At 29.8% G+C, this 225,157-nt stretch overlaps 1 protein-coding gene across 2 annotated transcripts; it reads left to right on the top strand.

Moving 5' to 3' along the window:
* Positions 1 to 9,863: 9,863 nt before the first annotated feature.
* LOC129616434 (histone deacetylase 4) lies at positions 9,864 to 184,850 on the top strand. Of its 2 annotated transcripts, XM_055532059.1 has the most exons (13): positions 9,864 to 9,987; positions 61,937 to 62,061; positions 100,236 to 100,343; positions 109,715 to 109,876; positions 145,427 to 145,497; positions 146,208 to 146,338; positions 171,137 to 171,283; positions 171,473 to 172,113; positions 172,191 to 173,357; positions 173,417 to 173,536; positions 173,621 to 174,055; positions 177,785 to 177,918; positions 183,791 to 184,850. In XM_055532059.1, exons 1-13 carry the CDS (start codon positions 9,954 to 9,956, stop codon positions 183,843 to 183,845), a joined length of 3,330 nt encoding a protein of 1,109 aa, XP_055388034.1. In that variant the 5' UTR covers positions 9,864 to 9,953; the 3' UTR covers positions 183,846 to 184,850. The 2 variants fall into 2 exon arrangements, with proteins under 2 accessions (XP_055388034.1, XP_055388035.1); XM_055532060.1 differs by lacking the exon at positions 100,236 to 100,343.
* Positions 184,851 to 225,157: the final 40,307 nt, after the last annotated feature.

A 225,157-nucleotide genomic window follows, 5' to 3' on the forward strand; every position in this document is an offset into this window, starting at 1 on the left:
TAGTAATAAATAATAAATAATAATAAGTAATAAATAATAATAAATAATAAATAATAATAAATAATAAATAATAATAAATAATAAATAATAATAAATAATAAATAATAATAAATAATAAATAATAATAAATAATAAATAATAATAAATAATAAATAATAATAAATAATAAATAATAATAAATAATAAATAATAATAAATAATAAATAATAATAAATAATAAATAATAATAAATAATAAATAATAATAAATAATAATAAATACATAAATAATAATAAATAATAAATAATAATAAATAATAAATAATAATAAATAATAAATAATAATAAATAATAAATAATAATAAATAATAAATAATAATAAATAATAAATAATAATAAATAATAAATAATAACAAATAATAAATAATAATAAATAATAATAAATAATAAATAATAATAAATAATAAATAATAATAAATAATAAATAATAATAAATAATAAATAATAATAAATAATAAATAATAATAAATAATAAATAATAATAAATAATAATAAATAATAAATAATAATAAATAATAAATAATAAATAATAATAAATAATAAATAATAATAAATAATAAATAATAATAAATAATAAATAATAATAAATAATAAATAGTAATAAATAATAAATAGTAATAAATAATAAATAATAATAAATAATAAATAATAATAAATAATAAATAATAATAAATAATAAATAATAATAAATAATAAATAATAATAAATAATAAATAATAAATAATAATAAATAATAAATAATAATAAATAATAAATTATAATAAATAATAAATAATAATAAATAATAAATAATAATAAATAATAAATAATAATAAATAATAAATAATAATAAATAATAAATAATAATAAATAATAATAAATAATAATAAATAATAAATAATTAATAATAAATAATAATAAATAATAAATAATAATAAATAATAAATAATAATAAATAATAAATAATAAATAATAATAAATAATAAATAATAATAAATAATAAATAATAATAAATAATAAATAATAATAAATAATAAATAATAATAAATAATAAATAATAATAAATAATAAATAATAATAAATAATAAATAATAATAAATAATAAATAATAATAAATAATAAATAATAATAAATAATAATAAATAATAAATAATAATAAATAATAAATAATAAATAATAATAAATAATAAATAATAATAAATAATAAATAATAATAAATAATAAATAATAATAAATAATAAATAATAATAAATAATAAATAATAATAAATAATAAATAATAATAAATAATAAATAATAATAAATAATAAATAATAAATAATAATAAATAATAATAAATAATAAATAATAATAAATAATAAATAATAATAAATAATAAATAATAAATAATAATAAATAATAAATAATAATAAATAATAAATAATAATAAATAATAAATAATAATAAATAATAATAAATAATAAATAATAATAAATAATAAATAATAATAAATAATAAATAATAATAAATAATAAATAATAATAAATAATAAATAGTAATAAATAATAAATAATAATAAATAATAAATAATAATAAATAATAAATAATAATAAATAATAAATAATAATAAATAATAAATAATAATAAATAATAAATAATAATAAATAATAATAAATAATAAATAATAATAAATAATAAATAATAATAAATAATAAATAATAATAAATAATAATAAATAATAAATAATAATAAATAATAAATAATAATAAATAATAAATAATAATAAATAATAATAAATAATAAATAATAATAAATAATAAATAATAATAAATAATAAATAATAATAAATAATAAATAATAATAAATAATAAATAATAATAAATAATAAATAATAATAAATAATAAATAATAATAAATAATAAATAATAATAAATAATAATAAATAATAAATAATAAATAATAAATAATAATAAATAATAAATAATAATAAATAATAAATAATAATAAATAATAAATAATAATAAATAATAATAAATAATAAATAATAATAAATAATAAATAATAAATAATAATAAATAATAAATAATAATAAATAATAAATTATAATAAATAATAAATAATAATAAATAATAAATAATAATAAATAATAAATAATAAATAATAATAAATAATAAATAATAATAAATAATAAATAATAATAAATAATAAATAATAATAAATAATAAATAATAATAAATAATAAATAATAATAAATAATAAATAATATTAAATAATAAATAATAATAAATAATAAATAATAATAAATAATAAATAATAATAAATAATAAATAATAAAAAATAATAAATAATAAATAATAATAAATAATAAATAATAATAAATAATAAATAATAATAAATAATAATAAATAATAAATAATAATAAATAATAAATAATAATAAATAATAAATATTAATAAATAATAATAAATAATAAATAATAATAAATAATAAATAATAATAAATAATAAATAATAATAAATAATAAATAATAATAAATAATAAATAATAATAAATAATAAATAATAATAAATAATAAATAATAAATAATAATAAATAATAAATAATAATAAATAATAAATAATAATAAATAATAAATAATAATAAATAATAAATAATAATAAATAATAATAAATAATAAATAATAATAAATAATAAATAATAATAAATAATAAATAATAATAAATAATAAATAATAATAAATAATAAATAATAATAAATAATAATAAATAATAATAAATAATAAATAATAATAAATAATAATAAATAATAAATAATAATAAATAATAAATAATAATAAATAATAAATAATAATAAATAATAAATAGTAATAAATAATAAATAATAATAAATAATAAATAATAATAAATAATAAATAATAATAAATAATAAATAATAATAAATAATAAATAATAATAAATAATAAATAATAATAAATAATAAATAATAATAAATAATAAATAATAATAAATAATAAATAATAATAAATAATAAATAATAATAAATAATAAATAATAATAAATAATAAATAATAATAAATAATAAATAATAATAAATAATAAATAATAATAAATAATAATAAATAATAAATAATAATAAATAATAAATAATAATAAATAATAAATAATAATAATTAATAAATAATAGTAAATAATAAATAATAATAAATAATAAATAATAATAAATAATAATAAATAATAAATAATAATGAATAATAAATAATAATAAATAATAAATAATAATAAATAATAAATAATAATAAATAATAAATAATAATAAATAATAAGTAATAATAAATAATAAATAATAATAAATAATAAACAATAATAAATAATAAATAATAATAAATAATAAATAATAATAAATAATAAATAATAATAAATAATAAATAATAATAAATAATAAATAATAATAAATAATAAATAATAATAAATAATAAATAATAATAAATAATAAATAATAATAAATAAAAAATAATAATAAATAATAATAAATAATAAATAATAATAAATAATAAATAATAATAAATAATAAATAATAATAAATAATAAATAATAATAAATAATAAATAATAATAAATAATAAATAATAATAAATAATAAATAATAATAAATAATAAATAATAATAAATAATAAATAATAATAAATAATAAATAATAATAAATAATAAATAATAATAAATAATAAATAATAATAAATAATAAATAATAATAAATAATAAATAATAATAAATAATAAATAATAATAAATAATAAATAATAAATAATAAATAATAAATAATAATAAATAATAAATAATAATAAATAATAATAAATAATAAAAAATAATAAATAATAAATAATAATAAATAATAAATAATAATAAATAATAAATAATAATAAATAATAAATAATAATAAATAATAAATAATAAATAATAAATAATAAATAATAAATAATAATAAATAATAAATAATAATAAATAATAAATAATAATAAATAATAAATAATAATAAATAATAAATAATAATAAATAATAAATAATAAATAATAAATAATAATAAATAATAAATAATAATAAATAATAAATAATAATAAATAATAAATATTAATAAATAATAATAAATAATAAATAATAATAAATAATAATAAATAATAAATAATAATAAATAATAAATAATAATAAATAATAATAAATAATAAATAATAATAAATAATAAATAATAATAAATAATAAATAATAATAAATAATAAATAATAATAAATAATAAATAATAATAAATAATAAATAATAATAAATAATAAATAATAATAAATAATAAATAATAATAAATAATAAATAATAATAAATAATAATAAATAATAATAATAAATAATAAATAATAATAAATAATAATAAATAATAATAAATAATAAATAATAAATAATAATAAATAATAAATAATAATAAATAATAGTAAATAATAAATAATAATAAATAATAAATAATAAATAATAAATAATAATAAATAATAAATAATAATAAATAATAATAAATAATAATAAATAATAAATAATAATAAATAATAAATAATAAATAATAATAAATAATAAATAATAATAAATAATAAATAATAATAAATAATAAATAATAATAAATAATAAATAATAATAAATAATAATAAATAATAAATAATAATAAATAATAATAAATAATAAATAATAATAAATAATAAATAATAGTAAATAATAAATAATAATAAATAATCAATAATAATAAATAATCAATAATAATAAATAATAAATAATAATAAATAATAAATAATAAATAATAAATAATAATAAATAATAAATAATATTAAATAATAAGTAATAATAAATAATAAATAATAATAATAATGAATAATAATAACAATAATGAATAATAAAAATAGTAATAATGAACTTCTCTTGCAGGGTCACATACCAACAGTAGGTTGGGTAAAAATCGCCTTTATTAAAAACTCGTTATCAGCTAGTATTATTGACGTTCAAGATCCGATGATCTTGAAATAATTGCAGTTAGATTTGAGCTGAATTCCAAAATGCTTAGTCAATTGGTATTTACTGCCTAACTCGAGTAATGAGTTCTATGCAAAATTTTCTTCGGTAATTGATTATGTACGCAATTTTGTTAGCCTAGAAGATTAGGTTTTTTGTTTTCGGAGATTTTAATCTTCCAAACATTAGGTAGATGACTCATGATGACGAATCGTTTTTGACTGCAATTGACTGTTGTAGCGAGTTGGAGTTTCCGTTTATAGATACCTTTCATCTAAATAATTTGCAACAAATATCGCCAACAACAAACCATCAATCGAGGCAACTGGATCTAGTCTTTACTTCCAATTGGTACAATTGTTTACTTATAACTGTCCCGGATCCGTTGGTTAACGTTGATATCTATCATCCTCCGATATCTTTCTCTTATTGCATTGACGACCAACCACCTATTGACGAGCCTCTTTTCTATCGTTTTGATTTTAAAAGGACGAATTTCGCAACGCTAAATGGTTTCTTTTCTTCTTACAACTTCTCTCCAGTATTTAACTTTACTGATATTGAGTCTATGACGGGTAAGTTTTATGAAATCCAAAGTTTTCACAAGAGTTAACAATGATAATTTCTGATTGTCGTATGATCAATTTAAATTAGCAGCAAAGGAACAACATGACTACAATATCTATGAAATTTCGAATAATGTAATACATAATCAAAAAGTTTTCTTCAAGTTCATAAACCAAAAGAGGAAAAGTGATAGTTATCCAAGCCTTGAAGAGGCGGGATAACAAGTAATAATTCAGCGGGGGTACAAGTAATAATTCCCAAACTTTTTCCGAATTTTTTCGTAACTTTTTCGCCGAACCTTACTCTTTTTCACTTTTTCAAATAGATGATGACGACTTTCGGTACATTGATAACTATCCTAAAACTACCTTTACAAATTTTATCACGAATTCTTCTGCGATTGAAAAATATCTTTCTAATTCGGGATCTAGTCTTTCTCCAGGACCAGATGTAGTTCCTGGGAATATTTTAAGCAGAAGGTGGTCTTCTGGCGACCATCTTAACCGTAATTTTTTCTTCCGTGTGTAAGGAAACTTTCATTAGGCCAATCCATAACAAAAACAATAAAAATGACGTGGAAAGCTACCGTCCTATTGCTAAACTATCAGATAGAGCTCGATGTTGGGCTTTATTCAAGCCTGGTCAAAGAAGTTTATGTCTTAAAATCGCTCTACACGTGCCTTGTCCGTTCTTATCTTGAATAAGCTTCGATAGTATGGTCATCTTATTACGATATACATATTGACACGATTGAGTCTATTCAAAAAAAATTTTTGAAGTTTGGACTGCGCCTTTTTTCTTAGGAAGACCCCATCATTCTTCCGCCTTGTGAACCCTGGTTCAAATTAATTGACTTTCTCACACTGGGCAAAGAGGTGATGTTGCGGATTTGTTATTCATTTTTCAGCTTATGAAAACTGACCTAACCTCTCTTGACATTTTAAATAAAATTGTGACTAACCCTAGCTTTAGACTAACCTAATTATGGAGAACATGAACCTGTCAAAGATTTGACTTTTCACTGACGGAAGACACGATGAAAAAATTTCTATTTACTTATAGTTAAGTATAATGTTTTTTTTTTATTTTAACAAATTCTTGTTTTAGTTTTGCATTGTTTATGTTACATATGTATTTAATGGAGTATTAGTATTAATAAGTTTTATTTTTAAATATTAAATTTACTAAAATCTAAATATCAAATTTTTAAATTTAATATTTAGGTCAAAAATTTGTTACAGTCTACAAGAAATTTATATACATATATGCGTTCTTTAATATTAATTTTTGTAAAATGTTTGAGCCAAACATTAATAAATAAATAAATTTTTAAGTAATACTTGTACTTTTAAACTTGGATGAAATTTTGCGCTCTAAAGTTATTATGTTTTTATATTTTATTTTAAATTAGATATGATTCAAATTTTATTTTCAAAAAGTTTTTTAAACTGACAAATATATCTAAATCTAAACTACGTAGATTTTAACTTAACTTTTCACAAGTTTTTTAGCACTTTTCCAAAAAATTTTTGAAGAAAAGTGCTCATTAGTTTCACTCTGTCCGTCCGTCCGTCAGTCTGTGGACACTTTTTTTGTTTACAAAACTTCTACACTCTTGAAAATGGAAAGCTGAAATTTAATACGTACATAGATCTTTACTAAAAACTTATTTCTGTAGAGCAAAATTTTTACCTATCTCCCCCCCCTCTAGAAGTTATACCCCCCCGAAAGCTTACGAAGGGCCTTTTTTAACTATTTGTTGCAATGAAACCATAAGCATTTTTGAAATTTTGCAAACGCAGAAAGGCACTGACTTGCTTCCCCTAGCGCGGTGTACTATAGTTAAACTTTAGAAAAACAAAATGGCCGTTCAAATTTACCGTTATCTAAAGTCCTTTTTTTCCAAATTTTTCATGTCGTTTTTCTTCTAGACCCCAGGTTGTAGAAGCTTGAAATTTTAAGGGTTTTTAGACATTAACAAATAGTTCATTTCGATCAAATAAAATTTTTTTCCATCTCCACCCCCTCTCAAGTTGTCGCCTTTTGAAATTTGTAAAATTTGAATTTTTGATACCTAATATTTCCGAAACCGCAAGTTCTTTCTAATTTCTATAAACGCAAAAAGCTAACGGTGAATTCCATGATATTAAAAAATATAATTATTTTTCTTAACTCACATTTAAACCTTAAAATCGAGCATTATTTTGACTCCACTTTATATTAATTTTTGCTTTATTTCAAAGACTGCATTTATACATCATCCTAATTATATGCAATCCTAGAAATAGTTTTGTATATGAATGAAAATAATTTTAATAGTGTGATAGGTATACATAGACTGTATTTAAAAGCAAAATTTTCACTTGTTGAAGGGAAAAATGTTACAATACAAACCATTGGTTTGACCCAATTTTTCATTGGTTTGACAGAAGTTCTAACTATACTTTTGCAATCGTTCTTTCGTAAGAAGGTCACCCTGTATGCTTGGCATTTAGTACTTTTAGGACAGACATTTTTAGGGAAATACCAGTAATAGGAAAATACAAATAATAGGCAATTTATGTTTATAAAACGTTCTTATCAAGTTAATGCAATTTGCACTTAAGTTGAAGCAGTGAAATAAATTTCTTTATATCACACAAAAGAAAGCTGCCTATAAATCACATAAAAAATAAACTGTGACATTCAAATTGTAAGTAAAACGCAAACTTTACAAAGTTTTATGATCCAAATTATAAACCGAAAAATTCTTTCAATGCTAACTGATCCAAAATGCTTAGTAAACGCCAAATAAAAGGAAGAATAAAGAAACTGCGAATCTAAAAATTTAAGTATACTCAATTAAAAATTTCAAAAGATTATAGTGTGCATGAAATTTAATTTTTTTTTTTAAATTTCGTAATTCAAAAAGAGTTATGAAATTCAATTCATAATTCAAAATTTCAAATTTAAAAATTTTTTTTAAAAAATAGTGATCCAAAACAAAAATGTACGTTGTATTTTTTTGGCTATGTATTGTTTATCTCAGCAACCGGCATACAACTTCAAAATGTGGCACATCCCTCTGCTTGCAAGAGAAAAATATATTTGATGGCGACAATTAAGGTTTTTCAAAAAAATTTTGAGAATCTTCGATAATAGATATAGGAACATAAAATTCCATACAAATTTATTATTTGTCAAAACAAAACAATCAATAAAGTCAGTTGAAAATGTCACTTTTCTTGTAAATAGGTAATGTAGAAGACTCGATTTGCACATACTCATACCCACGTAGTACATATTTGCCAATAACCCATAAAAGTTTGCCGAAGTCTAGTTTAGGTAATATAAATTTGTATTAGCACGATATGTTAACTGTAATAAATCTTTGTTTTGAGAGAATTTGGATGTCACAGAAAATATATTATCCAAAATTTCAGAACTAGGTAAAATTTTTAGCCCTTTTCCAAAAAATTAAAAAAAAAGTGCTTATTAGTTTCATTCTGTCCTTCCGTCCTCCAGTGGACATGTTTACAAAATCTCTACACTCTTCAAGATAAAAAGGTGAAATTTTTATGTACATAGATCTTTACTAGAAACTTATTTCCGTAGAAAAAATTGTTTACCTATCTCCCCCCCTCTAAAAGTTTTACTCCTCCCCCCCCCCACCACCCCCCCCCCCCCCCACCCACCTTAAAAATGATTTTTTAAATTTCAAAAAAAAAAAAAACAAAATAGTTGTTCAAATTTACCGTTATCTAAAATCCGTTGTTTCCAAATTTTTGATGTTGTTTTACCTCAAGGCCCCAGGTTGTAGGAGCCTGAAATTTTAGCAGCTTTTAGACAAATAGTATATTTCGTTAGTAGATATACTAACGAAATAGTATATTTCGTTAGTTTTTCCACCTCCTCCCCCTATCAAGTTATCGCTTCTTGTTATTTGTAAAATTAGAATTTTTGATGCCTTATATATCCGAAACCGCAAGGTTTTTTTAAATTTCTATAAACGCAAAAAGCTAACGGTAAATTCCATGACATTAAATATAATTATTTTTGTTAGCTCACGCAATTAACCCTGAAACTCGAGCATTATGTTATTTAAGATATTAAGATAAGATATATTAAGATAAGATAAAAGTATTTGATTGTAATTGCCTAAACGGTATTCTTTCTACTTACTCCTCCTCAAGTACTATATGAATCTGTGTTATGATTATTAATTTTTTTAAGTATATTTTGCATAAGCAGCTACAGTATTAATTGTTATAATTTTTTATCTATTTCCAGGAGTTGGTAATGTTATATAAAATAAAATACATTCCAAAAATAATATTGATAATAATACATTGTGGGAATTCAAAAACAGACAACTCGAAATGGCTAGTCCAGAGGGAAAAGCTGCAATTCATGGTAAGAACTTTTCTTTTGTCTTGTTTTGTTTCATTCTATATTTTTATATTTTTGATGTTAAAGTTTACCCCATTTTATTTGTTTATATTTTAAAAAAAACTGAAATATGTTAGTGGCAATTTATAAATACAAAATATTTAAAGTTCATTTTACTATTTTATAACTAATAAAATTTGTTAAAAATATAAAACATACATTTTAAACCTTTATAAGTAACACACATATCTTTTGCTATTTGAATTAATAACAAATATGAATTATATTTGCTTTATTAATTCAAACTCAGTATTGTTATGTAGTATCATAATTTTCTAAATATTTCAACGATAAATAAATAAAACAAAAAAGAAGAATAACCTTTTCAAGGATTTTCTTGCATCTGCAATTTAAATTGTTTCACTTGCAAACTAAATGGGAATTTGAAAAAAAATAACAATAAAAAATAAAAAAGGTGTAATAGACAAAGATAATAATCAAATCATATGAAATTACTACAAATGAGAAGTAGAGCAGCGAAATAATATTTATGTGATTTTCTATTTTTTTACTATAATTTAATTTGAACAAATCGACATTTTGCCGTTTTACAATTTCAAAAAACATCCGATTTTGCAATAAAAAACTTTTTTTTAAACTTTTTAATTATGATATTGAAAAAAAAATTTATTTTGAGGCTAATTTTCTTTTGTTTATTTATTTAATTATTTATTTATTTATTTTAAATTAAATCAAGGTATTTATAAAAAAATTAGCTAATTCCAAAAAAATCTCTCATTTTTCCTTAAAAAAAATAACAACATTACTTATGAATAGAAATTAAACATACTTAAAAACACTTAAACTAAATTTTATATGCTCAGCAAAAAATTGAACTTGAAAATTTCTTGAAACTTGAAAAACTTGAAAAACTATTAAAGTCAAATATTCTTCATATAGAACATAAAATATAATATTGTAACGATAAAAAAGTAGCAATAATAGAGACCTTACAAGATGTGAAGTTAATATGATTTAAAATTTTTCGTGTAGTCTGGTGTAGGAGAAATAAAATAATGTTCTTTAGCTTTTCACCAACGTTTCGACTAATTTTAAATCTTCATCAGGGCTAAAATTAAAACTTTATATGATAATACTGTTTTTAGAGTATGTCATACATGTCTTATATATATACATTCATTAAGTTATTGAACAAATTTAAATTTTATATTAACATAATTTACTAGATTGTGCATTTTTTCAAGCGAACCGGGTGGGGCAGGAGTATCCCCCGGGCCACCGCAGCCATTCGCGACTTATTGTAGCCTCCCCACGTTCCTTCTACAATATCAACGTTCCAAGTATGTAACCGGAGATATCCCTAAGAGAGTTAGACAGCAGTTCCCGAACATTTAAGAAACTCTGTCCAAAATAATTACGCCGCCGGTGCCGGGCAGTCGCAAGGTACATGAACGGCAGTTTCATCAGCGCCCCCGCAAAATCTGCACTGAACAGAGCCCGATTTCCAAAGGCTATCACAGACTATAGACTATTTGTATACGTCCACACTCTCCGCTACTATTCAACATAGCCCTAGACGAAATAATGCGGAAGTCAACCACCACTCCAAGGGGCATACAATGGTCTTTAACGAGACGCCTGGAGGATTTGGAATACGCAGATGACATCGCTCTGTTGTCCCACACACATTCAGACATGCAAGCAAAATTGAACGAGCTGCATACAAAAGCAGCAGCGGTCGGTCTGAAAACAAATACGAGAAAAACCAAATCACTCCGACTCAACGCAACAAACATTATCCCCATCGTTATAAATACAGCCGCAATACAAGATGTTGTAAAATTCAATTACCTCGACAACGGGAGGGGTCAAAGAAAACGTTGAAAATAGGTTAAAACTTGCCAAGGCGGCATTCGGGAGATTATGGACCATATGGAAATCCTCACACTTATCCAGGAATACAAAACTCAGAATATTCAACACATGTGTGAAGGTGGTCCTGTTGTGTGACTCCGAAACATGGATAGTGAAAAATGAATGTATTCATTTCATGTATTCATAAATAGGAGGTATTCATAAAATGCAGGTATAAATAGGAGCCTAATGATCACCTGTCGTGTATTCTGGCCCAGACGAATCAGCAACAAGACCTCTGTGTTGCTGACAGAAGGGGAGAAAGAACCCCGCCCTGGAAGTTTCTTCTTCCACAGAAGTTCACTAGGTCCCTTAACTGTTCTTCTGGATGGGCACAGTCACCCCGAAGATAGGATGAACATACAACAAACTCTGTCCAACCCACGAGGGATCTTACCTTTACCAACGCAGCTATCTGGTCCTTGGAGTAGTGATCTGAATCTTACGTTAGTCTTTTACTAAACAAGATACAGGCCCTAGCCCTACCTCCAATTGTATTGTCATACAATAGCTGACCTGTTAGGCCCTTAAGCTGATCCTTCACTATGTAAGGTTCTTGGATAAGGACGATTTCGAGGTGATCCTTCACAAATCTATAAGCCAGAGCATCCGTAGATTCCGTTTCGTGCTGTAGATTTATTTGGATGCACATCACAGCCGTATCATTTCTTTCGGCTCTTGCCTATGGGCTGTAGCTCTTTAGGCAAACGCTCAACATGGGACCCCCTGCTCCTTTTGTCTTTCTTGACTTGCGCGCCGGCAAGATTTTCTTTTTCCTTCCCGCCCTCCGTTTTTGCCTTCGCGGGTCCATTACTCTTGAGGTGGAGGCCCCATCTGCTCCAGCTGTAGACCTTGAGCCGTTTCAGGTTCCCCGATGGGCTCAGGCCCTTCCGGCTCCCTTAAACAGCTCTTTATTTCTGCGCCAGGCGTTGGTCTTGTCGGCTCCTTAGAGCCTGCCCTGACGCCAGGACACTGTAGTAATTTTCTTCCTTTCACCCTGACGGTTATTCGGGAGAAATTAAGAAAAAGTCGGAACTCCGCTTTCCATAGATCCTCCAAACCGGAATCGTCTACCCCCCATTTTTTTCTCCATCCATACGGAGCACCCTCCAAGAGCTCATCTTTAGTTTGGGATTTTGCTTCTCTATCCCACCGATGAACCTTTCACTGGAGAGACCGACGGTTGTTTCGTCCTTTGTGACATAGGTAACACAGATGTGCACGTTGTCGCCATCTAGCACAACTATGCTAGAGCCGTCCCAAGGTTTAATCCTGTTGCAGACACTGGTAATTCAATCCCTGGTGTTCCTGTTGTTGCATGTGACGGATATTCATCCGGCTCTTTGCGACGCTGCAGTAAACTGGGAATGCGAGTCGGACCCCTTGTCTATTTCGTCCATGATGGCTGCTTCTATTTTCTCCATCTGGACGTCGGATAGCCTCTCATAGGGGTGCAAATCATGCTACTTTGATTTGCACCACTGGATCAAAGGGACATTTTTCTCAGCATTGCTCTCCATCGACCTCTTCCTCGAAGGTTGTACGTCAGAAGTGTTAGTCTCTGATCTTTCCCTCTTCTGGGCATGGTTGGTTGTAACAACCGTTTCGCAGGCCCTCAGCTTTTACAGGCTTTTCTTTTCGTATTAGCGAGCTTCTTCTGGAGATATACCATCCCTGATGTACGCCGCGGTTTGTCTTTTGGAGGCGCCAAAGAAATATTAAATTTTGTGAGATATATATGTACAATTATACCGATGTTTCTTTACAGTTGGAAGGTAAATGAATATTAGCTTGTGATCCGAAAATGTGCATGCCACTAACAAAAATTGACATATCCATACCGGATATCATCAAAGAAAAAGAGTATAACTTCTTTAATTTAAATATTTCTGAAAATGATAAAGCAATAGTTAGGAGCAATTTATTGAATATTATCACAAACTTTTATAATAACATAGATAAATTAAACAACATCATAAGTGACTATAAAAAAACACAAAAAATTTTTAAAGCAAAACGAAGAATAGCGATAACGGAAATAGCAAGGTGGTCATGTACAAAAATCTGATGTGGTCAGCAGATAAACGACTAGTTAAGTAAAAATGTTCAGAATATTATAAAACTGTCTGTTAAATACTTCTTTCTAATTTTTAAGGCATTAGTAAGTTTATTGTTAACATACCTAGAAATATGTAAATTTGGATCTTAGTAGAGTTTCGCTTTGTGCTGCCGGAATTCCCTGAAATGCTCGCCAGTTTGTTTCGGAAACAACCAGAACCTAAATATCAAATTTCAAGAAATTAGTTCAATCTGTTTCCGTAGAATCGGCCCTCAGATCAGTTTCCGAGCCCTGATCTTTCCAAAAAATTTATATGTTCATTGTTTTAATACGAAGAATTTAAATATTAAATTAAAATGAAATTGGTTGATAATTTCTCTTTACATACGCAAAAATGTATATTTGGCCCGAAGTAAATGTCCAGTTGCTTACACTTGATTTCTTCCAAAAGTTAGAGGTTTCGCGGACGGTCGAATGAAGCTCATATATGAAACTTCAAGTAAATCTGTTGAGTATTTTTTTCATTACGATCAAAAATGTAAAACAGGCCCGCTAAAAAGTGCAATTTTCGAGTCCTGATATATCTCAAAAGTTGCTCAATACGTACCATAGCCGAAATAAACTTACATATAAAATTTCATCAAAATCGGTCAAGCCGAACTTGATGTACGCGTGTACACACAGACAGACTGATCGACAGACCGACAATTGTTTATTTACATTTCCCTTGGAGAAGTGCGTTCCTACGGAAAACTCAGTATGCAAAATTTGTTGCCATCACATCACCTACCTATTGTATTAACAAAATGGTAATGTAATGTTAGAGGAATGAATGAAATAGTAGATGATAATAATATATATAAGATTTTGAATAAGGACCCTACCAACGTTTTTCAAAGCAGAGCAAAAATACTTGTAGAAAACTTATAAAATAGCAAATATATTAATGAGCTAGAATACATTAACATGAAAAAATCGAACTCACTAGCTCCAAAATTATACGGCATGCGAAAAACATAAAAAGAAAATGTGGCTATGAGATCAGTAGTGTAGTGTGTAAACAGTCCAACGTATCAAATTGGGGCATTTTTACACAAAATCTTATATGAACATATAAAAACATTTAAATATAACGTGATTAATTCGAAGGCTCTTGTTCAAATAATAAAAATATCAAATTACCGAAGGATTATATATTAGTTTTGATGTTGTATCGTTATTTCCAAGTATTCCTAAAGAGTTGTTAATTAAAATTATAAAAATACAATGGAGAAGCATTTCAAAATATACTAACTTGACACTGAAATTGTTCTTCGAATTAATAGAATTTGTGTTTGATTCGAGTTATTTTAAATTGAATGGTAAAGTTTACCAACAGCTAGATGGAGCAGCGATGGGTAATCCAGTTAGTCCTTCATTTGCTAATTTAATAATGAATTGCTCAATAATTGCAACCTTTAAAAAATTAAAATTCAAAATCCCTATAATGAAAATATATGTACATGATTTATTCATGGCAATACCGAAAGACAAGGTAGACGTAGTGTTAGAAGCTTTTAATATAAGAAAGAAATATTAAAAAATATTAATTATTCAAAATTTTTCATACTTAAAATAATTAGGGAATACAAAAACAGGGACAATAAAAACAACATACAAGAATCATTCTTCCCAAATTCACACAACAACAAATTTTTAAAATTTCAACATATTCCTGAAATAGCATACAAAATCGAAAAAGTCTTTTAACCATATATGCAAAACAACAAATTCATTTTCTATAACGAAAACGTAGTACACAAACTTTACTTAAAGATAAAGGGAACAAAATGAATCAGTCACACTTAATATATAATTGCCAAGAGTGTGAAGCGTGCAATGTAGGACAAACAAAACAATATCCTAAAAACAGACTAAATCAACATACATATGATTGTAAAATACAAAACATTAACCGGTTGAGTGCGGAGGAGCGCGAAAGCGCTCCGCTTGTTATATGCCAAAACTGCGGGAAGCGCGATAGCTTTATTACTCCTTTTGCTTTATGCCAAAATTCTAGTGATAGCGCTCCTATTTATTGTATCATTTTGGTTACATTAGCGGTATGTACAGTTTTTTCGTATAATATAACATTTTTTTTGTTTTTTTTTTATCGTACAACCATTATTTATATAGTCGCCGCTTTATAGCTCGAAACCAATTGTAAAAGAGGGCTTCATGCGCTTTGTGCAGCAAACCATTCTTGCAAGGAAAATTTGTAAATTTCAATTTTCTAATTGTTTTCAAAGAAGTAAATCAAAGACAATTTAAATGTATAAACCCTATTTCTTATGTTTTTTATTTAAAAATACAATATTTATGATCTAATTATTTAACTACGTTTGTGAATTTTTTTAATATATACCCAAGTACTACCGCATTTTTGGAATATATCCACAAAATTTGTGCCGCACTCAAACCGTTAATAAAACAGATAAAACAGCGCTAGCGCAACATCATTTTAACCATAATCACACTTTTAATTTCAAGGAAATACAAATAATAGACAGGGAGAAAAATTGGTATAAGAGGAATATAAATGAAATGTACACATAGAATTAAACAAAAACAACATAAATTATAAAACAGATACAAATAACTTAAATTCTTTTTATAAATTTATATGTATGAAATTTCAAAAAATTAAAACAAGCTGTAGTCTCAATAGAGTAAGCAATGTAAACAATAAAAACAACAAACAGCTGATTAGTGATATTTTTATTTTTACTATAGTTTAAGTTTTGTAAGAGTCTAGTTTGGTTCCATTTACAATTTGTTTATTTATTTCAATTTTATTTATTTATTTATTTATATGTTATTTAATAAAAAAGAATAACTGACGATTTTTAAAAATTTTATTAAATTCATTTATTAGAGCTACTGGTTAGGAAATTATGTTAAAATCAAATTAAAATTTGTTCAATAACTTAATTTAAGTATACATATAAGAAATGTATAACATATTGTAAAAACATTATTATCATATAAAATTATTATTTTAGCCCTGATGAAGATTTAAAATTAAATCGAAACGTTGTTGAAAAGTTAAAGAACATTGTTTTATTTGTCCTACACCAGGCTACATAAAAAATTTTAAATACTAAAAATAAAGGACGCTACAATTAGAATATCAAAAAAAATTGGGTCAAACCAATGGTTTACAATCTATGTATACCTATCACACTATAAAAATTATTTTCATTCATATACGAAACTATATCTAGGATTGCATATATTTGGCATGATGCATATATGCAGTCTTTGAAATAAAGCAAAAATTAATATAAAAAGGGGTTAACATAATGCTCGATTTTAAGGGTTAATTGTGTGAGTTAAGAAAAATAATTATATATTTTAATTTCATGGAATTTACCTTTAGCTTTTTGCGTTTATAAAAATTTGAAAAAGCTTGCGGTTTCGGAAATATAAGTTGTCAAAAATTCAAATTTTACAAATTTCAAGAGGCGATAACTTAAGAGGGGGTGGAGATGAAAAAAAATTTTCTTCTAACAAAATGAACTATTTGTTAATGTCTAAAAGCTCAAGCTTCTACGCGCTGGGGTCTAGAAGAAAAACGAAATCAAAAATTTGGAAAAAAAGGACTTTTGATAACGGTAAATTTGAACAGCCATTTTGTTTTTCTAAAGGATAACTATAGTATACTGCGCTAGGGGAAGCAAGCCACTGCCTCTCTGCGTTTGAAAGAAGGACATTTTTAAGGTTTTGGGAGGGTATAACTTCTAGAGGGAGGGAGATAGGTAAAAATTTTGTTCTACAGAAATATGTTTCTAGTGAAGATCTATGTACGCATGAAATTTCAGCTTTCTATCTTCAAGAGTGTAGAAGTTTTGTAAACAAAAAAGTGTCCACGGACGGACGGACAGAGTGAAACTAATACGCACTTTTTTCAAAAAAGTTTTTGGAAAAGTGGTAAAAAAAATTACATTGATATTACTGGAAAAAATTACACATCCACGAAAACAAACATCAATGGTGTCTCAATCTACTCAAATCAATTTGTTTTTTAAAAGAATCAAGTTCTTAAATTATATTTTCATATTATACTGAATTTTGAAAGTATTTTGAAACAAATGGATTTATATCTCAACATCAATCTGGGTTCCGAAAAATCCCAGTTACGAGCCACTCGATAGTAACTAACTGGAAGATCATTTTGGATTATAGTAAAGTTGTAGTGTCAGTGTTTGAAACAGAGAGATTTTGTTATTTAAATTTTAAAAATATGGTATTCGTGGAATTGATGAAATGGTTTCAGTCATGAAGTAACAGTTGAAATGTTTTTAGGAGTTCCTGAGGTACAATTTTTTGGAATGATATTACTTTTAAATTACATAAATTGTATGAAAAACGTAGTTGAAGGTGAAAATTTAGCTTTATTTGCTAATGATGCACTTATATATTTTATTTTATTTTATTTTACATGCTTAGCTTAAACATATTACAATATAATATAAATATCAATTTACATATTGAGACTTACAGAAAACTAAAATCTACGAGTATATCAAATCCAAAACAGAAAACAAAAACAAAACAAAAGATTACAAATATTTTAAAATTACAATATGTATATGTATTAGTTAAGTTAGAATCTAGAAAAAGGATGAATTATCTATAAGAAAATAAGTGTTTTTTTATAATGCCGTTTGTTAAAGTTAAATCAAGTATGTTCTTGAACTTGTTACACAGGTTCAACATTCTACTGACAGGTTCGTTTTTCCCATAATTAGTTCTACGGAACGAAAGTATAAAAAAATCAGGAGAACGAGACCTAACATTAAAATTGTTGACGATCTTATTAAAAATATTGGGGGATATCAAATCAGATATCATAAGTTGAAAAATGAATATCACGTCCGCGAGATCACGTTTTAATCATTTAAAGTGCTGGGTCAATCAAGTATAATTCCTATTATCCTTCCTCCTCATAAGGAGGAAGGATAATAGGAATAAATAGGATCGTTCCAAGAAAGGTGGTAAAGCGCTAATTGCAAAAAATTCTTCTGAACCGACTCTATTCTTTTAATAAGAATATTGTAAAAAGGCGACCCAACTTGTAAGGCATATTCAAGATGGGGACGAACCAGAGACAAATTAGAGACTTCAAAATATAGAGGTCACTAAACTCCCTTAACCAGCGTTTAAAAAATTCTAACATAGAGCTTGACTTGCCAACCACATAGTTGTAGTGATTGGCGAATGATAGCTTATTATCAAAGCAAAACCCTAAGTCCATAATTGAGTCAACCCTACTAATAACTTGACCATTTAACGTATAATTTGATATTATTGGCTGTCTCTGTCCGGAATAACACGTTAGCGCGCACTTGCTAGTGTTGATTTTCAAGTTGTTACTAGTGCACCATCTGCAAAACTTATCCAGATCATTTGTAGAGAAACTGCGTCATTTACAGAACGGATCCTCTTGAAAATTTTCATATCATCAGCATAAATTAACACTCCATTTCAATTTAAAACGGACGCTATGTCATTAACAGCGATTATGAAGAGCAATGGACCCATGTGTCTGCGCTGGAGAATTCCAGAACTAGTGACAAGCGGAGACGACACCGATGAAAGATAAAGAACCAACCCAAAGATTGGATTGAAGGATTTTAGATTGGCTTCTCTGGCAGTGTTAAGTTTCTGGGAGTCACGTTTGATAAGGGGCTTACGTGGAGCTCACATCTTGATATCGTAAATAGGCCTGATTTTCCCTTTGGATGTCCAAAGGTCTCTCTGGAATGACTTGTGATCTGGTCCTACGATCATGATAAATGGGAATTTGAAAAAAAATAACAATAAAAAATAAAAAAGGTGTAATAGACAAAGATAATAATCAAATCATATGAAATTACTACAAATGAGAAGTAGAGCAGCGAAATAATATTTATGTGATTTTCTATTTTTTTACTATAATTTAATTTGAACAAATCGACATTTTGCCGTTTTACAATTTCAAAAAACATCCGATTTTGCAATAAAAAACTTTTTTTTAAACTTTTTAATTATGATATTGAAAAAAAAATTTATTTTGAGGCTAATTTTCTTTTGTTTATTTATTTAATTATTTATTTATTTATTTTAAATTAAATCAAGGTATTTATAAAAAAATTAGCTAATTCCAAAAAAATCTCTCATTTTTCCTTAAAAAAAATAACAACATTACTTATGAATAGAAATTAAACATACTTAAAAACACTTAAACTAAATTTTATATGCTCAGCAAAAAATTGAACTTGAAAATTTCTTGAAACTTGAAAAACTTGAAAAACTATTAAAGTCAAATATTCTTCATATAGTATATAAAATATAATATTGTAACGATAAAAAAGTAGCAATAATAGAGACCTTACAAGATGTGAAGTTAATATGATTTAAAATTTTTCGTGTAGTCTGGTGTAGGAGAAATAAAATAATGTTCTTTAGCTTTTCACCAACGTTTCGACTAATTTTAAATCTTCATCAGGGCTAAAATTAAAACTTTATATGATAATACTGTTTTTAGAGTATGTCATACATGTCTTATATATATACATTCATTAAGTTATTGAACAAATTTAAATTTTATATTAACATAATTTACTAGATTGTACATTTTTTCAAGCGAACCGGGTGGGGCAGGAGTATCCCCCGGGCCACCGCAGCCATTCGCGACTTATTGTAGCCTCCCCACGTTCCTTCTACAATATCAACGTTCCAAGTATGTAAACGGAGATATTCCTAAAAGAGTTAGACAGCAGTTCCCGAACTTTTAAGAAACTCTGTCCAAAATAATTACGCCGCCGGTGCCGGGCAGTCGCAAGGTACATGAACGGCAGTTTCATCAGCGCCCCCGCAAAATCTGCACTGAACAGAGCCCGATTTCCAAAGGCTATCACAGGCTACAGACAGTGTTTCCAGATTACCTACATAGACTATTTGTATACGTCCACACTCTCCGCTACTATTCAACATAGCCCTAGACGAAATAATGCGGAAGTCAACCACCACTCCAAGGGGCATACAATGGTCTTTAACGAGACGCCTGGAGGATTTGGAATACGCAGATGATATCGCTCTGTTGTCCCACACACATTCAGACATGCAAGCAAAATTGAACGAGCTGCATACAAAAGCAGCAGCGGTCGGTCTGAAAACAAATACGAGAAAAACCAAATCACTCCGACTCAACGCAACAAACATTATCCCCATCGTTATAAATATAGCCGCAATACAAGATGTTGTAAAATTCAATTACCTCGACAACGGGGGGGGTCAAAGAAAACGTTGAAAATAGGTTAAAACTTGCCAAGGCGGCATTCGGGAGATTATGGACCATATGGAAATCCTCACACTTATCCAGGAATACAAAACTCAGAATATTCAACACATGTGTGAAGGTGGTCCTGTTGTGTGGCTCCGAAACATGGATAGTGAAAAATGAATGTATTCATTTCATGTATTCATAAATAGGAAGTATTCATAAAATGCAGGTATAAATAGGAGCCTAATGATCACCTGTCGTGTATTCTGGCCCAGACGAATCAGCAACAAGACCTCTGTGTTGCTGACAGAAGGGGAGAAAGAACCCCGCCCTGGAAGTTTTTTCTTCCACAGAAGTTCACTAGGTCCCTTAACTGTTCTTCTGGATGGGCACAGTCACCCCGAAGATAGGATGAACATACAACAAACTTTGTCCAACCCACGAGGGATCTTACCTTTACCAACGCAGCTATCTGGTCCTTTGAGTAGTGATCTGAATCTTACGTTAGTCTTTTACTAAACAAGATACAGGCCCTAGCCCTACCTCCAATTGTATTGTCATACAATAGCTGACCTGTTAGGCCCTTAAGCTGATCCTTCACTATGTAAGGTTCTTGGATAAGGACGATTTCGAGGTGATCCTTCACAAATCTATAAGCCAGAGCATCCGTAGATTCCGTTTCGTGCTGTAGATTTATTTGGATGCACATCACAGCCGTATCATTTCTTTCGGATCTTGCCTATGGGCTGTAGCTCTTTAGGCAAACGCTCAACATGGGACCCCCTGCTCCTTTTGTCTTTCTTAACTTGCGCGCCGGCAAGATTTTCTTTTTCCTTCCCGCCCTCCGTTTTTGCCTTCGCAGGTCCATTACTCTTGAGGTGGAGGCCCCATCTGCTCCAGCTGTAGACCTTGGAGCCGTTTCAGGTTCCCCGATGGGCTCAGGCCCTTCCGGCTCCCTTAAACAGCTCTTTATTTCTGCGCCAGGCGTTGGTCTTGTCGGCTCCTTAGGGCCTGCCCTGACGCCAGGACACTGTAGTAATTTTCTTCCTTTCACCCTGACGGTTATTCGGGAGAAATTAAGAAAAAGTCGGAACTCCGCTTTCCATAGATCCTCCAAACCGGAATCGTCTACCCCCCATTTTTTTCTCCATCCATACGGAGCACCCTCCAAGAGCTCATCTTTAGGTTGGGATTTTGCTTCTCTATCCCACCGATGAACCTTTCCCTGGAGAGACCGACGGTTGTTTCGTCCTTTGTGACATAGGTAACACAGATGTGCTATCTGGGAACGTTGTCGCCATCTAGCACAACTATGCTAGAGCCGTCCCAAGGTTTAATCCTGTTGCAGACACTGGTAATTCAATCCCTGGTGTTCCTGTTGTTGCATGTGACGGATATTCATCCGGCTCTTTGCGACGCTGCAGTAAACTGGGAATGCGAGTCGGACCCCTTGTCTATTTCGTCCATGATGGCTGCTTCTATTTTCTCCATCTGGACGTCGGATAGCCTCTCATAGGGGTGCAAATCATGCTACTTTGATTTGCACCACTGGATCAAAGGGACATTTTTCTCAGCATTGCTCTCCATCGACCTCTTCCTCGAAGGTTGTACGTCAGAAGTGTTAGTCTCTGATCTTTCCCTCTTCTGGGCATGGTTGGTTGTAACAACCGTTTCGCAGGCCCTCAGCTTTTACAGGCTTTTCTTTTCGTATTAGCGAGCTTCTTCTGGAGATATACCATCCCTGATGTACGCCGCGGTTTGTCTTTTGGAGGCGCCAAAGAAATATTAAATTTTGTGAGATATATATGTACAATTATACCGATGTTTCTTTACAGTTGGAAGGTAAATGAATATTAGCTTGTGATCCGAAAATGTGCATACCACTAACAAAAATTGACATATCCATACCGGATATCATCAAAGAAAAAGAGTATAACTTCTTTAATTTAAATATTTCTGAAAATGATAAAGCAATAGTTAGGAGCAATTTATTGAATATTATCACAAACTTTTATAATAACATAGATAAATTAAACAACATCATAAGTGACTATAAAAAAACACAAAAAATTTTTAAAGCAAAACGAAGAATAGCGATAACGGAAATAGCAAGGTGGTCATGTACAAAAATCTGATGTGGTCAGCAGATAAACGACTAGTTAAGTAAAACTGTTCAGAATATTATAAAACTGCCTGTTAAATACTTCTTTCTAATTTTTAAGGCATTAGTAAGTTTATTGTTAACATACCTAGAAATATGTAAATTTGGATCTTAGTAGAGTTTCGCTTTGTGCTGCCGGAATTCCCTGAAATGCTCGCCAGTTTGTTTCGGAAACAACCAGAACCTAAATATCAAATTTCAAGAAATTAGTTCAATCTGTTTCCGTAGAATCGGCCCTCAGATCAGTTTCCGAGCCCTGATCTTTCCAAAAAATTTATATGTTCATTGTTTTAATACGAAGAATTTAAATATTAAATTAAAATGAAATTGGTTGATAATTTCTCTTTACATACGCAAAAATGTATATTTGGCTCGAAGTAAATGTCCAGTTGCTTACACTTGATTTCTTCCAAAAGTTAGAGGTTTCGCGGACGGTCGAATGAAGCTCATATATGAAACTTCAAGTAAATCTGTTGAGTATTTTTTTCATTACGATCAAAAATGTAAAACAGGCCCGCTAAAAAGTGCAATTTTCGAGTCCTGATATATCTCAAAAGTTGCTCAATACGTACCATAGCCGAAATAAACTTACATATAAAATTTCATCAAAATCGGTCAAGCCGAACTTGATGTACGCGTGTACACACAGACAGACTGATCGACAGACCGACAATTGTTTATTTACATTTCCCTTGGAGAAGTGCGTTCCTACGGAAAACTCGGTATGCAAAATTTGTTGCCATCACATCACCTACCTATTGTATTAACAAAATGGTAATGTAATGTTAGAGGAATGAATGAAATAGTAGATGATAATAATATATATAAGATTTTGAATAAGGACCCTACCAACGTTTTTCAAAGCAGAGCAAAAATACTTGTAGAAAACTTATAAAATAGCAAATATATTAATGAGCTAGAATACATTAACATGAAAAAATCGAACTCACTAGCTCCAAAATTATACGGCATGCGAAAAACATAAAAAGAAAATGTGGCTATGAGATCAGTAGTGTCGTGTGTAAACAGTCCAACGTATCAAATTGGGGCATTTTTACACAAAATCTTATATGAACATATAAAAACATTTAAATATAACGTGATTAATTCGAAGGCTCTTGTTCAAATAATAAAAATATCAAATTACCGAAGGATTATATATTAGTTTTGATGTTGTATCGTTATTTCCAAGTATTCCTAAAGAGTTGTTAATTAAAATTATAAAAATACAATGGAGAAGCATTTCAAAATATACTAACTTGACACTGAAATTGTTCTTCGAATTAATAGAATTTGTGTTTGATTCGAGTTATTTTAAATTGAATGGTAAAGTTTACCAACAGCTAGATGGAGCAGCGATGGGTAATCCAGTTAGTCCTTCATTTGCTAATTTAATAATGAATTGCTTAATAATTGCAACCTTTAAAAAATTAAAATTCAAAATCCCTATAATGAAAATATATGTACATGATTTATTCATGGCAATACCGAAAGACAAGGTAGACGTAGTGTTAGAAGCTTTTAATATAAGAAAGAAATATTAAAAAATATTAATTATTCAAAATTTTTCATACTTAAAATAATTAGGGAATACAAAAACAGGGACAATAAAAACAACATACAAGAATCATTCTCCCCAAATTCACACAACACCAAATTTTTAAAATTTCAACATATTCCTGAAATAGCATACAAAATCAAAAAAGTCTTTTAACCATATATGCAAAACAACAAATTCATTTTCTATAACGAAAACGTAGTACACAAACTTTACTTAAAGATAAAGGGAACAAAATGAATCAGTCACACTTAATATATAATTGCCAAGAGTGTGAAGCGTGCAATGTAGGACAAACAAAACAATATCCTAAAAACAGACTAAATCAACATACATATGATTGTAAAATACAAAACATTAACCGGTTGAGTGCGTTATATGTTATATATGCTTAGCTAAGTTCACCAAATTTTCACAAATGATTTATTGTAGTAAGTGCCAGAACCCTATTTAAATTGGACATGATCGGGGTACCGGTTCGGGTAGCTGCCATACAACTTCAAAATTTATTTGGCTATATCTCAGAAATTATAAAAGTTATGGTATTGAAATTTCACACAAACGAATATATTAGTAGGGCCAATGTGTCACATAAAAGTCGTTGAAATTACTTGGCTCCTTCTGGTAGCTGCCATACAACTTCAAAATTTATTTGGCTATATCTCAGAAACTATAAAAGTTATGGTATTGAAATTTCACACAAACGAATATATTAGTAGGGCCAATGTGTCACATAAAAGTCGTTGAAATTACTTGGCTCCTTCTGGTACCTGCCATACAACTTCAAAAGTTATTTGGCTATATCTCAGAAACTATAAAAGCTGTGATATTGAAATTTCACACAAGTGAATATATTAGTAGGGCCGATGTGTCTCGTAAAAGTCGTTGAAATTACTTGGCTCCTTCTGGTACCTGCCATACAACTTCAAAAGTTATTTGACTATATCTCAGAAACTATAAAAGCTGTGATATTGAGATTTCACACAAATGAATATATTAGTAGGGCTGATGTGCTTGATAAAATTCGCTAAAATTTCTTGGCTCTTTCTGGTAGCTGCCATACAACATCAATAGTAGTTTGGCACAAACAGTATTTTGAATAACACATAGTACTGAAATTTTCCATAAATTAATATGGTAATACGGCAACTTAAAGTCATAGTCTGCCCCATAGTTAGTTATGGCACATTAGTTATTCGCACATAACAAATTCGTACGGGTATCACAGAGTTGACAAGGTCAACTCTATTTTTTTTCTCGTTTTTATTTAAAAATACAATATTTATGATCTAATTATTTAACTACGTTTGTGAATTTTTTTTTATATATACCCAAGTACTACCGCATTTTTGGAATATATCCACAAAATTTGTGCCGCACTCAAACCGTTAATAAAACAGATAAAACAGCGCTAGCGCAACATCATTTTAACCATAATCACACTTTTAATGTCAAGGAAATACAAATAATAGACAGGGAGAAAAATTGGTATAAGAGGAATATAAATGAAATGTACACATAGAATTAAACAAAAACAACATAAATTATAAAACAGATACAAATAACTTAAATTCTTTTTATAAATTTATATGTATGAAATTTTAAAAAATTAAAACAAGCTGTAGTCTCAATAGAGTAAGCAATGTAAACAATAAAAACAACAAACAGCTGTTTAGTGATATTTTTATTTTTACTATAGTTTAAGTTTTGTAAGAGTCTAGTTTGGTTCCATTTACAATTTGTTTATTTATTTCAATTTTATTTATTTATTTATTTATAAGTTATTTAATAAAAAAGAATAACTGACGATTTTTAAAAATTTTATTAAATTCATTTATTAGAGCTACTGGTTAGGAAATTATGTTAAAATCAAATTAAAATTTGTTCAATAACTTAATTTAAGTATACATATAAGAAATGTATGACATATTGTAAAAACATTATTATCATATAAAATTATTATTTTAGCCCTGATGAAGATTTAAAATTAAATCGAAACGTTGTTGAAAAGTTAAAGAACATTGTTTTATTTGTCCTACACCAGGCTACATAAAAAATTTTAAATACTAAAAATAAAGGACGCTACAATTAGAATATCAAAAAAAATTGGGTCAAACCAATGGTTTACAATCTATGTATACCTATCACACTATAAAAATTATTTTCATTCATATACGAAACTATATCTAGGATTGCATATATTTGGCATGATGCATATATGCAGTCTTTGAAATAAAGCAAAAATTAATATAAAAAGGGGTTAACATAATGCTCGATTTTAAGGGTTAATTGTGTGAGTTAAAAAAAATAATTATATATTTTAATTTCATGGAATTTACCTTTAGCTTTTTGCGTTTATAAAAATTTGAAAAAGCTTGCGGTTTCGGAAATATAAGTTGTCAAAAATTCAAATTTTACAAATTTCAAGAGGCGATAACTTAAGAGGGGGTGGAGATGAAAAAAAATTTTCTTCTAACAAAATGAACTATTTGTTAATGTCTAAAAGCTCAAGCTTCTACGCGCTGGGGTCTAGAAGAAAAACGAAATCAAAAATTTGGAAAAAAGGACTTTTGATAACGGTAAATTTGAACAGGCATTTTGTTTTTCTAAAGTTTAACTATAGTATACTGCGCTAGGGGAAGCAAGCCACTGCCTCTCTGCGTTTGAAAGAAGGACATTTTTAAGGTTTTGGGAGGGTATAACTTCTAGAGGGAGGGAGATAGGTAAAAATTTTGTTCTACAGAAATAAGTTTCTGGTGAAGATCTATGTACGTATGAAATTTCAGCTTTCTATCTTCAAGAGTGTAGAAGTTTTGTAAACAAAAAAGTGTCCACGGACGGACGGACAGAGTGAAACTAATACGCACTTTTTTCAAAAAAGTTTTTGGAAAAATGGTAAAAAAATTACATTGATATTACTGGAAAAAATTACACATCCACGAAAACAAACATCAATGGTGTCTCAATCTACTCAAATCAATTTGTTTTTTAAAAGAATCAAGTTCTTAAATTATATTTTCATATTATACTGAATTTTGAAAGCATTTTGAAACAAATGGATTTATATCTCAACATCAATCTGGGTTCCGAAAAATCCCAGTTACGAGCCACTCGATTGTAACTAACTGGAAGATCATTTTGGATTATAGTAAAGTTGTAGTGTCAGTGTTTGAAACAGAGAGATTTTGTTATTTAAATTTTAAAAATATGGTATTTGTGGAATTGATGAAATGGTTTCAGTCATGAAGTAACAGTTGAAATGTTTTTAGGAGTTCCTGAGGTACAATTTTTTGGAATGATATTACTTTTAATTTACATAAATTGTATGAAAAACGTAGTTGAAGGTGAAAATTTAGCTTTATTTGCTAATGATGCACTTATATATTTTATTTTATTTTATTTTACATGCTTAGCTTAAACATATTACAATATAATATAAATATCAATTTACATATTGAGACTTACAGAAAACTAAAATCTACGAGTATATCAAATCCAAAACAGAAAACAAAAACAAAACAAAAGATTACAAATATTTTAAAATTACAATATATGTATTATTATTAGTTAAGTTAGAATCTAGAAAAAGGATGAATTATCTATAAGAAAATAAGTGTTTTTTTATAATGCCGTTTGTTAAAGTTAAATCAAGTATGTTCTTGAACTTGTTACACAGGTTCAACATTCTACTGACAGGTTCGTTTTTCCCATAATTAGTTCTATGGAACGAAAGTATAAAAAAATCAGGAGAACGAGACCTAACATTAAAATTGTTGAAGATCTTATTAAAAATATTGGGGGAGATCAAATCAGATATCATAAGTTGAAAAATGAATATCACGTCCGCGAGATCACGTTTTAATCATTTAAAGTGCTGGGTCAATCAAGTATAATTCCTATTATCCTTCCTCCTCATAAGGAGGAATAAATAGGATCGTTCCAAGAAAGGTGGTAAAGCGCTAATTGCAAAAAATTCTTCTGAACCGACTCTATTCTTTTAATAAGAATATTGTAAAAAGGCGACCCAACTTGTAAGGCATATTGAAGATGGGGATGAACCAGAGACAAATTAGAGACTTCAAAATATAGAGGTCACTAAACTCCCTTAACCAGCGTTTAAAAAATTCTAACATAGAGCTTGACTTGCCAACCACATAGTTGTAGTGATTGGCGAATGATAGCTTATTATCAAAGCAAAACCCTAAGTCCATAATTGAGTCAACCCTACTAATAACTTGACCATTTAACGTATAATTTGATATTATTGGCTGTCTCTGTCCGGAATAACACGTTAGCGCGCACTTGCTAGTGTTGATTTTCAAGTTGTTACTAGTGCACCATCTGCAAAACTTATCCAGATCATTTGTAGAGAAACTGCGTCATTTACAGAACGGATCCTCTTGAAAATTTTCATATCAGCATAAATTAACACTCCATTTCAATTTATAAAGGACCCATAAGTCTGCGCTGGAGAATTCCAGAACTAGTGACAAGCGGAGACGACACCGATGAAAGATAAAGAACCAACCCAAAGATTGGATTGAAGGATTTTAGATTGGCTTCTCTGGCAGTGTTAAGTTTCTGGGAGTCACGTTTGATAAGGGGCTTACGTGGAGCTCACATCTTGATATCGTAAATAGGCCTGATTTTCCCTTTGGATGTCCAAAGGTCTCTCTGGAATGACTTGTGATCTGGTCCTACGATCATGCACTGGATGTATCTGTCGATTTTTCGTCCACGGTAAGCTTTCAAGACTGAAGATAATAACGTGCTTGGGTTTCACTGGGGCAATTGCAACGGTGCCCGCGATTGCAATTTGGAACCCTGTCCTTGAGATCGTTTCCAACAGCTTTCCAGTGAGGGGTCTTTGAGGTGGACCTTTGCATACGCGAAAAGATTCGTAGGGAATATGTCAACAAAACCATTAACATATTTTTACATAGTCAGGCGGCGCCTTCAACAGCAGTGTTGGAATCGGGTATCGGGAATGAGGCGGGCGAGGCTCTTTATTCCTAGTCTATGTACCAAAAGGGCGAAGGAGCTGGCCTCCTCACTGGTCACTGCAAACTGGACTATCATTTATACAAATTGGGAAAAATTGGGGACCGCTTTCGAAGATTTTGCTACGATGTAAATGTCACAATAAATCTTTATAGCCGCAGTAACCTGGTTTTAGGTTGACTCCTACCAGTCTAAAAATCGAATATACCATTAATATAAAGTAGAGCTTATATATATTTTTTCATTTATTTCAACTGAGCGCACAAGATTTTTTGAAACAAAGCGCAATACTAGTAATATAATAGCGTTTATAAAAACAAAATACATATAAAATTCATATACCAATTTCATTATAATTTCGAAAGTAAACATTAAGTAGTAATTAGGTAAATAGCAGTGTAAAGATTTAATAATTCGAATAAAATAGAAGTAAATTTATAACAATAACATAATAAAAATAAAAACTATAACCACTGTTGATAGTTGATTGCAAATAGGTAAAATATATATCAAAGTTTAATAGCAATTTCAAATTATTTATATATACGAGTATGTAAAAAAAATTTTTTTTTTTGTTCTGTACCTTCCAATGTAGATCCAAGTTATAAATTTACATGTGTTTTTTCGGTCAAGATGAATATGCTCCTTACTCCTTGTATTAACTTTATGATGTATCTCTTCTTTTTATTGTTGTTGTAGTTTTGTCTATCTGGGAGTTTTTAATATCATGTATGTGTAGTATAAAAGTTACTAATTATTAAAAGTTACTAATTTTCTTTATGAATTCGTTTAGTTTTTAAAAGGTAGCTGTAATTGTACAAATTGACAACCTCAATGGAGGCTTTTTATAGATTCGTACAAGTTCTTCCTCATTTTTTTAAATTATAAATTTCAAGACATAAAATATCTGATTAAATTTAAGACATATGGCAAAAATAATTTAAGCATAGGGTTACTTTAGCTTCTATGATGAGTAGTTGTAGCGATTGGATATATGTACTGAATAATTATAGTCATAAGATACCTCCTTGGAGAACACCAAGGCCATTTTTTGTTCATTTGACTCAAGATTTGTTCATTTTCACTCTTGATGCGCGTATTTGCGCGTATTGTGTTCGATTTTTTAAATTTGACTTTAACCTTTTGAACTATTTTTCTTTATGCCAAAAGTTTTCTTTAAAGTATTTTCGACAGTATTAAACTTTTTCATTAAATCCAAAAATGCCAATGACACCACTGGATTTTTAACTATTAAATTTTAAATGCAGACAACCTTATCTACATGAGCCGTTTTTGTATTTAATATTTTCTTAAAACCATATTGAAGCAGTTTTCTTTGCGTAAAGACTCTCTTTATTGGTTACTGACCGTCTTTTCAAGAATTTTACCCAAAACTGGTACCAATAATATTGACCTGTAGTTTTTAAAATCGTTGTTAATGCCTGTTTTAAATAGTTGTTATTGCCTGTTATGTTTTCGATTTCTTATTCGTTCCGTTGTTCGCTATTTATCTACAAGATATTGATTCACATAAGTTTTTGTAACATGTTTTTAATATCTAAGTTGATACATTGTACGCATCCAACGCCTTTGAGTTTTTAAAATACTGAATAAGGCTGTACTTACAATAGTTTAGCAAAAATTGAGGAAATCATTGCACTTTAGCCTGTTTCATTCTACAGTCACTATTCATATTTAAGGAAACGAGTGTAATAAGATAATAAAATTAATTTAAACTACTCAAAAAAGGCTTTAGAAAACTTTGTCAGTCATGAACAAAGATTAACTACTGCTGAAATTCACATAAATGATATAATATTTATTATCAGTAAATCTCTTAATTTAAGCTTGCCGCTGATTGATTCTATGCCTAACAAAAACGTAAACACAAATGTTAAACTTTTATTGAACATACACAAACATCATACTGCAGGAAATATTTGTATTTTTTCGTCAAAAGTTAGATTTAACAGGAAAAATACTATAATAAAACTTATTGTTAGTGCATTGAATAAAACTTATAGCATATACATAAAACGGACTTTCACATGATTTTAGGAATATTTGTGAAATTTTTCATGTTTAAAAAATTAATCAATAACATTAAATTAAAACACAAATTATACAGTATTATTATTTTCTTATAATTCTCATATAATAATAAATCAATTTAAGAGATATTTTAATTATTTTTGTTTGTTTTTTGCTTTTGTATTTTAATTTTGCTTTTATTGTCACATAATAAATAAAAAATAATTCAATACAATACCATTGAAATTTCAATACAACAAGACTATCTAAATAAAATTTTAATAATAATACTGGTGGGATATATGTTTATAAAAAAATATAAAATAATTTATTATATTTGGGTTTATTTTTCTTTCTTATGATTCATCATTCAAAATAAAATAATTACAAAAAATAAAAATATTCCGTGAATGATTTATTAGAAAGTAAGCGAAATAACTTTCGACTCATAAGAAAACTATGTATAAGAGTAACCAACATTTAATTATATTAAATTTACAAAATTTTAAATATTGTATGCAACCAAATCTTCTTGTACCTTAAAATCCAAATTCGAAACCAGATTCTAAACTTATTAAGAACGAGAAAAGACTGTGATTTTCAATTGTCGTATTACCATATTGAATTATGCAAAATTTCAGTGTTGTGGTTTCAGTATTTTCTAAGATATGGCCAAACTGTTATTGAAGTTGTATGGCAGCTACCACAAGCAGTCAAAAAATTTAAACTATTTTTATTACACATCTTCTTCTTCTCGGCGTCACAGTCCTGGGTGGACCAAAGCCTCTGCAACTATTGCCTTCCAACGATCTCTTTGTTTCGCTATTTGTGTGTAATTGTTAACTTGCATTTCGCGTAAATCTTTTTCTACTGCTTCTAGCCATCTTTAACGTGGGCGCCCGCGCCCTCTGTTTCCTTGGGGTATGCGACAAAAAGCTTTTTTCACGGCTCTCTCTTCTGGCATGCGAACAACGTGTCCTAACCATTGTATTCTTTTTGATTTTATGAAACGTATTACATTTTGGCCATCAATTAAACTATCTAGCTCATCATTATATCTAATTCTATAGGTTCCATCTTCCATCCTTATTGGGCCAAAAATCTTTCTTAATATCTTTCGTTCAAAGGAGGCAATCATTTTTGTGTCTGTGGATTTCATAGTCCACACTTCGCAATTATATGTGAGAATTGGTCTTATAAGTGTTTTGTACATTCTCAATTTTAAGCTTTGCGTTAGAAGCCTGGATCTGAACAGTTTTATATGGGCAAAAAAGGCTCTGTTTGCAGCTTGAATTCGTTCTTGAACTGCTACAGTAACGTCTTTTTGGTTACTAAAAATCATTCCCAAATATTTAAATTCTTTTACAGCTTCAAAGCGTTGATTTCCCAAAATTAAATCTTGACCTTGTCTGGTTGATTTTGTTCGCAGCATATATTTAGTTTTCTCTGGGTTAATATTTAGTCCAATATTTTTTTCTTGCCTCTCTAACATTTCGAAACTGTTTTTTAGTTCATCTAATCTTGTACTTATTATTACAACGTCGTCTGCATATGCCAAAACCTGTGTACTTTTATTAAAAATTGAACCTCCAGGATCTATATCTTTTATAATTTCGTGCAAAACCAAGTTAAATATTAAAGTAGATAACGTATCCCCTTGTTTTACCCCCGATGCAACAGTGAAGGGCTCAGTGCAACTCCCTTGGATAAGTACCTTCGCCAATGTTCCGGTTAGGGTACATCTAACTAAATCAACCAGTTTTTTAGGAATACCGCCTTTCTGTAGTATCTGGTATATCCTTTCTCTATACACGGAATCAAAAGCTTGCTTAAAGTCAATAAAAAGACAGTGTATATCAACAGAGAATTCATAAAATTTTTCGAATATTTGATTTAGTATAAAACATTGGTCCGTCGTGGATCTGTTCTTTCTAAAATCACTTTGGTAATCTCCTATGATTTCTTCTGCGAGAGCGCTCATTTTTTTGTAGAGTATGTTCGTAAATACTTTATAGCCAACATTTAGAAGCGATATACCCCTGTAGTTGTCGCATATTGTTTTATCGCCCTTTTTGTGTATGGGAACAACTATACTTGTCAGCCATTCTTTGGGTAGAGTTTCGCTCCGCCAGATTTGAACGACCAAGGCATGCATTTTGTTGAACAGTTCAACACCACCATATTTTAATAATTCGGCCGCAATAGAGTCCTCGCCACTGGATTTATTGTTTTTTAGCCTATTGAGAGCCTCCTCAACTTCATATATAGTGGGAGGATGAATCTCGTTTTCAACGGTGTAATATATCAATTCGGTGCTATCATTTCCTACGTTTGGATCTAGATTATTATTGTTTAACACTTCGTTAAAATGCTCTTTCCATCGCCCCAATATTTTGTCCTTTTCCCTTATTCTTGCACCGTTTTTATCTTTGCAGACATTTGTCCTGGGCTTGAATGTTTTTATTTGTTTTCTTATGTTTTGGTACATGTTTCTCGTTTCATTTTGATTAAAGTCGTTTTCAATTTGTTCTATTTGCTGTCTCAATTTCGCTTTTTTTTTACGCTTTAGAGTTTGCTTAGCATTTTTTCTTTTTTCATGATAGCGTAAGAGATTACTTCGGGTAGGAATTTCAAGGTATTTAGTACGCGCTTGGTTCTTGATATCATTGACTATTGCACATTCTTGGTCATACCAATCGTTATTACTTGTAATTTTTTTGCCTATTATTCGTTCTGTGGTTTCAGTTATGGCATTTTTTAGTTTCGACCAGTTTTCGGAGACAGGTTCATCATCACTGTATTGCCAGCTGTTCAGTTTTGTTGCCATAGAGCTCTGATAGCTCGCTCTTAGTTCTAAGTTTACTATTTTTCCAGTGTCCCAGATGGTTCTTCTAAAAGCGTTCTTGTTTACTACTTTTGAAAATCTCTGTCTCAGTTTGGCAACGACCAAAAAGTGATCAGAATCACAATTTGCACCTCTAAATGATCTTACGCCAATTATTGATGTTGCGTGTCGTTTGTCAATTAATACATGATCAATTTGGTTTGCATTTGTAGATCCGGGAATTTTCCATGTTTGCTTGTGAATGTTTTTGTGGGGAAAAGATACACTGCTGATCCACAAACCCATGCTTGCTGCGAAATTACAAATTCTCATACCATTTTCATTTGTGGCATCGTGTAGGGAGTACCTTCCACACACATCAGAGGTGAAGCTTTCTTGGCCTATCTTGGCGTTAAAATCACCTAAAAGAATGATAATGTCATGACGACTGATTCTGTTACAGAAATTCCCCAGTGTGTCGTAAAATTCATCCTTTATTTGTTCTTCAGCATCTTCAGTGGGAGCGTGCACTGCCATAAAGGACATATTTTGAAATTTTCCCTTTAGACGCATGTAACATATTCTATCATTTACTGCTTCAAATTCTAGTATAGAGTTTCTTGTGTTTTTGTCAATAAAAAAGCCAGTACCAAACTGACCAGGCCTCTCTGCTCCACTATAGAATGAAGAGTAATCTTTTTTCTTTATTTCTCCTTGCCCTGAGAATCTTATTTCTTGTAGTCCAGCTACATTTATTTTGTACTTTAGTAGTTGTGCAGCTATTTCAGCCATTTTACCAGGCTGCAACATTGTCAAAATATTCCATGTCGAAATTTTCAAATCAATATCCGTGAGTGAATGCGTTGGTCTGTACCGTAAAATTCTATTGTCGTTCCGAGGCCTTGTTTGCAGGTTCATTACAGGTTGTTTTTCACGAGGCAAAGTTGTAAGCATTGCGCCCAACCCCCTACCAGGAGGACCAGTTCTAAGTATTATAATCCCTTAGAAGAGGGTGATCTGGATATACCCCCAGATACTGGGTCGGCAGAGCCTCGTTCGTAAAAGCAGGGAGCACCACGGGCAGGTGAGGTTGCCATTTGATTGGGATAGGCTATGTATTCGCGTCCTCAATCCTTGCACCCCAACACATAACATTACACATAACAGCCCTAAAAATACGCTTGTTTTCAAGAAGCGTATTTATTCTATATTATAGCTCCAATAATTTCGAAAATAATGCCAAATAAATTTTGGAGTTGTATTGCAGCCACATTGGCGATCTAGTGAAATTGATGAATGTAGAAAAAATGTGAGGCGGCTGCACAATGTCGCAAAAAGGAGCAGCAGTTCATACAAGTGGAATGCCTGCAAAGAAAGATTAACAAGCTTTAAATATGCTATAAAAAAGACAAAGAGGAAATCCTGGAGGACTTATTGCGAATCACTGGAGAACGTTAGCGATTTAGCAGGATTAAGGAATCGGTGACGCAAAGCTAGATTAAGCGGCCGAATGGTGTTTGCGATTAGTCATGGGCAATATCGTTCATTTCAGTGATTCGTTCTACTTTTTTTCACTGAGCGATTATAAAATCTCATTTAATCGTTCATTTTGTTCACTTCTCTTCTGTAAATATAATTGCATGTTTTTTGGTTATAAATATATGACTCTTCGTATTTATGATAAATTTTAAAGAAAAGAATATATAATGGGTAAATTAGTAATAAGTTTTGAACCATAATGTCGCTACTTATAAAAATAAAAAGTTTAAAACGTAGAAAAAAATTTGAAATTTATACTTGAAAACTTTTACTTAAAAAAACTCTTAAATTACAAAACAGTTAAATTATAGAAAATTTCTTCAATTTGAAGAGACAAAAATTTTAAACTATTTGCGTTTCGACTTAATTTTTCTTATAAGACGTTTATAGAATATAAAAAATTATAATTATCTTTATTTCCAATTCTCGAAAAAAAAACTGAAGTCCTAATTATTTTAAACTTTTGTTTAATTTACTTTAACCTTTTATTTTAATCTTTAATGGGTAAGAATACTAACTTATAATGATTAATGTTCTTTTTTAGTTTTTTCTTTTATTTGATCATAATTATATAATTATTATCCTTTTTTAAATATTTTATGCATAAATATAAGACATGTGGTAGCCCAGTTCAATGCTTCCTTTTTTTTATTTCATACAGTTAGCTTTACATACCAGTCACATTTATTCAGTATCATACCAGTCATTTACATACCAATCGTTATTACTTGTAATTTTTTTGCCTATTATTCGGTCTGTGGTTTCAGTTATGGCATTTTTTAGTTTCGACCAGTTTTCGGAGACAGGTTCATCATCACTGTATTGCCAGCTGTTCAGTTTTGTTGCCATAAAGCTCTGATAGCTCGCTCTTAGTTCTAAGTTTTCTACTATTTTTCCAGTGTCCCAGATGGTTCTTCTAAAAGCGTTCTTGTTTATTACTTTTGAAATTCTCTGTCTCAGTTTGGCAACGACCAAAAAGTGATCAGAATCACAATTTGCACCTCTAAATGATCTTACGTCAATTATTGATGTTGTGTGTCGTTTGTCAATTAATACATGATCAATTTGGTTTGCATTTGTAGATCCGGGAATTTTCCATGTTTGCTTGTGAATGTTTTTGTGGGGAAAAGATACACTGCTGATCCACAAACCCATGCTTGCTGCGAAATTACAAATTCTTATACCATTTTCATTTGTGGCATCGTGTAGGGAGTACCTTCCACACACATCAGAGGTGAAGCTTTCTTGGCCTATCTTGGCGTTAAAATCACCTAAAAGAATGATAATGTCATGACGACTGATTCTGTTACAGAAATTCCCCAGTGTGTCGTAAAATTCATCCTTTATTTGTTCTTCAGCATCTTCAGTGGGAGCGTGCACTGCCATAAAGGACATATTTTGAAATTTTCCCTTTAGACGCATGTAACATATTCTATCATTTACTGCTTCAAATTCTAGTATAGAGTTTCTTGTGTTTTTGTCAATGAAAAAGCCAGTACCAAACTGACCAGGCCTCTTTGCTCCACTATAGAATAAAGAGTAATCTTTTTTCTTTATTTCTCCTTGCCCTGAGAATCTTATTTCTTGTAGTCCAGCTACATTTATTTTGTACTTGTTTGTTGTTAGTATTAGCTGTACCGTAAAATTCTATTATCGTTCCGAGTCCTTATTTGCAGGTTCATTACAGGTTGTTTTTCACGAGGCAAAGTTGTAAGCATTGCGCCCAACCCCCTACCAGGAGGACCAGTTCTAAGTATTATAACCCCTTAGAAGAGGGTGATCTGGATATACCCCCAGATACTGGGTCGGCAGAGCCTCGTTCGTAAAAGCAGGGAGCACAACGGGCAGGTGAGGTTGCCATTTGATTGGGATAGGCTATGTATTCGCGTCCTCAATCCTTGCACCCCAACACATAACATTACACATAACAGCCCTAAAAATACGCTTGTTTTCAAGAAGCGTATTTATTCTATATTATAGCTCCAATAATTTCGAAAATAACGCCAAATAAATTTTGGAGTTGTATTGCAGCCACATTGGCGATCTAGTGAAATTGATGAATGTAGAAAAAATGTGAGGCGGCTGCACAATGCCGCAAAAAGGAGCAGCAGTTCATACAAGTGGAATGCCTGCAAAGAAAGATTAACAAGCTTTAAATATGCTATAAAAAAGACAAAGAGGAAATCCTGGAGGACTTATTGCGAATCACTGGAGAACGTTAGCGATTTAGCAGGATTAAGGAATCGGTGACGCAAAGCTAGATTAAGCGGCCGAATGGTGTTTGCGATTAGTCATGGACAATATCGTTCATTTCAGTGATTCGTTCTACTTTTTTTCACTGAGCGATTATAAAATCTCGTTCAATCGTTCATTTTGTTCACTTCTCTTCTGTAAATATAATTGCATGTTTTTTGGTTATAAATATATGACTCTTCGTATTTATGATAAATTTTAAAGAAAAGAATATATAATGGGTAAATTAGTAATAAGTTTTGAACCATAATGTCTCTACTTATAAAAATAAAAAGTTTAAAACGTAGAAAAAAATTTGAAACTTATACTTGAAAACTTTTACTTAAAAAAACTCTTAAATTACAAAACAGTTAAATTATAGAAAATTTCTTCAATTTCAAGAGACAAAAATTTTAAAATATTTGCGTTTCAACTTAATTTTTCTTATAAGACTTTTATAGAATATAAAAAATTATAATTATCTTTATTTCCAATTCTCGAAAAAAAAACTGAAGTCCTAATTATTTTAAACTTTTGTTTAATTTACTTTAACCTTTTATTTTAATCTTTAATGGGTAAGAATACTAATTTATAATGATTAATGTTCTTTTTTAGTTTTTTCTTTTATTTGATCATAATTATATAATTATTATCCTTTTTTAAATATTTTATGCATAAATATAAGACATGTGGTAGCCCAGTTCAATGCTTCCTTTTTTTTATTTCATACAGTTAGCTTTCAATTTGAATCAATTAGTCCAATCTTTCAATTTGCTTATTTAGGTAAATTTTTTATTTTTTCACTTTTACTTGTATTGCATTTAACTAGGCAATAGGCACGTGTGACGTGAACACAGCCATCTTTATTTAAGACTTGACAATACACAATTTACTAATTCATTCATACGGTTCTTTTAAATACAGTCTATGTATACTTATCACACTACTAAAATTATTTTCATTCATATACGAAACTATTTCTAGGATTGCATATATATAGGATGAACGATTTATGTAGTCTTTGAAATAAAGCAAAAATAAATTTATAGAAGAGTTAACATAATGCTCAATTTTAAGGGTTGATTGTGTGAGTTAAGAAAAATAATTATGTTTTTTAATGGCATGGAATGTACCGTTAGCTTTCACAGTTTATATAAATTTGAAAACAGTGGTTTCGGAAATAAAGGATGCCAAATATTCAAATTTTACAAATTTCGGGAGCTGAAAACTTGAAAGGGGGTGGAGATGGGAAAAATCTGATGTGTTCAGCACATAACCGGCCGCAAAGTGTATTGTCTAGTTGAGTAAAAGTGCTACGGAATATTATAAAAATGACTGTTAAATACTTCTTTCCAAGTTTTAGGGCATTAGTAAGCTTATAATTAACATACCTAGAAAAATGTTATTTTGGCTCTTAGACTTACGCTTTGTGGTACCCGAATTCCTTGAAATGCTCGCCAGTTAGTTTTTGTAACAACCAGAACTCAAATATCAAATTTCAAGAAATTCCATCAACCCGTTCCGTGGATATGCTAAAAAATGTAAATTCGGCCCGCAGATCAGTTTTCGAATTTTTAATCCTATTGTGCCATTTTCAGCATTTTTTTAAACTTGGAGCACTTTCAGCACTTTGACAAAATTTTTAGCCCTCTTTTTTTTTAATTTGAAGTGTCATTAAACTGAACAACTGTACAATCAAAATTATGATACGAAAAACTGTAAATGGAAACTATAATAATCACTTACATAGTATCAAAATTATAACAAAACTTAACAAACTTAAGTATTAGATTGTTTAAGGTATTGAACAGGTATTTGAGTTTAAATAATTTCAATTTAAAGATTCTCGGCTTACTTGGAATGGTCATTTAAAAAATTTGAAAAATTACGTACATCAAGTTGTTCGCTGATTGTACCATCTCAGTTTTTACTTTCCCTGTTCTATTTTAGATTTGGTCTACAATGGTGTGTTAAAGTCTGAGTTGTAATATGCTTTGATTTGATGGGCGGTTTTTATTAATTAAACAAAACTATTCGCACAATCTGTAGAATTAGCAGATGTACACTCCTTTTAGTTTATTTGAACAACTTGGAATTCTTGCCTTACGACATTTATATTTTTGCAAAATTTTATTACAGTTTTTTAAAGATTCGGGTACTATATCGCCAAAGGCTTACGACAAATATAATTGGCGGGTTAATTTTGAGCATTTGTACCTATGTTAGAAGCTTCAAAATCTTTTTTGATTATTTTCATTTATTAACAGCTTCACGATTATTCAACTGTTTAAATTTTATTACCAGATCTCAATGAGATCAAGAACTTTCGGCAAACATGTCAAAATTTGGCTTTTTCACCTTTGATCATAATGCTATTGAGACAATTTTAACTCCATTCCGTTGATGCTTACCATCATTATTTTTACTTTATTTTTCCTTTTTCGTTATAAGTATCTTTGCTTATAAAACACTCTTCACATACATATGTAATATAATATTATATAGTAGAATAGTAGAATAAACGTTACCGTTTTTATGTCCTGTACTTCGTGAAGGGTTTATTAAATTTGGTATGGAGTTTGTAATTACTTGAGGGAGTCATCTGTGGTATGGACATATATATATATATATATATATATATATATATTCTTATATTCTTGCTCAGCGTGAAATTCTGCGTCGATTTAGACATGTCCGTCCGTCCGTCCGTCCGTACGTCCGTCCCATCACGCGATAACCCAAAAACGAATAATGCAATCGATACCAAACTTTCACAAGTTTTTTCTTTTGTGCCAAGGACGAACCCTATTGTAATTGTACTAATTCCGACAACGGGTTCGGGTAGCTGCCGTACAACTCGAAGAGTTTATTTTAAATATTTCAAAAACTAATAAAGGTATAAATATAAAATTTTGTATACATGACTGTGTCCAATTATATTCTAAACATGCTCTTAAAATTTTAATGGGATAGCTGCACCGCTTCGGGTGGCTGCCATACAACTCCAACAGCAAATTTTTTATGTTCGGAAAAATAATAAAGTCAGATTCATGAGACTTGGCAGTCGTGTGTCCAATTATAGGTCAGACATATTTCTGAAGTTTTGGTGGAATTGCTTGATATGTTCGAGTAGCTCCCATACAAGTCCAAAAGCTTATTCTAAATATTTGGAAAAATGATAAAGTCAGATTCATGAAACTCGGCAGTTGTGTGTCCAATTATAGATCAGGTATATTTGTGAAGTTTTAGTGGAATTGCTTAACAAGTTCGGGTACTTGTCATACAACTCTAAAAGCTAATTTTAAATATTGGGAAAAATGATAAAGTCAGATTCATTACTTGGCAGTTGTGTGTCCAATTATAGATTATATTTGTGAAGTTTTAGTGGAATTGCTTAACAAGTTCGGGTACTTGCTATACAACTCTAAAAGCTAATTTTAAGTATTTGGAAAAATTATAAAGTCAGATTCATGAAACTTGGCAGTCGGGAGTCCAATTATAGGTCAGACATATCCGTGAAGTTTCTTTAGGATGGTTTCGCAGGTTCGAGTAATTGCTATACAATAATGAAAGGTGCAGTAATTCAATATAATTCAATCGGTTTATACCGACTGAAACGTTTTTACTTGTTTTAATTTAATTAATTTAATTTTTATGCGGTGCATTAAACACTTATTTTTTATGCAATATATTTGTACCTAACTGTATTCATCATTGGTTATTAAAAATTAACTTGGTTAATAGCTTGGTTTGTAGCTACAAAGCACAACTCCTAATTTCATCTACAAGCAAAGGAATTCCTAAGTCCCTGTGGATGTCACTGTTACGTATATACTATGGAGCATTTACCATGCCCAGTAGAACTTTCTTCTGCAAGGTCTGAATTTTGTTAATGTGAGTCTTCTTGACACACAATATTGTCGTTAGAAATATAATCACGTCCATTTTTAGTACCGTTCGCAATGCCGCAATACGGGATAGAAGTAGACGAGATAGAACTAGAAAACGATAGGAAGGAGGATATTGGTGACTGCGAAAATAATGGCTTACAAGAACCCCTAGAAATGTTTTAGGCATCAAAAAGTTAGAGGAACCATTCAATGGCAGTGAAGATGTAGGTAAAGCCATGAATTTCTAATTGTTCTGATTATGTAAAAAGTTAGTATAACTGTTAAAAGCTGGCAGTGTTTTATGAAATTTGACAGTGTCACTTTTCGAACGCCTAAAACTAAAATTATCATCAGTAGGAACTTGAACGTGCCTTTTTGAAAGAGAAGAAGATGTAGGTGAATGTGTATTTGCATTATGCGGTCTATCAGGTTTAGTATCTTTATTACTCTTAATTTTATTTGAGTTAGTATCGATGGTTATAGTTTTTTCTAATTTATTTTTCTTTATATTTTTTGACTTAATACTTAAACTGTTTTCATTAATTGTTAGTCTTTATTTTATTAGAAATATTATATTTTTTCGAAACTGCTAAAACCTTTATATTGTTCACATCATTAGACCATGGAAAAACTTGCATATTATTCCATTTTTTCCGGTTCCGCTTTTGATTTAGCTCCCGTCGGAATAGAAGAGGATCTTATAGTGTTATTATGCTCTGCCTTAATTATTATAATTAGTTAATTCTTGAAATAAAGTGTTTGGAACAGTTAATCCTTCAGAACCCATACCTTCTATTAGCCATTTCATTACATTCAGATCTAATCATATTCATTTTTTCTTGTAGAATCATGAAGTCCCTAGATATATCAGACTTCGAAGAAACAATATGTTGATCCACGTCTTTGAGGCCAACATCGTATCGATATTATAAGATTCTGACATTTTCCCGAAATGCGACGATATAGTCCATAAGTAAATTGTACTCACATTTATAAGGCAAATTAGATTTAGGTAGTGCACAGTCAAATTTTTCTTTAATTAATGCCTTACAAGCATTTACTTCCTCTTGCACAGTTTGAAGGATTTCCATTTTAATTTCCATCATGGAGGCCATACACAGTTCGGAACTTCTACGCTCATTGTCATCAAGGCGATTGCAGAAATGAGAGAAAATGTCATAATTGGCGTCGATGGATTTACTTGCCTTGAGATTAACCTGCCGCTGTTTTTCAAGCAAATCTTTCTTACCATCTTGCGAATAATTAGTGGCGGAAGCTATGTGACCATAAAAATTTATACACCGGTCACAAACGAAGTTTTCCCTGAGTCTAGACGAATTACAAACATTCTCTCTGGACCCAAACAGATTTCATGAAATGAGAGTTTACAGAATCCATTGCACTTTACCACTTCGGTTTTATTATCAAAGATTAGTTTATTCAAACTTTAATTAGTTTATGAAAGATCGGTTACTCTAATTGCAAGAATATAATATGTATATCTAATTTCTTGATAAATTTTTATGACCTACATATAACAAAAATAAAGGTCAATGTACTTAAATCAAAAAATTTAAAAAAATGAAAAATAAGCACTTTAAGTCGGTCAAACACAAAACAAAAAACGTAAAAAAAAAAACAAAAATTACGAAAAAAAAAGAAAGATTTTTTTTTATATTGTAACTCGATCAAATTATGTACTGCACTCGTAAATAATGTTATTAATTTTTATGTGTTTTAGGTTTTTAATTTTTGTTGATTGTTACTTAACCATACGAAATTATTTTTATTCAAATATTAAATAAGTGTGTTAAAATTGTTCACTATATATAAATCGAAATGTTCAAATTGTAGAGTTGACAATTGGCGTTGTAACGCGACGTATAGTAAAAACACAAAAGAAAGGTAAAAGAATAAAAATTATAAAAAAAAAGGAGAAACAAATAAAAACGCGACCGTTCTTACTGAAGAATGAATATAAATAACATGTTGAATGCCATATGTCCATATTGGTTTAATGATTTGGCCATAAATCAGTACTTTATTATCAATTTCCAAACTGAATTTACGACCTAGTAGCTAATTATTTTCTCTATATTCATTTTCTAATGCTATATGTTTCTTTGTATGCTATTTCTACCTTAGCTTGATATCTAAAGTCATTCCTAGGTATTTTTCTGAGTTATTGATTGCTAGGCTGTTCCATTTAAGTTAATTTGTGGTAGATTTATTATTTTTTTTGGGTGAAGTTTATGTGAACCGTTTTGGTTCACATAAACTTCATTCAACTTTATTTTGTAGTCTTTAGTCCATTGGCTTATTTCGTTACGGGCCTCCTGTAATTTTTTTGTCGAATCGTCAATGTTCGATCCTACTGCTAATATTGCAGTATCGTCAGCAAAAGTGGCTACCGTAGCATTTTCTATTTGTGGTAGATCATTGGCGTAAAGCAAGTACAACGTTAGGCTCAATATATTGCTTTGAGGCACACCTGCTCTTATTTCTCTTAGCGTGGAGAATTCAGCGTCTTGTTTAATTCTAAGTAATCTATCAGCTAAGTGAGATTCCAAAATTGCTACAAATGATGATAGTATCATTTGTCTAAACCTAAATATAAGGCCTTTGTGCATAGCTTGTCGAATATCTGTGCTATGTCTAGAAATATAGAAGAGCAGATTTTTTTCCAAACTTTTTTCTATAATATTCGTTATTTTATGGCCCTGGTCTATTGTAGAATGGTTTCTTCTAAATACAAACTGATGGTTTGATATGAGGCCCCTATTTTCTATTATCGCCTTAATGTAGCTTTTCAAAAAGCTTAGACATCATTGGTAACAATGAAATGGCTCTGCAAGACTTCTATCTCTTCTAGTTTAGCCAGAAAACGTGTTTAAAGTTTTGCAAAAGATTTTTTTAAATATCTCCCAAAAATATTTTTGCTACAGCCTATTATCATATATTGGCGGAATCTGTGAACTCCCAGTGATCACAAAAAACACTTAAAATTGCTCTTTCTCTTCTAGTTTAGCCAGAAAACACGTTTAACTCTGTTTTCCTCAAGGATTTCGCGGGTTTAGCCACCATAATTACCTTCGCATTTTTCCAACCACAAGAAACATACCCAAAATCCATAGCTACATTCATGATTTTCATCAAATTTTCCAATGTCTCTTCTGGTAGCTCTCTCAATACTTCTGCAATAAGATGATCAAAGCCTCGCGATTTTTTCAACCTGAGCAATGTTATTTCTTCCGTTATTTCTACTTCAGTAAATGGAGATATGCTGCTTGCTTCATTTACGATCAATTCTATTAAACTCACATCTGATGTTATTCCGTTTGCTCTAAATATACTTTCTATAAATATATTGCTCCTCGCGCAACTGCTGTTTGCTTTCATCAGTGGCGGAGCATGCTTATTCGGTCTCTTTTTAATCTTTGCCGCCTTCCATATGGAATAATTCGTTTTCCTCGTAGCTGACAAATTCTTTATATATTTTTCGTACGTTGCCGATTCAAATTTCTGGATTTTTCTTTTAAGCACCTGGGAAAGTTTGTTTAAAGCAGTTTTGTCATCAGGGTGACGCGAAGTTGCCATCTACGTCTGGTCCTATTTTCCACCTATTAAGTCAGGTATTTTTTAGGATAGCTATTTGCTGTTGACTTGTACTTCGACATTTTGTATTGTTCCATGCAGGTTTTTTGTATGATTTCAATAAATTCTTCTTACTCAAGATTTAATTGTTCACTTGATTGTATATTAATATTTACGTCAATATTGTTTATTATTTCGTATTTAAAGCTCGCCCAATCTGTAGTGTGATTTGTCAAAGTGGGTTTATATGATGTTTCAGTTATTTTTCTCTTAGTTTTAATATGACAGCAGAGTGATCTGAATTAAAATCATAATTATTTTCGAAGTTTAGAAAGTGTTCTGATATTTTTTTAGTTATAAAAAACTCAATAACATCAGGAATCTTGTTAGTTTCAGTAGACCAATAAGTAAGAGTGGCAGTGGGGTGATAACAACTGCCTAGTTCTTGAATAGGTTTTCTTAGCTCTCTTCCTCTAGTTGAGGTGATTCCAGGTTACTGTACGTATTTCATTTACGCACATCTTTTCTTAATTTCTTTGGTGTACCCGTATACCCCTCAGTGTATCTATTTTTTATTTTTAATAATCTTTTAAAGATCTCGTCAATCCTAATCAACGTACTATGCATCATTTGTAAAATTTCTGCGTCAGTTCATTTCATTTGTGGGGTTTTGTTCTCAAGTTACTTACTATTATTCTTATATCCTGCTTTGCTTTGAAGTGCCTGTGAATATAATACTTCTTTTAATACTTTGCAAGGTGGACCTCTTTGCTCATTAAGTTTCACTTGATTTTGCTTGGCTTTATTCTTCTTTAATCTTCTTTTTTACAATACTTTTGCAACTAAACAACCCCGATGACTAGCAGGGTGTGCCTCATTAAGGTTGTAAGTAAATCTTAAGATGACATTTGTGATAAATTAATTTGGGCTGAAAATTATCCTTCTTGTTGCATTCTGCTGTCATATGATTACCAGCACATTTTACGCATTTAACCTCTCTTTGACAAAATTTTTGTCCAAATCTCTGGCATCTCTTGCATTGCGGATTGGGCTTGCTTCTTCTACGAGCTTTAATTTTTACTCTATTGTGCTGTAAGTGTTATATTTTATAGATTTTGGTTATCTCTTCCGAATGGTCAGAAGTTTTGCTGAAATTTATTTTCCATTTTCTTTGTTCCCTTTGATTTTATTTACAACATCTAGGCATTTAAAGCCTTTGCTCATTTTTTATATCCTCGGACTTGCGCGATAGATGGAAATTTCTAGCTGCAACTTTAACTGGCCTTGTCAGTTTATTTTCATACGTATGCCACTCTAGTCTAGCCTTATTTATAGCTTTTGTTAGCAATCATTTTTATTCTCAACATTTATTTTTAATTGGTCATTATTCATCATGTTAACCCTACCGTTTATTTTTTCTTCTTTTAATATCTTAACTATGTAGGATATGTTTTTAATGTTACTCAATAACTCAATATAACTGGAGGAGACGTATGCTTCTCTGGATCTTCAACCTTCATTTTTGGACTTTTTTCATTGTTATTTTTAACTGTCTTCTTTGAATTTATTTCAGGAGATTTCGCCATTTTTCGCTTCTTTGCATTATTCTTTTTTAGGATCCAGTCAGTTTCTGTACCAGTTGTTCCTTGTCGGTTTCACATACAATAACTTTCGCATCTTTGTTCATTTTTTCTGTTGATGCAGATTTTATTTGATTTTTTAAATTTACATTCTCTGCTTGTAATTTGCAGACCTCGTTTTGTAGCACCTTACAAAGACTCTTTCACTCGATTACTCTCGAGTCCTGAGTATCTAATTTACTCTCCTGTATAAGATACTTTGTTATATTACCCTCTTGGGTTTTCATTTTTTTGTCTTCTGCAGACTTATTTGACTTTTTCTCATAGTTATCATCCTTAATTCTGTTGTTATTGTCGGCAATCACTGATGAAGGTGATCGCATGATCCCTGATCTCCTTCCAAATTGGTCAATCAACGCCAATCTACTATGCAATAAGTGATCTCCCCCAGAATTCATAAGACCAGCCCCTCAAGAGTGTGGATTTTCCAGCATTACTGGATTACACCGAAGGGTATGCAATTCTTGTGTTTTGTTCATTGCATCTGTTTTGTTTTATTTCGGAGTTTTCTTCCCTTAGCCTTTGAGAATAATTCCCTTGAACTGTTACCAGAATCAGACAACCGCATATAAAATTTAATGCAAATGTAAAATGGAAAGGGCTCTATTGAATTACTGAGTTTCGAACAAAATGAAAATCAGTTGAAATTATGTCAATATTATATCGCTTTGATATAATTTTCGCGTCACTCACAAAAGTTTCAAGAATCTAGACCTTAAACTCAATTACCGTACTGCGTACGTTCAGAAAATATCAGATTTCCAACATTGTATGAAGTTTGTTTCTTTTTGAAATGAAGGTTTTACGACTTTCTCTTATATTTTCTTGTCCTTAATTTCAATCTTATTTCATTTTTTGCAATATTTTACTGATTGACAGTCTGAGAATTGAATCGTCTAATATTGTTTTCAATTCAATATCCTCTTCGTCAATGAAAAAATAATTGTAATTCTCGGAGGAGTATTTTTTATGAGTTTTTCAAATCTGTTGATATGTATATTTGCACTTCTATTTGCACCAAAGAACCAAGACAAAGGGACAAAGAAACTCCAAAAAGGCGACAACTACCACCAGAATGTAATAATATACTTTCTTCGTATCAGTCCGAAGTGATCGATGTGAAAAAAATCTGGTCAGAAATTTTGAGGTTTCTTATTGAAGAAATGCACCCAAATTGTGAGCTAACTGTATTTTGTTTTCTTCCATCTGAGATGGAGCCATTATGGTGTCCTAATTTGTATATTCTTCATATTCCCTTTTAAAAATTATAATAATATTAGAAGCCCCTTGTGCGAGTCGTACTTATTTCAAATATTTGAAATAAGTACGATTTGCAATTTTGATATTTGAATCGTGATTTGAAATAACTACAGCTGATTTTCATTTTGCAGAAAATGTATAGCAAAACAATAATTTTAAGAATGAAGTATACAAAATTGTATACTATCTCTTCTACTGCGTAATATTCTTATTAAAGTTGTGAGAAAATAAACATACTCGTAACACGAAAATTAAAAAAATTCTGCAAAAAATCTGAGTACAATTTCTAATATGACATACAGACAAAAAATGTTGAGAGAATTCAATATAATTTTTTTTGTTTTGTTTTCTTTTTGTACCGTGAACTTCGTGATGGGTATATTCACTTTGGTATGGAGTTTGTAACCACTTGTAGGAGTCGTCTCCGGCGTGAACATATATTATTTACTAATGCCGGTGTATTGAAATTGGTCATCCTACTTTTTGTTAAGAAATATATTTTATATTAGATATTTTCGAATAAATTAAAAATGTTCATGGTGATTTGGGATGTTTGAAAAATAAAAAACCGATTAAATACAAAAAATATGCAGCAATTGTTTTATTTCGTTTAAATAATGACAAAATTAAATTTTTTGTTCTTACAAACTAGTTACTAATTACAGGTACCAAATTACATTATAATAAAATACAGATAACAAAATATTTTTGAAGTAAAACCAAAATAGTAAATATATAAAAAGATTGTTTTTAAAAAACTACATAACATATTTACATAAAAAAATAAAATTTTTAATGCATTTTTCTTAAAACTAGTAATATTTTATGAGAAAAGCAATTCATTTTATGACATAAATGTGCCTATATATTCAACTTAATTCACAAAACATAAAATATTTTTTAATTTTCTCTTATTAGAGATTTAATTACATACTTATTTAAATTGTTCAAGTCATAACAATAGTAGGTAATTGATTAAATTATATTTGCCACAGGCAATAAAATAATAAGGCTCTTGCAAATTAAAAATACTTCGTTGGTGTCGAATCACTTTTCCCTAATGCTTGTATCCATTTGGCCCTGATGACCTCAATCTTTAGCAAAGTAAATGTGGGTACAACATTTACGTTCTTCTTTTCTCTTAGATTATTGCTTCTGCATCCTTCGACGCAACACTTTCGGGACATTTCTGTTTATATGAAGGCAATCAAATATACAATTATATTTTATTTAATAATGATTACAATTAAAACTTTAAAAAGTGCATTAAATCTTACTAATTTATTAAGTAATTTTTCTTTTTGAATAAATTTAGTACTATTTTTTTCAAATTCCATCTTTGTTTCATACCAAATATTACGAACAAAAGAAAAAATTTATTTATGTAAATTATAAATCTTCATTATACCCGTACGAACGCATGTTCGAAGGGTATACTAAATTTGACTTACCGTCTGTAACGCTAATAAATAATGATCTGATATATAGACTCAAGTGTATGTTTTTGATCAGCGTCGTATTCCGTCCATGCATCCGTCCCAATGATAACTATAAAACTAATAAAGCTAAGTTCACCAAATTTTCAGAAATGATTAATTGTAATAACTACAGAACAATATTTAAATTGGACATGGTCGGGGTACTGGTTCGGGTAGCTGCCAGACAGTTTCAAAATTTATTTAGCTACGAGTATATCTCAGCAACTATAAAAGCTTTGATAATGAAATTTCACACAAACGAATATATTAGTAGGGCTAATGTGTTTGATAAATGTCGTTGAATTTGCTTGGCTCTTTCTGGTAGCAGCCATACAACTCCAAAAGTTTTTTGGCATTATCTCAGAAGTTATTGAAATTTTAATATAGAAATCTCTTCAAAACAAATGTATTATTAGGGATGTTATATGTGATAAGATCATTGAAATTTCTTTACTGGCTTCTCATAGAAAATATTGAAATTTTGAAAAACACAGTACTGAAATTTTGCATAAATTAATATGTTAATACGGCAACTTAAGGTCATAGTCCATCATATAGTCAGCTATGGCATATTTATTCGCACATAAAATAAGAAATTCGTACGGGTATCACAGAGTTGACACGGGCAACTCTATTTTTTTCTATTTTTATTTAATAACATAGAAAATTAATATAATTATTCACTAAATTTAAATTAAAATTAAATTTTAAACACAAAACAAATTATTTTACCGCTCAGCGACACAGCCTTCCCGTACGAAATTAATAAATTGACTAAAGAATGCTATATAGTCTTTTTTTTGGTAAAACCTTATTCAATGGACACAAATACAAGAATATTAACATGGCTTGTACATTATAGGAGTTTATTATGAAATACCATACGCACAAAAGTGACCGAACCAGTTGCCAATACAAATACAAAACATGTAAAATTGAACGATATACTAAATCCAATGCAAAAAAAACGAACGAGAACTGATCAAATAATATCTTTATATCTAACAAGTCCCAATGCTCAGAGAGAAACTTCAAAGCACGACCTTATTTTATATGGTTTTTTTTAAATCGAAGTGGCTATTTTTTGAGAAGAAATATTAAAATAAATTCACACTTATTATAAAGCAGGTAAAATTTAGAAAATATATTCGAAAAATTAAAAAAATATATTAATATTTTCATTGATAATTATTTTAAAATTCTAAGAAAGCGGAAAAACAACAAGCACAACCTTCGCCTTCAATGTTTTATATGTTACTGAAAGCATTTCATTATTTTTAAGTGAACAGCTTTTTTTTCTCATAGGGTAAGTTAACTCAAGATATGGGAAGTAACTGTGGTGTCAAGTTGAAAATATAATTAATGAAAGATAATTATTAAATATCGATATAAATACATATTAAAGAAAAAATAATACCTAAAATACAATCAAATATTATTTGTTAAATATAAATTTTATATAAACTTCAAAATTTTATCTCTATTTTTATTTGAAAAAAATATTAAAAACTTACTATCATTTATATCAATTACCTAAGAAAAAAAATATTTAAAATGTTTGGAAAAAACAATGATATATTTTTATGACCGGATTTGAATATTTTTCTATTTTTGAAATAAATGGTATTTTACCAAATGACTCAAAAATTCCGACTGTAAAATAACAGGTATTTTAAAATTTTTGTTCTTTATGTAATATTCTTTCTGTTTAGAATTAAGATAGGTCATACATACACATGCAGGGACATTTTATAAATAGATTGCTCTTGTTTACCTGCTAATAAAATATGAAAAAAGAACACAGCAAAATTTTTTAAGCACCCAATATAACATGTTTAAGATAATTATAAAAATACTCAATATAAATAATTTTAAAAAAATTATTTAAAAAAAATTTATTGGAAGTAGGTACATACATATTTATTTTTAATAACTTAAAAATTAACTGAAATTATTTGAAACAATTTTATAAGTAACGTATAAATAACCGAAATGAGATAATTCAAATTGTTGAAATGTGTCAACCTATATTACTTTTATTAACATTTTTGTTAGCCGACACTACTCAACTTACCTTATTGGGAAATACAAAATGTGCATAAAAAATCATACATCCTTCCTCATTAACATTTGAAACCATACTGAAGTATGAATTTGAAATTTTTTATCATTTTGTCTTTTCTCCTACCTTTCTTCTTCGTGCAATAGAATTTAAATGGGAAGCTTTTTAAAAAATGTGTATAATATCCTGAGATTTTTTAAAATGTTAAACTCTTTTTTACTCTTCTTATTATTTTTTTAAGGAAAAAAATAATAAGAAATATGACACGATCAGTAGTATTTAAAGAAAAAAACAGGAACGAAGCCAAAAATTCGTAATATTTCAATTACTTTAGATCAATTATAAATAGAATACCATACAAATACAAACAAAATTGACCGATTCACGCGGCGTTGTAATCAGACAAAATTTGAAAAGTGCCTACTTTCAACTGAAAAAAGGGCAAACATTTTTTTAATATATTTTGAACTAAACAATTAGTTTTTGCTAGAAAACTAATTGTTATTTACTATATTCATAGCTGGTAAATGAAATTTTTCCTGCAAAAGACGTCCACTTTCAAAACAAAATCTCACTCAAATTTTTTTAGCAAAAGACTTAAATTTTTCTATTTTTAATATCAGTGACATTAAAACTGTTTATTTTACAGAACATAAATGTATATCACAAGAATTGAGTAATAATAAAATAAAAACAGTTTAATATAAAAAACAGTAGAAATTTTATGACCAGTTTATTAAATTCTTGTCCGACTTCATAAAATCGCTTTTTAAATTAATAGCCATCATTTCCTTGTTGGGAGACCACGGACAAAAAATTTTCCCTTCGACTTTCAAAAAAATTTTTGCGCTTAACATAGCGGAACACGTTGACACAGATAAACCATTTCTAAGTTTAATTTTTATAAGATGTGTACAAATATTTTTTCAACTTCCGCTATAGAATATGGCAACACTGACAAACCACTAATTATTTTACCTAAATTTGTTAAGTTTTGTTATAATTTTGATACTATGTAAGTGATTATTAGTTTCCATTCACAGTTTTTCGTAGCATAATTTTGATTGTACAGTTGTTCAGCTTAATTTGGCACTTTAAATTTAAAAAAAAAAGGGAGTAAAAATTTTGTCAAAGTACTGAAAGTGCTCCAAGTTTAAATAAAGTTGGTTCAAACCAATGGTTTGTATTGTAGCACTTTTCCCTTCAACAAGTGAAAACTCTGCTGTTCAATACAGTCTATGTATAGCTGTCACACTATTAAAATTATTTTCATTCATATACAAAACTATTTCTAGGATTGCATATATTTAGGATGAACGATTTATGCAGTCTTTGAAATAAAGCAAAAATTAATATAAAGAAGGGTTAACATAATGCTCGATTTTAAGGGTTAATTGTGTGAGATAAGAAAAATAAATATATTTTTTAATTTCATGAAATTTGCCGTTAGCTTTTTGCGTTTATAGAAATTTGAAAAAGCTTGCGGTTTCGGAAATATAAGGTGTCAAAAATTCAAATTTTACAAAATTCATGAGGCGATAACTTGAGAGGGGCTGGAGATGGAAAAAAATTTTCTTTTAACGAAATGAACTATTTGTTAATATCTAAAAGCTCCTAAATATTTCAAGCTTGTACGTGCTGGGGTCTAGAAGAAAAACGGCATCAAAAATTTGGAAAAAAAGGACTTTAGATAACGGTAAATTTGAACGGCCATTTTGTTTTTCTAAAGTTTAACTATAGTATATCACGCTAGAGGAAGCAAGCCACTGCCTTTCTGCGTTTGCAAAATTTCAAAAATGCTTATTGTTTCATTGCAACAAATAGTTAAAAAAGGCCATTTTTAGGGTTTTGGGGGGGTATAACTTCTAAAGGGGGGGAGGTAGGTAAAAATTTTGTTCTACAGAAATAAGTTTCTGGTGAAGATCTATGTACGTATGAAATTTTAGCTTTCTATCTTCAAGGGTGTAGAAGTTTTGTAAACAAAAAAAGTGTCCACGGACGGACGGACGGACGGACAGAGTGAAACTAATAAGCACTTTTTTCAAAAAAATTTTTGGAAAAGTGCTAAAAAGGGCTAAAAATGGCATAATAGGATTAAAAATTCCTACTATGCATTCACGTCCATAAATAATGTACAGGAAATGTTAATATTTTTGTATTTGTGTCAATTGGATATGGTTTTACAAAAAAGAGACTATAGCATTCTTTGGTCCATATATATATTTCGTACGAGAAGGCTGTGTCACTGAGCGGTAAAATAATTTATCTGCTGTTCAAAATTTAACTACCGACCGTATTGTGTATACAATAGGTAGGCTATGTGATGGCAACAAATTTTCAGTGTCATTAAATAGAATGAAGATTTATAATTTACATAAATAAATTTTTTCTTTTATTGGTAATATTTAGTGTGAACGAGAGGTGGAATTTGAAAAAAATAATACTAAAATTTAGTATATTTAGGTAAGATTTGATGTACTTTTTAAAGTTTTAATTGTAATCATTATTAAATAAAATATAATAGTATATTTGATTGTATTCATACAAACAGAAATGCCCCGAAAGTGTTGCGTCGAATGATGCAGAAGCAATAGTCTACGAGCCTTTAGAAACTACTAAGAAGCAATTTTCTGTTGCATGTGGCAAATATAATTTATTCAATTAGATGAATATAATTTATTCAACTAGATGAATACATAAATGTACCTTTATGTGACGAAATTTATAGGTTTTCTCGTCAAATATTAGTTTTAAGAAAAATGGATTAAAAATTTTATTCTTTTATGTAAATATGTTATGTAGTTTTTTAAAAACAATCTTTTTATATATTTACTATTTTGGCTTTCCTTCCAAAATTTTTTGTTATCTGTATTTTATTATAATGTAATTTGGTACCTGTAATTAGTAACTAGTTTGTAAGAACAAAAAATTTAATTTTGTCATTATTTAAACGAAATAAAATAATTTCTGCATATTTTTTGTATTTAATCGTTTTGTGCACTTTTCCAAAAAATTTTTTTTAGAAAAAAGTGCTTATTAGTTTCACTCTGTCCGTCCGTCCGTCCGTTCGCATGTCCGTGTGTCTGTTTACAAAACTTGTACATCCTTGAAGAGAGAAAGCTAAAATTTTATATGTACATAGATCTTTTCCAGAAACTTATTTTCACCTATCTCTCCCCCTCTAAACTTTATACCCACCCAAAACCCTAACAATGGTATATTTTAACCACTTATTGCAGTGAAACCAGAAACATTTTAAAATTTTGTAAAGCTGAAAAATTTTAAATTTTTCCGATCTCCACCCCTTCTCAAGTTTTCAGCTCTCGAAATTAGTAAAATTTGAATATTTGTCATCCTTTATTTCCAAAACCACTTTTTTCAAATTTCTATAAACTGTGAAAGCTAACGGTAAATTCCATGCCATTAAAAAGATAATTATAATTTTTTATATTCTATAAATTTCTTATAAGAAAAATTAAGTTGAAACGCAAATGGTTTAAAATTTTTGTCTCTTCAAATTGAAGAAATTTTCTATAATTTAACGGTTTTGTAATTTAAGAGTTTTTTTAAGTAAAAGTTTTCAAGTACAAGTTTCAAATTCTTTTCTACGTTTTAAACTTTTTATTTTTATAAGTAGAGACATTATGGTTCAAAACTTATTACTAATTTACCCATTATATATTCTTTTCTTTAAAATTTATCATAAATACGAATATAGTCATATATTTATAACCAAAAAACATGCTATTATATTTACAGAAGAAAAGTGAACGAAATGAACGATTGAACGAGATTTTATAATCACTCAGTGAAAAAAAGTAGAACGAATCACTGAAGTGAACGATATTGCCCATGACTAATCGCAAACATCATCCGGCCGCTTAATCTAGCTTTGCGTCACCGATTCCTTAATCCTGCTAAATCGCTAACATTCTCCAGTGATTCGCAATAAGTCCTCCAGGATTTCCTCTCTGTCTTTTTTATAGCATATTTAAAGCTTGTTAATCTTTCTTTGCAGGCATTCCACTTGTATGAACTGCTGCTCCTTTTTGCGGCATTGTGCAGCCGCCTCACATTTTTTTTACATTCATCAATTTCACTAGATCGCCAATGTGGCTGAAATACAACTCCAAAATTTATTTGGCATTATCTTCGAAATTATTGGAGCTATAATATAGAATAAATACGCTTCTTGAAAACAAGCGTATTTTTAGGGCTGTTATGTGTAATAAAAATAGTTTAAATTTCTTGACTCCTTGTGGTAGCTGTCATACAACTTCAATAATAGTTTGGCCATATCTTAGAAAATACTGAAACCACAACACTGAAATTTTACATAATTTAATATGGTAATACGGCAATTGAAAATCACAGTCTTTTCTCGCTCTTAATAAGTTTAGAATCTGGTTTCGAATTTGGATTTTAAGGTACAAGAAGATTTGGTTGCATACAATATTTAAAATTTTGTAAATTTAATATAATTAAATGTTGGTTACTCTTATACATAGTTTTCTTATGAGTCGAAAGTTATTTCGCTTACTTTCTAATAAATCGTTCACGGAATATTTTTATTTTTTGTAATTATTTTCTTTTGAATGATGAATCATAAAAAAGAAAAATAAACCAAAATAGAATAAATTTTCTAATAAAATAAACTTTAAAGAACACTTTTGGCATAAAGAAAAATAGTTTAAATGGTTCAAGTCAAATTTAAAAAATCGAACACAATACGCGCAAATACGCGCATCAAGAGTGAAAATGAACAAATCTTGAGTCAAAAGAACAAAAAATGGCCTTGGTGTTCTCCAAGGAAGTATCTTATGACTATAATTATTCAGTATATATATCCAGTCGGTACAACTACTCATCATAGAAGCTAAAGTAACCCTATGCTTAAATTATTTTTGCCATATGTCTTAAATTTAATCAGATATTTTATGTCTTGAAATTTATAATTTAAAAAAATGAGGAAGAACTTGTACGAATCTATAAAAAGCCTCCATTGAGGTTGTCAATTTGTACAATTACAGCTACCTTTTAAAAACTAAACGAATTCATAAAGAAAATTAGTAACTTTTAATAAAAAACTTATACTACACATACATGATATTAAAAACTCCCAGATAGACAAAACTACAACACCGATAAAAAGAAAAGATACATCATAAAGTCAATACAAGGAGTAAGGAGCATATTCATCTTGACCGAAAAAACACATGTAAATTTATAACTTGGATCTACATTGGAAGGTACAGAACAAAAAAAAAATTTTTTTTACATACTCGTATATATAAATAATTTGAAACTGCTATTAAACTTTGATATATATTTTACCTATTTGCAATCAACTATCAACAGTGGTTATAGTTTTTATTTTTATTATGTTATTGTTATAAAATTACTTCTATTTTATTAGAATTATTAAATATTTACACTGTCATTTACCTAATTACTACTTACTTTCGAAATTATAATGAAATTGTATATGAATTTTATATGTATTTTGTTTTTATAAACGCTATTATATTATTAGTATTGCGCTTTGTTTCAAAAACTCATTCTCCTATAGCATATTTTGAAATAAATGAAAAAATCAATATAAGCGCTAGTTTATATTAATGGTATATTTATATAAGATTTTTAGATTGGTAGGAGTCAACCTAAGACCAGGTTACTGCGGCTTTAAAGATTTATTGTGACATTTACATCGTGGCAAAATCTTCGAAAGCGGTCCCCAGGTTTTTCCAATTTGTATAAATGATAGCCCAGTTTGCAGTGACCAGTGAGGAGGCCAGCCACTTGTCTGGCCTGAGCCTTTCTAAACTTCAACAGCTCCTTCGCCCTTTTGGTACATAGACTAGGAATAAAAAGCCTCGCCTGCCTCATTCCCGATATCCGATTCCAACACTGCTGTTGAAGGCGCCGCCTGATTATGTAAAAATATGTTAATGGTTTTGTTGACATGTCCCCTACGAATCTTTTCGCGTATGCAAAGGTCCAACTCAAAGACCCCCGACTGGAAAGCTGTTGGAAATTATCTCAAGGACAGGGTTCCAAATCGCAATCGTTGGCACTGTTGCAAGTACGTTATTATCTTCAGTCTTGAAAGCTTATCGTGGACGAAAAATTGACAGATACATCCAGTGCATGATCGTAGGACTAGACCACAAGTCATTCCAGAGAGACCTTTGGACATCCAAAGGAAAATCAGGCCTATTCGCGATGTCAAGATGTGAGCTCCACGTAAGCCCTTTATCAAACGTGACTCCCAGAAACTTAACACTGCCAGAGAAGCCAATCTAAAATCCTTCAATCCAATCTTTGGGTTGGTTTTTTATCTTTCATCGGTGTCGTCTCCGCTTGTCACTAGTTCTGGAATTCTCCAGCGCAGACACATGGGTCCATTGCTCTTCATAATCGCTGTTAATGACGTAGCATCCGTTTTAAATTGAAATGGAGTGTTAATTTATGCTGATGATATGAAAATTTTCAAGAGGATCCGTTCTGTAAATGACGCAGTTTCTCTACAAATGATCTGGATAAGTTTTGCAGATGGTGCACTAGTAACAACTTGAAAATCAACACTAGCAAGTGCGCGCTAACGTGTTATTCCAGACAGAGACAGCGAATAATATCAAATTATACGTTAAATGGTCAAGTTATTAGTAGGGTTGACTCAATTATGGACTTAGGGTTTTGCTTTGATAATAAGCTATCATTTGCCAATCACTACAACTATGTGGTTGGCAAGTCAAGCTCTATGTTGGGATTTTTTAAACGCTGGTTAAGGGAGTTTAGTGACCTCTATATTTTGAAGTCTCTAATTTGTCTCTGGTTCGTCCCCATCTTGAATATGCCTTACAAGTTGGGTCGCCTTTTTACAATATTCTTATTAAAAGAATAGAGTCGGTTCAGAAGAATTTTTTGCAATTAGCGCTTTACCACCTTTCTTGGAACGATCCTATTTATTCCTATTATCCTTCCTCCTTATGAGGACAGGCTTACTTGATTGACTCAGCACTTTAAATGATTAAAACGTAATCTCGCGGACGTGATATTCATTTTTCAACTTATGATATCTGATTTGATCTCCCCCAATATTTTTAATAAGATCGTCAACAATTTTAATGTTAGGTCTCGTTCTCCTGATTTTTTTATACTTTCGTTCCATAGAACTAATTATGGGAAAAACGAACCTGTCAGTAGAATGTTGAACCTGTGTAACAAGTTCAAGAACATACTTGATTTAACTTTAACAAACGGCATTATAAAAAAACACTTATTTTCTTATAGATAATTCATCCTTTTTCTAGATTCTAACTTAACTAATAATAATACATGTATTGTAATTTTAAAATATTTGCAATCTTTTGTATTGTTTTTGTTTTCTATTTTGGATTTAATATACTCGTAGATTTTAGTTTTCTGTAAGTCTCAATATGTAAATTCATATGTATATTATATTGTAATGTTTAAGCTAAGCATGTAAAATAAAATAAAATAAAATATATAAGTGCATCATTAGCAAATAAAGCTAAATTTTCACCTTCAACTACGTTTTCCATACAATTTATGTAAATTAAAAGTAATATCATTCCAAAAAATTGTACCTCGAGGAACTCCTAAAAACATTTCAACTGAAACCATTCTGAAACAACTGAAACTTCATGACTGAAACCATTTTATCAATTCCACAAATACCATATTTTTAAAATTTAAATAACAAAATCCCTTTATTTACAAACACTGACACTGCAACTTTACTATCATCCAAAATGATCTTCCAGTTAGTTACAATCGAGTGGCTCGTAACTGGGATTTTTCGGAACCCAGATTGATGTTGAGATATAAATCCATTTGTTTCAAAATACTTTCAAAATTCAGTATAATATGAAAATATAATTTAAGAACTTGATTATTTTAAAAAACAAGTTGATTTGAGTAGATTGAGACACCATTGATGTTTGTTTTCGTGGATGTGTATTTTTTTTTAGCAATATCAATGTAATTTTCGTCCTTTATTTTTAGTATTTAAAATTTTTTATGTAGCCTGGTGTAGGACAAATAAAACAATATTCTTTAACTTTTCAACAACGTTTCGATTTAATTTTAAATCTTCATCAGGGCTAAAATAATAATTTTTTATGATAATAATATTTTTACAATGAAATGTCATACATTTCTTATATGTATATTTACATTAAGTTATTGAACAAATTTTAATTTGATTTTAACATAATTTACTAATCAGTAGCTCTAATAAATGAATTTAATAAAATTTTTAAAAATCGCCAGTTATTCTTTTTTAAAAAACAACATATAAATAAATAAGTAAATAAAATTGAAATAAATAAACAAATTGTAAATTGAACCAAACTTTTTGCTTTATTTCAAAGACTGCATATATGCGTCATCCTAAATATATGCAATCCTAGAAATAGTTAAATGTGAATGAAAATAATTTTAATAGTGTGATAGGTATACATAGACTGTATTTAAAAGCAGAATTTTCACTTGTTGAAGGGAAAAGTGCTACAATACAAACCATTGGTTTGACTCAACTTTATTTATAGTCACTTATGATGTTATTATATTTGTTTAATTTATCTATGTTATTATAAAATTTTTTAAGATAATATTCAATGAATTGCTTCTAACTATTGCTTTATCATTTTAAGAAAAATAAACAGTAAACAATAAACTGAAATATTTAATATAAATAAAAACTACGGTAGGCTAGTCATCTACCTAGCTAACTCTCTATGACTATAGAAACTAGGGCATGATAGATATCATTGCACTAGCCCTATACTCCTCCTAGGAGTGAAGAAGGAAAAAAAAACAAAAAAAAAACTCTTTAAGTATGATCCATAATTTACTAATTAAGCTATTGAGTTTTTCTATTTTATAAATTGTAATTTTAATCTCTAAATTTAGTATGCTTCTCCTCAACGTATGCAATATTTTTTGACTTTGTGTTTTGTATGGATGCTGATATATTTGAAGTGAATAAAATTGTTCTGATGTTATTAGCAATATGGTTTGGAAACACTTTTTTCATTCTGCATTGTAGTGGAAAAACTCGTCTGTTGTTAAATGATGCGCATTGTAAGAATTTTTTAATATATTTTTCATAATTGTAACCACGTTATCACCGTATAAATGTTTGATGGACTCAAGGAAACCAGTATTATTCATATTGAAATTCTAATTGTAGCGTCCTTTATTTTTAGTATTTAAAATTTTTTGTGTAGTCTGGTGTGGGACAAATAAAATTAAGTAATTTTTTTTTCAGCATATGTGTTAATTAAAATAAAGTTTAAATTTAACTATAAATTTTTTAATGTATAATAGCAATAATTATTTTGTTGAAATATTATTAAAGTTTTTTTTTGTTTTGCAGAAATGACTTTTGATTCTTCAATTAATTGTGATAAGATGAAAGTATCTGACGATGTTTCATTTCATAACAGAAGTTTACATTCGGCAAAAGAAATAGAAACAAACTTTAACCAACAAATAGAAGAGGTAAATGAATTGATATATTTCAAAAAATTGATTTAAGTTTTTATATCTGATAACTTGAGAGTTTTTTAATACAGTTAATTTTCTTTATCCTTGGCTATTTTTCTTTCCAAATTCAGATACAGTTAATTTCGAAATATAATCATAATATTTTTCATAAATGTGCATTTTGTGGAAAATTTTCCATTATCCGGTTTAGAAATTGTAGCTTTCAGTGAATTTAACTATTGCTATTCAACTGCTTACCAGGCTCGCTTAGCGTTGGTGTCCAGAAATGAATGTTGTTGGTAAAAATGCAATGTTATTGGTAAAAAAGAAGTATTAAAGTAACCTCGGTAGATTAAGCAGTTTGGTATAAATTGCGTCAACGGTTGACTGGAATTGTAATATTTGCTTGCAATTTACATTTCAAAACTTTCCCCGCTAGAAAGAAATAGTATTGCTGATTTACAACACTGATTTGTGTTTTCCGAATTATTTTGGAATTTAATTATAATATTTGAAATGTCTTTTTTTACTAAATTGGCAATTGAAAAATAAATAAAGTTGGGTCAAACAAATGGTTTGTGTTGTAGCACTTTTCCCTTCAACAAGTAAAAATACTGCTTTTAAATACAGTCTATGTATACCTACCACACTGTTAAAATTATTTTTATTCATAAACGAAACTATTTCTAGGGTTGAATATATTTGGGATGAATATTTAGGATATTCAGTCTTTGAAATAAAGTAAAAATTAATAAAGAGTGGTCAACATAATGCTCGATTTTAAGGGTTATTTGCGTGAGTTAAGATAAATAATTTTTGAAAAAGTGCTAAAAACGGCTAAATGAATTATATTTAGATTATACTTATACAATGAACAAAGTTCAAAAAAAAATTTATGATGATGAATAATTACATTACCATTCAACAACAAAACTAAAATATTAGTTATAAAAACAATTTCAAAAAAAAGTATATATATATATTTATACACTTAAATAAAAAGGAAATTGCAAAATTCTTTGTAAAAATTGGTGAAACGACCATTCTATTGCCACAAGAGAGATGTGGTGCATGTCCTAGACGGCATAAAAAATATAACAAGAACAACATGAGAGTTACATATTATAACAACGACAAAAAAATACAGGATTGCCAAAAACTAAATACCTGAGCTAATTCCTAGAAAGTAAAATAACTCAATAAGACTTTTTTTGCACCGTCACATCCAATGGTAGACTGTTAAACATATATAAATAAAAACAAGCAAAATTGAGCATAAAAATATGAAGAGTAGTTAAAATATATAAAACATTAATTCTCAAATTACAAATGTCATATACTCTTGGTGTGAATAACTGGAGTTAAAGAATGTTTTCAAGACCTTGTGCAAATATTAATTCAAGGGAAGAATATCGAGTTTTTTGAACAAATCGCAAGTATGCGTCCGCATGTTTACTTAGAAAAGAGTTTTGAAAAGACCTTTATATACCAAAATTAGTAAAGAATGTGAACAATATGAACTAAAGTGATATATTTGCCGAACAACAACATCAAAAATTTTGCAAATATGATGCGTACTGATGTAAATAAAACGCAAATAATAGAAAATATTTCATAAAATTCATATGTACATATTGTTGTAAGTACGAATCGCGACATCTGATAACAAAGTTGTTCTTTAATTATTTAAAACGTGCAAAAAATACGTTTTGATTTTTCGGAATCATAAAAAACTTTCACTATCAATGTCGTTCCACTAAACTGGTTACTGGTAATCTTAAAATTGAAAAAGTGCAAAGATACCAAACCATATTATTATTTAAAGTATTTAGAAGTCGGTCTATCTAACAACTTATTTTTTTACAAATTTTTTATCATTATATTAATATTTGTTTTTTCTATTCTCAAATTTAAAACATAGTTTTTAATACATACACTCGGTCCTTGATTTACGATGGCAATACGTTTTGAAAAACTGCGACATAAGTCGAAACCAATTGCAATTCTAATTGTAGAGTTCTTTCTTTTAATATTTAAAAATTTTTTGTATAGTCTGGTGTAGGACAAATAAAACAATGTTCTTTGGAATTCACGAACGTTTCGATTTAATTGTACACTTACATTTAGTTATTGAACAAATTTTAATTTTCTTTTAACACAATTTATTAACTCAGTAGCTTTAATAAATAAATTTTATAAATTTTTTAAAAAATCCTCAATTATTATATTTTAATAAATAACGTATGTATAAGTAAATAAAATAAATTAACACAAATTGTAAACTTAATAAAACTAGACTCTTACAAAACTTAAACTATAATAAAAACTATTCGTGTGTGTCTGCATTGCAAGTCTTGCAAGTTTATGTCTGTAGTTTTGAAACTGTATTCCATTTTGTGTGTGAGTTATTTTAAGTTTATCTTTTTTCTTCAAAAACACACCCGTATAATACATATAGATATGTTTTTTTCGTAATAAATAACAAGATAAAACTTAAAATAAGAAAATTTCTTAAAAATAATTACAAAAAAGTACATAGTTAAACAAATAATTAGTTCCGTTGAGATCTAATATCTTTTGAGTAATTTTTGACACCTGAGAAGTAACTATATTTTATAACCTCGCTTTGAGTTACGAGGGCTGTTCCAGAATTAAGTAGCCTAACCAAGAAAACACAGAAATTTTGACAAAATTTATTTTTATTTCTCAACATAGTCCCCTTTTAGGTCGATACACTTTTGCCAGCTGTGTTGAATTGCTTCGATACCATTTTTGTAGTAAGAACTGGGAAACTCTGCAAAATAGCCATCAACGCCAGACTATACCTCTTCATTTGTAAAATATTTTCTTCCACCAAGCCATTTTTTCAAGTTTGGAAATAGAAAGTAATCTGAGGGGGCTAAATCTGGTGAATAGGGTGCGTGAGGAAACAGTTCAAACTTCAATTCATTAATTCTGGCGTGGTGATCTCATTTGGTCGGCCAGTGCGATATTCATCTTCACAGCTCGTACGGCCACGTTTAAACTGCGCTACCCAATTTTTAATTATTGCATATGAGGGAGCAGACTCCCCTAATGTAGAATCCAGTTCACTTTTAATACCGGCTGGATTAAGACCTTTCAAATAAAAATATTGAATGACATAACGATGACCAATTTCATCCGTATTAAGAATTTACTGAAAAGCTTCAATATTAATAGTCGGTAATCTGAAAAGAAAAAAAAAATAAAAGTGTGACAGTTAATCCTTAAAATGATAGGGCTTTCTGCGTGGCTTATTTTTTTTTTTTCAAAATTTTTGTGTTTTCTTGGTTAGGCTACTTAATTTTGGGACAACCCTCGTATATCGCTAAAATCATAAATTACTTTTGGAAATAAGCACTTTAGCGATCAAGTATATATTTGATCTTAATATGATCTTAATCACAAAATCCGCTCACGTATATATTTGGATTCTTAATACTTGCGAATAAAACGCGTATATAGGATAATGCGTATAGCATACGATTTCTATGTAAGGGGTCTCAAGTTCGAGCCCAGAAAAATGAGAATTGTTTTTATACCCGTACGAACGTATGTTCGAAGGGTATACTAAATTTGCCTTACCGTTTGTAACGCTAAGAAATAACGGTGTTAGATATAGACTCAAGTGTATGTTTTTGATCAGCGTCAAATTCTGAGTTGATTTAGCTTTGTCTGTCCGTCCGTCCGTCCGTCCGTCCGTCCGTCCGTCCGTCCGTCCGTCCCAACGTCTCGTTCTCCTGATTTTTTTATACTTTCGTTCCATAGAACTAATTATGGGAAAAACGAACCTGTCAGTAGAATGTTGAACCTGTGTAACAAGTTCAAGAACATACTTGATTTAACTTTAACAAACGGCATTATAAAAAAACACTTATTTTCTTATAGATAATTCATTCTTTTTCTAGATTCTAACTTAACTAATAATAATACATGTATTGTAATTTTAAAATATTTGCAATCTTTTGTATTGTTTTTGTTTTCTATTTTGGATTTAATATACTCGTAGATTTTAGTTTTCTGTAAGTCTCAATATGTAAATTCATATGTATATTATATTGTAATGTTTAAGCTAAGCATGTAAAATAAAATAAAATAAAATATATAAGTGCATCATTAGCAAATAAAGCTAAATTTTCACCTTCAACTACGTTTTCCATACAATTTATGTAAATTAAAAGTAATATCATTCCAAAAAATTGTACCTCGAGGAACTCCTAAAAACATTTCAACTGAAACCATTCTGAAACAACTGAAACTTCATGACTGAAACCATTTTATCAATTCCACAAATACCATATTTTTAAAATTTAAATAACAAAATCCCTTTATTTACAAACACTGACACTGCAACTTTACTATCATCCAAAATGATCTTCCAGTTAGTTACAATCGAGTGGCTCGTAACTGGGATTTTTCGGAACCCAGATTGATGTTGAGATATAAATCCATTTGTTTCAAAATACTTTCAAAATTCAGTATAATATGAAAATATAATTTAAGAACTTGATTATTTTAAAAAACAAGTTGATTTGAGTAGATTGAGACACCATTGATGTTTGTTTTCGTGGATGTGTATTATTTTTTAGCAATATCAATGTAATTTTCGTCCTTTATTTTTAGTATTTAAAATTTTTTATGTAGCCTGGTGTAGGACAAATAAAACAATATTCTTTAACTTTTCAACAACGTTTCGATTTAATTTTAAATCTTCATCAGGGCTAAAATAATAATTTTTTATGATAATAATATTTTTACAATGAAATGTCATACATTTCTTATATGTATATTTACATTAAGTTATTGAACAAATTTTAATTTGATTTTAACATAATTTACTAATCAGTAGCTCTAATAAATGAATTTAATAAAATTTTTAAAAATCGCCAGTTATTCTTTTTTAAAAAACAACATATAAATAAATAAGTAAATAAAATTGAAATAAATAAACAAATTGTAAATTGAACCAAACTTAACTCAAAAACTAATTGAGCTAAGTTCACCAAATTTTCACAAATGATTTATTGTAGTAAGTGCCAGAACCCTATTTAAATTGGACATGATCCGGGTACCGGTTCGGGTAGCTGCCATACAACTTCAAAATTTATTTGGCTATATCTCAGAAACTATAAAAGTTATGGTATTGAAATTTCACACAAACGAATATATTAGTAGGGCCAATATGCCCTATAAAAGTCGTTGAAATTACTTGGCTCCTTCTGGTACCTGCCATACAACTTCAAAAGTTATTTGGCTATATTTCAGAAACTATTAAAGCTATGGTATTGAAATTTCACAAAAACAAATATATTAGTAGGGCCAATGTGTCACATAAAAGTCGTTGAAATTGCTTGGCTCCTTCTGGTACCTGCCATACAACTTCAAAAGTTATTTGGCTATATCTCAGAAACTATAAAAGCTGTGATATTGAGATTTCACACAAGTGAATATATTAGTAGGGCCGATGTGTCTCGTAAAAGTCGTTGAAATTACTTGGCTCTTTCTGGTAGCTGCCATACAACACCAATAGTAGTTTGGCACAACCAGTATTTTGAATAACACATAGTACTGAAATTTTGCATAAATTAATATGGTAATATGGCAACTTAAAGTCATAGTCTGCCCCATAGTTAGTTATGGTACATTAGTTATTCGCACATAGGATAACAAGTTCGTACGGGTATCACAGAGTTGACAAGGTCAACTCTATTTTTTTTCTCGTTTTTATTTATTGATCATTTTATTTTTTTTCTTCATATTTAAAATAAAAGCGAGTTTCCGCCTTAAATATTTTTGAAAATACCCTATTTATAAAAGTTTAATACAATAAAATAATATTTTCTTATTAAATTTTGCCCTAAAAATATATTGTCAAGAAATTTAATGTACAGTTATGTTTTGCTTATTAATACATTTTGCAGCAGATCACGAAAAGAATACATAACTAAATGCGTATGTACATACTTATTACAAAACATTGTAGATTTTATTAACTCTAACAATTTTCTTAAGAAAGTGTTCAGTTTTGTTATAAGTCTCTCTTCCAAAAATTAATTTATATACAATTTTTATACTACCAAAAGTAAATAAAAATTATTGCTACAGAATGTAGTACCATTTTGTAAAAGCGGTCACAAAGCATCTTTGGAGATGGTGAAGGGGGACGGTTGGTGGAATTGGTACTTTTTCCGGGGCCCCAGAAGTAAAACGCTATCTAATGACTTTTGTCCCATGTCCCTTTTAAAAGTACCCGTACTTTTTGACACCTGAGAAGTAGCTATATATATATACAATGTAAAATAGGATGGTTTTGGAAGAGTTATACGAAATATGAATACAATATAGAATTATAAAGGGAAATTCAAGGTACTCATAGCCAGGAGGTTATTGGATCAATGCTTGCCTGGATGTTGTCGTATTTATCTATTTTTGGATTATTTTAAATTTTTTTTTATTTTGTTTAAATTTTGTGTTTTATTTTTTTTTAATACATAACAGATAAATGTTATTATAAAAGTTTAAAGAAAATTTCCAAAAAAAATATTGTTGTAATAGTTTTAAAAAATTCGCAAGAAGTTTTTTTAAAGCTTCCTAACTATTTTTTTTTAAGTTTTCTATATGAATTGAATAATATTCAAAACTGTTTTTTGGCATATAAAAACACATAATCATTAATTCATGGGGGTAACATACAGAAATAAATTTTTCAAATAAAGAAAAGGTTTAGGCATAAATAAAATAATATTCTTATTCAAATATATGTATGTACATGAATGTATTAGAATTGAACATTTTAAAATTTTTTGTTCAAAAAATTAGAAATAAAATTTTAAGCGCATACATATTCGTACATAATTATGAATGTATACCTTTTTTTTAAACTGCGGGTGAACATATAGAATTAAATTTTTCAAATAAAAAAAAGGTTTAGGCAAGAATAAAATAATAATTATATTCAAATATGTTTATGTACATATGAATGTAATTTTTCAAATAAAGAAAAGGTTTAGGCAAAAACAAAATAATAATTTTATTCAAATATATGTATGTATGTACATATGGATATATCAAAATTTATCATTTTATAGTTTTCCGCTTGGAACAATAAAAATAAAATTTTAGGTAGATACATACGTACATAAATTGTGTATGTATATTTTTTTAAAGCTCGCTGACGAAACATAATATTTATAAATAACAAATGAAGCATAAAAAATGAAGCATTTAGATGCCACAAAACATCTGATGTCTTTGACAAAAGCTGACATTTATTTACGTTAAAATTATTTCGATTTTTCGAAACAAAAATATGTGAAATCATTATACATATTTCCAAATATTATTTATTTCTCGGTTTGTGTTTCTAATAATAACGTAAAACGTATTATTTATTTTTTGGTTTGTGTTTCTAATTATAAAAAGTATAAAAGAAAAACGTGCTTTTGTTATAAAAAAAATCTTAAAATAGAGCTATTTCGGGGCTAAAAAGTTCCAATGTCAAATTTTTCTGGGACCCTAGAGGCAAAACCCTATCTAATGCCTTTTGTCCCATGTCTCTAGCCCTTCTAGAAGTACCCGTTCTTTTTGACACCTGAGAAGTAGCTATATATATATAACGTAATAATAAAAATAAAAATATCACAAATTAGCTGTTTGTTGTTTTGATCTATTGTTTACTATATTAGGGTTATCGCTTGATTTTTTTAGATCGCTTGATGATTATAGATTTATGAAATGAATTTATGTTATTTGTATCTGTTTTGTTATTTATGTTGTTTTAATTTAATTGTATGTGTATCATTCCTCTTATATTCCTGTTATACAAATTTTTCGCCCTGTCTGTTATTTGTGTTTCCTTGAAATTTAAAGTATGATTATAAGGCTTCTTTAATGATGTTGTGTGTTTTGTCTGCTTTATTAATGATGTGTATTTAATTTTGTGTTGATTTAATATATTTTTATGATATTGTTTCGTTTGTCCTACATAGCAAACTTCACACTCTTCGCAATTTACTTTATATAGTAAGTGTGACTGATTCATTTTGTCCTTTGTATCTTTCAATTTTGTGTAAAGTTTGCGTAATGCGTTTTTGTTAAACAAAACGAATTTGTTGTTTTGCATATATGGTTTAAAGACATTTGTGATCTTACACCTTATATTAGGAATATGTTGAATATGTTGAGTTTTAAATTTTTGTTATTGTGTAGATTTGGCAAGATTGTTTCTTGTATGTTGTTTCTTGTATGAGAAATTTCGGATAATTATTATTTTTTAATATTTCCTTAATTTTTTGTATGTTCTTTTCTATGTATTACTAAGAGCTTAATAGAAAAATTTCATCTAACATATTTTTACCGACCGTATTGTGTAAACAATAGGTAGGTTATGTGATGGCAACAAATTTTGCATATCGAGTTTTCGGTGGGAACGTACTTCTCCATAGTAGGGAAGTGTAAATAAACTATTTTTAGCAACCTGTCGGTCTGTTCGTCTGTCGGTCTGTCGGTCTGTCGGTCTGTGTGTGCAAGCGTGTATCTCAAGTTCGGCTGAACCGATTTTGATGAAATTTTATATGTAAGTTTGTTTCCACCATGGCACGGATCGATCAACTTTTGGTATTTATCAGGCCTCGGGAACTGCACTTTTTAGCGGGCCTGTTTTACATTTTTGAACATTTTAAAGAAAATATTCAACCGATTTACTTGAAATTTTATATATAAGCTCAGCTCGACCGTCCGCAAAAATTCGTATGTTTTGGAAGAAATCAGGCATCGGCAACTAGACGTTTACTACGGGCCAAATATACATTTTTGTGTATATAAAGAGAAATAATCAACCGATTTCATTGAAATTTAATATATGAACTCCTCGCATAGAAACAATGAACATATAAATTTTTTGGAAAGATCAGGGCTCGAAAACGGATTTGCGGGCCGATTTTACATTTTTCACTATTTTAAAGAAAGTATTCAACCGATTTACTTGAAATTTCATATATAAGCTTTGCTCGATCATACGCAAAAATTCCTAACTTTTGGAAGAAATCAGGCATCAGCAACTGGGCGTTTACTACGGGCCAAATATACACTTTTGTGTATATAAAGAGAAATAATCAACCGATTTCATTAAAATTTAATATATGAATTCCTCATATTAAAGCAATGAACATATAACTTTTTTGGAAAGATCAGAGCTCGAGAACTGATTTGCGGGCCGATTTTACATTTTTCACCATATCCACTGAACAAATTGATGGAATTTCTTGAAATTTAATATTTTAGTTCTGGTTGTTACCGAAACTAACTGGCCAGCATTTCAGGGAATTCGGGTAGCACAAAGCGAAACTCTACTAAGAGCCACATTTACATTTTTCTAAGTATGTTAACTATAAGCTTACTAATGTCCTAAAAATTGGAAAGAAGTATTTAACAGACATTTTTATAATATTCTGTAACACTTTCATTTAACTAGACAATACACAATGCGGTCGGTTATGTGCTGACCACATCAGATTTTTTTATTACATTTCCTTCTTGTTGAACTTGATCTTACGACAGAAAATTTAATATTCTACCGGTAGCAGACAGTTTTAACTACCAATCTGTGATGATTATTCCATTGTTATTTCTTATTAATAATGTATCTAAAATTGCGAGTCTATTGTTGTTTTCTGACTCCGTTTTGGTTTTTTTTCTATTGTGAAAATCATTAAATGTTTCTATTACGTCTAACTTGTCTTTCTGTATTGTCATTAATAAATCGTCTACATATATTTTCATTATAGATATTTTGAATTTTAAGTTTTTAAATTTTTTGTTGTTGTATATTAATCTCTTTTTACACAATAGATACATATTTGATAATAATATAGGAGTGATGGCTTATTACTACTATTGAACTACTAAAGTACATCGTGTGTCTATATTTAAAATTAAAATAAAACAAAACAATTACCAATTGAATTTAAATTTAAGAATTTTGTATATTTTGTAAAAAATAGAGTTTAATGCCACAAAAGAGTCAAATATTTACAAATAGAACATTTTTAGATGGGGTGAAAAATAATATTATAATTACCGACCGTATTGTGTAAACAATAGGTAGGTTATGTGATGGCAACAAATTTTGCATATCGAGTTTTCGGTGGAAACGTACTTCTCCATAATAGGGAAGTGTAAATAAACTATTTTTAGCAACCTGTCGGTCTGTCGGTCTGTCGGTCTGTGTGTGCACGCGTGTATCTCAAGTTCGGCTGAACCGATTTTGATGAAATTTTATATGTAAGTTTGTTTCCACCATGGCACGGATCGATCGACTTTTGGTATATATCAGGCCTCGGGAACTGCACTTTTTAGCGGGCCTATTTTACATTTTTGAACATTTTGAAGAAAATATTCAACCGATTTACTTGAAATTTTATATATAAGCTCAGCTCGACCGTTCGCAAAAATTCGTATGTTTTGGGAGAAATCAGGCATCGGCAACTAGACGTTTACTACGGGCCAAATATAAATTTTTGTGTATATAAAGAGAAATAATCAACCGATTTCATTGAAATTTAATATATGAACTCCTCGTATTAAAACAATGAACATATAAGTTTTTTGGAAAGATCAGGGCTCGAAAACGGATTTGCGGGCCGATTTTACATTTTTCACCATTTTGAAGAAAGTATTCAACCGATTTACTTGAAATTTCATATATAAGCTTTGCTCGATCATACGCAAAAATTCCTAACTTTTGGAAGAAATCAGGCATCAGCAACTGGGCGTTTACTACGGGCCAAATATACATTTTTGTGTATATAAAGAGAAATAATCAACCGATTTCATTGAAATTTAATATATGAATTCCTCATATTAAAGCAATGAACATATAACTTTTTTGGAAAGATCAGGGCTCGAGAACTGATTTGCGGGCCGATTTTACATTTTTCACCATATTCACAGAACAAATTGATGGAATTTCTTGAAATTTGATATTTGAGTTCTGGTTGCTACCGAAACTAACTGGCGAGCATTTCAGGGAATTCGAGTAGCACAAAGCGAAACTCTACTAAGAGCCAAATTTACATTTTTCTAAGTATGTTAACTATAAGCTTACTGATGTCCTAAAAATTGGAAAGAAGTATTTAACAGACATTTTTATAATATTCTGTAACACTTTCATTTAACTAGAAAATACACAATGCGGTCGGTTATGTGCTGACCACATCAGATTTTTATAGGTTTGTATTGTAGCACTTTTACCTTCAACAAGTGAAACAAATACAGTCTATGTATATAGGAAACTTTTAGGATTGCATATATTTAGGATGAACGATTTATTCACTCTTTGAAATAAAGCAAAAATTAATTTAAAGAGGGGTTAACATTATGCTCGATTTTAAGGGTTAATTGTGTAAGTTAAGAAAAATAATGATTTTTTTTAATGGCATGGAATTTACCGTTAGCTTTCTGCGTTTATCGAAATTTGAAAATGCTTTAGGTTTCTTAAATATAAAGTGCCAAAAATTCAAATTATACAAATTTCGAGAGGCGATAACTTGAGGGGGGGGGGCGAGGGGGGGGGGGAGGTTGAGAAGGAAAGAAATTTTCTTTTGACGAAACAAAATATTTGCTAGTGTCTAAAAGCTTCTAGAGGGTGGAGATAGGTAAAAATTTTCTTCTACGAAAATGAGTTTCTAGTAAAGGTCTATGTACATATAAAATTTCAGCTTTGTATCTTCAAGGATGTACAAGTTGTGTAAGCAGACACACAGTAACGGACAGTCCAAGGGGCAGCCGGACGGACGGATGAACGGACGGACGGATGGACGCGACGGACGGACGGACGGACGGACCGACAGAGTGAAGCTAATAAGCACTTTTTTTCAAAAATTTTTTGGAAAAGTGCTAAAAAAGAAATTATTTGCAGTAAATTAAAAATATATCAAATTAAACTTATAGCAAGTTAGCAATTTCTTTGTGTTCCAAAATCCTTAGCCAGATTCGGTAGCCTGTTAAACAATCCAACAGAGACAATATCATAAAAATTGTGTTAGTTGGTGGTTTTAAAATTGGAAACATTCACAAGATTCCTATTGTTAGTACGTAAGCCATAATTATTATAGATTCTGCTATTTAAGTATAATTGCCCTGTATAATACAATTGCCTGACTGGCAGAATATTTAATTTTCTAAACAATGATGCAAATAGTTTGTGTTGTAAACAACTAAATTCTGTAAAATAAGACGCGGATAGATTTTATTTTCCTAAGAACCACGCAGCAGCATATTCCGTACTGCAATTTTGATTGAAAAGTACCAAAGTACAACATCAGCAAAACCTTGTGGGAACAAATTTTTTCTTAAACAATAAAATTTACAAAAGAAACAACGACAATAAGATTTGAGTTGTACAGTGGGCTCCCCCTAACTTACTCTGCTATCTATAACTAAACCTAGATATTTAAATTTATTAATTATTACTATAGGAAAACATAAAGAATTACATGAATTACGACCATCACAATTATACGAACAAAACTTATTACAACCAGAGGAGTGAAATACGAAATTGATAGTTTTTTCACTAACAATTAGTTTGTGAACCGAAAACCACCGCCTCAATAATCTGCGATCACTGTTGATATCACAGGTCAAATCTAACGGACTATTGCAGTAGTACCAAATAGCCAGGTCATCAGCAAATGCCTTGAGCTCACTCCTAAAATTCTGATCGAACAAAGAATTTATATATATTATGAATAATATCGGGCCCAAAACTGATCCCTGCGGAATACCTAAATTAATGGTACTTATTTCGCTGAGAATACAACCATTCCTAGCTCTTTGTGTTCTGCAGTACAAGTAGGACACAAACCAATCGAATAAAAACCCCGAAACCCTACTGAATACATTTTTTTTAGAAGTATGCCATGCTCCACCGTGCTTTTGTAACATCAACAAGAGACTCGCATAGTTTCTCTTACAGTCTAGACCTGAACTGATAGTTGAACCAAAGTCTGATAGAGCATCAGTTTGCTGTTTTAGGCACATTGGTTAAATCCATATTGTTTCGAACTAAAGAAATTTACATTGTTTAAATAGCTCAAGAACCATTTTTTAATTGCTTTTTCAAAAAATTTTAAAAAAGTAGTCAGCAGAGAAATCGTTCTATAATTGTTTACATCTAAACGACTACCCCTTTTAAGTAACGGTGACACAACAACCGATTTAAGCTGATCAGGAAATATTCCAGACTAACTCCTATAGTTAAACATACAAACAAAAATACCCACAATATTTAATGCAATTTTTTTTACTAAATTGTTCTTGAAGTCATCGATACCACAAGAGTTAGAATTCTTTGAAGTTTTAATTACAATCATCCTTCGCTTAATGGGAGCTCGTTATACGGAATTTATATCTTACGGAATACAAAAAATAAACTAAAGTTTCTTTTTACGGAAAAAAAAATCGTTTTACGGAAAATTATTAAAATGCCAAAAAAAGTAGTCTGAAAAATAACAATTTTTATAAAAAAAACTTATTTCTAGGAACTTTATTGTTTAAGTATACACTTATATATGTTAAATATAATATAGATTAATAAAAAACATTGTAATTATGTATTTATATGTACTCAGCCCCGGATTTATCATACATGCAAAGTATGCATTTGCAATGGGCGATAAAAAATAGGGGCGCCATTGAAAACTTAAAAAACCCCTAAATTTAAAAAAAAAAATTTTCACCCAAAAAAAGGATTCCAAGTTTTATTTTATACATCAATTTAGCAAAGCGAAATTAACTTAATAAAATCTACCTACATGCAAACATAATATTTTGTTCCTACACATATTTTCTATTTGCACCATATAACAAAAAATGTTCATAGAATTAAAATTACTCATACATTTCTTTACTCTACACTACTCTTTCATTCTTATTTTTTATGTTTGTATATGCCTATAAACACAGAATATTATTTCACACAGCTGTATACATTCAATCGTTCATATATATAAGTGAAATCGTCTTATATAATATACATACATATATAGAAGCAATGTACGCAACAAATAAAAATATTCAAAAATACACATGTACACATAATTTATATTGCCTAATATGTATAAGATCAACATTCATGCGTACACATATAATTATCTCATAAAGCAAAATTTTTATTTTGCTGAGATTGCTCCCTATCAACACTCGCTCGTGCACATATAATTATATAAAATAGTGCACAAAGCAAGGTTTTTATTATGCTTAGTGATCTTTCTGGCTACACTCGTTCGCACACATTATATTTAAATTGTTTCATACATGCAAAATTTTATTTTTGCTTATAATGTCTTTATATCTAACAAGTCCCAATGCTCAGAGAGAAACTTGAAAGCACACCTTATTTTATATGGCCTTTTTTAAATCGAAGTGGCTATTTTTTGAGAAGAAATATTAAAATAAATTCACACTTATTAAAAAGCAGGTAAAATTTAGAACATATATTTGAAAAATCAAAAAAATATATTAATATTTTCATTGATAATTATTTTAAAATTTAAAAAAAAGCGGAAAAACAACAAACACAACCTTCGCCTTCAACGTTTTATTTGTTACTGAAAGCATTTCATTATTTTTAAGTGAACAGCTTTTTTTCTCATAGGGTAAGTTAACGCAAGATATGGGAAGTACCTGAGGTGTCAAGCTGAAAATATAATTAATGAAAGATAATTCTTAAATATTGATATAAATACATAGTAAAGAAAAAATTTGAAGAGGGAATTAGAAAATAATATCTAAAATACAATCAAATATTAACTGTTAAATACAAATTTTATATAAACTTCAAAATTTTACCTCTATTTTTATTTGAAAAAATATTAAAAACTTACTATCATTTATATCAATTACCTAAGAAAAAAAAATATTTAAAATGTTTGGAAAAAACAATCATATATTTTTATGACCGGATTTGAATATTTTTCTATTTTTGAAATAAATGGTATTTTACCAAATGACTCGAAAATTCCGACTGTAAAATAACAGGTATTTTAAAATTTTTGTTCAGGTATTTTAAAATTCTTTCCGTTTAGAATTAAGATAGGTCATACATACACATGCAGGGACATTTTATAAATAGATTGCTCTTGTTTACCTGCTAATAAAATATGAAAAAAGAGCACAGCAAAATTTTTGAAGCACTCAATATAACATGTTTGAAATAGTTTTAAAATAATTATGAATTTAAAAAAAAATTTATTGGAAGTAGGTACATACATATTTATTTTTAATAATTTAAAAACTAACTGAAATTATTTGAAACAATTTTATAAGTAACGTATGAATAACCGAAATGAGATAATTCAAATTGTTGAAATGTGTCAACCTATATTACTTTTAATAACATTTTTGTTAGCCGACACTACTCAACTTACCTTATTGGGAAATACAAAATGTGCATAAAAAATCATACATCCTTCCTCATTAACATTTGAAACCATACTGAAATATGAATTTGAAATTTTTTTTCATTTTTTCTTTCCTCCTACCTTTCTTTCTTTTTCGTGCAATAGAATTTAAATGGGAAGCTTTTTAAAAAATGTGTATAATATCCTGAGAATTTTTAAAATATTAATCTCTTTTTTACGTAAAAAAAAAAGAAAAAAGTAATAAAAAATATGACACGATCAGTGGCATTTAAAGAAAAAACCAACAACGAGGCCAAAAATTCGTAACATTTCGTAAAAAAAATTGAGTATTGGGACTTGTTAGATATAAAGACATTATTTGCTTAGTTGTCGCCCACTCACCAAAGAAACAAACTCATTATTATAATGTATTACGTTTTCTGTATACTATTGCATTAGTAAACAACAAGAACAAAACAAAAAAAACACAAATTAAGAATGAGAATAGAAAGAAATTAGAAAAAGAGAATGAGAGCAATATTCTTAAATGATAGAAAGCATAGCTTGATATTGAGATTGTGTATACCAATATTTTGTTTTTGTTTAACAACAAAAAATTTTGAATGAATTTCAAAATTACATGATCGTTATGAATTTCTACTACTATGTTTTGCTTTCGTTTTTGATAAAACTGTTATCAATTACAGAATTAAATATTAAGTGGTAATATCTACTACTTATATTGAATTGGAAAAATGTTGTTTAATAATCAAGCGAATGTTAAGAATTTTTATGCTGAATTGATGTAGTGTAAGTCATCCAAAAAATAAGAGTAAAATGAAACGGCGCATAGTTTGCTTCACACATTTACCTCCAAAATTAAAACAGTTAAGCAAAACGACATTCTGAAATTTCAAAACCACAAGCCTATAAATACCAGTAAATGCATTTATTTTAATAAAGTCTAAAAAATTTAATGAACAGTATAAAAGCTTGTACCAATGTTCATAAAAAGCTTAGTTTTCAAGTAATAAATTTTAGAACGAAACTTTGATTTTCCTTAAATTTTTGAATGCAAGTCGAAACTTTTTTTATACGCTACTTCATTTCTCAGGCGATTAGTGAAATAAAAAGCTAAATTTTATTCGTAAATTTAAAATTACGAATAAAAATAAAAATAAATTTTTACTTTTTTTTATATTCAAATAAGCTTTGAAAAAGTTCATTTGATATAATTTTCATACAATAAGTTTCACTTGTACGTCAAAAAGTAAATTTTTTGGTTGTTAAAATCAAAAAATCAAGTTTAAATGATTGATATAAATCTGATCATAACTTCATAAAAAAACGTACAGGTAAATAAATTACCTTGTTTTTGAATTTATAAAACAAAAAATTGAAAGTTTAGTTCCAGACTTTAATTCTATAATTCAGCATAATAAGGTTACAAGAAAGTGCTTTATGATGCACAATGTGCAATGCCCATTCAATTTTGTTCACAGTAATAAAATAGGTGAAACGGTTGAAGGGGGGGGGGGGGGGCGCACTTTTTAGGAACCGCTTAGGGCGACGAATACATCAGGACCGCGCCTGTATGTACTCAATGTATGAAACAGAGATCAGGGTAAAATAAAGCACAGAATTTATTGCTCTATAGTCTATAATATTATTTCTTTTAATTTATTTCTTTAAGAATATCATACATCCATGGTTTGAGTTTTTTATTTTTCTCGTTAGCTTGGGAAAATCAATTACCCTAAATGACTGACCAATAAAGCTAGTTCCATTTTTATTGAATTTCGTATCCAATAAAAATAAATTAGTCATGCAGTGATCGGTAATATTAAAAATGAAAACTACCTTTTCACAAGAACTAACATCAACAATCAGAACAAGGCCTCGTCGGCTCAGCAATAAAAGAAATTAAACCATTTCCAACTACAACAGAAAGATAAGGACCAACAATATCAAAATGATGTAGTATATCCACATTTTTTTTTTTTTTTTTTTTTTTGTTTTTTTCCTTCTTCACTCCTAGGAGGAGTATAGGGCTAGTGCATGATATCTATCATGCCCTAGTTTCTATAGTCATAGAGAGTTAGCTAGGTAGGTGACTAGCCTACCGTAGTTTTTATTTATATTAAATATTTCAGTTTATTAATATTTTACTGTTTATTTTTTCTTAGTCTTTAGTATCGAATATTATGAATATTTGAAAATTACTTGTATAATATTTATTAGTATTGCATATTAAGTTATATAATATTGAATATAATTTTTATAGTGACCTGACCGGGGTTTGAACCCGAGACCCTTCGTTTAAAGGGCCGGTGCCATAACTACTGCACCAATGGTAAGATCCACATTAAAATCGCGTAAAACTACCAAATTAGCAGTCTTAATACCATTTAGTAAATTTTCAAATTCATTGAGAAATACATATATTGATAGCATAACCATGTAGCGTGTATACACAAAGAAAAGAAAAAAATACATTATTTAACTTAATAAATTAAAATCGCGTAAAACTATCAAATTAACAGTCTAAATACCATTTAGAAAATTTTCAAATACATTGAGAAATATTTTGATAGCATAACCATGTAGCCTGTATACACAAACAAAAGAAAAAAATACATTATTTAACTTAATATAGCCTTCAATAATATCAGCAGAGACAAGATTGTAATTCACAACATCTAAATTGAAGCAATAAATACTTTTCACAAATACACCTATGCCATCCGCGGAATACGAATCATTAGAGTTCACATAAAATTTATAGTTCGGAATATTATATTCATGCATTTCTTTACTAAAAATCCAAATTTCTGACACAAAAATTATGTCAGGTAACTTAACAAACGTATCCAGATCTAAAACTAATAAATCAAATCTACATCTTAGGCTGCGAATGTTTTGATGCACAATTAGAAAGAACTATTAGATTCAGACACTAATATAATAAAAGACACTATCATAATTGTTAATATTTATATCATTTAAAGAGTCTTTACTAGGACTATCATTTATTAGGTCGGTATTAAATTCATTTAAATCAAACATTATTTATATACAAAATTTAATAGTTAATCAAGAAAAATTTAAATCATCTAAGGATTTAATAATGATAGTTCTATCATTTTCACTCTTTTTTAAATTAAACCATAAATATTTGTGGTGCTTATCGTTTTTAAATTTCTTAAAAACTATTGATAGTATTTGAATTTCTTCTGGGACATCATAATTGAACGTTTATGTAGTGAAGATAGATGAACCCACAATATTTGTTTTGCAGTATCATTAATATTTTTACTTCTGTTATTTAATTTTTATACCCTGCACTTCGTGAAGGGTATATTAACTTTGGTATGGAGTTCGTAACTACTTGAAGGAGTCATCTGCGGTATGGACATATATATATATATTCTTGCTCAGCGTAAAATTTTGCGTCGATTTAGACATGTCCGTCTGTCCGTCCGATCGCACGATAACTCAAAAACGAATAATGCAATCGACACCAAACTTTCACAAGTTTTTTCTTTTGTGCCAAGGACGAACTCAATTTTTATTGGTCTAATTCGGACAACGGGTTCGGGTAGTTGCCATACAACTCAAAGAGTTTATTTTAAATATTTCAAAAACTAATAAAGCTATAAATATAAAATTTTGTATACATGTGTCCAATTGTATTCTACATATGCTCTAAAAATTGCAATGGCATATCTGCACTGCTTCAGGTGGCTGCCATATAACTCCAACAGCAAATTTTTTATATTCGGCAAAATAATAAAGTCAGATTCAGGAAACTTGGCGGTCATGTGTCCAATTATAGGTCAAATATATTTCTGAAGTTTTAGAGGAATTGTTTGACAGGTTCGGGTACCTGCCATACAACTCCAGAAGCTAATTTTAAATATTTGGAAGAATAATAAAGTCAGATTCATGAGACTTGGCAGTAATTTTTTCTATTAAAGGTCAGACATATTTCTAAAGTTTTAGTGGGATTGCTTGACAGGTTCGAGTAGCTCCCGTACAAGTCTAAAAGCTTATTCTTAATATTTGGAAAAATAATAAAGTCAGATTCATGAAACTTGGCAGTTTTGTGTCCGATTATAGATCAGATATATTTGTGAAGTTTTAGTGGAATTGCTTGACAGGTTCGGGTACTTGCCATACAACTCCAAAAGCTAATTTTAAATATTTGGAAAAAAATATAAAGTCAGATTCATGAAACTTGGCAGTCGGATGTCCAATTATAGGTCAGACATGTCCGTGAAGTTTTTACAGAATGATTGCACAGGTTCGAGTAATTGATTTTCAGTCGATCTTTCAATATCTTTTCTGCATGTAAAAGAACATTGTCATTATTGACATTATTAAAATGTATTTGTTGTATTTGTTCAACATGTTTAATTTACTTTCCATTGCAGAAACTTTTTGTTTTAAACCAGTATTTTCTTCTTGTAGTTTATTCATAGCAACAATGTAATCTGAATTTATTTTTCTTATGCACAAAATTTCTCTATACAACAGCTCAAGTGCCACATGTAGCAGTATATATATTTAATAAATTAGAATGATTATCAGAGCAAAGAGAACTTTTATTGTTGGTGAAATTTAGTTGTTGATGTTGCTCAGAATTTGTTGCTGTAGCAGAGATGAGAACTAATGTCTTTTTTTGTTAACAGCTCCAGTAACAGATGTAAATTTAGATGTAGATGTTGTTGATTAGATGTAGATTATTTTAGATGTAGATAAATTAATTTTAGTTAGGCACTAATCAAGAGCTTTAAAACCATTCAACTGATCTTTATTAGGAGATTCTTTTAACTGTTAAAAGGATTTTGTAACTGTTAGAATTAGTTAAGAGAAAGAGATAATTTTTTAACTGTTTCAACTATTAAGTAGTTCATTATTAAATTAGCAAACGAAGGGCCAACTGGATTATCCATCCTTGCTCCATTTAGCTATTGATAAATTTTACCATTAAATTTAAAATATCTTGAATCAAACACAAATTCTATTAGTTCGAAGAACAATTTTAGTTTAACTTAATGGAAATTTCTTCATGCAACTGCAGAACAGATGGATGAAGTAATCAAAGGAACGAGTTAAAGGCAAAAAAATTCATTAAAAAATTTTTCTCCTCGAACTGGACTCGAACCAGTGACCTACCGCTTTCTAGGCGGACGCTCTACCAACTGAGCTACAGAGGCATGAAGAAATTGCCGACAAAATGTTCTCTACATTGCTTTATACTGTAATTCACATGATTACTAAGTATTTGTTTTGTTTACTAAGTATTTCTTTTTTTAGTCCTAACGAACAGTATATGGTCCACAAAATCCACAAAATTTCGGACCAGAGAGTGGTATTTTAGTTTCCCTTCCAGCCAGCTTAGTGTCTACCTAATTCATTGATCTTTGCACAATTCTATCAAACGACTTGCACCTCGACCTAAAATACGCCGAAGAAGTTTTCATAAGTGCCAAGAGCTCTAAACGCCAGAGAAAGAATTAAAACCAGGATTGTCTGGTTAAAGCTAATTTTGAGACTCAGAATTCCGCACCAGGCCTGAGTAAACCGCAAATCTATTTGAACTATATCACAAAATTATTTCTAGTTATGGCGAAAATGTCGACAGGGTAAACTTCAACATCAATTACTTGACGAATCAACTCATCAATGACTCTATTTACCACCACACCCTCCATCAACGGAGACAAAACTCCTTAGAGTGGTCTTGTCCCAACGCATTCTCTGCCACTCTTGCAGCTAATATAATAGACATCTTGGCTCTCGAAATCTCCTCTCGTCTTTGCTATGGTGCTTGATCCAATCCCAATATATTTGTCTAAAAGTTATTCATCGTCTTTAATAAAAACGATGTGAGGTTAGTCGGTCTAAATAACTTCGTCACCATATCACTCGTTCCTATCTTGACGATAAAGACCATCTCAGTCGTTCGCCAAGGCTCCGGATAGAAAGTTCAAACAGCCGACGTTGTCTTCTAGTGCGTAAGTATATATACAACCCTCCACCAATCCTCAGAACGTAGTGTTCTATATTCCCACTCTACCTGAGCCCTGCAACTGCTTATTATAGTTTAACTGGGCCGTTATTTTCATATTCCGCATATATGTACATATATTGCTCTACTATGTTCATACCTCGCACTATATAAAAAACCTGCAGCGTGAAATTTTCTTTGTCGCTGCGTTTTTGCCACCTATTCTGCCGTGTTTTTATCACCTTGTATGTTACATCAAGTAAAACCTCCATTTACTCCATTTACTCTATGATGACATATTGGCGAGAGCGTTGATCAATCCGCATCCCTTACCTACGACAGCCTTTCCTATATCTTACTATTCCACATTAAGTTCTTCAATATTAAACGAACGCGTTAAGATAACACGCTATACATTTTACAGATACAGATTAGGACGCCGTATGTGGTGTGCGACCCGTTACGATGTTTGAAAATTATGAAATGTAATTTTTATATTTTCGTTACAAATATTCATTTATCAGTAAGAATTTGTTGAAAGCAAGGTGAAGGTTCTGCGGAGTTTTTTCACATATTTTAGGCATATGAGAAACGTACACAACCGTATGCAAATGTAGCCTGAATCGAAGTTTTACCTTAGTTTGTTTCAAGAAGTGAAAAGCAAAGTGTCTATAAATTGAATATATATTTGAACCAGTTTAATTTTCTTTTTCTGAACAGTAGATCAGTTAAGTAAATTCATAATTTCCCGATTATTTTATTCAGAATGTATTATTTAAAGCTGAATTTAAAAAAAGATTTATAGATTTTCATAGATGTCAAAATGAATTTTTATACCCTGCACTTCGTGAAGGGTATATTAACTTTGTCATGGAGTTTGTAACCACTTGAAGGAGTCATCTGCGGTATGGACATATTCTTGCTCTGCGTAAAATTCTACGTCGATTTCGACATGTCCGTCCGATCGCACGATAGCTCAAAAACAAATAATGCAATCGACACCACACTTTCACAAGTTGTTACTTTTGTGCCAAGGACGAACCCTATTGTAATTAGGCTAGTTCGGACAACGGGTTCCGGTAGCTGCCATACAACTCCAAGAGTTTATTTTAAATATTTCAAAAACTAATAAAGGTATGAATATATAATTTTGTACGCATGGGTCCAATTATATTCTACACATGCTCTAAAAGTTTTAATCGTATAGCTGCACCGGTTCGGGTGGCTGCTCCAAAAGCAAATTTTTTATATACAGCATAATAATAAAGTTAGATTCATGAAACTTGGCAATTATGTATCCAATTATAGGTCAGATATATTTCCGAAGTTTTAGTGGAATTGCTTGAAACGTTCGGGTACCTGCCAAACAACTCTGCAAGCTAATTTTAAATATTTGGATAAATAATGAAATTAGATTTATGAAACTTAGCAGTTGTGTGTCTAGTTATAGGTAAGATATATTTCTGAAGTTTTGGTGGAATTACTTGACAGGCTCGAGTAGCTCCCATACAAGTGCAAAAGCTTATTTTAAATATTTGGAAAAATAATAATTTCAAATTCATGAAACTTTTCAGTTGTGTGTCCAATTATAAATCAGATATATTTGTGAAGTTTTAGTGGAATTGCTTGACGGGTTCTGGTACCTGCTATACAACTCCAAAAGCGAATTTTAAATATTTGGAAAAATAATAAAGGCAGAATTATGAAACTTGGCAGTTGTGTGTCTAGTTATTGGTCAGACGTATCCGTGAAGTTTTTAAAGAATTGTTTTACAGTTTTGAGTAATTGCTGTACAACAACGAAAGGTGCAGGATATAATTCAATCGGTTTATACCGTTTGAAACGTTTTTACTTATTTTATAATTATTTACCTATAAATCTGTTTCCCAATATTTTATTATTGATGTTCGGAACCACATATTTGTGTGAACAATTGTTTTCGAAATTAAAAAATTTATACTACTTAAGTTTTATATTACCTTTTATTTTGATAATTAAAATCAAAATTTGTACGTAATTTAGTAGTTTGAGTTTGTTTTTATTGTGCGGCCGGAAGCATTGTGCCGAAACCATAAAATAGTTCGTGATGATGAGTTTGACATGCCTGTTGCATGTGCAAACGGCACTCATGAACGATCACCACGACATCTTTTTCATATACAAAAACCTTTTATTCATTGGTTCCCATCGCCTCCAAAAATTTATCTAAAACCAGATAAATATGGCGAAGAATTTCGCTCTTTGTATCTCTCTACGTATTTGTATTTTCGGAATATTCATTTCTAGAAAATCATTAATCAATAATATGGTTTCTATAAAAATTAAAAATTCATTATACATTTACATCAGGTAAGAAAATTTTTAGTAAGTTTCGTGGTAAAAAATTTTTCCTTCTAATTGTTTGTTTCATATTCAAATTTTTAATAAATTATATTTGTAATAAATTTCAAATAAAAAAAATAACTTTTATTTTTCTTTTAAATTTATTTACTTTCTTTTATCTATTATTTCATTTGAACTATTTACAAAAGTTTTTCTAACCTTAGCAGTATTCACAATATATTAAAACAGCTTCTTAATTCTAACGGACAGCGGTTCCGTGCCACTGTGTAAATTTTTTATATAACTGAATTTCTTATATTACTGTTTTATATTTGAATAAGAGCTTATCAAATTTGTTATTTAAAAGTAAAACAGAATCTTATCTGTGCCTATTTCTGATAATAATATGTATGATATTATTATCAGTTACATTGTTCTCAGTTATTTCTTTTACTGTTACCATTTATTTTTTGTTTATCTTTTGTTTAATGTACATGTCGATTTATGTGAAAGAGGGAGATTTTGTATTTTTCTTTCTTTGTTATTGTAATATATAATTTGATCGCTATAAATATATAATTTGCACTATATCGAAAAAAATCTGATGTGGTCTGCACATAACCGACCGCAATGTGTATTGTCTAGTTAAGTGAAAATGTTACAGAATATTATAAAAATGTCTTTTAAATACTTCTTTCCAATTTTTAGGACATTAGTAAGCTTATAGTTAACATACCTAGAAAAATGTAAATTTGGCTCTTAGTAGAATGTCGCTTTTTGCTACCCGAACTCCCTGAAATGCTCGCCAGTTAGTTTCAGTAATAACCAGAAGTCAAATATTAAATTTCAAGAAATTCCATCAATTCGTTCCGTAGATATAATGAAAAATGTAAAATCGTCCCGCAAATCAGTTTTCGAGCCCTGATCTTTCCAAAAAATTTATATGTTCATTGTTTCAATACGAAGAATTTAAATATTAAATTTCAATGAAATTGGTCAATTATATCCCTTGATATACCCAAAAATGTATATTTGGCCCGTATTAAACGTACAGTTGCTGACGCCTGATTTCTTCCAAAAGTTAGGAATTTTTGCGGACGGTCGAGAAAAGCTTATATATAAAATTTCAAGTAAATCGGTTGAACACTTTATTCAAAATGTTCAAAAATGTAAAACAGGCCCGCTAAAAAATGCAGTTCCCGAGGCCTGATATATCCCAAAAGTTGATCAATCGGTGCCATGGTGGAAATAAACTTACATATAAAGTTTCATCAAAATCGGTTCAGCAGAAGTTGAGATACACGCATGCACACACAGACCGACAGACCGACAGACAGACAGGTTGCTAAAACTAGTTTACTTACACTTCCCTACCATGGAAAAGTACGTTCCCACCGAAAACTCGATATGCAAAATTTGTTGCCATCACATAACCTGCCTATTGTATCCACAATACGGTCGGTAAAAATTAAACAAAAAGCAGAAACGAAAATGTAAAAAGTGACATACAACAAGATAGTTAATTAAGACAGTATTTTGTAGATTTGTACAACCGGGGCAATAGTGCACCGCGACCGCGAGCCAGAGCATCACACTCCCCCAGGAGGTGCACCGAAGTCTTTCCATACTCCACACAGAATCTGCCCAGCCGACTGAGGTGTCCCCTAAGTCGGCAGTGACCCGTCAAAATGCTAGTGAGGACCCTCACGAGTTTCTTGCCCATCCCTATAATTTTCTTAAATCGCTTCTGGTCATAATCTCCGAGGAGCTCCTTGGCTTGCCGCAGCCACGGAAGATTTCTTCAGCACTCCGACCGCCTTCTTTCTGATTCCTTCCTTAATTCCCAACGAATAGTATGTGTTTGCCCAAAAAGAGGTGTGTTTGCCCCCTTCCTTGCAAGCGCATCAGCACCCAACACTATCCGCCTATCCGACATAATCATTATAAGTAAGATAGTATATTCCTACTTTCAAATTATTTAAAAGATCTTAAACATCTAAAAAAAATGCTTACAAATTGTTTCTTTGCGAATAATATTTGTTTTGTATTGTTACATGACGATTCTGAAGAATTGGAAAAAATATGAATGAAAATTTGACGAAAATAAGTTAGTCTATGACCAACCCAATGAAATCAGCATTTAATGTGTTTCATCAAAAACCTTTTCCTTAAATAATAACGGTAATGTCAATGGCCGAGTCACACAAAAGTGTGATATTATCACGAGCGTACACCCTACGCGATCTTAGAGCCAGAATTGCAGCCCGACTATTGATCACTATTGCGACTTTACTGGACGCAAGAGCAGAACCGCTCAAGGTCTCGCATGCTTTCAATATGGTGAAACTTTAGCCTGAAAGACTTCCACTCGCCAAAAAGCCGATACGATTCAGGCACACAAGGTGAGAAGGGGAAAACTCGAGTACCCTCTCCACTCTCATCCTTGGAGCCGAAGATGAATAAAAACACCTGGAAATCCTTCAAAGAAGCCAGCTCCCTCCACTGTTCACGAGAGGGAAGCCAAATACTAAAATTCTGGTCGAAGCTTAATCTTGGGATACGAGCGTGAGTCTTGGTACAGTTACATGCCTTCTCCATCGCCAACCACCACACATGCTCCCCATAGGCAAGAATTGGTCGCTTAACTGCTGTGTACAGCCACATAACCACTGTTGGTTTCAATCTCACCGCTTCCTAACAAGTTCCTTACAGGTTCAGAGATCCGTGCCTTCCTCACCCTTTACTCCACGTTGATCCTCCAGTTAAGTTTTGATTATTTTAAAAAGTATAAAATAGGGCTTAAGAAAAGATTTGTCAAGAATAGCTTCAATAAATATCATATATGTTCATAAGTCAAATAAGAAAGAAAAAGAAAAGCTGAATGCATATTTTGAAAAACTTTCCTCCTATACAATATATACGGGTATACTCTGATCTTAATTTCAATAGGTTCATTTTACATCTTTTGTAAATTTTTCGTTTAATTTTTACAGAGGTTAATATTTTTTCTCACATTATCAAAAACCATTTAAAAAACTTTGTACTAAAATTTTGTATTACTTCATGTCGTTATATAATTTTATATTAAGATTAAAAAAAATATAGCGTGCACGTGCTTGTCGGCCTTACCAAAATTTGTTAAACAACAAATTTTAAACAAGTTAAACTGGAACAGATAGAGTACAGTTTAAAATTTTTTTGAAAACATAATTAAAGCACAATGAAATGTATAATTAAAAAAAAAATAGTTTATACGAAACTTTTGAAAATTTTATAATCTGTCTCTTGGCGTATATAAAAGCCACAGGTTTTTTAACGAAATTTTTTAAATCAAACTCTTAACGTACATACATCAAAAATATACTCTCATTGAAGATTTGAGTTACATAATGTTCCTGACATTAAATATCTGGAAAATTTTTAAAGCAATAAATTACGTAATTCCGTATTACAAAACTTTTCAGTATTCATTTCAAAATATTGAGTATATTTTTCGCACTTCCATTTTCAATGTCTATGGAAACTCAACTTTTTTAATATTTTTCTTTTTTTCTCGTAGACCCTTAAAAAATTACGGTATAAGAGCCTTTCCAAGTCTTAAATTAAGACTTAAATCGGGATCACAAAAGTTCTTTGGAAGCATTTCAGTCGTAAGTTAGCTATCGTTGATATACGGCAGACCTCGACGTCTGCCTTGTCCGTTCTTTTCAAATGAATGAACAAGCAAGGCTAGTTCCCTCTCCCTCGATCCTGAGGGAAGATATAAAACTTCTGGAGTGAGATCGACCTTAATAAAATGTTCCAATCGGTGGTTTTGTCCTGTTTCTACAATCATTCAACGCGCGCAAGATCGGTGTCCTTTGCACCACAAAGTTTGCCTGAAAGCATCACTTTTGCGAATTTCTATCTATGTCGTAATGTTTTGGCATCCACCTCAAAGTTACCTTCTTATACCCAACATCAGTCGAGAGGGCCCAAAAACGATCCTGCTGCCCCACAAAAAAGATCCTGCTCCACCTGAGTTTTCTTCTGGTGAAATCCAAAGCACACAACTCAATAGTATATTTTACAGCCGAAATCTTCATAGGTAGAGTTCGAATGGCCTTGTGGTGTTCGGGCCCTCCCCATTCAGATCCAACCTCACTTCTTTGTTGGTTTTGTGTATAAGATCACTCCAAGGCCGCGCTGCGGCCTGCCTAAAATCCAAAAGCAAAGCTATGTCCTGAATGCTGTTGATCTCGCTCACAGTACTAACATGACCTCTGGGGTTACAAGGTTTTGAGTCCTTGTATTGTTTCATTTGCAATGTCCCTTTCATAGCCTCCTTTTTACGATGAGTATGAAGCGATACAATGTCCGAGAGAGTCTCCGTCGAGGCCGTTGGACGTTCTTAGAGAATCAGTTATACCGGACACAAACTAAAAATCCGACTTCCAAAAAATGGTACAATCATTTAGTGTCATCTGCATTCGGTTAATCCCCTGACAATAACGAATAAAGTATCAGCGTAGTCTGCAAATTCGGGCAGCTTGTACAGCAGACCATCCATCACCTTGCACCAAAGCAGAGCCGACAAGTTTTTTGCATAATATGTCTTCAAAAATATGTAGGTACCTATATAATAACTGAATACAATAACTGAAAAAACTAAACCATTTGAGTAAAATGCTGCTATTATATTAATCCTTTCGTCGAAGTTTTTTTTGAAGCTGACAGGACACTGCCTCTTAGGAAAAATGGCCAACAGGCTTGGGACAAGACGGATATATGTAAGTCGTGGATTTCAGGCTTTGTGCCTGTGCATTTTTGATGTGGAAGAGCAAGCGTGTCTTGGGGGCTTTCTTTTATGATGACCTGGGGAACCTGTCCGGCGATCTCTCGCTCGGTTTTTTGAGATACGCAAGAGAGGTTGGTTAGTTCGAATAAGATGGTCTTTGGGATTGAATATGGTGTGGGTTATCGGATGTCGATGCACCTTTTTGTTGGTCTAAGGCATGGGCTTCATGTGGATGTCCAGGTGAGGCCGACCTTTCTTAAAACTACTTCAAACATGTGGAAAGAATTGTCATTCTACTTTGGATAACTTGTTTTGTAATGTAGAAGGTAAATGTGCTTTTTAGGATGAGAAATGTTCCATAAGGAAATAGCATTTTCGAAGTTTAAATAAACTATTTTGAGCAACCTGTCGGTCTGTCGGTCTGTGTGTGCACGCGTGTATCTCAAGTTCGGCTGAACCGATTTTGATGAAGTTTTATATATAAGTTTGTTTCCACCATGGCACGGATCGATCAACTTTTGGTATATATCAGGCCTCGGGAACTGCACTTTTTAGCGGGCTTGTTTTACATTTTTGACCATTTTAAAGAAAGTATTCAACCGATTTGCTTGAAATTTTATATATAAGCTCAGCTCGACCGTCCGCAAAAATTCGTATGTTTTGGAAGAAATCAGGCATCGGCAACTGGGCGTTTACTACGGGCCAAATATACATTTTTGTATATATAAAGAGAAATAATCAACCGATTTCATTGAAATTTAATATATGAATTCCCCGTATTAAAACAATGAACATGTAAATTTTTTGGAAAGATCAGGCATCGGCAACTAGACGTTTACTACGGGCCAAACATACACTTTTGTGTATATAAAGAGAAATAATCAACCGATTTCATTGAAATTTAATATATGAATTCCTCATATTAAAGCAATGAACATATAACTTCTTTGGAAAGATCAGGGCTCGAGAACTGATTTGCGGGCCGATTTTACATTTTTCACCATATCCACAGAACAAATTGATGGAATTTCTTGAAATTTGATATTTGAGTTCTGGTTGTTACCGAAACTAACTTGCGAGCATTTCAGGGAATTCGGGTAGCACAAAGCGAAACTCTACTAAGAGTCACATTTACATTTTTCTAAGTATGTTAACTATAAGCTTACTAATGTCCTAAAAATTGGAAAGAAGTATTTAACAGACATTTTTATAATATTCTGTAACACTTTCATTTAACTAGACAATACACAATGCGGTCGGTTATGTGCTGACCACATCAGATTTTTTTTTTTAGAGTTCAAATATGGTATGCCGCGGTAAATAAAGCTGACCACTACTTTTTTACGTTTGCAGAGTTTAAAAAATGTTTGTTGTTTCGTGAAAATAAATAATACAAACATGATATTTTTAGGTCTTTGAAGGGTTAGAGCTTTTGGCGGAGAGGGGAAAAATTTTTTTCAACGGAAACAAGTTTCCAGTAAAATCTACCTAAACAAAAAATTTCAGCTCTTTTCTTTTTTTTCAATTTTTTTTTTAAAAAGTGCTTAGTGCCGAATTAATTTTTATTAGGGCAGAAGGGGATTCATTGTGTATAATAAAATCTTGTTTTTGCCCAGAGCTGATTTTAGGGAAACATTTGACTTTTTTGTTACAAAATTAAACTTTAAACAATTTTATGTACATTTCTAATTCGAATTGCACTATAACTTGGTATAAACTCTCGCGGGGTATCAATTTTAAGAAAAAATCTTTCCTGGGCAAATAAATATTTAATCCGCAAAATACCAGTTGAAAATTTTTGGTTTCGATAAAAGGGTGTTTCGACTTAAATGAGTGTAACTTCCATATTAATTAACTGCTTTAAAAATTTAATCTGCATTAGAAAGCTAAATAAGTAAAAAAGTTTCAGTTGGTACAAATCGACGGAATTATACCCAGAGGTGGATCTCTCATATATTCAAAGTATGTATTTGCAACGGGCGATAAAAAGGGGGCGCCACTTAAAACTTAAAAAAACCCTAAATTTAAAAAAAAATTATTTTGAATTTTTCCTATTATAGTGTTTTCAAAAAATTTTTTATGTCAATTTAAAGCTAAATTAACTTGATAAAAGGAACCGATACACAAATATAATATTTTATTCTAAATAATATAAAAAATGTGCATGAAGAAAAGTTAGTTACGTTACTAGTTAAAAGTTAGCAAAATACTAAGTATTGATCTACATATTATATTTTCCTTTCGCATCATACAACAAAAAATGTTCATAAAATTAAAATTATTCATACATTTTGTTACTCTACGTTGCTCTTTCACTTTTATTTATTATACGAACAAACAATATATTTTTTGAATGATATGAATCAACAGAATAACAATTATTAATTTTTCCCTTCATATACATACTAGAATACTGTAGGTATATACACTACAAACACAGAATATTATTTCATACAGCTGTATTCATTCAATCGTACACATGCATAAGTGAAATCGTCTCATATACGCAAAAAATAAAAATAAGTTACGCAAAAAATAAAAATATTCAAAAATTCACATGTACACATAGTTTGTATTCTCGAATATGGATAAGAACAACACTCATGTGTACACATATAATTATCTCATAAAGCAAGATTTTTATTTTGCTGAGATTGCTTCCTAACAAAACTCCCAGGTAACAATTTCCAAGAGTAATACCCTAAAAAATTTAAAAACTCTCATAAAACTCTCATATCACACTCCAATACACTCATAATTTTTTTTTGTTTTTTTGTTTTTATGCAACTCTTGTAACTTGTAGTGTTAAAAATTCTGCTACTTTCATATCAAAACTACTTTCAGCAAGCCATAAAAATTTTAATTTTCATAAAATATTTTTATTAAGATGTCAACTCTTACAGAATTTTGTTCTTAAAAGAATTCCTTTGTTATTAATTTTGTTAGGCACGACTATTTTAGTATTGTCATTTTTATTAAATGACAATACTAAAATGAACTTATCAAAGTTTTACCCCACAGGAGACTGGGAATTCTTTTTTTCTGGAAAGAAGTCCGAATGAATGAAATGCAAAATTATAGTTTCATTTGAATATAACAAAACTTTAGCTGGAATTTATGCACATTAGTATATTTATTTTTTGTTTAATAATTCTTAAATTTTAAAATTTATGTAAAAAAAAGAAATAAGATATTATAAAGTTAAGAAATACGAGTATATATAAAAATTTTTTAAATTTTAATTATTTTTACTTGGCGTTGCTTTTTTTCGAAGTACAATAATAACCTTTTATCAACAAAATTTTAATGCTAGCAACTTTTTGACTTATAATCATGGCAAAAAAATTACTTTAATTTCTCATATTTTTAATTTTATAATATTAAATTTTTGAATACAAATATTGATTACATGTCATATACATAAGCATATGTATAGTTTGTTTCATTTTTGTTAAAAAAATAATTATTAAAAGCGGAACATATATATTTTTTATAAAGTTCGAAGTAAAACCGATATATTTATTCTACAATGTATTGCTTTCTCTTTCTATTAGTAACACTATTATTAATGGCTTGTGAGAGTTTTCGTAACTCTCGTACTGTTTTGGGTATGAGAGTTATATGCTTTAGGAACTCTTAATGGGAGCTTAACTCTCATTACAAGAATTAATAACTGTAGTAGTTGCGCTCTGTTGTTCTTATAAAGATCTTCCTAGGGTCTTTTAGTGTTCTACAAGACTGAAAATAATATAAGAATAATATTCTTTAAGAATTCTCATTATAGCTCTACAAGAGTGTTATGAGATGAAAATTGTTACTTGGGCTCGCTCGTACACATTCATTATAATTATACCACAAAGCAAGATTTTTTATTACGCAAAGGGCAGTCGTTCGATTTTTTGGATGGGGAGCAGAAATATTCAAAAACGGGAACCATTTCCAAAAATGTGGAGCCAATTCCAAAATATTTCATAAAAAAACTATTTATTACCGCACGAATACAAAAACAAATCGGAAAAACAAAACAAAAATTATAAACAAATTAATAAATACATTCGAATTAAAAAATATCGCAATAAAAACTTAAACTTAAATTAATGGCTTTAAATGAAACTTCACATACGTTTATACATTTTTGAAAGTTTAGGGCTTTAGACTCTGGTTATAATAATGAGAAAATACCTTAAAATATTAAAAAAAGCCTCATAAAAATGTTTATGATGTTTTTTTCTGATCACTTTTTACTGCCTTATATGGAGATTTTTCCTTATATGTAGATTTCCTTATTTAGCGTTATATGTAGACTTCCTTGTTAAACGTACTTCAAATTAAAAAATCTGATGTGGTCAGCACATAACCGACCGCATTGTGTATTGTCTAGTTAAATGAAAGTGTTACAGAATATTATAAAAATGTCTGTTAAATACTTCTTTCCAATTTTTAGGACATTAGTAAGCTTATAGTTAACATACTTAGAAAAATGTAAATTTGGCTCTTAGTAGAGTTTCGCTTTGTGCTACCCGAATTCCCTGAAATGCTCGCCAGTTAGTTTCGGTAACAACCAGAACTCAAATATCAAATTTCAAGAAATTCCATCAATTTGTTCTGTGGATATGGTGAAAAATGTAAAATCGGCCCGCAAATCAGTTCTCGAGCCCTGATCTTTCCAAAAAAGTTATATGTTCATTGCTTTAATATAAGGAATTCATATATTAAATTTCAATGAAATCGGTTGATTATTTCTCTTTATATACACAAAAGTGTATGGTTGGGCCATAGTAAACGTCTAGATGCCGATGCCTGATCTCTTCCAAAACATACGAATTTTTGCGGACGGTCGAGCTCAGCTTATATATAAAATTTCAAGTAAATCGGTTGAATATTTTCTTTGATATATACTAAAAGTTGATCGATCCGTGCCATGGTGGAAGCAAACTTACATATAAAATTTCATCAAAATCGGTTCAGCCGAACTTGAGATACACGCGTGCACACACAGACCGTAAGACCGACAGACCGACAGACGGACAGACCGACAGGTTGCTAAAAATAGTTTATTTACACTTCCCTACTATGGAGAAGTATGTTCCCACCGAAAACTCGATATGCAAAATTTGTTGCCATCACATAACCTACCTATTGTTTACACAATACGGTCGGTAAAAATGAGTACTTCAAATTTTTCTTACTGTGAGTTTATATAAGATTACAACTTGGTTCCCAGCTTTTCGCATCAATATTTTTAAATAATTTTTTTGATTTTAAAATGTTGCTTACCATTTCAACATAAAATGGGTTTCTCAATTTATTTTTAATCAAATTATAAGAAGAAAATATCCTTTCAGCTGCCGCACTACAATGCGCTAAACTGAGGGAGCTTTGAATAAATTTTTCAAATTTTTAACAATCGGCTTCAATTAAAATGTCAATATCGCAATATTATCGTTTATTGTAAAAATTCTAGGCAAACATATTTCATCTGCTGACGTGGAGGAATTTTCCTAAGTTTAGTTACTTCATTCGTGAACTGACTAATTGATTGACTTGCCTATAAAAAGAAAGCTTTTGAATTAGCAGATAAAGGTATATGTATGTACGTAATTTCGTTAGGCAAGGTTTTGTCAAAAAATTTTTAATTATATTGCAAAAAAAGTTTTTTTTTATTTAGAAATTATATTTTTTAACTGAAAATTTTTTTTTAAAATAATTATCAACATTGTTTTTGGGTCTGACTGAAGTAATAGCAAAACGACAGCCCTGATGCTGAAAGAGCGGCCTATCAACACTCTTACGTACGCCTTATATTTAAATTGTTTTATATGTGCAAAGTTTTATTTATGCTGAGTTTTCGCCCACTGACCAAACAAACAAACACATTATTATAATGTATGTATTCCTTTTTCTGTATACAACTGTATTAGTAAAACAGAAGAACAAAAAAAACAAAAATGTAGAATGAGAATAGAAAGAATATAGCAAAATGAGAACAATATTCTTAAGTAATGGAATAATATAGTTTTGGTATTGAGATGTGTATATCAATATTTTTTTTTGTTTAATAACAATTTAATAACAAAAAATTTTAAATGAATTTCAAAATTACACGATCATTACGAATTTCTACTGTTATGAATTACAAAATTGAATAAAAACTGGTAATAACGTATCTACTATTTACATTGAATTGAAAAAATGTTGTTTAATAATCAAGCAAATGTTAAGAATTTTATGTTGAATTTATGTGGTGTCCCAAAAATAAAAGTAAAATGAAATGGTGCATAATTTATTTCATTCTTTTATCTCCAAAATTAAAACAGTCTGACCGACTTTCTGAAATTTCAAAACCACAGTTTATAATAAGTTCATGTAGGTAAAAAATATAATGAAAAACATAAAAACTTATACTTAACTGCTTAGTTTTTGAACCACAAATGTTAATATGCATAAATTTTAATATAAATGCAAAATTTCACAAATTTAAAATTACAAATAAAGGTTTGAGTTTCTATTAAAAATATAAAATTTCGCAAAGTACAATCATTTAAGTATATAAATAAATAAATTTTTACTTTCTTAAATAAGTTTTGAAAGATTTCTTTTATTGATGTTATTTTTTTAGAACAGTTTATTGTTTAATTTCTTTTACGTCAAAAAGTGAATTTTTAGTTGTTAAAACCAAAAAATAAACTTTAAATGATTGAAATAAATCTGATCATAACTACTAATATATTTAATTAAATTACCTTGTTGTTGAATTTATAAAACAAAGCGTTGAAAGTTTAGTTCTAGGCTTTAGTTCTATAATTAATCCTGCATGCAACATGATTACAAGAGAGTGATTTATAATGCGCATGCTAGCTACATTTTGTTCTCAGTGGAATGATGAGAGCAAGAGGTGGAATGATGCAAAGGGGGCTGGGAGGCGCACTTTTTAGAAACCGTTTAGGGCGACGAATAAGCTAGGACCGTGCCTGATTACACCCTGCACCTTAACAATCTGAGTTCAAAATTTTTTTCGAAATACCTAGAATTAGCCTTCATTGTTGTATTACAATTCCTCGAATTTGTCAAACCGCTCTAGAAACTTCACGGATATGTGTGACATATAATTGGACGCAACTACCAAGTTTCATAAGTCTAACTTTATTTTTTTTCCAAATATTTTAAATTTGCTTTTGGAGTTGTCTGGCAGGTAACCAAACTTCTCAAATCATTCCAACAAAACTTCAGGAATATATCTGAAACTAAAGTGAATATACCCTTCAGGAAGGTGCAGGCTATAATGAAAAATAGGCCTTAATTTAAAACAAATTGTGTGTCATTTGAGGCATTACTTAGGTATTATTTTTTGTTTTTCCTTTACTTGAGATAAGTCAAAAAAAAAAGAAAATTTCAAATTTTTCACAAAGTGACTAAAATATACTAAAAAATTTACCCAAATCAATTTTTTTTGATAATTTGAACGCACTTCTCCATAGTAGGTAAGCGTAAATAAACAAATTTTTGAGAGATGTCGGTCTATTGGTCTGTGTGTGAAATCATGTATCAAGGTCGGCTGAAAAAAAGAAAAAAAAAATTCGTAATTTTTGTTTTACAAAATATAAATTTTTAATAAATCATATACATACATATGTATTGATTATAAAAGTGGCAAAATTGTGCAAGTAAGTAACAGTTATTATTTACATATGAAGGCGGGAAAACAAGTTATGCAACAGTAGTACAAAACTATGATGGAACAGTAATGCAAGTTTAGCTGTATAAGAATATTCAAGGAGATATTTAAATAGGCAGCAGCCATGTGCAAGACTATTTCAGGATTTTCATCGAAAATTAGGTTAAAGGGGTTGTTTTTATCCTTACATTCAAGAATCAACTGAGAGTGTGAGGTATAGTCATTTAATCGATAATGGAACTTTACGAAGGAACGAATTTTAGCTCTACAAAACCGACGAAAGACGACAAAAGTAGGTGTGTCGCTGTATAAAGTATGGGTAGTCCATAAATACAACACTGCGAATTTAAAATTACTACAGTTTTAATACAACTGTCAAAAATATATTACTTACGTATTACATTATTGCCTTTCAAGGGGATTTCTCGTTGCTAAAAATTTTAATAATAATCTAAAAATGTAATAGAGCAGTTTTTTTGCTGGTGTAAATTGTGAAAAGTTTTTGACATATGTGCAATATGAAACTTTGAACCTGAAATGAATAAACTATATAGATAACTTTCTTACAGCCAAATTTTTTATAAACTTTTTTTATATTTTTTAATATAGCTGAACAGCTTTTTCTTCGAACAGATTTGAAAAATTAAAAAGAGAGAAATTAACAGGAGACGACTCTTCGTCCTACTCATTAAATTTAAAGTAGGCAAAACTTGAAGAAATTTATGTTTTGTGAAAACCAATAAGAAAACAAAGAATAAGAAGTAACATGATTATTAAGATTGAATTTTATAATAAAAACAACAACAAAAATGCAATCAATATACACGTCAAAAACAATTGTAATAATCTATTACTCCTAAATTTTTCTTAAAATAGTGTGATAATTCGTGCTAGTGGAATTGCTTTCCAAGCGGAACTAATAATTATAAATTTGTTTGATTTTTTATTAAAGAAATATAAAAAACTTCATATTTGAAAACTTTCATTTATACCGACCGTATTGTGTAAACAATAGGTAGGTTATGTGATGGCAACAAATTTTGCATATCGAGTTTTCGGTGGGAACGTACTTCTCCATAGTAGGGAAGTGTAAATAAACTATTTTTAGCAACCTGTCGGTCTGTTCGTCTGTCGGTCTGTCGGTCTGTCGGTTTGTGTGTGCACGCGTGTATCTCAAGTTTCGGTTCAGATTTTGATGAAATTTTATATGTAAGTTTGTTTCCACCATGGCACGGATCGATCAACTTTTGGTATATATCAGGCCTCGGGAACTGCACTTTTTAGCGGGCCTGTTTTACATTTTTGAACATTTTGAAGAAAATATTCAACCGATTTACTTGAAATTTTATATATAAGCTCAGCTCGACCGTCCGCAAAAATTCGTATGTTTTGGAAGAAATCAGGCATCGGCAACTAGACGTTTACTACGGGCCAAATATACATTTTTGTGTATATAAGGTTAAATAATGTCCTAAAAACTGGAAAGAAGTATTTAACAAACATTTTTATAATATTCTGTAACACTTTCATTTAACTAGACAATACACAATGCGGTCGGTTATGTGCTGACCACATCAGATTTTTTCCATTGTGTTAAAAATTGTGTTAAAAACTTTCAAATTTTCAATTGTTTCCATAAAATGGAAAAGACACTTCATTAAGACAGTAATAAGCAAAAAAATTAAGTTGTTTTTATTATTCTTTTTTGATAAAACAATAGCTTCTGATAAATATAGCTTCTGGTTTTGACATTTATTTGAATTTTTTATAGTTTTCAACTTAATTTTCTTGAATTTAAGAAATGGATAAAAAAATGCAATGTTTTTATTGTATATTTTTAATAATTGTACTAATTATTATTGTAATAATTAGAAGACTTTAGTATATCTCCAGTAACACAAAATGTTTTATAATATAAGTACTTTATCTCTATATTATATTATAAATTATTCACTGTAGATATTGTGTTTTTGCTTTTAGTTAAAAAAGGAACAAGAAATGCAAAAGCGGATATTGTGGCACACTTTTAACGAAAAAACTAAACAGTTAGAATTACAACATAAATTGGAATTGGAACACAAACTGCAGGTATAATCACAATTAAATTTATAAGCCAAGTAACGATGTTGGGTCTTTGTAAGCTTTTATTATGGCGGTGTCGTTCTTTTGTGCAAAATGTGTCCTTAACTCCTAACATACTCTTTCATCCATTGATATTGAAAGTTTTTTCAACATAAGAGCTTTACATGTTGTTAAACAATGATGGGAATAAAAAGTTCACTGTATTTTCTGTTGTACTAACACACGAGTTGACTGTGTCAAACTGTACTGTAATTTTAATATGATTGTATCAAAAAAATTTTATTTATTTTTCTATTATCAATTAAAAGTTTTCCAGTTATCGTTAATTTTATATTTATACATACATATCACGTACATACGTAGATTTTGTAAATTATAACAATTTGAGATGAAATTTGAGAATAATAATATAGAATAATAATATATCTCAAGAGGAAGATCATTGTAAATTCAAGTCAATACAAATGAAAATATTTCTCAGAAGGAATGTCACGTTAAATAATAAGAATTAATCTATGTATGCATTGAAAATTGATGAACCCAGGTAATTAAATTTACCTACATTTATATTTGATAACGTGTATAACTTAGATTGTGTACATATTTTTTGCAATATTTAGTCTTATATGAAATTATAGATTGAATAAATTGGCGTTTCAGTGTGTTCTTAACGAAACTGAAAAAAACTTTACATTAGTTTTGAATGTCTTAACATTGAACATAAATATAATAATAAATAGGTCTGCCGGGGATGAAACTTGAGAAACTTTAAAAAGAGAAACAATGACAGATTTTTCGCAAAAAGAAATATTTAAATATTGTATGTATAATATATAAGCAAATTTTTAACCGAAAGAAAATTTATCCCATAGTAATATATTACGCATATATGGCAAACAGGCTTCATGGAAATATTCAAAATTTATAATATTGTATATATTGGTTTTATTATCGTGGAAACACCTGTATTTGCACATATTTATAATGTAGAGCTTATAAATAAAATAAATAATTGCTCTTGATACTACATTTCACCTACTTTTATTTGCGAATGCCAAATGGGACCCATTATGGCGTTATTAAGTGTTATGCCATTAATTAGTGTGACAACAGCGAGAAACACATACGAGTACTTGAAAAACCAATAGCACTATATTTTAACAACAGAAATAAAATACTTTTTTTAAATTTTGAACATCTACATATAGGGTGTATGAGACGCGATGGTATACCCGAATCAGAGTGATAGTGCAATGGTGCGCTCTTCGTGATGATTAGATCAAATTTCTCGAAAATTAATTCTTCAAAGTTCATTAAAGATTTCTATTCTCCTTTTTAGTAATTACAAAAATTACCGTATATACATATCATATTTATATTTGGTAATTGATTCATTATGTTCTTCCTTCTTTCATTATGTTATGTAATGTATGGGGCGAATTTAATCAGCACCTCGACTATACAGGTCTTTTGTACATCCCCGCGCCAGATCATTAGAACTCATGATTCGGGCTCCCGATAAATTTCAGCAAACCCGCCATGCACAACGATTGAATGAGAATCAAAGTCAAAGGCCCCGAGAATCTAAATTTGTATCTAGAGCGTGCCAAGCCATCAAACTTAAATAGGACATGAGTGGAGTCCTCCGTGTCCTGGTCGCAGAATCTACATCGCTGTGTATTTGATTTGCCAATTTTTTGTAAATATGAATTAAGAGGCTCATGCCCAGTGACAAACCACGAGAGAACCCTCAGTGAAAAGCGGTTCCGCCTTACAATGTCGAGATATCTGCCCGTCGGGATATCTATAACTGCCTCGACAGATTCCTTCTTTCATTACATTTTTTCTCAAAAATTAAATTCCCAATTTTTTAAGAAACAATGTTATGAAAAAAGAATATAAGAAAAAACACAAACGAACAGCCAATTATTGTGTATCATCTATATTATATTTTACAAGATTTTTCCAGTTCATGAACAGGTATACATATAATCTAATAAATAACAAAAACAAAAAAATGAAAATAGCAAAAGAGAATACTGGGTAGATACATTACTCAATTGATTAAACAAAAACAAAAAATTAAAAGCGAAAAGCGAAAAGCGAAAGAGAATAAAAAAAGAGTAGTAATATTTTTTTTGTTTTTTTGCTTTTTGAAATATTTTAAATGAGTTAAGTAAGAGTAAAATAATTTTTTGTTGTTGTATTTAACATGGAATCGAATTAAAAAAAAAAAAACTAAAAATTGTGAGAGATATATGAACACGAATAACGTTACGTTACGTACTAAGGCAATTATTCTTCGTGTGCTTGCGAAATTTCAATTGAGTAAGTAGCCAAGCCAGGTCTGTATAAAGAAAAGAGGCATTGATTTTTTATTAATTCACATTCACTTTGGTTTTAAAGTTTAACGTGAAAGGTACTATTTCCAATTGCGGATTCTTTTCTTTTTAAAAAATGGATAACAAACAAATGATGGAAATATTTTAACAGATAAAGTTGTTTATAAGGAAATTTTTCGTTCTTAAATGTTAACTAATTCTTAAATTGAATTTTAATCATATCTATGTAATTAACAGTGACACATATTACATCTTAAAATTTATTAAATTAAAAATATTTCCATTACTTGCTGCTTATAAGCAAACCACAGGGGCCCCTAGTATATTTATAATATACAACACAAATAAGACCAAGCAACCTCACTAAATACCAAAATTCATTTTGCAATACTAATAAAAACGAACGAGAATTCAAAGAAATGAAATTTAATAAAAATTAAAGTGACCGAACTATCTACAATCTAGGTAGAGTAACACTTGTAAATTGGAGAATGGGGTGAGTGCCCAGTGTTCTGCACACCCATCAACGAGGACCCACCCAAACTCTGCCTTCTCGTATGGATCAATGCTCCACACTTTTTGGAAAAGTGCATTGGAATTCAACAGCCGGAAAGTCCCTTTGATTTCCGAAGCCCCGGACGTGCGCTCAATAGCCTCAGCCTTATCTCCTCCACTACGCTTCTTAACACCTCATGAATTTCGCCTGGTACAATAACGTAAAAAGGCTCCGGTCCTACAAAACAAAATATACGCGCAATCCCAGACAACCTGTGCATCTCTAATAGACAAACCTCTGATTCGTCTTTTGTATACTCAGAGTTCTTAAATGAGTACCAGTTCAAGTTGTTGCTTGGTGAACAGACTTGCTATCACTGCCGAAGGTGCTTTGACATGGTGGAGGTCCACTTTGGCCACCTCGGTTCCCTCTTTTCTCCTCGATTTTCTTTTATTTATGTAATTCTGATCCAAATGATTATAACGACATTGAATATTTTTGAAGTTCTTTAATGAGTATCAGTGTTTCACTTTTTTTCAACTACCTATTTTTCGGATTTTCTGTTAAATTAGTTTAGATAGGTAAAAAATTTATGTTATTGATTTGAAAATTTTTTTATCTGATTTTGAAAATTTTCAAAATCAAATTTTGTATTCTAAAAGCACAATTTTTATATTATATTATTCGTTGTGATCTGCTCGAAATTGTACTCCAGTTAGATGTGAATCGTCCAAATTACAAATCTCTTAATAAGAAAATTAGCGTTCTATGGCTTAAAATTAATAAATGGTTAGAAATAGTTTTTAGAACGATTTAGAAATAACTTAAATCGAAAGACCATTTAAAAAATGGTAACTTTTTTATTAAAATCTTATTAACTTATACAGGCTCCAAACAACAAAAATATTATACCAACCATTAAATTTGGAAAATTATTTGTAATGTTTTGGAGTTGTATATGTTGTCACGGGGTATTACATTTGTTTTTTTAAGATGGTCGTATAGATAAGCAACAATATCTAGACAGTTTAAAAACGAACCTGGTAAACAAAGTCCAAAAATTTGGTCTTGTTGGTTATTATAAATTTTATCGGTATAACCGCTTGCAGCATAAATCTTATTTGGTAAGAAGTTGTTTGCTTCATGACTGCCCAAAAGTGTTCGAAACACTCCCCCAAAGTCCAGACCTCAATCCAAATGAGAATTTTTGGGCCCTAATTTTGAAAAGACTTTATTTACATTGTAATATGTCGAACTTCTTCTTTTTTGTCCCTTTTCTTTTGTGGTTTCTTCATTAGAAAAATTATTTCAACGCAATTATGTTCTATAAAGGATTAATAAACTGACATTTACAAAAAAAAATTTAAAATCAATGCATGCCATGCAACTTATTAAAGACTGAAAGTAAATTTTTCAAAAATTTTTTCATTTTGAAAAGACTTTCTTTACATTTTATGTATACATAAGAATAACTTAGCAACAACAGCGTGTAATTGTATATTTTTTGTTTTTTTTACTATTTTTATCTAATATTTTCATTTTTATTAAAAGCAAAGTTTGCTTAAATAATTTTTTGAGCTATAATTATATCCTGCACTTCGTGAAGGGTATATTAACTTTGGTATGGAGTTTGTAACTGCTTGAAGGAGTCATCTGCGGTATGGACAAATATATATATTCTTGCTCAGCGTAAAATTGTGCGTCGATTTAGATATGTCCGTCCGTCCGTCTGTCCGTCCGTCCGTCCATCCGTCCGTCCGATCGCACGATAACTCAAAAACGAATAATGCAATCGACACCAAACTTTCACAAGTTTTTTCTTTGGTGCCAAGGACGAATCCTATTGTTATTGGACTTATTCGGAACACGGGTTCGGGTAGTTGCCATACAACTCAAAGAGTTTATTTTAAATATTTCAAAAACTAATAAAGCTAAAATTTTGTATACATATGTCCAATTATATTCTACATATGCTCTAAAAATTATAATGGGATAGCTGCACCGGTTCGGGTGGTTGCGATACAATTCCAACAGCAAATTTTTTATATTCGGCAAAATAATAAAGTAAGATTCATGAAACTTGGCAGTTAAGTGTCCAATTATAGGTCAAATATATTTCTGACGTTTTAGAGGAATTGCTTTACAAGTTCGGGTACCTGCCATACAACTTCAGAAGCTAATTTTAAATATTTGGAAAAATAATAAAGTCAGATTCATGAAACTTAGCAGTTGTGTGTCGAGTTATAGGTCAGATATATTTCTGAAGTTTTGGTGGAAATGCTTGACAGGTTCGAGTAGCTCCCATACAAGTCTAAAAGCTTATTTTAAATATTTGGAAAAATAATAAAGTCAGATTCATGAGACTTGGCAGTCGTGTGTCCAATTATAGATCAGACATATTTCTATAGTTTTGGTGGGGTTACTTGACAGGTTCGAGTAGCTCCCAAAGAAGTCTAAAAGCTTATTCTTAATATTTGGAAAAATAATAAAATCAGATTCATGAAACTTGGCAGTTGTGTGCCGAGTTATAGGTCAGATATATTTCTGAAGTTTTAGTGGAATTTCTTGACAGGTTCGAGTAGCTCCCATACAAGTCTAAAAGCTTATTTTAAATATTTGGAAAAATTATAAAGTCAGATTCATGAGACTTGGCAGTCGTGTGTCCAATTATAGGTGAGACATATCCGTGAAGTTTTTATAGAATAATTTCACAGGTTCGAGTAATTGCTACACAATAACGAAAGGTGCAGGGTATAATTCAATCGGTTTATACCGACTGAAACGTTTTTACTTGTTTTATATATTTTTATTCTTAAATAATGTTATTTTCATCAAGCCACTTTTATTTTAATTCCTTTTTCTAGTACTTTCCTTCATTTTTCTGTATTGATTTTAAGATTTCACTATTTTACTATTGAAGTCTTTTGAATTATAGTAATTGTTGTATAATATATTATACAACATAGTTTATTTATAACCCATCGTTTACACACGAAATGGAAATCTCTGCATTTTTACTTTTATTTTATTTCAATATAAGTTATGTTGCAAAAATTTGAAATGTTATGTATTTATAAAAAGAAAGCCTTTTCCAATATTTTACTATCAAAAATTTTAGGAATATCGTGCGTAATAGAATTAAGATTAAATTAAAAAAAAATAATCTAATTACTCGAGAAGGGGGGTGAAAAAATAAAGTGTCAATAAGAGTTTATTGTTCGTTTGTAGATATTCTATCATTCATATTTACAAATTCTATTCTAATTTACCTATTATACGTATTTTAAAAAACCGTAAAGCAAACATATGCGAAGTGATACATGTTTCATACTCTACAATTCCCAATAAATTTCATATACAGTTAAAATTTTGATTGAATTTGAAAAAATATTGCAGATTAAGTCATCGAAAATTCAAATTTTACAAACTGCGGAAGGCAATAACTTAATAGTGAGGGAAAGTGGAAAAAATTGTCTAACGAAATGAACTATATAAATAGTTATAATAGTTAGACACTAATAATAGTGTCTAAAAGCTGCACATTTTCAGACTCATATAATCTGTTGTCTACAAAAAAACCGACATTAAAAATTTGAAAAAAAAAAACGGATTTTAGATAACAGTAAATTTTAATAGCCATTTTGTTTTAGTAAAGTTCAAATATTCTACGCCGCGATAGAAAAAGCCAGCTACTACATTTCTGCGTTTGCAAAATTTTAAAAGTACTTATAGTTTCGCTGCAATAAATAGTTAAAAAATGCTATTTTTAGGGTTGGGGGTTATAACTTTTGGAGAGGGGAGATATGCAAGAATTTTCTCCTACGGAAATATGTTTCTGGTAAAAATGTATTTATGTATGAAATTTCAGCTCTCTTCCTTCAAGGGTGTTCAACGTTTGTAAACAGACACACTGACAGACGGATGGATGGGTAAAGTGAAACTAATAAGCACATTTATTCAAATTGTTTTTGTAAAAGTGCATAAAGTTTCAATTTCTAAATAGAAAACTGCCTTTTACTGTACAAGAAAAATTTTAACAATTCAAGTTTTGAAATAAATTTTCATAAAAACTTAAACTTACATTCATAGATTATCTCCTTTTTTTTTATACGCTTTAAATTGTGATGAAAACATACCGACTTTATGTTAACATAACACTTCCCACTGCGAATTAAACAAACTGTTGATGTGTTTAAAATAGAATATTTTGAATTAAAATTTTTTCTATAATCTGGCATGTGCTTTAAGTTATGTTCATTTAGTGTCCATAGTTTATTTATACTTAGTTACTCAAATAAGTTATTTCTTCAAATGCGCCGACCAATTGAATTTTTGTTTTTTTTTAGATCCTATTAACTATGTTTTATGAAATAAATCGGTAGGAGTTGTGCCTCCCGAGATATCAGAACTCCTTTAATTGGAGCAAATTTTTTATATAAAAATTTAATTTTCTACTTCAATGTATAACTGCATTTTTCTTTTCCATTTCGTTGCAATACTTTCTTTACACATGCACTTTCTTTACACATAGATATGTTATTACCATCTGCCTTTAGAAATTTATGGAAATCTGTTGGAAATTTTGCAAGGTTCAACAAAAAAGACGAACGGCTTTCTGAGTAACTATACTTATTATAGCTGATATACTTTGGTTTCGATGCCGATTCGTCTTTAATGCTCTTTAAGACTTTTGTGAATTTTAGATTTTTATTCAGGACTAAGCTTTAAATTTCCGGGGTTCTGATGGATGACTAGGAGGTCATCAAGAAAAATGAACCACAGAAGAACAGCGAGTCCTTGTCTGGGCTTTGGACGACTTCTCACTGTATGCGGCGGATTTAATAGATGGCATATTGACCACCCGCTTCGAGAATACTCTGTGCGACCTTAAGCCAGAATCGCGGTCCCGCTGTCGGTCACTATTGCGACATTACTATCCGAACATAGAGAACCTCAAGATTTCGCGTGCTTTCAATATGGCGAAACCTTAACCTAAAAGACACTGGACCCGTCACAAAGCCAATACCAGTCAAACCCCCATTGTGTCAAGGAGAAAATTTCAGCATCTAATTGCGGAATAAAGCCACACCTCAAACAAGTTTTCTCCATCGTCACACAAGCGCTCCATAGGTGAAGGTTGGTCGCAAAACCGTTGTGTACAACCAGACAGCTCTGCTAGGTTTCAATCCGCATCCCCTATAAATAATTTTCTTGCAAGCCCTTCTTACCTTTTCCTCCATGTCAATCCTACAGATAAGCTTTGGTTCTAGCACAATACCCAAGTACTTAACCCGTTGGACGGCAAAGAAAAGATCACTACCCAGTTTGGGTAGCTGGTAGTATGTAATTGTAATTGTCGCGCTAAAAAGCACTAGCTTCGTTTTCTCTGACTTCACTCCTAGTCCACACTTCTTGACCCAAAAACTCACATCAGTCAGCAATTCTTCCAATACACTGCAAAAGACTATAATCCTTTAGGTTATCATGACCTCTCTTCTCGGTTTTGGGATGAAGGCCACCTTTTCATGTCTCCATAACTTGGGTACGTGGCATAGTGAGAGGCAGCTTCTAAAAACTTTTCTCCTAAAAATTTATATTTATAAATTCTCCAGTTCTTTGCGGTATCGCAAAGCATCGGGGCTTTAGACATATTCCTCAAGAGAACGGGTTTGCTTAAATAGTTCACCTGTAACCGTATGTTTTATGATGGTCCGGTGGTCACGCAGTGATGGTAGCAAAACGGCACATTTGTGCTAATTGTGACGTCGTGAACCTGCTACAGCGTTAACCAACCTATCAACCAACGCTTTCAATTTCAATTATCCCCGAGTTGCACAGTCACTTATTTCAGCAACTAATTATTTTAAGAAAATACTTACCTATTCACATTTGTTAATACTTATTTAATAATTTGGTAAAGAATGAGAGTAAATACATAATATTTTAAGTATTTTTGGGTATTATTTAATTTCGTATGTCACTTGCAGTTCGAATGAAACCATTATTTATTTTAAGAAATTTCATTTTATACATTTGGTAATTAGTATTCGTATTTGAAGCTATAAACTTAAAATTTATTTGAAGCTTGTGAGAGAAAATGGTTTGCCTCTTGAGTGGTCTGGCGATCGCTATGTTAAAACACATACAAAATTACATGAGTAATTATATGAATAATTATATGAATAATATCATCTGAAATATAGCGTATAAAAATATGATATCACATATGAAGATATTTTAACTTTCAAAAATACAAGTTAAAATAATTTTAAGACACACAGTTTGCAATTTAATTGTTTTTCTATTTATTACTGTTAATTCTTTCTACTATTTTTTTTTCAATATATCAATTAATAACATAATATATACATTCAAAATTATGAGATTCTGTGTTTTCAAGAGATAAAAAAAATGAGAATCTCTGTTTTAAGGATGAAGGTGTTTTCAATAAAAAAAGTAATCAAAAATCACTGAATAGTGTATAACTTATTTTAAAAAAATAAAAAACGAAAAAAAAATTAAGCTATCTTATACTATAGTTTGCGGCACATTCACATGGCGTATTCCAGGAATTGCGTGAACGAGACCGTTTAGTTTCTGAAGAAACCGAAATCAAAGAACGAAAAGAACGGGAAACATTTGGTAAAAAAAAGGAGGCCAATCGAGCCAATGCTAGTCCGGAAGTGAAACAAATTTTAATGGTAAGTTGCAACACACTGTATTACATATTTTTTATTATAGTAATTTATTTTTAATATACATATTATACCTACTTCTACATACATATGCATATTAAATAAAATTATTTTATTAAATAAATTTGTTAAGTTAATATTTTATTAGTAAATTGGGAAGTAATGGTAAATAAGTTTAAGTAACCAAAAACTTAAATTTTAAATAGAATTAATTAATATCGAAAAATTTTAAAACTTAAAAATCAATGAAAAAATTTTATATAAACATGAATGAAAAAAAAAAACTGGTTTTGTTTTTTGAATTTTAATACTGAATTTCTATTTATATACACTAAGTCCTCGAGATACGACATCTCGAGTTACGATATGATATAAATTTGGACCATTTTTATTCGGCTTTCGACATTATTCCTGATACGACATTAAAAACTTAAAAAAAAAAATTTTTTTTGACAGATTTTACTGTTTTTTGAATGAAACTCTAAAGCACATTATTTCAATAATAAACTTTTTCTAGTTAAAAATGCTAGTCAGTAGTTAAAAATAAAAATTAAAGTGATATATGTATATCAACTTAATCAGATTTTTTTTTTATTTATTTTTGTCACAAAATTGAGTTTCTTTTTTGGTTTCGCTATTTTATTTTGTTGTTTTTTTTAAACTTTGTTATCTTTTTTTAAAAAACAGGTCAATTATATTATAAAATAGTTTGTCCAATTCACTTTTTGTTTCCATACATTTTTTTCCTCCTCAAACGACAATTCAGTTACGACATTAATTTCTGGAACCCAAAATGTCGAGGATTTAGTGTATACATAAAACATACTTAGTGGATGAGAATACAGATATCTCTTATAACCTAGATGGCAATCCAATGGCACGCGTGCCAAGACTGGCACGTTTCAAATTTTCCTTGGCACGCGAGAAATTTTCAACTTTTCATATCGAATTGAAAAAAAAATTTTTTTTTTATTTGAAAAAAATTTTTTTTTGTTTTAAAAAAAAATTTTTTTTTTTTTGCTGGATAATTTTTTTTGTAACTTTTTTTTTGGATTAATTATTTGTTATTAATTACCCGTTTACTTAATTTTTAAATGGAAAACAGTGTATTCACAATTTAAATATATTTAGACGTACCTAGTTACTTATTTCTTAAAAAATATCGAGCATAATTTCTTCAATATTTCCTAATACCAAAATAATTTTTGAATTTTATTTTACCAAACATTCCTACTCGCTTTTTCTGTTCCTGTATAATGCATTTAATATTTCGTTTTCATTTTGATCCAATGAGAAACAATGAGAGAATTAATAACGAGAAATCTCTCTGTTGGTGTTTTGTTTTGTCTTGTTTTGTGTAAAATTGTTCTTGTTCTTGTTCTTACATTTGCTCTGATTTTTTTTCGATTTCACTTTGTTTAATTGATTAAAAATTAATAGATAAAAAATTGAGAAGTATGAGACAATGAGAGTTTTCCATATTTTTTTCCCATTTAATAATTTAATTGTTCAGTTGGCGAAATTCAATTGTCGCATAATGACGTATCTATGCTTCTTTCTTCTATTCTTCTTGTAGTTATTAAAAAAAAATTTTTCAGTTAAAAAAGTCATAGGTTTTTTGTTATTTAAAGGTTGAGTATTTTTTAAATATAATTTATTTTTTTTAAATATAAAAAATATCCAAAATATTTAAAATATCTCCATCAGCAACAAAATATTTTTTTAAAATATAAAATATCATTTATTTAAAATAAAAAACGGCTTCATGAAAAAAACTATCGATTTAAAATTTCAACGGCGATGCCCAGCAACCATTTCATATAAAATTGAAATTTAGTTTCCAAAGGAAATTTATTCGAAATAGTTAATTTTATTTAACTCATATAAAAATTGCTTTATAAGGTTGAAATATTCCAGGAAAACAAATATTTATTTTCATCAAAGTCATATCGAATTAATTTCCTACAATCGACATTGATTCATTTCATTAATTCATTGACCAAAAAAATGTTCTGACATTTTTTCGCTGAACCCTGGCACGTTTGAAATTTTATCAATTTTTTTTTCCAAAACTGGCACGTAGGTTCGTTGGGTCTTGCCATCTAGGTCTTATAACACAGTCACCTTTATACAAGACCTCGCAATTCACAATTTATTAATACATGTATGTGTATTGAAAATTGATCATCCCACTTATTGTTAAGAAATATATAAATAATAACAAAATTAAATTTCATGTTATTACAAACTAGAATAATAAAATACAGTTTTTAGATAAAACAAAAATAGTAAATACATAAAACAATTGTTTAAAAAAAAAATTTAAATTTACTTCTTTTATTACCTACATAACATATTTACATAAAAAAATAAATATTTTCCTTAAAACTAGTAATTATTGATGAGACAACTTTTAAATTTTATCACGTAAATATACCTACGTAATCTGTTTAATTTTCTTTTATTAGAGATTAAATTATTTATTTATTAAAATTTTTAAAATCTTAATATTAGTAGGTAATTGATTATATTTGCCACTGGCAGCAGAATAAAATTTAAAGCCCTCACAAATTAAAAATACTTCGTTGGTGTCGAATCTCTTTTTCCTTATGCTTGTATTCATTTTTCCCTGAAGATCTCGCTCTTTGCAAAGTAAATGTAGGTGTAGCATTTACGTTCTCCTTTTTTCTTAGACTATTGCTTCTGCATCCTCGCAGAAGTAATAGTCTAATTTGACGCAACAATAATTTATATATATAATCATATATATAACACAAAAAATTAATATAATTATTCACTAAATTCAAGTTAAAATTAAATTTTAAACAGCATATAAATTATTTTACAGCTCATTTCTTGTAAAACCTTATTCTATAGACTCAAATACAAAAATATTAACATAGCTTGTACAATATAGGAGTTTATGGATAGGACCACAGACATCTTTATGCAAGACTAAGTAATGTACATTTTACTAATCCATACATACGGTGTATTGAAAGTTGATCATCATACTTTTTGTTAAGCATTATATTCTTATATTAGCTATTTTCGAATAAATTACGTATGGTTATGGTTTAATAAAGATATTGGGGATTTGATGTTTTTACAAACAAGAATAATAAACTACAGATAACAAAATATTTTTAAGTAAAACAAAAATTGTAAATACATAACAAAAATTGTTTTTGGGAAAAAAAAAATTGAATTCACTTTTTTTATTAACTACATATAACATATTTACAGAAAAAAATAAAGTTTTGAATCCATTTTTTTTAAACTAGTAATATTGAATAAGAAAACCTATAAATTTTATCGTGTAAACGCACCAAAATTACACAAAATTTTTTAATTTTCATTTATTAGAGTCTAAATTCCATACTTATTTAAATTGTTAAAATCTTAACATTAGTAGGTAATTGAAAAAAAAATATTTGCCACGTGCAACAAAACAAAATTTAAAGCTCTTACGAATTATATAAAGATGTCTGTGGAGGCACACACGTGGTTACGTAAACCAATTCTATTGTTGCTGAGATTAGTGAAACATAAAATAAAAATTATTTAGCCAAGAATGTTATTGCTCGATCAATTTCTAAAGAAATGTTTTTTCATTTATTTTTTTATATGATATTAAGTATGTATATGTTATAACCCAAGAATATGTATGTATATGTTATAACCCAAGAATGAAAATCATAAATACTAATCATAAAACAATGTTGATTTTGTTTGCAACAAAAAAAAAATTACAACTATGAAACAGTAATAACAATTTTTTTGCTATATATTGGTTTTTTTGTCATATTGAATATTTCAATTTAGTTTTTAAACCACTTTCATTATTTTTCATACAGTAATTTTCTAAGCACATTATGATGTATTTTCAAATCAAATTTTAATATTATCTATTGTAAAATAAAAATCAAAATGTAACCCAAAAATATTCCAGGTATATAGACCATTCACAAATCATTAAAACAACTAAGTCATAGATTATGAAAATACTAAAAAAAAATCTGATGTGGTCAGCACATAACCGACCGCATTGTGTATTGTCTAGTTGAGTGAAAGTGTTACAGAATATTAAAAAAATGTCTGTTAAATACTTCTTTCCAATTTTTAGGACATCGGTAAGCTTATAGTTAACATACCTAGAAAAATGTAAATTTGGCTCTTAGTACAGTTTCGTTTTGTGCTACCCGAATTCCCTGAAATGCCCACCAGTTAGTTTTGGTAATAGCCAGAACTCAAATATCAAATTTCAAGAAATTCCATCAATTCGTTCCGTAGATATGGTGAAAAATGTAAAATCGGCCCGCAAATCAGTTTTCGAGCCCTGATCTTTCTAAAAAATTTACATATTCATTGTTTTAATACTAGGAATTCAAATATTAATTTTTAATGAAATCGGTAGATTATTTCTCTTTATATACACAAAAATGTATATTTGGCCCGTAGTAAACGTCCAGTTGCCGATGCCTGATTTCTTCCAAAAGTTGATCAATCCGTGCCATGTTGGAAATAAACTTACATATAAAATTTCATCAAAATCGGTTCAGCAGAACTTGAGATACACGCGTGCACACACAGACCGACAGACCGACAGGTTGCTAAAAATAGTTTATTCCCTACTATGGAGAAGTGTATTCCCACCAAAAACTCGATATGCAAAATTTGTTACCATCACATAACCTACCTATTGTATCCACAATACGGTCGGTAAAAAATTAACTTTAACTAATATGTATTGTATAAAGAAAAAAATAATAAATACTTATATTAACAATTGGAATTGAAAATTCATTTCAATTATTGCCTTTATATGCGCACATAATGCAAATACGTTACATAGTGGAAGCCCCCTTGTCGACGCTCGATTTCTTTCAAAAGCTAGATGTCTTTTTGTATTGTCATACGAATCTTATACTTTAAACTTTCAAGTTAATTTATTGAAAATTTTCTTAAAAAATCAAATAGAATAATAGTAAAGATCTGACATATTCCAAAAGTTAATATATCCGTATATAGTCAAATTAAACTTTGATACAAATTTTATTGAAATCGGTTTGGTCGAAATTGAGATGCTGTGTTTTTATTTGAAGATGTCTAATGAATTAAAAAAATACCTACATATTTTATTTATTTTATTTTTTTTTATTTTTATTGCAATGCATGTGATGCCTTAGAGATTTTTCTCATAGCAAGGTCTTATAATAAAAGTATGCTAAATTATTATGAAGGTTGTTTGTAAAAGTAGGTTTTTTATAAAAAATAAATATACCCTGACCAAAGTTTTCATAAGCATAAAACATTTTGAGATTTGTTTTAAAATAAAAATCAGCAATCTAAACTTGCATTATGTTTAAGTCTTCTAAAAATTTCAAATTCAAGTTTGTAGTTCTGCGAGATATCTTATTAGTTAAAACTGCACTGTAAATTAAAAGAGCGCTGTCATTAAAAACTCTGGTGTCAAAAAGTTTGATTTTAATTTTAATCACATGGTTAACATGATTGTTTTGAATTTTTTTTTTGATATACTTACTTCCATCGTTATTCAAAATAATCCCGCAAAATATTTATATATTGATATGAAAAGCAAAAAGACGAAAATTAAAAGAGAAATAAAAAAATTGGAAAATAAAAGAAAACTATTTAATTTGATTGTCTGTCTACAAAGAAAGTTGAAAAAACGGTAAACACAAAACTCTATACTGTTAGTTTATATCCTAATGATATATTTTCTCGCCACTTCAGAATGAATCGAATTAATATTTAAGGTATGTAATGATTTTAAGAAAAACTTTATAATTTTAAAAAAAAACTGTTTTTTTTTTGTAGAATTTCTTTGCAACTTTAAGTGTGGAAGATAAAGTTTTACTGGGTACAAGATTGAAAATGCTTTAGAAATTGTAATTTGCAGATTGGCAACAGGGGTACCTTTTAGACTGACATCAGACCGTTTTGAGATTTCAAAAAGTTATGCGTTGTGCAAAAATTGTGTATCTGAATACCGTCGATCCAAAAGTCATTTGACGTATTTAATTTTGCATAACTTCCAGGAGATAGAATACATTCTTTTATTTTAATTTTATTTGCAAATTTAATTAATTTACAAAGTTTTGTGATAGAAATAAAGTTTTACGCATAATTAAAATAAAAACTAAAAAAATGAATTCTAATACATTTCTTGTTAAATATGTTTTGTCAGACCGATAATTTTTATTTAATTTTGCAGTTATGCTAAGTCACTATTTGTGGAACTAAAGAAGTAAATAAATAAAAACTATTAAGAAAAGGATAAATAATTTAATTCACCAAAGATGTTTAAAATCAAAAATTGAATAATAGTTAGGAAAAATTCAGTCATCTTTGTCAAAATTTAGTGAAATTATCATATAAGTAGTGTCTAATTTTTAGCGGCTGCAAAAGTATTTAATTTTTGTTGGCATGTTACGAATTTGCTTAAAGTCTGCAATCTTATTAATTTTAAATGTTTTTTTTCTACTATCGGAGTAAATTAATTATAGAAAGTAAAATTTGTTTGAAATAAATCGGTAAGTTGTAAATGATGAAGTTGTGGTAAGAAAATTTTATTTTATAATACAAGGTGGAGTCATTTAACAGGGGACAAACTTGCAGGGGATCATATCAGTGTCAGTTTTTCATAATAAATTTTGTAAATGATAAATAACCAGCCTTTATTTCGGGCCACCGTAAATATCTAACGTTCCTTTTTAAAATTAAAAAACTTATCGAAACTCCTACTCTTCATGCTATAGTAACAGTACAGCAGGATGACTTAATAGGTAAAGTTCTCCTGAAACTCCTACTGCTCATTGTATAATAACAGTACAGCTGGATTACTTTTCGGTAGTGAATTAATGTATTTGCATGTGATCATATGAAAGTTTTATTAACACAAATAAATTAAACATGTGAAATTTATTAACGTATCTGCAATATTGTAATCTTTTATTGAAATTTTTGAAAAAAATTGGTTTGAAAGCAGATACGTTTTTCTCTTTGCCCATTTTTGAAATGTTTCACATCAACTCAAAAAATTGAATAATACAACTTAAGCGCATTTTTACAACAATTATTTTGATATTTAAAAATTCGTCAAAATGCAGATACGTTAAATCAATTTTAGGCCGAGGATATGCAAATAAAAAAGAGAACCTTGATAAAAGGCTTTCAAATGTTAATGGAGAAGTGGAGAAATTTGATTGAATTGAGAGGTAAAAACCCACTAGTTTATTTTTGTCAATGCACACATCTGACTTTAAAATCTATAAGGTAATTAAAGCTTGCCTGATGAAGTTAGCAGTGTAAATGGGTGTGCACTTCCCATATGTACGCCCAAAAACGATCCAACCGCATACTACAATAGAAAAGGCAATTAAATAATTGACTAATATATTCAAGGCAATTTGCAGTAGTGAATATATATTCATAGACACTTTCTTTGGCTTAAAACGTACTTACTTAACTAATATGTAATTCCTCTAAGGTTGTTATAGAGCAGTCGTTTCGTTTTTTTTAAATATAAATTTAGAATAGAACTACATAAAATTAAAGACGTAAAATACATTATCGTAGTCTGTATATGCGTTTACAATTTCATCATGAAAAATACGCGTGTAGATAATGTCCCTAATAATGAAAACCTGGTTAACGAAAGTTTAGATATAAAATGTAGCAGCAGGCAAAATTGAAATACTGCTATCAGGAGAAGCAAAGTTGAAAAGAGACTTAATTTCCCCAATCCTGAATTCCTATGATAAAATTTTATAATAATACTATATAGAATTTTAATAGAATGTTACAAATATAATTTTTTTTCACCTTTTCTTATAGTAATCAACATATCATAACATTTGATTGATTGTATTCCCCATAAGAAATTATAACATCAATAAAATTGTTTTTGTTATTGTAGGACCTTAGGTTAAACTTTTAAAATATGTATTGTAAAAATGTAAATGAATTTTTTAAAAAATATGGTACAAAAAATACAGTAAAAACTTATGTTTACAACATTTTACTGTACATAATTTTTTTAAATTAAGAATATAAAAGTAAATATGTACGTACTTCATTTACAAAATACATACATATATAAAAAAGAGAAAATGTACATTCAACAATCATTAGCTAAGCTTCTCACGATACTTTTTAATTCAATTAAAGTTCTTTTTCTATTTGTAATAAGTCTTTTTTTTTGTTTTTCGTCATTTTTTATATTTTCAGATTTTATAACTAATTCATTGTCATTATCTCGTGTTTTTCTTTTTGGTACGATCATCTAAATTTGATTTTCGTTAACATTATTAATATCAAATGGCAATTCAGTAAATGTATTCAGAAATGTATTTGATATGGCAGAGGTTCCATTAATATAATTGAAGAGTTCAAAGAATGTCCAAAAAGTTGGGCTTGTTCTTGTTTTTTTGTCGGTTCGTTATTCGATAAAAACATGGGAAATGTTGAGATATTTTTTAATGTTACTGTGTGCAACATCTTAAAGTGCTTTTTTTCTACCTTCTTCCTGAGGGAAATTGATCTTTTAGGAAAAACGGCCTGAATGAACAATCTTGTTTTAGGTGTGCTCCATTTTTATCATTCTCATTTCATAAATCTTCCAATCTAAAAAATATAATTAGAAAAAATCAACTTGAAACATATAAATTAAAATAATAAAAAATTTATACTTAAAAATCTTCCATTTTATTTACTTAAATAAATTTTATTATTTAAAATTTTTAATTTTTCTACTTTCACTCTTTGCTTTGATTACACCATCCATCTGTTCTGCAGTTATATGAAGAAATTTCCATTAGTTATTATATATTATATGTATAGCTATTTCTCAGATGCCAAAAAGTACGGCTACCTCTAGAGATGGAACAAACGGCATTAGATAGGGTTTTGCCTCTAGGGTCCCAGAAAAATCTGACATTGAAACTTTTTAGCCCCGAAATAGCTCTATTTTAAGATATTCTAAAAAAATTTTTGTATAACAAAAGCACGTTTTTCCTTTATACTTTATATAATTAGAAACACAAATTAAGAAATAAATGATACGTTTTACGTTATTGTTGGAAACACAAACCGAGAAATAAATAAATTTTGAAAATATATAATGATCTTACATATTTTTGGTTCGAAAAATCGAAATAATCTTAACGTAAATAAATTTCAGCTTTTAGCAAAGACATAAAATGTTTTGTGTCATCTGAATATTAATGTTTCATTTGTTATTTTTTTAAATATTTTTTTTCGTCAGCAAGCTTTGAAAAAATATACATACAGAATTTATGTACGTAAGTACTTAAAATTTTATTTTTGTTGTTCCAAGCGAAAAACTGTAAAGTGCCAAATTCTAATACATTCATATGAACATACATATTATTGAATACAATTATTACTTTGTTTTTGCCTAAACTTTTTCTTTATTTTAAAAATTAATTTTTATATGTTCACACACTGTTTTAAAAAAATGATTAAAAATAATTTTAAGAACTGTTTATAGAACTGTTTTAAGAAAATGATTTCATAATTATGTGTGTTTGTACTTAAAATTTTATTTCTAATTCGAACTAATTAATTCGAACGAAAAATTTTAAAATGTTCAATTCTAATACATTTATATGTACATACATACATTTGAACAAAAATATTATTTTATTTATTTGGAACTTTTAAAATTAAATTAATTTGAAACTTTTATAATAATATTTATCTGTTATATATTAAAAAAAATAAAACAAAATAAAAAAAACCAAAATTTAAAATAATCCGAGAAGAGAAAAATACGACAATAGCGATCAAGCATCGAATGTAAAAACTTCTAGTTGTCTGACTACCACGCTACCCACCAGGCTACGAAGTACCTTAAATTTGCCTTTATAATTCTATATTTTATCCATATTTCGTATCACTCTTCAAAAGCCATCCTGTTTTACATTATATAATATAGCCACTTCTCAGGTGATAAAAAGTATGGGTTCTTCTAGGAGGTCTAGAGGCATGGGACAAAATGCATTAGATAGGCCTCTAGGCTCCCAGAAAAAGCATTAATTCCACCCACCCTCTCCCCTCACCACCTCCCAATATGCTATAACTGTAGGGGTAATTTTTTATTTATTTTTGGTGGTATAAATATTGTATATAAATATGTTAAAAATATATAAATATGTAAAAAATATTGCAAATATGTTAAATTAGTCCAAAAAAAGGTTCTGTTGTCGAGTCTGATATATCCCAAAAGTTGATCAATTCGTGCCACAATAAACTCACAAAAAATTTAAATTAAAATAAGCTCACATATAAAATTTCATTAAAATCGGTTCAGCTAAAATTGAGATACACGCGTGCACACACAAGCCGACAAACCAAGACGTCTCTAAAATTAGTTTATTTACGCTTCCCTATAATGGAGAAGTGCGTTCCCACCGGCAAAATTCAAATAGCCCAAAACTCGGCATCCAAAATTTGATGTTATTGTAGTGTACATAACCCACCATATGTATAAAATGCGGTCAATAAAAATAGTGCAAATTCTTTTTTTTTTGAAAGTTGATTTTTGTGTATTTTTTCAAATTTGAAAAAACTAATATTTAATTTTAACAAGTTAGCTAATTGTGTATGATATGTCTCCCACAATGCGTACTTAAATAATCACATACATGTTTATATATTTTTCATGTGTATACTATATTATTTAAATTAATATGCTTCATGTTTCATAAAAATTATTGCACTTGTATAATCTTTTTAGACCTTTTCCCAAAAATTTTTGAGAAAAGGTGCTTATTAGTTTCACTCTGTCCGTCCGTCCGTGGACATGTTTACAATACTTTTACACCCTAGAAGATAAAAAGCTGAAATTTTATATGTACAAAGATTTTTACTACAAACTTATTTCCATAGAAGAAAATTCTTACCTATCTGTTTACCCATTTACTAACCCCTCCTGTTTTACTAACGGTAAATTCTGTGCCATTAAAAACTATTTTTTTTTTAACTTTGTCTTTCTAAAGTTCAAATATGGTAAGCCGCGGTAGAAGAAGCGGGCCACTGCTTTTCTGTGTTTACAAAATTTGAAAAATACTTATAGTTTCGCTGTAATAAATATTTGAAAAATGGCATTTTTAAGGTTAAGGTTACCAATGCCGTTGAATGCAGCCAAAAAATAGAATATTAGTGTGAATTATTAAAATATGTTAAGAAGAAAGAATACGACATCTGCTTCAGGGAGTAATAAGCATTATATGAATTAAAATTTCCTAAAAATTTTACGTTTTCTATTCATTTAAATATATACAGGGTTTTTCGCATAAGGTGGCAAATAATTTCAAGAATAATTCTCTGATCAATTCTCAGCAAAAACTTGTATGTATAGGGGAAGGGGGGTGCAGATATATTCGTTTTCGAGCTGCAGTTTGTTGAAAATAAAAGGTAGCGGACTTTTTCTACAGATAAATAAATGCTTGTAACTTCGGAACCATACAACATAGAGTTTGTTTTACAGGCGATTGATTGTTCTTTATTTTTGGTCTAATAATTAATTTGATTTAAGCCATTGCATTTGAAATACAGTTGGCAATTAGAATTTTTGTTTTTTTTTTTTTTTAATTTCTTTTTTTGACAAAACTCGAAACTTCTCGAAAATTTATGTTATTACTTTTTTTCACTAAAAGTCAACCCATTTATCATTTTCCTTTATCTGTCATAGTTTTGCACACAGTAAAATGTATTTGCAAACATGCCGAAAATTCATCTTTCATACTGTTCCATTTTAATATTCTCGATGTCCCTTTCTTTGTTCCTTTCTTGGACAAAGAAAGGGACATCTAGAATGATGTGACTTCATTACTTTTTCAAGATGTATTCCTCTAGTATTTGAGGCGCTCAGCACATTAGTGACCTACATGCAGAAATGACATTTTGAGTAAATTTAGATTGAATATTAAATATTTAATTTTTAAGACAATTTTTAAAATGCAAAAACAAACTTATGTCAAAATAGAGTAAATTAAGTATTTTAAAAAAATTAAGCAATTATTTAGGGCATTACGGCTCTATTGAACATAATAGCTCCTTTCTGCAAAACTTTAGACAATTTTTTTGCCTCTATTATTCTTGTATTGTTGCTATTAAATGCTTCCATCATGGTAGGGCCTGATCTTTCTATCTCGCTATTTTACTCGGCAAATGAGAAGGAAGTATAATGTGATTTTCGAATGAGAAGAATTATCCGATATATCTCTTTTTTTTCTAAACTGATTAGAAAATTTAATTACTTTGTTTTGGAAAGTGAGACATTTAGTCGATTCTTTGACAAAAAATGTAAGAATCCAATTGAAAAAAAGAGTAATCTTATAAGAAAAATGAAATACATACTAGAAAAACGGAGAATCTTGATTTCAAAGTGAATAAAAAGTGGCAAAAAAGCGAGATTGTACAATTAAGCTGTTAGTAATATATAAATACAGAGCATGACAAGGTCGACAATGACTTTTTTTTAGTTAAGTTAAATGTGGAATGATTTCTTTTTATCAACACATACATAATGTATATGTATTCGTATATGTATGCAAATGCAAGCTCTTCAACCTCTACTGTTTTGATTTTTTTCCAAAAATTTTTTGAAAAAAAGTCCTTATTAGTTTCACTCTGTCCGTCCGTCCGTCCGTGGACACTTTTTGTTTACAAAACTTCTACACCCTTGAAGATGGAAAGCTGAAATTATATGTACATAGATCTTTACTAGAAACTTACTTCCGAAGAACAAAATTTTTACCTATCTCCCCCCCTCTAGAAGTTATACCCCACCAAAACTCTAAAAATGGCCATTTTTAACTATTTGTTGCAATGAAACCATAAGCTTTTTGAAATTTTGCAAACGTAGATAGGCAGCGGCTTGCTTCCCCTAGCACGGTATGTTATAGTTAAACTTTAAAAAAACAAAATGGTCGTTCAAATTTACCATTATCTAAAGTCCTTTTTTTCCAAATTTTTTATGTCGTTTTTCTTCTAAACCCCAGCCTGTAGAAGCTTGAAATTTTTTTTTCATCTCCACCCCCTCTCAAGTTATCGCCTGTTGAAATTTGTAAAATTTGAATTTTTGACACCTTATATTTCCGAAACCGCAAGCTTTTTCAAATTTCTATAAACGCAAAAAGCTAACGGTAAATTCCATGACATTAAAAAATATTATTATTTTTCTTAACTTCCACAATTAAACCTTAAAATCGAGCATTATAATAACCCCTCTTTATATTAATTCTTGCTTTATTTCAAAGATTGCATATATGCATCATTCTAAATATATGCAATCCCAGAAATAGCTTTGTATATGAACGAAAATAATTTTAATAGTGTGATAAGTATACACAGACTGTATTTAAAAGCAGAATTTTCACTTGTTGAAGGGAAAAGTGCTACAATACAAACCATTGGTTTGACCCAATTTTATTTGTTTTTATTGGGATGAATTCAATTGAAGAAAACTTATGAATTTTTAACACAAAAAACATAAACTTAATAAAGGGATAGATGAGTGTCTTTTTTTAAGGAATATTGTTTTTTACACTTTGTTGACAAGAAAAAGCGATTTCTTAATTTATTTCAACTCTTTGTTAAAAAAGCTGCCATAGAAAAAACAAATATAGTCTGTCAAGTAATTGACAGGTTGAACCTTCTAAGAGGAACCAAAATATTCAATCGACCTTCGTACATTTGTATTTTTAGCAACGGTGCGAAAGCTCTAGAGCCTAAAGTATATGTATGTTCTAAAGCACTAATGTACAGTAGTATTTTGCATCAGTTTGCAGTTTGATAATGTGAATAAAAATTTTGAAATTATCTATCACAAAACCAAAATAATTTTAATTTTTAATAAAATATGTTAGGAAATATCAACGCATTTATATGTACATGTTTGAATAAAAACAAATGGTTAAAATGGTTGACAAATCAAATACAATTGTGATTTAATTATGTTTAGTATCAAAATCATGGGTATGGAAATATTCACCTTCAAACTTGGATAACAAAATAATTATGTTATGGTACTTTGAAGTTGCTATCTCGTTGTATTTTTGTTGGTGAGCGACAATACTTTTATTGTGTGTCAGTATGTAATGAAAATTATAAATTTATAAATTTATTATTTCTTATTTTTAATAATATTCTTAATTGAAATGCTTACAGTTCGGCCAACCTGATTTAATGATCGACTCGATCATTAAAAAAAATTCTTTTAATATGCATATACATAAAATACTTCTATACATTAAGTTTTTTTTCTTTTTAAATTCATAATTCATAATCATAAACAATATTAATTAATATCTGTCATATTTGACCACTAATACATAATACTTTTCATAATTAGTGAAACAAATTGTTTCCATAAGATGACTCATAATGAATTTTATATTCTTATAATTGCTTATATGTATGTTATACTATTTTTTTCTTTTCAAAATGTTTTGTATCCTTAAGTTTTCATAATTAATTCCGAAATACTTAATAAAAATTTAATGTGGAACTAAAAGGTTTTTTTGAATTCGATAAACTCAATATTGCTTCATAAATTAAGCTTACTTTTTTCTTCTTAATATACATACATATATATAATATTTGGAAAAGAAAATCAAATGGAACCTGGAACTTTCAATTAAACTTAATTTTGCGAATCAACATAAAATTTTCTCATGTTTGCAGGGGAGCACACCCCTTTATAGGGAATACGTGAAATTTTCATACCTTCAATATCCTTTACGATATAACGATCATTGTCTAAAACTTTTTCTATTTCGTACGGAACGCGAAATCTTGCAAATAGTTTTTTATTGACACCCGGTAGTGCACTATTATTTTTTAACAAAACGTAATCACCCTTTTTATAGATACACGGTTTCTTATGTAGTTCATCGTAATATTTTTTGTTATAATTCTGATTTGATTTAATATTAATTTCAGCCCGTTTTCGTAAATATTTTGTTGAATTTTAATAATAATTCATATTTCATATAATACAATAATAATTATTCTTTAATTTCTTATAAGTTCACAATGAAATTTATAATTAATTCATAAGTCTTAACTCAATAAAGATCGTACGAGAACTGAACTGTATATCAAACTAGTTTAATGCATAATCATTCATTACTTCAATTTTGCATGTACATTACACAATACAAATGATATTTATAATACCTATTATTCATAATTACAAATTGCTTACAGTTCGGCCAACCTGACTTAATGATCGACTCGATCATTAAAAAAAATTCTTTTAATATGCATATACATAAAATTCTTCTATACATTAAGTTTTTTTTTCTTTTTAAATTCATAATTCATAATCATAAACAATATTAATTAATATCTGTCATATTTGACCACTAATACATAATACTTTTCATAATTAGTGAAACAAATTGTTTCCATAAGATGACTCATAATGAATTTTATATTCTTATAATTGCTTATATGTATGTTATACTATTTTTTTCTTTTCAAAATGTTTTGTATCCTTAAGTTTTCATAATTAATTCCAAAATACTTAACAAAAATTTAATGTGGAACTAAAAGGTTTTTTTGAATTCGATAAACTCAATATTGCTTCATAAATTAAGCTTACTTTTTATACCCTGCACTTCGTGAAGGGTATATTAACTTTGGTATGGAGTTTGTAACTACTTGAAGGAGTCATCTGCGGTATGGACATATATATATATTCTTGCTCAGCGTAAAATTCTGCGTCGATTTAGACATGTCCGTCTGTCCGTCCGTCCGTCCGTCCGTCCGTCCGTCCGTCCGTCCGTCCGTCCGTCCGATCGCACGATAACTCAAAAACGAATAATGCAATCGACACCAAACTTTCACAAGTTTTTTCTTTTGTGCCAAGGACGAGCCCTATTGTTATTGGACTAATTCGGACAACGGGTTCGGGTAGCTGTCATACAACTCAAAGAGTTTATTTTAAATATTTCAAAAACTAATAAAGCTATAAATATAAAATTTTGTATACATGTGTCCAATTATATTCTACACATGCTCTAAAAATTATAATGGGATAGCTGAACCGGTTCGGGTGGCTGCCATACAACTCCAACAGCAAATTTTTTATATTCGGCAAAATAATAAAGTCAGATTCATGAAACTTGGCAGTCATGTGTCCAATTATAGGTCAAATATATTTCTGAAGTTTTAGAGGAATTGCTTTACAGGTTCGGGTACCTGCCATACAACTCCAGAAGCTAACTTTAAATATTTGGGAAAATAATAAAGTCAAATTCATGAAACTTGGCAGTTGTGTGTCCAATTATAGATCAGATATATTTGCGAAGTTTTAGTGGAATTGCTTGGCAGGTTCGGGTACCTGCCATACAACTTCAAAAGCTAATTTTAAATATTTGGAAAAATAATAAAGACAGATTCATGAAACTTGGCAGTTGTGTGTCCAATTATAGGTCAAATATATTTCTGAAGTTTTGGTGGAATTGCTTGACAGGTTCGAGTAGCTCCCATACAAGTCTAAAAGCTTATTTTAAATATTTGGAAAAATAATAAAGTCAAATTCATGAGACTTGGCAGTCGTGTGTCCAATTATAGTTCCGACATATTTCTAAAGTTTTGGTGCGATTTCTTGGCAGGTTCGAGTAGCTCCCATGCAAGTCTAAAAGCTTATTCTTAATATTTGAAAAAATAATAAAGTCAGATTCATGAATCTTGGCAGTTGTGTGTCCGATTATAGATCAGATATATTTGTGAAGTTTTGATGGAATTGCTTGACAGGTTCAGGTACTTGCCATAAAACTCCAAAAGCTTATTTTACATATTTGGAAAAATAATAAAGTCAGATTCATGAAACTTGGCAGTCGGATGTCCAATTATAGGTCAGACATGTCCGTGAAGTTTCTATAGAATGATTTTAGAGGTTCAAGTAATTGCTACACAATAACGAAAGGTGCAGGGTATAATTCAATCGGTTTATACCGACTGAAACGTTTTTACTTGTTTCTTCTTAATATACATACATATATATAATATTTGGAAAAGAAAATCAAATGGAACCTGGAACTTTCAATTAAACTTAATTTTGCGAATCAACATAAAATTTTCTCATGTTTGCAGGGGAGCACACCCCTTTATAGGGAATACGTGAAATTTTCATACCTTCAATATCCTTTACGATATAACGATCATTGTCTAAAACTTTTTCTATTTCGTACGAAACGCGAAATCTTGCAAATAGTTTTTTATTGACACCCGGTAGTGCACTATTATTTTTTAACAAAACGTAATCACCCTTTTTATAGATACACGGTTTCTTATGTAGTTCATCGTAATATTTTTTGTTATAATTCTGATTTGATTTAATATTAATTTCAGCCCGTTTTCGTAAATTCAAAATATCTGTCGTGCTTTCCTGATTTACTTGATTTCTTATAAATTCAGCCACCCTATCATAAACTTTCCCCTTTTGATTCACACCGAACAATAACATGCTTGGTGAAAATCCCGTACTACGATGAATAGTATTATTAATAGCAAATTCCACCCTCGTTAAATATTGATCCCAATTTATAGTAGAATCAGCCTCAACTTCTTTTGACAACATAGGCATAAGTATACGAATGACTCGTTCAACTTGTCCGTTTGCCTGAGGCGTCATTGTCGCAATTTTTATATGTTGTATATTATTCTCCACCATAAAATCTGAAAACTCTTTCGAAGTGAAACAAGTCCCACGGTCTGATATCATCCTGTTCGGCCTACTATAACTATCGAAATAAAATTTTAAACATTTAATTGCATCTGCACTATCGGTACTTTTAACAGGAAAAAGCCTAACAAATTTAGTGAAAGAATCAATAACAAAAATATGTTTTCGCCGAGATGTGGAACTAGCCAAAAGACCTAAATGGTCAATATGAAAGATGTCAAAAGGAAAATTTCCTTTCGGGATAATATGAAGCGTACCTTCTTTTTTGCCTGAGTTTGGAGAGAAATAAGCGCATTTAAGACAATACTTTATATAATCACTAATTTTATTTTTCATGTTCGGGAACCAGTATGTTCGTCTTAATTGTTCATAGCATTTATAAACGCCAAGATGGCACATAGCCTCATGATTTGTCTGAATTACACGACTTTCCATAACTTTTGGCACATAAAATTTCATTCCATCAGCACATTTTTTGTATATTAATCCGTCTACCATTTCAAATAAAGAACTTTCATTTTTCTCCAAATCCAAAGCCACCGCAGCAATATTTGGATCCTGCTTCTGAGACGCGGCCAACACATATTCAAAAGACTCATCCTCTACATACAAAACATTTGTTGCCCTGCTTAACGCATCAGCATGAGCCATTCTTTCCCCAACTCGATGTTCAATTACGTAATCGAAATTTTGTAGTTCCAGAGCCCAACGCGATATACGAGGATTTATGTGTTTCTTATTTAAAGTAAGGGCCAAAGACTGACAATCAGTAATAATTTTAAACCTAATACCAACTAAATAAATTTGAAACCTACGCAGCGCATAAATTATCGCTAATGTCTCAAGTTCGTAACTGTGATAGTTCTTCTCAGCCTCTGAAGTCCTTTTTGAAAAATAGGCCACAAGATGAAACTTACCATCCCCCTGTTTTTGCATTAGTATAGCACCGTACCCTACACCACTACCATCGCAATGAAGTTGTGTCTCAGACAAAGGACTGTAAATTGAAAGCACAGGCGAATCCAATAATTTGCTCTTTAATGTTTCAAAACATTCAAATTCAGACGGACCAAAAATAAATTTACATTCTTCCTTAACCAAATCGTATAAAGGTTTTGACACTTTGGCAAAATCCCGTATAAATTTCCTAAAATAAGAACAAAGACCCAAAAAACTCTGCAAAGATCTTATACAAGTGGGTGTAGGAAATTCTTTTATCGCTTTTAAATTATCGTCATTTGGTAGAATACCATTATAAGTAATTTTATAACCCAAATAAACAATTTGTTCCATTAAAAAAGAGCATTTATCGAGCCTAATTTGCAAAGAGTTTTCCTTTATAATATCAACAACATCACTTCAAACTTGATAATTCAAGTTTCAAAATGTTCTTCTAAAGTCTCCGTAGCAATCATTAAATCGTCAATGTAACTTAATACCTTACCAGTTGAAATTAATGGTCTAAATATTTTTTTCATGTACCTTTCAAAAACTGCCGGGCGTTTTTTAAACCAAACGGCATCCTTTAATATTCAAATTGCCCGAGAGGGGTGATAAAAGAAGTGTACTTAATAGAATTTTCAGAAATTTTTACGTGTGAAAACCACCCCTCAAATCAATGACGGAAAAATATTTTTTCCCCCTAAGTCTGTCAAGGTGGTCTTCTATCAACGGTAATGGAAAATTATCTTACTGTTATTTTATTTAATTCGCGATAGTCGACACACAAACGCAATTCCTTATTTTTTTTCGCTACGAGTACTATTGGGGAAGCATATGGTGAACTACTTTCACGTATAATATTTCGCCTCAAAAGATCATTTAATATTTTTTCCAATTCTAATTTATGGGAATATGGCAACCTTCGTGGCGTACAAAAAAAAAGGTTTATGTTCGGTCACAAGAATATCCATTTCAAATTCTTCATTATCACCATCCACAAACATATCTTCTTTTGCAAGAAGACAAGCCGGTAACATAATTTGTCTAACCTGATCTACGTACTTATGCGAAAAATCCCTATTAATGTTTAAATTTAAATAATTTTTGTCATTTTGGCCAGTAATATCAATGCACAATATCTCGCTAAGGAATTTTTCATTTTCAATATCATAAATTTTCGTACCTGTATACACTTGTTTTTTACTATTTATTACCGCACCTGCAATATTTTCATTTTCAAAATTATGCTTTACTTCAGCAAGTTCCAAATTACATTTGCTTAAAAAAATCTCTACCTAAAATTATAGGGTACGACATTGAGTTTTCTTTAACTACATATAATTTCAAATCATAAATTAAATTTTTAAATTCAATTTTTACTTTTGTAATACCTAATACATACAAACTACTCTTATTGATTCCATAAAATTTAAATTTGTCTGGATCCACTTTCTCTACTGCTGCTGGTATAACAAACCTTTCCTGTATTAGAGTGATGGCGCTTCCCGAGTTCAATAAAGTGAGTAAATGGTAGTTTATTTTCGCTTGATTAGATAAAAGAAAAATAAAGTTAATAAATTTTTGAAAAAGTTATGATTTGGACTAAAACTGTGAAAATTCTCGATTACGCTGATGTTATGCTCAGGACAACTGGTTGCCAGATGCCCAAATTTCCCGCAACGGTAGCAAGAGCCCTTTTGTCGCCTGGGTTGTGGACATTTAGCAAAAACGTGACCTTCTTGATTGCAATTATAACATTTCATTGGAGCTTTTGTGATTTTTTTCGATGCTGAACTTGCAAAATCTCGTCTTTTGTTTTCTAGTGATGTATAGGGACTTACACGTGTATTTTGTTTCATTATATCGTATTTTCGCAAAGCTTCTTATTGAATTATCATTATAAAGAATAGTTTTGTTTTGAATAGAATCGTTAATTCCGTTAATGACGTACTGGATGAGATCACTGTCGTCTATATTAGGAGAATATGCAATTTCTTGCATTAAAAAAAGATATTGTTGCCAGCCCTCATTTTGTTTTTTTTCCGATTACGTAATGCGTTATGTGCTTCAGCACTAGAAACTTTTCTATCAAATTCGTTAATTAGAGCAATTTTTAGTTGTTCATTCGTTTTTATGGAAACGGTACGTAAAAACATTTTAGCAGTTCCCGTCATGAGCATGCTTTTTCTGTATTTGTTTCCTTAGTTCCTCCAGTTCATTATCTAAATTACTCTGTCGTGATGTTCCTTTATGTAAAATTTCATCTACACTTTCGTCACTATCTTGATTAGTTTCGCTTTCATTTAAACAGCTTGCAAAATACCTATCGACCATTTCTGGCGTTAAACTTTCTATTCCACTACGTAACCTTTGAAGTAATTCAGCCTTACTACCTGATGTTTGCAGTCCTAAATCTCGTAACTTTTCTTTCAATGTAATGTAATTGGCTCCATCAAGAAATTTTTCTACTCGATCATTCATTTTAATAAAAATTTTTCCAAAATATTTACTTACATCAAAATAAATTATCGCCGTAAATTCAATAATATTTAATATTAACTTAAATTGTTAATTTTTTCTCTTGATAACTCAATTTTATCATAAAGCAAAACACGTGTAAAGATATATACATATACTTGTACATACAAAATTCAAGTCCATATGGAAAAAAAAATTCTTCCAAAAAATGTGACCTGGTAAAATTAATTATGCAGTTATTCTTTTTCTATTATAATAAATTTTTTTCTTTTATTGCAAATATCTAAGCAGGTATAAAATAAATTTTGTTTTTCATAAATGTTTATAATTTTGTATATTATGTACGTAGGTACATGTACTTCTGATAATTTCAATAAAATTTTTCATATATAAATTTACTTATTAAATTAATTTAAAAGGGCACGTGCTTCTATTCACTTTACGTCCATATAAACTTGCAATTAATCCCACTTCTGAGATTTTGTAGTAAATTTTTAAATAAAAGATTTAATATTTTGATTTAATTATTTCGTTGAATTTTAATAATATTTCATATTTCATATAATACAATAATAATTATTATTCTTTAATTTCTTAAAAGTTCACAATGAAATTTATAATTAATTCATAAGTCTTAACTCAATAAAGATCGTACGAGAACTGAACTGTATATCAAACTAGTTTAATGCATAATCATTCATTACTTCAATTTTGCATGTACATTACACAATACAAATGATATTTATAATACCTATTATTCATAATTACAAATTGCTTACATTTTGTTAATATATTTGCGATAATTTAATTTACATATTTACATCTTTACTTATAACCTATATAAAATTTTTGAAATTTAGCATAAAATGTATTTCGCCTAATCAAACACTCGACCAATTACTCGATCAATTTACTTGACCAATTTACTCGATTAAATATATGACAATGACAGTTTTTCATAAGACATCGTTTACAAATCGCGTAAAATTTGACAATTAAATCGTACAACTAGTCGAATGAGTGTTTATAAATCAAATTTGATCTGGATATATATATGAATGTAAAAGTTGTGCTTACTATCAACAAAATCTGATATATTCAGACATAACCGACCGCACCTAGATGTGTCCGATTTTACATCTTTTACCATATTTTTAACATATCAACGAACGGATTGATGAAATTTTTTGATATTTGATATAATTTTTTGATATTTTTTGATTTGGATGTTACCAAAACTAACTAGTAAACTTTTCAGGGAAATCGGGTGGCTCAAACCAAAATTCTACAAAGAACCAAATTTATAGTTTTCTAGGTATGACAGCAAAAACTTGTTAACTTCCTTAAAAGTGAAAGGAGTTGTTCAAAAGGAATTTTCATAATCTTCTGTAACACTGTCATGAAACTAGGCATTATACATTGCAATCGGTTATTTGCTGAGCATATCTTTTTGTTTCAACGGTAGTTCTTTTTTCGAATTTCAAAATAAATTCCATTAAATTTCCGCCGCACAATTTGTTTCTTATTTATAGAAATTTTGAAAAACTAAAACACAAAATTTCAAAAACCGATATTAATGCGACAACTGATAACGCAAATATTCTGTAAATAAATAATTAAAAAAATAAAAATCAGCTGATCACATTATGATCACACTTTGATATTTAATTGAAAAAAAATTTAATGGAAAATATGAGAAGATTTTACTTATCTCATACGATTTTGTTTGATTGAATTGGGTGTTTGCAAATCAAATATGTTTAAAATTTTGATCATTTCAATCTAAATAGTACAATTTTGTTTGATTTGTAAACAATAGCTTAAAGTTTGTTATTTATTTATTTATGTTTAACTCAAACGTTTTATAGCAATTAACGTTAAAGAGCACGTATATATATACATTTTTTTAGACTGCAACAAGTAATTATTGACTTTAACATTAATTTAAAAATTATACAATATAAAAACTTATTAGCACTAATACTCCATTAAATAAAATAAACAATGAAAAACTAAAACAAAAATTTGTTAAAATAAAAAGGTATTATGCTATACTCAACTATAAGTAAAAAGAAGTATTTTTATCGTATCTTTCGTCAGCGAAAAGGCAAATCTGTGTTTATGTTTGTTCTTACTTTTATAATTGTAAAGGCGAAATTTGGTGGGATACTTGTTTCAAATTTGAACATTGTTTCAATTTTTCAAGGACCAACGTCATAGCTTTGAATAACTATATTCGAGAAGTTAATTTCGTTTCTCTTTTTTCTAATTTGGAGCTCGATTAAATGGTGAGAAGATTTTATGACGTCAAGCCTTTAACTTATGTATCCGATTAAGAGTGATTATCCGTTATTTCCGTGACCTGTTACTTCTTCCCCACCATTTTTATAAAGGCTGAAAAAATTGAGAAACAAAAAAAAAACATAGCTTGAGATTTGTACTTAAGACTTAAAAATGGATATAAGAACAACGAATTTATATATCTCTTTAATTTTTATAAGGTTCAGTTAAAATATGATAATTACCTTATTGATATGGGATATCACATGAAATCTAATCTAAAATCTTTTTGGAATTTTATTAATTCCAAAAAAAGTCTGATCAATATCCATCTTTTATGAATTAGAAGACCTATTCTTCTCATAATTCAATACGCATTACAAATTTTTTTCCAGATAATTTTCTAATCTGAAAGATTTTCCGACTTTTTCGATTTTATCAATGGATTGCTGTATTAAGTAAGAACCCGAGTAAAAAATATTTAGACGCGGTTGAAACAAATCGGGACCAGACAATGTTCCTCCAAGGAACGGTAACCCTTTAAAAGCAGCTCCCTTTATCTGTTTGGTCGACTCTCATTAGTCTGCATTGTTTACTCGCTCACTCTCCTTTTGTTATTTTTCAGAGTTGTGGAAGAAGGTATTGAACAGTTGTGGAAGAAAGCGATATGACCAATTACCGGTCGATAGCAAAGTTATCTGCTATGCCTTAATTATGTGAACTCATGAGTTTTTTTTTTAATCTATGACCACAGTTCAGGGTTTTTAGTGCGAATATTTAAATTTGCGACCACGTTGTAAGAAAAAAATCTGATGTGGTCAGCACATAACCGACCGCAATGTGTATTGTCTAGTTAAGTAAAAGTGTTACAGAATATTATAAAAATGTCTGTTAAATACATCTTTCCAATTTTTAGGACAATAGTAAACTTATAGTTGACACACTTAGAAAAATGTAAATTTGGCTCTTAGTAGAGTTTTGCTTTGTGCTACCCGAATTCTCTGAAATGCTCGCCAGTTAGTTTCGGTAACAACCAGAACTCAGATATCAAATTTGAAGAAATTCCATCAATTCGTTCCGTTGATATGGTGAAAAATGTAAAATCGGCCTGCAGATCATTTTTCGAGGCCTGATCTTTCCAAAAATTTACATGTTCATTGTTTTAATACGAGGAATTCAAATACTAAATTTCAATGAAATCGGTTGATTTTTTCTCTTTATATACACAAAAATGTATATTTGGCCCGTAGTAAACGTCTAGTTGCCGATGCCTGATATTTCCAAAAAATTTACATGTTCATTGTTTTAATACGAGAAATTCAAATATTAAATTTCAATGAAATCGGTTGGTTATTTCTCTTTATATACACAAAAATGTATATTTGGCCCGTAGTAAACGTCCAGTTGCTGATGCCTGATTTGTTGCAAAAGCAAGAAATTTTCACGGACGGTCGAGCAAAACTCATATAAGAAATTTCAAGTAAATCGGTTGAATATTTTCTTCAAAATGGTGAAAAATGTAAAATCGTCCCGCAAATCAGTTTTCGAGCCCAGATCTTTCCAAAAAAATTATATGTTCATTGTTTTAATACGAGGAATTCATATATTAAATTTCAATGAAATCGGTTGATTATTTCTCTTTATATACACAAATATGTATATTTGAACCGTAGTAAACGTCTAGTTGCCGATGCCTGATTTCTTCAAAAACATAGAAATTTTCACGGACGGTCGAGCTGAGCTTATATATAAAATTTCAAGTAAATCGGCTGAATATTTTCTTCAAAATGTTCAAAAATGTAAAACAGGCCCGCTAAAAAGTGCAGTTCCCGAGACCTGATATATACCAAAAGTTGATCAATCCGTGCCATGGTGGAAATAAGCTTACATATAAAATTTCATCAAAATCGGTTCAGCCGAACTTGAGATACACGCGTGCACCACAGACCGACAGACCTACAGACCGACAGGTTGCTAAAAATAGTTTATTTACACTTCCCTACCATGGAAAAGTACGTTCCCACCGAAAACTCGATGTGCAAAATTTGTTACCATCACATAACCTACCTATTGTATACACAATACGGTCGGTAAAAATATAAAAAAAATTGCCTCTATGTAGTGAGTATAAAGAAATAATAACGTTTTTGCTACCTTTAATAGCTATTTTCTCGACATAGTAATTTTCCTGATATTGCGAAACGTCGCAATGAACATAATAATTTTGTCAGTCGGTACGTCGCTTTTTAAGTTCCAAAAACAAAATTCTTACTTAATTTTGGAACCATTACAACCCAACTTTTATTAAACTTTATCGTTCCAAAAACCTATTGAATCTATTGAAAAGTCCCCATTACTTAATTAAGTTTAAGCTATTTTGCAGTTCCAAAGCAGTTTTGGCTACAAGAAATTTTTTCACAAAAATTAATTTGTATTTATTTACACGAAACATTGCTGGGAATTGCAGTAAAGTAACTATCAGTTCTCTTTGGTTGATACAATTTTAAATGTTCCCGACATTATACCAATATTTTTTAAAATTAATACTTAACTCCAAAAAAAAAGAAAATAAAAATATGTTAAATTTAATGTGCTTATACTGATACAAAATGAAAACATAAGCAATAATTTTTAAGTGTGAATCAAAATTTAATATTTGTTCTCCCGCTCGCTTCAAGTATGCTTTCCTTTTTAAACTTTAGGTGGCGAGAGGGTCAATATGGTACTAAAAACTTTTTGTGACATATCACACATTGTGACTCAGAGCTACGTTGCAGGGGCTTTCTTTATCCACTTTGTCATATTGTAGTACCAAAGGCCGCCTTTGGTTACCATGGAGTTGCAAAAGGTTGAAGTAGACATTTTGCTTTTTATATTTACAAAATTCAATATACACAAGGGTTACCATGTTACTTTATTAGCAATTGTTATAGAAAGCTGAAATATTTCATAAATAACATAGCTTTTTAATAACTAAGTTATTATTTAAGTTATATGAAATTACTTAATTATAATTGTATGTTTAAACAATAATCAAAAATATTTAAATATTTAAAAAATTAGAATCGTTTATTATAACTATAATTAAAGTATACAAACATATCAATTTATTTTTCAAAGTATTTTTTAGCATCATTATTACGTTTTATCAGCTATTTCAACTTGAGTTAAATTTTGTGACATCTGTAGCTATGGAATAAACGCCAAGAAATTTAAGTTGGCTAAAATAGTTGAACTGTTTAAGCTCGAGCTTATAAACGCTAATATGAATTAGAAATTGTACAAAATTGTAAATACATACATATATATGAGGTAAATTATGAAAAAAAGTTATATTAAAGCGTAAATTGTAATTAAAAAAGCTGAAACCAAAATGTAAAACCAGAAACTATTTTATAGACTTAGAATTTCATACAAAAAAAATCGTGAACATTTTATTTTTCTACTTTTCAGTTTTCTTGGATGAGAAATTTTTACTTTTCAGTTTTTAAGAAAAATATACTGAAAATTATAAAATATATAAAAATATTCAAGTAAGTACAAAAATCAAATATTAAAATTGTAATTTCTGACGTGAACTAATACTCTTTCTAAACAAGTAAAAACGTTCTATGAAACCATTCTATAGAAACTTCACGTATATGTCTGACCTATAATTGGGCACAAAACTGCCAAGTTTCATGAATCTGACTTTATTATTTTTCCAAATATTTAAAATTAGCTTTTGGTGTTTTATGGCAGGTACCCGAACCTGTCAAGCAATTCCACTAAAACTTCACAAATATATTTGATCTTTAATTGGACACACAGCTGTCAAGTTTCAAGAATCTGACTTTATTATTTTTGCAAATATTTAAAATAAACTTTTGGACTTGGCAATTCAACCAAAACTTCAAAAATATGTCTGATCTGTAATTGGACACAGAAGTGCCAAGTTTCATGAATCTGACTTTATTATTTTTCCAAATATTTAAAATAAGCTTTTGGACTTGTATGGGAGCTACTCGAACCTGTTCAACCAAAACTTCAGAAATATATCTGACCTATAATTGGATACATGACCACCAAGTTTCATTAATCTGACTTTATTATTATACCGTATGTAAAAAATTTGCTTTTGGAGTTGTATGGCAGCCACTTGAACCGGTGACACATGTATACAAAATTTTATAATTATATGTTTATTAGTTTTTGAAATATTTAAAATAAACTCTTTGAGTTATATGGCAGCTACCCGAACCCGTTGTCCGAACTAGTCCAATTACAATAGGGTTCGTCCTTGGCACAAAAGAAACAACTTGTGAAAGTTTGGTGTCGATTGCATTATTCGTTTTTGAGTCATCGTGCGATCGGACGGACGGACGAACATGTCTAAATCAACGCAGAATTTCACGCTACTGACTGCATTGATATATAGACATTTTGCCATAGACACTCACACATAAATATTTACTTTTAAGTTGGCTAAAAAAGTTGGTTAAAACTTTAAATGGTTTGTAAAGAAACTATTTTATAAGTGAGAATACTGTTTTTAAAAAAATAAAGGCGTTAACATAGTGCTCGAATTCAAGGATTGATTGCATCATTTATTGTTACCTCATTCATAGAAACTAGCTTTGAAAAGCTTCGGAAATATACGCTGCCAAAAATTAGACTTTTACAAATTTTAATGTCTTTACATCTAACAAGCCTCAATACTCAATTTTTTTCACGAAATATTACGAATTTTTGGCTTCGTTCCTGTTTTTTTCTTTAAAAGCTACTGATTGCGTCATATTTTTTATTATATTTTTCTTTTTTTTACGTAAAAAAGAGTTTAATATTTCAAAAAATCTTAAATGTGTATAATCAATATTATATACATTTTTTAAAAAGCTTCCCAATTTAATTCTATTGCACGAAAAAAAAAGGTAGCAGGAAAGAAAAAATGAAAAAAAAATTCAAATTCATATTTCAGTATGATTTCAAATGTTAATGAGGAAAGATGTATGATTTTTCATGCAGATTTTGTATTTCCCAATAAGGTAAGTTGAGTAGTGTCGGCTAACAAAAATGTTAATTAAAGTAATATAGGTTGACACATTTCAACAATTTGAATTATCTCATTTCGGTTATTTGTACGTTACTTATAAAATTGTTTCAAACAATTTAAGTTAGTTTTTAAGTTATTAAGAATGAATATGTATGTACCTACTACCAATCAATTTTTTTTTAATAATTATTTTAAAACTATTTGAAACATGTTATATTGAGTGTTCCAAAAATGTTGTTGCCTTCTTTTATATTTTATTAGCAGGTACACAAAAGCAATCTATTTATAAAACGGCCCTGCCTGTGCATGAATCTTAATAGTAAACGTAAACGGACAAAAATTTACATCAGTACCTACTACCTGTCATTTTACAATAGGAGTTTTTGAGTCATTTGCTAAGATACTATTTATTTCAAAAATAAAGATATTCGAATACGTTCATAAAAATATATTATTATCTTTTCCAAAACCTTTTAAATATTTTTTTACTTAGGTAATATATTAAGTTTTAAAAAGTTTTCTCACAAAAAGAGGTAAAATTTAGAAGTGTATATAAAATTTGTATTTAAAAAATAATATTTGATTGTATTTTAGATATTATTTTCCAATTCCCTCTTCAAATTTTTTCTTTACTATGTATTTATATCAATATTTAATAATTATCTTTCATTAATTATATTTTCAACTTGACATCACAGGTACTTCCTATGAGAAAAAAAAACTGTTCACCTAAAATAATGAAATGCTTTCAGTAACATATAAAACGTTTAAGGCGAAGGTTGTGCTTGTTGTTTTTCCGCTGTTTTATATGTATTTCAAGAATTTTAAGATTATTATGAATGAAAATATTAATATATTTTTTTGATTTTTTAAATATATTTTCGAAATTTTATCTGCTTTATAATAAGTGTGAAATTATTTTAGAGGGGGTGGAGTTGGAAAAAAGTTTTCATTTGTATCTTTGTTCTATAAACTTATTTATAATATTTAAACGATATTTAAATATTTGATGTGACCACAACAATTTACAATATTAATAAATGTGCGGTTGTTAGTTACACTCGCAGATCAATTTAACTAAATGTCCACCCGCTATGTGAAAAGGTGGGGTAAAGTACCTAATGATCTATATATTCTGAGATTTACATATGTGTCATTAATTCATTCAAACTTGGAATACGCAAGCCAGGTTAGGGCATCCTAGTATTTTGTTCACATAAAGAGAATTGAGTCGGTTCAAAAAAACTTTATTAGATTTCATCACATGGTCTAGACTTATATGATCCTTGAAATCTGCCACCTTACGAGAACTGACTTGAACTATTGAGCTTTAAACACTCTAGAATCTAGAAGGCTTGTCGCAGATATTTGATTCTTTATTCAATTAAAAAATTGGTAAACTGATAGAAAAGAAATTTTCCAAGCAATAACCGAATAAGGTTCCAGGTTTTGATCTCATTCATGTTGAGATATTAAGAGAACTGCCGAGATATCGACATTTTTTGAAAAAAGTGATAAACCTGAAGTATGTTCCTAGAGCTTGGAAAGTATCAGTAGTTACTATGATAGGAAAAGCGGGGAAACCTTAAATGAGGTAAAGTAATATAGTACATTTTCTTCCCACCAATAATGTGAAGGCTAATGTCGATAATAGAAAATGAGAAAATAGTTGCAAACCAACAGTTGGGTTTTACAATGCAGCATGCATAATAACTATTACATAAAAAGCATTAAAAGAAGGGTGAATATGTTCGATTATATTTCCGGACGCATTGCAGACGTTTGACATGGTTTGGCACGATAGGTTTATTATTTAAATTTAAGAATTTATTTGAATCATATTTATCTGACAGACTTTTTCAAATTAAATAGAATGAGGATGACTCTTCGCTCCGGGAAATCAAGGAAAGACAGCATTCTGCGTCCTATATTATATATGCTTTATGCAAGTGATATGCCAAATTTAAGAGATTTAACTGTGGCTACATTTTCCCACGCTACAACAATATTGGCAGTGGGATCTTATATTGAAGAATCGACAAAAAATTACAGAACGCAAGCAGCAATATAAGTGAATAGATAAATAAATGGAAAATGAAGCTAAATGAAAGCAAAACTGTATGTAAATTTCACAAACTAAAATTTAGTAAACCCACCGAAATTGAATTTGAAATGTGCTAAATATCAATCTAAAAAACACAACGAAATACCTTATTATTTTGGATGTCAAGCTCTGATGGGAAGAACATATCAAGAAGAGAATAATAGAATTAGGAAACAAATCTCTTTTAGGTCTTTTATCTATATAATCTTCGGCAATTTTGGAAGCAGCTTGTGAGTATGCATTAATTGTTCTTGTAGTTCTTTCATGATTACCAACAGGCAATTTAAGCCGACTTTTATTCTCCTTTTTTGTAATGCCTTAGTCACTAAGCAGATTTGGTAAGTAGCAAGGTGTGCATCGTTACATTTCCCACACCTGGCCTAAATTATCCTTTTTACTATATTCTTCTGTCATGGAAGCATTTCTTCTATGAGGTTCAACTTTTACTCTCATGTGCTGAAGATATCCGTTTTATATGCTTATTTTAATTATGCCTTCAGCATTATCGAAGGACAACAGGAAAAGAGGCAACTTTTTAATAATATTAACGTCATTTTCTTTTATTTTTTTAATTTTATTTATGACATCCACGCATTACAATCCCTTTTGAATAAGTTCATAGTTAGTATCCTGTGGCTTACATGATGGACTTGGGTTTCTGATTATTACTTTACTTGAGCTCGTCAATTTATTTTTGGAAATATGCCATTTTATTTTGGCTTTATTACCAGCTTTAGTTATTATTTTCATTTTCAGCATTTATTTTTAGTTGATCATGTTAACCCTCACTTAAGTACTTTCCTCTTTGAGGATTCTTATTAACTGCGTGTTATTAATTAACTTAGTTATATTACTCATTATTACCGGTTTTGGTTTATGCTTTTTCAGTTGAGGATTTTTCTTTGGTTCTCTACTCTAGTGTTTTAGTAGATAAAGTTGATTTCTCTACTTTAGTGCTAGTCGTTTCTATTGGCGGTTCCATTTTTAAACTCTTAGCTTTTTTTTAAGAAACTAGTAGGTTTCTCTAGCCAACTTTTTCTCATCTGTTTCGTACACGACCACAGTACAGTTATTTTGTCTTCGGTGCCACTTGAAACTGCATTCTCCTGTGCCAACCAATATTCTTAGACTTTCTGCCTTGAGTTTTCAGATCCATTCTTCAAGCTTCTTACATAGATTTTCCAAATCGCTTGTACGCGAATCGGTCGCTGGTCGACTTTCCTAATGTAACAGTTTTTCTACATTACTTTCACAGGATTAACTTTTGTTTTTTTTTTTTTTAGTTGCTTTCTCTATAACCTTCTATGGATTTAATTCTAATTTCTCGCATAGAGAAGACCTTGCAGCCTTTGGCAAGGGTTTGCCAAACGGGTGCATTAATTTGCTTAGTGATTTATTTTTCCACTGGTGACTTCTCTGAACGTCTTGAACATTCAGTCAAGCCACCGTTGACAATGTAGTATACCACCACTAGATTAAGCTTAATGGGGTAGCGCGACTTATTAGAAATAAATTGTTACCCATTACTTCATTCTCGTTAAGATTCTCCTGGTTGTGCGTTCACCTTGGCCTTTTCGGCATGGTTTGAACCTGCCAGGCCCTGATCTGGAGTTCATTGGTCTAACTCGTCGAGACATTACTGTATGTAAAGAAGCCATTGGTAATGAATGCGTTTGTATAATTCATATGCGTTTGCATATTATCCTTCCAACTTCATTTAATCTTCAAACCCTCAAACATCCGAGATGTCACACGAATATTTTTTTCCTAAAAAACTGCAATAAATCACTTCACAAAAGTAATTTTTATAATATTGACTTTATTTAAATAAATAGCAATGTGATAAAAATAATTTGTGAAAAATATCACATGTTTTTTCGTTTATGAATGTCAGGACTCAGAAACAGTACTTTCATGAAGAAGCGATTTCAAGCTTTTAACCATATATGTATCAGGGGTTTTTGGTATTTTTATAATGCTTATGCAATATGTATCACATAAAGCGGTTGGTTTTGTGCTGGTCACATCACAATTTTTGCAATTGCTTTTATTTTTGCTTGAAAGCAAAAATACTTTACGCAGGAGACAAATGCTGGTGAAAAAAATTTCTATTATCTATACTTACTGACCAAAAAATTAATCCGATGGCCGATAGAATTGCAAAGATTTTTCTGCTTGACATATTTTAATTTTTTTTTTTTTGAGTTTAATTTTACGTAATATTTAAAATATATTTGTAGAAACGGATTTCTTGATTACCTTAAATTTTTTTTATTAAGCGATTGTAGTACGTTTTGTTTGCCTTATTTTTAAACGACTTATATCTACCATTATATCCAATTTGTTTATGTCATCTTCTGATATCTTCATACAAGTTTCTTGTTTAGGTTCTTTTTTCCTTTTTTATTAAACAAAAAAATCTTTGATGATCGTATTTCCGACACGTCTATATACCTTATAAATTGAAAGCTTTGTTGAACGTGTTAAAAAAATACGTATAGATATTTTACTGTTAAGTAGTCTCGATTCGAAAAATTATAAAAAATAATTAAGAAATATAAAGCAAATGTTACAATTACTAAACTAATGCATATTATGCAAATAGTGTAGTTCTGACTGTGTCAGAAGCATGGCATTTAAGCACAATATAGCGTGAATTCTATAGTGCGGTTATAACCTACGCTTTACAAATATTACATTCCAAAAAGTTTATTAAAAACTCTTGACATTGTACACTTTTTCTAAATACGTAGAATCAATTCGGTAACGTTTTATAGTATGTATCAATACGGTGACACTATTATTAGGGTTAGTGTCAAAAATACTCATTGTATGCGTATCATATTAAATCATCAACTTTTTTTGTGATTTTGTATTGATGCAGAGTTTTTTAAATATAAGCTGAAAGTTAAATAATTCATTATTTTAAATCGACAACTGGTAAAAATTAAACTAATCAGCTATTTTTTGATAACATTAATTTCTAATAATGAATTAATTAAAAAAGGGGAAAATATAACCGAATTAATATTTGTAAATGTTTCTTTATATTGAAACTTCCGAAGCTTAATCGAAATTAAAAATTTTTCTTTTAATAGCTTTTCAATGGTTAATAATTTTAATATTTTTACACAAAACCTTTTCAAAGTAAACGGCAAAAAAATATATGATTTAGTGCGTGCAAAAATATCAGAGTATTTTGCATCAGCAAGGTAAACACATCACAGCTTAATGGTATCATTATCATCATCAAGTTATTTTTTGATTACTTTCCGATTATACCCAATTTTACGTAAGTTTTAATATGTATTATGTGATAGATATATAATGTAAATAAAAAAAAATATGTCAGCTGCCATCTGAATTGATCATCGAAGGTAAGAAATAATAATAATTCTGTTTTCTAATTTGTGGAATTTTTGTAAATTTATCTAAAATAAGAAGGAGATAATTAGAATTTTTGTTTAACAGTGAAAGTAATTAAAAATAATAAGTAAAAAAGTGTTGAACCAATTGCAATTTACAAAAATTTGTTGTGAAATAGGTACGTTGCATTTTATGTTTTTTTGTTATTGCCTTTGTAGCACTTTTCCAAAAAATTTTTGAAAAAAAGTGCTTATTAGTTTCACTCTGTCCGTTTGTCCGTCCGTCCGTGCACACTTTTTTTGTTCACAAAACTTCTAAACTCTTGAAGATAGAAAGCTGAAATTTAATACGTGCATAGATCTTTACTACAAACTTATTTCCGTAGAACACAATTTTTACCTCCCCTCTAGAAGTTATACCCCCCCAAAATCCTAAAAATGGCCGTTTTTAACTATTTATTGCAATGAAACCATAAACATTTTAGAAATTTTTCAAACGCAGAAAGGCAATGGGTTGCTTCCCCTATCGCGGTATACTATAGTTAAACTTTAGAAAAACAGAATGGCCGTTCAAATTTACCGTTATCTAAAGTAATTTTTTTCCAAAGTTTTGCTTTTGTTTTTCTTCTAAACCCCAGCCTGTAGAAGCTTGAAATTAGGGGCTTTTAGATATTGACAAATAGTTCATTTCGTTAGAAGAAAATTTTTTTCCATCTCCACCCCCTCTCAAATTATCGCCTCTTGAAAATTGTAAAATTTGAATTTTTGACACCTTATATTTCCGAAACCGCAAGCTTTTTCAAATTTCTATAAACGCAAAAAGCTAACGGTAAATTCCATGACATTAAAAAATATAATTATTTTTCTTAACTCACACAATTAAACCTTAAAATCGAGCATTATATTAACCCCTCTTTATATTAATTTTTGCTTTATTTCAAAGATTGCATATTTGCATCATCCTAAATATATGCAATCCTAGAAATAGTTTTGTATATGAATGAAAATAATTTTGATAGTGTGATAGGTATACCTAGACTGTATTTAAAAGCAGAATTTTCACTTTTGGAAGGGAAAAGTGCTACAATACAAACCATTGGTTTGACTCAACTTTATTACATTTCATTTTACTTTACGTATTTAAATTTTTTCGTTTTTCTAATTAAATTTTCTATTTTCAGGTAAAATCAAAGACAGATCAAATAAGTGCATATATCTCATAAATATTTATATTTTAAAAAACAATTCGTATACTTTGTTATTTTTTGTTATTTTTTTTTTCGTTTTTTGCAGCTAAACAAATTTTGTGATAGGTTGTATAAAATACAGTAACCTACAGTAACATAACATTTTATTTAACAATAAAATTTGAATTAATTGTCTTTTGTAAATTAAAAATAACCTAAGCAAGGGTACAACGGTCGCAAAAGAAAAGAAAATTATCTAAAGAAAATTTTAGAAGAATTTTTAACAAATTTTAAAAAGAAACTAAAGCATATTATGTAGAAAATTCATTAATAACTTTCAAAAATAATAATTTTTTTATAATACGAAAGTTAGAAAAATTCAAATTTATGTAATTGTTTATTTTTTACACTTTTAAAAACAGAGCTTCCTAATAAATAAAAAACAGACGGCTTCAGCGAATGGAATGACGACTCAATCTCCATATAGAAACCGGTAAGAAATTCGGGTTTTTGAAGCGTGTTGCTGATTCTAGATAATGGATTTATACTCTATGACGTCATAGTCTATGATGAGGCAAGAAATTTTTGTTCGACTACTTTTGACGAAAATGTCCATGGAAGATGAAAAAGCACCTTTAAAAAGATTATTTTTATTAAAGTTTTAAGCTTGTTTTTATTTATTTGAATAAATTTTTTTAAAGCTTCAATCTGACAGAACATACCACATACAATATATCATCTTTCATGGTTTGAATAATATAAATTTGCTTTGGTTATAATAAATTCGTTATGAAAAAATATAGAAAAAATTTAAATTTTTTTTATATTATAGAAAAATTCATATTTTATTTTTATTTCACATAAATGAAAACTTATAATTATTTTCAATTTCTTAAGTTAGCTTTATTTCAAAAATTCTACAAAAACTATTGTAAAATATTGCCTTTCTTTTGACCTTCAGACGATTGATTCATAACTAAAATAACTTAATTAATATATATTTTCAATCAATTTATAAAAATTTTTCTTTAAAGTTCCTCTTCATCCTTCAAGAACATTTTTGCCAAAGTGGTAGGACAAAATTTCATATTTGCTCACACGCTATGGCATCATAGATATATACTAAAATCCCTGAAGTTTGAAATATTTTTTGAATGTATTAATATATATTTTTTAATTATTTTGCTTTTCTGAACTTCACAGGGGAGTAGTTAAAAGTTCATCTGGCGAATCATTACCTGCCGGTGCAATAGCAACTGCACACCCTTATAAGATACCACAAACATCTGCTGCAGCTTCAAAATATGATTTAGATTTTCCTCTTCGCAAAACTGGTAAATACATTATATTTAAGCTTTTTTTCAAATTCACCTCCACTTATTATTACTTATTTTGATATCAAACTTTTCAGTTGAAGGGCGTTTACCAAAACTGTAAAATTTTTACGCAGAATATGTAATCTAATTTTTGGTTAAACATTTCGGTAAACAAATATATAATGTAGACCGGCAATTTTATTTCAGTCATCTGTGTACCTTTAATTACAAAAAAAGAAGAAACAATTTTCCACTTACATTTTAATGTTTCTCTCTTATGCTTTTTTCAATGCATACTGAAATTTTTTTCTGTGAAAATATGTTAAGTTGTTGTCAATTTCTAGTGTTTTTGATGTAATGATTCAAAAAGAATTTAGTACATTCTTACTTTCGTTAAAAATTCAGGTTGTACCAAAATTAAGCACGTCAAATTGAAACCTAATGAACAAATTCATATTATGAAAACGTTTACTTTGCAGTATTTTGTACTAAATATTTTTGTTTTTTTTTTGTTTATTAATTTTTTTTCCTAAAAACTTGTTGCAATAGTATAAAACTTTGGATTACGACCTTGTTCCAAAGATACCTTCAATAATTATTTTCTATTTAAAAACTGACAATCTATCCTCTAACTCAAAATTAAACGAGAGAAATTAATATATGATATATTAACACAATAGCGGAAATTGAATTAAACTATATCAATATTATGGTTATATTATATTATGTTTGTTATAAATATAATTTTATTTATAAAACTAAATAAAAATAGTTTTTTTTCGGGGTTAAATAAACAAAATAATATTTTGTATAGTTTGTATGTGAACACATTACATAAAATAAATAAATATTTTTAATGTTAAATAAAATTAACAGTACTAAATTTGAAGCATTTGCAATAGATCTTCATTGACCATTTTCGATTCCCCGCTACATTCAATCCATTTAATATTTTCATATTTCTTTAGAGTTTGTAAAGCTGTGACAACATATTATATGCCACTTTACAGAACTAACATACGTTCTTATGATTAACAAGTTGTTAAGAAGGTTACATTTTTATCTCATTCTTTAGTTTGGACTTTGTGATATTTATTAAGTGGTTTAGGTTAAAGCTCGTCACTTTTTAGCACTACTACATGGCAAATTTAAAAGCAAAAGTAAAATACTTAATTTTTTAGTAGAATAATTTCAAAATATATATTTCACTTCGCAAGTAAAATATTTCACTTTAAAAGTGGAATACTTTTTCAAATTAAAAAAAAAGGATTTTTTGACAAAAATATTCCTCTTTAGCAACACTGCTCGTTACAGTAGTTTTGAAAACTTCCAAACTAAGAGAGAAACTTGAAAGCACGACCTCATTTTATATGGGATTTTTTGAATCGAAATGGCTAGTTTTTAGAGTATTTAAAAAGTGAAAACTTTTATATTAAAATCTTTTAAAATTGATTTATGTTAATCTATTTTGGTTAAAATTATAAAACAAATGATTAAATAATAGAAATAACTAATCTAAAGAGTTTAAATTTTTTAATTCTCTTTTCTCCCTAATTTAACAATTTTCCAATTTAAAAAAAATTTAAAGAAATATAATAAAGTATGATAATTTTGATTTTACATTATTCTTATGAGCTAAAAGTTTGGAGGGTTATTACTTGTAAGATAAAAGAGAATATGCGTTACAAGTATTTGCGTGAACCTGTAAGGATAACTACTTACGAATAGCAACAACGTGTAATTGTATATTTTTTATTTTTTTAATATTTTGATCTAATTTTTATTAAAATCTTAATTATCCAAGATAGATGTGTAAAATTTATATATATAAAAAAGAATATATATAAATAATTAGAAAATTATATATATTCTATTTCTATGTACAGAATACTATACATATAATGTCTATTAGTTTCAAAAACCCAACATTGCCATTTTTTCAAAAACTTTTTCAACTACAACCTAATAAAATAGAACGTATATGTTATAATTTAGTATACAATACAAGCAACAACTCGCGCTATTTCCTGTTGAAAATGTTGTTTAAAGTTTCCTATTGGTCGCAAAATGCTACATTTCCACAGCAATGTGTGTAGGAAAAACCATTACTTCCTTAACAAAGCAGTCAGGTTTAAAAAATCCACAATTCTTTTGCAGCTTCGACCTATATAAAAATGGGAATAACAAAAGCCCACTAAAATTTAAAAAAATCTGATGTGGTCAGTACATAACCGACCGCAATGTGTATTGTCTAGTTAAGTGAAAATGTTACAGAATATTATAAAAATGTCTGTTAAATACTTCTTTCCAATTTTTAGGACATTAGTAAGCTTATAGTTAACATATCTAGAAAAATGTAAATTTGGCTCTTAGTAGAATTTCGCTTTGTGCTACCCGAACTCCCTGAAATGCTCGCCAGTTAGTTTCGGTAATAACCAGAACTCAAATATCAAATTTCAAGAAATTCCATCAATTCGTTCCGTAGATATGGTGAAAAATGTAAAATCGGCACGCAGATCAGTTTTCGAGCCCTGATCTTTCCAAAAAATTTATATGTTCATTGTTTCAATACGAAGAATTTAAATATTAAATTTCAATGAAATCGGTTGATTATTTCTCTTTATATACACAAAAATGTATATTTGGCCCGTAGTAAACGTCTAGTTGCCGATGCCTGATTTCTTCCAAAACATAGAAATTTTCGCGGACGGTCGTGCTGAGCTTATACATAAAATTTCAAGTAAATCGGTTGAATATTTTCTTCAAAATGGTGAAAAATGTAAAATCGGCCCGGAAATCAGTTTTCGAGCCCTGATCTTTCCAAAAAATTTATGTGTTCATTGTTTCAATATAAGGGATTTATATATTAAATTTCAATGAAATCGGTCAATTATATCCGTTTATATACGCAAAAATGTATATTTGGCCCGTAGTAAACGTCCAGTTGCCGATGCCTGATTTCTTCCAAAAGTTAGGAATTTTTGCGGACAGTCGAGAAAAGCTTGTATATGAAATTTCAAGTAAATCGGTTAAATACTCTATTCAACATGTTCAAAAACGTAAAACAGGCCCGCTAAAAAGTGCAGTTCCCGAGGCCTGATATATCCCAAAAGTTGATTAATCCGTGCCATGGTCGAAATAAACTTACATATAAAATTTCATCAAAATCGGTTCAGCAGAACTCGAGATACACGCATGCACACACAGACCGACAGACCGACAGACCGACAGGTTGCTAAAAAATAGTTTACTTACACTTCCCTACTATGGAGAAGAGCATTCCCACCGAAAACTCGATATGCAAAATTTGTTGCCATCACATAACCTACCTATTGTTTACATAATATGGTCGGTAAAAATTGACATGACAAATAGTTAAAAAATATGTTGGTTTTTTTCACTTAAATTCTTAGTTGCATTTACTTCGTATTTTGAAAAGGTATCTAATTACTTTTAAGATCTAATTCCTAAAAACCAAAATTTATTTTAAGTAGTGTTGAAAATAATAATGAAAACAACCGAATAAACCTACAAGAAAAAGAAAAGAATATAAGGTATTTAGAATTAAATTTAGTTTTAAATTATTGTTTTTTAATTTTGAAATTATTATGACTAGATACATAATGAAAGGATTACCAAAAATGCCAACTTGCAAACATTCAGGATAAAATTATAAATGCAAATCGATAAACTGTACAAATGCTCTTTCTGTTATAAAATAATTTTATAATTCTGCAAATAAAATCGAAAAAATAAAGGTTTATCGATTACGTAGAGTGTGTAAGCGCCATTATTTAATATAACGATGCCCAAAGAATAACGTGATGGAGAACGAACAAGCTGTAAATATACTCAAATGAAACATAGTGTTAAGCTGTTTACTTCGAAATTTAAAGTTTTAGATATACATTATTGTCGTTCACGAATTTCTGGTCGGCAATATTTTATATGAACTTTCTGTAAATAAGATGCACAAAATGTAAAACCACGACTGCTCTCAAAACCTTCGAGTAAATTGGTAGATGTAAAAAAACTATTGTCAAAACATTTTGGGGATGATTGGGAACAAGATGATGAATTAAAATTTTATCGAACGGTTCTCAATGCTGATGGTGAAGATATATCTGTAGAAAATGAAGATCAATTATTGTGCAGTAATTTTGATCATGATATTGATCTCCGAATTTAGTTATTTTATTTTTTTTTTCATAATTTTAAGTGAATGAAGTGTTGCTATTTAACTATTTTTATAATGTAGTTTTTCTTTGTGTTTTTATTTTTGTGATACGAAGTAACTTTAAAAATTTTTAATTCATGATGTTTAATTTTTTGTCTATTTTTTTAATGAATTGTTGCAACCCGTTATACTTTTATAAGTTTAATTTTATCACTTTTTTTTATCATAATACAATGAATTTAAGTTTTTAATTTGAAATTTAAAATAAATTTTTTGAATACTAATGAAAAACCACTAAAATGAAATTGAGTCAAACCAAATGTTTGTAAAAAGTAGCACTTTTTTTTTCAACCAGTGAAAATACTGTTTTTACAGACAATCTAGGTATATACTACATTATTAAAATTACTTTCATTTATATTTAGAAATTTCAAAAATTGCATACATTTGGGATGAATAAAAAAAATTCAAAAAGGAGTTAATATAATGCTCTAATTGAAGTATTAATTGCATGTGTTGAGAAAAATAATTATATTTTTTATTGGCACAGAATTTGCCCCTAGTTTTCTGCATTTATAGAAATTTGGAAAAGCTGGCAGTTTTGCAAATGCAAAAACCATTAATTCCTATAGTTGGCCACAAAAACCATTAATTCCATTTTTATACCCGTACGAACTTATGTTCGAAGAGCATACTAAATTTGCCTTACTGTTTGTAACGCTAAGAAATGACGGCCCTAGATATAGACCCAAGTGTATGTTTTTGATCGTCGTCAAATTCTGAGTTGATTTAGCATTGTCCGTCCGTCAGTCCGCCCGTCCATCCGTTCCAACGATAATTCAAAAACTAATTGAGCTAAGTTCACCAAATTTTCACAAATGATTTATTGTAGTAAGTGCCAGAACCCTATTTAAATTGGACATGATCGGGGTACCGGTTCGATAGCTGCCATACAACTTCAAAATTTAGTTGGCTATATCTCAGAAACTATATAAGCTGTTATATTGAAATATCACACAATCGAATATATTAGTAGGGCTAATATGTCTGATAAAAGTCTTTGAAATTGCTTGGCTCCTTCTTGTACCTGCCATACAACTTCAAAAGTTATTTGGCTATATCTGTGAAACTATAAAAGCTGTGGTATTGAAATGTCACAGAAACGAATATTTTAGTAGGGCCAATGTGTCTCATGATAGTCGCTGAAATTGCTTGACTCCTTCTGGTAGCTGTCGTACAACTTCAAAAGTTATTTGGCATTATCTCAGGAACTATGAAAGCTGTGATATTGAAATTTCACACAAGCAAATATATTAGTAGGGCCGATGTACTTGATAAAATTCGTTAAAATTTCTTGGCTCTTTCTGGTAGCTGCCATGCAACTTCAATACTAGTTTGGTACACACAGTTTTTAAAAAATACATAGTACTGAAATTTTGCATAAATTAATATAGTAATGCGGCAACTTAAAGTCATAGTCTGTCCCATAGTCAGTCATGGAATATTTATTCGCACATAGGATTACAAATTCGTACGGGTATCACAAAGTTGACAAAGTCAACTCTATTTGCTGTTGTTTAATTTGAAATAATTCTGAAAGTATCGGAAATATATTTTGCAGCTTTTGCTGGGAGGTTGCTTTCTTTAAATAAAGTAAAAAAAATCTGATGTGGTCAGCACATAACCGAACGCATTGTGTATTGTCTAGTTAAATGAAAGTGTTACAGAATATTATAAAGATGTCTGTTAAATACTTCTTTCCAATTTTTAGGACAATAGTAAGCTTATAGTTAACATACTTAGAAAAATGTAAATTTGGCTCTTAGTAGAGTTTCGCTTTGTGCTACCCGAATTCCCTGAAATGCTCGCCAGTTAGTTTCGGTAACAACCAGAACTCAAATATGAAATTTCAAGAAATTCCATCAATTTGTTCTGTGGATATGGTGAAAAATGTAAAATCGGCCCGCAAATCAGTTCTCGAGCCCTGATCTCTCCAAAAAAGTTATATGTCCATTGCTTTAATATGAGGAATTCATATATTAAATTTCAATGAAATCGGTTGATTATTTCTCTTTATATACACAAAAGTGTATGTTTGGCCCGTAGTAAACATCTTGTTGCCGATGCCTGATCTTTCCAAAAAATCTACATGTTCATTGTTTTAATACGGGAAATTCATATATTAATTTTCAATGAAATCGGTTGATTATTTCTCTTTATATACACAAAAATGTATATTTGGCCCGTAGTAAACGCCCAGTTGCTGATGCCTGATTTCTTCCAAAAGTTAGGAATTTTTGCGTATGATCGAGCAAAGCTTATACATGAAATTTCAAGTAAATCGGTTGAATACTTTCTTCAAAATGGTGAAAAATGTAAAATCGGCCCGCAAATCCGTTTTCGAGCCCTGATCTTTCCAAAAAATTTATATGTTCATTGTTTTAATACGAGGAGTTCATATATTAAATTTCAATGAAATCGGTTGATTATTTCTCTTTATATACACAAAAATGTATATTTGGCCCGTGGTAAACGTCTAGTTTCCGATGCCTGATTTCTTCCAAAACATACGAATTTTTGCGGACGGTCGAGCTGAGCTTATATATAAAATTTCAAGTAAATCGGTTGAATATTTTCTTCAAAATGTTCAAAAATGTAAAACAGGCCCGCTAAAAAGTGCAGTTCCCGAGGCCTGATATATACCAAAAGTTGATCGATCCGTGCCATGGTAGAAACAAACTTACATATAAAATTTTATCAAAATCGGTTCAGCCGAACTTGAGATACACGCGTGCACACACAGACCGACAGACCGACAGACGGACAGACCGACAGACCGACAGGTTGCTAAAAATAGTTTATTTACACTTCCCTACTATGGAGAAGTACGTTCCCACCGAAAACTCGATATGCAAAATTTGTTGCCATCACATAACCTACCTATTGTTTACACAATACGGTCGGTAAAAACTAAAGTTCATACTATTGTCATGCTTTATAAAGCAATAAGGAGGTTTTTCCAATTAACTCAAAATTGTTCGTTATGGCAATGTCGGGTTTTCGAAACTTGTAGACATATATATATTCTATCTACATTCTATAAATATGTATATATTCTTTTTTTCTTATTTTTTTAAAAAAGAAGTTAACGAAATGAACGATGAACGAGATCTTATGATCGCTCAATTAAAATTAATTGTTCTTTCAGAACGACTCAGTGAGATGAACGATATTTCTCATCGTTACAACCTTCACCTTCGATATTTTATATGGTACTTTAAACTTTAGTGTCAAGTTCAATTTATAATTAATGAAGAATAATTATTGAATATTGATATAAATGCATAGTTTTTTTTTCTACTAGGTGAAAAAATCTCGAAAGACGAAGAAGGACGGCTCTATCTGCCTTTTTCCTCCGGCAGTGGGGGAGCGTGACTCCTACCCTGAAAAATCACCTAAATTCTGAACGGATAAAACTGGTTCTACAGACCAACTATTACCTCCGCGCTAACTTGGTTTTTCCGTGCAGGAATTAAATACCTTCCATAAGGAAATTGGTATTTCACGTTAAATCGAATGGTCTTGTTCGTTTAAGTCTTTCTGTCATAACGCTATTGTCTAGCAGCCGAGCTGCTTCCATATTTACATGCTGTTCTAGACGAGCCCTATGCTTTGTAGCACAACTTCCAATTTCATCCACAATCAAAGGAATTCCTGTGGATATCACTGTTACATACATACCATGGCGCATTTACCATGTCCCGTAGAACTTTATTCTGGAAGGTTGGAATTTTGTTAATGTGAGTCTTCTTGGCATTCCACAGTTGAATGCCATATTGCCATATAGGTTTAATAATTTGGTTATAAATTAATATCTTATGGATTTACGACTTAGAAGCCAATAATTTTCTCTATATTTATTTTCTAATTCTATGTGCTTCTTCTTTATATGCTCTTTCCACCTAAGCTTGACATCTAAAGTCATTCCTAGGTATTTTGCTGAGTTATGGATCGCTACGTTCGTTCCATTTACGTTAATTTGTGGTGGATTCACTATTTTCCGATTGGTGAAGTTTATGTGAACAGATTTTGCTTCATTCAACTTCACCCTCCAATCTCTAGTCCACTGGCTTATTTTGTTAATTGCCTCCTGTAATTTTTTTGTCGAATCGTCAATGTTCGCTGCTACTACCAATATTGTAGTACCGTGAGCAAAAGTTTCTATCGTTGCATTTTCTTTTTGTGACAAATCACTCGTGTAAAGATTGTACAATGCTGGGCCCAATATACTGCCTTGAGGCAAACCTGCCTTTATTTCTCTTAGTTTCGAGTATTCAGCATCTTGTTTAATTCTAAATAATCTATCAGCTAAGTAAGATTCCAAAATTTCCAGAAATGACGATGGTAACATTTGCCCTAACTTAAGTATAAGGCCCCTGTGCTACATCTTGTCGAATGCCTGCGCTACGTCTAGAAACATAGAAGAGCAGATTTCCTTATTTTCCAAGCTTTTTTCTATAATATTTGTTATTCTTTGGACCTGGTCTATTGTAGAATGTTTTCTTCTAAAACTAAAATTGATGGTTCGGTATAAGGCCCTTATTTTCTATTATTAGCTTCAATCTCCTTAATAGCAGCTTCTCAAAAAGCTTAGACATCATTGGTAACAGTGAAATGGGTCTGTAAGACTTTGTTTCCCTCAAAGATTTCCCGCGTTTGGACACCATAATTACCTCCGCGACTTTCCAAGCACAAGGAATATACCTTAAATCCATAGCTACATTCATGATTTTCGTCAGATGTCCCAATGCCTCGTCTGGTAGCTCTCTCAGTACTTCCGCAGTAACAAGATCAAAACCTGGCGATTTTTTCAACTTCAGGGATCTTATCTCTTCCGCAACCTCTAATTGAGTAAGTGGAGCTATGCTGCCTGCTTCATTTCCGATAGATTCTATTAAACTTACATCTGAAGTTATTCCGTTTGGCGTGAATATACTTCCAAGCGATCAGCAAACAATTCGGCCTTCTCCATATTGCTCCTCGCTCAACTGCCATTTGCTTTCATCAGTGGAGGAGCGTGCTTAATTGGTCTCTTTTTGCTCCTTGCCGCCTTCTATAAGGAATAATTCGTTTCCCTCGTAGCTGACAAGTTCCTTATATAATTTTCGTATGTTGCCGATTTAAATTCTTCAATTTTTCTTTTAAGCATCTGGGAAAGTCTGTTTAAAACAGTCCTATCATCAGGGTGACGCGAAGGTTGCCACCTACGTCTGGTCCTTCTCTTTTCACCTACTAAATCAGTTATTTCTCGAGGATAGCTATTTGCTGTCGGTTTGTACTTTGACATTTTTATATTGTTCCATGCAGCTCCTTGTATGATTTTAATAAATCCTTCTAACTCCACATCTAATTGCTCTCTTGATTGTATATTAATATTTACGTCAATATTGTTTATTATTTCGTATCTAAAGCTCACCCAATCTGTAGTGCTATTTGTTAAACTGGGCCCAATTAACGTTTTAGTTATTTCCTCACTCAGTTTTAATATGACAGCAGTGTGATCCGAATTAAAATCATAGTTGTCTTCAAGGCTTAGAAAGTTTTCTGATATTTTTTTGGTTATAAAAAAGTCATAACATCAGAAATCTTACTAGCGTCAATAGGCCAATAAGTAAGAGCGCCAGTGGAGGTGATAGCAAAAACCTAGCTCTTGAATAGCTTTTCTTAGCTCTCTTCCATAAGTTGAGGTGATTCTAGAACCCCAATCAGTATGATGGGCATTATAGTCACCTCCTATTAGATATCTGTGTCCATGCTTGTACAGGAGATCTTTAAAAGTATTCTTCTTAATGCTGCAATTTGGTGGACAGTATACAGCACCAACACTAAAGTCCTGTTTAGTCGATTTAATTTTTATTGAAATAAGCTGAATTTCAGCCGTTTCTATCTTGAATTCTTCATTATGTTCTATACTTTCTTTTATTAAAAAAGAAAGCAAACAAATATCTATATTTCTCGTTTTGAGAAAGACCTCCAATTCTTGTTTCTTATTAAGAACATCATTAGCATTCCATGTTACTGTACGTACCTCATTTACGTACATTTTTTCTTAACTTCTTTGGTGTCCCCGTATACATCTCAGTGTATGCATTTTCTATTTTTAATCTTTTAGAGATCTCGTCAATTCTAATCAACATACTATGTATCATTCGCATAATGTCTGCGTCAGTTCTTTTTATTTGTTTTGCTTTGAAGGGCTTGTGAATAAGATACTCCCTTTAACAACTTACTAGGTGCCGTCATTCTGTCTATTTTTGGAGTTCTTTGTTCATTAAATTTAACTTGGTTTTGTTTGGTTTTATTCTTTTTCAATCTTCTTTTTTGCAATTCGTTTACAACCAAACAGCCTCGATAGCTAGCAGGGTGTACCTCATTGCAGTTCGCACATTTGGGCTGAAAATTATCCTTCTTGTTGCACTCCGTTGTCATATGATTACCAGCATATTTTACACATCTAGCCTCTCTTTGGCAAAATTTTTGTGTGTGTCCAAATCTCTGGCATCTCTTGCATTGAGGAATAGATTTGCTGCTTCTGAGAACTTCAATTTTTACTCTCATGTGCTGTATTTTATTTTATAGATCTTGGTTATTTCTTCCGAATGGTCAAAAGATAACATAAAGAGCGGAAGTTTTACTGAAATATATTTTCATTTTCCTTCTTCCTTTTGATTTTATTTAAAACATCTAGACATTTAAAGCCTTTGCTAGTGAGATCTCTCTTTAACTATATCCTCACACGATGGATGGAGATTTCTAGCCATAACTTTAACTGGTTTATTCTCATACGTGTGCTACTCCAGTCTAGCCTTATTTATAGCTTTTGTTAATTATCTGTATTCATTTTGCACATTTATTTTTAATTGGTCATTATTCATCATATTGACCTTAACGTTTATTCTTTCTTCTTTTAATATCTTAACTATGTGGGAGTAGTTCTTAATGTTGCTCAATATAACCGGAGGAGGCTTGTGCTTTTTTTGAAATTTTAGTCTTCATTTTAGGGCTGGTTTCATTATTTTTTTAACTGTTGTCTCTGAATTTATTTCAGGAGACTTTTCCATTTTTCGCTCTTTTGCATTATTCTGTTTTAAGATCCAGTCAGTTTCTCTTGCTAGTTCTTCCTCGTCAGTGTAATATACGATAACTTCCGCATCTTTGTTTTTCTTTTCTGTTAATGCAGATTTTATTTGATTTTTTAAGTCTATATTCTCTGCCTGTAATTTGCAGATCTCGTTTTGTAGCACCTTATAAAGACTTTCCAACTCGGTTATTCTCGAGTCCTGAGTATCCAATTTATTCTCCTGTATAAGATACCTTTTCATATTACCCTCTTGGGTTTTCATTATTTTGTCTTCCGCAAACTTATTAGACTTTTTCTCAGAGTTATCATCCTTAACTCTGCCCTTTTTCTCTGCAATTACCAATGGGTCCATCAACGCCGATCTACTATGCAATAAGTGGTCTCCCCCAGAATCCATGAGACCAGCCTCCGTAGATTGTAGTTTTTCCAGCATTACTGGATTACCACCTGGGGTATTCAATCCTTGTGTTTTGTTCATTGCATTTGTTTACTTCTCCTAGCCTTAGCTTTCCTCTATATAATTTCTGTCGTCCCTCAGGGATCAGTCGCAGACCGCTCATTGTGAGTCCGTCGCGTCTGGATTTTTATTTGGATTTTCGCCGGGAAATAAATACATAGTAAAGGAAAAAGAAGAAAAGGGAATTGGAAAATAATGTCAAAAATACATTTTTTTTTATTGTTATGAAAAGAAAACTTCCTTTTATTCGGAATAAAATACTTTTTTATTTTTTGCTAATATATTTCGTGCGCTACATACGCACTTTATCAAAGCTGATTTTCTTAGAAGAAATATATTAGCAAAAAATAAAAAAGTATTTTATTCCGAATAAAAGGAAGTTTTTCTTTCATACCAATAAAAAAAAAAAGAATTATATTTCGGAAAAATTATCAACCATTGAAAAATTTTTTGAATCTAAGATACAATTAAATATTATTTTACCAATGCAAATTCTATATACACTTCAAAATTTCACCTCTACTTTTATTTGAAAAAAATTTTAAAAAGTTAATATTGCATTACTTAAGTAAAAAATATATTTAAACGGTTTTAATAATCATATGTTTTTATGACCGGATTTGATATTTTTTTTGAAATAAATAGTATTTTAGCAAATTACTTAAGAGCTCCGATTTTAAAGTGACGGGTACCCTTTGAAAATTTTATTCGTTTGCCTTAAGTACTATGATAAGACATACATACACAAGCAAGGTCATTTTATAAATAGACTACTCTTGTTTATCTGCTAATAAAATATGAAGGAACAGCATATATACTTTTCAAGCACTAAATATAACATGTTTGAACTAGTTTTAAAATAATCACGCACAAACAATATTATTTGGAGTTACGAGTAGGAACATACCTATTTATTTTTAATAACTTAAAAACTAATTGAAATAATTTAAAACAATTCTATAAGTATCTAAATAACTGAAATGTGATATTGACTTAAATTATTGAACATTATATTGCTTTTATTACAATTTTGTTAGCCAACTCAACTTACCTTATTCAAAAATATATAATGTTCATGAAAAAACCACACCTTTTCTCTTTAATATATGAAGCCATTAGATTAGATTAGACTCTAAGATTGGCAAGGGTCAATCTCACACCAGATTACTGCAGCCCTAAAGACTTATTATAACATCCCAGTATTTATAAAGCGTTAGCTAGGTCTATTATCCCCACGTAATTAGAGATTCGTCCAAGCGCCACTTCCCACAAGTCCGAGATGGCTACCAGATATCCCCCAAATGAATCAATCGCCTCCTTTAGTGCCTCACAAAAGCAAAAAATGTGTTCAGCCGTCTTATCTTCATCATTGCAAAATCTACATAAACGGTTCCCAGGTTATCCTAACTTGTGCAAGTGATGGCACCGGCTGCAGAGCCCAGTGAGGAGACCGACCTGGCCTCCCCTCCTAGACGTTTGCAGCTCCTTGACCCTTTTAGGAGACGGACTAGGAGTAAAAAACCTCGTCTGCCTCTGCCGACATCCGTTACCTAAATTCTTGTTGTAGGCGACCGACTGTTCCGCCCCACACGACTTCATATGACAACTCGCCAGCCCATAGAAAGGTCCGTGGCCTACAAAACTATCATCGCTCCCGACTTCGCAAGACCATTCGCCTTTTCGATGCCCTAAATGCAGACATGCGCCTGAACCCACAATAAAATAGCTTAAAATTATTATTATAACCTAAAATTATGCTTTCTACCTAGATCCATTAGTGCCTGTAGACATTCCAACACCTAACTCCATTTGATTTGACAAGAGTCAAGTCGCCCGACTGTCCGAGAATATCCCCTACCAATAACGCAAGCCTTCCCTGCTACGAAACACCACCTCGAAGGGTTTGCCGAAGTTAAATTTCAGTTCACACTCGTCCAAGGGCATACCAGGATAGCCTCAGTCTGCTAGGGATTCCCTCACGGTGCGATGATCCGCCAACCTGGACCTTAACCTCTAGAAGCATCGGAGGCAAATTTAACAGAACCTACATTGAAGCTGTCGGCGTCGTTGTCATTGCACCAGTGATACGCAAGCGTGTGATTCTCTGTATTCTTGAGAGTTAATCGTGGGTCGTCTCTTGGGACGCCTTCCTCCACCAAACTACTGAAGCATAAGTAACAACTGCACGAAAAATCGACAAATACATCCAGTGCATAGTCCTAGGACTCAGGCCACAAGTCACTCCACAGTTCCACGGAGACGTCTGCACGCCCAAAGGCAAAACCGGGCCCCTTTCAATCACAGCGTTAAGATGTGAAATACACATAAGCGCCTTATCCAACGTGACTTCTAGAAACTTGACACTATCAAAGAAACCAATCTCCTGTCAAAAATGCTAAACCGACCGCAGTCCATCCAATTTCCTCCTTCTGGTGAAGGATGGTCGACCGCCATCCCACCATCGCTGATTTATATTGAAAGCCATCTGTAGAAGATCCGAAAGTACTTCTCCATATTTTCCTCTGATTATGTTGACCAAATCGTCTGCCTGACAATCACAGCCTTGATCATGCAAATGACATAGCAAGCCATGCACTACTACGAACCAGAAAGAGGAAATACCATAGGCGGCGAAAGAGCTCCCATCTAAGGATAGCCCTTAGAGGTCCTAGCCGCAGTCTCTGTATCACTGAGATTTTACTAGGACAGCCCTGCTCTGAAGCATGTGCAAGATCCATCCACAATGGATGGAGGCTGGGGGAAATAGAGACTGATTTTATTAAAAGTTTGTCCTTAGAATTTATTTATGGTCATGGAATATGCAAAAAAGATAGAGAACCAATGCCGATGAAATTAAAAGGAATCGAAATTCTAGAGACGAAATGAACATTATTGGAAAATGCGCCATTAAAAACTACAATTTGACGAAAGTCTCTCCAGATCATTCTAGTTCCGTTGGACAAGCCTTTATTTACTAATAGATTTCTTAATAGCACTACTGTAGAACCTATAATCAGGCCCGTTGAATATGATTTTTAACAGAATTAGGTTGCAAATTAGCTTCGATTTGAGCATTTTCTGAAGTAGAATGATATATGTACTTCACGGGAAATTATAAAACCGATCGACGCGCATCATATGTTGTCGAACAGATTCCCGAAAGTTTTGACATTTTGCATACGTTCCTATAAAAAGATTCTTTTATGCAACGGGAAAGTTTTCAGAGTCCTTTTCATGCAACAGGAAAGTTTTCAGAGTCATTTTCAAAAGACAAATATATTGCCTAGTTTACCTTTGTCACAGTATATGCTTTTAAAACCATCTTTAAAATGAACAAATTTACAGTGCTCAGATAAAACAGTTTTGTTTTCGTATTTGGAAAAAAATACTGTTTAATTTTTGGAGTGTCGATAAATGATCGTGTACTGTAAGTGTATACATACTTTTCATTTCTTATAGTGTTTTTATCTTTTTCTTTTATGTGAAAACTGTTTTCTTATTTTTGTTTTATTCATTTTTTCTTCTCTTTTCAGCACTTTTCCAAAAAAATTTTGAAAAAAAAAACAGTTTATTAGTTTCACTCTGTCCTTCCGTCCGTGGACATGTTTACAAAACTTCTTCACCTCCACAATGGTGAAGTTTCATATGTTGTACAAAGGTCTTCAACGGAAACTTATCCATAGAAGAAAATTTTCACCCATATCTCCCACTGCAACAGTTATAGCCCTTCAAACTCCTAAATGTGCCACCTTGTAGCAGAATAAATTACAGAAATGAAACTCCCACTTTTAAAATTCTTAATATTATTTTCTATGCTTTATATACGAAAAAATAAAAACTCCTGGTTTTAAAAATACATTATAAAAAAACAGGTTGACATCTATTGCATACTCTTTCCCTCTCCCAAAAATTCATATGTGTATAAAAATGAAAATAAGAAAGTATGCTTAACTCTTTTAACTAAGGGAATTTTTGTATACAAATATCGGTGAGTGATTGCATTAGTGTGATGTAAACGGAGAGTCGAACTACTTGTTAGTAGATATACTTTGGTGTTGATTAATGCCATGTAAATATACGTTATCCATCAGGTCATCAAGCTGAGAGAGCAAATCAAAAAAAAATTCCAAATATATGGAGTATGTAATGTTGGAATTTATTTGTGTGAAGGAAATTGAATTGAGTATTACTGATTGAGTACTGAATTACAGAGTAAAATTTTTGAATAAGAAATAGAATTTAAAAATAAATTGATGAAAAAAGCAAAAATATAATTATTATAATCTAGATGGCTTTTAAAACTACTAAATAAAATGAGAATCATAAAGAATACTCAACAATTTCACAAAAAAAATAAAAAAATATATCAATCGGCATACTTCGAAAACTAACACATAAAACAACTATTTCTGTATTTTTTTCCGATTCAATATTTCGGAAAATAATTTCAGCTTGATGGCCTGATGGATATATGTGGCATTAGTTTTGATATTTGGATGTCTACATAATATTTTTTTGTGTTTTGTAACAAAAAATTTAAACTTAACTTAAATTTCAAAACAAAACTCTCTCTGTTCATTATAGGTTTGCTCCAGCCGCTGTACATCCACATTATGTAAATGCCAATATATTTCGCATAGAAAGTACAAAAGTTCCTCTTATGTAGTGTAAAAAAATTCTAAATAACTATGACATATATTTGGCTATGACACCGATTGATCAACTTTCGATTTTACATTTTTTAAAATAGATTTAAACTCGGGGTTGATTTTACATTTTTAGCACTTTTCCAAAAAAATTTTGAAAAAAAGTGCTTATTAATTTGACTCTGTCCGTCCGTCTGTCCGTGTGTCTGTTTACAAAACTTCTACACCCTTGAAGATAGAAAGCTGAAATTTTAATTTGTACATAGATTTTTACTAGAAACTTATTTTCGTAGAACAAAATTTTTACCTATATCCCCCCCAAAACCCTAAAAATGGCCGTTTTTAACTATTTGTTGCAATGAAACTATAAAAATTTTTGAAATTTTTCAAACGCAGAAAGGCAATGGGCTGCTTCCCCTAGCGCGGTATACTATAGTTAAACTTTAGAAAAACAAAATGGCCGTTCAAATTTACCGTTATCTAAAGTAATTTTTTTCCAAATAGTTATTGACAAATAGTTCATTTCGTTAGAAGAAATTTTTTTCCATCTCCACCCCCTCTCAAGTTATCGCCTCTTGAAATTTGTAAAATTTGAATTTTTTACACCTTATATTTCCGAAACTGCAAGCTTTTTTAAATTTCTATAAACACAAAAAGCTAACGGTAAATTCCATGACATTAAAAAATATAATTATTTTTCTTAACTCACACAATTAAACTTTAAAATCGAGCATTATATTAACCCCTCTTTACATTAATCTTTGCTTCATTTCAAAGATTGCATATATGCATCATCCTAAATATATGCAATCCTAGAAATAGTTTCGTTTATGAATGAGAATAATTTTAATAGTGTGATAGGTATACATAGACTGTATTTAAAAGCAGTATTTTCACTTGTTGAAGGGAAAAGTGCTACAAAACAAACCATTGGTTTGATCCAACTTTTTTATCATATCTACGGAACGGTTTGATAAAATTTCTTGAAATTTGATATTTGAGCTCTGGTTGCTATCGAAACTAACTGGCGAGCATTTTAGGGAATTTGGATAGCACAAAGCGAAACTCTACTAAGAGCCAAATTTACATTTTTCTAGGTATGCTAACCAAAAACTTACTAACGTCCTAAAAATTGGAAAGAAGTGTTTAAAAGGCACTAGACAATACACATTGCGGTCAGTTATGTGCTGGTCAGATAAAATTTTTTTTCCAAATTGCACTGTAGTGCAAATTACTATTTTAGGGTGTATTTTAGTGTTGAACAGTGCTAGAAGTGCACCGAAGAGTGCTAAATTGGCATCATTTAGTATGGGATTTGTTTAGTATGAATTTAGTAATGCTCTGCAAGAATAAATTCATGTTGAAAGTAAGCTAAACATATGGATGTCATATACACATTAGGTTCTACATCAACTTAACATATTAACTAATATAAAAAGTTATAATATTCATGACCGCAAGATATTGTCTAGTCTAGCTAAAATGTTGCGTGAGACTGTGAAAATGCCTTCTTATCAAAGGCTCATTTTATGCTAGCCATTTGGTCCATGAAAACTTTTAATTTTAATTCCATCAATGAGCTTCATATATATGATTACAAATCCTTTGTTCGGTTTCCGGGCCCTGACATTTCCAAAAACATTATAACTTCATGGTGTTGTCACCCCGAATGTAAACATTAAATTTCACGGAAATTGGGTGATGTTTTCTCTTTATATGCGCAAAAATGTAATCTTGGCCCGTTTTTTTTTTGTTTTATTTACTTTATATTTACATTACGTCGGACGTGTCGATCACCTCAGCTGTAAACGAATTTAACCTTAATTATTGTATACATGTACACACATTTACATATACAAAAATGGTATTTTTTCTGTTATAATATAATATAAACACATGTAATTAAAGTAAAAATTTTTTTGGCTACTTAAGTTTATGAGTAAAACGAAACGTAACAAAAACATCTCTTTTGAGTATTACCTTATTTCATATCCGTTATTATGATTCATGCACGAATTATATTTTGAATTATATTGCTGATTTTATTCACTTTACAGAAAATGTATAACAAAACAATAATATTAAGATTAAAACAATAATATGTATCGGTTCTGTTGCGGAACAGGCTTATCTAAAGCAAAATAAAATAGTTCTGTAACATATCTATGTACAACTTATAATATAATATATATACATACCTAAATGTTGCGAGAGCTCAGAATAAATTCTTTTTCGTTTTCTTTTTCTATGTTATTGTTCCGAAGATAAAGAATATAAATTGACACGATGGTTGAGCCATCGGATTTGGCTTGTATAATATAATACAGACTAGAAGCCCCTAGTGCGAATCGCACTAATTTCAAATATTTTTGAAAACATTAAAACAAAATGAACGTGTTACTCTTCATGACTTTAAAAAATATAAAAAAATGCTTACGTTGAATTTCATCTTGTAACCCATGAGCAAATCTAAAAGGCTTCGAATAATCCCTGCTCATCTGTGAGCGACTTACTTTAAGTTAAGTAATTCTACCTTCTAGAGAATATGCATAAATAAAAGAACTACATAATTATATAAAATTTTAAGTTTTTTTCCCCGTAGAAACTATCTCTACTAACATGCCATTCCCTGAAAACCAATAGTTAGTTATGTGTTTTACCACAAAAACCTTCTCCTTATATTCTGATACTAGTCCCCATTAGACTGAGCAGTGATACTAGTCCCCTTAGATGAAATTTTCTTTAATATAGATTGAAAGAGACTCAACGCGTCCCGGTTTGGCGAAGCGCATTTTGCGCTAAATTAGAAGGCAAAGTCCTTTTTAGCCTTCTGGGAGAATCCCGGATAACAAGGAACCGAGAGGCCTCTGCGTTCACATGTTGCTCCAGACGAGCTTTATATCTCACCGCCCTTTCGTTAATTTTGTCAACTGCACTTGGAATATTTAGATCTCTGTGCAAATCTCCATTTCGCACATACCAAGGGGTATCCACCATATTCCGCAAAACTCTATTCTGGAACGTTTGTATTTGCTGGACGTATGTTTGTTTGGCACATCCACACAACTGGATACCATACAGCCCAACCGGTTTAATAATTTGGTTCTAGAGCAGGATTTTATTCTGTATCGGCAACCTTTTTATTCTTAACATGTTCCTTCCATTTTAGCTTAACATCCAGTATCATTCCTAGATATATTGCCGCATTTCCCTGCGCAACATTTATCCCATTTAAATTAACACGTGGAGGGTTTACAAGAACTTTATTTGTAAAATTTACTTGTGCAGACTTAGTTTCATTTACTTTTATTTTCCATTTCTTGGTCCAAGCATCAAAACTATTGCTTGCTTGCTGCAACTTTCTTGTGGTGTCGTTAATATTTGACGCTACTGCCATAATTGCAGTATCGTCAGCATATGTACCCACAATTGTGTTTTCTATATGAGACACGTCTCTTGTAAAGAGTAGATATAGAAGTGGACCCAAAATACTGCCCTGAGGCACACTTGCTCTTATTTTTCTAAATGTGGAAAAGTCCCCCTCCTGTTTGACTCTAATAATCTGCCAGTTAAATAAGAAGAGAGAATATCTAAACATATTGCTAATAATATTGGAAATATTTTTTTTAATTTGTATGATTTTATTAAAATACTCTACCTGAGAATCCAAATCATCTTGGGTTATTCTCTTCCTATTTTTAAAACTAGTCCAGTCAGCGGATTTATTAATCAATATGGGCTTATTTTGCTTCTTGATAACTTTCTCAGTTAAGTTCTCCTCGTCTGTACATTATTCCACTTTGTTTGTCGTAACTTTTTCCGTTTTTATTTCTTTTATTGCATTTGCATTGCATGATTACAATTTTAGCTTATTATTTTCCTCTCTGAGGTACTGGATTTCATTTTAATTCTGTACAAAGCGCTTCTAGTTTACTTATTTTTATATTTAAGTGGCAATTATCAGCCTTTTGATCTTTTATTTCATTTACTGCACCGATATTGGTAATTTTCTGTTTGTCGCCTTTGGACATATTTTCTTTGCTTTTACCATATGATGGTGTCCTCATGATCCGAGGTGTCCTTTTAAAAGGATGGGTAGTTTCCAAAGTAGTTTCATGCAATAAGTGGAATCATGTAAAAATCTTGTACGAAAATTCATTAATACGGTAACAGTTTAAAGTTTTGTGTTCACAAATGTAAAACAATACGCATCGTATGCGCGTCATATATAATCAGCTGTGAATAAATTTTTTTTTGTTATTTTGTATTCATGCAAAGTTTTTTAAATGGTAGCTGACAAGTAAATAATTTATTATTTTAACTCAATAACTAATAAAGTTTATTATTTTTAAATGTTCCATTATATTAAAATCTCCAAAACCTAATTGAAACTAAAAAATTTTTTTAATAAATTTTCACTTGTTAATAATTTTAATATTTCTACACAAAACATTTTCCAAAAAGCATATGATTTAGAACATCCCAAAAAACATATGATTTAGAAAGTGCCCAAAAATGTCAAAATATTATTGCATCACCAAGCTTAACGCATTACATCGGTATAGCATCAGCAACTTCTTTTTGAATCGACGCCGCATTGATGAACATTTTTTATTACTTTCCGATTATACCCATATGTGGTTAGCCAACCATAATAAACCCATAAAATTATATTATACATAAATTAGTGGTGGAGAATTATCCATACGATCGATGTTTCCCAAATACCGAAACTATTTATGTTTTTAAGATTGATAAAATGTTGAATAAACTTTGTTTTTAAAATCTTCTAACATCGATTAGCAGCACTGCTTGCAACTTTAAAAGTAATGGAGGTATACCTGTAATAAGGAATATTTAAAACTTATTACTTAAAAATGACTATTTAAATATTTATTTATAAGTATTTAAGTAGTATATTCAAATTTTTTTTGTATTGTTTCTGCTGAAATTAGAAAATTTTTTTAGTTAAAATAAATTAAAACAAAAAATATTTTTGTTAAAGTAAGGAATTGTATTAGATAATACAATTCATAAAACTTTTTGAGTTTTCAAATGCAAAATAATACAGTATGTTAAAAAAAGGATTCATTGTATTAAATATTAAATTGAAATTTAATTTCTTTTTCGATTTTGACTAAATCGTACAATCTGGTACAACTTTTTTGATGATTCCGAAGAAACCATATGTTGAACAATTAAAGATTGCATTCTCGTTTGCTGACGAATTGACACGTATTCTTATAGGATTTATAGAGGGCCCTTTTTAACATAATAAATTTCCCACAAGATCAGTTTTTTCAAATTTTTAATTAGAAAAAGTAAAAACTCAATCATTTTTAGCACTTTTCCAAAAAATTTTTTGAAAAAAGTGCTTATTAGTTTCACTCTGTCCGTCCGTCCGTCCGTCCGTCCGTGGACACTATTTTTGTTTACAAAACTTCTACACCCTTGGAGATAGAAAGCTGAAATTTCATACGTACATAGATCTTCACTAGAAACTTATTTCCGTAGAACAAAATTTTTACCTATCTCCTCCCCTCTAGAAGTTATACCCCCCCCCCCCCCCCCCCAAAACCCTAAAAATGGCATTTTTTAAATATTTTTTGCAATGAAACCATAAGCATTTTTGAAATTTTTCAAACGCAGTAAGGCAGCGACTTGCTTCCCTTAGCGCGGTATACTATAGTTAAACTTTAGAAAAACAAAATGGCCGTTCAAATTTACTGTTATCTAAAGTTCTTTTTTTCCAAATTTTTGATCTCGTTTTTCTTCTTTCAGATCAGTTTTCGAGCCCTGATGTTTCCAAAAAATTTATATGTTAATTGTTTTAGAACGAAGAAATTAAATATTAAATAACGCCTGATTTTTTCTAAAAGTTAGGAGATTTCGCGGACGGTCGAATCTTATAAATGAAATTTCAAGCAAATCGGTTGATTATTTTCTTTAAAATGGTCAAAAATTCCCGAGGCCTAATAAAAGTTGATCAATCCGTGCCATGGTCGAAATAGACTTACATAGAAAATTTCATTAAAATCGGTTCAGCCGAACTTGACCGACAAGTTGCTAAAAATAGTTTACTTACACTTCCCTACAATGGAGAAGTGTATTCCCACCGAAAACTCGATATGCTAAATTTGTTGCCATCACATAACCAATACGTATGTATAACTTTAACGTACGCACAATACGGTCGGTAAAAATAGTGTAAATTTTGTTCAAAGTATTTAGTCGATTTTGGCGTATTTTTTCAAATTTGAGAAAATGTACATTTAATATTAACGAGTTTGCTATGATATGTCTCCAAAAATGCATACTACGTATAGAATCACATATATATCTATATAATTTTGATATCTATACTATATCAATTGAATTTACATGCTTCATAATTCATAAAAATTGTTCCATATGTGATTTTATTTTTATATTAAAAGTTCATAAAATTCTTTCAAGGCATGTACATATGCGATTTTATTTTATTAGGAAATATTTTCACATTGTAAGTAAATCTAATTCACTGATCTACCTAAACTACCGTATCAGGAACTTTAAAACTTCTACAAGTTTACGTATAGAAAACTTGCAATTAAAATAGGTAAAAATCATAATTTTTCCAAAAAAAAAAACAACAAACAAATAAAAACGTTTCAGTCGGTATGAAGCGATTGAATTATACCCTGCACCTTTCATTGTTGTATAGCAATTACTCAAACCTGTGAAACCATTCTATAGAAACTTCACGGATATGTCCTATAACTGAACACACAACTACCAAGTTTCATGTATCTGTCTTTATTACTTTCCCAAATATTTAAAATAAAAATTTTGGACTTGTATGGGAGCCACTCGAACCTGTCAAGCAATTCCACCAAAACTTCAGAAATATCTTTGACCTGTAAATGGACACACGACTGCCAAGTTTCATGAATCTGACTTTATTATTTTGCCGAATATAAAAAATTTGCTTTTGGAGTTGTATGGCAGCCACCCGTACAGGTGCAGCTATCTCATTAAAATTTTTAGAGCATATGTAGAATATAATTGGACACATGTATGCAAAATTTTATATTTGTACCTTTATTAGTTCTTGAAATAATTAAAATAAACTCTTTGAGCTGTATGGCAGCTACCCGAACCCGTTGTCCGAATTGGTCCAATAACAATAGGGTTCGTCCTTGGCACAAAAGAAGCCACTTGTGAAAGTTTGGTATCGTTTGCATTATTCGTTTTTGAATTATCGTGCGATCGGGCGGACGGACGGACGGACGGACATGTCTAAATCAACGCAGAATTTTACGCTGAGCAAGAATATATATATATGTCTATACCGCAGATGACTCCTTCAAGTAGTTACAAACTCCATACCAAAGTTAATATACCCTTCACGAAGTGCAGGGTATAAAAAAGTGATTCTTCAGAAATGCCATCTCGTCAAAAATACATATGCAATTTTTAGCAAATACATTCACAAAAAAAGCAGGGTCCAGGCCTTGATTTTTTGTAATGTAAAGGTATGCATAGATGAATAAAATTTACTGTATCTATAACTTTATGACATAGAATGTAAATTTTCATTCGGCAACATATCACTTGTCTGTAAAACATTTACTCAATATGAATGCAAATAAATGGCTAGTCTGATTTGGTGATTCTTTGTCTATTCCAATCTGATGATAACTTGCCTGATTTGATATGGTTATGAAATAATAAGTGCATATGAAATAGTTTCATTATATTCCAATAAATATAGTTCTAGCCATGCTTAAGTTTAATAAAAATAACTATTAGCTGTTGTAATATTTTTAACAGTTTTTTTGACTCTGACATTGAATTATAAAATTTTTATAAAGAAATATTCTTTTTGTTTTGGATGAAGAAAAGTACCTGGTTAAACCCCATATGATAAATTTGTTTTGTATGGTTGCTATTTTTTTAGGCTGAAAATAAAGAGCAATCAATCGCCTGTGAAGTCAGCCCCGTATTGTTATTCTATGTCGCATGGTTTTGAAGTTATAAGTATTTATTTACATGGTGAAAAACTCTGGTACCTTCTTTTAACAGGCTGTAGATTGAGAAATACGGTTTCTTCCATCTACTCCCGCCCCCTTACCAATCCATATAATTTTTGGATAGAAATTGATCAGAGAATCATCCCTGATTTTTTTTGCTACTTATGCGAAACAACGTGTGTAATCGAATTCGTAACTTATTTATCTATATAAAAGTTAAAAAATTTTTGCTTTTAAATAGAGCTTATATTCACTTCGACCATAAAGTGATACATAATATCATGAGTTCACTAAATACATTAAATTTAAAAATATTTCAAATAAAAAAATTTTACATATTATTGATATTTACTTAAAAAACATCTAAAAAATTTTTCACACAGCATCTGAACCAAATTTATTGAAAATACGATTAAAGCAAAGTGTAATAGAAAGGAAAGCAAGAATTGGACCTGGAGCAACCCGAAGGCAGGAACGTTTACTACAAGCAGCGCACAGACGCTTTCAAAAGCAAAATGCTACCCTAACAAGTACGTCCACGAACTATAAAATTTTAATATGTTTCAAAGTATAATAAGTTATACAAAAATATTTACAAAGTAAATGTTTTTGAAAATTAATTACCTGAAACATAGTATTTATTTTTTTGAATTAATCAAAACCAAATAATTAAAATTTTAAGTTACAGAATTAATTTCAGATCATATACTCTATTTTAGATTGTTCTAGCAGTACAGCGGACTCTGGTCCCGACTCACCGCCAACTGCAACGGGTTCACGTGGTTCGCCAACTAGTGCTCCTATTCAGGAGGAAAATGAAGATCCTCAATACCAATGTGGTATACGTAGTAATATTAATGATTTGTCATTGTTTAGTTCTCCCTCAATGCCGAATATATCCTTGGGTCGACCTCACCTATCGAATGCTCATCCCTCACCGGTAGCAAATCTAGCTATTTTAAATGCTTTGCATCAGCAAGCAGCTTTGGCTGCTGCGGCCGTAGTAAATGTTCATCCAACACCAATGTTAGGGGCTTCGTCTATGCACACAAATACATTTTATTCAGGTATTTTGCCCCTAGATCATCAAAATAGCACTGGAACGCAAACTTTAGCAATCACTCCAGAATATACTCCCCAAATACGTGAATCCACTAATAATATAGGTGTAGGTTCTTTGTCAACAGTGTGCTCTAATAATTTATTAACGGATGCGCAGGTCGTACAAGCTAGACTAAACAAACAGGCTCATCGTCCTTTAGGTCGTACACAATCTGCACCTTTACCGTTAGGACATTCTATATTGACAGGTGGTAACACAGCTAATATTGTACAACAAACTCACTACGAAAATAGTAATGTAAGTATCTATTTAAGATTTTACCAAAAACTGTGCCGGTTTTACAGTATATTTATTATTTGTGTGTAATTGTTAAGGCACAACATCAAGCTTCACAGCAACAGCATATGCTACTGACGCAAAAAATTCGGCAAACGGTTTTAACCCGCAGCGGAGTTTCTGATAAAAAATTTAAGGCGGAGGCTGCCGAAATAGTCGATTTGACAGAGAGGAAAGAGTCATTTAAAGAAGTTTTTGCTAGCAGTTCTGAGTTACAAAATACACCTTCTCAACGAATAACATCCACTGGTATAGATCATCTTCAAAAACAACATTCTGTATCATCATCATGCCGTAACCTTAGCAAACATGAAAATTATCAGCAGTTAAACATAACGGTATCAGCGGGAATCATCCCGAAACTCACCCGTGATCAAGAGTATTTGCAACACCAGCGTGAACTATTATATTTGCGATCAATGGAAGACGCGATGGCCCGAAACATGATCCGTCCGTTGTCAAGAACTCTGTCCAGTCCTCTTGTGCATTTAGGCCCACATGGATACGGTACACATGTACCAGATACTAAACAGTCTTTATCATCAAATTTAGTTCAGTTTTATAGTTCAGGTGCTTCTAATTCAGTTGAACATATCCCACCTGTAAACTTATCTTTATCCCATAAAAAAAAGTTGGCAGGAAATTCTCATAATTCAAAAACAGGTTTGGGTTTTGATAATTTAATGCTTAAGCACGCCTGCATTTGCGGCAATAATGCTTCCCATCCAGAACATAGTGGGAGACTACAATCTATTTGGGCGCGATTAATAGAAACTGGCTTAGCAGCGAGATGTGATAAACTACGTTCAAGAAAAGCAACACAAGAAGAAATCCAGACAGTTCACACTGAGGAACACGCTTTGCTCTTTGGATCGAGTCAAATTAGTCGGCACAAAAATGAAACTAGTACGTCTGTTAATTTTGTAAGATTATCTTGTGGCGGTGTGGGTGTGGACTTAGATACAACTTGGAATGAACATCACACGGCTTCTGCTGCTAGAATCGCGGCAGGTTGTGTGATTGATTTAGCATTTAAAACTAGCAAAGGTGATATAAAAAATGGTTTCGCTGTAGTTAGGCCGCCAGGACATCACGCAGAAGCAAATGTTGCCATGGGATTTTGTTTTTTCAATTCAGTAGCAATTGCGGCTAAACTTTTGAGACAAAAAATGCCATTAGTGGAAAAAATTTTGATTTTTGACTGGGTATGTATTATAAACTCGCTTTAAAAAATATTTTTAATTTTTAAACTTCGAATTTCAAGGATGTGCACCATGGCAATGGAACACAACAAGCATTTTATGATTGTCCCAATGTCTTGTACATGTCAATACATAGACATGATGATGGCAATTTTTTTCCTGGTACCGGTGGCCCAGCTGAGGTAAATTCATAAATTTAACTAGTTATATAACATAATCAATGTAAATACTGTATTTGCTATTGTCAAATACCTTTAAAATTGTAGTGTGGAACTGGTTCTGGTCTCGGTTATAATGTCAATATTTCGTGGTCCGGAGGTCTGGATCCACCCTTGGGAGATGCCGAATATTTGGCCGCATTTCGAACTTTGGTCATGCCTATTGCAAGAGAATTCAGTCCTGATATTGTTTTAGTATCAGCAGGTTTTGACGCAGCAGCTGGACATCCGGCACCCTTAGGGGGTTACTTAGTATCACCAGCTTGTTTTGGATATATGACACGAGAATTGATGCAGCTTGCAAATGGTAAGATTGTACTAGCGTTAGAAGGTGGTTACGATTTACCAGCAATATGTGATTCCGCTCAAGAATGTGTTCGAGCTTTACTTGGGGATGATTTAACAAAAATTTCAGAAGAAGAATTATCCCGACCCCCTTGTCAAAACGCTATTTGTACGTTACAGAAAACAATAGCAATTCAGGTGAGTAATTGAAAAGTATACTTTAATCGAGTGATTTTTAACGTTTTTTGTAAACAGATACGAATCTTAGATAATGATAAATTTTAACGACTATTTGATTTTTTTAAGTTCAAATATGATAATTAGGGTTTTCCGAATTTTTTGATATTTAAGGTTTTGCGGTTTATTTAGGGTTTTGCCAAGCTGTAATTTTAAGAGGGAGGGAAATAGATAAATTTTTTTTTCAACGGAAATAGGTTTCTAGTAAAAGTTTATTTACTTACGAAATTTCAGTTTTCTATCTTCAGGGCTGGGGGGACGGCGGTGGAATATTTCTGTTTGCAACGCAAATGTGTTTTCTTTTTCTAATACAAAATTTTTACAAATTTTATAATAACAAAGCTGTAGAGCAACAAAATGATTATCTATTGATTTTGTTTCAAAAACTACAGATATTGTAATATTTATTACGAAAATTTTTGTTTTTGTTATTTTTTTCCTAAAACATTAAATAGAGAAAATTTAGTGAAGATGGTTTAAAAAAAATGTTAACATTGTAAAATGTTGCTATTAAATACTAGGTCTGGGGTAAAACTTGCAAACACTTTCAAAAGACAAACAATGACGAAATTTCTCTCAAAAAGAAAAAAATTTTCACTTAAAAAAAATAAACCACACAGAAAACTTGAAAAAACTTTTAAAAACTTTACAAAATAGGTAATAAATGTCAAATTTCAAGGTATTTATCAGACATAAACAAATATTTTTTGGTTATACTAAAAATCGAAAATTTTGATTTAGGATTATAATAGTGTGAAACTTTGAAAAAACCATTTGTGAACCCATTTTGGTTGTTTTATTTTATTTTTATTTGAAAAGATTTGCCAAAAAATTTTTTTTTTCAAAAATAAAACCATCTGACATAACCAAGAAAATATTATGTTTCGACAGCTGTAAGATTTTAAAAGTTTTTAAAACACTAAATTTTACTTTACAGGCCTTGAAAAATCTTTAAACATTGAGAAAATGTGAATGTCATAATTTTCTCTCATTTTTGTTCAAAAAGTATTATCCCAAACAGTTCGCATGCAAAATTTTTATTTGGCATTAGACTGTAGAACAATATGAATGTAGAGTATCTTATGTATGTATTTGGTTGTATGTAGATGACTGAGTACAGTTAGTATGTTCTTATAAATTAATTTCAGAGTTTCCAACTTTCTCTGTCTGCTTTTTTTAATATGTTAATCGTATTTTCCTTAAAATAATAATTATATAAAGCATAAAAAATCTAATACTAGAAACGCAATCGATTATTGTTTTTTCGCTTTTACTAGAATACATAATATGTATAATATGTATAAAATATATTTATTTTATATCCATTACATGGACATATTATACTATATGGGCAGAGAGTAGCAGAAAATTTGTGAAGCCGGCATAGAATATAATTTATATGCTGCAACATAAAAAGTTGATGTAGGCGTAAACCAAAGAGTAACAATATTATTCCCTCTGCGGAATTTTTTGTGTGAACATAATAAACATGAACGTAGAAGTTGCTAACTTAAGTTGCTAATAAGGCTGAATTAAAATGGCATACTTCTGGAAATAAAAAAAAGCTGTTCAAATTACAGAAAATAATAAAAGGAAACGGTCTAAGAATGCCAGGTATGAAAAGTAAGGAAATGGACAAAATCAATTGCAAAAATAAGAAATTGTTAATTAATAAAATTTAGGGGTTAGAAATCATTCAAGAGGAGGTTGTGCTATTTTAATTAAGAGTCCAATAAACGGGCGAGGCTGAACTATTAAAATTGAGTTTGTATATTGAGTAAACTCTATATATGCTGACTCAGTATATTGTCCACCGAGATTTAATAAAAGGTAAAGAGAGATATTTTTAAGGATCTCCTACAATTCTGCTGAAATTCGACTTACTAGCCTGCAGTTGCGAACAAAACCCGGATCTTATTGACTTTTTTAAACCTAAGGCGATTTCTATAAAATTTTTTTAATTTGAAATATAGTGTTGGTTTAAATTCGGATCACTCTGCTTTCATAGTAGACCTTGGTCAGCATGTGATTAAAAAACAGGTTAAACCCAGGCTAGTTAACAGGATCCGAGATCGCGTAGGACATTTAAATTTGCCTATTATTAGAAATTTAAATTTAAATGCGGAAAAAAAAAATTCCGAGTGGAAGACGAAGGCGTTTTTTTTTTATAGATGAATAGATGAAAGCTCTATAGATCTACTTACGAATATTTGCCAAACAGTAAAATCGCTTGAATTGAATGAGGCTCTTGGTTTTGATCTTATTAATGCTGAGAAAATGGGAGATTTGCCGAGAAAGGCATTGACATTTTTAAAAATTTATGAATGCAGCAATAAATCTAAGCTATGTTCCTATACAGTTTGTAAAGTAGAGGAAGTTTATTATGACAGAAAAATCAGATATAAAAAAATGAGGCATAATCAATGGTTGAAATTGATTCCAAAATATCAGTTTGTTCTTAGAATGAAGCAGCCAACCAACGGCATAATATAACAAATATTGTAGTAAAAGCTTTAGAAAGGCAAATATGTTCGACAATATTTCTGACTCAGACGTTTGATGAAGTTTGACTTAAAGGCTTTTTATTTAAACTTAAGAGATACCCTCACAATTCGAGGGGATACTTGAATCTTTTTTATCTGAAAGAACTTTACTTTATACAAGTGATTTGGCAGAGTTGGGGAATGTAACTACATTTGCCGACGATACAGCAATATTGGCAATGGGACCTAATGTAAAGGAATCCTTTGGTACCAAAATCGTGAGCCGAAATTGGTTACGTAAAACAAAGTGTTGATGTGTAACCGAAAAATAAAATCTAAATGAGCATATGGTATACAGTCCTGAGCTTTGCTATGCGCAGCATATAAGCTTTCCAGAATAGCGTGCTTCGTAATATGGCGGGTGCTCCCTGGTATGTACGCAATAGTGTTCATTGGGATTTGGGTGCCCCCAAATAAAGTGGTGAAATCAATAAGGAAACCTTCCATAAAACATATGGTAACTTTCGAGCAGTATGAAAATAATGAGTTGTCTGCCAATGACTTTTAACACCTCTATAGAAAAAATGATGCAAAAGTTAAGAGAGAGCGTAAAACATCTCTGAAAAAAATGACCATTTTTTTTTGTTTATCCTTTTCGTATAATTTTGCTCTTTCAGTTTTAAAAATGGTCTTTTACAATAGCGTATAATGTTTTTTAATTTGCTTCTATGTTATGTTATTTGAGAAGTACAATAGCAATATTTTAATTTATTGCAATTTAAAGTACATATATTGTACCACGGGCATTACGAAAATATTAAAAATAAAAACGGATTCTTAAAATAAAAATTAAAATACTGGTAGAGGCTAATATGGAATGCTTCCCAACATATATATCGTTTAGTCTTCGATGTGTCCAGTGTTCCCACTTTGTCCCGTATGGGCCACATATGCCGTATTTTTTGTTTAAAATCATTTTGACTTCACGATGCATTTTATTCGTAATTGGTCGTATTTGGCCAATTTTCTAAATCTAACGTAGCCTAATGTAAGATTTAAATTACAAAATCTAAATTAATCTTGAAAATATAAATGTTTTATTTCTAAATTTGTACAAACTTGTGTTTTAATGATCTAAAGATTTTTAATTTTTATTAAATAGAAATTATATTTTTCAAACAAATAAAATTTCGAAAATATTATATAGATGTCACATTGGCCCTGCGTAAGACGTTTAGCACATACAATTAGTATGTCTGCAGTAAAGGTTATCAAAGCTGAGAACGAAGAATGTGAAGCTCTCACAGCCATGGCTGGCCTTACAATGCAGCCCCTTAACAGGTATGTAGAATTATTTAGATTTTTTTTGGAACATTGACATGTATTTGTTTACATCAATCATAATACGAGTTTCGAATTCAGTAACAAAATTGAAGTAAACTCAATTTGTATTTATAATATAATTAAGGTACTTATGTATGTTAAATTATAGAAACACGCTATCCGAGACTATATGATAGGTACTCCGGAAACAGTGTGATAGAATGAGTTCAAACGAATTAAAATTTATAGAGCGTATTTTCATGTTTTTGCGCAGTTCTCAAGATATTTATTTTCAAAGTTAGTCTCAAAGTTTCTGAATGAATTGAAAATTTTCCCTGTAATTTGAGAATAGTTTGAGTTTAACGAAATATTTAAGCGCTAAAATATGTATATAATCTTAAATTAATCAAGAAAGTTTTTTACATTCTTCGTATTTTATTTTGTTGTATTTTCAACTCAAAACTATTTTGTTTTATTTTAAATTTATTAAAACTAAAAAACTGTTATTAAATTATAAGTTCTTATACTTGACTTTCTACAACTAAGTTGTACATACATAGGTATAAGAATATTAATAATTATATGTATAATGCAACTGCTTATATATGTTTGATTAAAACATCTGAGGCGATTGTCAAAAACAAAACAAAGATTAACATAAAGTCAATCATAATACGGTAAACCTATAAATTATGAAAAAATAGAAATGTTCCATAATATTTTGATGGAATAGAACAGATACAAGAATTTTTTGATGAAATTTTTCCAATCAATAATATCTGAGATTAGTGTTAAAAATTTTGCTTAACAGATACATTAAAATTAATGCACGTTTAATGAGATAAAAAACGAATAATGGACTAGATACTTCCCGCCAATCAATTCAGTTCAATCTGAACTCCCCGCTTTTCAATTCAGAAAAAGTTCAACCAATTTTTACTCACAAAGATGTAGAACGCAATGTTTATGAAGGTTTTTTTTCCAAAATCTTCAAATCCTGTTAACATTTGCGTTATGGAATGGTAACCAAACCATGTGACACATATGCTAGATGCGAATTAACAAGGAAAGGATATATAGACTTAGGTATAAACAGATTATAAAATTTTTCAATCTAATGTTTAACAAATCCTTACGCAGAGCTATCTTTTTTAATAATTTTGTCGATAGAAGTTGTAAAAATAACGTAATAAATAATAAATAGCAGTTGATCAAGTGATTATTCTTAGGAATTCCAAGGTTAGGTATAAACACTTGAAATATTGATGCCTGAAAAGCATTTTGTAAGTTCTGTTCGTGAGGTTCGAAAGCCAGTTAGAGTATTTAAAAAATCTAACAATATTAGCTTCAAGATAATAACATCGAGAGGTAGGAGAGTAAAAGCTTGGTTGATTTCATCTTGGCAGATCTTAAAACTTAATTCTACTGCATACATGAAAATTAATGTTTGAAACTTAATAGTAAACCTTCAAAATTCATTCAAAAGAATTGAAATATGAACTCATATTGATTTTTCTACCTTCACTTTTATTTTCAAAAATTCAATTAAATTTTATGTTATGTCGAATTCTGATAATTAACAGTAAAATTCTCGTGCAATATGAGAGTAGATTTTTCAGAGTTCCTTACAGAAAAACGATCCACCTTTTGTATCATTGTTACAAAAATGCATTACATTTTCAGATCCAAGTAAGATCTACCAACATGATCTCAACCTTTTGCTGAAATGTGTATTTGCTATATCTGTCTGTTTCCTACCCTGGGTATGCAAGTGATCCTAAGTTATCGATATCTTTTCCATTGTAATATCAGAAAAAAAAGTTTTAGAGCTGATGTCAGTATGGGCCAAGTTTATGAGATTACTTTTTTAGCAAATAACGCAGAAAAATACAACAACAATAAAATATAATCTCAACTAAACAAAATACAATCCAAAAAATGGAAATACTTACTGTATAGGAAATAATTACTGTATGAGTTCATAAATTTTAAGCAGATTGAAAATTTATCTTTTTTTTCTTATTTTTGGAGCTCAGAAACTTATTCGTCGTTAGCTCAATGTCAGTAGTATCAGGGTGTGTCGTATCTAAGTGGAATGCTATATACCATTGTTTATGCTGGAAACAGCTTCAATTTATTTTGCAAAATCGCTTTAATAGTAATTTCATAAAAAATTTTAAATTTCATGGATTGGGCGAAGAAAAAAAGCTTAACGATCACCCAGAAATATTGACTTCGATCCTCTCTCCTCCAAGCCCTGAGTTTCGTTTCATTCAATTCGTTCATGAAAAAGCCCTGAGATTTTCATCTGCACAGACACGGAGTTGAAAATTTAAAAAAGCAATAAAAAGTTAGTCGAGATGGGAGTCTATATACCTATTGAGTCCTAAACAGTGATATATAGCAACGTTCTTAGATACGACACATCCTCTATACTGAAGAAAAATCATAAGTAGAGAGACAATAATTAATCTTAAGAAAGTTTGCTCTTTATATTTTTATGATTAAGTTTCGTCAACATGATACAGAGGAGTAAAGAACGCGTCACGAAGAATGAACCCACTACTTGGAACTACCTCTTCGTTACAAAAGCCATTGTTTTTATTATTAAATTCCCTCACTCTTGCGCATACAACCTATGTATATTCTCTTCATATGATACCTGTAAGTTTCCAAATCTTTTTCAATGTTTTTAGAATCAACATGCAATAATTCATGAAAACTTTTTTTTAAAAAAAAAGGAAAGTAATTCGTCACATTCTAATGAAAGATCTTATACTTCATTCAGAGCTTTAATGTTTAACTTAGCTTTCGGATCATTATAAACATGATCTTTTGAATCATATAAATATGATATTATAAAGGTATGCCAAGTGATTTGGCATTTTCAAATATTTTGTAATGCCGTAAAAAAATTGTTTTCGATGTTTCAAAAATAAAAAACTGAAAGAATGTAATGAAACTGTTTGTTCAAAAATATTTTTAAAAAAATTGTATTGTATGTTGCGCAGGAATTTTTTTAGAAAATGTCGTTGAGATATTTTTATATAATAATTTAAGAAATGGCTAATCTAAAGAGCAAGATCTGTTTTGATGTCAATTTTTAACAAATTGATTTTTGAAAACTTTTTATTTTTTAATACCATCATTCAAGGTTTTCCAATGATTTATTGCCAAATTGAAAATCCAAATTTGCTGATTTTCTGTACAGTTGTAAGCAAATGGTTATTAATACCTTTTGTGGAGAGGATAAGCCATTCGCTTAATCGAATGATATTTTAAATTATGATCCGCGAATGCTTTCATTCGCCAGATCCAAAATGTACTACCGCGACACATCAGAAAACCTACCGCAAATAATAAGCTACCTCATATATGTACATTTTGCATTTTTTGCAAAAACAACTTTTCCACCCTTTGGCACTTACGGAGTCGTTTTTTTCACGCTTAAATTAATATTAAACAATCAATACTTTTTACAATAATTTGTAGAATTTTATGAACTTACTTTACAATTATTTTAGATTTTGCCATTATATCCCTATATATGCTATAATATCCAATAAAAAAACATTTATGTATTAATTTGTTTTTTGGTTTGATCCGCCAAGTTTGTCACACAGAATTTTCATTCGACAGATTTTTTAGTTCATTCGCCTAAAATTTAAGTGAATTCGCCAACCATGAAATCAAAAGTTCATATTCACCAAAAATTTCATTCGCGTCGCCGATCATAATAAGAGCCTACAAGAAATGCTAATAATATTCGTTCATAGTCCTCAATTTTCAATTAAATTCAAAACTTTTAAAAATACATACAGTGACTCCCATTCGTATTCGTGATGCAATCATATTTAAATTGTATTTAATGAAACAAAAAATGTGAAGTATGTTTTGTAAATATTTTAATCCAGCTTTATTAGTTAATAATAATGGTAAACAAAAATAAAAATTAAATTACATTTAACAAACAAAATTGTTAAAAAAGAATATTTTTAAAAATTCGTTGAACAAATTCAAGTCATAGACGTATTCGTACAGCATTACATTACTTATATTATTAAAAGCAGGAACTTAATCTAATCTTAAGTCTAGTACTTTGTTGCATAGTCCTTACTCCGAGTGACATCTTTTAATTGGTTTGGTATTGATTCAACAAGTTTTTTTGTGATGTAAGCGGAAATTTGAGCCCATTCTTCCACTAATTTGGTTTTCAACATGTCTACACTCGTTATTTGATGTTTTCGAACTCGGTTGTCTAATTCTCACCATGAATTTTGAATTGGACCAATATCCGGACACTGGGGAGGTGTCTATACAACTTTCGAAAAATTATAAAGTAACCGTGATCGGGTTTTATAAGCAGTACGCTTGGGATCGTTACCTAAATAAAATTTAAAGTTTTCTTTGATTCTTGAACGGTCAGCACTTTCTTTAAAATTTATCTTTAATTTATTAATATATTTATCTAGATTCATAATAACCTTCTATTATAGCCAACATCCAAGGAGTTGAAAACACCCCCACACCATCACTGAACCTCGACCATGTTTTATTACAGTTGGTTATAGATTTATAGACAAAAGTTCTGAATTAGGTTTTCTTCAAACAATTTGTCTATCTTCAGGACCAAAAACATTAAATTTACTTTCGTTGGTAAAAGTTACGAGCTTTTAAAACTTAAAATCTTGTTTTTTGTGCTGACTTGCAAATTCTAAGAGCTTAATTTTTTTTTTTTATTATGAAAAGGTCTAATAGTCCATCGAACTGTTTCTGGCCTTAGATTTTGAAAGTTGTGTTTTTACTACTCGTATTTCTACTAGCTTAGGAGTATTTGTTTTGAGGTTATTTTTAATTTTTCGGTGAATAATGCGTTTATCACGTTTGCTTAATAGCTCTATATTTAAATTTTATGGCTTATTTATGTCGTATTCTATTTTCATCGGTAAAACGTTTTATAATATACAGAATTTTAGAACAACTCCTTTCCACTAAAGTACTTATCTTTGAAAGCGATTTGCCATTTTTATAATAGACAACAACCAATTTCCGTAGCTCTGTTGAAGTTTCTTTTGATTTCCTGTCCAAAGTTTAGTTAAAAGTAATATTTTGTTAAAACGCAATAATAATTATGTATTCAAACACTTTTAGTTATTGATCGAAACTAAGAAAAGTTATTAACAATTATCAAAACAAACATTGCATAATTTATTTCCAAGAATTTTGGTGCCTTTATATAACTGTTCGAATCTGACTGTGAGCATTTTTTTTAACATGTTTTTGTTTTTCTTGAATAGTTCCAAAAACAAATCGTTTTTTTCCTTGTTTTGATTTAATTTTAATGATAAATAACCAATTTTGTAAAAACCCTAAAATTAAGAAAAATATCAAATTGTACATTTTGCTTCGTTGTACGAATACGAATAGGAATCACTGTATGTACATTAAAAGTATTTAGTTATCCGCTAAGACACGTCTGGATACTAAAAGAAACTCGAATGAGTTTTAAAATGAATTATTCATTGATTTAAATATGCGTGTTATGTTTCCAAGTAATAAGTAAATTATATCAATTGAATACTTTTTGTTTTGGTAGACTAACCTTGAGCACCAATAATTCACGAAAGAGAGTCAAAACACTAAGATATGCTCGAGTAATTTACATATGTCCATCTGACCCATTTCACCCTGCTTCCGAATTATCTTCGAGCACCTTATGTAAAATAAATTAATCTTTGTCATTACCTTTATATAAAATAAATTCATCTTTTGATAAAATAAATTCATCCTTTATATAAAATAAAGTCATTACCTTTATATAAAATAAATTAATCTTTGTCATGAAAAGTATTTTTATGTGCATTAATTTTGACTTTTTTTTATATTCTAGCAATATAGCTCCCAGTAGAAACCAGGAACCAATGGAACAAGAAGAAAGTAAATGAATAAATAAGTGAACGAGAAAATGAAAATTTGCTGTTAGATGAAATACCGACAAAGTTAAAGACAAAAGTGATAAATAGATGAAAATCTTATTTTAAAAACAAAAATAAACGTAATATTAATATGATAACTATCATGTACCCAAATGGTTCAGTACATGCACATGTATTCAATACAACTATAATATATAATGAAAAGGAAAGACATGGCTTCAATGACACTGTCCAAATTGTTAAATACTTTTATTATTACAAGATCTTTAGTCATTTTTAAGTTTTTAAGTTAAATAAGTGATACTCTACAAGTAAAAATTACTACATAATTGCCTAAAAAAAATAATTTCTAAAAAACAATTGAATAAGTTATTGAAACATTTAGAAATGGTTTAAAACTCTCGTCAAGGGAGCGCTCAAAAAGTGGAAGAAGCTGATTTAATTAAGATGAGTTGATGAATGTTGAGATATAGACGTTAAATTAAAATAAACTATAGAATGTAACAAAATTGCTTTGAAAAGCAGTTTACACAATATTTTTATATAATGAACTACATATATTTTCAAGATTTTAGCAATTACTTTTTTTTCTTGAACAACTTCTCAGAAATGATAATTGCTAATTTCTTCTGTTAAATGTTTGTATTAACGTTATAATAGGCAACTAAATTAAATTACGGGTAACTAAATTAAACTACCCGGTATCAGACGTGTAACTTTATTTTTAATTTACGTTATTACCAAATTGTGGGGCTGAATTAAGTAAATTTACGAAAATTTCACATTTCTGATACCGGGTCTTGTTTAAAAGAAAATCAAATATTATAATTTGCAATATCAACAAAAATGAAAACGCTACACTCTTTAGATTATTACAAGTAGAACTTTCATTATGTTAAAAAAGCTTCTATATAAACACAATTATGTTTCAAATGTGTCAAAATATTGAATTTAGTTAACAGTAATAATAGTTTAAATGAATGTTGAAATAATAATATTAATGTTTCTAAGACAAAAAGTAATAAATGTTTATTTTCAGTAATTTAAAGAATATTTTGGCTTTTGTTAGATAATCTCAAGATATCATACAAAATTTATCCAATATAACAGTTTTTAATATCTAATTGAAACATTGGATAAATAAATATTTGCTTAAGACTTTTAAACGCTAAGATTGAAAAACAAGTAGAAAATATTAAAAGAAAGAAATAAAATAAAAGCTTTGCAAAAAAAAAAAATCGTCTAGGGGTCTTCTCTGAAAACAGTTTACATTCTTGACTTCCATGCAATATAAAAAATAATTCTACAAAATAAAATAACAAAACAGTTAAATTATTTGCAATTTTCAAGAAAATATGTACAAATGTGAACATGCGTCTCAATTTATACATGAGTTTGGGGTCGTCGACGGCACCTATAATTGTTTAATATTTAATTTCAATAATATATTTTGTTTGATTTTTTATTTTAATTCCTTTTTATTTTAATATTTTTATTTTTGTCAGATTTTGCTGCATTTTCGAATTTTGATGTTGCGCCTGTTGGTTGATTTCTTCTGCTTTTCCTTTGGTTGGAAAGAGTCGTATATTGATCCGGTGTATAAAAAAGGCATACGTTCTTCAGTTACTAATTATAGGCTTATTGTTAAGATGTCAGCTATTCCAAAGCTTTTTAAGGCCATTTTGGTCGATTATTTCTACTCTATTGTGGTCCTTTTATTTACTCCTGCCGGCATGGTTTTCAGAAGAGTAAGTTTGTTGGTAATAATTTGGTTGGGTTTGTCTATGCCATTAATATTATGAAGCGGGGTTGTCAGCACGAAGTTATTTTTACAGATGTTAGTAAGACATTTCGCATCAGGTTATTCTCTTTGTGCCTTGATGTGGGTTTATTCTTATTTAACATGCCGGTTGTATCAGGTTTCCTTCTGTTTGGTTTTGTCGACTGTCTACTGTGCCGTGTGGGTTGTTTCGAAGGGTATTCATTTGAGTTCTATACTTTTTTTAGTTGCCACCAACGATGCTTTATAGTTCTGCCGATGGCTCCAAGATTGTGAGATTTCAGATTTGCAGTCCTTAAGGGCGCGTAAGGTTGTAGCCGACATCAGCTCGTGTTAAGGGCTATCGTTGCTCCTTCATTGTTGGGGCAGTTTTCTATTAGGGATAACGTAAGGAATCTTAGAGGTGGTTGTTTACTATGTAGTGCTACTTTTGCAAAACGATTCTCGCATTTTAAATTTTGACACTATGTGTGTAATTTATAATTATAAATCAAAATAAAATACAAAACCATTCCGGTTCATGATAAGTAAAATTCATGCACTATGCCAAATTTGTTTCTTCGCTTCTCTTTACTCGACTATGCTCCTTTTCATTTTTTTATGGGACTTAATTTTTCATCTATAGCTTTACAAACTTAGGTTATAATAAGTGAAATGGTTTGCTGAGCAAGAGCAATAATTAAATCTTAACCTGAATAAAAGTTTTTTGCTATACATATTTTTTAAAAATTTAACAATATTCGCTGCCTTAATATTTAAATGTATGGCAATTTTAAAATAATTAAAATATGTACTTTGAAAAAATTGTCAGAAATTTCAAAAACAAAAAATGCTGTCAGTTTAAATTTTTACAATGCGATTTTGTTACATTGTACCAAACCACTTCTATTTTGTTGTTTAGGGTAGAAATGACCCAGTCACTAGAATGTTGCATTCTGTAAATTCTAATTCTTTGGTATTTGATCCTAATATATATTTTTTTTTTTTTATTTTATTTTCAACTACAAAAATGCCTAAAGTGACAAGTCTCATAAACAGGCTTTATAAAAACAATATAAAGTATACAAAAACTTCATTTACTTTTAAGTATCAAACAAAAGTGCAAATAAAAGAGAAAAAAAAAAAAATATAGACTTTGTTCAAGTTGATTTAGTTATAAAATTTTTTTGCAAAAAAAATTTAATCTAAAATTCATTTATTAGTTTTAATAGAAATTAGTTAATAGATACTCTACTATAATTATTAATATATGTTTCTCGAAGATTCTTTTTTAGTTTATAATTATCGAGTGTCTTCATATTTTCAGGAATTTCATTATATAATTTAATTGCGTTATAGATTGATGTTGATGTTCCAAATTTTGTTGTGTTCTTTTTGGCGAGATGAATCTGTTGTTTGCTTCTTGTATTGATTTCATGATGATCACTTCTTGTCGTAAGTTGAGTGGTAGAATATAATTCGCCATTAGAGATATCTTGAATATACAAGATCAGTTTGTATTTAATAAAATCTTGTAGCAATAATATCCTATTCTGGCTATGAATAAATTCGGTATGCTCAAGCCTATTATAGAAAAACAAGTTCTTTAACGCTTTGTTTTGAATGACTTAAAGCTTGTCGCTGTTTTCTTTGGAGAAAACATCCCATAGTATTATAGCATAGCTCACGTGACTGTGGAAAAGTGAATAAAAGACGGACGTCTTCACGTTGTTTGGCAAAAAGTATGCAATTCTTTTGAAGACACCAGCAACGGACGGCAGTTTTTTAAATAAAAATGGTGTATGTATTTTCTAGTTGAGTGCCGGATCAATCCATAGACCAAGATATTTAAAGTTTTCCACTTGTTCTAAAATTTCATCAGAAATAACGATTTTGAATGGTGGGGCAGTGGGACTGATAATCATATATTTCGTTTTCTTTATATTGAGTCTCAATTTATGATTTTGTATCCAAACTACTAACTTTGCTAGGTTTTCGTTGATTTTCTTTTCTAAGCTGTAATAATTGATATCATTAAACACCAAACATACGTCATCAGCGAAAAGGAATATTTCTGCATTTATGCCAACTTGATCTATTCCCTCCATATAAATTGAAAACAATAAAGGCCCTAGAACACTACCCTGCGGTACTAGGGTAGTGTTCTAGGATCAAGACCCTTTCTAGATCTAGACTTTTAGTGGTCGGGATGTGGTTAGTCTTTTTGTTTTTTGTTGTTTTTATTCTTTTTCGGTTGTGTTCGTCATTTTATTTTACATGCCTTTTTTCTCTTCCCTCTTTTAACCTATATATTCCTCTCTTTTTCCTCCCTTTCCTATAAATGATGACGTTTTTGCTTGGTAACTGATAGTTGCTTATAATGCTATATAAATCTATCAGGCCCAAAGCTCAGAGAGCAAATTGAACATAAATTCCAAATTCATTGGAGTTTAAATCGAAGAGGTGTTGGAAATTATTTGTGTAAAAAAAATTGCTCAATATTTTTAGCTGCACTGAATATTTTTTAAATTTAAAATTTAAACTTCAAAACACTCGATTAATAAATTCCATCTGAAAAATGAAATTTAAAAAAAAAATGCAATTTTTCGCATAGATAACCTTTTTGCTGTTCCAAATGGAAGGGTACTGAATTAATGAGTAAAGTTTTTGAATAAGGAATTGAGTTAAAAAGGAAATTTAAAAAAAAAAAGCAAAATAAAAAATATCATAATCTAAATCGCTTTTAAAACCATACTAAATAAAGTGAGAAAAAAAAAAATAAAAAATATTTCATTCGGAATACTTCGAACACATAAAGCATTACGAATTGTTTTCCGATTTCAAAATTTTGGAAAATAATTTCAGCTCTGTGGCCTGACAGATATATGTGACATTAGTCGCTTATTTACGAGACTTTTTTGCACATTTTAGCGATGTGCCAATGAAAATTTTATTTACTATTATTTCAACTAGTTATTATTAATTAATATTACAACAATTAAGCTCAAAAAACCTTTCGAAAATAATAATGTTAAAATTCTATAATACCAAAAAAAAAAAATAACTTTATGTATTATATTGATTTTTGATTTCATTCACCAAGCTTGTCACATAGAATTTTCATTCGACAGCTCATTCGCCTAAACTTTAGGCGAATTCGCTAATCATAATACCGAAAATTCATATACGTCGAAAATTTTCATTCGCTTCGCTCGTTTAATCTTGCTACCTTGCGTGTTCAAAAGATCATGAATACCGAAATTCTCTTGAAAATACAAGAATATTTCGTGTTATACAATACAAATTTACGCACATATATACATATTATAATGCATGTAAATCTTTCATCACTTTAAAGATCGATAGTTAAAGACAGGGTGTTTCAGTAATCAATTTTTTTTGCGTCGCTGCAATGTAATATAGATGGGAGTTATCGCGAGTTGTGCGTAAGTTTTCCATTTCATTTCAACTTTCTTCATTTATTTTCTTGTATTATGCATATTCATTTACAAAGTTTGCACAATTCAATATTTTTAAAAACTACATTTATGTGTAAAAAAAATTAAATTTTAACTAAATGCTAGAATTAATGGCTAGAAAACTATTTAAGAACGTACATTGTAATACCAGTTTTAAACGTAATTTAGATTATTTTTCGTTATAGACCAAATTTTGTAGTGGGGTTGACAATAAATTGAAAATATAGCTATACACTTTGAATATTATTTCAATGTTTTTTTTTCTAATCGAGATTTATTTATTAAAAAAAGTAACAAAAATACCAAATTTATTTCAATTTAATTTTTCAAAAGTGCACATAAATTGCTGATCGAGCTCGACGAATGGTAACAAGTTTATAGTTAACATACCTAGGAAAATGTAAATTTGGCTCTTAGTAGAATTTCACTTTGTGTTACCCAAATTCCCTGAAATGCTAGCCCGTTAGTTTCGGTAACAACCAGAACTCAAATATCAAGAAATTCTATTAATTCGTTCCGTAGATATGGTGAAAAATGTAAAATCGACCCGCAAATCAATTTTCGAGCCCTGATCTTTCCAAAAATTTATATGTTCATTGTTTTAATACTAGGAATTCAAATAATAAATTTCAATTAAATCGGTTGATTATTTCTCTTTATATACGCAAAAATGTATATTTGACCCGTAGTAAACGTCCAGTTGCTGAGGCCTGATATCTTCCAAAAGTTAGGAGGTTTCGCGATCGGTCTAGTGAAGCTTATATATAAAATTTCAAGTAAATTGGTTGAATATTTTCTTCAAAATGGTCAAAAATGAAAAAAAAAAACCGCTAAAAGGTGCAGTTCCCGCAGCCTGATATATCCCAAAAGTTGATTAATCCGTGCCATGGTCGAAATAAACTTACATATAAAATTTCATCAAAATCGGTTCAGCCGAACTTGAGATACACGCGTGCAAACACAGACCGACAGACCGACGGACCGACAGGTTGCTAAAAATAGTTTATTTACACTTCATTCATTCCCACCGAAAACTCGATATGCAAAATTTGTTGCCATCACATTACCAAATTCAAATTTAGTTTATTATTTGTATTTTTAAATTTTTGTCATTTGGTATTCGTTTTTATGTTTCATATTTGAACACACAAACTGGTCACTATTTTGGTAGCCAAAAAACATAACTACAATCTTATATGTGAAGTTGCTAAAAAAATTTAAAAAATTAGGTGTCACGATTTCTACAAGTTCTTATTTCTGGAAGCATATTATGGTAGATTTAGTAATATTTTTTTTTTAGTAATATTTTTTTTATTTATCAAATGGAGTGTACGATGGAATATCAACGTATTAGCGTGTAATAACTAGGTTTACGTTGTACGCGTTTTTCCACGTATTTACGATGAGCACATAGGTTATGCAAACAAATGAAAAAAACTGTTAGTGTGGAGTTTTTTCATAAAGGTTTTACTTTCATTTGCATTTAGTTTCCGAAGATATTGCCAATTCGAATTGGCAACTATAATTTCTTTATGGTGTTTGCATTTGATTTGGAAAAATTAAAACATTTTGTAGCAAAAGACCTATCGAATAAATTCATTTTTACCGATTCGAATATCTAAAAAGATAAATTTTACGCAACTATTCCAATTATTCGATACGGGATATAAGATGGTCTTCATCAATTTTTAAACAATTGTAATATAATAAAAAAAGAAAAAAGAGGTTTTAAAAATAATAATTTTCAAACACCTTTTCAAAAAATTTTTGAATAAAAGTGCATACAGTGGAATCCGCTTATAGTCACTACTGTTTATAGTCATAATTCGGTTATAGTCAACAATTTCGTTGTCAACATCTTTTTTATTATATTTTCATGTATTTTCATTTGTTTATAGTCACAAACGTTTATAGTCACATACGGTTATTGGATCCTATTTTTTGTGAACCATATTGCTTAATTCATATATTTGACGTCGCTTATAGTCACATACTCTGAACGCCGTTTTTTGTTTAAAGCGGTAAGTAGTTTTACTACCTACTTTACGGCAAATAGTTTAATTACTATAGTTGTGTCGAATTTGTAGCGGCAAATATTGTAACTTAAATATTTTTTTCTGTCACTTTTGTGTATGTACATACATAGGTACATTATTTCCACAACAAAAATTTGTCATTAATTTAATTTGTAATTCAAAAATTTAAAATAGTGTTTGAAATATGTACATAGAAAGGTAATAAATTTTATTTTTTATTCTGTGTAAAATTTTGTAAATCTTATTTTAAGGTACAATTTTTTTTTTTCTACTGACGCTTATAGGCATATGATGCTTATAGTCACACATTTTTATGAAATTTTTTGTGTGACTATAAGCGGACTCCACTGTATATGCTTCACTCTGTTCGTCCGAGGATATGTTTACAAAACTTCTACACTCTTAAAGATAGAAAGCTGAAATTTTAAATGTTCATAGATCTTTACTAGAAACCTATTTCCGTAGAAGAAAATTTTTGCCTATCGCCCCTCCTCTAAAAGTTATACCCCGCTAAAACCCTAAACATGACATTATTCAAATATTTGCAAACGCAAAAATATAGTAGCTGGCTTCTTCTATAGCGTCATATCACATTTGAACTTAAACAAAAAAACAAAAAATTGCCGTTAAAATTTACCGTTATCTGAAGTCAGTTTTTTTCAAATTTTTTATGTCGTTTTTCTTCTGGACTCCAGGTTGTAAAAATCTAAAAATTTTTTTTAGATTTTTTGTTCATTTGGTTGGAAGAAAATTTGTTCCCTCCTCCACACCCTCTCAAGTTATCGCCTTTTGAAATTTGTAAAATTTGAATCTTTAACGCAGAAAGCTAACGATAAGTTCAATAATATTAAAAAATATAATTTTTTTTTATTAGCTCAGGCATATAACCCCTAAAATCGGGCAATATATTAACTCTTATATTATTACCTCTTTAAATTTATTTTTGCTTTATTTTAAAGACATTATATATAAATCGTTCACCCTAAATTTATGCAATCCTTTAAATAGTTTCGTATATGAATGATAAACCAATATAAAAATATGGACCAATATAACTTAAAAGCAAAGACCCATATACTTAATCTCAAAGCATTGTCAATGTTAGCATTGTCAGTTTGTTAGAAGAATAAGTTAAACATTTTTTCTAAAGTAAAAAATAAAAAATATTTCAATATATTTTTTCATTACAGAAATTTGTGAAAAAAAAACAAATTTAAACAAAGCTCATTATATTTTTTTCTCCTTGAATAAATTTATTTTAAAAATTGCAAATATTACAACTATTTTAATATCACAATAACCTCAAAAATGAGCATATTTTGTTAAAAATGAGCATATTTTGTTTCTTCTCATATTATCAGTTTTGTTTGATAATTTTACTGAACAACATAAATAGAATACAATAATAATTATAAATACATATAAATCTTAATGACTCTAAAACAGTATAATTTTTAATAAATTTTAATTACTATGATGGTTATTACTCAGTGAAGTAAATGGTGTATTTTATTCTTCCTTATTCATTGATTAAGCTTCACGTACTAATTCATTCTAAAATAAAATATTTTAGAATATTAATAATTCAAGCTAATATTTTATTTTACTAACTGAATTCAACGCCATTGGGACGTCTTTATTTATTTTTTTGGTGACCAAATCTTCACTGTATAAAGGGAAATATATGTCATTATATCATTTCATATCATCATTTCTAGGAAAACAAGTAATTATACAAAAAAAATCATTTAAAATATTTGTTTGCATGCTTCATTTTATCAAACACAAACTCTTTTTGCTTAAAAAAAACGATCCTGTTAAAATTATGGCATCCGAAGTAATTTTAATTTAAAACAAAACAAAAACGAATGTGTCCTTTGCAAAATTAAAAACTTAATAATATTAGAAACTACTAATTGACCAAAGCACTATTGAATAAATATTTCTTTTAATTATTGAAATCAATAATGTTCACAGGTATGTATTGTAAAAAATCTATTTGCTTTTGCCAATGGCAATAACAACTTAAAACTATACACCCTTTTTCTTGCTCAACAAATATTTTCTTTTTTCACTTGTTATATTTTTTTTATTTATATAAAATTTTTATAAAATAATATTCTTTTTTTAACACTTATTATTAAATATTTTAAAATTCCTTATTTGCAACTGCACTCATTTTGTAAATAAAATAACAAAATCTTCTTTGTTTACTTTTTATATAGCGGCGCGTAATTTTCTAAGAAAATTAAACAACAACATTTGGCATTTTATGTTAATGTTAATTTCAGTTTCACTATCTCAGTTTTTTTCAAGATACGATTTTTTAGAGAGTGTAAACGATATAGAAACAAATATGCTTCTTCCTTTAGTATTTCTAATTCGTTGTGTAAACATATAAATAGAATAAAAATGTAAAAATAAAATACAAAAATAATAGGAATAATTAAGTGTGTAGTTTTGTTGTGTGTTTAGTTTTGCATGTATAGAATATTTAGTACAAATGTGTGTTCCTAACATTCTAAACAAGAATTTTTATTCGCTTCTATGTTCAATATTCTGGGTTGCATATTTTTTAAAATTTTACTTTTCGGGAAGTACATAAAAAGCACTGAGTGATAACAATCCTTATATCAAGTTCATAACATATCAATAAATACATTACGATGCTTGTATTTACATACATATGTACATAATTATGCATGCGTAATGCACATTCATTCTACCTTACAGTAGTATGTATTATTTTTTTTTAAAGAATTTTGAAAACTCAATTAAAAACAAAAAAAAATGGAGTTGACCTTGTCAACTCTGTTACCCGTACGAATTTGTTATCCTATGTGCGAATAAAGATGGCAAAACTGACTATGGGACAGGCTAGGATTTTAAGGTGCTGTATTACCATATTAATTTATGCAAAATTTCAGTACTATGTGTTTTTCAAAATACTGTGTGTGCCAAACTACTATTGAAGTGGTATGGCAGCTATAACAAGGAAATTTTAGTGAATTTTATTAAAACACATCGGCCCTACTAATATATTTGCTTGTGTGAAATTGCAATACCACAGCTTTTATAGTTTCTCAGATATAGCCAAATAACTTTTGAAGTTGTATGGCAGGTACCTGAAGGAGCCAGGTAATTTCAAAGACTTTTATGAGACACATCGACCCTTCTAATATATTTGCTTGTGTGAAATTTCAATACCACAGCTTTTATAGTTTCTAAAATATATCGCCAAATAACTTTTGAAGTTGTATGGCAGGTACCAGAAGGAGCCAACCATTTCAACAAACTTTATGAGACACATTGGCCCTACTAATATATTCGTTTGTGTGAAATTTCAATAACACAGCTTTTATAGTTTCTGAGATAAAGCCAAATAAATTTTGAAGTTGTATGGCAGCTACCCGAACCGGTACCCCGATTATGTCCAATTTAAATAGGGTTCTGGCACTTACGACAATAAATTATTTGTAAAAATTTGGTGAACTTAGCTAAATTATTTTTTGAGTTATCGTTGGGGAGGACGAACGGACAGGCGGACGGACAGACAAATATAAATCAACTCAGAATTTGACGCTAATCAGAAACATACACTTGAGTCTATATTTGAGACCCTTATTTCTTAGCATTACAAACGGTAAGGCAAATTTAGTATATCCTTGGAACATACGTTCGTACGGGTATAATTATTACATATTTACATAACATGTACCTTAAATTGCTTTAACATTTGTAAGATAAAAATAAGTTAAGAAAGGTTTATCAGAAAGGAAATTTCATATTTGATAATTGATTTATTAGTTTAATTATTAGTAGAAAAGTATTAAAAAATAATCATATAGAAATAAAGTTGGGTCAAACCAATGGTTTGTATTGTAGCACTTTTCCATTCAATAAGTAAAAAAAATTCGGCCTTTAATTACAGTCTATGTCACATTACCTATCACACTTTTAAAATTATTTTCATTTCCAAAACTATTTCTAGGATTGCATATATTTTGGATGATGCATATATGCAGTCTTTGAAATAAAGCAAAAATTAATATAAAGTGGGGTAAACTTAATGCTCGATTTTAAGGTTTAATTGTGTGAGTTAAGAAAAATAATTATATTTTTTAATGTTTCGGAAATATAAGGTGTCAAAAATTCAAATTTTACAAATTTCAAGAGGGGATAACTTGAGAGGTGGTGGAGATGCAAAAAAATTTTCTTCTAACGAAATGAACAATTTCATAATGTCTAAAAGCCCCTAAAATTTCAAGCTTCTACAGGCTGGGGTCTAGAAGAAACACGACATCAAAAATTTCGAAAAAAAGGACTTTAAGATAACGGTAAATTTGAACGGCCATTTTGTTTTTCTAAAGCTTAGCTGTAGTATACCGTGCTAAGGGAAGCCAGACGCTGCCTTTCTTCGTTTGCAAAATTTCAAAAATGCTTATGGTTTCATTGCAGCAAATAGTTAAAAAAAGCCATTTTTATTGTTTTTTGGGGGGTATAACTTCTAGAGATATCAAATTTCAAGAAATTCCATCAATTTGTTCTGTGGATATGGTGAAAAATGTAAAATCGGCCCGCAAATCAGTTCTCGAGCCCTGATCTTTCCAAAAAGTTATATGTTCATTGTTTTAATACGAGGAGTTCATATATTAAATTTCAATGAAATCGGTTCATTATTTCTCTTTACATACACAAAAATGTATATTTGGCCCGTAGTAAAAGTCTAGTTGCCGATGCCTGATTTCTTCCAAAACATACGAATTTTTGCGGACGGTCGAGCTGAGCTTATATATAAAATTTCAAGTAAATCGGTTGAATATTTTCTTCAAAATGTTCAAAAATGTAAAACAGGCCCGCTAAAAAGTGCAGTTCCTGAGGCCTGATATATACCAAAAGTTGATCGATCCGTGCCATGGTGGAAACAAACTTACATATAAAATTTCATCAAAATCGGTTCAGCCGAACTTGAGATACACGCGTGCACACACAGACCGACAGATCGACAGACCGACAGGTTGCTAAAAATATTCTACTTAAACTTCCCTACTATGGAGAAGTACGTTCCCACCGAAAACTCGATATGCAAAATTTGTTGCCATCACATAACCTACCTATTGTTTACACAATACGGTCGGTAAAAATATGATCTTATAGATTGATTGTTTAATCCTATGCAGTTTTTCAAGAAGTTATCATTTCGGCTTTAGCTGTTATGTTTTCATTTTTCTTACAAGAATATTGTGACAATTTTTTCTTCGTTGGATTAGCGTAGGTATGCATATATATGAGATACTTATATATATATATATATATATATATATATGTATATTTTTTTCTACTCTTGTTTTTCTCTTTCAAAAGAAGCAATGTTAAAAATTATGATTTTTGATGAATATGTGCACACAATCTCGTTTTCAATCTACCCTTCTATCGGATCGCATTCGTAAAAATAAAAATATACTATTTTTCGTTTTTAGCACTTTTCCAAAAATTTTTGAAAAAAATGCTTATAAGTCTTAGTCTGTGTGTCCGACATCCTTGAAGATAGAAAGCTAAAACTTTATATGTACATAGGACTTTACTAGAAACTTTTTTTCGTACAACAAAATTTTCACCTATCTCTCCAGCTCTAAAAGTTATACCCCTCTGAAAAGGGTATATTTTAACCATTTATTGCAGTGAAACCATGAGCATTTTTCAAATTTTGTAAAAGCAGAAAAATAGTGGCTGGTTTCCTGTATTGCGGCATGCCATTTCTGAACTTTAAAAAAACAAAATGGCCGTTAAAATTTACCGTCATATAAAATCCGTTTTGTTCCAAATTTTTGATGTCGGTTTTCTCCTAAACTCCGGATTGTAAAAGACTTAAATTTTAACAGCTTTCGGACATTAATAAATAGTTCATTTCGTTAAAAGCAAATTTTTTTCTACCTCCACCCCCTCTCAAATTATCGCCTCTAAAATTTGTGAAATTTGAATATTTTGCACCACATAGTAACAAAATCGCAAACTTTTTCAAATTTTTATAAACGCAAAAAGCTAACGGTAAATTCCATGATATTAAAAAATATAATTATTTTTCTTAACTCACACAATGAACCCTTAAAATCGAGAATTATACTAACCCCTCTTAAAATTTATTTTTGCTTTACTTCAAAGACTGCATAAGTCGTTCATCCGAAATATATGCAATCCTGGAAATAGTTTCGTACATGAATGGAAATTATTTTAATTGTGTGGTAGGTATACATAGAATGTTTTTCAAAGCAGAATTCACTTGTTAAAGGGAAAGTTCTACAATACAAACCATTGGTTCGACCTAACTTTATTTAAAATTTCAACAAAAGGAAAAAGATTGCAGGATACAAAATGCAGGAAAAAGAAAATATTACAATTTTTTTTTCGAAGTGTTTAGTTGATTTTGGTGTATTTTTCCAAATTTGAGAAAATATACATTTGATATTAACGAATTTGCTACTTTTATATGATATATCTCCCAAAATGAATACTTCTGATGTACATATGTACATATGTATATATCTAAATATTTTTCATGCGTATACCATATTAATTAAACTTACATATATGCTTCATAATTCATAAAATTATTTCATATGCGCATTTTTATATTAAAAATCCAAATTCTTTTTAGGAATGTATGTATGTGTTTTAATTTTATAAGGGTGGCCTACTATGTAAAAATACGAAAGTCGTAAATTTGCGCAAGTTAATTTGCGATTCGCAAGTAGTTTGCTACTACGTAACAAAATCGCATCGTAAAAATTTTAAACTGTCAGCATTTTCTAAAATTTTTTATTTTTGACATTTCTGACAGTATTTTCAAAGGAAGAATTTGAATTATTTTAAAAAAATCATACATTTAAATATATCTATAATATTAAGGACGCGATTGTTGTTAATTCTTCAAACAAATACGGATAGCAAAAAATTTTGTACAGATTAAGATTTAAGTATTATTCTTGCTCAGCAAACCATTTTACACATTATAACTGAAGTTTGTAAGGCTATATATGAAACATTCAGTCTCATAAAAATAAAGCTGGAAAGGAGTAAAGTCGAGAAAAGAGAAGCGAATCCAAGTTTAATCTAAGTTTAAGGTTAGTTAGCACAAAATTAGTGCTATTTTGGTATTTTCTTAAACCTGAATGGCTTTGTATTTTATTTTGATTTATAATTATTAATTACAAAATTTTAGTTAATTGCAGTAAATTTTAAATGCAAGGTTTTTTTAATTTAATATAGCAAAATAAATATAACACTTGCATTGTTTAGTTTTATTTTTTCAACTTAGATTTTCGCAATAAGACTCGTAAAAAAAACGACAAGTGAAGTATGCGGAAGTAGCGTTCTGTAGTACTTACTACTTTTGCTACTTTCGCATACGCAAATTTGCGATACTCGATTTACATAGTGTCATATTCGATTTATATATTACAATATTTTTATATTGTTAGTAAGGCTAATTCACTAATTTACCTAAACTACCGCATCAGGAACTTTAAACCTTATACCAGTTTACTTAAAATATTTTGATTTTGTTTGTTTTTTTCAACTTGAAATGACGCATTTTTTATAGTGATTATAAAATTTTAAAAGCACTGTTACAATTATAAAACTTAAAATCAAATTATTACAAACTTAAATGAAAATCTAATAAAATTTTTATTAACTTTATTTTAAGTCGTGTATTCTAGACTAAAAAACGTAGCACCAAATTTTTTTTATTCACTGTATTATTATTTTTTCTCAATTCTCTCAAATATGTTGTCTGACATGGTGGTGCAAAAAAATGCGGAAAAAACTCGAAAATATATTTAATCAGTTAAAATTTTGAGTTGAAATTTGAATTTTTGATATGTTGTTCAGAAAACTTAAAATTTCATGTTGGTACAAAAATTTTTAGGTATTAGTCAACTTTTCGTATAGAAAATTCGAAATAAAAATCGGCAAAAATCATAATTTTTCTAAAAAAAAATAATAAATAGTATAACAACAATAATTGGTTAATTGTTATACATGTTTCACTTAAGCTTAGTATGTGCCGCTAAACAAAGGGGAAACATATATGTATGTATATTGTTTCTTTTCTGGTGAAAAATTTTACGCTGGATTGAATAGCAATTTTAATAGTGTAGTAGGTATACAGTTTATTAAACGCAGTATTTTCTAGGTATCGCAGGGAAAGTACTACACTACAAACCGTTGGTTTGACCCAACTTTATTGAAAAAAGGAATATAAAATAACTCCAACACTTCAGTTACAAATTAACGATTTAACTCTGTGTAAACATTTTTAATTGTAACTAAAATAAGATTAACTTTTGTACATACTCAGGACCGATCAACCTTTTTTAAAGCAGGAGTTAACCATTGACAGACAAAGTTAGGCGGACTAAAAATTAGTCATTGTTTTGGTGGCTACAGTTTGAGTAAAGTCAGAAGGTATCGTTTAAGTGCTTCTATCATAACCCTATCTTCCATAAGTCGAGAGGCCCCAATATTTACATGCTGGTCCATAGGTGCCTTATGTTTCATGACACAACTCCTCATGATCTACGTCAAGAACACTAAATTTCTATAAATATCAGTATTGCGTACACACCAGGAATTACATACGAAATGAAGCAACCTTGTAGCGAATGAAGCGTTTGCTAGAAACAATAAAACCGTTAGGCATTATTATTCAATTATATATCAAAATATTTTTGTATGTTATCAATTTAGACCTGTGGTCAATTAGTCTAATTCAAAAACTAGGAGATAATAATTGTTTCTTTCTTTCTAAATTGACTGAATTGATTTGAAAAAGGGCCGCTCTATAGTTACCATAAGAATTATGCAAATTCATTCTCTACTCTCTTTTGCGGTTCAGGCCCATATTTCTGTCAACCGTTGTTACGATACTAATATAGAAACCTGTTGAGAACATTAAAAGCTTACCTTTAACAACTTCAATCTTAATCGATATTGCACTCTACAATGCTTTTATAATTGATCCTCAATATTCTGATTTTAACTTGTCTTAAATATTAATCTCGCTATATTGTTCGCTAAGTGAGAAGAAAGTGTTCGCTAAGTGAGTGAATACAAAACTTTATTTACTTTGCTTTTGAAGGTGACGTTCAGTCGATAATTTGAGAAAAATAAAAAATCAATTAGAAAAACGGAGAATTCCTATTTCAAAGTAAATAAAAAGTGAGATGAAAAACCAGGTATACGATCAGATATTAAAATTGCTGTTTGATTGTAAAATCATCACTGTGCGAATTAAGTTTAGAAGCAAAAACAAATTATTTTTTTTTTTAATTTTAAGCACTGAACATACTTTTTTATTTCAAGAATAAATAATGGTTAATTACAATATTAATAATTTTGGTTTTTATCAAATTTAGTTTTAACAAGTAAGCAATTTTATTTAATTGAATTTAATACGTTTTAATTAAATGTATCTGATTACAAAACGAGCATTAAGAATTTTTTATTTAAAGAAAGTTAATAAGATGATTTTTAATAACAAGTTACGTAATAATATTTCAATAATAATATTTATTGTAACATAAACATTTATTGCAATCGTAAATTTTACGATTTGATCAAATTTTAATGCATTGATTTGAAAATATTTAAAACCCAAATGAAAAAAATTAAAAAAGTAAAACAAATAAAGTTGGGTTTGTATTGTAGCATTTTTCTTCAACAAGTGAAAATACAGCTTTGCAAAACAATCGATGTATACCCACCACACTATTAAAATTATTTTCACTCATATACGAAACTGTTTCTGGGATTGCATATATTTAGGATGATGCATATATGCAGTTTTTATCACTTTTCCAAAAAAATTTTTAAAAAAAGTGCTTATTAGTTTCACTCTGTCCGTCCGTCCGTCCGTCAGTCCGTCCGTTCGTCCGTCCGTCCGTATGTTAATGTCTAAAAGCCCCCACAATTTCAAGCTTCTACAGGCTGGAGTCTAGAATAAAAACGACATCAAAAATTTGGAAAAAAAGGACTTTGAATAACGGTAAATTTGGACGACCATTTTGTTTTTCTAAAGTTTAACTATAGTATACCGCGCTAGGGGAAGCAAGCTGCTGCCTTCCTGCGTTTGCAAAATTTCAAAAATGCTTATGGTTTCATTGCAACTAACAGTAAAAGAAGGTCATTTTTAGGATTTTGGTGGGGTATAACTCGAGGAGGGGGGAGATAGATATAGAGGGGGGGAGATAGGTAAAAATTTTGTTCTACGGAAATAAGTTTCTAGTAAAGACCTATGTACATATAAAATTTCAACTTTCTATCTTCTAGGGTGTAGAAGTTTTGTAAACAGACAAACGGACAGACGGGCGGACAGACAGAGTGAAACTAACAAGCACTTTTTTGAAAATTTTTTTGGAAAAGGGCTAAAAAAAACTAAATAACTTATTTTTAAATACTATCTATTTTTGCGCAATATAAAATTTGTTATTTCCTTTTTGAACTTTGCTTTACTATCAATATTTTTCACATCTGACGTCAAGTCGTTATATAATTTCAAACAATTGTCAAGTCAATTATTTCTCTGGATGTATTATAATTGTGGATGTTAAACATTCTATTCAGAACAAAATTATGTTTGATGAGATTATTAGCAATCTTAAATGAAATCATATACAATTCCTTCCTGCAAATACTTTCAAAACTAATATATTGCTCATCATATACCCGTAATTGCTCGGTAGGATATCTTATGGATACATCTCATATAACTAATAGATTTTTAATGAATAATATTTAACTTGCCTAGAACCGATTGGGTAGCTCTATCCAAAGTGGGGTAAGGTATATTATATTTGATAAGATGCAAGAACAAAAAATAGAATGTAGCATTTTGGTAGTATGATAATTACGAAGCCTTTTCAGTATAAATGTGTAAGGAGCAATTTTCCCAATAACATATTCTACATGCTCAGTCGACTTTCGCCTAGTATCAAGTACTAGACCGAGGTAATTGAAAGTTCTAACCATATCCACAGGAGTACCATCAAGAAAAAAGATTTGTTTTATATTAATTAAAAGATCATGTTTTTAACCCATTTGTTTATTAATTTAAGTCTTCCTCAATTAAAAATTTTAATTGTCGCTCATCACTTTCTGCATATTTTAAAATGGCATCTTCTGCATAGAGTTGCATTGATCCCTTGATATCTAGTTTTGCAATATCTTTAATATAAAGTTTAAATAAATCACATCCCAGTATAGAATATACTGGGACCCTGTGAAACTCCCCTTTTTATGGTTTTGAAAGTACAACATATATTACCTACACGAACCGCTTGCTGACGGCTGGATAAATATGATTTGAAATACTGCACCTGATTGGTTCTGAAATCTAGCAATTGAAGTTTTTTTAATAGTGTTTCATAGTCCACACAATCGAACGTCTTCTGTAGATCAATAAAAACACATGCAACGTTTTTACTGTCATCTGAATTTTTGGAAATAAAATGGTTTAAGCTTAAGCATGCAACAGTTTTATTAGAACTGGTTTCAAAACCATTATGCTCCTCATGGAGTATGTTGTTATTTTTTAACAAGTTGAAAAGCCTATTCTTATTATTGTTTCAAAGATTTTTGAAAATGCAGGTAAGACAGAAATCGGCCGATAATTGGAGCACACAGTTTTATTTCCACCCTTAAAAATTGGTGTCACTAACGCCTTTTTTGATGATTGAGAAAAAATTAACGTTTCGAAAGACATATTGATAGATTTAACTAAAATAGTACTAAGTCGATCAGAAAATCTTCTGATAATTTTTTTTTATTGGTATGAAAAGAAAACTTCCTTTTATTCGGAATAAAATACCTTTTATTTTTGCTAATATATTTCGTGCGCTACATACGCCTTTTATCAAAGCTGATTTTCTTCTAATTAAGGCAATAAACATTAAAAATAAAATCTATTAAAATTAGGAATATTATACTTGACTTAATCCAATTATGTACCTGACTTAATAATATAATTTTGACTTAATAAAATTTGATTATTTATTTATTTTTTTTTATTAAGTACAAAATAAAATTATACCTGTTTTAAACCTTAAAACTGATCAAATAATTAATTTAAAGAGCCAAATAGCCGCGTAACCTTCGTCTGTGTTCAGTAGGCAGTACTTGTTTGATTTGTATATCTGCATGCTTTCATGAACTTCTCTCCGGTGTTTTCCTTTTACCTCTTTTAATACCTTTAAGTTATCTTCCGTAATTGTGTGATCCGTTTCTTAAATGTGTTTTGCAACCATAGAATCGAAAATTCTGTGAAATCCTAATCTCCTTGCACGTTTTATTTCACTTAAATGTTCCTTAAATCTTGTTATAACGGGTCTCTTCGTTTGTCCTATGTAAACTTTATCGCAATTATTGCAATTGATTTTGTACACACCGCATCTTTCATGTATCTTCAACTTATCCTTAGCCGAATTTAACAAGTCCTAAGTTGATATTTACTATTGGTATCCGATGTCCGAATATTGTGTTTCCTTAGTTGTTTATTTATCAAGTTTGTACAGTGATGATCATAAGAAGTTTGCACATGATGAGCAGGAGAACATGAGCACATTGTTTAAACAGAACAGGATATTGGAAGAACAAAGAACAACATGGGCATCTTTAAGTTATGATCATCACTGTACAAACTTGATAACCTGTGGTCAATTAGTCTAATTCAAAAACTAGGAGATAATAATTGTTTCTTTCTTTCTAAATTGACTGAATTGATTTGAAAAAGGGCCGCTCTATAGTTACCATAAGAATTATGCAAATTCATTCTCTACTCTCTTTTGCGGTCCAGGCCCATATTTCTGTCAACCGTTGTTACGATACTAATATAGAAACCTGTTGAGAACATTAAAAGCTTACCTTTAACAACTTCAATCTTAATCGATATTGCACTCTACAATGCTTTTATAATTGATCCTCAATATTCTGATTTTAACTTGTCTTAAATATTAATCTCGCTATATTGTTCGCTAAGTGAGAAGAAAGTTTATTTACTTGACTTTGACAAAACTTTATTTACTTTGCTTTTGAAGGTGACGTTCAGTCGATAATTTGAGAAAAATAAAAAATCAATTAGAAAAACGGAGAATTCCTATTTCAAAGTAAATAAAAAGTGAGATGAAAAACCAGGTATACGATCAGATATTAAAATTGCTGTTTGATTGTAAAATCATCACTGTGCGAATTAAGTTTAGAAGCAAAAACAAATTATTTTTTTTTTTAATTTTAAGCACTGAACATACTTTTTTATTTCAAGAATAAATAATGGTTAATTACAATATTAATAATTTTGGTTTTTATCAAATTTAGTTTTAACAAGTAAGCAATTTTATTTAATTGAATTTAATACGTTTTAATTAAATGTATCTGATTACAAAACGAGCATTAAGAATTTTTTATTTAAAGAAAGTTAATAAGATGATTTTTAATAACAAGTTACGTAATAATATTTCAATAATAATATTTATTGTAACATAAACATTTATTAAAATATTTAAAACCCAAATGAAAAAAATTAAAAAAGTAAAACAAATAAAGTTGGGTTTGTATTGTAGCATTTTTCTTCAACAAGTGAAAATACAGCTTTGCAAAACAATCGATGTATACCCACCACACTATTAAAATTATTTTCACTCATATACGAAACTGTTTCTGGGATTGCATATATTTAGGATGATGCATATATGCAGTTTTTATCACTTTTCCAAAAAAATTTTTAAAAAAAGTGCTTATTAGTTTCACTTTGTCCGTCCGTCCGTCCGTCAGTCCGTCCGTTCGTCCGTCCGTCCGTTTGTTAATGTCTAAAAGCCCCCACAATTTCAAGCTTCTACAGGCTGGAGTCTAGAATAAAAACGACATCAAAAATTTGGAAAAAAAGGACTTTGAATAACGGTAAATTTGGACGACCATTTTGTTTTTCTAAAGTTTAACTATAGTATACCGCGCTAGGGGAAGCAAGCTGCTGCCTTCCTGCGTTTGCAAAATTTCAAAAATGCTTATGGTTTCATTGCAACTAACAGTAAAAGAAGGTCATTTTTAGGATTTTGGTGGGGTATAACTCGAGGAGGGGGGAGATAGATATAGAGGGGGGGAGATAGGTAAAAATTTTGTTCTACGGAAATAAGTTTCTAGTAAAGACCTATGTACATATAAAATTTCAACTTTCTATCTTCTAGGGTGTAGAAGTTTTGTAAACAGACAAACGGACAGACGGGCGGACAGACAGAGTGAAACTAACAAGCACTTTTTTGAAAATTTTTTTGGAAAAGGGCTAAAAAAAACTAAATAACTTATTTTTAAATACTATCTATTTTTGCGCAATATAAAATTTGTTATTTCCTTTTTGAACTTTGCTTTACTATCAATATTTTTCACATCTGACGTCAAGTCGTTATATAATTTCAAACAATTGTCAAGTCAATTATTTCTCTGGATGTATTATAATTGTGGATGTTAAACATTCTATTCAGAACAAAATTATGTTTGATGAGATTATTAGCAATCTTAAATGAAATCATATACAATTCCTTCCTGCAAATACTTTCAAAACTAATATATTGCTCATCATATACCCGTAATTGCTCGGTAGGATATCTTATGGATACATCTCATATAACTAATAGATTTTTAATGAATAATATTTAACTTGCCTAGAACCGATTGGGTAGCTCTATCCAAAGTGGGGTAAGGTATATTATATTTGATAAGATGCAAGAACAAAAAATAGAATGTAGCATTTTGGTAGTATGATAATTACGAAGCCTTTTCAGTATAAATGTGTAAGGAGCAATTTTCCCAATAACATATTCTACATGCTCAGTCGACTTTCGCCTAGTATCAAGTACTAGACCGAGGTAATTGAAAGTTCTAACCATATCCACAGGAGTACCATCAAGAAAAAAGATTTGTTTTATATTAATTAAAAGATCATGTTTTTAACCCATTTGTTTATTAATTTAAGTCTTCCTCAATTAAAAATTTTAATTGTCGCTCATCACTTTCTGCATATTTTAAAATGGCATCTTCTGCATAGAGTTGCATTGATCCCTTGATATCTAGTTTTGCAATATCTTTAATATAAAGTTTAAATAAATCACATCCCAGTATAGAATATACTGGGACCCTGTGAAACTCCCCTTTTTATGGTTTTGAAAGTACAACATATATTACCTACACGAACCGCTTGCTGACGGCTGGATAAATATGATTTGAAATACTGCACCCGATTGGTTCTGAAATCTAGCAATTGAAGTTTTTTTAATAGTGTTTCATAGTCCACACAATCGAACGTCTTCTGTAGATCAATAAAAACACATGCAACGTTTTTATTAAAACACATGCAACGTTATTAGAACTGGTTTCAAAACCATTATGCTCCTCATGGAGTATGTTGTTATTTTTTAACAAGTTGAAAAGCCTATTCTTATTATTGTTTCAAAGATTTTTGAAAATGCAGGTAAGACAGAAATCGGCCGATAATTGGAGCACACAGTTTTATTTCCACCCTTAAAAATTGGTGTCACTAACGCCTTTTTTGATGATTGAGAAAAAATTAACGTTTCGAAAGACATATTGATAGATTTAACTAAAATAGTACTAAGTCGATCAGAAAATCTTCTGATAATTTTTTTTTATTGGTATGAAAAGAAAACTTCCTTTTATTCGGAATAAAATACCTTTTATTTTTGCTAATATATTTCGTGCGCTACATACGCCTTTTATCAAAGCTGATTTTCTTCTAATTAAGGCAATAAACATTAAAAATAAAATCTATTAAAATTAGGAATATTATACTTGACTTAATCCAATTATGTACCTGACTTAATAATATAATTTTGACTTAATAAAATTTGATTATTTATTTATTTTTTTTTATTAAGTACAAAATAAAATTATACCTGTTTTAAACCTTAAAACTGATCAAATAATTAATTTAAAGAGCCAAATAGCCGCGTAACCTTCGTCTGTGTTCAGTAGGCAGTACTTGTTTGATTTGTATATCTGCATGCTTTCATGAACTTCTCTCCGGTGTTTTCCTTTTACCTCTTTTAATACCTTTAAGTTATCTTCCGTAATTGTGTGATCCGTTTCTTAAATGTGTTTTGCAACCATAGAATCGAAAATTCTGTGAAATCCTAATCTCCTTGCACGTTTTATTTCACTTAAATGTTCCTTAAATCTTGTTATAACGGGTCTCTTCGTTTGTCCTATGTAAACTTTATCGCAATTATTGCAATTGATTTTGTACACACCGCATCTTTCATGTATCTTCAACTTATCCTTAGCCGAATTTAACAAGTCCTAAGTTGATATTTACTATTGGTATCCGATGTCCGAATATTGTGTTTCCTTAGTTGTTTATTTATCAAGTTTGTACAGTGATGATCATAAGAAGTTTGCACATGATGAGCAGGAGAACATGAGCACATTGTTTAAACAGAACAGGATATTGGAAGAACAAAGAACAACATGGGCATCTTTAAGTTATGATCATCACTGTACAAACTTGATAAGTGTTAAATTTTTTATGAAGAAAGTAAGTACATATGCAAAATTCAAAAGCTAAAAAAACAACAAATTAGTATAGCGAAAAAGTAGTGACGTCCTCATAGAAAAAAAATAAAATTCTTCAATACATTTAAATTTAATATACAGAATATTTTTCTAATTGATTTTAGTGTAACAAATTTAAATTTAACCTTGAATACAATATAATTAATATCATAATTTTTATAACAAAAAAAAATAAAATTGAACAAGCAGAACAGAATATCAATACAAGTTAAATTATACCTGCATTGCATATTGCCATTGCTTCTTTTCTTTTTGATATTATTATTACTTATACTCTTTTGGATGTTTTCCAATTTCTCTTGAGTATTTGTTTGTTGAGCTTTTATGTGTTGTGTCACATTTTCGAATTGCACTACCGTTAAACTTTTAATTGTACTTTGCTGGTTAATTTCGTCCTTTAAAATTCGTTCAATATTCGAAATGTCTTCAATTTGTTTGTTAATTTAAGTTAAGTTAAGTAATTCCTTTAATTGGTGTACCAAGTCCGTTAATTAGCCCTCGTTTGATTCTTAAGGTGGAAAGAGTGTTTGAAGTTCTTTTCGTTTGTATTATTGGTTACGTTTTATAAGTTTTCTAATTTTATGAAACGCGATATGTCATTACTGAATTTTGAATTTGATTTATATGTGTCCAATTATATTCTACATATGCTCTAAAAATTTTAATGGGATAGCTGCACCGGTTCGGGTGGCTGCCATATAACTCCAAAAGCAAATTTTTTATATTCGGCAAAGTAATAAAGTCAGATTCATGAAACTTGACAGTCATGTTTCCAATTATATGTCAGATATATTTCTGAAGTTTTAGTGGAATTGCTTGACAGGTTCGGGTACCTGCCATACAACTCCAGCTAGCTTAAAATATTTGGAAAAATAATAAAGTCAGATTCATGAAACTTGGCAGTTGTGTGTCCAGTTATAGGTCAGACATATCCGTGAAGTTTCTATAGAACGGTTTTACAGGTTTGAGTAATTGTTATACAACAACGAAAGGTGCAGGGTATAATTCAATCGGTTTTCACCGACTGAAACGTTTTTACTTGTTTTACTTTAGGTTTAAGATATTTTTTTATTACCGACCTTATTGTGTATACAATAGGTAGGTTATGTGATGGCAACAAATTTTGCATATCGAGTTTTCGGTGGGAATGCACTTCTCCATAGTAGGTAAATAAATATAAGTGTAAATAAATATTTTTAGTTGGTCTGTGTGTGCACGCGTGTATCTCAAGTTCTGCTGATCCGATTTTGATATGTAAGTTTATTTCCACCATGGCACGGATAGATCAACTTTTTGGATATATCAGGCCTCGGGAACTGCACTTTTTAGCGGGCCTGTTTTACATTTTTGTCCATTTTGAAGAAAATATTCCGATTTCCTTGAAATTTCATATATAAGCTTTGCTCGACCGTCCGCAAAAATTTCTAACTTTTGGAAGAAATCAGGCATCAGCAACTGGGCGTTTACTACGGGCCAAATATACATTTTTGCGTATATAAAGAGAAATAATCAACCGATTTAATTGAAATTTAATATTTAAATTCTTCGTATTGAAACAATGAACATATAATTTTTTTGGAAAGATCAGGGCTCGAAAAATGATCTGAGGGCCAATTTTACATTTTTCACCATATCTATGGAACGAATTGATGGAATTTTTTGAAATTTGAGTTCTGGTTGTTACCGAAAATAACTGGAGAGCATTTCAGGGAATTCGGGTACTAAGAGCCAAATTTACATTTTTCTAGGTATGTTAATTATAAGCTTACTAATCTCCTAAAAATTTAAAATTTAGAAGAAGTATTTAACAGACATTTTTATAATATTCTGTAACACTTTCACTTAACTAGACAATACACATTGCGGTCGGTTATGTGCTGATCACATCAGATTTTTTTTTGTATTACCTTAATATATGATTATAAGTTTGTATTATATATTTTGAAAACGTCTTATTTAGTTTGTTGCGTGTTTTTTCTGTTCTATATATTATTGCTTGTCAATATTTTTGTATCCCACTAAAAGCTAGTGTCTTGTCGATTTTTTATAATGGGGTGTAGTTGAGTTTGGAATTCCTGTGTTCATAAATGATTTGGTGCAAATTGATTTGTTCGGAAAGTAGATTCTCTAAAATACTTCATAAGAAGTAAGGCGGGTGTTAGATAAATGGCATTTTTATAGGTTAAGAAGGTTTTGGAAAGAATTTCTTAGTGATATCTATTTTTTAGTTTTCATAAATTATTTTTTATATTTCGGTTAAGGCACAATGTAGTTTTTCTACCTTAAATTAACTAGTACTTTAATGAATATATGTAGTAAGAAGTTTAATATTGTTTTGTATACGGAAATCTTTAAAAATTGCTGAATCTGCAATTGATTTCTTAAGGTATTTTTTATTCGTCTTGTTCGTCCTCAAACGTTATATCCCCGAGGACGTTTGTAGATATAACTAGTTTAAATAACCTAGACTCAGAAAAATTTTGAACATGTATTTTTGATAATATTTTGTCAATTGTGTATATATTGCTGTTAGTCTTTTGGGTGCAAGAAATTTTTTTAGTATGTCAGTTATTCTTGTTTCGTTCGATTCGTTAATTTTGATTGGGCTTCTCTATTTGTTACTTAACATTTTTAGGGATGTCCGTAAGTGTAATTCTTTCTATTATAATCTGTAGTGAAAATTAATTTAAAGGTCGTTCATATATTGGTAAACCGTCATTCATAGACCTCTTGTTGGGCTATTTTAGATATATCTATAAATAGATAATAGCCCAACAAGAGCCTTTAGTACTAATCCTCACTTGGGATCCTTTAAGCCAATAATCTATATGAGTATTTTATGGTCGGTCACTATTTTAAACTGCCTGGCATAGAGATAGTGCTTAAAATGTTTTGTAGCCCAAGGAAAATTGAAAAGTTAATTCTCTATTGTGGAATGATTTATTTCCGAATTTGTAAGCGTTCTGCTCACGTACCAGATAGGTTTGGCTATAACCACGGGTCCCTAAGATAGCGCCCAAAACAAAGTTACTTGCATGGGTTATCAAAATGAATGGTCAGTTAAAGTCGGGGTACAAGTCGTAAAAGCTTTTAAAAAGCGCTCAGTGTGAATTACTGATCTGCCTTTCTTTAAGCATTGTGTAAGTGGCTTCGTTAATTTAGGAAAACCCTTTACAAATTTTCTGTAATATCCCTTTGGGTCTTTGGTAGAGGATACTCTTTCGCTAACGATCTTGCGATGCAAAATATAATGATGTCGTCCATGTAGACGAGGCATATGGTGCCTTGAAAATCTCTTAATATATTGTTCGTTTGTAATGACCCTCTTCTACGATGAAGGCAGACTGTTTAATGTTCTGTAGAACCATCTCAACTTGGTGGAATGCACTCGGAAGACCAAGTTTAGAAAAATATTTACTTTTTCCAAGTTTTACCTGAATTTTAGTAAAGTTCGGGATTGGGTACCTCTCACTAATCGTTTTCTAGTTCAGTTCCCTATAGTCGATTACAATTATAGATAGGTAAGATAGGTAATACAAGATAGCTAAGATTCCTGGAGCGTAGTCTTATTATGTGTTATGTGTTATTCGAGCAAATCATTTTTGTTATTTTTTGTAAATGTCAAGTTTTGTCTTTTTTTGAAATATGATTATAAAATTTCTTACAAATTTTTATATTGCGCTTCCGTTTCTCGGTATTTACGTGTTCTGTCCTAATAAGGTCAGAAATTTCGAAGTCATATATTCCATTTATGGATTCTGTGCATTGGATATTGAAATTGGTTATTTCTTTAAAATTTTCGGATGAAAGCCTTTCAGTTGTAATATGTTATTGTAAGAATATTTTTGTTCATTATTTTATTATTGAATTATTTATTTCTACGTATACACGCATTTCAAACATCAAAACAATGAACTTTTCTTGCATTCGAAATTGCCAATTGCCGCTATCAGCATTTTATGTTTAATTAGGTTCTTAATTTTAGGTTCAATAACCCTTTCTTTTGTTGCCACTTTGTTATGAATTCATTTCCTATATTGTTAACTAAGATATTAATGTTTATCACGAAGTAATTGAAAATGCTGATATTGCATTCATGTGTAAGTAAGTGATGCATGTGAGGTTTTTATTCTTCTAAATCAATTAAAAATCAAATTTTTGTATTCATTATTGATTTAAAATTTGATTAATGAAGAACTAATTTTGTCATGAAAATTATTCAAAAAAAATAGTTGAAATAAAGTTTTTTATTTTTAAAAATTTTTTTATTCCTTCACAAAATAATCTAACAAAACATGTTAGATTATTGGCGCCCGAGTCAAGAAAAAGGGCCGGTAGTGATGAGAGTGTGGTGTTAATAGTGTTCATGCTTAAAAAATTAATACTGTTTTACAAAAAATATTTAAATTTACAAATTAAATTTAAATATATTTTTATATTTTGTGTTTGATTTCAAATTAAAAAAAAATTAAAATCTATTTATTTTATTTTCTAATATTATCTAATGACACAATTAAAATAGTGAAAAAGTAATTAAAATAACTATTAAGACAATTAAAAAATTCTTTGAGGGACAATCTAAAAAGGACCTTCGTTTCGACACGAGCTTTTGCTAGCTGGCTGAAAAGGAACAGAAAAAGTGGTCCTTTATTAGTGGACAGTAGCGTCTAGGACAAGGAATCACCATCAACAAAAATAAAGGTAAAGTGACAGCCGCCTGCTCCGCTAGCAATAAGTACCACAAGCCAGACCCATTATAAATGTTATATTAATTTAATTATAAATGTTATGTAATGTATACATTAATTAATGTAGTCAAACATTAATACAATTTAAAATTTTTTGATTTAAAAAAAATAAGAAAAAAATGAAAATTCAAAAACAGAATTTAAAAAAAAAATATATCAAAAAATAAACTTTTTTACCTGTGATGCCGTGATCAAACCTTTTTCGTCGACAATCTAAAGTTAGCCTTAGGCACGGTGCAAATTATTAAATTTTTACTGTGAGGCGAAAATAGATTTTTCCATCTCCCTAAAAAGGAACGGGGTCACAACAAGCACAGTCACAACAAATTTTTTACAAAATATAGTTCATAAAAAATTAAAATATCAGTCATTTTTAGATAAAATTATAATAAAATTCATTAGATAAAATTATATCATATTTTGCTTGCTATTAAAATCATAACATTTTCTTACAAAATTGGAAAAATTGAAAAAATTTTAAAAAATTGCAAAAATATAATATTTGAATAAAATCAAAATGAAACCAAAACTTACTATTTCTTGATTTATGAAAAATTGTAAAAAAACATTATACCATATTTGAAAATTGTATTTAGTAGACTCACTCTTTAAGAAAATATTTGTTGTAAACTTTTATTTTCAACTTTACATATTGAAAGTACTTACGTTTCGAATAAAAAAACCATTAAACAGATAAGTAAATTTTTTTTTCTGTTGCACAAAGGAAACAAAATTTTCAGATCATATACGTTTTTTGATTTAAATATAATTTGATTTTATAAAATTTTATATGGAAGATTTTGCTTTTGGAATTTAGTGTAATTTAGCCGATTATTATTTTTTTTAATATTGGAAGCATAGAACAATAATAACGAATTTACTTAGTTTTTTTTCTTAGAACTTTTTACTTAGACAATTTTAAAGCCTTCACACATACATATTTTTCTTTAAAACGCAGATGGCTGCGGAAATATTGGTGAGGATTCGCACCCAGAACCACAATTTACGTTTAGAAACATAATAAAATACTTCCCAACTTAAAAATACAGTTAGAGAATTAATTTAGAGTGAGGGAACACGTGTTGAGCAACAACCCAGACTTAATGAAAATACTGAACAATATCATATAATTCACATTGGAAATGACAAAATACCCGATATAGTTAAAAGCCTTCGGGAATTTTCAGGAAAAAATGGAGAATTTAGCTCTTGGCGCAAAAATGTTGAGCGCTATAAAAAATTTATGAACTTACAAATACAACACCCAGGTATTGCAATATCCTTAACGTAATAAGAAATAAAATTGTAGGTGAAGCGAATGTTGTATTGGGGCCCTGTAATACCCCACTGAATTGAGATGATATAATGGACTGTTTGAATTAACATTACGCGGACAAACAAGATATTGGTATGTTAAAAAAGATGTATGGCGACTATACTCGTTATTTTTAAACTGATAAAGAAAATCAAAGATGCGCATAAAAGAGAGCAATGGAAAAACAATCATGCAAAATATATAGCGGAAATTGAAGGCAGATCATAACATTCCATGTTTAGCTACAGACCTGTGCACACTTTTAATATTTGATGTACAAGCATTATAAAATTATTGTATATATTAAGTTTTTTGGAATGCACAATTTATTCTGCACCTGCTCCTAATATAAGATTGGATAAGTCGATATACGAAAGCGCTGATTTTGTTATAGTTTTACCTAACAATGAAACTATAAAAGTAAATCCATCGGTGCAATTTCTTAAACATGTAGCTGAGTCTGGATCACAAATATCAGATACAGCAGCGTAACCGACTACAATAACATCAACACCAATAACAACAACAGCAACTGAAATTCATTTAGTTAAAGCTCATTCACTTCCACAATTCATAACAGTTGAAGAAGCAATTCAAGCTTTTAAGAGAAACTTAATTACAAAAGAAGTAACTATCGGCGGAATAATATAAAGTGAGCAAGTCTTCTATAGGCGCTTCAGATTGGAATATAATGAAGATGAAGATATTGAAATACGATGCTCATACGATGCTAGATTTCATGAAAAGTCATTAAAAATTGATTGTCAAGAGTATGGTACAACTTGTACTAAAAGAATCCCAAGCAGCGGTGATTTCGAGACTTATACTGCTTTTAATATCGACCACCAATCATATGGAAATATCTTAAAAAAGCTTTCTGATAATATGTTTTAAATAAAAAATGTGAAATTAAATTAAATCGGTTTGACAGCTTATCAACCTTTATTATAAAAACCTTATCATCTTTTGTCTTTACAATTTTTTCAACTATATAAATGATGTGTTTAGATTTTATAGAGACAATGTGTTTAGATTCAAAAAACTCATATTCATAGAAACCACCTTTAATTTTTTATTCAACCTTTATAATCTTCCAATAAGTTACAGGATTTTTTATCTGCGCTTTCCTTATCCTGAATATTTCGGTCATCCAATTTGGGGTGTAGCCTTTTTCAAAAAAATGTTTGTGCTTGCTTATCCGAACTGAGTCATCAATTTCGAATTTGCTTGATGGTGAAACTTTAACATGGTTGTAAACCCTTGAAAACAGCTCATTAGCATTATTTTTATTTACATCTATTGGACGTATTTGTACTGTTCGATGCTTTGTGTGATTGTATTGACTGACTAATTTATCAGTAAAATTTATCCATTTATACTTTCCGCTGAAGCTGAATTCTTTCCACATTTTTTCTTTCAAAGTTCGATTGAAGCGTTCCACAATAGAGACTTTTAATGAACTATGTGTAGAATAATGATTTATCTGGTAATCATTCATCAACATTTTAAAACTTTGTTGAAAAATTCTTTTCCATCATCGGTTTGAAGTTTTTTTGGGTGACGTTTCGATTCTTTGAAACTTGGCTCCATAGCTTGAGTGACGTCATCAGAAGTTTTATTGTTCATTGGAATAGTCCAAGCATATTTCGAAAAGGTATCTATTACACCCAATATATATTTATAACCGCTATTTCCTTTTGAATGAACTCCTATTTAAACTAAATCGGCTTGCGATAAGTGATCATAGCCTTTGATAATAATTCTGCGTCTTTAAAAATTTCTTCTTGCCGGCCCCTCAACAATAACCCTTTTAATCATATTCTGTATAATAAATATTTTTCTGACTCCTTTCCAAAAAAAAGAATTCTCAGTCTCATTAGGGTTAAAATTTAGATAAGGAAACATGACAATACTAAAATGGCCGTGACTAACAACTAGACTTATGAAGGAATTCTTTTAAGAACAAAATTCTATAAGAGTTGGCGTCTTATAAAAAATACTTTATAAGAATTAAAATTTTTTATGGCTTGCTGAAAGCAGTTTTGCTTTGAGAGTAGCAGAATTTTTAACACTGCAAGTGCTAAGTCTTTATTATAAGAGCCTTACGAGAGTTGCATAAAAACAAAAAAGAAAAAAAAATTATGAGAGTATTGGAGTGTGGTATGAGAGTCTTCTAAGAGTTTTGGTAAATTTTTAGGGTATTACTCTTGGAAATTGTTACTTAAGCTAAGGATCCTTGCAGAAAAATATAAAAGAAAGAAACAAAATCTGCACATGGTTTTCTTTGTCCTTGAGAAAGCCTTCGATCGTGTATCAAGGGAACTAGTGTGGGGAGCACTGAGTTTACGTATGCTTAATTCAAGATATGTATACACGTAGCACAACCCGAGTTCGAACACAATGTGACATCACCAATGAGAAGCAAGGTTTGTGTACACCAAGATTTGGGGTTTAGTCTTCTTTTATTTAATATTGCTATGAACTTCTTTACGTCTGAGATTCAAGAACCTATCCCATGGAACATTTTATATGCGGCTGATATTGGGCTTATAAATGAAGACTTCAAAAACCTTGAATACCAATTCAATGCCAACAACAAATTAGTAGAAAACGGCCTAACAATAAATGTGAAGAAAACCTGTTTATAATTCTTCTTTACCTTTCGGTGAAGAATCGCATATGGGTCCCAGAAATACTTTACAGTTAAAAGAAGAGCACATAACACCAGCATCTACATTCAAATATTTAGGACCATACCTCAATCAAAAAAATAGTATTGATAAAGAAGCAAATCACAGAATAAACGCGGCTTGGGTGAAATGGAAAAACTTCACGAGCGTCTTACATGATTAAAAGATTCCCCCTAAGATTAAAGGAAAGGTCTACAAAACATCAATTAAGCCAATAATGATGTATGCATCAGAAAAATGGGCAGTACACGCAAAACACACGCAGAAACTACATTCCACTGAAATAAAAATGTTAAGATGGACCGGCGGTGTTACCTTGAGGGATAAAGTTCAAAATAATTACGTCAGTGTTAGTTTGAAAGTCGCCCCGATCGCTGAAATGCTTAAAGAAAATAGATTTAAATGGTATGGATATTTAATGCGTAGGCATTAAAGATCCCCAATAGCTAGAGGCAAACTAGCAGCAACATGGCTGAACATCATACGTAAAGACATTCGCGAAAAAAACCTAGCACAGGATAGAAATTCCTGGAAAAATAGATGAAGGAAAGCCGATTCCTGACTTTTTTTTTTTTTTTTCTGCCGAGAGGAAGGGTGAAAAATCTCGAAAGACACTGCCAAACGAAAAGCAGTAGTATAGAACTTTAATCCACTAAAAAACACCCTCCTCAAAATAAACTATAAAACTAGTCGAAAACGACTAACCATTAATTTTGCTCTAACCTTTTTGATTATTTACAAGCTTTTGATCTGGCACCATAGCGTATTAAGTACTCATTGTTCCAGATAAAAAACTCTAAACTAACTCGAGGGGTGTCGTACGTTTAAGTCTCCTAACAAAGTTTTGATTGTCAACCAATCGAGCCGCCACGATATTGACATGATTGGATAAACGCATTTTATGATTGGTTGCTTGCTTTTTAATTTCGTCTGTGACACTTAGGATCGTGAGATCCCTGTGTATACCGGCATTACGGACATACCAAGGGGCGTTTACAATGTCCCGTAATACTCTATTTTGAAATCTTTGTATAGATTGGATATGAGTCTGCGCAGCGCAGCCCCATAACTGAATACCGTAAGCCCAGACAGGCTTAAATATTTGATTATATATCAAAACTTTGTTGTATATTGTCAATTTGGAACGCCTCCCCAAAAGCCATTCAAACTTTCTGTATTCCCCCTCTAGTTGAGATCTCTTTTTCTTTATGTGCTCCTTCCATCTGAACTTTGCGTCCAACGTCATTCCCAAATACTTCGCTGTGTTTGCGGACGGAATCAAGACGCCATTTATTCGAACCGAAAATGAATTGTCAATTTTCCTATTAGTGAAATTTACTTGTACTGATTTGACCTCGTTAAGTTTTATATTCCATTTTCTAGTCCATTTTGAGATCTCATCACTGGCCCTTTGCAATTTTTGTGTAGATTCATTTTCATTTCGTCCTATTGCGATAGCTGCTGTATCGTCAGCAAATGTAGCTTTTGTCACTCCCTCCGATTCAGGAATATCACACGTGTATAGCAAGTATAGTATCGGGCTCAATATACTCCCCTGGGGTACGCCCGACCTGATATCCCTAAGCGAAGAGTACTTCTCTTCCTGTTTAACTCGAAATACCCTATTAGTCTGGTAAGATTCGAGCAGATCAACATACTGCCTTGGTAGTAATCGTCTAAGTTTTTTTATTAATCCACAATGCCAAACCTTATCGATGGTCTGGGCTACGTCCAAAAATATGATAAAACATATTGTTTTTCTTCCAATGATCTATGATCTATGGTTGAGTGGTTCCGGCGAAAATCAAATTGATGATTCGGAATTAACCTTTTGCTTTCAATTATAGGCTGAAGTCTTCTCAATAAAAGTTTCTCTAGCAGTTTTGAAATCATAGGCAACAATGAGATTGGTCTATAAGAAGTCGCCAGGTCTATAGGTTTGCCAGGTTTGCGCAGCATGATTATCTCTGCAACTTTCCAAATTTCAGGCACGTAATTGAACCTTATACACGCATTTATTAGGCGCGTAAGCATCGTTATACCCCTTTTGGGTAATTCTTTCAAAATATCGGCCGTTATTAGGTCAAATCCTGGGGCCTTTTTAGGTTTAAGAGTCCTGATTTCTTCTATGACCTCTCTTTCCTTAACAATTGGAATAGTCACGCTATCCCCAACAAAAGTATATTCCTCATTATCATCCACGCCCTGGCTGTCATGCGGGCAGAATATGTCGGCCAAATGATCCGCAAACGCATTTGCCTTGCCCTTGTCAGTTTTTGCCCACGTTCCATCTTTGTTTTTGATAGGAGCGAGATGTTTGATAGGTTGCCTCATTTTCTTTGTTGCCCTCCACAGTGAGTAATTGGTTTTCTCACACGCCGTCAAATTTTGAACATAAAAGCAACCGAATCCTCTTTGTGTTTTCTAATACAGCGTCTTAGTTGCTGCGATTATATCTGGTTTTATCAGTAGGATCACGCGTTTGCTGCCACCTTTTTCTCGCCCGCCTGCTTCGTTTTAGTTTTGCTAGTATATGTGGGGGATAGTTAATGCCCCCCCCCCCCTTCCTAATAATGTTAATTTTGGAACTACTCCAAGCCGCATTTTGAATAATTTTAGTAAAGTTTTCGACCTCCTCATCTATGTGCTGGGTCGTTCTTATTCTTTTCCTTAGATCTATTTGACGTTCAATCTCTAAGCGAAATCTTGACCAATCTGTAGTTCCATTTGTCAGCACAGGTTTCGCTCTTTTCATAACTATATTTTCCTTAAGTACAAGAATAACCACCGAATGATCGGAATCAAGATCGTAGTTATCATTTACCTCGATGAAATTTTTCGCAATCCGTTTCGTTATGAAGAAATCTATTAAATCTGGACACTTATTAACATCGGTTGGTCAATACGTTGGCTTCGCAGTAGAATGAAAAAGGCACCCCGTGCCGCCAATTGCTTTTCTAAGTTTTCTTCCTCTAGTTGAGGTATGCCTTGAACCCCAATCAGTGTGCTTGGCATTAAAGTCACCCCCCAATATAAATCTATCGCCTAGGTCTGTCAGAACGCCTTGAAACATTTCTGTCGTAATTTTAAATCTGGGGTGACAATACAATGCAGCCACTCTAAATTTTTGTTTAGTCGAAGTGATCTGAACCGCCGTCATTTGCATTCCCTGGGTTTGCATCTGGTGCAGATCGCCGTTCCGCCACTCGCTATATTTCCAGGGTGGTCCGAGTTATAAATTCTATAACCTGGAAACCGAATCCTGCTTCTTGAGGTCATATGTGTTTCAGTTACGAGGCACACGTCTATATTCTGTGTATGAAGAAAAACTTCAAGCATGTCCCTTTTATTTGCAATGCCATTGCAATTCCATATTGCTATTTTAAAATTATCTCGTGCTCTCTTCGTAAAATTACCTTCGCTCTCTAAAATGCTCAATCTCTGAGAGATTTTGTCCATCATACCTAGCATGTTCTGCATCATATTTTGCATTTTATACAAAACATTCACGTCACTGGCCCTTGCTTTATTGCTCGTGCCACCGTCATCAGTTTTCGTTTGGAGAACGTCCTTATATGTTACATCTTTTGAGACTATTCTCGAGGTGAATTGCCTCGGTGGCCGTTCAGAATTCTTCAAGTTGTTGTTGTTGTTCTTATTTCTACGTTTTTGCAGTTCCTTAGCTACAAGGCATCCCCTATAGTTTGCTGGGTGGGCCTCCAAGCAATTGCAACACTTTGCTGCAGTACTCTTTGGCTTACTACAATCTGATGTTAACTGCCTGCCTGCACATTTAAGGCAATTCGGTTCTCTCTGGCAAAATTTTTGTGTATGCCCATACCTTTGACACCTTTTACACTGCGGAATGGTCCTATCCTTTCGAAGTGCCTCTATCCTAACTTTCATCCTGTTTATGTGATCGATTTCATAAATTTTTTTCATCTCCTCTTCATTTGAGAATGTTAACATAAACAGCGGTAGAGGCACCATAATGTTTTTCCCATTTTCTTTTATTTTTTTAATTTTATTAGTTACATCTAAGATCTTGTAACCGCTAGAGCTTAGGTCTCCTTTTATGTCTTCCGGTTTACAACTGGGGTGAAGATTTCTTACCATGAGTTTTATTGGTCTGGCCTGCTTGTTCTCATAGGTATGCCATTCTAGTCCAGATCCATTCACGGCCCTGGTAAGATTCCTGTAGTCCATTTCGGAATTTACAATAAGCTTAAATTGATTGTTGTACATCATTTTAACCTTATAATTGTTGACCTTATTTTTTAATGTTGACTCTATTTGATTATAGTCAATCACATTACTTATGACTACTGGAGGCGGCCTAGAGTTTTTCATGACATTGCCTCGACTTTTATATTAGGAACATCCGCTTTCTCAGCGTTGGTCGTCACCTGAACCACTTCCGGAAACGATTCCGCTTTTCTTTTTTTACTGGACCTCTTTTGTTTTAGGATCCAATCCGTTTCTCTGACTCCAGATAAGAGATAAAGCAAAAGGAGAAGAAGAAGAAGACCGTGTTCTGAAAACGGTTATGGCCATGTGGTTAAGGTACAGGAAACCTTTAATTGTAAAACGTTATGGGAATATTTGGAACTTTACCTTAAAATAGATGTTCTGCTTCTCGCAGTCGTTTTTTGAAAATGTTAGTAAATGTTGCGATAAAATCTTTAATTTAGATGCCTCCCATTTTTCACAGCACCCGGGCTGTCATGGTCACCCGGATAATGCGAAAATATACAGAAATAAAATTAAAATTGCTTACTGATATTGAAATATAGAAATGTTTCCAGGAGGGGATGCGCGGAGATATAAGTCAATGTTCTTTGGGATATAGTAAAACGTCGAACAAATATAATGATCCTAATTGTGACGTCAGTAAACAATCATATATTGTTTATTATGACGCCAACAACTTATATGGTTAGGGGTCATTTTGATGTCTAAATATCCCTCATATTATGGTTTTGAATGGGTAGATCCCTCATCCATAGATTGCGCATCCATATCTGAAAACTCTGATATTGGATGTATTTTTGAGGTAAATCTTGAATATCCAGAACTTGTACATGACGAACATCATGACCTACTGTTTTGTTGCGAACGAAAAAAGTTTGCATCACCATCTGGTAAAATCAGGAAGCTAATACTAGATTTAAATAACAGAAAGAATTATATTATTCATTATATGAACCTGAAACAATGTGTTAAACATGATCTTAAAAGTTCATAGGGTTCTAAAGTTAAATCACAGAAATAAATACACATCACAGAACATTAGCTAGAAGTAAATTTAAAAAAGATTTTTTTTTAAATTAATGAATTGCGCAGCATTTGGTAAAACGATGGAGAACTTGGACAAAAGGAAAGATGTTAAAATTGTTAATTCGTGGGAGAATAAAGGTAAGCATCTTGGAGCTCGAAAGCGAAAGCTAATTTTTCTAGAATATCTATTTTTCGCGACGATTTGGGTGCTATACAATTGAATAAGCTTCATACTTTTTATAACAAACCGATATACTTAGCATTTACTGTTTTTGAACTCTCTAAATTATATACGTTAAGCACAACTTCCATTACAATTATATGAAGAAAAAGTTTCCTTATAATAGCTTATTTTTAAATTATGCTGATACCGATGTATTTATATATACCATTTTCACCGAAAATTTTTACAAAAATATTCTCCCTACAGCAATCCGATCCACCAAAATTCTTATTTGGCACATCGGACTATAAACTAGATAACTCTTATGGCTTCCCTTTAGTTAATAAAAAGATTTTATGTTTATTTAAAGATGAAATGAGCCAATAACAGACCCAATATTAAATGAATTTGGCGGACTAAAATCAAAAAAGTATTTTTTGGAGAATTCTAATGAAACCATTAAAAAATCTAAAGGAATTAAAAAATACGTAGTCAAATATTTAACTAAGGACGATTTTAAGAATTTATTATTTAATAATCAAACTAAGTATTGCTCTATGAATACATTCAGATTAAAATTGCATCTACTGTATACCTAAATATTAAATAAAGTAGCATTAAGTTCAACGATGACAAAAGATATATAACAGAAAATAATATCAACACTTATGCTTGGGGTCATTATAAAATATCGCAATAAAGTAAAAAATTCAAAATATATTCGCTTGTTTTTATTTATCACTAAAAAACACCAAATGTTCTTAATCTAAGGTTTTTTTTTCTTCAAATTATTTAGTATATGCCTCCCAAAAAGAAAAGCAGTAACATTAAGTTCAAAAAATAACGCAAAATATGAACATGAAAATAATATATATAAATCTTGTATTTTCGAAATTCTTTTTACCAATTACTTTTTCTTGCATAATTGTTACTGTAACTAAATCTCTCTTTAAATTTGACATTTTACAGTTTTGTAATTAACATTAATGACCCACTCGTTGTAGTACTTTCGAATCGGCACATTAAATTTAATCTTTTGCATCTCGTTTTTAGCACTTTTCCAAAAAATTTTTTGAAAAAAAGTGCTTATTAGTTTCACTCTGCCTGTTCGTCCCGTCCGTCCGTCCGTCCGTGGACACTTTTTTTGTTTACAAAACTTCTACACCCTTGAAGATAGAAAGCATACGTACATAGATCTTCACTAGAAACTTATTTCTGTAGAACAAAATTTTTACCTACCTCCCCCCCTTTAGAAGTTATACCCCCCCCAAAATCCTAAAAATGGCCTTTTTTAACTATTTGTTGCAATGAAACAATAAGCATTTTTGAAATTTTGCAAACGCAGAAAGGCAGTGGCTTGCTTCCTCTAGCGTGATATACTATAGTTAAACTTTAGAAAAACAAAATGGCCGTTCAAATTTACCGTTATCTAAAGTCCTTTTTTTCGAAATTTTTGATGCCGTTTTTCTTCTAGACCCCAGCACGTAGAAGCTTGAAATTTTAGGAGCTTTTAGATATTAACAAATAGTTCATTTCGCTAGAAGAAAATTTTTTTCCATCTCCAGCACCTCTCAAGTTATCACCCTCATGAATTTTGTAAAATTTGAATTTTTGACACCTTATATTTCCGAAACCGCAAGCTTTTTCAAATTTCTATAAACGCAAAAAGCTAACGGCAAATTTCATGAAATTAAAAAATATAATTATTTTTCTTATCTCACACAATTAACCCTTAAAATCGAGCATTATGTTAACCCTTCTTTATATTAATTTTTGCTTTATTTCAAAGACTGCATAAATCGTTCATCCTAAATATATGCAATCCTAGAAATAGTTTTGTATATGAATGAAAATAATTTTAATAGTGTGACTATACATAGACTGTATTGAACAGCAGAGTTTTCACTTGTTGAAGGGAAAAGTGCTACAATACAAACCATTGGTTTAAACCAACTTTATTTAAATTATAATTAAGAAGCATTGTACATTACATTTTATATTAGTAATAAAAAATTTTAAATTACAATTTAAAATTTTGTTGTATCGTTTCGAAACACCTTAGTTAAAGTAAGCTAGATTCGAAACATTGGAGGCTCTATCGAGATACAAACTGGAACATTATGGTGAATTTTCAGTTTAATTTTTTTTGTAACATTTATTTAACATTTTTTATTTTAATTTATAATATTGCATTAAAAAAAAAAGTTTAAAAATTGGGCCTTACCAGTGAGCATTCAAAACTTTATTAGTAAAAAATAAATAATATTAAAAAACATTTGAAAGTGAAAATTATTTAATTAGAACTATTATTTAAAATTTCAAATGCTGTTAGAGTTATTCGGTTCGGTTACGGCTTAACAGTGAAATAATGTCTTTATATTTAACAAGTCCCAATACTCAATTTTTTTTAAGAAATATTACGAATTTTTAGCTTCGTTCCTGTTTTTTTCTTTAAATGCTACTGATCGTTTCATATTTCTTATTATTTTTTTCTTTTTTTTACGTAAAAAAGAGTTTAATATTTTAAAAAATCTCAGGGTATTATAGACATTTTTAAAAAGCTTCCCATTTAAATTCTATTGTACGAAAAAGAAAGAAAGGTAGGAGAAAAGAAAAAATGAAAAAAAGTTTCAAATTCATATTTCAGTATGGTTTGAAATGTTAATGAGGAAGGATGTATGATGTTTTATGCACATTTTGTATTTCCCAATAAGGTAAGTTGAGTAGTGTCGGCTAAGAAAAATGTTAATACAAGTAATATAGGTTGGCACATTTAAACAATTTGAATCATCTCATTTCGGTTATTTATATGTTACTTATAGAATTATTTCAAACAATTTCAATTAGTTTTTATTAAAAATAAATATAATATACGTACCTACTTCCAATAAATTTTTTACCGACCGTATTGCGTATACAATAGGTAGGTTATGTGATGGCAACAAATTTTGCATATCGAGTTTTCGGTGGGAATGCACTTCTCCATAGTAGGGAAGTGTAAGTAGAATATTTTTAGCAACTTGTCGATCTGTCGGTCTGTCGGTCTGTCCGTCTGTCGGTCTGTGTGTGCACGCGTGTATCTCAAGATCGGCTGAACCGATTTTGATGAAATTTTATATGTAAGTTTATTTCTACCATGGCACGGATCGATCAACTTTTGGGATATATCAGGCCCCGGGAACTGCACTTTTTAGCGGGCCTGTTTTACATTTTTGACCATTT

The sequence above is a fragment of the Condylostylus longicornis genome, unplaced genomic scaffold (assembly GCF_029603195.1).
Source record: "Condylostylus longicornis isolate FDR11 unplaced genomic scaffold, ASM2960319v2 ptg000205l, whole genome shotgun sequence".
Classification (NCBI taxonomy): Eukaryota; Metazoa; Arthropoda; class Insecta; order Diptera; family Dolichopodidae; genus Condylostylus; species Condylostylus longicornis.

Bases quoted from the DNA above. Each gene is read 5' to 3' on its own strand.
- LOC129616434 (XM_055532059.1), top strand. From the start codon at position 9,954: ATGGCTAGTCCAGAGGGAAAAGCTGCAATTCATG. The intron at 145,498-146,207 runs GTAAGAAATTCG...TGAACTTCACAG, and splicing joins CAATCTCCATATAGAAACCG to GGGAGTAGTTAAAAGTTCAT. The intron at 171,284-171,472 runs GTACGTCCACGA...ACTCTATTTTAG, and splicing joins GCAAAATGCTACCCTAACAA to ATTGTTCTAGCAGTACAGCG.